Raw genomic sequence first — 243,793 nt, forward strand, 5'->3', positions numbered from 1 at the left:
GAGACGACTTTGTTTGCCTGAAATGTAAGTTTGTACATCTAATGGAGGAGATGACTTGTAATCCTGACATAGATGACTGTTTCCAAGCACCAGAGTCACTGAAGATTTCTTGGATCCACAGATGTCATCCATATAAAAGCTGATCCTATAGAAGTGGGGTGAGGAATGAAATTAAGAAGAAAAATAAATTAGGAAGCGAGAAAAGGAAATGTGATGACTAAAAATGTTTCAGAAGCAGAAGAATCTGAAGGCTGCCTTCATAGCTGAAAATAGCAAATTGCACTAGGGTTTAGAAAAGGGGATGTGTTCTGCAGGCTGCAGAAAGTAGCACAGAAAGTATATGCAAGGAACAAGGTGGAGAACAAACAAACAAACAAATGAACAGGACTATAAGGCAGCAGAAAACACTTTCAGTAGGGGTTAGGCCTGTTGAGAACTGCAGTTCACCAAACACGTTTACAGGGATTTGGGAAGGGAACAAAAGGAAATACCTATCCTGACAATTTTCTCAAAAACCCTCTCTGTCTTCACTCTTGGAAGAACTCTGAGAATTGCAGCCCTCCTATTGTTTCTCTTGATCATCAACAGCAAGAATGTAGGGCTTAGGAGAGTATTCACAATCTCCGAATTTTAAAAAGGTGAATGAAGGCTGTACCTCTTGCAAACAGAGAGGAAGAAGATTTATAAATTGGCAAAACCCCACAGGGGTCTGTACTGCAGATCAATTGACCATGCAGAGGATGCTCCTTTTTTAGCCCTCACCCTGTCCTCTGGCTGAGGTGATACTTAAGAAACTGAATCTCAGAGCACAAAACAAATGAGATTGCTTTCATTAGCCTAGGAAGACCTCAGCAGTGAGGCTTATTTATATCAGATATGAACTGAGAACAAAGTCCTTAGGTGTAGTAAACCAAAATGCTGCTCTGAATGTAGAACCGTAGAATCAACTAAGTTGGAAAAAACCTCTAAGATAATCAAGTCCAAACTTTACTGGAAGGGAGATGAACTGATTCACTGCACCAGCAGATGTGGACTGCTATGGTCTATGTTCAGTTTTGGCTGGTACCTTTCCAGGTACCTGCCAATGCCAATGTTGTATTACTTAAAGAGAGAACACTAGGAAAGAATATAAATAAACCCGTACCACCATACTGAAAATTAAATGTATAAAGCCACTATAAGAAAAATGAGTAGCAGAGCAAAAGTGCTGCAAAACCATTGCCAATGATATACGAGTAAAAAGAGGGACTGAGTCACTAAAAGAACATCTGTACCCCAAACAGTAATTGTAGAAGCCTTTTTGATCCCCACATCAGTTACAGTAAATTGCTACATTCCTGTAGCACATGTAAAAGACAAAAATAATTTTATTTCTGTTCTTTTTTGGTTTGGGTAGAAATGTAAACTGTACTTTCTTTAGAGACTGAACTTGGTGCCTTCTGCTATCAGGAACCGTCCAATTCTGTCCACGTGGAGGAAACAAAATAACTTTTAATTCATGTGCAATATTCTTAGCTGAATTCTTTGGATTTTTTTCCCATGTGGAACTGTAATATTTGTTCTGCTACTGCTATTTGCAAAGTATTTCTTTACGAGGAAAATGCGATGAAGCACTTTGTTAGGTTGTCTTTGTAGATTAACCATCCGCAGGTAGGATTCTGGATTGTGATGGCTGCATCTCACATTTTTTCTTTTTATTAATTCAAATAACATGAAATCCTTAATAATTAGAAGCCCAAGGAAGAAAACACCAGTTTTGAACTGGTTTTTGGGGTGAGTCAGTATGGGTGCTGGCAAGGGAGCAACAGGCACCATTTGCATGTGTGTATTTTTGTATGCTGGTGTATCCCAGTGGAGAAGCTGGAGAGGGTAGCACAGACTATGAGTCTTCAGCCCCCAGGGTTGCCATTTACTTATTCTAGGACACTGTTGTGATCAAATCAGTTCAAAGCATTGTCAGAAATCCAGGGTTCATGTATGGTTTTGAATTTTCTCAAGTAAAGGAACTTGTGCCCCAGATATCTGGGGCAATTCTAAAAACATCTTCTTTGAATAAATGCTCTGAGGACACAGGCCATTGCCAGTATGGTAGCTGACAATATGTACTTTCTTGCCTTTTACAATAATGATAACTGAAAATGTCACTGGTATTACATAGTACATTTTCTGCCATTTGTATAATGCCCTTAAACATCCTGTCCTGCTAAACAAAACTGCAAATTACTGGACCTAGGTAATCTCCCCTCAGTGGCTTGATATTTGTGATTTTAATTGTCAAACCAATTACTGGGCTTTCTGGTAGAGATGCTAATATTTTTTGTGCTTAGCCAGAGGAAAAATACTGACTATCTTCTAGGAAATCATATTTTGAAATATAGAAGTCTAAAAATACATATTTAAAACTGGGGGCAAAATGTAAAAAATATAGCTTTTATTTGGGAACTCTTGAGTACTTTAATCATAACAGAATTAATACTGTTGATTTCTGCAAATCTCAGCTCAAGCAGGAAATTCAAATTGGTAATGGAATGTTGTGAAGGAACTTGTAAAAGCTTTGATAAATGTAACAGCCTGTGTTGAAAATGATTCTTGAGTTTCTATAAATGGGGTCAATGTAGGTTTACACAGTGTCAATGTGATGTCTTTTGTGCTGGGCTATGAAGTCGTTCCCTCAAACTTAAACTGATTCTCAAGGCTATGTGCTGTTTTAAAGAGTCACTGTAAATGTGAGCGTTTATGCTGATTACAAAGACATGCCTCTGATGACAAATCTAACCTCTTCAAATGAGTGATGAGACAGGGGTGTGGAAAGGCAGCAGCTGGGGAATGTGAGACAATTCTTTAAATCAGAACTACATGGTGGTTCCCCTACCACCACCTCCATGAAGTTTAAATGACTTCATAGGCCAGAAACCTTCTCTGGAAAACGTTACTGCATTGTCTTGTATCTGAAAAGGAAAGCTGCATTCTTCCTTCCTTAATGTGCTATTTTTCTGTTAAAGTGTACAGAAACATTCTCTTTATCAATCGGTGTTTTCAATTGGTATAATACAAAGGGGAAGTAATGGGCTGGACTCTCCTGGCATAACTGTTTAGTGTGAATTAATTGTCTCTGTCTAATCATGTGCATTCTGACCAGAGAATGAAAAATGGTGATCATAGTGAGAAGCAAATTACAATGGAGCCTAGCCATGATTTGAACAGTTAGGATTTTTTTCAGGTGAGCCATAATACTCCCTGGTACAGGGAGCAGTCTGCTACTACGACTCTGTGAGTACCCATCTCAGATGTAATAGGCTTCTTAACTCAGAAATGGAGCATATATATACACATATATATTCACTGGGAAATATATTCACCTGTACAAAACTGTTTTGCAAAACTAGATTTTATCTACTTCCTCAGCACACACATCTTTTTGTTTGAGTGAGTGCTTTTACAGATACACAAGAAGTTCTGTGTAGCTTTAACAGAGAGTCTGTTATGTGTGTACTTGCACGTATATATGCACAGGAGTGTATATTTGTACATATGTGTGTATAGCTATGTGTATATATATAGATATGTATGCATGTGTATTTTTGAACTCAAACAGTATTGTTTATAAATAATAGATTCTATCTAGATAATTCACTCAGTATTTTAAATTGACAATGTGAGTGTACATTTCTTGATAAATCACTATGTTTTCCTGCTGATAGCTCTGTCCTGAGCCTCTTTGTTTGTGGTGTCCTTTATCAGCTCTTTGCCAGCCAAAGTCTTTGCAGAAATACTGAATGAATGTGTATGGGTGACCCCTGGACTGCACTTCCCTTAGAGCCACTTAGGTGTGTAGCTGTTGTGGGCATCCAGCATTCACCCTGCAGACAGACTGTTGCCACCACAACTGGGCAGAAGCCTGTTTCTCCAGGTGGCTTCTCAAGCCCAGGGAGCTGTGACATGCCTACAGGCAAGCTGGTTCTGAAGGCACTGGAGTAGTTTGATTAAAATGATGGGTTATGGGATGTCTCCGCTTTTCCCATGTCACTGAAGAAACTCAGGTCCCTTTGCTTGGAATGGACAGAGAGTTTGAATGAGATCAACCTCATGATCCTATTGCTCGAACTGTGACTTTTGTTCCGGGTGAGTGGTACTGGCCAGGAGAAGATGGCACACTGATTTACATCCTGGATCCACTTCTGGTTCTGTACAAACTCAGCAAACTGGGGGCACAAGGCCAAAGCAAGCAGTGCAAACAGTTAAAGCAATGGCCATTTGTTTTCATTCTTGCTGTTTGTGCCCCAGCTTTCCTGAGAAAGGGGAAGAATGACTGTCTCCTAATAGGAGATTGATTGTTCTTGATTTGATTTTGTAGTTTTTCTCCTTTACAAGAGAAAAATGTAAATTTTAATTTTTCTTATTCTTATATCCCTTCCACAAAAGCTGGATTTTTCTCAAGCCACAGCTATAATAGTTGCAATTAGGTGAAAATTATCATCTCTCTCTCTCTTTTTTTTTTTTTAGTAAATATTTTTTTTTTTCCCATAGGGCTTTTTTGTGGGGTTTTGTGTGTGGTGGGTTTTTTTTTTTTTTAATTGGAAAACTCCAAATCCAGGGGTCTGATTCAGTTTTATTTGAATCAGTTTCATATTAACTCGCCACCTGGACAAGGGAGAAGATCAAGTAATTGGTAGATAGGTTCTGGGATGAAGCATGGAGGGCACATGCTGGTGTGGAGGCCCATGCAAGTAAAAATAAATGTCAGAACAGAAGAAAATTTAACACTAAGTGATCCTGAATACTGAAATGAGAGAATTTTGCCCACCTTTGTAGTATTAAAGGTGGGATGTCATGCTTTTTTATGCCCTTGTGGTGAAATGTGATTAGAGGATGATACAATGTAGATAGAGAATGTATGGTTGAACATTGTTTTTAGTCTTATAGGAGGGTAGATGTTTAAGAACAGCTTGCAAACTGATTAGTTTGAAATCCCTTAGTATGAATAGTTTCTATATTAAAAAACCAAACCTGCTGGAGAAATCCACCAGGAACAGAGTGCTGCTTCTTCACAGGAGTACTTTTGTGGTGAGACCCATTTTGAATATTGTCCTGCAAAAGTGTTTCGTACCTTTGGAATATTTTTATATTTTTTTAATTGAAAGTTTTAGTGTATGTTTTTTAAAAGCATATCCTACTAAATGAACCTTCTGAAGTTCAGTGCACATGTTAACTGAACTGAGCAACAAACTTCAGCATGCCTGTGGCAAAAAGAAGGTTGCTTCCTTCCCCCCCAGCATTCCAGCTGTACTGTATTTCTGGAAGGACAGTGCTCCAATTCATCTGTGATGTAAGTAAGTCTGCTGTCATTGATGAAGCTGCGTTAGGAACAAGTTTGGCTCAGTGTGTCAGAAACCATCACACCCTGAATCCTATGTGCCTTTGGCATAAGAAACAGCATGATGTTCTCAGCCTGCAGGACCCCAGCCCCCTTGTGTTGCAGTTATTCATCAGTTCCTTGCTCCGTCACTGGCAAGTTTTTGGCAAAAGCAGTTTACTGCCCAGCCCTGCACTGTTCACTCTGCTTTTGAGCACCAGGAGTCCAGTACTAAGCTTCTGTGAGCAACCCTCTTGGGGCTTTGCCTCCAGTGAGTGTTTTTTGTTCAGCATGTGCATGACTGAAATAAATGTCACTGTGGCTCTTTCTGTGCTTGCCACATTCTCTCCTGCTGCGCAGGAGATACTACTTTGCATACACTGGTGGTATGGGTAATATAGTTTCTCTCACCTTATCCCCACCTACATATTTCGACCTTTTCTTATTTTCAAAACCTTAAGCAAATACTTAGATAAAAGCCTTTCTTCATCATTCTGGATATAAAAGTATTCATTCAACTGTGGTCCCTAAAACTGGTCCTGTGGAATCTGAGAGGACCTGCAATCAAGAATCTTAATCTTTTTCTTCCTGCTCCTCCCTCTCTCTTTCCCTTCTCCCATTTCCCCCTTTTTTAAAAAAAAAAAGCAAAATTTTTCCTTTTCTGTTCTCTCTGAACTCAAATAACATATTTTTTTCCAGCTAGTACTTTGTTTCTGGTAGTGGTACACAATGTTCCGGTCATCCTAGTCCATCAAAGAATAATAATTTATGTAACTATAGATTACTAGGGAAAGCTCTTTTCCTAGAACCTTTCCTGTGGAGATAACTACCTGAGTGAAGATTATTTTAAGTGCCAAGCTCTGTTCTCGTATCTGCTTTTGCAGATACCCTAGAATTTATGCATCATTTTTTAAGAACTGGATTCTGGTAAAATGGCAGACATCTCAGAGACCCAAATACTTCTTCAAACTATGTATTTTTTCTCAATTTATATGCTTGAGATCCTCTTTGTCAGTCATCTTCCTCAAGACTCCTTACCATTCCCATGTGACGGCACCTTTTAACAAACTGTATCCCTCTTAATGTTTATTGGCTGGTGGCAATATCTGCCTGCTAGTTCTTGCTCTCCAGTTTTCAGTTGCATAGATCAGCAGGGCAGATAACAACTCCTTGCTCCTCAGTTCAAAGCTCTTTTTCACGTATCAGAAACAGTTTAAAACCTGTCCAGTATTTTTCTATCATTTATGAAAAATCCTCTCAAACTGTCAAGAAGTGCGAATGTACAACTGTACCTGTAAGCTCCAGTGAGGACTCAGGTGTGATTCTGTGAGGTGGCATGTACTTGCACTATATATAATCTATCCCTCCAGGAATTACTACACTTCCTGCTTTTTGATGTACTACCACTCATCTTAATCGTAATGGTGCATGTGATAATAATACCATGATCTTTATGACTTTTCTCCATTTTCATTGCTATCAGGTGTCATGAACTTGAAATTTATTCAACTACTGATACCACAGTAGCAAAAAAGAATCTTAACTACTTTTTATTCCGTGTTCCTTGTTCCTCAGCTGGAGAAAAGTCAGCTCATGTTACTGTGGACTCTCAGCTTCATGTATATCAAAGGATATACATATAAAATCTCATTACACATTTTCTTACTCAATCCTAAAATGCCAAAAAAACCCTCTGCAAAAATGTGTGATTTTTAATCAGTGTATGACTGGAAATGTTGTATAGGAGTCAGCACAGACACCTGACCTGCAGCTGTCGTCATACACCATATTGAGATTAAAGAAGCTCTTGTCTTAATATACTTACATAAAATATAAGCTTGCTTAAAGGCCACCATAAAAAACAAGTATGTGTTCACTCTCACCTCCATGAGAAATGTTTTAATGATGAACTTGCATGTAATTTATGCATAGCCACTCAAAAATACAGCAGAAATGCCTTGGTTTGGCTGCTTAGGGAGTCTGGGGCTTACAGCACAGAGCCACTGGTCTCACAATGGCAGAGCTGGACTCTGCAGAACCCAGGCTCTAGTCTAAACCCCAATGGATGGAATTATAAATCAGACTGGGGAGGTGTCCAGCCCGTGTTGATTAGACAAAAAGCTGGTTGATTGATGCAGTGAACTTTATCTTGACTGGGTAAATTGCCTGTAGATAATCCTCTCTGATGGACAGTCATCTCCAGAGTAATTTAGCCACAGCCCTGTTCCCATTACTCATTGTCTTGAGGATCTTGGTGCATGGAGAGGGAAAGGACAATTTGAATGTGTTGCTGCCTCATGTCCTCCAGTCATGCCAAAGACAATAAACGTGGAGCATGCTTGTTCAAAGGTTGCAGAAATAAAGTAAGAACAAAGAGAAAAAATTCATTTCTACTGTCTGCGAGTCAATGTGAATTATGCAAAATGTTCTTAATTAATCAAATTGCACCTGCATTCAATTCAATTTTATCACAGACATAAGGTAAATATATCCACCGGCATAATAATCTCAAAAACTAGCTTTTCTCCCATGTAATGTACTTCCAATTACATTTTTGACAAAATGCTAGAAGACAATAATTCATATTGAGAAGAATAATTCATATAAGAGAAGGCTGAGTGGAGACCTCATAGCTGCCTACCAGTATCTGAAGGGGGCCTACAAGGATGCTGGGGATGGACTATTCATCAGGGACTGTAGTGACAGGACAAGGGGTAATGGGTTCAAACTTAAAGAGGGGAAGTTTAGATTAGATATAAGGAAGAAATTCTTTACTGAGAGGGTGGTGAGGCACTGGAATGGGTTGCCCAGGGAGGTTGTGAATGCTCCATCCTTGGCGCTGTTCAAGGCCAGGTTGGATGAGGCCTTGGGTGACATGGTTTAGTGTGAGGTGTCCCTGCCCATGGCAGTGGGGTTGGAACTAGATGATCTCAAGGTCCTTTCCTAACTAACTATTCTATGATTCTATGATATACAATGTCCTGCTGTATTTCACCATCAGATATGTCTTCCAAATTAGGAATTTAGAAGGCATTAAAAATCACTAGAGAAATAGCTGGATTTTTTTTTTTTTTTTTTTTTGCCACGAATGTCATCTGGAATTTGCAAGTGGATTCACTTTGACAGTGCTTCCCCTTTTTAGAGTTTTATGTCCTGCCACCATCTGAGCAACTGATTTTTCATATCATGATCAGCAACAGAAAATAAGTCTGAGCATTTAAATCAGGATGGATACATTGTATATAAGATATGACAGCTTGCATGCAGACAGGGTTTAAAAACCCCATTGACAGCACTCTACAAGAGACATTAAAATGGGCAAGGATCTTGTCACATACCTTGCAACTTGTGCTTAAAAGCAAATTATTATTGAAAAATAAATTCAAACTTGTGGCTAGTGGAGGTCCTTCAAGATCTGAGCTTTGCAGGACATCTTTGCATACCTGCAAGTGTAATTCTTGCAGCACATCCCAAATATACCTGATTCACTGCAATGGTATTGTAATGTATCAGAGTGGGGTTTGGGATGCTGCTTCTCAATAATGGGGAGCTTTAGTTAATAGGTGAAAAGCTCCTGAAACTGTGTCACAGCATGATGCAAGCTTGCAGGCACTTCTGCTGTTCTATTACTTGGCAACCAAACTCTTTGTCACTGCTCACAAACATCTGAATGGCTCCAGGTCTGGTTTGACTTATTCTTGCTGAGGAGCCTCACTTAATTCTCCAGTTACGGTTTGGATTAATTTACCAGCTGTCCTTGTGGTCTGAATTGCTGTTTCTGTTTGTAGAAGGAAATTTTCAGAATAAACAAGTAGTTTCCAGTTCCAATTTTATCTTAATGATATCCTGAGTTCAGGAGATAATTATTGCACTGCCTGCCATGTGCTAAAATACCATGAATTCCAATAAATTTATCTTATATTTTCATTGTCTGGAGTTCAGATACTATAAATTCCCTTACTTGAGCCAAAAGGAAGATGTGCAGCACATAGTGAAACCAGAAATAAAACCCTAAAATTCTGCTCAAGTGGGTGATGCAGTAAAAATACAGCACTGTTTGCTTCATCAAGATTTGAGTTGCCAGAACCTATGGTTTTGCTTTGTAATTTCACAAATCTCCTTTCCACAGCATCAGTGCTCCCAGGTATATGTGCTTCCATCTTCCAGTTAAAAGCTTAACCCTCTACATTTGCAGAGTATGAGATTTCTAAGGAAGGGAATATTGTCCCAGAAAGTTTGTATTAATATGTAGTTGTGGTAACAGATCTCTGAAAAAACAGCATGTGTTGCATCTTTTATGTTGCAGGATATTGCTATGTAGAAAGAGGATAATGTCGATAGGAAAGAGGATTTTATCTGAATTGAAAAAGGACATTTTGCTTGCAAGGTAATATTAGAAAGCTACATGCCTACAACTGTCAACACACTTGCTAGTATTCAATAGAATTGCAGAAATCAAAACAGAATTTAAAGATGGACTTTCAAAGGAAAATGGAAAATGCTGGGGAAAAAAACCTGACTGGAACTAGATAATCCCTTACAAAAACCTATACTGTAAATTTAGAACAATAAAAATTTGGATAAAAATAGATGGAAAATTAAACTAAGGTGAGATTTCTTAAAATTGTTTAGCTCAAAGTAAGAGTTAGTGGAAGAAATGATGCAAGATGTGACCCAATGCCAGCAGAGTTGTAATTTCTTCCCTGGTGAAGTGCAACATTTTGCTCCTGTCCTGGGTTCAGCAGCAGCAGTCAGTTTTTCTTCTTCTTAGTAGCTGGTGCAGCGCTGTGGTTTTGACTTTTGGCCTGGGAAAAATATTGATAAAGCCGATGTTTCCAGTTACTGGTCAGAATGTTTATCCTGACCAAGGACTTTGTGAGTCTCATGCTCTGCCAGGGAGGAGGAGAAGCCGGGAGGAAGCAGGGACAGGACACCTGACCCAAACTAGCCAAAGAGGTATTCCATACCACAGCACGTCATGCCCAGGATGTAGAACTGAGAGTTCCCGGAAGGGCTGGATCATGGCAGGGTGGGGGTGAGGTACCGGTTGGTGAGCGGTTGTATTCTCTTGCTTGTTATTTCCTTTATCATTATTACTATTGGTGGTAGCAGTAGTGATTTGTGTTATACCTTAGTTATTAAACTGTTCTTATCTCAACCCGTGGGAGCTGCATTCTTTTGATTCTCCTCTCCGTCCCTCCAGGAGTGGAGGGAAGAAAGGGGGGGGGGGGAGTGGACTTCGTGGTTCTGATTTACGGCCTGGGCTTAAACCACGACAGCTCCTAATATGGTCTACTCTGCCCAAATGAATCAGTGACTGTCCTGGGTGAATTATTCTTGATTTAGTGAGGAAGGATCTTCTGTCCGGGTATAACTGCTCCTGAGTCAGTAGGTTTTTGGTCTTCCTTGCAGAAGCTTAGAAGTTTGATCTTAGGTTAAGTATGGTTTGAATTTATTGCAATAGATGGATACACTACAAGTAGATATAATAGGTCAATACTTAACCTGAACTTAAGTACAGGCCAGTGACATCTCATGCTGATTTTAAGACAGAGAGTGATATATATTTCACAGGTTATGAAACCACTTTTTATCACCTGCTCTACAGCTCTTGTCTTAAGGGCCAGCAACTTGAAATGAGCATGTGATGAATTGCTAGTGAAAAGATAGGTAGAGGAAGGACTGAAATTCATCTTCCCTGCCATAACTCTGACAGGTGGCATCATACAGGGTCCATTTAATTGCCTGATCATAATGATTCCTTCTGGAGGGAGTCTACAATCTGTATTTGAAGTGTTCCTACAGCTCTGTTAAAGACATGCTTGTGCCTGCTGCTTTTGTGGCTCTGCAGCATTCAACCTTCAAGGTCTGTTTTCATAAGGCTTAATCAGATAGGCCTATGCAGCTGAGAACCTCAAATGGCAGCAACAAACTATAGGGGTGGGAGAAGGAGTATGAAGGTTTCAGTGATAATGCAGGAAATTGTTCAGGGTGATTTGTCACAGGTAGCTTGTTGGGTTACATGCACCACAGCCAGTAAGTCATATGAACATAACTAATTACATCCAACGTAATTCCAGGCCTGACAAAGAGCAGTGATTGTTCACATTCAGTGTAAAGTTTCTAATGAACACTATTCTTGGAAAGCACCCAAAACAGTCTCGTCAAAGTGAAAATGGTATTTTATCTTTTAAATTAGGGTTAGAGAATTTCATTGCCCTTAATACTCAGCACTTTTCACATCCCAGTTCTGCTTATTGATCATGCACGAATTAAATTCAGTCTTTGCCATTTGGAATTCTCTTCACTTTCGAGGTCAGTGAATGTGGCAAGGCTGCCTTTTAGTTTAAAAGCCGAGTAAACACCTCCCTAGCCTGCTGCTACCTATCAGCCCAGGGAGCAGCATTGTACATCTGCTAGGAACTAAGTGCAGCTCACAGCAAATTAGCTGGCTTTGAGAAAAAAAACCTCTCTGTGAATCCTTTGAACGTGATGTGCCGCGTGATTAGCATTAGGAGACTGCAATATAAACTCTTCACATGGCTGCCACAATGACCAAGGGAATAGGAATGTCAGGGCTTTCAGTGTCCTGACTGTTTACATTCTAATCTTTCTTGCTTCCAGATTTACTTCACCAGTGTTTTCCTTCCCTTTCCACCCCAGTTCTTCTTATCTTTATTGCAGTGAGATTAACCAGCACAAAAAGCATTTCCTGGCAATGATGATCTTTTGGACTTAGAACACTGTCCTAAACTCAATTACAATTGTTATAAATAGCAACTGTTATTAATGCATAGTTGCATACACACCTGAAGTGTTGGGTGACATATGGCGCTGCAAGATAATAAAAGACTTGACTGAAAGCTAAGGAATTGAAATATGTGAGGTTAAATATAAGGTACACATATCTTATGCTGCATATACCTTTGCCTAAAGACAAAGGCAACAGCCTTCCATGTTATTTTTGGTTATTTTTTTGCATCTTTATGGAAGACAGAGACAACCAAACCCTCACAATGTTTCTTAAAGACTCAGTAGATGTAATAAATAGCCCATACTTTCACATTTGTATGAAACTGTGCTTCCTCTGCACTGTCTCAATCTAATTCAGTGCCAACCACAAAAATCCTTTTTTTTTTTGATGAAACTGTTCAAAACCGTTCCATTGAAATGGAATAATATTCCATAAAATTAATTGGAGATCTGCTTGGGAAAAAAATCTATAGGCCCAGTGATGCGCGGGTAGACTCCACAACTCGTTAAAGTTGTAAAGTAAGTATGCTTTATTCAGCGCTGAGGCGCATGGGGGATCGCTCCTCCAAAGGCATGCGCACCTCCGCGTTGTTCTCCTTCATATTTATCCTCTAAACTATTACATATTCATGAGGTTACACAACACACTTATATGTATTCATGACCTATCCCCTCTCGTATTATGATGAGGTAAGAGGTCCTTGCTTGCGTAGTGTCTCCCAGTGGTCGTGGGCGAGGGTCTCAAGATGAAGTAAAGAGTCTTCCTTGAACTTTTCACCTCTGGTCGTCACGCATGTTCCCTGGTGATTTAGTCACTGTCCAAACTGCAATGCTGATTTCAGCTGGTTTAGGGGTCCGAAGAACAGGAACCGAGTTACTGTTCCTTCCTCTTATCAATAGCCTTGGTCCTCCCACCCTGTTCCAGCAAGCACAATGAGTGTTGAGGAGCGTTTGTTGAGTAAGCATGAGTAAGCAGTAACATATTAAGCAAGCAGCTTAACCCTAACTCCCCTGTACATCGGTTAACCCTTCACATCACCAGCATTCAAAAAATTATCTAGACAACTCAGCCATATAAGTACTGGAATTACAAATCATGTCCCTTTTTGTCCTGTTCACAAAAGGGTAAAACATAATTAGAGGTAAAAAGTCTGAAAAGCAGAAGTTCACAGGCATATGGCAATAGGCGTAGACTTTATGTATGCATTAAACGTACATTTAATTGACAGCACATGGTAATATATGCATAGAGTGACATGTTTCTTAGGGGGTTATAGAATATTTTTATTTTACTACCATTATATTTTACAGAAATACTATTTTCCTTCTTTGTAGACAGAATAAAAAATTAAACTCCTTGTTGCTCAAACCCCAAATCCCACAGCAGGTTAAAGATACACTTCATTTTAATCATGCTTAAGTCTTACTGAGGTCAAAGATGGATTCTCAAGTGCTTAAAACTAAGCACGAGTTAAGTGCTTTGCTGGAGTGAGTCAGAATGAACAGCTGGATCTTTGCTGGATCAAGGCCTTAGACAGACTCACGGTGGGATTAGTTGTGTGATTGCGAGTAGCTTTTCATGTTTTAAGTGTTTATTAAGTTAGAATGCAGGGAACATGTTGCAGAAGCTGTCTAAAAAGAGCTTTGGATAGTCTTCTGTAAAGATTATTTTTTTTTTTACTTACTTTGTTTTTTAAGGCATCCTGATGATTATGCAGTCTTTCCATGTATATTCTTATTGTTGCTCTTTGCCCTTTGTGTGTATTGTTGCTTTTCTCCCGTTGTGCATACTAGAAAGTTAAGTAGTAAAACAGAATAAACAAGCAGGTATTATGTGATAATTGAACTCTTAATGTCTGTGTTATGATGCAAGTAATGCAACTCAAGGTCTCTTATCCTTCAGTAGCTAGACAGTAATTGCCTGATGATCATCATGATAACTACACTCCCTGGAGTTACTTTACTGCTGTTGAGGAATATCTTCTGGATCTTTTACATGAGCATGATGAAACCCCCCACATTCAATTATTCTGCTGCAAGTTGAATGATTATGATGCATGTTCACTGATATGGTGATTTACACAAATAGAAAGTTTATTCTGCAAGGAGAGATAATATTTTAAAGTCAAAATGATTGAATCCAATGTGGAAACTTCATTCATTGCTGAATGCAAGGTCTTCTCATTTGCAGAGCAAGCATTTTATTACCTGTAAAATACCTACATTACATCTCCCAGCAAGCGGGGATGTAACAATAACTGATTATATTAAAGGCTGATTTGGAAAAATATGGTTGCAAGGAGTAATCAGTTCAGGTCTAGAACGAGGGGTAAATAGAGATTACATCCTGTTATTTGTTTTGTCAAGTTTGTCATTCTTGTGTGAATGATGTTACCTTGTTACCCAGTGCAGCTACAGCCAGTCTACAGCTCCCTTGTACAGACCTGGGTGGACTTCTTTTTGTCAGGACTGTTCTTCTAATAGCTTAGAACACCTAAACCAGGGACAGTTATTACTGGGTTTTGAATATTATTTTACCATGAAAAATAACCTTTTCACAATGTAATTACAGTGGATTGTGGATAATAGGATTTTGTTTCTTACACAAATTACCAGAAACATTTAAATCTTGGAAACGGGCAGAAATATGCTGAGGTGTTTTTCAGGTGCTTCCTTGTCAGGTGAAGAGTATTAGAATACAGATTGTGGAATGTCTAATGCTGTCTTTTGCAGGAGACTGAGGGTTTTTTTTTCTGTGGCTGTTGCATGACTTTATTGCACTGTGGTATATGGGGTAAACTTTTGGGATGATGTACTAGATGCAGTGATGGCAATGGCAGAATACCTGATGACTTTGGGGGGCAGGATTTCACTTGTCTTCCTTTGATAACAGCATAAAAATTGCTGGACTGAAGTGGACCTCTATCTTCAGCAATTTCCAGTAATAGATGCTTACTAAAAGAAACAGGAGGAGCATAAGGTAAACATGCGCTTGGCATATTTGCTCAGTTCAGACAAGAGGCAGTTTAGGGCCTTCCTGAGGAATGGTTACATTTACATTGTGCGTGCAAACCCTGATAAATTTGCCTAATACCTTTTAAAAACAATTTATTTTTTTTGGTTTCCACAAATTTCTTTGGTAATGAGCTCTGTGATGAAAATGTATTACCTAAAAAAGTACTCTATGTGTCACTGTAGTCCATAGGTGATCTCTGTTCTAAAGAAATTGTCTTATTTGCGTATAATCAAATGATGTGTGTGTATAAAGAAGATTGTCCAACAACCTCTTGTCACCTAATAGCCATTCTCCATGTTTCTGATCCTCATCATACTTCCACTGCTCTTTCCCAAGGTGCAGGTTAGACAAAGACATGTTTTCCAAACTGCAGATCTTTGGAAAAGGTGCGAATGTCTTAGATTATTATTACTACTATTTCCTCTTGCTTTAAAACTTGTTTCCTGCTTATGTGTTCCTCCTAGTGCTTCTGTTTTGAAAAATAATAAATAATTATGCTTCTCTGTGCTATTCATGTTTTTATAGTGGCTATGTTAACCAGTCTGATGAGTCCTTGTCTATTTAGTCCCTTCTCATATGGGAGCTGCTGCAAACCCCAGTCAATTCAGCCATGTGTAAAACATGGATAATAGATTATTTACCTTGTAGGTTGTTAGGAAGCTAAGTGACTTGATACTTTAAAAAACTCTTGGAAATCTTTGGATAGACCTATTTACTCTCTTAGATTAATGCAGAAAAACAAAGGTATACAAGCCAGTTTCTTGTTCAGGATGTCAGAATTGCCTGATTTGAATTTTTCATGGGTTTTGAGTCTTATTTTCATCTGAACAATCTCATCCAACAGTTAATGATAACCTTGGTTACAATTTATTGAGCCATTTAACTCTGCTTTTGTAAGACCCTTCCTGGAGTACTGTGTCCAGCTCTGGGTCCTCCAACATAAGAAGGATGTGGACCTCTTGGAGCAAGTCCAGAGGAGGACTATGAAGATGCTCAGAGGGCTGGAGCACCTCACTGACAAAGACAGACTGAGAGAGCTGGGCCTTGTTCAGCCTGGAGAAGACAAGGCTCAGAGGAGACCTTAGAGCAGCTTTCCACTGCCTGAAAGGGCCAACAAGAAAGCTGGAGAGGGAATTTTTTATAAGGGCATGTAGAGACAGGACAAGAGGGGATGGCTTTAAACTGTCAGAGAGTAGATTTAGATTATGTATTAGGAGGAAATTCTTCCCTGTGAGGGTGGTGAGGCACTAGTACAGGTTGCCCGAAGAAGCTGTGGATTCCTCATCCCTGGCAATGTTCAAGGCCAGCTTGGAAAGGGCTTTGAGCAATCTGGTCTAGTGGAAGGTGTCCCTGCTCATGGCAGGGGGATTGGAACTGGATGATCTTTAAGGTCCTTTCCAACCCAAACCATTCCATGATTCTATTAATCCATTAATCAATAATTCACAAATCCAGCTGAACCAGGGGAATTCTTTCACCAACTAGCAGCAGCTTTCTCCAGGAGTTGGAGCATGCATGAAGTGTTGTGCACTGCTACTCTGTGTTACTAACTGATTATGTCAGTTTCTGAGCAATTAAACAAGCTGAACTAAATTCTTCATGCACTGACAGTGATGATATACCGGTATATCTGGAAAAGTTTCACTGATTTCAGTGGAGTTTTCCAGGTTCCAGCAGGCTTTTTTGTATTGTGCTTTTCTTATGCGCAATGTAATCAGAAAGGTGTGTATTTGTATATATCAAGATTTCAAAAAAAAAAAAAAGTTTACATTCTAAAGTGTATTAAAACCACAGATAAAAAGTGCATGTTTTCCAATGAAAATGTTGTAAATCTGAAGGGTTCACTTCTTTTGAAGTCTAAGGCAGCCTAGAATATTTGAGACCACATCTTCACTGCAGATGGAAAATGCGTTTTTAAGGCATGTCAATGAAGATGTCCTACACCTGGATTTGAAAAATAACTCCTGCAAGTCGTCCCTGTTTTCTTCCTCCTTCAGTTTCTTTTTTAATGCCAGTCATATAGAACTATGCAAATTATTTTAAATAGACCTCAGGCTAATGCCACTGTTTTAAATGTGTGACAACACCGTGAAAGATTTGAGCACGCTGTTTAATCTATTTGCAAGAGAAGATCAGTTTTTCTCATATTTGCTTCGTTTTTTTAAAAGAAGAAAGATTTAATCCAAAAGAGAGCAGCAGACCTAGAATTCTGTTCAAGGATTCATGTCCCCCTCCTGCGTGGGGAGCACTGGGAGGATGAACAACACACTAATAATATTTTTCTACCGTAGCCATCTCCATTTTCTTCTTCAGATGCTTTGTTTCCTGCACTAATATTCTGGTTCTTTTGACATAATGAATGAGCTTGGGGACTTGCAGGAGTTTCAGTACCATTTGTTTTTTATCCTAGAGGAAAATACAAATCCCTCTGTCAGGTAGGACTCTGCATAAAAATAAGAGCTTTCTGTAATACAGAAGTTGAAGGTGACCTATGGTAATAACTGATACAAACATTTTTTAAGATGAAAGCATCCTTCCCTAGATTTTATTTATTCTAGCTAACATTTCCTCTCGTGATTTAGGTACTGCATGGTATTTAAAGCATGCGGTGTTTAAATGGAAATAGATAATTGAGTATCTTAATGGACTTTCTTTTATCTATCAAGTATTGTTTGCTGATTTACTTGGTGAGAAAATGAAATTGAGCTTGGATAAAAATGGATTTTCTCATTTGACTTTTAAAATTTGAGAATGAAAGCAAGTATTTTTTCCAGATGAAAAGGTGTTAAAATGTTTGTCTAGGTCAAAAAAGATGTTTATGTTTTTCATCCTAAAAAAAAAAAGTAAAGTGGAGGAACTACTAAAGAAATAATTTAAAATGAGAACAGAATCAAGAGATTATGTTTAAAAGGTAAGAAGCCTGCCTGTTTGTCCTGTTTCTTGCATTTTGTTTTCTATTTCTTAATTCCACATTAGCTATCACCAATTTTTTTCTTTTAAGTTTTGATATAAATTTCTTGCTTAGCTTTGTACCTCTCTATGTGAAAGAGCATTTATGTTAATATTACTCTGTGCTATTGATCAATATTTATGCTTATTAACCAAGCAGTTATAAACCAACCTATATGTTTCAACACCTAAGTAAAATATTTCTTCCTTTTTTTTATAAATTGCTGCTTTGCATCTCCACTTTATTGAGAGAATAAGTCACTTTATTTCTTCAGTAATAGAAGTCGGCCCCACAACTGAAAATCTTTGGGGAATCAATAGCAGTTGGGCTCAGAGAAGTGACAGAAATGCTCTGAGCAAAGACCAGAAAGGATGATTTTATTCTCCTTCCTATCCAGAGATGTCACAGTTGGACTAGGGACTGCCTGGTCCCTTGAATCGGAATTTTCCCTCAGTTTCCATAAAGGCAGGACTGAGGCCCATAGGCACACAAAGCTCTTAACAAGCTCATTAATATTCAGAAAAGTGAGCCAAGAATTGGAAAGATGAACTAATGAGAAATGATTAAGAGTTAAATATGCATGGCATGGCTTAACAACTGTTAAAGCAAAGGACAGAGTAGTTGACTACAAATACAGAATGAAAATAGAAGGGGCAGAGGAATTAGTGAGGATGGTTCTGAAACTAATGAAATAATATGCAGTAAAGTTGTTGTCTTTTTGGTTATTAAACTTTCCCTTAAGCCCTAGTACAATAGGCGTTACTGGAAAGAAAAATGAGAAGGAAATTTCGGAATAGCAGGATAAAACTGAAACACACACACTGTCCCCCCCCGCCCCCCAAGAAAAAAAAACAACAGCCAACCAAACATCCAGGCCCTGGCCAAAATACTAGAAATTAAAGACACTTTCTGCATATGAAATCGTTAAAAATGCAAGAAGAGGGACCTAGGAAGTTATAGGGCTGTCAGCCTCAGCCCAGTGCCTGAGTAAGTCATGGAGCAAGTCTCCGTTCATATGATGTGTATCCAGACACATCGAGGATAAGGAAATCACCGGAGTAGCCAGCACTGATTTGCAAGAAGTTGTGCTTGGCTAATGTGACTGCCATCCTGGTGGGAGGAATCCCTCTATGAACTGGGTGACAGCCACAGATGTTGTTCAGCTCAATATTAGCACAGCCATCAAGGCAAACCCCACCAAATCCCAGTAGCCAAACTGAGGCAGCTGGGGCTACGTAGGTGGCTTAGGATGAGGGAAGACCTCGGAGGGGTCTTAACAGACTGGAGAGACTGGCCATTGGGAACCTCACAGAACCCTGCAAAAGCCAGTCTGAAGTACAGCAGCTGGGATGGGGAGATCACATGCCACAGCTGGGGTTGGCGATTCCCTCCTGAAGTAACGGCTGAGAAGTACCTGAGGTGCTGGTGATCAACATGTTGACATGTGGCTTTATAGCAATGCAGGCTAACTATGGGCTGGCCTGCATTAGCAGGAGAAGGGATGAGGTTGCTCCTTCCAGGGGAGGCAGTATCCACAATACTGTGTCTAGGTTCAGGAGACATACGGACCTGTGAGAAGAGCCTGGAGTACTAACTTTGCCTAGCTTGGAGAAGAGAAGAGTGGGATGGGGTGGACTGAACCTAATAGCAGTCTTCCCCAGCTCTTTTCAGAGAGGCACAGAGAAAGGACAAGGGGCAACATCACCTATTGCAACAAGGGAGATAAAGTAAAAAATTGGCACAGTAGACATGGTTACAACAGGAGCCCAGAGAGGCTTTTTTTTCTGAGCTCAACCAGACACATCCCTGGGCACCCTGACCTCACTGGGACGTTGGCCTTGCTTCTAGCAGGAGGCTGGACTGGGTGACCTGCATCCTGCGTTTTTCTGTGGTTTTGTGCAATGGCCTGAGTATCTGATTCCAGCTGCCCCTCCACTTCCGGGAGGTGTTCTGATAGGCAGGGTGAGCTGGGAAGGAGTGAACAATCCTATGAATTAATCATATGTAAGGATTTCTAAGTGGAGTGAAGAGGCTCGTGGTCAAAGATTGCACATACTGCAGTCAAACTCCAGTGTAGAAGAGGTTTTAGGAACTCCATAGAAAGCTTGCCACAAACTAATTTGTCCTTATGAGGAGCCCAGTGCTTTGTCTGGGCATGGAGAGTTCTATGCTCTGCCCTGTGATCAGAAGCCAGTTATGGGAGATTTTGTGATGGTAATTGTTTTCTGTATTGTTTAAGCCAGATTTAAAATGTAGGTCTATTCCAAGAGTTTTTTGATATTTATTATTCTAATTTAGTTGACAAATTGTTGCTACTATAAAGCAGATGTTCTGTTAAATCTAGTTTGCTTGAAACAATACTTTACAGGTGAAACACTAGAATAATTGAAGTGTGCATGTTTATTATGCTGTTTAAAGTGATTCACCTGTCTTTGCATGCATTCAGCAAGATTTACTTTAATATCCAGTGTCATACAATAGAACATTTCATAACAATCTGCATATTTAAAATGCTGTAATTCAGTTGGCAAGTCAACTAAACAAAGTACTAGCTAACAGGATGACAGTGTGTGCTTTCAAAACCTGATGACTCTAAAACACAGTTCTGGAGCTCAGTTCATTGGTGGGGTGGGGGCCTGGCTGTGGCCTGGAGGTATTGGCAAGGTTCAGAGGTGCAAGGTAAGCCCTGAAATTTGATTCCTGAAAGCATTTATAAAATACACTTACTCAGAAGTATAATTAGAAATATACTTAAAATCCTGATTTGGATTTGCTGAGATAACAGATTTCTGTCATCTCAAGAGTATGTTTTATTTAAAAATTGCACTATACTCCCTGAGTAGCTTTACTTGTGAGGATGTGATGGAAACAGGATGAAAAACTGAAGATTTAAATCTAGCTATAGATTGGATATTGGTGATTTATCTTGGCAGTGGTGATTTCTGTGCTTAGAAATAGGGTTCTTTTAAGTCTGTATCCTACTGTAACAATATTGGGTCAGAAAGCATCAGCCTCATCGAGGATAAAAAAAAACAACCCTTTTGTGCCTTTCTTACAAGAAATAGTATTATTTCAAACTTGAAGTATGGAAAAACCCATTATTGCCTCCAAGGTGGTATGCCATCTTAATAAGACTTATCACCAAGACAACAAAAAAAGTACTTTTCAAATCCCACATGCATTATAAACCATCACTTACAAAACCTTTGTTCTGAAGTGCTGGCAATTTTACCGGGGCACATATTTCACTGCATTTAAAAATTCTCCACAGGATACTAGTAAGTCTAAGGTGAGCCGTGAAGACCTATTAATACAATGAAATTTAAAGTTTTTGTTTTTTCAAGTTTTTGTTGTTTTTATTCTTCTAATTTTTATTTTTTAAAACTCAGTTATTAAACTTAGCTGTTCTAGTTACTTCATTTCCTTCCTTATAGTATAATCTCAGTTTATACCTACTAACATATTTTAAGAGACAAACAGCTAGTAAAAAGAATAAATTCATGTTTTTTCAAGAAATATCATTAGAAAACATAGCACTGTGACAATTAAAGCAAATCGGCATTTGAAGTAAACTAATAGCATAACCAGCAATCTATCTGGGCTATGATCCAGAAAAAGCCATCTGGCATTCCCAGTGATACCATGACCAAGATCTGCCACCTTTTATTGTGTATTGATAAGGTCTGGTAACTACTGGATTGCTCCACCTGAATGCAAAATTGCAATGTAACTGATAACGCTGGATTACAAGCGATAGTTAATGCCATAGAAGAATAACAGTACTGGGCATGTGGCCTTTCCAGTTAGGATCGGTCTACTTTGCTCCAAAGACCTGGAAATTGAAATTCTGCAATGAAATTGTTTATTTGAGATAAAAAATAAAAGGACTGTTTATGCAAAACCAAATTCAGTTCCTGAGATGTATGACTGACTGGCAGGCCTGTCCCACAATCTATACCTCCACAGCAGCATGGCAATGGTATTTCATTATTAGCATTTTCATAGGTTTAATGCAAAGTTTAATGCTTACAAAAGGCAGGCATAAAATAGCACGCTAGGCATGAGTGTGTTTTTATTGCACCAGTAACAAATCCAGCCTGTGAGGAGTCTGCAAGCTATACCCTACACCTCCAGCAACCTGGATTTTAAATAGTGCAAAGCTTGAGTGAGAGGATTTTTTTGTGAGCATGTGAACAGTTGAAGAGAACACCTGGCAAATGAGGGTTTATGGCTGGGTTCTTCTTTAACTGAATTTACAAACTCATGTTAGGATAACACTAATTTTGCATTTACTGGAATTTTACATGTAGTTGTCGAATGCCAATCTTTTTCCTTGTGAAAACAAGACCTAACTTGGGAATTACAATCCGGTAACTGACATTGCACCATCACTCTTAACAACATTAGAAATATCCACAAAGCTTTGTTAGAGTTGAGCACTATAAGTGTAGTGAATGGAGGAGATAATTTTAATAACAGGTAAAAAAAAAAAGAAAAAAAGAAAAAAAGAAAAGATGGTGCCAGAGAGGTTTCCTCTTCTTCCTCACCAGTCATTTTCCTGGTGTGTGTTTGAATGCCTCTCAGCCTTTTATACCTAGGAGTAGAGGTTATAATAATGGCTTTAAATGTGTAATCTTGTGCAATAAAACCTCTGCCATTAATGCAAAGTTAAGTATCTAATATTTAAACCTATGAAGGTCAGGGAAGTAAGGAGATAAAATTACTAACGCAATTTAGCTTGGAAATTTAATGTATTAAACAAAGTTTACAACGGCACATTGTAGTGGAGGAGCATCTATCTCCAGTAGTATGAAGAACATGTTTATAATGACTTAACTGGTTCTCTGACTGATCAGTAAACAGAGAAATCAATACCGAGCTGAGGCAGAACCATACAGCGTGGAATCTGCAGTTCCTTGGGGCCAGGCAATTGTCAATCCTGTTCCCTCGCCACTCACCTTCCCAGAAGCGTGAGTTTATAAGACTCCACTGCAAAATGGAATATATATGGCTGGGCACTGGCTCCATTATCTAGACAGAGAAGAAAAAGTCCCCTTCGATCAATTAATTATTTTTTAGCATCAGGCTTTAGGCTGTTGCTTTCTGGTGGATTTCTTGTAGTACCATCCTAGGCAAAAGGCTGAAATAGCAACCAGAGAATGCTTTCACAACATGGACCAGTTATTTTTGGAAGGTGACAGCCTGTCTTGTCCAATGATTTTACAGAATCTATAATAAAAGCAGGAAAAAAAAAGTCTTTTCTCCCTTTCTTTGGACCTTTATAGAATCATAGACTCAAAAAAATAGTTAGAATTGGAAAGGACCTTAAGATCATCTAGTTCCAAGACCCTGCCATGGGCAGGGACACCTCACACTGAACCATGTCACCCAAGGCTCTGTCTAACCTGGCCTTGAGCACAGCCGGGGATGGAGCATTCACAACTTCCCTGGGCAACCCATTCCAGTGCCTCACCACCCTTACAGCAAAGAACTTCCTCCTTGTATCCAATCTAAACTTCCCCTGTTCAAGTTTTAACCCGTTACCCCTTGTCCTGTCACTACAGCCCCTGATGAATAGTCCATCCCCAGCATCTCTATAGGCCCTGGAAGGCTGCTATGAGGTCTCCACGCAGCCTTCTCTTCTCCAGGCTGAACAGCCCCAACTTTCTCAGCCTGTCTCCATACGGGAGGTGCTCCAGTCCCCTGATCATCCTCGTGGCCCTCCTCTGGACTTGTTCCAACAGCCCCATGTCCTTGTTATGTTGAGGACACCAGAACTGCACACAATACTCCAAGTGAGGTCTCACGAGAGCAGAGTAGAGGGGCAGGATCACCTCCTTCGACCTGCTGGTCACACTCCTTTTGATGCAGCCCAGGGTACAGTTGGCTTTCTGGGCTGCGAGCGCACACTGAAGCCGGCTCATGTTCATTTTCTCATCTGAGAAAGTTGGGGCTGTTCAGCCTGGAGAAGAGAAGGATGCGTGGAGACCTCATAGCAGCCTTCCAGTATCTGAAGGGGGCCTACAAGGGTGCTGGGGATGGACTATTCATCAGGGACTGTAGTGACAGGACAAGGGGTAACGGGTTAAAACTTGAACAGGGGAAGTTTAGATTGGATCTAAGGAAGAAATTCTTTACTGTGAGGGTGGTGAGGCACTGGGATGGGTTGCCCAGGGAGGTTGTGAATGCTCCATCCTTGGCGGTGTTCAAGGCCAGGTTGGATGAGGCCTTGGGTGACATGGTTTAGTGTGAGGTGTCCCTGCCCATGGCAGGGGGATTGGAACTAGATGATCTTAAGGTCCTTTCCAACCCTAAGTATTCTATGATTCTATGACCAACACCCCCAAGTCCTCCACAGGGCTGCTCTGAATCTCTTCTTTGCCCAACCTGTAGCTGTGCCTGGGACTGCTCCGACCCAGGTGTAGGACCTTGCACTTGGCATGGTTAAATGAAGTCCATGTTAAATTCTTATGAAGTCCAGTTAAATTCTTCAGTCTCAGAATCCTCCCTGAAGATTTGGCCATATTGAATTTATTGTTTTTGAACTTCGTCTTGGTAAGTGTCATGATTCCTGCCTGATACTCTCTTATGTGATAGATTTTGTCTGTTAAAGCTATGAAACATTCTGTCGTAATTCCATACAAAAGAAGTTTCAAAAAAGGTTTTACGGCTACTTTTCTTGCAGTGAGTCCTGCTACAGCAGTATTTAAAAACAGAGAACTAGATGAACATCTCTCAAAGGATTCAGTGCAATGATGTTAGCTTACTTTTAATTAAGCTTTCTTCTTTATCCCTTGAAGTCCCTTAGTATCCTCTGAGGCTTGCACATGCTGTGGAAATATTCACCAAAATTCACATCAGCTCAGTGAAAATTGCAGCAAGGCCCAAATCACAGCCAATCTTCCAGGAACTCATGGGTTATCTATTATGGGTGCCAGTTGTTTGAAATGGATCAAAATTCAGCATGAATTTGGTCTCAGTCACACTTGAATTTTAGTTCTATTGAGCTAATATCCCTGAAAAAAGCATGGATAATGATGTGCTAATTTGATATGTATTGACTGGATGTGAGCTTTTGAGGAAGCTCATCCAAGGACTCAGTTTATAAGAGAAGGGAAGCTGCAATTATATAGAAATAATTTCATGTCTCTTGGGGTGATCTTTGGAACTGCTGCTTTGCCTTGTTTTTCACTTCTTCCCTCCCTATCCTGACATCTCCAGAATCAACTTCCCCTTTCCTATCCCTTTTCCCCTCCCCTAACCACACCTCTGGTTTTATGTGTTCACTCCTTCATCCTTATCGCTGCAGGTGATAGGGAGATGGGTGAAGCCGTAAGGATTCTTCTTGCCCACATCATATTCATACCAGAGCTTTTGTTTGCTGGCTACCTCATGGTAGCTCACATATTGGTAAACAATAATTTGGATAATTTAAAAAAAATTATTCCAGGCTACAGATGTTAGTTGTTTTCCTGGAAGGCTCTCAAAAATAGCAGGGAATAGAACTGTTGCCAGACTGGTTTATTGTGTGCCAGAAATGAATTTTCATTCATAGCAAAACTTAAATTCAGATCAAAATCAAGATTCTGCCTAAAAGTAAAGGTGTTCACACGTATTTCATTCATGAGGCGTGATACATCACTTGAAACACGGATGATTCAAAAAAAACACTGTGATGGTGAAGAATGTGTAAGGAAATCAAGAAATACAGGAAGGCAGACTTGCTCATAACTTGCCTGGCTCCTTACGCATGTGTGGTACTTTTGGAGGTACTGTTGCAGTTGCCAGTGGTGAGATATGTCTAGAGGACTGGTGGACCATAAGGGATTTCTTCTCCATTAATCCTTTTTATAAGGTTATCCTTTTAAAGGAAAGATTTTCAAAACAAGGAAAGTTCTTTATATATTTTAATAATGGACGTTATTGAAGTATAGAACATTTTAATGCTTTGTTGAAGGTCTATGGTAAATCTGTGGCAGATTTAGGATTTAAATGGATGTTTTCTCCTCACTACTCCTAAACTCAGTCTTGCAGAGTCCTAACATAGTCTTTCTGGGTAAGTGCTGTAGAAACAGGATACTGGCATAGTCTTCCAAGGTGGTGAAAATGGGATACTGACAGGGTCTTTTAAGGTGGTATGTACTGATAACTCATTCCTACAATGTGTTCTGCTCCATCCTGTGGTAAACGAGACCTAGCCATGTATATTGGGAAATGGAAGAAATCAGAAACCTGGCATGAGAATAATTTGTATGTCAATAGATTGACCACTTTCTGTCCCTTGGTGCAAGCAAGATGTCAGAAGATTACTGCTGCATAAAAATATCTTCATAGAAGTCCAAGTTGAAGAATGCATCGCACTGAAAGAGTGTTTCCCAAGAGGTAGCTTCCTTCAGCTGAGCCTTGAGCCTGATCTCTCAAAAGTAAATTAATACTCAGCCACACAGAATATTACTTAGCTTGTTGCATAAGAAGACTGAAGTTACTAGTAAACCTAGTGGAGGCAGTAAGAAGGAAATTAATGTAATAGCTGGAAAGATATGATAGTTTATCGAAAACCCATTTATAACCTTAAGGGTCTTTTTTATAATTGTTATTGCTTTCTCCATAACAGTTGGAGAATGTGTCATAACCTACATTTTCTTAAAGTGCAGTAGCTACAGTGTATTTTCATAGCCTGTTTATCTTTAAAAAAGCCTTAGATTTCATACTAAAATAAGACAACCTTGGTAAAGCTTAGTTCCATTTGTTTATTTATTTATCTGAAGTTAGAACATTTACGTTAAAATCAGAGAGGCAGGGATAAATAGGCATGCATCTTATAGCTGCGGTGTATACTAAGAATGGAAATGCTAACAGATTCCATAATGCTTTTTAACACATTTTTGCCCGAATTGTTGGTCATATGCCCGTACCTGTGTTTAGTCTGTGTTGTTTCTGTTTGTTAAACACATAGTTTCAGAATTGAGTGATGTGTATTTAAGTCCTGTATGGTTACGGACGGAGTGTTTCAGAAAGGGCGAAATTGAACATTATGCATTTTATTGGAGCTTTGTGAAGTTGCAGACTTGAATTTGCTGCAAACCAGTGCAGCTAAACCAGTGTTCATAAAGATGGGAAATTTTAGAGAAATAAACCTAGCTTTTTTTTCTCCTGCCTCTTGCTCTCTTAGAGGTTAAAACTCTATAATACTTTGTGCTAACAGTATTACATGGACTTTGCAGTATTTCAGACTATTACTGCATTATACTGCTTCAGTGTTGATGCTAGATGCCAGCTTCCAGGTGAAGATGTCCTGAATTTTACACCTCAATGGTGTCTTGTTTTTCTGTTAATAGGTTGTATTAGACATAAACCCGCTAAGCTAAAATGAGCTCAAGGTTTATTGATAACTCTTTCCTTCAGCTTGGGTAGAAAGCAAGTGTGCTAACCACTTTAAAAAGTTAAAAGATCTATTATCTCATTATTTTTGCAAATGCCACCTAAAGTAGAATTAAAAATGGCATAATTCTCTTTCATTCATTTGAAACAAAATAAAATTATGAGGAAAAAAACACCAATAATGCTTTTTGGTAGGCCACCACCTGGAATATAGGGTATTTAAACCATTCTCCTTAACATTAAATTCTTATCATTAAATTCTTGCTTTTAAACTTGGAATCTTGGGGTAAACTTGGAATCAGTGGTTTGTTACAGGTCAACTTTGGATTTACTAATGATAAAAATTTAAAATACATTGTATAACTGAGCATGAATTATTTAGAAATAAGAGGAAGTATTTTAATGTGAATATAATCCATAAATTGAACAATTATTCCTTATTGTGAGATGCATGTCAAGCAAGATGGTAGAATGTTATTCTACCATGTTAACAGTGACAATAGAGTTTACTTTCCATATAATCTTTTAAAATAATGAAGTTGTCCAACTACTAGAAAGTAATTGGATTTTAAGTAGCATAGCTCTAGAAATTGAATCAAATATGTTTTCTCTCTGTCTACCTATGTTTAACTTTTTTTTCACGTAACATAGTAGATGTTCAGTTAATGAAAATTATGTACTAATCTGGTAAAATGTCACCTCACTTTTAAAACTTTTCTTGCTTTTCAAATTGACTTTTGAAGGGAAAAAACTTCTATTAGGTATCCCAACTAATTGGAAAACTGTACTTGTGATATAATGTGATAGAAAATAGTCAAGACAGAAGAAGGTCTCCAAGAAACATTGAAAAATAACAAGCCTTGCTTGTGTGGAGCCAACAGCTGCACTTAAAATTCAAAAGATTAGTAGATAATACTTTATTACTCTGTTCTGATTGTCAGAACTCTACATTTTATTTATATATTTTTAAGTGAAGCCTGCAAGCACTGAAATTTGTGATATTCCTCACTTCTTCCTCATTTACTTCTTTATCTGCATCTCACTCTCATCTCCAGCAGAGGTTATTTCCACAATCTTTTTTCATCTTGCAGGCAGAGTTAGTGCTATTTTTTTTTTAGCTATTAGAATTTAATCAGGGATGCTGCCTGAGTGAAGAAGAGGAAATCTGCTCTGTGCTCAGAGGTGAGAAATGCCAGATTAATGGCAGACTGTGTGCCTCTTCCTATGTCCATATCCCACCAGCTGAAGCAGGGATCCTATGAAAAACTGTGTTCTTGTAATTAAAGCCCATATCACTCCATTGATGAGGGTATTGTTTAAAGAAAAATGTCCTTTATAATGCCCAATCCAGGACAGATAAATATCAGTCTAGCACTATCTGACGCTGAGCCTGACATGGAAACTTTAAAAGATAAATGACCTGTTTTAGGAGAAAAACTATCTGTAAGCATCATCTCAGTAGATGTTGTCAAAAGCTATTGCGCTTATAATCTTGCTTCTCCTCTTGCCATTGCAGAAGCAATTATGTTATCTGGCAGCCCCATGATGTCAGTGCCCATGGTGGGGAGGAAAGGCTTGTGGGACCTGCTGCCCACGGGGCTTTTCCCTGGCATCCAGGGTGCCTTTGTGGACGTGGCTTTGACAAGTATGGAAGAGCCTAGGACAAAGTAACTCTCGTCAGGTTATTCCTGCTACGAAGAAGAGTCTGAGCGATCTCTTACACAACACTATGGTCCATTCTGCATCCCAACCCTTGGCAGGCAGGTTGCCCTTCCAGTTCCTGCAACTGTGTCCTGGGATCTTGAGGGGTTCCAGTGTTTTGGGAAGCTGGAGACAAACCCAAACGCATTTCTGCTCCCACGAGCCCTGATCTTATCAGCCAAGGGCCTGCGGAGCGCAGTGAAGTGCTCCTCCGTCTGCTCCCCCTAAGCGCATCAGACATTTCTGATTAGGCCTCTTGTAGAGTCGCATTAGCACAAACCAGGGTTTCCATGGAAAATAATGTCCTACAGCCAAATTAAGTTGTGCTGCAATGACTTAATGAACCTGCATAACTGAATGTTCCATGCCTGTTTCTGTTCCTTCGGTGTGCTTTCTACTGTATGGAAACACCAAGAAGACACGATACTTTGCTCAAAATAAGGATTGACAGTTTTAAAAATGTCAGTGTTGGGTAGGATAGCAAAAAATTCCCAATACAGTTTACCAACAGCTGGGTTTCGTGTGAATGTTTCTGTCCACAGCATTCACTACCCATAAAAATGAGACTACTCAGACTCTTCATTAATATCCAGTGAGCTATAATGTCATCAGTCTCCAGAAAAATAAAATATTAAACACTGTAAATGGTATTTGACCTCTATTACAATGTCTGGAGGATTAAAAATGCTCCAATTTCAAGCTGTGTGCTGTCCCACATGTCCCAAGCCTGTGATGTGTGTCTGTGGTTTGAGCCTGTGACATGGGAATGCCTGGATGGAGGGCAGCCCAAGTGAGCACTGCCTTTCGTCCAGCACCTGACATCAGTGTTGTGAGCACAGCACTGTTCTGTGCTTTCAGTTGTGTTTTAGAAATCACATTGGAAATACGGTAAATGTACTACTGTGACAGCTTCAGACATTTTCAGCAATAAGGTATCAAATGCATTCCAGCAGCTTTGCTTTCAGTTTTGCAGAGATAATGGTTTTGCAAGACTATTTTTAAAATCTATACTTACAGTTCCCTTCTGAGCACTGATAACATATCTTTCAAAACAAGGATGAATTTGACATGGAGAACTACCATATGTTTTCTTTAACAGCCAATGAATAATGTTTTATGTTGCTGAATGTCTGAAGCTGAACTGATGCCTTAAGTTATTTGAGAACACAGGATTATTATGGACTAATGTGTCTAGTCTCTTTTCTATCAGAATATCCATCATACTTCCATTTTGAAATCAAAAATAAGAAGCAAGGAATATAATCTGGCTTTAGGGCTTTGATTTGCATTGGGATCTGCTTAAAGAAAGGAAGGGAAAAAGGAGGAGCAAGTGGGTGAGAGAGAGTTTTGTCTCTATAGATATGTAGACCAGTTACTAACAAGGAAATGAGTAATAGCAAACATGAATTTATTAAGAAGAAAATCATGTCAAGCCAGATCTTTTCTATGGAAAGCTGTATGTGTCTCAACTTCATTGTCTTTTGCAGTCATGTCAGAACTATTCATAACTAAGCTGAGGAAGCATGGTCTGGGTGCATTTGCTGTGGGGAGAGGAGGGAGCAAATCTGAGGAGTTACTAATGGTTTACAGTATCTATGTGGACATATTTTGCTAGTGAGGCTCCATTGGGATTGTCCTTTGTTTGGTCACAGCCTGTTTTTGTAGTGACTGGCAAGGCAGAACAAAGATCCTGCCTACAAAATGTGCAGGTAATGCACAGGGGTAGTGAGCTGCAAGTAAACGGAAGGCAGAGTTAGGGTTCAAAAGGAGTTTAATGAATTGGAGCAGCTGTCTGAAAAAAACAGGGTGCTGTTCCACCATGGAAATACAACACACTGCACTCGGCAGGGATAATTAGCAGCCTGAGCACCACTTGGGTAGATGGCTTTTTTTTTTGTAAAAAAGCATATAGAGGATTATGGTGGATCAGACAAAATATGAGTAAATAGTGTCCTGCTACAGAGCAGAAATAAAAACTCGTTCAGGGATATATAAAGTACTGCATTAGTACGAACGTTGTCTAGCGTCAAAAGGCCTCAGCTTCTTCCCTGCACTCAGTCAGGGAAACTGGACCTCAGAAAAAGTCTTGACTGTCACAGAAATGCAAAAGGGAGCAGTGAGAATGATCAGCAATGTGGAAACAAAAGGGAGCGAGGAAACAGTGGGAGAAACAAAACCCGAAGAAGAAGAGAAGATCTGATACGTCTTAAATGGATGAAATGGATGAGAATGGCTGGTGCAAGTTGAAAGACTTTTCTGGTATAATGCCTCATGTGGTTATGAAGTGTTGGTAAACTCCAGTTTTAATTGTTAATTCCCTCTTTAGCTCAAATTCAGACTTTTACCTATTCTCTGCTGATATGAAGTGTCTCAAAAGGAGGAGATAGGAACTAAGGTGTATTTATTGAAAATAAATGCATTAACAAAACACGAAATGAGTCCTTTTACCCATATATCATGTAAGACTGCATTTGGAAGTATCATATTGACTAGAAAAATTGTCTATTTTGTCTCATTTTGAAGATGGATTATATACATAATTTTTTTTTCACCTTTTCCTTGTATATTTTGATCCAAATCCATTCAAGTTTTGGTTCTCTGAGGTGGTGTACTTTCTCCAGTAGAAATTATTTACATGATTAGAAAGAGAAAAATGTAAGTATTTCCATTGTCTTGGTGGTAATTTTTAAAAATAATGATAAACCATGCAACAACATTAAATTAATTTTTGGAAAATCTAAAGGCCAAAGTGGGTATCATTCTGTCTCTTTGAGTTATACATTATTTTACCTATAAAGTATTAATTAAACAGTAAGTGCATTGTGCCCAGTAAATGTCCAGTTGGATTTGTGTTCTCCAGGAGTTACTTCTATCAAAGAGAAGTGGACAATAATTTCATTATTTTTAATGGAATAATTTTCAATAATGTTTTAGCTTTTGTCTTTGATAATTCTTGCTGTAATTATGTTAGCATTATCTCTGCTTAGTTGTATGGCACATTCAATAATGACACTATGCTTTTCAGTAAAAATGCACCTGCTGCTGACTTCAGAACCCAGTGCTTGCTAAACATCTTTCTAATTTGCAAATAATTTCTGGGTTTTTTTGTTTTGCTATTACAGACTGATAAATCCACAGAACTCAGTTACAAGCTCTTCTTCAAACTTCAATTCTGTGGCTTTATAAAAAATCATAACCTTTTCATACCAAAGAAATTAACTTATTTGTTAATAAGTTAATAAAAACTAACTTATTTGTTAGTTCACTTAAAAATTCACTTAGTTAATAAAAAATAAGTTAATATGTGGAATATATAGGCAAGAGTGTCTGTAACTGAAACTCCATCATAAATAAGATAGTGTTGAAAAGCATGTGGAGGGGCTATAGGGTCCTTCAGGAAAGCAAGGAGCTGGATGTGCTTTTGGCCTGGCTTCAGTAGGGCAAGCAAAGCGTAAGCTTCTCCGTACAGCTGTGGAGTCAGAGGGAATTCTGCTTTCCTTAAGGCTTTGTGTGTATAAAGGCTGTGAGACTGATCCTGAGGAAGCTTGAGCTCAAAATTAGACAGAAAACTCTCTGAACTCCTGCTTAATTTGTTTTGCTGTTAAGTTTCACATACACACATTTCTGTTGGTAATTCTGTACAAGCTTGGCTCAGATAGGAGCTACTTCAGCAGCGTACTATGAATCTGTGAGCGGACCTAACTTGCATAAAATTGAGTGTATTGCAGGTGCCCTTTCTTAACTAGGAAAATTTAAAGCTACTGACTACAAATCCGAGCATGAAATGATCCAAAGTGGAACTCTGTATCTCATGTGGCCTTTTCTCCTTCATCTAAATTTAGCCCTTAAGTATACAGATGAATCTTGCTGTGCCCTTGCACCCAAGGACAGGACTTAGCCTACAGCATCTAACCAAAACACTCTCCAGCGCTTTCAGTCAGTAACAGATTGCAGTACTGTAGTTGTCAGTACAGTATTAAAATTGCAGATTAAGATTTCTTTTCATGGACACAAAACACCACACATACATTAGAAGCAGCGTTGTGATGCCAGGCTGCTGGCACAAAACTTTCCTCTTTAAGCACAGGGGCAATTTTTCACATGTCTGTGTAATATTTATTAGTTCTCAGATTCCTCAGTAACTGGAATGAGTGAACAAGTGCATTTAGGTTGATACTATAAGCAAGGTATTAAAATAGCTTTAAAATAGGTTGAACTTTGCTTTCTAGAATTTGTTTCAGTTGAACTGTGGACTAAACTGTGGCAGTGTGGCACTTGCCTTGATTTTGGTTTGTCTGAGTTTTAACTTGCCCTTGTGGTGCCACGTGACCTTGTGGAGTCATGTAGTCATTGAAAGAGTGAAGACTTTTGAGTAGTGTTCAATATTAATTGTTTTATATAATCGGCTTTTTTTTTTTTTTTAGTATAGCAAGACCAGTGACTTTAGAAAGGAAAAATGGCATTATTGTCAGACCATTGGTCTGGGATCTCAGGGGCTTGTATTCAGCTCTTGGTCCAAGGGTTGTGTTAGAATAGGATTTGTCTGGCTTGGTAGAACCAGCTGCTAAGAAAACCACAGCCTGCAGAAAGCTGTGTGAGCACAGCCACTGCTGCTTCTGCTGTTCTCCTGGCCTCACGGGAAATTGGTTCTCTTCCTCCTGCCCGTTCAGGCCATGGAGGCCTCCTGGTCTGCCCTCTCCTTGGTCTCTTGTTACGTCCATCTTGTCAGCCCACTGCCATTGGCGGTGTAGAGATGGCTGGATGTAACAGAAGCATTTTATCATACCTGTGGAAGGTCCTTTGCCTTGTTGCATCTTATTTCTTCACTTCACAGGTGTATTTCATTTGTCCAGTTCTTGTATATAGATTGTAAGAAACTGACTGTTCATATACACACAGCTCAGGACTTGGACTTAGAAAACTGGAGCTCAAGTTCTGTTTAAATCCCGTCACTTTCTGTTGTGGTGGCTGGCCTGTCAAAGCTCAGTAGAATATTTATTTTCCCTATTCTAGTACCTTCTTTTTTGTGAATAGTTTTGGGAATGTTTGAGGTAGAAAACAATTTAACATCTCTTTGGGGCCCTTTTCAGTATTAGTTTATTTTTGTGTTGAAATGGTGGTTTATCCAAGTGCTGTTCTCTTCTGCCTAACCTGAAGCATTTCCAGAAGTAAAGACATGAAAAAAAAATTTGATTAGAATCTAAAGATCAATGATATCAAGTTAACTTATAGGATTTGAGCCATATTCTCTAAATTATTTAAAAACACAATAGGTACCATGAATCAACAGATTTCATAAGCATTTCCACTGAGATTCCTTCAGTTTAAGATCAGCGTGTATGCAGCCCATTCATGATCAATGTTTTAACCTTTTAAAGAGATTGCATAGAACCACAGAATCATGGAATACCAGGTTGGAACGGACTTTAAGGATCATCAGGCATCTTCTTGGCCAAAGAATGGTCTAGAAAAGGCATCCCAGCACCCTGTTCAGCTGAATCTTAAAAGTGTCCAATGTTGGGAAATCCAGCACTTCCCTGGGGCGATTATTCCAATGGCTGATTGTTGTCATTACGAAAAAGGTTCCTTTTGTGTCCAGTTGGAATCCCCCCAGGAGTAACTTATGCCCATTGCCCCTTGTCTTTTGCATGTGACTCCTTGTAAAAAGGGTGTCTTCCATCTTACATCTTATTAGTTACGAAAATAGTTCTTGTATGAAGGAATATACAATAAAGGCAGATTTGAATTTCATTTTGTATGTGAATAGTGCTTTGGTCATTTTTATCTCCTGCAGGAAATCTCTGCTACTTGCCTTCATGAACCTTCAGTCTTCTTCAGTAATTTGGTCTTGTAAAGTGATGGCAGGTCATAGTTGTCGAGGGAAAAATGATTGCTTGGTTTACAAGGGCATAAGCTTTTAAAAGCATTTTAATAGCAGGAGAAAGATTTTGAAATGGTCTCTGTATTAAAGGGCAAATGAACGTATTAGGTGGATAGTGGCTTGTGGTATTAAACAGAAAGGCTGCTTCATTTCATGCTCATTGAAAATTTTTTTCTGTACCCCAGACTTTGTTAAAATGTGAAATAAACAGGCTTGATGATCACAATTGCTTGCCTATTCTTTCTGTCAGACATCCATATTAGTAACAAACTCTTTGTTAACTACCAGAAACTTGGCACAGAGTATAGGAAAGGCATGCAGCTATTGAATGGGGTAATCTAGGTTTGCTACACCTTTATGACAAATCTGTTTTATACCTGACATGGACTCTGACAGCACTAACAATCTAATAAATCAGTCATGGGTAATGCATGCTAAAAGCGGCTTCAGGGAAAAAAGGAAAGGGAAAATGGGGGACTTTAGAGCAGACCAGGAGTATGCTTCTTTCTTCCCATGCTACAAAGCAAACTGATCAAAGGCCTCTGTATTCTCTCAGTAGACTTACCACAAGTTATTTGCATCTTCCTGTTATAGCACAAATGCTGGCAAGTTACATGTCTAGATCAAAATTGCTTCTAAACCGGGAACAAAGTCTAAACCAGGTGTCAAAGAAATCAGCTGGGAAATTGGCTGATCCCATCAGGAGCACTGTCATGACAGAAGACTAAAATTTCAAGAGTAAAGATAGTACAAAATTTTTTCCAAAATTATGATTGTTAGAATAAAAGTTCTTTCTGGTTCAGACTGAGAATTAGTCTAGTTAGAGTATTTCCTCGGAAGCGCTTTCCATTTTTTGATCAGTTTTAATAGAAGGACTTCTCTAAAACCAGGTAAGCTGCAGAGTTTGGATTATTTATCAAATGGGAAGGTTATAACAGAACTGGCTGTAGCACAGAAGGGAGAGGGAAGGATGTTAAGTCGTGAATTCTGAAGAGGTCAACTACCATGTCTAATTTGGAACTGAGTTGCCTGTGACTTGGGCAAAGACAGAAGAGAAGGGTACCTGTGGAGGATTTGTGTCTTAGTTTAGGAGCACAGAGATAGAACACACATCCTCTTGGATAAGGTCTTGGCAGTTCACCAAAAGATGACAGGAGTGAGCTGTGCCACAGGAGCCTTACTTCACCTCTGCAGGAGGAGCTCCTTTGCAGCCACTTACCTGCCTCTGTTCACAGTGCAGGGCTTGGAGCTCACATAAATAAACTGCATAGTGCATCCATGTATTCCTCTTTCCAGGGGAGACTGGCTAATGTCAAATCTCCCAGTTCTCACCTTATACAAATAGGAAGCAATATAGAAGAGGGAGTCTGTCAGTGTCCTGTGAGGCAGAGACCACCTTTCTTTCCAAATGTGCCTTGCAAGTGCCTGGGGATTGATTCAGAACTACTGTTCTCAAGCACAATGAAAACTTGTTATGAATAATGCATGTTAATTTGGATGTGGCAGCAGCTACCCAGAGCTCCTAAGTGTGAATTAGTTTGCTGAAGTATAAATGGTAATCTTAGAGGTACATATTGTCATGCATACTGTGTATACTCTGGTATGTCCTGCTCCTTTTCCAACTGATACCAATGTTAAATTCAGTGAGCATAAAGATGTAGTATTAGGCTCACAGTGATACGCGGATTGACTCCACAACTCCTGTGGAGTCAACCCCTGTATCACAGAGCATGTCTTGCTCTACAGCTTTTGTAGAGAAATAATTTAAAGTGAAAATAATTTTATGCATAATTTTATGCATGTTTATTTATGTATACAGGGTATTGTAAAGTCTTGTTCATTTGGGACATGGTATACGAGTTGTTACCATGTGTTGTTACCTTGAAATGTGTTGTTACTAGAAACGAGTCCCAAAATATGCTCATTTCAGTCCATCATCCTCTGTTTTTTTTCAGTGGCCTCTGCAGAAGGCTTTTTTTGGCAGGAAGGCTGAGGGCTAAATACACATAGAGACCAGACCAGTACTGTCCCCTTTGGGTGGTGTCCCTAGGACAGAATTGTGGCTTCTGCTGTTGAGCTGCTGCTGTACTTATTTATGGAAAAACCAAGGAATGACATCTTCAGGCCACCAAAAGTGGTATATTTCTGGAGCAAAACTCTGCTCATTCTAAAAGGAGTTAAAACTTGTTCTGCAGGGAGTACATGCACTTCTTTCAACTTACATTATACTTCCTAACAGGAGAGAAAAAGCCCTTTTTAAATGAAAACAAAATGGCATATGTCCTTTTGGAATACCGAATAGTTGCCATTTTGCCATTAAAAAAATGTTCTTTACCTTATAACAATTTCTAGGAGGTTTTAAGCTAATGTACTATGGAGATACACATATGTATGCATACATATATATGTTCAATAAAGAATATAACATGCACCATCTTTTTGGCAAAAGTTAATATTGGTACAGAGTAGGCACAAGAATTAACTCATATTTATAGCAGTCTGCTGCTTTCTAGCTGGAAGTGTTAGTGTTACCTTTTCTCTTTAAAACAGCACGAACCTAGTCAAAAATAATAGAGCCAGGGACTTAATGTTTAAACATCCACATGAATGAATATTACAAGGCACAGATGAGTTAAATCTGCCAGTGACTGTGCTCTTAAAAAGTTTTGCGTTAAGCAAACCCCTCACTCTCCCTTCTGCCTAATGGTTCTGTTTGCTATTCCCATAACAAGACATCATGACTTACTGTACCCTATTTATTTTGGATTTTAATAGGATTTTGTGATAAGTCTGTAGCAAACAAAGAGTATTGGAAGTCATAATGAGAATTAGAAGTTAGAATTAAGTAACTTAGAACTTCAACTACACTGAACTGGTACAGTATTTTTTTGGTAGAGTGCAATTAGTAAGACTGACTCCTGCCTTAAGCTCCTTGCAGGTTTTTTTGGCACACAAGAAGTAGAAGTGACATAGAAGACAAGGTTTATAAAAATAAAAAAAAAAAAAATCCAAAAATATTTGGAAGAAAGTGTCCGATTTGGGTATTTTCCCAAAAGGTGTAAAAGACCTATGGAATTATTACATATGTTGTTTAATACACAAGCTGGGAATATAGTCATCACCATATCTAGTGACTTTTTAGCAAGGTATTTTGAACAGTCAAGGGAGGGAAATCAGTTAAGTGCTGAAGTGGCTCGGAGAAAAGGAGCAGTGTCAAACTTATCCTCCAGAAAAAAAGTGTTACACTGACGCAATCTGTGAACCTGCAGTAACTGTAGGTTACGTCTATTTTAATATCAGATACTAGAACCTGTGTGTTGCTGTTTATTAGAAATGTTTTCTGTTTTATAAGCACACATGAACTGTCCTCAGTGATGCAAAACAACTTCCTAATTGTCTAAAAATAGATGGGGATGTATATTGCCCCGAACAATCACTTCTAGAAACGTAATGAGAAGCTTCAAGGCGATGAAAACTGGTTTAGGTTTTCAAATCCAATCTTGGCAAGGGGTTTTGGTCATTAGCAGTGTCTCTTGTAGACATTATGGAAGCCAGGTAATAGAAATCTTTTTTATTGATTGGGGCCATACTTCAAGAAAGGTGTAATTGCCACCCTAAATTTAATCTTGTAGATATTCAGCTGGTGCCAATGTTCTGTTTTAGTATTAATGTCTTCCTGGAACAGTTAAAGTGAATACTAAAAGCTTAACTTCATCTTAACATTGTCACCTGTGATCTAGATCAGCGTGTATTAGTAAAATATAGCAAGTATTTTTGAAATGTGGTCCTTTATCTAAATATTTGTAGGAAACTTGCAAGGAGTGGCAAGTGTAATTTGCTTGTTTTAATCTTTTGCGTTTGGGATACTATTTACACTGGAGCAGCTCATAACATAAAATGAAAGGTGAAACTTCAGAAATGGAGAATAGAGAATAATTTATTGGAAAACATAATGGATACATTTAAAGGCATATTGCTATATTACTTAGACATGGGGAAAAATGCTACTGTTGGGAGGAGGAATATTTCTGTGAGTTATAATGCAAAGTCTATTTCTATATGCAAACTATTTTTCCAAGCTTTTCTAAACATTTAATTTGCAGTATTCAGAGGTCTCACAGTCACTATTTTTCATTCTCATAAATTGACAATAAGGGTCAGATAAAATCTTACATCCAGTTACTGTTGCAACCCTGAAGGTTCAATCAAAAAATCCATACTTGTTTTGTTGTTCCCCTAAGTTGCTTCTAGAAGAGTGAGAGGAATGTTAGAACGTCTCTATTCCTCCATGAAGACACCGAGATTTTGGTCTCTATAGTGCTCTGAATCTTCCAGTGAGACAAACGAAAGGAGAGTGTGGCTGCCCAGAGCGTGGTTTGGGGTTTACTTTACTGAACCTGAGTTGTTCAAGGTGACAGTTAAAACTCTTTTTTTCCAAGTGCATTTATAGTTCCTGTCCTTATTCCCTTTCTTGCACTCCTTCCTCCTCCCCTCAAGGTTTCCTGCTACCGCTCCTTCCCATCCCAAGTCAGTACCACTGCCTGTGATGAAACATGAGTCTCATCTTTTGGCCACTGGTAGGTGAGCCAGTGGTAGATTTCTGTAAATCTGAATTTTCAGATTAAGATGCAAATTTCTGAGACACCTAGATTTTCCAGTATTTCATCAAGCCCTTATTGTATGCTTAGAAAGCTGGTTTTCTAAAATGCACCCAAGGAGCTCCCAGGCTATATGGCTACATGGGGGTCCTGTGTGTCCTTGGCATGACAACCATTAACTAGCCCAGGAGCAACATATAGCCATTACAGAGAGCAAAGAAGAACTCAGGTGTAGAGGCAACTAAAAGACAATATTTCATCAGGTATCGCATTGATACTGCCACAAATACATGCTGACACATTAAGAGCTTAAAAAATTGAAGCATTTGCCTTTAGCACTTACTCAGTGGAAGGACACTACAGGCTGGTGCTAGTGTTAGTTAAACATTATTCAGTCTTTCCCTTAAGTAGTAACTGAAATTCCTCACTAGAAGCAGGATATTATTTATTCACTTTTCTCTAGAATGTGGCTAGACATGCCTGATTGAAAAAAACAAAGGAGAAAAATGAGGAAATTTATGTTTGCCTTTAAATTCTAATGAAAGCAGATTAATATTGTACTAGTAAAAATTTTTTCACAATAGTCTGTACCATTTTAAAATCTCGTTGTCAGGAGCAGTTGTTGTGATGGTGTCACTATAGCACGGATCACAAAGTTGAGTGTTGCCATAGACTCATTGAAAATAAATGTAGATTTATTAACATATGAGAAGTTTGGTTTTGGGGGGATTTTTATTATTCTATGTGATTATATAAGGGTAGATGGGAAATAATTTCACACTATATCTTCCCAAATGAAAAACATGCTCAGTGCCAGATTATCAATACCCAAATGATTATCTTCTTTGTCCTGCTGTTATCTTCATCCTATTGGGAGCTGCAAAAAAGAAATGAGGATTCAGCTGCTTGACTGACTGTAGAAGAAACAGCCCCATGCATGTGCTGTCATGTAAGAAATATTATGTGCAAGTGTTTGAATGACGCTTTGTAATTAGTTTATTTTCTTTGGCATTTTTTATGTAATTACAGCAAAATCACAATCCACATTTTTTCACAATTTTGACTTAGGTAACCAAAATTTTTAATAACCAGAGAATGAAGAACATGTTTTTGAAAGGGGTTAAGCAGTGAAATGATTGGAACTGTTTCCAAAGCATGCACATAAAGTGATATCATCTAGCTATGGCTGATTTTTGCTCCATCACTTCAACAGGAAAATAGCTATACTGCTGAAATGATTCGGCTTAGGCTCTATTATTTGTGGTGACACTTGACAGTTATGGAGTTGGAATTCAATTTATTTCATCTAAAGCAGGTGTGCCTTGCGAAAATCATTCTGCCACTTCTGTATAACGCATAGAGATTGTTGGCTTCTTGCCTGAAAGTGTTTCAGTGCACTTATCCCATTTTCATACAGCAGAAGTTGTCTGTGAATATCATCCTGATTTAAATACATGAGTGAATTTTCTTTATCCCAAAACAAGATAATTGATGATATGAAATGCTTTATTTTATGCTTACACATAGATTTAAGAACCCATTTTGAAGGGCAGTTTTATAAAAATCTATATTGCAAAGCACATAAGCATGTTGACATTAATTTATTATTCAGGGCTAGAAGAAAGGTGCTTCTTAATCTTGATGTATCTGTATTTGATATGACAGGTTAACCTTGATATTAGCATCATGTATCCAAATTTTACTTCCCTGTTTGACTCCAAAATACCTTACCTTAGTTTCTGATAGTGATGTATCCAGGTAGCAGTTGTTTATTTGTGAATAGCACATGGCACATTTATTTTATATGAAAAGAGAGGGTAATTCTAGAAATGCCTACTGAGATCTAGACAGATTAGCTTTAGTTAGAGTGAGGATTTGAATTTACATGGAAAAAATATGTGTAATATCTGGAAGAGTGATACATGTTTACTGAGGTCAAATAAAAATGTATGTGCATTTCTGTGTCATATTACATATTTCCATATATCTATATACACATGCTAAAATATACATCTGGATTTTAGATGTGTATATATACCTATATTTTAGGTGTAAATATATCTACATTCAAAGTCTAGAAAGAACCTTTAAGATCATAGAGTCCAACTGCTAACCTAGGACTGCCAAGTCCATCAACTAAACTATGTCCTTAAGTGCCACATCTACAAGTCTTTTAAATCCCTCTGGGGATGGTGATTCCATCACTTCCCTGGGCAGCTGTCCCAGTGTTTGACAACTTTTTCAGGGAAGAAATTTTTCCTAATATCCAATCTAAACTTCCCCTGGCACAACTTGAGGCCATTTCCTCTTGTCCTCTTGCTTGTTATTTGGGAGAGGAGACCAACCTCCCTTGTTACAACCACCTTTCAGGTAGTGGTAGAGAGTGATAACGTCTCCTTTCCTCAGCCTCTTTATCTCCAGGTTTAACAACCCCAGTTGCTGCAGTGTATCATGATGCTTCTGAATACAGCCTGAGTATATGATCAAATTCATGTGTTGAAGTTATTCAGTGATATGATTAGGAAGTCACAGTAATTTTTCTTGCTTTGCAAAGGCAAACTTTGGCCTTTTCAAGCCATTGCTAGGGGAAATCCCATGGGCATGGCTGCTTGAAGGTAAAGGGGCCCAAGATAGTTGGTTGACATTCAAGAATTGCTTATTCCGAGCTCAAGATCAGAGCATCCCGACACGTAGGAAGTCAAGGAAGAGGGCCAAGAGGCCTGTGTGGCTAAATAAGGAACTGCTGGGTATGCTCAAGTGGAAGAGGAGAGTTTACAGGTCATGGAAGGAGGGGCTGGCCACTTGGGAGGAATATAAGGCTGCTGCTAGAGGATGTAGGAAGGCAGCTAGGATTGCTAAGGCCTCCTTAGAATTAAATCTGGTGAGAGGGGTCAAGGACAACAGAAAGAGCTTTTTCAAATACATAGCTGATAAAACTAATGCCAGAGGCAATGTAGGCCCACTGATGAACGGGATGGGTGCCCTGGTGACAGAAGATACAGAGATGGCAGAGTTATTGAATGCCTTCTTTGTCTCTGTCTACTCTGCCGGAGGCAGTCCTGAAGAACCCTGTACTCCTGAGACCTCAGAAGAAGTCAGGTCAACGGAGCAGTTTGCCTTAGTCGATGAGGAATGGGTTAGAGACCAGTTGAGCAATCTGGACATCCATAAATCCATGGGTCCAGATGGGATGCACCCGCGGGTGCTGAGGGAACTGGCGGAAGTCATTGCTAGACCACTCTCCATCATCTTTACCAAGTCTTGGGAAACGGGAGAGGTGCCTGAGGACTGGAGGAAAGCAAATGTCACTCCAGTCTTCAAAAAGGGCAAGAAGGAGGACCCGGGTAACTATAGACGGGTCAGCCTCACCTCCATCCCTGGGAAAGTGATGGAACACCTTATCCTTGATGCCATCTTAAGGCATGTCAAGGATAAGAGGGTTATGAGGGGCAGTCAACATGGCTTTACCAAGGGGAAGTCATGCTTGACCAACCTCATAGCCTTTTATGAGGAAATAACATGGTGGATGGATGATGGCAGAGCAGTGGATGTGGTCTACCTTGACTTCAGCAAAGCATTTGACACAGTCTCCCACAGCATCCTCATAGCTAAATTGAGGAAGTGTGGTCTGGATGATCAGGTAGTGAGGTGGACTGCAAACTGGCTGAAGGAGAGAAGCCAGAGAGTTGTAGTCTATGGGGCGGAGTCTAGTTGGAGGCCAGTATCTAGTGGAGTGCCTCAAGGGTCAGTATTGGGACCAGTATTATTTAATATATTCATCAATGATTTAGATGAGGGAATTGAGTGTACTGTCAGCAAGTTTGCTGATGACACTAAGCTGGGAGGAGTGGCTGACACGCCAGAAGGCTGTGCTGCCATCCAGCGAGACCTGGACTGGCTGGAGAGTTGGGCAGGGAATAACTTGATGAAATATAACAAGGGAAAGTGTAGAGTCCTGCATCTGGGCAGGAACAACCCCAGGTTCCAATATAGGTTGGGGAACGACCTGTTAGAGAGTAGTGTAGGGGAGAGGGACCTGGGGGTCCTAGTGGATGGCAGGATGACCATGAGCCAACACTGTTCCCTTGTGGCCAGGAAGGCCAATGGCATCCTGGGGTGTATTAGAAGGGGGGTGGTCAGTAGGTCGAGAGAGGTCCTCCTCCCCCTCTACTCTGCCCTGGTGAGACCGCATCTGGAATATTGTGTCCAGTTCTGGGCCCCTCAGTTCAAGAAGGACAAGGACCTGCTGGAAAGAGTCCAACGCAGGGCAACTAAGATGATTAAGGGAGTGGAGCATCTCCCTTATGAGGAAAGGCTGAGGGAGCTGGGTCTCTATAGTTTGGAGAAGAGGAGACTGCGGGGTGACCTCATTAGTGTTTATAAATATATAAAGGGGGAGTGTCACGAGGATGGAGCCAGGCTCTTCTCAGTGGCAAACAATGATAGGACAAGGGGTAATGGGTACAAACTGGAACACAAGAGGTTCCACTTAAACTTGAGAAGAAACTTCTTCTCAGTGAGGGTGACGGAACACTGGAACAGGCTGCCCAGGGGGGTTGTGGAGTCTCCTTCTCTGGAGACATTCAAAACCCGCCTGGACACATTCCTGTGTAACCTTATCTAGGTGTTCCTGCTCCGGCGGGGGGATTGGACTAGATGATCTTTTGAGGTCCCTTCCAATCTTTAGCATACTGTGATACTGTGATACTGTAATAGCACTAACTACTCTTATATTCCTTTGCAATAAACAAATAAATAGTCTGACTGACATACATGTGTAGCTCAATACAGCTTATATTTTTAATTCCCTTTTTTATCTCATATTATTTCCATTTATTCATCAGATAATATATGGATAGGCATGCCATCTTTTCCTAACACTCCACAGATGATTAGTTTGTATATTCACAGTCACTGAATACAACTTGTGTAACTTGGGCACCATGATTTGTGGTTTAGTGTCTCTTACAGTATAAATGAACAAAGTAATAGTGATGTTAAAGTCACTAGCTGCAGCAAAGGGTTGCCTAATATGAGAAATTGTTTATTAAAAGCATTTTGTATTTTCAGACTGTACTGAAATCAATAGTATGTTTGATCTCTGGAGCGTAGTCAATGGGTTCATTCATAGGGAATGAATGACCTGTTGCTGTTTGATTTACTGGTAAATTCCAGTGTCAGTATCTGCTAAAAGGTTTGCCTTTTGTTAATTATTATTTTGTGTAACAGACTGGACTTCACAGTACCTTTATGCCTTAGAATAAATATTCAACAGACAGGCAAGTTTAGTGCATTAATATTTAAACTGTTGTTCGGAAAATACACCATCATGATAGCTTATAGTGTAATACTATGTACCATTTATATCTAAATAGATAACATTGTTTAGCTTAAATTAATTCTGTTGGCTTAATTAATGCTATTACTTTAATCCATTTAGAAACGAAAAAAACAAAAACCAAAAACCAAGGAAAGCATGATGGTGTCAGATAGGACAACAGATACAATACAAATTTCAGCTTTCTGAAAAACTTCCCACTGTACAAATGGTGTAGTGGTGGTTGTCTTAGTCCCTTTTGGGATTCGTGACGAAGTTTTAAACTGTGGTTCCACTGGAAAAGAGGTCTGTTTAGCGTGTTTTGTTTGGGTCACCCCTTCCAGCCCTGAACAAATGTGGTCTAATGGCTGTTTTGAGTGTAAAAGTCAGCAGGAGCATTTGTCTTCATGTCTGCCATGAAACTTGCTAATTATCTGGATCTCTCGGAGTCAATACAAATTAAAAATACAAAAAAGGTTTCTAAGAGAGTGATTGCTATTCTAGCAAGTTCATTAGCCTTCTGAGGAATGCTGTTGGCAGGCTGTGTTTAGCAAAAGTCCAAAACAAAGTAAACCAAAAATGTCAGAAAATGAATTGGAGATCACTTGGCAATATAAATGTGAGAACTAGGATGCAGATGATGAATAATTTGGGAAAATGTATATTGCTCCTCCAGGAATCTTAACAGCACAAAGGGGAACTATACTGAAGATAACAGCAGAGAAAGGGGAATAACTTGTTTAAGTGAATATGTGCCATCCAGCTTTTCCAAAGGCACTGGCACAACCAGACTCCAGACACTATTTAGTTCGTAAAAAAAAAAAAAGAGTTCTGCAGTGGCATCTTTTTTTTTTCCCAGCTCCCTGTATCCATCTCCTTAGCATTTTTGGTCTATAATCTATTTTCTCACTCTAATTTTGTAAGACTAAGTTGAAGACCAGAAATGAAGTTTAAAGGAGGAAATCAGTCTCCTGAACTCAAGAAGTGGCAATTACCTTGCATTTCCTTCTTTAGGAAGTGGAGATTGGCACGACTCAGTTAGCTGGGGGTGCAGTCACCTAGAGCATCCCTTGTCAGCTGCTACTGAGACGATGGAAGAGGCTGCTCATCTTCAAGTTAATTCAGGGTTTTTTGACAAATTTTACATGCCATTGCTACTGTATTGTTCCCATTATCTGAAGATTCATAACAGAAACAGAACGAAGCAGGAGTTTTAACTCCTGTAGGATAACATAGCAGTAAATCTAACAGGAAGGAGAGAGGATTGCAGATGACACAGGCAAGGCTAATGTGCTCAATGCCTTTTCTTCAGTCTTCATGGAAAGGTTAAATGTGACAAAAGGTTTAACATAATCAGAATTAACAAGGGAGAGTAGGGAAGGAACTGAGTATTTAGATTCAGAAAAGTCAGATTTAAGGCCTGTTTGCAAGGTCAAATGACTAGGCAATAAACTGGGATTTGCATTTATGGTGTGCTATCTACTGTGCATTAACTCCCCATATGGAAGGACTTAGTAAATAAAAGGGTCTTTACAGGAAGCAGCTTTTCTAGGTTGACAGGGCCTCTTAGAGTTTACCCCAGCATATTTAAAGATGCGGTTTCTAAACCAGCAGTGATGTGCTTTGAGTACTCCCGAAGGATATAAATAGTGCTAATAAACATATTACACACATTTAAGTGATAAAAAAAAAAAAAAAAAAAAGGAAAATCAAGGAAATGTCCGCCAACAATTCAAACTAAGTTGGTATCTGGAAAGGTACTAAACCAAATTATTAAATAATCAATTTACAAGCCCCTTAAACTTAATAAGGGAAGTAGCTGCTCTACCCACCAAGAGCAGACATGTTTTTCACATTAGAGAGACTTCTAATATGTCTCAGATAATCAGGCCAGTAAGAGTCTGATTCGGATAAAATAAGTAAGGAGCAAAGCTTGTTTGAGAAAGTATTAACAAGAATTAATTTTACCAATAGTCTGTAGGCCCTGATTTTTCTACTAATTGCTACTTTCATTAAAGTCTTAGACAATGAAATGTTACATTTTTGACCGATGTCACACTTGGAGGCCATGAAAGCAGGCTTAGAATTAAAAATCTTTTTGATAAATGAGTGAAATAGCTTGAAATCCATAAGACAAAATTAAGTAAAGACAATACAGATGGTGCTTACAGAGGAAAAGTCAACTACACAAATGCCAAATGGGAAATAAGTGATAAGGTATCAGCACTGTTGACAAGACTGAGGAGGTTGCAGTGCTGTCACAGAACAAATGGAAATCTCTTGCTGTAAATGTATTGGAGGCTGGGGAGCCACACAGGGAGGCAGTTTCTGGGCTCTAGCCTGTGCTGGAGCTCAGTTACATGTCAGGAAGGATTTAGTGAAACCAGAGGGAGTTTAGACAAGAGCAACAGGGAACAGGGTTTGAAACTTGGTTAGTTTTGGTTAAAAATTCAGGCAGCAGAGACTGTCTTCGAGCATGTAAATGTTGTTACTGTGATAACTTTTCTCTGTGCCCACTAAAGTTACCCCAAGAAGTATCAATTTTACTTGCAACAGATGGGGTTTATGTTCAGTGTTTGGAAAAACAAAACTGTGCTGTAATAATGTAGTTAAATACTTGAACAATTACATAGATAAACTGAGATTTCCACGACTGGCAGTTTGGAGAAGTTGATTAAATCCCATTCAGATTGTTCACTTATTCCTGATCCAGTCTAATTAACTCTTGGGGGGCCTGTCATATCAACTTCTACAGTAGTATGGGTATGAATTCCTATGTTTACAATTTACTATAATCCATGCTATTAAATGAGCTTTGTATTTTAATATCTCAACTAACTTTGATTTTTTCGATGGGTAGCTCATTTGCTTTCACATAGTATATGCCATGTAATTTAAACTATACACCATTAAATTCATAATTTTTATTACTAACTTTGATTCTAGCTTTCAGCAAGGCTCATGGATTGAAGGAAACCTGTTAATTCTCTTTTATTCAGAACATTTCCTTCTTCACATCAAAGCAATGCATGTTCGTATCAGTGCAGCCAATCAGTATTTCTGTGGAATGAGCCACGAAACTGAAGAGTGCTACAAACAGTCTCAAAAAATATGAAATAAATCATTGCTAGAGAGGCTTATGTGTTTACATGTATCATTGATGGCTTGGCACCTTGGACATACATAATACGCAAAGACTTTTTCTACTTTCCTTTTCTTTCAGGGCTGATTTACTGTGTAATATTTTATCCATGTGAAAAAGGAAGCCTGGTTTTTTGTTGGGTTTTTTTTTTTTTTTTTGATTTAATGTTTTCTGCAAGTGCAACAAAGATCCACTTCCTTTATGAAATGACAACTATCATAATTCACACTTTCACAACTAGAATAATGCTCTAAAGCATTCCTGGCAATCTTGGTCTGCTTTGTCAAAAAAGGCAACTCTTGACCCATCAAGGGAAAGTCTTCTGGATATAAATATTTTCAGACAATAGTTCCAGTTTATCTTGGCATATTCCTGCTTCCATTTGTACTTCTATTAATTATTTGAGAAAATGTGCACCATATTTTTGTAGGCTACAGCTGACCTGTATAATAGATTTATATATTTAGCAAACTACAGGACTTACTCATTTTATCTACATAAGCTGCATTTCAGTATTGATGTAGGAGCTGTACTTTAGTATGAGAATGTACTTGTTAAAAAAATCCATACAGAACTTTAATTGTGATAGTAAAATCTAATTATCATTAACAGAATGAAGTGACTATCTGAATAGATTTTCATGCTTTCTCTTAATGCATTATGTAATTGAAACAAAAATACATTGATTTTGCCCTTAGCCTTTCAAAACAGATAAATGATAGGTCAACCTGCCTTTACAAATGTTGCAGATTGGGTCAGTCAGGTCATCTGAGTGGAATAGTGTTTGAGTTTGAGTTTGGAAAATGTCTGTGGCTTAAAAATGTGGCCCTCAACAATAAAATAGAATAGAATCGTTTAGATTGGAAAAGACCTTTAAGATCGTAAAGTCCAGTCGTTAACACAGTCATGTGTCTTGGGTTCAGCAGTAGCAGTCATTTTTCTCCTTCTTAGTAGCTGGTGCTACTTTCGGCCTGGGAATGACACTGATAACACCAATGTTTTTAGTTACTGCTCGGTAATGTTTACCCTGACCAAGGACTTTGTGAGTCTCATGCTCTGCCAGGGAGGAGGAGAAGCCGGGAGGAAGCAGGGACAGGACACCTGACCCAAACTAGCCAAAGAGGTATTCCATACCACAGCATGTCATGCCCAGGATGTAACTGGGAGTTACCCGGAAGGGCTGGCTCACTGCTGGGTAGGGCTAGTTATTGGTTGGCGGGTGGTATTTTATTCTCTTCCCTTGTTATTTCCTTTATCATTATTATTACTGATGGTAGCAGTAGTGATTTGTGTTATACCTTAGTTACTGGACTGTTTTTATCTCAACCCGTGGGAGTTGCATTCTTTCGATTCTCCTCCCCATCCCTCTGGAGGGGGGTGGGAGAAGGAAAGAGGGGGGAGTGAGTGAATTAGCTGTGTGGCTGGGTTTAAACCACGACATCATGCCAAGTCCAGCACTAAACCATGTCTTTAATGCCACATCTAGAATTCTTTTAAATCCCTCTGGAGATGGTGACTCCACCACTTCCTTGGGCAGCTATTCCAGTGCTTGACAACTCTTTCAGGGAAGAAGTTTTCCTTAATATCCAATGTAAACCTGCCCTGGCACAACTTGAGGCCATTTCCTCTTGTTCTGTTGCTTCTTGCTTGGGAGAAGAGATCAACCCCCACCTCACTAGAACCTCCTTTCAGGTAGCTGCAGAGTGATAACATCCCTCCTGAGCTTTCTCCAGGCAAAACAACCCCAGTTCTCTCAGCCCTTCCTCATAAGGCTTGTGCTTTTTACGAGCTTCCACGCTGCAGCACCTCAGTGTCTTTCTTGTAGTGAGGGGCCCTGAACTGAACGCAGTATTTGAGGTGCAGCCTCACCAGTGCTGAGTACAGGGGAGTGATCACTGCCCTGCTCCTGCTGGCTGCGCTGTTGCTGATACCAGCCAGGACACCGTTGATCTTCTTGGCCACCTGGGCACAGTGCTGGTTCATATTCAGCTGTCGACCAACACTCCCAGGTCTTTTTCTGCAAGGCAGCCTTCCAAGCTTTCCATCCACTTTGAGGGTAAGGATAGTATTTGCCCAACTCAATGGTTCACAAATTCGTGGGGGGAAAAAAAACCAAACAACAAACAAAAAGGTTTGCATGAACTAGACTTCAGTTTGCTCAGGTCAATGCCAGGAAGAAATAAACCATTGTTTCTTATGAGGGAACAGCTATGACAGAAAGAAGATACAGAGCAGGAAAAGTGTCACCTCTTTTGGCTGTCATTCACCTAGGAAGGGCACAGAAAATTTAGTCCCATCAGCTCTGTCTGAGCACATGCAGAAGCACTTATTTGGTAATGGAGTAGGAAGCGCTAACAGGTGGTAGGAGAGATCATCTTGGAAAAGAGCATCTAACAGAGTTCCTTAGGCAAGTGAGGTGGATCCTTCTCTGACCATGAGAATTGGCAAATTGGCAAACACAAAAATGTTTTGCCACTTTTGGATAGGTCTGTAGTGGACAGTTAATGTAGAGTTTGAGGTCAAGCTCAGCAAGAAGTTGGTTGGTTTTGAAAACTGGTGTGGAAAAAGAATGAACAGGAGTAATTGCTGCTTGCAGACCTCCTGGGTGCAAGGCATGCGATTTCACATTGCAAACAAGAGGCAAAGTTAGGAAGGCAGGGATGTGAAAAGCAAGTGGAGTGGTGTTTGCTGAGGAGGAGGACGTTGCCCTTGCAATTCAGAATATCCTCCGGGCTTGGGCTGGACTGCAGCTAGCTGTTTTTCTCCCGGGTTTGCTGTGCAGATGACTAATGGGTTTGGACAGGAGCACTGTATCAAGGATGACCTTAACTACCAGAATAGACACAGCTTTTGTGGGCTTTATATTTGAAGCATTAAACTGTTCCTTAAGGGAAAAATTTGCATAGAACTTGGATACAGGGTTAATTTGGCAACTGAACAGTCACTGAATTTCCTTTAAGATATTATATAACCCTGTTTATATCTTTCATAAGGTTAATAGGACTTTAATCCATTTTCTTGTAAACTATTTCAGTTACATTTGGTTATTTTTGTTCTTACCATAAGAATCAGTGGTTTTGGACCTTAACTTCTTTTCACATGCTGAACCAATATAGCCACTTCTGCAATGCACAAGACAGTTGGTCTTATGCATCTGCTTCCAAATAGACATATTTGCTCACAAAGTACTACAACTGAAAGATAAAGTTGTTTAGAGATACACTTATTCTAAGTCTCATAATTAGAAAGGGAATATTTAGATGCTTTGAAAATATATTTACTTTTGAAAGCAGATATATTTGACAAAATACATTATGATTCTGTAGTTTCATATGATGGAGGAAAGGACAATATATTAAAAAAATAAATGGAAGCATTAAAGATGGTTTGCCATAGGCTTTTTCATGTCTGTGTGTCTGTTATGTTTACAATTGCCTTTATTTTTAACTTTTCTCCCCAGTGATGGGGAAAGAGAAGACTGTGCTAAAATAGTCACCTTAGCTCAGTTGGAAATGGATCAGTGCAAGGCCTAATTTTGAAAGCGAGGATACATTCTGGGCATTGAGGTTTTGGTCAGATTTATGCCAGATTTTATTTTTGTTTCAATTGAAATAAAATAACGGCTGTTAAAAGGTCTGTTCTTGACTTGATATGAAAAGATATGTTAAATACATGCTCCCAAATATTACAAATAAATAAAAGGGAGAATTTGGTGAACTGCACACTTTGCACCTCTGGAAACTAGGGCATTAGAATGTGTAATTTCATGGCCCCACAGAATCAGTAATGATTTCCTAAGGAAAAATAATTAGAAACCCTCTTCCATCCTGGGTACCAGTGTACTTATTGAGGCACATCCACTTGAAGATATTCTGTTATTAAAAGAATCAGTGGGGCTTTTTTAAGAGAAAAAAACTAGTCAAATTTCAGCCAGTTTTTCATCCTCATTAGCTATTTGTATTGTTATGACATTGTTTTGACATAGAGGAAAGAGAACAGCCAATTCATAGGGCACCGATTCAGGAAGAACACACATGTCAAAGTATTTTAATTAGATCTCATGAGTTAAACCTATAAATATTGCCAGACTACTGCATCCTAATTACAGGCAGTCAAAATAAATGCCTTCAAAACTGGTTAGATGTGAATCAACAAGTGGCTTTTATATTTTCTTGTGTGGCAGAGGCATATAGGAGGCTGCAAACCATGTCCCATTTAAGAGAGATCTGAAAACACAGATGCATATCTTATGACCAAATACCATCTCCTTTATCATGGAGCAAAGTGTTCCATCAAAAAATTCCACAGAGTTTAAACTCTGTGAGTTGTTTTGGGTTTTGGTTTGGTTTTGTTTTGTTTTGTTTTTCCAGAAAATCAGCTTCAACAAGTTCAGGGGCTGCGGTTCTGATTTTGACACAGATTTAAGCTTGTGCAAATTCTTTGTGTTATGATATAAAGTCTCAGGGATAGACCAGGCTAGTGAAATTTCTTTAGAAAACACATAGTGGGATCCTATGCCATCCAAATGTGATTCTCAGTTATAGCAATTGCTATAGTGACCTTAAAAGGCCAGGACAAGCTGTTTAACAATACCTGGAATATGTGTTGGTTTTGTTCTACCATGTGTTATCATGGCTAACACGCAGTGAGGGGGTTGAGATTTTGGCAGAGTAGGGAATATTAAAATCTAAATATGTATACTGAACTTCAGCCCTGACAGCTGCAGGACAGAGGAGTGAAGAACCAGACTTACTGCCACTCTACACATCTGAAAAAGAGAGCCTGTAAACAGCTTGGCAAACAGCTGCTCTTTTGCGTAAAGGCAGGTAGTGAGGGTTCATACTGTGTCAAAACTACTGACCTGTATCATGTCCAGAACAAGAACACGGATGGACCTGTACATGCACCTACAGGTGCTCCTTTTTAAAAAGCCAGCAGTGTCAGGTTGTTATGTGCTGTTGGACTCCAGTCACCTGGAGCCAGCAACTTGCCTCCTAGTAGGTGAGCTAGTTGATATGTTCCTGCTACTTTGAAAAGTTGAAAGTGCTGTTTTGTTTTCACAACATTTTAAGAGCAAATTTGTTCTTGTTAGGTGTCTGTTGCAAAGCACTCCTTAAGATCCAAAATGGGCAGCTGCAAACTTCTGAGTTTCTCCTCCTGCGACTGGGAGTCCCAGGTTTGAATCCTGGGTTTGGATGGGGCAGAGGATGATTGAAATTATGCTCAAGCTAGAACAGCATGCCCAGCATTTGTCAACTTGCTACTTCAGCTCCTCCATGAGCTTTGAAAGATATATAAACCTTTATAAAGGTCTATAACTGGAAAACTGTGAGAGTTTCATTCACTGGAACAGAAATTGTGTATTGTCAGTAAAAGGGGCTTCTTGTGCCCACATCAGTTTTGTTCCATTGTTTAGTGAGGTAGAAGAGAGAGAACTGTGCATGATACTGCTATTTCAGAGAACTGTGTATGACATTAATATTATTCATTTGATATGAACTTGGGCTGGGGAAAAATGGAAAGTAATTCTCCTTTCATCTTGGTAGCAGATAAAATAAGGACAGGAAAGGCAAAGAGAGATGGATTCTTCTGGAGACCCCTATAGCAGCTGGGGAAAATCAGGTATGCATGGGCAGAAGAACAGGCATTGGATATGGCTTTTTTCTGTCTGATTATCAGGTGATGCAAACTAAGGAAAAAAAGGGGAAATATTTCCTTCTTTTTTATCCTTTGCTACCTCCATCCACTGCTTCTTGCTTTGGAGCTCAGAAAAACAAGAGCTGAGTTAGGAGAAAAGTTTAAAACATTTGGAAGAAAATTGGAATTGAAATCACAGAGGATAATAACATAGCTGAAGTTCAAATGAATATTTCATAAATGTATTTACAAGGGATGCTAAGCCTCTAAACACTAAAAATGATAGAAGCTATGTATGCTTCATCCTGCACAGATTCAGCAAAGAAAGTAATTTAATAAGCTAAGCTTATGTTAAAATTATAATCAATAAATGCCCATTACGAAAAGAGATTTATCCCTGGGTATTAAAAGAACAGAGCTGTAATTTGCATGCAAACTACATTCTTTGTTAACATTTTTCTTTTTTTTAAGGTTTGAAAGGGTTACATAGGAAACTAGAAAAAAGTATGTCTGAGATGTTGTTCAAGGCAGAGAAAGAGAACGAGGAAGAATGTTGAGGAAATTATAAGGCTCTAAGCTTGACACTTATAACACACAAAGAGAAGATATTCTGAAGGGCAATGGGGAGCCAGTATGGGTTCAAAAATATTAGAACAGAAGATAGCAGCATGAATTTTAATGATGAAGATCCTTCACAACTATAACTTTTTTATACTTAATAATTAATTATTAGAATTATACCTTGATCCTGCTTTCAGGGCCTTAAACAATAGACTAATATACCTGGCTAGAAGCCTTCTGACTTTACTGGGTTATCTTTGGCTATATCCATCAGGATAATCAGACTGTACTGTCAGGTCTTCACTCCTTTGGTCTAATGTTTCTTTCCTAGCTCAAGAAAAAGAGCGATGTGAGTTAACACTGCAGGAGCCAAGGGGAAGCCACAGGCATGGAGCTTTAGACTGGATATCTAACATGGAATGATTGCATCTCCAAAACATAGCAGACCTCTTCCAAATTAGATATAAGCTCCTTAACATGTGGTGACTTCTTCTGACAGCACAGTCTGATCTTGCTCTCTGAGACACTGATGATTAATCAATCTGAGAGATTGATGCCCCTTTTTCCTGGGGCTGCAGCCGTGCTGTGCCCCAAGGCCCTGACGCAGGTGCTGAGCCAGGCCAGAGCTCGCTGTCAGGCGTTCAGAGCACGCTCCTCCTGAACAGCAAGGGGAACCTGCTTGCCTGCTCAGGCTATGGGGACACTGATGCCAAGATCACCGCAGCCATTGTCAGCAACATCTGGTTGGCCTGTGACAAGAATGGGCACCAGGCATTCAATGAGGACAACCTCAAGTTCATCCTCATGGACTGCATGGAGCGGCGAGTGGCCATCATGCGGGTGGCAATCCTGCTGCTCTGCATGTATACAAAGGAAACAGTTGGATTTGGGATGCTGAAGGCCAAGGCGCAGGCGATGGTCCAGTACCAGGAGGAGACACTCAGGCAAATGACCGCATCCTGCCTGCAGGAGCGGAGCTCGGAGGTGCCACCACGTGGAGACTGGTGCCTTCAACACCATCAGGGACCCCAGACCTTGGGGTACCTTTACAAATAAGGTGTGGGGAATAAAAGTGTCTTTGATGTTAATTTTTTTTTTTTTTTCCAATGGCTCAGTGTATGGCTGGAGACCGGTAACGAGTGGTGTCCCTCAGGGATCGGTGTTGGGACCAGTCTTGTTCAACATCTTTGTTGGTGACATGGACAGTGGGATTGAGCGCGCCCTCAGCAAGTTTGCCAATGACACCAAGCTGTGTGGTTCGGTTGATACGCCGGAGGGAAGGGATGCCATCCAGAGGGACCTCGACACGCTTGTGAGGTGGGCTGATGCCAACCTGATGAAGTTTAACCATGCCAAGTGCAAGGTCCTGCACCTGGGTTGGAGCAATCCGAGGCACGGCTACAGGTTGGGCAGAGAAGAGATTCGGAGCAGCCCTGCAGAGAAGGACTTCGGGGGTTGGTTGATGAGAAACTTAACATGAGGCGGCTTCAGTGTGCGCTTGCAGCCCAGAAAGCCAACTTTATCCTGGGCTGCATCAAGAGGAGTGTGACCAGCAGGTCAAAGGAGGTGATCCTGCCCCTCTACTCTGCTCTTGTGAGACCTCACTTGGAGTATTGTGTGCAGTTCTGGTGTCCTCAACATAACAAGGACATGGGGCTGTTGGAACAAGTCCAGAGGAGGGCCACGAGGATGATCAGGGGACTGGAGCACCTCCCGTATGGAGACAGGCTGAGAAAGTTGGGGCTGTTCAGCCTGGAGAAGAGAAGGCTGCGTGGAGACCTCATAGCAGCCTTCCAGTATCTGAAGGGGGCCAATAGAGATGCTGGGGAGGGACTCTCCATTAGGGACTGTAGTGACAGGGCAAGGGGTAGTGGGTTAAAACCTACACAGGGGAAGTTTAGATTGGATATAAGGAAGAAATTCTTTAGTGTGAGGGTGGTGAGGCACTGGAATGGGTTGCCCAAGGAGGTTTTGAGTGCTCCATCCCTGGCTGTGTTCAAGGCCAGGTTGGACAGAGCCTTGTGTGGCATGGTTTAGTGTGGGCTGTCCCTGCCCACGGCAGGGGGGTTGGAACTAGAGGATCTTAAGGTCCTTTCCAACCCTAACTATTCTATGATTGTATGGCATTTTCAAATTATTCAACCTTAGACATTGCCGATCTTCATTGAAGCAGAACTGAAAATCTGTTTAAAGTTACTGTCAGTGGTGGTATCTGCTGAAAGATTGAAGCATTTTGAACTATCACTTGTAATAGAGATTGATGGCCTATTTTCCTGGTGGAAGTTGGCAGAAAAATCTGAGGCATTGGTATTTTCACTTTTAAGTATTTAAATTAATTGTTAGGGACCTAAAAATAGAGAATGTCTTGCTCTGCTTTTTTCTGGTTTTATAGAAGACCAAAGAGAGAAGATCTAGAAAAGATTTTATTGTGGCAGCTGTATCTGCTGCTGCCTCCAAACATTTTGAACTGTCCGTGTAGGCTTAGGCCTTTGTGAGTTAGAAACTGCACTGATGAAGGTGATCTGTGGCTTCTTATTAAAGATAAATCAAAAGTAGATATCCAACATAAATTTTCAGTATTAGGCCATTTTCTCTTTTATTGGCTTAACTGACTACTCTGGCTAGCTGTCTCAGTACAGACGACTGAAACAAGTTTTTGCATCTGAGAAATATCCAGAAAATGGTAGTGGACATCTCTTAGATCCTTTGCTTTAGTCACCCGACTGGCCATGTGTTAGAAAGTTAATGAGTTAAAAATGAGGTTGAACAGGTAGATAAACCCGGTATCTACATTTCATTGCTGCCATACCAATAAGGGCAGCTGCATGAATTCACAGGCTGAAAACAAAGAATGAAACTGGGTTATCAAATCTCCTCCTACCATTGAAAAAGCCCTTGAGAAAAAATCCGGCCTTAATTGCTTCTGGACAGTGGAGAAGGTACAGTGATTGCTGAGAAAAGTTATCATCTGGATTGTTCATTGTGGAGTGAATTGGAATTTTTGCATTATGAAATAAAAAAGTTTAGATTAATATTGCAAAATATATAAAAATTAATAGATTATATAAATGAACACTGGAACAGGCTGCCCAGGGGGGTTGTGGAGTCTCCTTCTCTGGAGACATTCAAAACCCGCCTGGACACATTCCTGTGTGACCTCATCTAGGTGTTCCTGCTCCAGCAGGGGGATTGGACTAGATGATCTTTTGAGGTCCCTTCCAATCTCTAGCATACTGTGATACTGTGATATATAGTATATATGTAAAATTTTAATATATGTAACAGAGTAAATTAATATAGAGTATCAATATTTGTAGATAATGAATAGCATGTTTCTTACAATGTGATTGTTTCACCTTTGTTGAATTTAACAGCCAAAATCTATAGTTAAAGTGGTGCAAATCAAGGCCATATTCAGCCGGTTGATACAATAGTGATGCACAGAATTTGGGCATACACATCCAAGCAAGAAGGGGGTGCTGAGCACAGGAAAACCTCAGGAGCTTGAATTGGATAAAGCAATTTTGCACAGCGGAGTAGTGTCACGAAACAAATGTCTACTTGCCAGAAACATGCTTGTTCTGACAGAGTGTACGGATATGGCCCACTATCTGTGTGCTGCTGGGAGATGGAAAAGAGGACAAAGTAATATGAGAGCAACAAAAAGATGTAACCAGAGGTTCTTTATAGTCCTCTTTGTGCTGCTAGCAGCCTGCTCCTCAGGGCCAGAGCTGAGGCGAAGGTAGGCACTTTTTCAAGCAAGGGAGGCACTCAGAAGGCTCTTTGTGTTTAGACAGACAAACACTTTTTTTTTTTTCCCCACTAAGTTCTGTATCTGGGTGAATAACCTCCCATCAAAACACAAAACCAGGCTTGCTTTCAGGGATTACACTTCTATGCAAAACTTTATACCTAACATCTGTGAGGATGAAGATGTTTCTTGTTCCTCTGCTCCCTCCCTGCCTCACTGGAATACCCTGGAGCAGCACTGTAAGACCTTGCCATCTGCTCTGTGACAACAGTCCTCTCTCTATCTAAAAAAGTAGTAATCCCAACCAGTTGGTGATTATGTGGGTTTGCTGTGGGACTTAGGAATTTCACCCAGTCCTTTTTGTACAAAAAGCTGATTTAACTTCCCGTTACAGTGAAAACATGGGAAGAAATAGCAAAAATAGAGTAAGTGAACAGATTTGAAGTGAAGTTTTAAATGTTAGACAGATATATAAAAAATTGCCTAGGCTTGTGTGCCTGCATAGGCTAGCAGAAATTGTTAATGATAGTAACCCTTGCCTTTTACAGGAACAGGCATGATTTGTTTGTTTATTTATTTAATAAACTGAGTCAGGAATATGTCATCAACTAATAAATAAGCATTGCCATGTTTGAACTAGAAGACAGCTGGCTCAAAGAAACAATTACACAGCCACTGGGATTTAACTGACAAAAGATCTCCGTAAGTAATTATGCTCTGCGAGTGTGAGAGGAAAGAAAGATTGCCCTTTAAAGGAGATAATGCCTTGATATTTTCCTCATGCCCTTTTACTGTAAAGCTAATAACATACACAAACTGAAGCGACCCTGTATGTAACAGGCAGCAATGGGTCTTCCATCCCCTCTGCATGCAAATACTTCCAGACATCTTGGTGGTCAGTCTAAGAAGGTAGTGATTACAGCATCAGGCTCCTAGGTTACAAGATACATAGAATTTCTTTCTATGTTTAATGTCACAGAAAGGCTACTCCATTGCCTTCTGTCCTCAACCCCTCTTTTTTACCTTATATTTAAAATTATTTTATTTAAAGACTACTAATTTTGTCTGACAGGTTGAGCTCAGCATCCACATAAGGAAAAGATGTCAGGTCTCTGTCTCATACTGATGTTGAATACAGAAATGTCTTTGAAAGTAATAGTTTTACTGGCAGCATAAGACAGTTTTGACAAATAGTAGGCAGCATTTGGGTGCTAATCATGTTATGGTGGACTTTCATGTAATAGAATCATAGAATCATTTAGGTTGGAAAAGACCTTGAAGATGTAACTTATTTTCATGCCTGTATAAGTGAAAACCAAAATTCACATAACCAAATTACTTCTTTGTAAGGATGTTGCCTAGAGAAGCTGTGGATGCTCCATCTCTGGCAGTGTTCAAGGCCAGGTTGGATGGGACTTTGAGCAACATGGTCTAGTGGAAGGTGTCCCTGCCTATGGCAGGGGTTTGGAACTGAATGAGCTTTAGGGTCCCTTCCAACCCAGACCATTCTATAATTATATGACCGTTGAGTCCAACCACAAACCTAACACAATATACACATAGTAGAAAATTTACTGCATAAAGATCTCTAGTGCAACATGGGTGGTTACAAAACTGTAGTAATTGAAACAGCACTTACAGGTTTGGCACAGCATTCCTACCCATCCTCCAGAGCACTCACAGATGTTTGGACCTATACATTCTCCACCATTCAGACACTTCTGGAGGCAAACAGCTAAACAGATTGACATGAAACAAGAGAGGAGATGTACATGAGATATCTGGATGTTCAAGATTCTGTCTGAAAGGTGACCTGCTAGGTTTTATTCCATATGGCTGACTTCTTTAGAAGTGTATGCTTTCTCTCCATCAGATAATCACTGTTCAGGATTCTTTGATATTTGAAATTTATCTTTGATGACTGCCTACTGGGAGTTTTGCTATTTCTAATGCTCAGCTCACCATCAACTAAGAATAATTCCCATATAATATATTCATATGTGTTATATGCAAACTGTGTGTTCCGTGTTATAAATAAATAGATTCTCACTGTAAAGTTTGATATGTTTAATGCATTTATTGTTTCTTCAGCTATGCTGAAGGAGCGAATGCATGTTTTGATGTGTATGTGTGAGAGACACCTCTTTCCTTCAGCATTTTTGAAGAAATTATTAATATTTAAATTTCAAAACATTGGTTCTGAAATAATATTTATGATCAAGACCCAAAGGGTAAAAAGCCAATATTTTAATCTGGTTTACGTACAGTATGTCATCTTGATTGTAAATTTATTCAGTTTATCTGTCAACATCACGATAATAAATAGCCATGTAAGGAAAAATATTCCTTGGAAATATTTTAGGGCAAGAGAGTTTTTTTAATTACATTTTTATGTAACTGTAGTCAGATCTGGTAGAGTTACAGAGCAAGAACACATAATTCTCCAAATTATGCACCAAAATGTATCTGGTGACCTTGAGAGTTTATCAGTTTGGAAAGCTTTATAGCAGGCTTTAAATAGTTCTGTATTTTGAAATACATGGCAGTTCTCAGTAAAATATAACAAAATATGTGAAGCAAACATAAAATCAATGCTTCAAGTTTAATACTGTAAAAATGAATTTCTGTAGCAAGATGTATAACAGACCGTTGCATGAAGCAGAACCAGGCTTCCCCTACACAGCTTTTTTTTGGCTTGGCAAACATCAAATGTTTATAGCATTTTATATTACCTGTACTTAAAACTGTTTTTTCTTCAAACTGCTGAAGCAGCAAAACAGATTCTATTTACTACATTGTTTTTTAATATTAAAAGAAGATTACAATTTATGTTGACTGGCCTAAGTAATAATAATCTGTTTCATAGGCAGTAGAGGTGCTTACGTTTATTACAGTGCTTTCTCCTCCAACCAGATGGGCAGTCGCAGACATTTGGGCGTACACATTTCCCCCCGTTCATGCACATGGGATCACAGACACCTGCAGATACATACCAAAGGGAGAACATGGTAGCTGGGAAATGAGGGAAGACTTTACTAGAAACTTACTAGCTTCCCTTCAGAAGGTTGAATTGCTTGCAATTAAAACATGGAAACGTAATTTGGATTTAAGAATCTGAGGCAGAGAGGCTTGATAGCTCCCATAAATCCTTCTGGAAAATGCTGCGCCTTGTGTGGAAGCTCCAGTAAGAGGTGCCTCACCAGAAAAAACAGATTATCGTTAATTACAATGATTCTAAGAAAAACAAGTAAAAAATTTTCCTTGGTAGCTGTGGACAGATCAAATACTTGTTAGAGTATTTGCTTCCTGATTGGAAATGTGTTCTCAGATGTTCATTTGGATAAGAAAAGACTTGAAGAGGATAGATTGGTTTCACACAAGTTTGGGAATGTTTTTGTATTCAACCAAACATTAAGACTGAATAATCTATTCCTCCATCAACTTTTTTCACCATTATTTGTTAAAGTACTTACCTCTTTATTTATTCCTACAAATAAGATATGAAAGCCACGTTGTTCTTTTGACCACAGGAAACTAAATTTTTTTTTGTTTGGTTATTTTTTTTTTTTTTTTTTTTTGTTAGATAGGAGGACCTATCAGAAACAGTGTCATTTAGAAACATGGCAGTGCTGGTATGATGGGAATGGAAATTATTCACCTTTTACATGGAAAGAAGCATTTGATAACAAAGAAAGCATTTGATAACGTGGGTGGAAGACAATAAAGCCACATTACATAGCAAGTGGTTGGACTGGTGTACAAGAGCCATGTCAGCAGGCATCTGACAGTGCAAGTTTGAGAACAGATTTGTGTTGAATGGCTTCTTCCATGTTTAAAGCTTTATAGGCACAATGGGATTTTCTAGTGACTCATTACCAATAGTGGTAATTGGCATGAGTCCTACTTGCTTGCGGAGCTGGGTGGCTGCATAACGCACAGCTCTTCCTCAGCAGGGAGCAGGCTACTTGCTTCTGCAGGCATCAAGGGGGCTGACAACTAAAATGTAGCATTACAGTGCATTCATGAGCCTGAAGGTTGTGATGTCATTTAGCAGTTAACATCAGCAGTTAAGAGCAGAACTAATGCTACAGTAACTCTGGTTTTCAAGTCATCACTACATACAAGACTGAAACTACCACAGCCCGCCCCCCCTTTACTGTAGAAGGTGGAATCATGCAGAGTCTCAAAACAGGAATGATTAAAAAATAGCATGCAAAAATACAGCAGTTGTGTTTGATGTATGATCAGGCATTGTATGAGTATGATCAGTATGATCTTGAGTATGATCAGGCATTTTTACATAGGTTGATATAGATTCCCTAATTATTCCTCTGGTGTACTGAAATACTGCTTTTGTGGAGCTTTGTGTCTTGGGTTACTCCTTCAATGTAGATGCTGCACAGGCAGCTTTTAGCATTGTTGCTGCCCTTGGCTGCTACATTTGCATTTTGTTCTGTGCCAAGCCTCCTGGATCCCTCAGCGTAGTGACCTGCCCTCAGGCAGGTCAGACTTATCCCCGCTTATAAAGGCTGCTTGGATTCAAGCCCTGAAACTGTCATCCTCTTTTTCCTTCATTCTCCACCTCTCCTGATCCATGCTGTGATCTTGGCCTCTGCTTACTAAGGCTAAAAGGGATCTACAGTTCTTGCTGAATTATCAAAAAGTGCTGCAACCACTAGTTAAAACCTAGATGAGTTCATAGTATCACAGTATAACTGAAATAATTTAATCTTTTATTTTCCTTCTCTGTTTTTCTCTCCCTTTTGATCTCATGTCTCCAATAATGGACTTCTGACCTACAGTCTTGTGTTGTATTTGATTCCCTGTTTTAATCTCAGATATTCAGAATTTAGAAAAGATGACCCCAAAACATAGAATTTGTTTATAGATTTCAAATGACCCGAGTGTTAACCTTCTGTCCCCAAATCAGTTGAAAATCTAGAGAGTTGATTTTGAGATCATATGAAACTTGGACAATGCCTTCCCTCTGCTCCTTAAAACATAAAGCCAAGAAAAAGTAACTAGAAGCACAGTAGCAGTTGTTCAAATGGGGGTTTCTCCTTTTTTTATTATTATTTTTTTAACAATTACATTTTCTGTGAATTTTAAACCTTGTACAAACAATTACATTTTAATTAATTAATACATTGTTTTTTACTGGTAGATATTTTAAACTGTAGAGCAACCTACTCTTCCTTCAATTACAGGGAGTCAAACTAGTCTGCTTTTTCATTAACTTTTCATTTTCAGTTTGTGTATAACTGAACTTGTACCAGCTCAATTTGTATTGTAGTTCAGCAAAACTTTAAGCAGTAGGTGAAGTCCAGTCTTGGTTTGAGTAAAACATATCAGTTCAAACTGACTTTCAATTTGGGATCTATTTCTCTCTTTGTTCAGCTGCCTACAAAAAAGTAACTGAAAATATAGCATGAACTTCCTTTACATTGTTTATTGGTCATGGCATTTCTCACTTCAGTGATAAACCCGAAGGAGCTCAATTCAGAATGAACAAAGGGAAGTATCAAACCTGTTCTGAACTGGAGGGGGCACTTCTGCCTGCCTGCCCTCCAGGGCAGATACCTTCTCTTCCTGTTAGGGAATTCAAGAGCACCTTTATGTAACCAAATGCAGTGTTATCTCTCCCCTTTTTCTCTCTGACATCTCCATCTTCTCCCTTTCTTTAACTTTCTTGAATACAATTCCATCTCAATACCCATCAGACACACTTCAACGTTTGTTAATGATAACTAGTTCGGATCCTTTCTAGTCCCACTCCTTGGCCTCTGTGGAGGAACTCCAATTTCAAAATAGCAAACAAAAATGTTACTGCCTCTCACAGGAAAACTAAATAAATTATTCGACACTAGGAGAGCAAATCGAATTACTGTAATCCTCCCAGGCACTGGCATGACTTTGAAAAGACTCACATTTCTTTTTCCCCCCTTCTCTTAAAATAATCCTGGCATTTTGACCCAAAGACAGCAGTGGTCTGATGGGTTTTCCACCTGTCTTGGGAACTAGACCTAATGACAGGGATATAAACACATTTGTGTCACCTCTTTGTTGTGATTTGGTAGGGTGTATCACTGGGCATGGAGAGAGTCCTGTACTATCAACACATCTTGGACGCGAGCTTTCCAGCAGTCAGTATCACTAATGCCTTAATCCCATTCCCTTTGCTGTCAGTGGTGACATTTCTATGCTTGTCAGTAAGAACGGAAGAAGAGAATTTCATATGCAATAGAGTTACTATGTTCTGTAATGTGCCACAATTCTATAACGCCACCACTTAAAACTAGAAAGGACTTCCATGATCTTACACATTCCAAAATTGGTAAGTTAGATAAGGTGAGCCTATGTTGAAGGTGATAATGCAGGTTAAAGAAAAAGCATGATTATGTGTTGTATTTCAGGTGAGGAGTGATTTTGATAAGGTAGCAAGTAGCTGCAGGTGTTAAGATAAAATACACATGTTGCATGAAACATCATACAAAATGTACACAATTCTTCTGTGCAGTGAAAGGCATTCACAAGTTGCTAAGCTTTCTATGTTATGTAGCAGCTATTTCTCTTTGATGACATTAATGCATTTTGACCTTACAGTCACTTAGAATTTCCTGTGACCCTTTTCGTAGCTTGTCTTCTCTAGGCTGACTTCACCCAGTGAAGTGCTTCTTGCAACTCTTTTTGTCAACCTCCATGGAGCTCTATAGTTCAGCTGTTCAGCCTTAACATCTTTAAGGTAGTCAGAATTCTTGCTTTGTCAGACAAAAGGAAGACTTTTCCTGCAAAATAAATATTTCCAGAGATTACCAAAATTCTAAGAAAAAAACCCCAACAAAACCAAACCAACAATCAATCAACACCTTAAATGTGGTATGTAAAGCCAAGTAGGCCCTCCCGGTGTAGGAGGACCATGTCCAGAGATGGGAAGCTACAGTTCTATTGTCTTCCTTTGCCTGACTTTACCATCGATTTACAGTAACAGTTCCCCACAGTTCCCCTAAAAAACACACAGTATTAGGCAAAATGTCCCTGCTATGCAAAGCTAAAAGGGAGCAAAGTTAGGCACTGGGCATGCTTTGCTGGACTGCACAAACTGAGGAACTGAGAGTAATCTCTTGTTCTAATGAACAGTGACAGTATTAGCCAGCAGTATCTGTTGATCAGTTTACAGTGATTAAAAGAAGCCAGACAGTTCTTTCAGACTCCCACTGCTTCTGTGAATTAGCAAACAAAAACTTTTCAAGTTGAACCTAAGTCACTTTTTGATGCAATTACCCCATTACACCTTTTCTCACTTGAAGTAGATAATAATAAGTAGTGAAAAACTTCCAGTTTTCTTGAAATGAGGCAGTCTACATCACCACCCTCATAAATTCAAAACAGAGAGAATATTAAATCTGAGTCCTAAAATCCTGGCAGAAAGGGATCCTTTGCAGTGTTTCAGGAATATGCCTTGCTGCCACTGAACATCCATGTCCTTTTCTCACCAGACTACACAGACCTACCTCTTTCTGAATCAAAAATTACCTGTCATCACGTACCCTGAGCCGTGCTGCTGCTGAGGAGATAGAGCATCGCGCTGTACTGCTGATTAGAAGATGTAGTTTTCAAGGCTTTTTTTTTTATTATCTGTTCTGTAGAAGCTTGAGAAAATTGACTTGCTTCTGGATGCCTTCTGCCTTTGGATGGAGGAGAGAAAATAGCCTCAAGCAGTAACATCTGTGTGGGCCAGCTAAGGTAGTGCAAAAGGCAATAGCTTACTGACAAAGAACACAGAAATGTGGCCAGAAGAACACCTACTGTCGATATATGCTTCAATGCATCTTTTAAGTCAACATCCCTGTGCTATCAGTTATATGTGATTCACAGGCACTGCTTTTATTTTTGGCTGCTGTTGGTTTTGGACTGACTTCTTTGTGGGTCTAGTGCATATTTCAACTTGCTCTCGCTATTGGTCTTAAGAGGAGCCGGAACTTGGTCAGTTGCAGTTTGGGTTTTTTTATGTGTTCATGTTGTTTTAGTGTTCATTTTCTCCTTTCTGCTTAGTGGTTATCTTGATTTGCTATGACATTCTCAAAAACAAAAAGCTGCAGCTGGGGAGATATGACACCGTAAGGACACAGAGCATGGGACAGATTTAAAAATAACACTGACTGGTCTTGTCAGGAAAATACAGATGACAGAACTCAAGCTGAGAAGAAAAATGAAACCAATAGATGTGAAAGCAGTGAGTTTTATGTTAAAACTGGCTCTTCTAGTTGTTTTCAAATGTTTATAGGTCATATATATCACCTATTGATAAAACACAAAAACTGGGTAGCTCTGTGCCAAGAATGACACAGTCATGAGACCATAGTCTTAAAATGTAGGGATGTTGCTAATCTTTTTCATAGGACAAGAACTGGAAGGTCAGATCAGCAGTTTCACAAAATAGCACGGTTCAATTGATTGACTGGGAAGAAGGTTCCCCATCTCTCTGGATGCATTATGCATCCCAGCGGCACTGCTCGAATGAAACATTATCCTGACTGCAGTAAAGAAACAATTGGTTGGATGCTTCTAGGCTCCAAATAAAGATTTCATCTTGCTGAATGATCTTTAATTCTTAGAAAAAATTAATCACAAAATGGGTGTGTTCTGGACAAAAGGGGTGTTTCTAACAAAGGTCGCCATTGTTTGGATTCTACTGCCCTGACATTAGAAGAAACTAGTCGACATAAAAAATGTCATTCTCCCCTTTAGAGTGTATAACTGATGCTCAACAGATCATTAGCGAGATGGATGTACCAATATATCTGCTGCTGTGAAGGTCCCAAACGCACACAGCTCTGAAAAACATGTTATGGATTCAGGACACCAGCAATTTCTAGTCCCCTTTTTTCTGCTTCCAAGGGCAGGAAGGAAATAGTTCTACCTGTGTTGCATTTTATGCATGTATATTTTTCCAGAGCTTGATTTTCTCTATGATTCCTCATCTATGTTGATTTGGATTTGTAAATAAAGAAACAACTTGCTTGCCAAGCTCTGTAAGAGTAACGTCGAATGTGTGATCCACTGAATGTCAGTAATTATAGCCACAGATTAAATTTTGAGAAGGAATACTTGTAATACATGTAATAAAAGTGTTTGCAATTTTTTGCAAGGTTCTTATAAAATTTGGATCCTTATCCATAATAAGCTACCAATCATTTTGGAGGTTTTCTCATCCCTATTTCTCACTTCACATGTCTCTGTCAGAGATGCAAAGCACTTCTTTAATAAATTACCTTTCTGAATAGTAAAAATAATCTGGTAGAAACCTCTGAGGGGTGCATTGCAGGAGAACCAATTACTACAAGACACAGAGGGAGCTGTAAATGTAATTGTGATGGGCGTGGTGATAGTTTGCATTTATAACATATTCCCTTTACCACATGGCTCTAGCAATATGGGTTAGTTTGCATGACCTAGCACACTTTTCAGAAGAAAAAATGGTCTGAAAAATTGTACACCATATAGACAGCAGTGCAATGTCAGTACTTTGTCTAATTCTGTCTGGTCTTCATTCTGATGTGTACTGTCATATACCTATGGGGCCTTTTAGAGATATTAAAGCAGGAAATAAATCTAATTCAGGTATTAGTTCAAGAAAATGGAAAAACTAATACTGTATGGCAAAAATACTGAGATGCTAGACTAAACTCTTGAGTGTCAGTGTGTAATGTACTGCATTCCTGTTTGCTGTCCTGTCACTATCATCAGATTATAACATTTTCTACCAGTTAAAGAGGACCTTGATCTCTCCAACTGTACCTCAAAAAGATTGCCTGGTAGTGTGTGGTACACAAGACTCTTAAGCCTCAGAAAGCTGTGGAAGCCAGTGAGGGATTGTCACTCCAGTGCAGGCAGGGGACTCTCCACTCTTCTTGGGCTGAAATGTTTCTCCCTATAGGTTTCCTGATGTTCATTTTGCCTATTATGTCTTGTCAGGTAAAACACTTTTTAAGAGACACAATAGTATGAAGTTCAGGTAGCTGCAGAATATTTCATAATCTTTCAGAATGAAAGCCACTATAAACAAAATAAGCATGTGTGTGTGTATATATATGCACACACATATATATATATATTCCTCCAGGAATTGTCAGATTTTATCTGACAATAATATCAAGATATCATTAGCAAAACCTTTTTCTTCTTTACTGATTGGTTTTGCTCTGATTGCAACTGTTAATTTGAAAGGGACTATAGCTGTACTTTATTCTCATCTTTGCAACTGCTAGCATATAATTAATGTGGGGAATTGCAAAGTATACTCCCAGCACAGCTTATATTCCTGTCTTGTTAGGGTCCTGGGTTTGGTAACATTTTCTCTTCATTGAAGAATGCTTTGTATTTTATTAGGTCAGTGAACCATTGCAGCATGTGTATAAATTGTTCTGTTGAGCTGTTTTTTTGTCATGCCTGAATAAGAAGTGAAAGAGCATTCTCATGTTTTTCTCTGTTGATTGGTTTTGCAGTTTCTGTGCTTCTAGTGCTACCTGCCATTTAGGCACATTTTCATTGCGCTGTGTAGGCTATGACGTTGCCTATGCTTGATGCAATTTGGTTTATTTTCATCTATACAAAAGAAAAAGGAGATTCAGGAAGAGTAACCAAAGAGAACTGCAGTGGTATGAGAGGCATACGTAGTCTCAAACCAAGCAGACCAGCCACAGGCCACTGTGGTCTGGGTGATAACCCAGCCAGAGTGGGAGCCCAGTCAGGGTGTTCAGAAGAGGACTCTTGTCTGCACTGGCACTGCACTAATCGGTTAGTGATCCTGTTATTATCTGTGTTAGAAGGTAAGCTAAGGCTTACTTGGGAATCATGCTGGAGAGAGTTGTCTTTCCAATATTTTTTGTGGATAAGCAGACAATGTTAATCACAAGAATAGTCCATCCTCTGGGCTTTTGAGTAGTAGGTGCTATGCCCCTTTTAAGAGGTGCACCCTTTAGGAGGTGGTTTAAACATTTTAATTAAAAATAGACACCCCCCAAAATATTGTTTCTTAAATCAATTAGTTGAAAAAAACACGCACCTTCACACGGAAGACCACCGCAAAGAGAAATATATTAATTCAGGACTCCCTGCTCTTTGACTTTGCCGGCATTTACATATAGCATCAGATCTTACAGATTTCTCTAGTGACTTTAAGATACATGTAAAGAAAAACTGGTTCAAAACCTAGATTTTCAACTACAGTAAAATTCATGCTGTAGTCTGTGAATGTTTTGCTTAGGGAATGAATAAAAATTTAGTAAGGCTTTTGGGCTTATTTAGGATATATATTCAGTTCTTGCCCAGATGTATTCTTGTTCTCTTCTTGCAAAATAAATTTAGACAACTGCATGTGCTCAAAACTTGTATCAAAATAAATGCATGAGCTACATATATATGAAGAAAACGTAGCTTTTAAGAAAGGCCAACTAATAGTTTAGCAGACCACAAACCAGGTTGTAACTTGGGTCACTGTTTTAATGTTTGTCTCTCTCCCTTTCTCTGGGATGTCAGCTCTCTCAGTTGCCCCCAGGCAAAATGCATAGATCACGTGTTCAGCTGAATGGGAAAGACAGTAGTAGCCCTGATTTTTTTCCGCTTCATCTTCTATTGTATTTCCTGCCCAAGGAAGGAAGAGGACATCTAATATGAACCTGTTGTGTTACATGGGATGGACCATTGTTTCCTTTTCCTGTGTCTCCAGACTGTGCACCAGCTACTCAGCCTGACAATCTTTCTACTTCTGTTGCAAAACTAATGCTTTTTACAGTAAGTTACAGGTCTCTCTGAAATGAGCAGCTGTTTATTTTGCTGAACATTCACTGAGGATCTCTGCCATCCAGAATTCTTGGACAAATAGTAGTTGCCTTTAAACACATCCTTGACATATGAAAAGCAGGTCTACCACAAATGATTTCTCTATCCATTTAGATGGATTGTTCCCTGCTCAGTTATGTGTGGGGGTATGCTGGACCTCTGACTTGCAATCTGGCTTATTTTAGATAGCCTAAGTGAATCCGTCTACCCAGTAAAGATATTCCAGAGAATATATCAATCACCTGTTGTCAAGATGACAACTTGGTAGAAGTGTGATTTGTTGAGTAGTAAAACTTCCTGCTTATGCAGCTGGCGAGGCAGTGATCTACAGAAACATTACATAGGAAGTCTGAAATATGGAAAATCAGTGACTTTCACAATATGACATTGCTTAGCAAAAAGATGCCTTTGAAACCCAGTGTTCACATTTCGAATTACTTTGCTCCTAGCTCTCATGCAAGTAAAGTCCTCATGGTACTGTGAAGGAAAAAGAAAGGGGGAGGGAAGAGCAAGTGGAGCTGGAAGAATGAGCCTGAGTTATATTGTGCAGTGTGTGTTGGCTGTAAATCCTGCCTGCAGGAATTACTGAAATGGAGAAATAGTTATCTACTAACTTTGAGATCCAGTCTGCAAAGTCCCAATGTCAGCACGATGATTTATGTGACACAAAGTCGGCAGGATTCAGCCTGATGCAATAAAATAGGTGCATGCAGAAAGATGGTCTCTGTTTTAAAGCATAAGTAAACTCTTGCTAGCTGGCTACGAAATGAGTGACAAGAAGGTATGCTGCCGGAAGAGGCGCTGAGGTCAGGCTGGAAGTGTGCCTTGGTATTCTGGAGAAGGGAAGAGGAGGATGTTCAGCCTGTTCTCCTGTGACCTCTGCTTGCTGATGAGCTCCAGAGGGATCTGCGGCTTGCCTTTTTGCTCAGAGATAAACTCACTAGAAGCAGATAGCCACAGAGAGGGGATAAACATGTTTCAAAGTGGACCCATGAATCGCTTCTTTTCTCAGCTTCTCTTTGCTCTAATGCTTCATAAGAAAGGCCAGCTTTTATTAGCTTTCCATTTGTAAGAGATATTTGTAAAGCAGTGTAAATACGTGTAATATATAAATGAAACCTAATCTATTTTATCTGTTTATAATTTTTGTAGGACAATAATAGAAATCAGTATGAACACTGCTTTAAAGCCTTATGAACAAGAGTGATATCCCAGGATTGTTACAGCTGTGCATTATTTTCAAAAGGGAATTTAAAACCACATGCAAATAGCTTTTCTTTAGTATTAAGTCCAAGTACGTTTGTTTGATGCAAAGTTGATCCAGAAATAGATTTTATTTTGAGGTACTACTAGCACTTGCCTCTTTCTGCTCAACAAGACTGATTATACTGAAAACAATGCATAGCAAGTGAGGATACAAGGTTGTACAGTTGCTGAGGTGTAACCATACATTTCACTTTCAGCTCTGACACCCGCTCATCCTGGGTGTGGATGTGTGGTTTGCATAATCACCAGTCAGTTATTTATCAGTAAATATACCAGGCAAAGTCTTACATTTCTTCTGGCAGCCAATCAGACCTTGTTGATTTGCACATGTTTTTGAGATGATGTTTACTTATATACAAAACAAACACAAACTTTCAGGCTGAATGCCTTTCTCTGTACTCTAAGGAAGCAAAGAAGAGTAAGCCTCAGCGGCAAAGATGTGGTGCTGCCACTCTGTCCTGCATTGTTTGGGCTCTACAGTATTAAAAATGCCAAACTGTACAGGGATGGAAATGAATGTCCTGAGGCATGTTGCTATATATTTAATATAAATCAGTAGTGTATTTGGATTCAGTTTAGAAATAACTTGTCTTGACTGGCTGCCATGGCTTTTAGTTTCAGTTATCTCCTTCAATTGGGAATCTGAAGCTGACAAAAAGAAACAGATGCTTTTGCTTCTCTGTCCATGCAGGAAACAATGACAAAATATCCAAGGGATAAGTGACCGAAAACCTCATTTGACTTACCTTTATCTTGCCTCTAAACACTGTTCCTACCTAAAAAAACTTAATAAAGTTGATATCGTGACAAATATGCAGATTGTTTAGTGTCCGTTACTAATTACATAAGAATTCCTTATTCTGATGTAGGTTATGAACATTAATTACTGGAGAAACAGATGCCCACAACTATTACTATTGTTTCTTTATTGACTCATCACAAGGACAAATGTCTGTCCCACCTATGGGGGGATCTGAGTTCATCTGAGTTGCAAGACACTTGGGTTCATGCGTTAGGAACAACTCTAACGTGCAAATTATCTCCAGCATGGGCATCCAAGTGCTTGTGGCTTCCCTGACTTCATGTAGGTCCATCAAAGGGGTCATCCAGAAATGTGTGATGTTATCATGAGCCTGAAAACTCTCACCCCTGTGGTAATCAGGGCTGTGCATGGCAGAGAATTTCCCCCTTGCTCTAACTCCGTGTTAGAGCATGTTAAAGCTGAAATCCCTTCATTATGAGTAGGTATCAGAGATGTGTGAAAAAACTGTCCTGCTGTGTATAAACAAAGAGAAAATAGAAGATTGTCAATCCCAAGCATTCATTGCACCTTAAGAAAGGTAATATTTTTGTTCAGATCACTGTTTCTGAAAGGACTACTTCTCAGTTTTTATGGTTTATGGGAAATTTCCCAGACCCACAAATGTTTTCCTAAGCTAAGGATGAAGAATGTGAGTGCTCTGCATGTAATACATGGCTGGGAACCTTCCTCAGACTTGTCTTTCTTAATCTTAAGTTTACTCACTTTATCTAGATAGGTTTTATTAGGCAGGTAATAAATCCACCTGAAATTTCTAAGGTTAGAGACTCAGAATAAGTACATAGTAAAGCTGATTTGCTGTCAAGAGGTTTTAGAAACTGTACTAGAAGTGTTAAAGGACTTAAGGACACTGCAAATTCATATTCAGAGAGCAAAGAATAATTAAAATAATTATAAAACCCCTCACAAGGAATTGTTTTTCTAGAATTGTCGCATTCTGAGTAATGGCCAGGAATTTTGGCTAAGCTAGCTGTACATTTCACAGTGTGGGGTAACCTGGCAGCAACAGGTTAGACACCACCAAGCTATGATTTGGGCCACAGGTTTACCTCTGGCATTTCCTCTGAAAATGTGGCACATTGTCCTGGTGATTTACAAATGGGAGCTGTTACAATATTAAACTTACAGTAAATTTTGTATCTATTAACAGTTCTGCTGTTGTCATGAATTTCTTTTCCTTACTTTTCAGGGCACAGCTTGATTTCATGGGGTCTTCAAAGGGAAATGGAAAAGATGCTCAAATCCAGAGAAAACCCGCTGTAAAGTAGAAATGTACTGGTTATTTTTCTGATTCTTTCTTACCATACCCCTTGCAGGAAGGTTAGCAGAAGCACTACACAGATCATCTCCCAGCTGGGTTTCTGACCACTCAGGCACACAGTTCATGGGGCTAGTCTCACCTCAAGCAGCCGCAAGATTATCAAAATTAATGTGATAAATGTATAAGGACATATATATATACTGCTGTTGACATTGCAAATGAGAAAGAATGAGCTACATGATATATTAGCTCTTTCTGGAATGTCAAATGGTACTGTGGTACTTTTATACCTTTAATTTAAGAAAAAGGGGTTGGGTAGTGGAACTTCATGCTAGGAATTTATTTTCCACTTTTTCATTTGTCTGTGTGTAAATGAGTTAGGAGCGTGTGTCTGTGTACATACTTCTAGCCTTTAAGTGCTTGCCACGTACATCAGCTGATACACCAATTAGGTCAATGCCTGATCAAAAATGATGTAAAATCATGCCTTAAAAAAAGTTATGAAATGCCTTTGGCATTTTAACTCTGGCAGGTACTGGACTGGGAGCAGCCTCCAGCTGATGACAGAAATAGTTTTCTCCATTTTGTTCGTGGGGGAAAGTTTGTGAAGGTCAGCCGAGACTTACATCTGCCATCTGCCCTACAGTCTTTTGCTCCACAGAAGTGGAGACTTCCGCATCCACTGGCAGGGGAGAGAGCAGGTATTTCATATAGCTACAATGCTAAGACATACAGCTCTAATAGCAACTGCTTGTTATTAAAAGCTTGTGAATAATGTACTTCTTTCTACGGATCATAAAATACTTCCTATGTGCTGATGATTTTAAGCAAGAAAACAGAAACTTTATGCAACATTTTTTACCTAGTAACAGTCAGTGACCAGTAAGAGTAGGCAAATAGTAGTAGTTGCTTTTACTTTCTCATGTTTCTCTTCATTCATCACAAACACAGGTCCTTTAAGTTTTTATAATGCTAGGCTAAATAAAACAGACTGTATAGTGGTTATTGAAGTAGAATGTAGGCTGAGACTATACAGAACAAAAATATTTTCATCATATCAGAAAGCTTTTTTGCAAAGATTATACCAAGATGGGCCACAAAATCTCATAAATATTTTGAAAATGGAAAGAAAGATGCTGTGTATTGGGAGCAGTTAAAGAATTTAGCTGAGTACTTTGCTAGGCTGCAATCATGATCACCTCTTCTTCCTTTGATCTGTCTGGAGATGTGATAGTATGTTTAAAGCTGGAAACAGCACTTTTCTAATGTTCTCTAACCTCAAAAACAAGATGCCAAACATAAGGTTTTTTTTCTTCTTTCTTCTCTCCAGCTTGTTCCTGCCAGAACAGACTATTCAATTGTGTACTTTGCAGGCAGGCAGAGCTGTGCGTCGTGATTCTCCCTGTTGAAGGCGGGGAGAGCTGTAGTATAGGGATTGAGAGGGCTTTTGTTGCTGGAAGGGATTTTTTACTAGCTTTTTTTTCTCTGTGTGAGAGACATAAAGTGTCCTGGAAACATACAGATTCTTTCTGCCAAGGATAGTTGTTTTCACAGCTTCCCTTTTGCCAATTTCAGACTGGTTAAGAAATAATAATAAAAAAAAGAAGTTTTCACATACATATCCTAAACTCCCTGGGTAACAGATACTGTTGAGCAATAGAGTCTGTAAAAGTGCCAAAATAACCTATTTCCCCATAAGGATAGAAGAATTGAATATGAATACTGATCCTAAGGTGAAGAAGGAGTTTTCAGTGACAAGAACAAAGGCAAGGCTGAAGCATTACTAACTAACTGTCTTAATTAATCTAGAAGTATGATGTTCTAATATTTTTAAGGATTTCAGTTAGCGGCTCTGCCTTTGGCTTTATTTTTTCCTCAAGAAAATCTTTAATGCTGTTGTGGTTTAAGCCCAGCCGGTAGCTCAGAACCACGCAGCGGCTCACTCACTCCCCCCTTCTTCCTCCCCTGGCTCCCGGAGGGATGGGGAGGAGAATTGAAAGAATGTAACTCCCACGGGCTGAGACAAGAACAGTCCAGTAACTAAGGTATAACACAAATCACTGCTGCTACCACCAATAATAATAATGATAAAGGAAATAACAAGGGAAGAGAATACAACCGCTCACCACCCGCCAACTGATACCCAGCCTGACCTGAGCAGTGATCTGACCCTTCCAGGTAACTGCCCCCAGTTTATATAGTGGGCATGACGTGCTGTGGTATGGAATACCTCTTTGGCTATTTTGGGTCAGGTGTCCTGCCTCTGCTTCCTCCCAGCTTCCCCTCCTCCCTGGCAGAGCTGGCGACTCAGAAAGTCCTTGGTCGGAGTAATCATTACTTAACAACAGCTAAAACCATCAGTGTTATCAGCGCTGTTCCCAGGCTGAAAGTCAAAAACACAGCACTGCACCAGCTACTAAGAAAGAGAAAAATGACTGCTACTGCTGAACCCAGGACAAATGCAAATAATTAATTCATCTCCAAACACAAGTGTTACCCATTCTGAATGCATGAGATTAGTGAGGGTTCTAGCAAAATGTTCTGCTCCCAACATTGACTTGACTTAATGCTATTCTGGATGCCTGGAAAAAGGGAAATATAACTCCCATTTTCAAGAAGGGGAAAATGGATGGCCCAGGGAATTACAGACCAGTCAGTCTCACCTCTGTGCCTGGCAAACTCTTGAAGCAGATTCTCCTGGAAGGCATGCTAAGGCACATGAAAAACAAGGAGATGGTTGGTGACAGCCAGCATGGCTTCACTAAGGGGAAATCCTGCCTGACCAATTTGGTGGCCTTCTGTGATGGGGCTACGGAACTGATGGACAGGGGCAGAGCAGTTGACGTCATCTACCTGGACTTGAGCAAAGCGTTCAACACTGTCCCGCATGACATCCTTGTCTCTAAATTGGAGAGACATCAATTTGATGGGTGGACCACTCGGTGGATAAAGAACTGGCTGGCTGGCCGCATGCAAAGAGTTGTGGTCAATGGCTCAATGTGCAGCTGGAGACCAGTAACGAATGGTGTCCGTCAGGGATCAGTGTTGGGACCGGTCTTGTTCAACATCTTTATCAGTGACATGGACAGTGGGATTGAGTGCACCCGCAGCAAGTTTGCCGATGACACCAAGTTGTGTGGTTCGGTTGAACCGTATCCTGGGCTGCATCAAGAGGAGTGTGACCAGCAGGTCGAAGGAGGTGATCCTGCTCCTCTACTCTGCTCTCGTGAGACCTCACTTGGAGTTTTGTGTGCAGTTCTGGTGTCCTCAACATAACAAGGACATGGAACTGTTGGAACAAGTCCATAGGAGGGCCACGAGGATGATCAGGGGACTGGAGCACCTCCCATATGGAGACAGGCTGAGAAAGTTGGGGCTGTTCAGCCTGGAGAAGAGAAGGCTGCGTGGAGACCTCCTAGCAGCCTTCCAGTATCTGAAGGGGGCCTACAAGGATGCTGGGGGTGGACTATTCATCAGGGGCTGTAGGGACAGGACAAGGGGTAATGGGTTCAAACTTAAAGAGGGGAAGTTTAGATTGGATACAAGTAAGAAATTCTTTGCTGAGAGGGTGGTGAGGCACTGGAATGGGTTGCCCAGGGAGGTTGTGAATGCTCCATCCTTGGCGCTGTTCAAGGCCAGGTTGGATGAGGCCTTGGGTGACATGGTTTAGTGTGGGGTGTCCCTGCCCATGGCAGGGGGGTTGGAACTAGATGATCTCAAGGTCCTTTCCAACCCTAACGATTCTATGATTCTATTCTAATTAACGAGTTGGTTTTAGACATAGTGTAGTGCTCTTTGTGCTCTAATAGAACTATAGGAGGTCATGACATAAATGCAGACTAAATATTCTGTTGAACATGTATGAAAAGGAGAAAAACTGTTTATGAGTCAGAGAACATTGGAAAGCAAAGGGAAGTTTGCAACTTACTTTTCTGACATCTTCTTCCAGTGTAGCCCTGGGTACAGGAGCATACATTGGTTAGTACACAGTGACCACCATTCTTACAAGAAGGAATGCAAACAGCTAGGGAAAGGAAAGCAAAAGTTTTGTGCACCAAAATCACACAGGGGATCAACATTGCCTACATACAGGCTCCCTATATAGGTGTCTGTGTTGGGAGACCAGTCTGCAGAGGCTTTTTCCTTCTGTTGGGTAGAGAAGGTGTCTCTCCAAAGGGTGATTCAGGCAGATGCCTAGCTGTAGATCATGATTCTCTCTTTTTTGTGGAAAGAATGTGGGACATGACTGCTAGCAGCCAAGGAAGGATCTCTTGGATGCCTGCAGTTAAGTGGTCATAATATTCTGAGAATCTCTTAGGTTTTTACTCTTTAGTTAATGGCCTTCATCAAGGGCTTCTGCCCTTGAAATATGGGTTGGTGTTTGATACGTGCTAGCTTGGCTTTGGTGTTATTTCTTTCCCCTTTCTAATGAAGCAAAAGGAAGGATGCTTTTTAATTCAGCATCCAGCTATCTCCCTGTATCACTTCCATATCCTACAGATGTGAATTTTTATTTTCAAGTTTAAGTTCTATCTAAATCATGACACTTAATGATAAAAATTCCAAATCACCTAGATGTTGAAAATCACCTTCCATGTTAAACCTCAAGAGAAAGATCATCAAATTACAGAGTCTGTATCATTTTCACTCTCCTTCACCTCCCACATCACAAAAACAAAGAGCTTCCAGCAGGCTCCATTTGCAATTAGATTTCTGTGTGTGAGTCATTCACTTGCAAAAATATGCATTGGGATTGCATTCATCTAGGAACTCCAGGGAAACAAAAGAGCGAGAGAAAGGGAAAAGAACTTTTAATATTGAAATAGTTCAGGTTTTGTAATAACAGTGTATTTATACTTCCAGATTCAGGAGGGGCTATTAGAGCTATGCTCAAAAAAATTGAAAACCAGTGGTATAATCACAGGGATCTTCCAGCTATTTGAGCCCTAAACATAAATTTGCCTCTCTTGTCTATTCTGCCTGAGCAAATGGGTAGTTAAAGTATTCATTATTTTGACTTCTGCAGCACAAAGTGAGCAAGAAGCCCAAGATTTTGCTAGCTTCAGCTTAAAGCTCTCCCCTTTAGAAGAGAGATTCAAAATCAGGTCCTTGCTCTATGTCAGGCAGAGCAATATTTGATCAAATCATTGAGCAGGGATCTGAAGTTCTACACAAGTCTCTCATCCAGTACAGTCGAGGGGGGTCATGAAGATGATACATTTGAAGATAAATTATCATCTGACTCTGAACACAGTATAGTACACACTATAGAGTATGCAAAATGAATAAAGTAGAGCCATGCTTTAACATTTAATTGAACAGTTGTTAATTAGTGATATCACTGACTTCAGACAGTTATAGAATAATTATTTAGTTATCATTAATGACACCATAAATAAGTGCTTACTCCTTCAAAATACCATTAAGAACAACAATGTGGATTTGTGACAGACTATAACATCAAAGGAACACAAAGGGAGTTACGACAAGAAAAGTCTCTGGATATACTTCATGTGGGGGCAGGTAATGATATAGGCTGCTGTTTACATTTTAAGTCTGGATCCTTTATCAAGATGATAAATAGAACTTTCTTACTTCTCTGGCACTGTGGCCCATAGAAACTGTAAGGACACGTACACATATTTGGCCGTGCACAGATTCCTTCATTCAAGCATACAGGACTGCACACAGCTGTATGTGAATACAAGATAATTTTGTGAATCTCTTAGAATTTTGAATTTTTAAAGTAGGCACACTTTTGCTTCTGCACATGACATTAGAATAAACGTTTGTAATAATATTGTGATAAATTTCACACAACCTTGCTGGTCAGTTGTGCTGCGGCATTTATTCATTGTCAGCACAGTGGGAGCATTTCAATGGTGTTTTGGCATAGCTTTGGGGATGAAAAAATAACATAACTTAATAGTTTATTTCTGATGTCTTACTTTGATTTGCACACTTCATTTGCTTCCACTCTAGTATCCTCACCAAACCATTTTGCAAGGTAGTAAAATGTAGTCAAATTGCATAAAGCCTGGATAAGGTGAAGATGAGCTATTAACCATTTGGTGCTTTGTCTGAATTCAGCAGAGCATTGTGGCATTCTGTGAAGCTGAATAGGTATGCCCTGCAAAGACTCTGTTTGTTCTGCCTCATTGAAATGCCAGTTCCCCAGCATATTGGCTCATGCATCACCAACAAAGCCACTGGCTCAGCTTTCTTTGACTCTTTATTTATCTGTTATCGCTGGAGAAGATATAACAGGCATTAGGAATTAAAAGCTGTCTTGAATATTTCTATGCAGCAAGTACCTGCCTGTTGAAATGAAGAAGTATTAGAATTGCAAATTAGTTTAGTTGGGAAGTCAATGTGTGAAGAATAAAGAATCTGATAAAGTTTTCGTTTTAAAGCAGAGTGACACTTTAAAAGTCTTTTCCCCTCTATTTCCTTTGTCTTTCAGTATCTGACAGAATAGCCCATTAAATAAATTAAATATGTTTAAGATTGAATAAATTAAGGGTCACTAAAATGTTTCATATGAACTAAAGCAGAAACAAAATGTCAGTTCTGAAAGAAAAAAGTGAAGTTGTAGTCTAGATGAGAGGCTTTTCTGACTAAGCAGCAATCACGTGCGAAGTCAAAATGGACTTCATGTGTTGCTAATGGTGAATTTGGATTAGTTGCCTCATTGTCCTAGCTAGTTCACAGATATCCATACACTGCCACTGTTCATATTTCCATTGGTAAGGTCCCCTAAGTTCCTTTTTTTGTTATTTTTTTTGTTACTATATATGTTCATCCAGAGACTCCTATCTTAACATTGAGGCAGAAAACCTCAACAATATCCACAAAATATTCTGTGTTGTGCACACAAAACAGTGTCGGAGAGGTCAGCCTGATAGTCTTTCACCTAAGGTACTGGCAGGCAAACAAATACTGCTGCTATTATTCTGGGTTGGAAATTACTGCTTTACTGCTTCTGCTGCTGTTGCTTGTCCTGTTCTTGGAATAATCCTGTTTACAACCACCCCAAAGTAAATTTGTGAAACTCAAGAAAAGTAATGTAATCTCCATCAGGAAAAAGAGAAGATGGTGGGAACCAGAATAGCTAGTGACAATCCCAATCATTTATCATGGATCTTAGGTTAATTTATGTGTCTTCAATAGGTCTGTCATTTCAACACTTACAGGAAGAGAAATCTCTGGGAGATGAAGGTTAAAATGACATCTTTTACCTTCCAGGAAAGGTAATGTAGGCTGAAGATGTCTTAGTCATTTAATATTCACTATGGCAGAGGCAGAGTGCCTCTGTAGCCTTGAGGTTTGGCACTGATTAAGGTATTCCTCATTCTTGCTCCTTTTAGTATTTCACTATTTTGCTTGCCTTGTCCCAGGTGAGTGCTGTAGTTACTGTGTCTTTGGAAGAAAAATATGTACTCCAATGTTTAGCACTTAGACCTTGTGAGGAAGGTTTGAGCAGTATCTATTCAAAATAGGGTTCAAAACTTTGAGTCTTGACTAGAAATAGGTGCCTAGATCCAACCCTTATCTTGACATTTTGTACTGACGCGTAAAGGTGGCTTTTCTCTGAGCGCACACACTTCTGTGGATGCCTTTTATAGGCACTGTACAAGTATGAGACACAGGCAGGAGGAGCAGTGTGAATTTTTGTGGCAGCAGAATGTTTGAGATTGGGGGTGGATGGTTACTTGTCTTTTCAAACTGGCTTTTGTTCTGCCTTGTACAGTCACAAGCCATCTTCTAGAATGGCAAAAATAAATCCAAGAATTGGAACACAACAATCACTGTAGTCAGTCTCAGTTTCCAACAGTACATTTCTAGGTTCACTTTTCTTCCTTCGATTATGCAGTTAGAACTGCATATGTAGTTGCTAACTTAGCAGCAAAAGTCATGTTTGCTTGCTTATATTCTTGTCCTATTTTAAACTGGTCTCCGGTTCTTATGTCTTAATTCTTTAAACAATTCCCAATCTGACCACTGAATTGTGGGATTCATGTGGATTTCAGGGGACAAAGTACATGAGAGACCAGTCATTTCTAATGACTTGCCTGTTTCACAAGAAGGGCTGCTCCATCCATTTCTGCATTTGCAGTCATCTGGTGACACACAGATCCCACCGTTGTGACAGTGTCTGTTACACACCACTGGAAAATACACAAAGGATGAAAATCTGTTATCAGTCACACCAATGCAGATCCTGAAGTTGTTCTACTACAGCAAATACCCAATAGTATTTGTCCAAACTGAGGGGTGAATCTGTCGTTTTCCTTGGTTTTCTTTCTTTAATAGAAATCTTGCATCTAAAATTCTTTATTTTTTAAGTATTCCAGCTTCTCTGATTCAGAGATAAAATTATATTCCTGTCAAGGGCAACCCGATATTTAAATAAGCAGCAAGGATTGCAATAATGAAACTGTATATGTTTCAATATTCAGATACTATAGAAGGATCTGAAGGCTGTTTTTTTTCCCCAGATCTTCTATATATTGAGCCTCTCTTGTAACTTGTATTGCACAATAATGTGACTCCCAATAGGTATGGTTGTTTTTTTGTGTTCTCAAAATTAGTATTACTGCATTCACTCACACAACCTTGAATTTCATAAATGTCACTTTAAATAACATAGACATTTTTGCTTGTTTGTTTGTTTTTCCAGGAGCATTTTTCCTGTAGGAAATGTTGATATAGATGTGCATATTTTTACATAATCCAACTATGCTGCTGGTAAATATATGCTCTGAAATAGTTTAGGTAGTGTATTACTTCAATATATATTGTACTTTTCTTGCTGTATGCAATCATCATTTTAAGGGAAATATAGAAAAACAAAAAGGCTTTCTTTGTCTTCTAATTTTCTGCCAATTCAAACACGTAATGAGGAGAAAAGCCTGAATGAGTTTATACATACTTGTTTCACATCGAGGACCAACAAATCCATAAGCGCAAGAACAAGTATTTTGGGATACACAAGTTCCTTGATTCTCACACGGTGGATCACACTGCACTACAAGAATAAAACAAGAGAAAGAAGATACAGTTCAAAAATTCCATTCTGTGTGGTTATGAGCACAGCACTTGTTATTACTTTTCCCATCCCATTTTATTAATCCAACAAGTAATGTGGCTACTGAGGAAAACACTGCAGGATAAAAGTAAGCAATATATTAGTAATGCAGCACTAATGAGCAGCTATATAATGTCTGCAAGGGAATGACTTTAACATAATCATATTTCACTTCTGAGCATACACATTTTTAAGTATGTATTTTTGAAGGCTAATGGATCAAGTACAAACGTAGTCAATAGTAAAACCTTGATCAACTGTTTCTGCAAATTTGCCATGTGGATGCCCAGTAAAGCTTAACAGGTGTTAGAATTCACTAAAGCAGAGATGAAGTGTTTATTCTGTATAGAAAAGAATTGTATGGGAATTTGTCAGCAAAATGACAAACTTTTAAGTAATGATTTTAATGTTTTATAAGTAGTGTGAGGCCTGCAGACAAAGCAGCAAGTTAGATAATGGTTTCTTGACATACTGCAATGTGCAACATCATTCTGTAGAAGAAAGAGGATGAGTAGGTGTACTGCATAAAGTTGGAAAGTACTGCAAATGCTGAAACAGGCTATTTGCTGAAGACACTGGTTTGTTTTTTAAATGCCGATCATTATGAGCCTAATGGCTTTATTGTGCAGGGAGCCTGGAAGGTTTAGCCACTTAAACCTAACATCTAAGGTAGCTACTTGACATCTGATGCCATGAACGCTTCTTTTTGTAGCCCTTTAATAAGAAGTAGTTTTGTATGCCAAATGGAGGAGAAGAGAAGACGACTGGAGGTAGAATATGGCCACTGACACTTGAAGAAGTGCTGTGTGCAGAAGCAGAGTAGGGCTGGCTCTCATGCCTTTGTAAACAAAGCCACCTCACATAATAGAATGAAAAATGTCTTTCCTTGCTCTTGGGAAGTGAATACAGTGAAAAATCTTGTACTTTGGCACACTTCGCTGGCAGAGTTTTGTCTTCTATAATGGATATGAAGCTAAGCAAGGTTATTCCAAGGAAAATACAAATGAAGCTAAGGATGTCTGAAACAAAGCATCTTTCAAGTATTGTTACTGTGGAAAAAAACCCAAAAACTAGTGTACCACATTTTGTTCTTAAAACTAGAAAATGGACTGTGTAATTGGAAGGCTACATGAAGGACAAATACTTGTAGCATCACATAATTTAAATGAACCTTATGTGTTGAAGGCCTCCTTGTTATTATCACTAAGCCTTCAGATAAAGCCATTGAATATGAACTTTGCCATCCAAAAAAGTAATGTAAGTCACCACACATTATCCAATTGCAGTTAAAAAGACAAGCTCCAAGAAGGTAATTAAAAATAAATCATTTTGATGCAAATAACGTTAAAGAAAAATATTTAGTATTAGATCTGCTCTTCAGATACTTCAGTATTTACATTTCCTATTACCATACGGTTTTAGCTGTGGTATTTTCAATGTTGCATTAAAATACCTTTAGGATTTGTCATGCTTGAGAGCAGAAAACTCACTAGATATAGTTTAGATTCATAATATGCATGCTGAGAATGTCATTAAGCTAAATTTAGTTTTGATTTGATGGGCAAGGAGGTTTAGACATTTACAGCTCAGCACAGGTTTAGCTGAAATTTGAAGTGTACATCTGTGAGAAAAAAAGAATTAAAAAGAATGACATTGTCTGTACAACTAAGTAGGTTTGATTTAGATCCATTTAAGCAGTTAGGGTTAAACTTCCCTGAAGTTTTTCTAATTCAGCCACTGGTAGCAGCTGTTGGAGCAGGTCAGGGGCTTAGGTAGCTTGGGGTCTTGTGCTATTAGGGCAAAGAGTAAGTAGCAGTCTGTAATGAAATGGAAAGTGGAAGAAAGGGAAAGAAATTGATGCTGTTTTCAATACATTTGTTATTTCTTTAAAATTGCAGTACTACATTTATAAGCCATCAGTCACATTCAGCGGTTTGTCATAAATCTCACTGAAGTCAGTGACTGGTTGAGGGCTTTGAAAGGAGGATGACAACCTGTCTGCTCACATACGTCCATCTGAAACATCTCCATTCTGCTGGGCTTGCATAAGCCCAAGGCTTGTTTATAAAGAGATTTCTTTGCAATTAAAACTTAATGGTAGGTAGACTTGGTTAATATTCTCTGCATGGAGACAGGGAAACACAAAACTTGTGGAAAATGTAACGCTCTTTTTAAAGTATGTGAAATGTGATTGCCTTTCCTGTAGGATGATGGTTGCATAAAGCCTCCAGGTGCCTAAGTGCTATGACAAGCCCAGTGACATTCAAACATAGTATGCTTTATTTCAGCATGTTTTGCATGTAGCACTTAAAGCGAATATGTTCATTTGAATAGAATACTTTCCATCTGGCCTTTACACATTTTGAGATGCATCTGAACTGTCAGAAAAGAACATGGTATTTTGGATATTAAAACATTTAGCTCCTATGGTGACATTTAATAGTAAAGTGTTTAAAACTATTCTATTACTGGTGAATAGCAAAAGATGAAAACTGAACACTGGCTGCAATGTGAGAGCAAGAGCAGTGTTCACCTAAAATATATTTCCGTCCATGATAGAAATATACTGTTTGCATCAAATTCCTTTCCAAAACTTCTATCTTTCATCTTCTGGAATAAATTTTTTTTTTTCCATAAACATTTGCTAAATTGTACAAAGGTATTGCAGTGTTTTTATACTAAGCGGTTTTGGATGGTATAAAATAACAGTAAAGAGGAAAACATTGCTGCAAATGGTCAATCTTGCTGTCAAATATATGTATGTTTATGTTTATAATCTAAATCTGGAGGTGAAAATGGAGAAGTCCATTATTGTTTTCTTTGAAAGGGCTTTTTGGGAAATATCTCAAAATTTCTTTTTTCCATTAAAATGAGATCATGCACATTTTGTAAGTTTCTCTACAGTTTGTAAGTTTTTCTATGATAACTTTGGGAGTACTCAGCAATAGAAGACGCTATGTTATTTCTTCCATTTTTGATAGCCTAATCAGCAAATGTCTTCCACAACAGAGTTATTGCTTAGCATTTCCAACAGTTGAGTAAACTCCCTGTGCTGTCTGACACATGAGGTCCTGGGTGTACACTACTAAAGCAAGGCTAAGAGGCGTGACAGCATAACCTCTGAAAACCAGTCAGGTCAGGACAGACTTCACCGGAAGTAGCATAGCCTACCTTGTTTCATGCAATCATTGTACATTATTTGTTTTATTTCAAAGATGTATCAATCTAATTTCCTAAATGTATAGAAGTTTGAACATGTACAGTGTAAGGAAGGGGAAAAACGGAAAAGAAAGTTACCACATTATCGGTTTATGTAAGATACACAGACAAAGGGAATAAAGCATAGGGTTAAAGCATGTATTAGTGCAATCAAAGTAACTCATATGCATATTTAAATAGTCCATTAATTTGGAGCCCACTTATGAAATAAATATCCAAAGGCTCAGAGAATCACAGAACAGCTTGGGTTGGAAAGGACCTTAAAGATCATCCAGTTCCACCTGCCTGCCACAAGTAGGGACACCTTCCACTAGACCAGGTTGCTCAAAGCCCCGTCCAACCTGGCCTTGAACACTGCCAGGGATGCGGCACCCACAGTTTTTCTGGGCAGCCTGTGCCAGTGCCTTCACCACCCTCACAGTAAAGAACTTCTTCCTAATATCTAATCTAAATCTACTCTCTCTCAGCTTAAAGCCACTACCCCTTGTCCTGTCACTACATGTCCTTGTAAAAAGTCCTTCTTCAGCTTTCTTATCACTCCCTTTAGGTATTGGAAAGCTGCTTTAGGTCCTCCCCAGAGCCTTCTCTTATCCAGGATGAACAATCACAGCTCTCTCAGACTGTCTTCACAGGAGAGGTACTCCAGCCTTCTGACCATCTTTGTGGGCTTCTCTGGACTTGCTCCAACAGGTTCACATCCTTCTTATGTTGGGGGCCCTAGAACTGGACACAGTACTCCAAGTGGGGTCCGACGATAGCAGAGTAGAGGGGGAGAATCCCCTCTCTCAACCTGCTGGTCACGCTCCTTTTGATGCAGTCCAGGATACGGTTGGCTTCTGGGCTGCAAGTGCATGTTGCTGGCTCATATTGAGCTTCTTGTCAACCAGCACCCCCACACCATTCTCCTCAAGGCTGCTCTCAATCCGTTCTCTGACCAGCCTGTATCTGTGCTTGGGATTGCCTTGACCCACATGCAGCAACCTTGCACTTGGCCTTATTGAACTTCATGTGGTTCACACAGGCCCACCCACCCCTCCAGCCTGCCAAGGCCCCTTTGGATGGCATCTCTTCCCTACAGCAGGTCAACTGCCCCACATAGCTTGGTGTCATCAGCAGACTTGCTGAGGGTGCACTCAATCCCACTGTCCATGTTGCAGACAAAGGTGTTGAGCAGGATCAGTCCCAATACCCCCTGAGGACCACCACTTGTCACTAGTCTCTACTTGGACATCGAGCCATTGATTGCAACTCTTTGAGCATGACTGTCCAGGCAATTCCTTATCCACCAAGTTATCCATCCATGAAATCCATGCTTATCCAGTTTAGAGACAATGATGTCTTGCAGGACAATGTCGAATGCTTTGCCCATGTCCAGGTAGATGACATCAGTTATTCTCCCTTGTCTACCGATGCTGTAACCCCATTGTAGAAAGCCACCAGATTTGTCAGTAATGATTTTCCCTTAGTGAAGCCACACTGACTGTCACCAACCACCTCCTTATTTTCCAGGTACTTTAGCATAGTTTCTGGGAGGATCTGCTCCATGATCTTGCTGGGCACCAAGGTGAGATTGGCTGACCTGTGGTTAGTCTCTGGGGCCCCTCATAGCTAATAGGAAATTAACAAGATTAACTTCACTGAATGAATTTGGAATAGAAATGCAGACAACAGTTCTGATTAGGTTGTGCTAATGTTTTGTGAAATGTCACCTGAGTGCTCATTGCAGTCAAAAAGGCAAATAAAGTGTTAGGAATTGTTAAGAAATGAGCAGAGCACAAAATGCCAGACTTTATTATGGTCTGTATCCGCACTGAGCTGCATCTTAAATACCATATTCAGGTCTGATCCCCCAGCTCAGGAAAGATACAGTAAAAGTGGAGAAGGTGAAAAAGGTGACAGGGATAAACAAAGGTACAGTAGAGCTTTTGTGTGAAGAACAAGTAAATGTGTTAGGTCTTTGGGAAAGACATGACTTGGAGGGATAGAATAGAAAACTACAGAATCAGACATGGCCTGGAAAGGCTGAACAAGGTGCTTGATTTTTGAAGCACATGATCCTTGACTTGCTGAGGGACTGTTCTGAATAATATCCCTGTATCTTTCCCATATACTTACAGACATCTGCTGTTGATAGCTATTGGAGACAGGGGAAGGAATTTTGGTCTGACATAGTAGTGCTTTTGGGCAGTAAAATGTCAGAAAAAATGACTGTCATCTACCTGAATTTTTTTGCCTTGCTTCATCCAGGTGATAATCCTGAGGTCATAATACTTTCCCACCTGCTCCATCTTTCTTGTTATTTTGAAAATTATTAGGTTTGAACAGGGTTTTGTAATGTCAAGGCAATGTTGTGTTTTTAACTCGAGCAGAAAGCGTAACTACTACTGTTCTAGACGTCCTGTTTCCTTAGGAAATACTGTGCAAAGCCTATAAAATATCCCAGAGTTTTACTGACTTCACATTTTTAAGAAAATATTTCTAAAGTAGCATGACTTTATATTCCATAGGAATCCTGAGGAACTTTTATGACTACTAAAAATTAAAAAAATACTAGTCCTCAACTGTCACCTAATCCAAAATAATTTTAAATAATTGTCTTTATTCTACAGAACTTAGTCTTTAACTTTTTAATTGTACAGTTTGAGTAACCAGACACTCCCTATCAACGTGGGGATAGAGATAGGAACAATAATGACCAGATATTTGGCTTAAATTTTTATCTTTCTTTAGTCTTCAGGTCAAGGTCTTTTAGAAACAAGCACAACAATGATGTCCAGAGGAGATGTTTTTTTAAACTTCAACCCTGGTATCAAATGGAACGGATGTGTTCCACCTTAGGGCACTCCAAGGAGCTCAAGAAGTAGAACAGCTGCTCTCAGACAGGTACATATGCACAGACCCTGGTGAAAAACTGAGCCTAGGGAAAAGACAGCATTTGTTTCCTTGTCCAGTAGATACTGCATCTTGGAAAGTGAAGGCCTGTCTGTGTCCCTGTTGTAGAGTGTGTAACAGAGGCAGGACAATGAGTCCAAGGTGACTAACAGTGCTAACGAATATTTCAGAGCGTTAGCCTCAAATGTTAATAAGCACTTGTAGACAAAATAGCAGAAGCATTCTGAAAACAATCCTGTTTGAACTAGTTATGCGTTATTGAAGTAGTAGACTTTTATTTGCTTGGCATACTGAGTGGGAACATTTAAAGCTCTTTGAGTGTTCTGACACTTCTGCAGTGTGTTTTGACAGATGATTGGTAGGTGCTGTCCTGTAAAACTGCTAGAAGTGTACTATAGCAATGCATTGGCTATATATGGTATATATACTGAAAATTGCGCTCAGAGTGGAAATCAGGTATTTAGTAACTTCCCTCATTACTAGAGGAACTCTTGGTTAACTACTCTATAAATGCCAGCCAGCATCTTCTGCAAGAGAACATGCAAGAGAACCTAGTGGACTAAAGCAGGCCTTATCTCCCCTTCGTATTTTTTTATTGTTGTGTAGGTGATGCCAGATATCTCCAAAATGCTGCTCTGAAATTAAGTTTTTCAAGGCCTTGCCTGCTTAGCAGAGTAGTATTAACATTAGGCCACTAATAAATGGTGATACTGCCTTTGTGCATGAAGGTGAAAGGCCCCTACAAGCTGGGAATCTGGCCAGGTGCAGGAAAGGGCATGGGAGTGACCAGCAGAGCCTTGAGGAGCTAGTTCTTACCTCATCTGCACTAAATAATTAAGAATCTGTAATGTTTTTTACACCAAAGCAAGATGGGCAAAATCAAGGTCCTGCTTTTTACAGATGACAAAGTTGTCAGCAGTGAAGGGAGTGATCTAAATGAAAATTGCTAAGAGCATCTGAACATATCTCAATTTAGATGCCTGAATATAAGGCAAACACACTGACATCTAGCTATGCTCTTCCAAAAGAAGGTAGGAGGTTAGACCTGGTGGTCCCCAGCAGTCTCTTCCAGCCTGCACTCCTGTGAGTCTGATTCCCAAAGCAGGAAGACAGAGTAGAGGCAGAGGACTTCCAACTAAAACCTAACAGGGAGACTGAGGTGCTTGCCCAAAGGGGTGATAATATTACAGATATAAAATGTGGTAGGATTTACTTTCGAAGAGAAATTCATTTTCAAGATGTTGCTTATTTTTTCCCTACCAGTCCTCCAAGCCTGATTTTAAATCTGCACGTCTGGGGAAAAAAAAAGTTAGATTCTGTCACAACATAATATCACTTGGTAAAGTATTTATTATCTTAAGAGTATTTTCAGACACTCTTGTTAAACAAAAGTCACATCTCCTCAAGCTCCACAGGTATTAAAACTTACTACTTTTTAATCCTGGTGAATTCTGATATCAAATAGGATGGTGACAACTATCAATTGTGTCTGAGTCTGTCAAAACTTTTGCTCACTTGCCACGGGTATTGCATTGAAGCCTGAACGTTTTGCAGATGTTGGTCTCATCTGAGCTTTGATCACTTGTTCAGTTTTGCTGCTCCTGTTCTTAGAGGGTACTACCATTTTCAAGGAAGTTAGTACAGCCGTGGCAGCATTGTAAGGTGCTGATAGCTGAGGTTATGGCAGGCCTTAATCTAAGGAATTATCCTTATCTTTCAACTTTGGCTCTCATGATGGCTGAGCTACATCTGACATGGGAAGAGACATCAATGACTGGAGGTACAATGGGTGCTCTTCATACTGCTGGCCATGCTAGGGTACTGCTTGCAGGTGCACAGAAGGGCTTGGAATAAAGGAGCAGGAAGCAGACAGGTTTATTCCTGACTCAGGTGACACGGTCAGTGATGAGAGACAAATAAACGACGTTTTTGCATCATGTCATCAAGCCCCAAGAAAGAGAATGATGTTGGTAATGATGTATTTCATCCTAAGGACTCTCCAGGGAGATTTTCAGTAATACCAGTAAGTGAAGAAAATATCTCATCTTGTAAGACAGTAAAAGGCAGAGGTAGGTTTATGTTTTAAGGACTATACTGATAGTATATACTAAATATACACAAAGCAGCCGTATGCCCATATTTGTAAATATTTGTATGTCTGTGGGCCCGGTCTTTGAGGGTAGGCCATTCTGTGATCAGATTTGCTTTGGGCTTCCTAGTACTAGGAGCTACTTGGTACTCTTCCAGCCCTGGGTATAACACAGAGGTCAGAGACAGGGTCTTTTGGTGCCAAGTAACCTTCAGTCCTTTAGAAGGGGCATTTTAGAAATGTGGAAACAGGCAAAAAATTGTAGCATCCAAGATTAGTAACTTTTTCTTACGTATTTTCTGATATATCTCCAGCCTCAGAGGGCTGCAGTATTGCTGGGAGCTTTACACCCCCATGAAGCCTTGCTTACAGCAAGGAATCTCTGCAAGGTCCTCCACAGTGCATCACAGCTGAGATCCCCCTCTACACCTGCCTTCTCTGTACACAGAGCTCAAGGAACCATATGTGAAAGAGAATGAAATAGATTATAGAAATAATTTTGCTTTCTGTAGTGAAAGGCCAATTAAGAGATCAGTTTATCAGAGGGATTTCAACAAAAGGTGCAATTAATAATAGCTAAGTCAGGGAATTCATTGTTTCAACAATGTGCATAATGCTACTGTTTTACAGAGGTATTCTGAGCTGTCTAATAAATAACTCAATATATTGTGAAAACTCTTCTGGTGCTATACATTTCAGATGACAAGTTCAGTTTTGTATTAAAAATATTAGATATTTAAAAGTCATTTTTAAGGTAGTAGAACAATTAGTTTTTTTCTAGAATGTGTTGTATAGAGAAATTGAGTAAATTTTACTCTTTCCACAGCATTTTTTTATATTTTTAAATGTAATGACTTCAGTAGAATGAATGTGGCCTTAAGCAAGGGTAAGCAAGATCACAATCTGTCCCTGGTTTCAATAGATTAGATATTATCAAATAAATGTAATTTTTCTAAGCAGAAAGAGCTTTTTCAAAGTTATAGAATGTTTGTCTATCATTTTGAAATATGATTGGCTTTGAAAGCCAGAATGTTCCCAGCTAGAAAAATCTCCAAATTTATAATCAAAATACATTTTTACTTTGGAGACTTACTAGATTTGAAGTTATAAAAGAAAGAGGATTCTCCCCCTTACCTTCACATGTAATTCCATCACCGCTGTATCCAGTGGGACAAGGCCCGCATTTCAATACTCCATCTTCAGCTGGCTCGCACTGCACACCAGTGAAGCATAGTGTATTAGCACAAACAACTTTCTGATGCATCCCACCAGTGGGTTTTGGCAGTTTCACATGACCCATCGCTGTGTTGTACACCTTTCTGGCTACCGTGGTCTGTGTTGGAAGCCCTGCTTGGGGAGCAGACCCTGCTGGGATGCTAGCAGTCCAGGGAGCTGTATCAAGGGAAGAATCTATTTAAATGGAAAGGGAAGGTGAAGTGTGTTGCCAAAGGAGGTGCTCTCTGCTGCTGCATTGGTAAGTCTTGGGATGGTTTAGTCTTCAAGACTGTGACTCCATGAGGCCATTTCCTGGGAGAATACCTGTACATGGAACGAGGTTGCTGAACAGCATGTGGCCTTGCAAAGAATGAACTTGCATTTGTGTTGTGATGAGAAGGAACAGTCTGTGTTGTACCTGGTTTGTATTGTTTAAAATGAAGAGGCGTATGGGTTGTCACACTGACAGCTGTTTCACTGGGGTCTGCCCCCTCGTGTGGAAAGAAAGTGTGTGTATTATTTCTTTTTTTCAAGAAAAGATTGTTTCTCAGGTGCTTTGGACTCCATACCAGTTTTTTCTGCTAACAGTGTGTGAGCTTGGGAAGTCTTCCTTTTCACTGTAAGAGAGGGAATGTTAATGACTGTGGGCTTTCTTTGTAGAAAGTATGGGCTTTCTTGTCTTAGAATTTGGGTTTGAGAAAGAAGGGCATGTACGCATCTTGATGTCTTTAAAACGTCTTCCTGGTGAGAGCCTTTAGCATCTTCAATATTTCTTCCAGCAAAATCCACATGGCTTTGTGAAGATCTTGAAACCAAGGCAGAAGGAAGATAAATATTAGCTAAATGTGTTGGTCTAGAATTTAAAGGAACCATAGTGAACCTTTAGCTTATGAGCAAAAAACATCAATTCCAGAAGTAAAAGAGTTAATCTGTCATATATGCTAAGGGCACATTTATGCTGGCTGGCATAGGAATGACATGGTGTTATCTCCTAAAGGTAACACCAGCACTGGATTCACAGGGAACTGCAGTACTGAATTTACAAGGTGCCAGTTCATGAACTACATGAAATATGTTTATGCTGGCTTAACGTTGAGACTAAGGTAGTAAGTCTCAATGGAGGTTCTGCATGTTACTCTGAGGTGCAGCACTGGTCTTATATTGCAGGGGTTAAATTGCAGCCAGGCAAAAACACTTGCCGTCCTGGTTTACTAATTTTGGCTTACATTAGTGCATGAGATTTTGGCACTATGCACCCTGCAGTCTTGACTGCCTAAGCTAATATTTTTTTCTTATTAACTGTCTATATTGCAATAGCTTGCTGGGAAATGTTCAGCTGGACAGTACATCATGGAGAGACTTTGCATTCAAGCTTTGCAGTCTAGGAGTAAGATGAGACATTGCAGTTTGGGACAGATAGATACCAGAGCTTGAGACTTAAACAATGTTAAGGTGGTCCTTGGAAGGATTGTGTCCTAAAGAGGCTCTAATCCTATCACACCAGTGTATAACTGTGTAATGCTTTTGTAGCCCTTACGGCAAAGGAAAGTTTTAGGAAAGCATTTAAAAGAGACAAATGAAAAAACTTTGTTAATGCTGTGTACTGCTCCCTCTAGATGTGAGGGACAGCATGTAGGAGAGTGCTGGTTTGTACCTGTCACCCACTTGTTACAAAGCCAGTTGCCTTTTCAGTTGTGTAAAGAGGGGTGATAGATGGGGAGAGGGTAGTCTGTGAAGGGCCTTGAAAGTGGAGACGAGTAGTTTGAATCAATAGTTTCAGGAAGATTAATGGCCATCTGCTGACTCTAATGAATGGGAGAAGCTATTTTTAACCAGTTCTGGCACACTCACTCCATAGGAAATGGAATATATTGGATCCTGAACAAAAAACCTCACTTGGTTCTAGGGTTAACCCCATGTGTAATGTACCTTTTTTTAAAAAAAATATAAATATTAATCACTTTCTTAAAACTCTTACAGATGCAGAAATTATCCACAGTTAGCAAGGAAAGAGATGAAAATGCTTGGCGACGGTCAAAATGAAAGTTGACTAGATCAAAGCAAATCTTGGTATCCAAAGTTGTTTTTATTTGGCTGATAAACAGTGTCATTCTCGTGGTGGCTGGTGAGTGTTTTTTGCCCTGAAGCATTATGTTTTGGAGTTTTACAATGATACTTGATCAAGCAATGGACATCAGTAGGTAAATACATGGATTTTACTGTCCAAAGTAAGGCTGATGAATGATGGGATACACAGAATGAAAGAAAAGATGATGAAGCAGGGAGGACATAAGCAAAAAGAGCATGAGAGGATAACAGCAGTCAAATAATTTTTAAAAATTAATGAAAGATGAAAGAAATATCCCTGTAGAAAATTATCAGTAATAGATGATCCTTACTGCCTTTAGAAAATTTGATCCAGAGACCAGAAGTCAACAGGAATGATGGTGAAGGGCTGAATGACCTCTCTGACAAATTTCCAAAGTAAGATCTGGTTATAACTTTAAACTCCTTCCACTGTGTCCTAATTAAATGGGTTTTCCTCCTAACTAAATTTTACTAACTAGTTGGCGGATCAGACTGACTATTTGCAAAAGGGAAATATGATATTTCTTCATGAGATGATACAGGTGATATACCCATCTTGCAAATAAGTTTCAGCCTTCCCCATAAGGGGGAGCATAGTGTTGAGGTGTATATATGATAATGCAATTTTTACCATCTTAAATAATACAACCAATGAAGAGTAATGATACATTTTGGTTGCTCATTATGATATATATTGCTCAAGGTCCCTCATTCACTCTGCAGAAGCCACCAAACTTCATAAGATCTTAGCATCATTAAAATGTGGTAACTAGAATGTTCTCTCAGCTTTAATTATTTCAAGTTTTTACTTACAGTGATACTGTGCAATTCAGTTAGGATTAGAATAAGATAGATTTTTTCTGGAATACCTGAAAATTTCTGTCTGCAGTCTTCCAGATGTCTAAATAAGCTAAACCAAAGAATCATACCAAAAGACTGCAGACTCAGTTGTCTGTAGTCAGTAGCTTTCTTAAATCCTGTATTACTTCAATTTATTTTCCTTGCAGTCAATCGATATCTTCAAATGCATAACCTATTATCAGTGCAGAACTGTGATTGCATAAATCTGGCTTTCTCTGTGATGCCTCTATATGATTACATACTGGACTGGATGAAAATAACAAATAAATGACAAGGCAAAATGCTCAAGGTTATATGACAGTACAAGAATACATTTTCACTACCTGTCAGTATTTCTGCCTATACTAATGGGGAAATGTGCAGCACTGGAACAATTTGGTTTATTTTTCCAAGAGGTAGATAAGAGATTGAGAACCTGCTGCTTTACTCCAGCTGTGTAGGGCAGTAGCTCTGTTTGTATTGATGGAGTTACACCACTGTAAGAACAGAATAATGCGGGGATGGATTAGGCCTCAAGAAGATAGATTTCTCTGTTGTCCTCTGTCTGGGAAAGATTAGAACAAGGGTGACAGAGGGCAAATTTCCATTACAAATGTTTAACATCCCTCATCCAGCTCAACACCAGGACACTTTCCATCTGTGTGTTGCAGGAGTTCCCCCCATGAGAACACCACAGCCTTCGCTTTGCCTGATGTTTCAAGTGTTTTGTGACTCTTGCACTAAGCCCATAAATAAGAATCATGATCCAGAGACTGGTTATGATGCTTGCTAATGCCACCATGGTATTCTTAAGGCACAGCAAGTTCTGATTTCTTCTCTCACTTGAATTGCATTTTATAGTGAGCTTGTAGATGTCTGTAGTTGAAGAGGATCATGTTCATTCTGGAGATAATAAAATGACTGTATAAGCTAGTGAAAACAGCAGTTCACAAACAGAGAAGGCACTCAACAGTCTCTTAAACCCAGGGTGAGATATCAGCACTCTGAAACACAGAAAAGGAATCTGGTATATTTTCTGTTTTCTGAGTTTCTGGTTTGTTTGCTTGTTAGTTTGGTTTTTGTTTTTGCTTGTGTGTGTGTTTTGTGTTTGTGGTTTGGGTGTGTGTGTGTGTTTTTTTGGCATTTGCAAACCTTCAGAAAAAGGACACATCCAGGCTTGAATTAAGAGAAGTCACATCCCCTTCTGAGCCCAACCATTTCTGTTCCCAGAGAAGCAGCACACATTTCATACTCTGCCTGGGACAAGGTGGATCAGTTTGGTTACCATATTCGTTCACCCAAGTCTTTGCTGGTCTTAGACTTAGTGCATCTCCACACTTTCCTTCCCAAGCCTTGGAGGCAGCCCCATCCTGACCTACAACTAGCAGCTGATATCTCAAACGCTTGCTTAAGATTCTTGTGTACGTAAGCATTTATTACCTTTTCATCGCCATGCTTCTCTTTGCAGCTATTAGAGTTATAAATTTATATTTTGTTTTTTAAATGCAAGTGTAACTTTTTTAGGTAATGACATGAGGGAGACACTATAAGCATCACCATGTACTCTCAAGTACTCTTCTTACCTTTAATCTAAGAAAATGCCCCAAACCAGTCTACTCTTCAGGTGGAGACTGGCTCTTTCTCCTTATCAAGGTCATCTGGCTGTGGCCTTTTCTGCCTGTCAGTTCATCTTTAATTCCTATCAGGTTACAACTATTTCAAAATTCTGTGAATAGTTTAAGAATTCATTATCAACACAATTCAATAAATTTACAATTTGTGTAGTTTTAGACCTATTAACATTTAGTGGTACATACTGTCTAGCACATTTCTCATTCAGAAGAATGCCAACAGAGAAATGTTCTTTTGACATACTACACAATGTGGGTCATCATTTCAAATTTGAACATCTACCAGCACATAAATCTTATTTAAAATGTCAAGAGAGAATAGAAAAATTACACTGGTCTAAGAAGTGTTGTTACCAGAGTATCAAGGTTCATCCCATTTCTCTCTACTTTTCCGCATTAATGCTTTTTTTTTCTGTATTTACTTGGTGAGAAAAGGGAGATGGAGCAGCTGTCAATAGGAAGCTCTAGGGAAATTCTCATTTTCTATCAATTCTTAATCTGCCATTTTATTTTATTAAGTTCTGACATAACTTTCTTCTCTAGTCTGAGTATGGTTAATTCCTAAATTATCTGTTTAGCCATCCAGGCATACCCTAATGTCTTCCCTCTCCGAGATATTCAGAAATACAGCTTTGATTCAGAGCAGCCCTGCAGAGAAGGACTTGGGGGTGTTGGTCGATGAAAAAATGAACACGAGGTGGCTTCAATGTGTGCTCGCAGCCCAGAAAAACAACTGTATCCTGGGCTGCATCAAAAGGAGTGTGACCAGCAGGTCGAAGGAGGTGATCCTGCCCCTCTACTCTGTTCTTGTAAGACCTCACTTGGAGTATTGTGTGCAGTTCTGGTGTCCTCAACATAACAAGGACATGGGGCTGTTGGAACAAGTCCAGAGGAGGGCCATGAGGATGATCAGGGGACTGGAGCACCTCCCGCATGGAGACAGGCTGAGAAAGTCGGGGCTGTTCAGCCTGGAGAAGAGAAGGCTGCGTGGAGACCTCCTAGCAGCCTTCCAGTATCTGAAGGGGGCCTACAAGGATGCTGGGGATGGACTATTCATCAGGGACTGTAGTGACAGGACAAGGGGTAATGGGTTCAAACTTAAAGAGGGGAAGTTTAGATTGGATATAAGGAAGAAATTCTTTGCTGAGAGGATGGTGAGGCACTGGAATGGTGTCCTGGGTTCAGCAGCAGCAGTTAGTTTTTCTCCTTCTTAGTAGCTGGTGCAGTGCTGTGGTTTTGACTTTCAGCCTGGGAATAATACTGATAAAGCCGATGTTTTCAGTTACTGGTCAGAATGTTTACCCTGACCAAGGACTTTGTGAGTCTCATGCTCTGCCAGGGAGGAGGAGAAGCCGGGAGGAAGCAGGGACAGGACACCTGACCCAAACTAGCCAAAGAAGTATTCCATACCACAGCATGTCATGCCGGGGGATGTAACTGGGAGCTACCCAGAAGGGCACATACTCTTTTCTGTCGGGCTCTTTTCTGGCGGGCAGTATCATATTCTCTTCCCTTGTTATTTCCTTTATCATTATTATTATTGGTGGTAGCAGCAGTGATTTGTGTTATACCTGAGTTACTAAACTGTTCTTATCTCAACCCGTGGGAGTTACATTCTTTCGATTCTCCTCCCCATCCCTCTGGGGGGGGTTTGGGGGGGGAAGTAGACTGTGTGGTTCTAATTTACGGCCTGGGCTTAAACCACAACAAATGGGTTGCCCAGGGAGGTTGTGAATGCTCCATCCTTGGCGCTGTTCAAGGCCAGGTTGGATGAGGCCTTGGGTGGCATGGTTTGGTGTGAGGTGTCCCTGCCCATGGGAGGGGGGTTAGAACTAGATGATCTCAAGGTCCTTTCCAACCCTAACTATTCTATGGTTCTATGATTCTCCCTTCCTCCAGCATCCAGAAATTCCCCACATTCAGGTGCCGGTTAGACTTCCTAGTCGCTGCTGTCTCTCTTACAATCACAAGCAGTAATGCCAAGAATGAAGTCCTCAGCTCCTTTAAGTGAGGTACTTTTATTTCCCAAATTTTACAAAGGGTGTAGACCCAGGATTATTTTTGTAGAAACAAAAACATTTTAAAGACTCACTGAAATTTAGATGTTACCATAAATTTAGATGAGAGCATGAGTTCAGAGCTCATGATCCTTTACTAATTTCTTTATGTTGAAAATTGAAAAGTCAAAGGTATTGTAAAAGACTTTAGTGTGAGGTGTCCCTGCCCATGGCAGGGGGGTTGGAACTTGATGATCTTAAGGTCCTTTCCAACCCTAACTATTCTATGATTCTGTGATTCTATGATTCAGGAACATACAACACAGTGGAAGTAGGCACAGGCAAAAGATAATTCCCACTTTGAAAAATGTGGAAAGAGAAGATAGGAGTAATAACTTTTACATGGGAGGTGCCCAGATCTGGAATTCACAAATCTGAGAAGGATGTAGAGCTGTGTGAGAGGCATTAACTATGCACAGGTAGACAGAAAGAGCCAGACAGGCTGTTTAGCTTGAGCTGGGCTAACAGAGAGAGACAGCTTGTGGACCTAGTGTGCCTTACTTCCAAACAGGTCAGCACATGAGAGAAGCAGTCACACCACATTGTATCCATCTGTACAGGCATGTTCAGTCTTAGTAAAATCTGTGCTCTCAAACCACAGCTTCTGTGATGAGTAAATTTACTCTTTGCTTTAACAGCGAAATTAAAAAGTGAACATCTAGTTTGGCGTCCCCGAACTCTGTTTCAGCCTGATACAAAATGAGATTGTGTTGCTGATGTTGTTAGTTGGTGAGCAGTTTTCTTCCCCTTCACCTACTGAAATCATGAGCAATAGAGAATATTATATGGAGTCTGAATCACACATCCACTTCTGATTATAACCATTCCTTTGCTGCAGACTCTTTTATTTGCCAAATGTGGCTGCAGCTGCACATAGACAATTCTGTAACACCATTCATAATTTTCAACTCAAATTTGTTTGTGTGTATGAAATTCAAAATCATTCTGCTCTAGCACAATGCTTTTAGTGGAGGAGGAAACCTGGGATCTTCAGCCAGCTCACCCACTAAACTTTGTTTACAAATTTCCCTGTATTCAGAGTAAATGACTCCCACAAATGGAATAGGGCCTAGACTCTGCCATAAAGGAGGACCTTTTCCAGTTCTGGGATGTTGAAATACTATATGAATATACAATAAAATATTACCTCAAAAAGAGACTGTGTTTGCTTATGTTGCATTAGTCTTTCGTATTTGTTTCTGTCACTGTTCCTTTGCCTCTAGGTTTTCAGAACAGTATAATTGACATCTCAATTCATTAACTGATGCATTTAAAGAAAAAGTGGGTTCTGAGATGCTCAGTCGGGAAGCAAAGAGTTCATGAACATAGAAATTATATTACCAACTACGTGTCAGAGACCATTTTCAGTCTTATCTAAGGTATGTCAAGGAATACATAAAGATAATCTCTTCCATACTCAACAAATACCAAAACAATAACTTAGAAAGATTTTGGTTAGGTTTTGGTTAGGTGTAGCCTTTTCCTCATACAAAGTATAATAGTTTTTCAATAGAAAGCTTTATAACGCAGAATTTAAGAGAAAAAAACCCCAAAGTGTTAGGGCATTAATACTGCCTTAGTTTATATTCATTTAAGTCAGATTTCTCCATAAACTTTACATGATCGGCTCCTTTCTATGTGTCCTGAGTAAATAATTGTAGTACTGGGATATAAACTGGGTTTCTAAAATGACACTCAAGTTTGAAAGTAATGAAACAGTTTTTAATATGAAACTTCTCCTAATACATGATGTTTCACGTAATATATGTGTATCTGCATTCCAAGGAGGTACACATCAGCTTTTGATTAGTAAGATTCTTGGGACAAGACATCATACACACGCAAAGTGCAAGAACAGGGCAAGAAGAGAATGAACACAGTGATAGCTGTACAGAAGAATAGGCCTTTGAGGAAAAGAATGTATTTTGTGCTCTTTTTTTGCAGACTCTGTTTGTTGGTAGTTTTTTGCTTGTTTGAGTTTTTTTTACTTTTATGATGTTTTCTGTAAGTGTTCAATAGAAATTTTAATGTCAGACTCACCAGAGACAGTGGTTTTGAAAATGGTGTAAGAATTACTGATTGCAGAGATAAAAGCATGCTCCCCAAACACATATTTTTTCCCTCCATGAATATTTTCTTTATCAGTATCTTTTTTTTGATTGTATATGGAGATTTGTAAGCCAGCTATGTTTTTTACAAACAAACAGTGTTTTCTAAAACACCTCTCCTGCCTTCCAGTTTATTTCAAGATTTAATTGAAAAGTTCTCTCCTAGGGGTTGGAAAAAATCTACGTGTTTGATGTGCTTTCACCCCTTGCACAGGAGCCTTGCTCCTCTTGCTCCTTTGTTAGTAGATGTCTTTCCATACTCTTTATGTTCCTTAGGCCTAACTCATTCTCTGCTGCAGTTTTTAAAAGTGCTGTTCTTGTCCTTTTCTGTAATTATCCAGCTAACAAAACAGGAAGCGACGGAGAAGTATGGTTACCATGGATCACCCATTTAGTCCCTTTGTAACTTTAATTTTCCTGTCTTTCATTATCCTTTGTCCATCTTTCAGGTCTGAACTTTTACCTCTTCTCTTTGTGTTCTACCTTCTCCAATTATTTGAGTCTTCAACTCTAATTATTTCTACAAAGGCAGTATTAAGATAGAGTTCATAAAACTAAATTATATTTTCTATTCAGGAATTGGCAGTATATTTTATTTCTCAGCACTGCGAGAGATGGAAAAATTAACAGAAACTGTGTTCTTATCTGATGATGTCTTCATGGGTCTTCAGACTCTGTCATGGCTTGAACAGGTTGACAGATATATACAAAATAAGCTAAATCGAGATGGATCATCTCTGAAACATCTGTGTAGAATTCTTTAGAACTGTAATAATAGATTATAAAGAAAGTCCATAACATTTCTTCAAAAGAAAATCCATAATATCGCTTCAAAGAAAAAGTAGTCTAAATTTGAATATTTTACTGAAATTGTCCTTTATTCGATTCAAGAAGTAAATGGTCTAAAACTATAATTATGTTGTTTTGAGCTGTAAACACATTAAAATGAGTTACTTTACATATGAAAGCCAAGACGCAATCTGAACTATGCCTTGCTGAAGACCAGTAATGAATCTATTTTAATACCATATAAGCACACATAAATACCCTCAGTGAAATCATATTTTTATGGAATTCTCTGCAATTTTAACTGACTAGGTTGAAAACTATCTATAGCTTCTTTCTAATATAGGGAAAAAAAAAAACGACGTGGAATTTCAGTGAGTTTTCAGATGTCATGTTACAAATTTTTTACTCAGTTATGTTGATTTGTATCTATTTTAAACAGTGGGTTTTTCACTATTGCTAGCAGGTTAGCAATAATAACTGGTGTGTCCATTTAGCTGTGTATAAAGGCTATGAACAATGTGCATTGACTTCTGGCTGTGGCTTAGAAGGGAGCTCGGCATCCCTATATCCAAGCTAAGCAGCATTAGTGCAGAATTCAGTGCTTATATTCCATCTGAACAGCATATGCTTTTAATGCAACGTTGCAACAGTTCCTGAAGTATGGTTATTGAGCTATAGCTCACTATTAACTTAGGTGTCAGCTCTTGACAAATCTTACTTCTGCCCTTTGAATACTATAGTAGTATGTTCTCTATATAAGAACATGGTGGCATGACTCTATAGACAGATAGGAACAGCCTCACGATCGCAGGTTGTTGTTCTCCTGGGCGACTTCAACCACCCTGATATCTGTTGGAGGGACAGTACGGCCCGGCACAAGCAATCCAGGAGGTTCCTTGATTGTGTGGAAGACAACTTCCTTCTGCAAGTAATAGAGGGGCCGACAAGGAGAGGTGCCATGCTTGACCTCGTGCTCACCAACAGGGAAGGGCTGGTTGGAAATGTGACGCTCCAGGGCAGTCTTGGATGCAGCGATCATGAGATGGTCGAATTTGAGATCCTCAGGACAGTGAGAAGAGCGTGCAGGAAGCTCACTGCCCTGGACTTCAAGAGAGCAGACTTTGGCCTCTTCAGGAACCTGCTTAGTAAGGTTCCATGGGATATAGACCTAGAGAGCAAGGGGGCCCAAGACTGTTGGTTGATATTCAGGGATCACCTACTGCATGCTCAGAAGTGTTGCATCCCAGTTAGAAGAAAGTGCAGCAGGAGGGCCAGGAGCTGCTCAGGAAAATCCGAAGGGAAAAGAGAGGCTTATAAAAGGTGGAAGCAGGGACAGGCGGCCTGGGAAGAATACAAGGATGTTGTCTGGGAAGCTAGGGACCAGGTTAGGAAAGCTAAGGCCCAGTTAGAATTAAACTTGGCTAGGGTTGTTAAGGATAACAGGGATTCTATAGGTACACTGCAAATAAAAGACAGACTAGGGACAACGTGGGCCCTCTCCGGAACCTATCGGGAGAACTGGCTACCTTGGATTTGGAGAAGGCTGAGGTTCTTAATGACTTCTTTGCCTCGGTCTTCACTGGCAAATGCTCTGACCACACCACCCAAGTCTTGGAAGGCAGACACAGGGACTGTGAGAATGAAGACCTTGGGCGCACTGTAGGAGAGGATCTGGTTTGAGACCATCTGAAGAACCCGAATGTGCACAAGTCCGTGGGACCTGATAGAATCCATCCGTGGGTCCTGAAGGAACTGGCAAATGAAGTTGCTAAGCCACTGGCCATCATATTTGAAAAATCATGGCAGCCAGGTGAAGTTCCCGATGACTGGAAAAAGGGAAATATAACTCCCATTTTCAAGAAGGGGAAAATGGATGGCCCAGGGAATTACAGACCAGTCTCACCTCTGTGCCTGGCAAACTCTTGAAGCAGATTCTCCTGGAAGGCATGCTAAGGCACATGAAAAACAAGGAGGTGCTTGGTGACAGCCAGCATGGCTTCACTAAGGGGAAATCCTGCCTGACCAATTTGGTAGCCTTCTGTGATGGAGCTACGGAACTGATGGAGAGGGGCAAAGCAGTTGACGTCATCTACCTGGACTTGTGCAAAGTGTTCAACACTGTCCCGCATGACATCCTTGTCTCTAAATTGGAGAGACATCAATTTGATGGGTGGACCACTCGGTGGACAAAGAACTGGCTGGATGGCCGCACGCAAAGGGTTGTGGTCAATGGCTCAATGTCTGGCTGGAGACCAGTAACGAGTGGTGTCCCTCAGGGATCAGTGTTGGGACCAGTCTTGTTCAACATCTTTGTCGGTGACATGGACAGTGGGATTGAGTGTGCCCTCAGCAAGTTTGCCGATGACACCAAGCTGTGTGGTTCGGTTGATACGCTGGAGGGAAGGGATGCCATCCAGAGGGACCTTGACATGCTTGTGAGGTGGGCTGATGCCAACCTTATGAAGTTTAACCATGCCAAGTGCAAGGTTCTGCACCTGGGTCGGAGCAATCCCAGGCACGGCTACAGGTTGGGCAGAGAAGAGATTCGGAGCAGCCCTGCAGAGAAGGACTTGGGGGTGTTGGTCGATGAGAAAATGAACACGAGGTGGCTTCAGTGTGCGCTCGCAGCCCAGAAAACCAACTGTATCTTGGGCTGCATCAAGAGGAGCGTGACCAGCAGGTCAAAGGAGGTGATCCTGCCCCTCTACTCTGTTCTTGTAAGACCTCACTTGGAGTATTGTGTGCAGTTCTGGTGTCCTCAACATAACAAGGACATGGGGCTGTTGGAACAAGTCCAGAGGAGGGCCACGAGGATGATCAGGGGACTGGAGCACCTCCCGTATGGAGACAGGCTGAGAAAGTCGGGGCTGTTCAGCCTGGAGAAGAGAAGGCTGCGTGGAGACCTCCTAGCAGCCTTCCAGTATCTGAAGGGGGCCTACAAGGATGCTGGGGATGGACTATTCATTAGGGACTGTAGTGACAGGACAAGGGGTAACGGGTTCAAACTTAAAGAGGGGAAGTTTAGATTGGATACAAGGAAGAAGTTCTTTACTGTAAGGGCAGTGAGGCACTGGAATGGGTTGCCCAGGGAAGTTGTGAATGCTACATCCCTGGTGGTGTTCAAGGCCAGGTTGGAGGGTGCCTTGGGTGACATGGTTTAGTGTAGGATGTCCCTGCCCATGGCAGGGGGGTTGGAACTAGAGGATCTTAAGGTCCTTTCCAACCCTAACTGTTCTATGATTCTATGATTCTATCATGAGACTTGCCTTCATAATGTTTGTGTTTTTCTCTTTGCAGGAGTATTAGGATGAGCAAATAGAGACATTTGGTAGTGGCACTTCAGCTAGCAATGGTATTGGGTTTGACCTTCTCCCTTAGTCTCTGAGGCTGTCTTATGGAAATTATTGGGTTTTATGGAGGAAGAATTTTGAAGCAAGCCAAAGTCTCTCACGGATTCAACATTGTGACATAATAATTATGAAGAAAGTAACAGGTCCTCTCTTTTTTTTTTCATTCAAAAAAATATAAAGGGGAAGTTATGAACTCACCAGAGGCATTTGGGGGATAAGGAAGGATGAAGGTTTAAGGATTACCTATCCAGTATTACATTAGCCTAAGACAAATTTAAAATTTCCTAAATCAGTAGCTTGATTCAAATCTGGGATTTGAAAGACAATATCCTGTAAGTACTGTAAACAATGGGCATTAGTATGGAGAAACTTTTACAGAACTGTTACTTTTTAGTAATATAGAAGATTTATCAGCTCTTCCACCACTTACAGATCAGAGAGCTCTGGTGGCACTCTTCAGTATATGGTTCTAGCCCTTTATCCTATAGAAATTATAACAAGTCTTTTGTATTTTTATCATAATATATGAGATAAATTATCTTTAAGAAATCAAAGATTGGACCAGAGGATCTTTCGAGGTCCCATCCAACCTGGGCTATTCTATGATTTTGTAAAATTCTTAATCTAATAAATCAGCAGCATGAGAGAATTTCCTCTTGCATCCCAGAGGATCAGTTGTCTTGTGTTAGCTACAGCTTGTTGCTGTGCCCCTTCAGATATGAACTAGCTCTTTCATGTGTACTTTGGGGGGCAAGATTCACATGGTTTGGCAGTGAACATCACCTGATTCTGCAAACAAACCCATTGAAGTGGGTGCCACTACATCTATAGGTAGCTGGTCATCAATAACAGCAAGAAGTTAAGGAGCTACTTCAAAATCTGTCCTCAACAATGATGAGTCTGCGTATTTCTTACCTATTTTTACTCCTCTCTACTGTACTCTGCTTTGCATTGCTTATGAATCCTTTTTCTTCAATTAATGCTTTACTTTTGCAGTTAGTGGCAAAACTCTGGTGTTGCTTTAATGATGTCAGGATATTGGTCCAGCCTGACTTACTTACAGTCTTAAAGGGCTTCGAAGTGCCTTTAACAAAACAGCAATCTACCAAATTTGTGAAAATAGGGTTGGCTATCTTTAAAAGCTATGTGCTATTATAGCTACATGATTAAATGATGTGGAAAATTTTAAGAGGAGATAATCTTGCTCTCTATTCTGTCAGTGTAAAAAACTACAGGGCCTGTATCCTCCATAGATTATTTGTTGGAGATAAAGTTGTTATTATCACTTAAAAGTCATGATGGCACAGTGATTGCTTAAGCAAAAGGTGGCACATTCTTGGTAGGAGAGAAATGTAATCTGTTCTTGGTGTTCTGATTGAGTGTAAATATTATTCATGGCATATAGCTGAGTCCTCTTCCCTAGTGGTTTTATGGCTTGGGCTTCATTGGTCTTCTATTGCTGAGCTACGTAATTTCCTAAATATATCATCTGTATTGGAAGCACTTAAGAAATTCTGGGTTGACAGAGTATATGGATCAGTGAAGCTGGAAACCATTTATCTTTAAAATTATGTAAACATATTCTCCCCACCGTGCCTACTTTAGTTGTTATGTTTGGGTCACAGCATATACACTACAGGCTTCTGTTGATATTTTTCTGAAAATACTTAATATTTTATTAGGTATCCCTAAGGAGGAGAAGCCATTGGAAGGACTTCCAGATTCCCTTTCTATCTTGACAAGTACATGAGTGGATATTCAGTGGCAATTACAAACTCAGAGGGCAGGAAAGGGTCACAGCTTGTGTTCAAAATGCCAGGCTGATCCCAGCCTCATGCAAAGATTACTGGTGTACCATTTGCAAAACTGTCTTTCATGAGACCTAATTTATATGGGATGTCTTTGTGTGGCATTTCTAACCCCACTTCAGATGCCATTTCATCACATACCCCTTGAAGGAGACGTCCTTACATCATAACTGGTCAGTCTGGAAAAAATGCACTTTTTGTCCTGAAATGCACAACCTAGAAACACTAAAACAGTTTATGAAAGGGATTGCATAAATTCCAAAAATGAATTGTGGACAGAGTTTTGATGGCTTGAGTCAGGGTTAGGAGCTGAAAGGCACAGCATTGGGATGCAATGCTTCCCTGTTTTGGAGCCCACAAGAATAGCTGGGAGGTATTACAACACAGAGGCAAATCAGAGTATTATTTACTATTTATTTGGCATTTCTGTTATGCCTTCTTTGCAAGGATCTCAGACAACTTCATAGCTAATGATTGCATATCAAAATATTCCTGCCTTCAAGTAGGCCTTGAAACTCACTACATAAACGATGTCAAGGCTGGTTAGTTACTCATTGCAAAACACCCTCTGAATGCTGGAAAGTATATGCATTTTATCTACACCTATTAGTATATACAGATTTTGTATTTGAAAGTTCTGTGTGTAATGTGCCTACTTTAACAGATTTTAAGATGTGTCTTCCAGGAACAGTGCTTGACTTGCTCTATTAGGGTAATGCTATTTATTTAATGGAATTGCTTACGATTTGCATTGGTATGAGAATGGAATCTGGGCCTTGATCTTTTTAATGCAAATTCACCCATTCTGTTAGATAAGAGATGAAAGGAGACCATTATGTTCTTCAGTCATTTCCTGAAGCAAAATAATTTTATTGGTTCTAGCAGTAAGAGGTCCCTACTGCTGCAGTTAGCCCCAGAGATGAAACCTTGGGTTGATGAACAAAGCTCTTACTGGATTTATTTCTTGGTCATGGACAGTGATAAATGATGAGTGCCAATAATGACAGCAGTGATTTCAAAGTTAAAACTTAAGAATGTAAAACTTAAGACTATTACGTTTCTCTGATGTTAGACTGAGCACTATGTGTTTAAATACACACATTCTTTTAATTCTAATCTTTTAATTTTATTCTCCTTTTAAATCCACACCTTGTTGTTGATCTGACAGTGGTGCAAATGAAAAGGTCACAGAGATCTCTCTGATGTAAAATCAAAGCGAATTCAAAAGCACGATGCAGATACTGGAGTAGTGTAAAACATAAAGTACATAAACATAACAAATAGCTGGCATATACAAAAATATATCAAGTGCCAGATGTCTACAACACTGCAAATTAACCGCTATGGCAGGAGAGCTAGTGGTGGTTTTCAGAACAGAAAAGCAGAACTCTATTACAGAGATCATAAAATAATCTCTCCCTTGATCTTTGACTCCCTAAACCAAGAAAGGCAGAAAGAGCTGGCTCTGAACAAACAATCATTTATTGGTGATGGATGTGGCACTGCTTTGTCCAGTAAAATTGCTGATTTACTAATAGGAAAAAAAGAAATCTTTTGTGATGACACCAACCTTTCTAATCTGCTAAAGGAAGTGCAAACAGATGGGTATCTCTGTGACTGTGAGTGATGAAACCAGTCTAGAGAAATACCAGTAGTGTCTGACGAGAGCTAATATTACAACATGCAGTAACATCACCAGCATCTCCCATTAGGATATATTCATTTTCTTTGTGCCAGGAATATGACCAATGATACTGTATGGTTTGATTTAATAGATCTGCCTCTTCTAACAAAAAGGTAACAGATATTTTATACAAAAGTGAAATGCTTGGACATATTTAAAGTCCTTAGACTTTCCTCTTTGTTGGAATTCCAGCAAAATTAAGGGACTTCATGGATTTTGAAGAGAGAGAAATAGTTTTTTTGTTTCTGATACAAGAATGTGTTTTAAAAAATAATAATTTCCATTTATATATCAAACTCCATACCAGCTTTGATACTGATAATATTTTTCCTTAAGACTAATCTGATGTACATCAAGAACAATTGCAACTAAGTCTAGTTAATTTAAACAGTACAGACTACTGATATAAACGAGGTAAGGCACATAAGTGAGAATAGAATGAGGGCCTGATTTCTTGGCAGAGCAGGTAAATACAGCTCCGAAACTTATTTGTGGAGTTACATAGTTTGCAGTAAGTCAAATACATCAAAAAATTAATACCTGTCACATATCAGTGCTGAGGAAATGGTACTTTGCTGATTGTAAACCAAAATTGAAGGACTTCTGTGTGCAGCTCATCAAACATATAGTAAACAGTTGTTTTCTGACATATGTTTTCTGCTCAGTATTTTGTTGTTTCTGTACGAAAAAATACTTATCCTTTAATCCTTAAATCACAACAATTGAGTATAACTTCATGACAAAAGTAGCCAATAAAAGTACAAAATAGGGATTATCAAGAGTATTTTCAGATTAAAATTACTGGAGTTAGAAAGAAGTGGCACATAATCTCAGTATTTTCACAAGCATCATAGTAAGCTGAAAGAGATTTGTTCTGTTTTGTTTGAAGACTGATAGCATAAGTTACAAGGGAGAGAAGCTATTATTGTAACAGGGAGGATTTAACAATAATCATAATCCATAACTGTACATAAATTTAATTGAAAATCCACTCTTTTTTGGTCTGAAATCTTTTAATCATTGATGCTACACAATACTTCAACTAGCAAAGCACATGAGTAAAAGCTAAACTGATCATTTTGGTCATAAATTAGGACACTCATACAGCTGCAACAATTGCTCTAATTTCTAAATATTAAATTACTATTCTCGTTTCACCTTGAGGCACAAGATTCTCATAATTTATATTGTGATATAATTCACATGAGTGAATATAAGGTTCTGATGGAACAACAACAAAAAATCCTCTTCATTCCCTCCCCAAAATGCTCAAACTGGTTGCGTGGCTATATTTGCAGCATGAAGTCCCGGACTCAGTTTGCATATTTGAGAGAAAAACAAACCCCCAGCCTCTGATACACTGCTCGCTTTTGAAAGAAGCATGTATTATTTTTGGATCCTGATACTTGGGATATTTCTTAAAACTTGCCCGGAGCTGTGTATGACACTGTGAATCACAATAAATGGCAACTACTGTCTACGCTTCCCTTTTTTAGAACATAAGCAAATTTATTGGTTAATGTTTATATAAGCATGATGGAAGTTTGTCTGATTTACTGTACCAATACCTACAGCTGTAGACTATCTGTTCTACTCAACAGCATTTAAATGGCCTTTAGGGTGTTCAACGCATATTTCATTATCCCATTAATGACAAGGTGTAGCTTTGAGCGAGAATAGAAATATTAGTTAATTTATATGAATAATGATTTTTTTTTTTTCCTTCTCACCTGCTTTTACAGCTCCACCAAGTTACAGAAGAGTTGATAGCTGACTTAGTGACTCTGACAGACTTTGCTATACTTTGTCCTCATTGCTAGAGAAAGAAAAATATTGGGTTTATTTTTGTGACGTTTAGATTCAGAGAACTGGCTAAAATCAATTTATAGTTCAAAAAGATTGGATGTTACCTATACTAAGCAGTAAAATTACTTCTGCTTTGATAGCATGCATTAAAATAAAACACCAAGGGAGCAGTCATTGATTTGGACACAGAATGGAAAGTAAAGGTGGGTTTGTCAAGTGTAGCAAGTGGGAGAACAATTTGAGATGTTCCAAGCCAGTCTGTCTTAAATATTTAAGAAAAAGATTTAGATGAAAACCAAGGAATCTGATCTAGTAGCTTCTGTTATTAAGGAATAAACATAGTTCTGTATGCAAATAACTCTATGCAGTAAAAAGGGGACAACCATCCAGACTGTCTCTAGGGAACCATACATTGAATTATGAGAATTTCATTGTGAGAGACCAGGATCAGGTGACTGATAGGTGGTTGCTATGACATTGCCACTTTCTGCCTGAGATCAGCACCCGGCTTTTCTTTGTCACAGCAGAAGACCTCTTCTAATGACTAGTCCTCAGCGATTAGTGGGATTAGCTGAATTTCAGAGTTCCCTAAGGAAGATTATTGCCCAGGCTATGAACAATACTGTTGAAATGCTTTAATTATCTGTTGCCTTTAGTTGTTGGTATAGTTGTTCTTGCATGACACTTTATTATCATCTTCACAGGTCACTTTGGGGAAAAAATGCCTTGCAGCAAAAGAATTAGGAAAGAAGGAAAGCAGAGTAACACTCATGTTTTGAAATCCTGTGCCGATGCTGTGGCAAAGGTATGGACATGGTGATTCATACCATCTACTCCTGAGTGGCAAATGATATGGCTAATCTATTGAATTTCGACTCTCAGAGCCAGGTATTACTGAAATAAGACCTGCCAACTGCTTGTCAGGTAACAGTGAAAGAAGAAAACCTTCAGTGTTTGATTATAAAATATACTATGTTGTAATGCCATGTTAGTTCGTGTTTTCTTACAGCCTTCATATGCAAAACCTCTTTAGCGTTCTAAAAATGTGAAAGTACCTGGTCTGGGGACTTTGGTACAGGTTCAACCATTTCCAAAAACCCCAGCTGGACATCGTCTGCAGACATAGCCAATGTAAGGGTGTTTCCGATCAAAGCATAATGCTCCAGGAAAACATGGCCTGTTGGCACAGGTAGTAATATGTGATAGTTGTGCTGCATGGCCTAAAAGAGAAGGAAGTTCAAGCATGTTTATTTTTAATTTCTTATTTTATGTAAAGTTAAACAGTGACTGCCTGAGTCCACCTAAAGCTTTATAACTGCTTTTATTATGTGAAAGTCTAATTAATGCAAAATGTTCCCAAACCTTGAGCCAAACATGAGAATGTCCTGTAGGCACAGTGTAACAGAACAGCTGTTTCTCATTAAAACAAGATTTATTAGTTCCCTAATTACATGTTTTCAAGTTAATTACTCAAAGTTGTTTGGCATTTATCATGGATAATATAGAAACTGTAATTTTCAGCGTAAGTGAAAGATAACTGAGTGAGAAATTGTATTATTCAACAATCTTTTGGTCTTTTAAAATTGGAAGGTAAACATCAAAACTTACAGCATGTAAAAACACACTGTCAAATACATGTTTCTAATCTAAAAATCGTCCTTAATGTGTCAAACCTTGTATGACAGAAGACTGTGTTAATTATCTTAGCACTACGTGCAGAAGTTAACACTGATAGTATATTTTATCACTTATGATGTCACTGAATAGCAAGTGTGTATGAACTGCCTGTGAAGCATTTAATAGTGTTAAGGCAGAGATCAGATGATGAATAAATTAATGATGGTTATAGATCTTTTTTATTTGCCTCCAGTGAGGTCTCCATTATGATTCTGAAGAATTTTCATCTTGCACCTTATCTACAACATTATGATGGATACCTGCAAGAGGCAAGTTCTGGCTAGCTGTTGGCTGGCCTGGTACAGATAGGAAAAAAGGAGTGAGAGAAATATAATCTTTGCTTTTACATATGCCCCTACTCAATAGATATGTGCAGTCTCAATTTTTCTGCTCCCTACTTTCACTAGAAAATCAACTAAACATACAACACTCACAAGAACAGGGCCAATGTAAGTATCATGCGGGTGCACATCCATGCTAGAGAGTGTTGTAGTGCTCCACCTCTGGGAAACTGCCACAGTCAAGTTTGTACTTCAAGAATCCATCCTCACTTACACGCCAAACTCAGTCTCAATCCAGTGGACTGGATCCATCAAATACAGAAATAAAATGTCAGCATCACTTGGTTATGGCAAACAGGCATATGCTGTCATTCTTCTCATCTTGTTTTCCATTGATCACTCAGATTTAGAGTGATTTTGTTCTACTTCAGAAGCAATGCAATTTCTAATAAGCTTGACCACTCTACTATTGCTGTAATGTCTCCCTTCCACATAAAATTGTTTAGCAGCATTCCATGATCTGATGTAATTAAGGGGGTTTTTAATTTTAACTCTGTATTTCTATGATACACTATAAACAGCTAGTGTAGATTTACTTTTAAGATGTTAAAATGTATGATTTCTGAATATGTAAACTGCAGCAAATTAAAAAAAATAGTTCATATCTTTGTGTACATACCAGATCTATCACTTATGTTAAAAGTCTTAATTACAGGAGAATCCTTTGCTTCTAAGAGTTGCAGTAGCTGCTTAACCTCAGTCTTGTTCAAATCACCTTTGCCATTGCCGTTTTCAGTGCTTAAAGCTTTTGTAATGTCAGCAGCAAGCACAGCTGTGAAAAGAAAGCATGCAGACAAGGAAACAAGATGTTAGAGCTTAGCTGTGATTGATGATAAAAAGCAACGGTAACAGCAAACCAGATAACCTGACATAAGTTTGTTCTGGAAGCCAACCATCAGGCAAATAAAGGCAAATCAGGTGAGTCAGCTGCTGACGTACAGCAAAGCTTCACCACAAATATAGAAAAAATTACTATGCCCAAAGTCACTGAACTTTATTTTTCTGGAAGACAAGCTTAATATGCAGGATGATCTTTTACTGAGCTAAGGGCACTAAGGAAGCATCAGGTTCCCATGTATTAAAGAGTATCATTACTTGGATGAAGACTGCATACTACACACTGGGACCTGTGCTCTGATTCCTGCCTCTCCTAGAAAGCTTCTGTCTGAAAAAATGTTGTGCATGTTTGTTGTCTTCAGGTAGTTCAGCTGCAAACTTTGTACGTATCAAAATACCTGTACAAAGTATACATGGATGTGAAAAGGAAAACTGATTGGTGGAGACTCTAAAAAATACTAGTTTCTGAATAATTTCAAGATAATTTCTTGAATGAATTAGGGATTGTAAAGTCTACATGGATAATGCTGCAAGTTAAACAACTATTGGGTCTCTTGGATATTCTGTACTCTTAATAAAGCCTGAGACTCCTTACATATATTAAACAACGTAATGAGATATGGCCCACTTTAAGAGCTATGAAGTTACTTCAGTTTTCTCCTCCTTCCTCCTAGAAGCCTTTGTATTTGCATAAGCAACAGAAGTATGAGTAGTTATTTTAATTCTGTGTATCAAAACCACAAAGAATGACTTCTGTCCTCTTTGGGTGGACAAGGAAGCCCTCAGCTTTATTCCTTCTAATGTGTATTTTGGAAATAGAGAAAACTTTCTGTAATTAAAAAAAAAAAATGCAAAGGAAGAAATGACTTTTCTGATATATTTTAAAAAAAGGCATTATTTTGTACATCCTTCCTTCACTAGTCAGATTAGCTACAAAAACAGGCGTTAGTGAAAAGGATACAAAATCACTTTGAAATAACTAATGTGGTCAAATAATACAGCAAAGAAAACATTCTGTACAGACATTTGGCAATATGATTAAGGGAAAATTTGGTCAATCTGGCAGAAGCAGTCCTGCTGGTGCCAGAATCCTGCAGGTTCAACTGAGTCTTCTTACATCTGTTTTTTCGGTTTGCCTTTTTTTTTCCTTTCGGTAGTCAATATGAGAAAAAGTTAATATCTGCACAGTTAATGTCCGTATCTTTTACTTATCAGATTTCTTTGGAAACACCAACAAAATAATGCTAAACACTGCAAGTGTTGATTTCTCTCCTGTCCAACAAAATGTTATTCTTGGACAAGGCTTATTTGTATATGGCTGAAAGAGGCAGAGTGTGAGTAGGTCACATCCTGTGCACTAGGAAAGTCTTAGCAGAGTACAGAGTCACTGTAGTCTCCAGAGTCTGTTGGCCCCAAATACTGAACAAGTGTAAAAGTGTTCCTGACCATTTCCTTCACTGGTTGGGGCCTGTGTCATGATTTTATGCGAAGCATGAGATCAGCAGCTGTGTACTGTGTCCTCTAACGAAAGCACACCTTGGAAATAGGCAAAAGGTTGTGAAGGATTCGCACATGGACCTTCTTACCCTACATGCTGCTTACATGGCATTCACCCAAAACAAAAATAGTTCTGGGGGTATTTCCCGAGTACTTGTTAGTGAATGGAGTGAAACAATGGAAAACATGGGAAATGTCCTTGGCAAATTGTCTAGCTGGCATCTGGAACATCTACGATATTCATTCTAACCAAAATGAAACTAAACTGTAGTGAAAAGTAGCAGAGACCAGTTAGCAATTGCCCATATTAATATAGCATTACAATAGTCTGCTTTGTATATTTAAAGATCTGTGTTTGAAGGAAGTGGCACAGTACTCAATTAAAGATAATAGGAGTAGAATTGAATCCATTTTTTTTCCCTCATCTATTAAAACAAATCATGCAAAACACATTTGCAAGTTTTGCCATTTCCCTCCATCCCACTGGGGCAAATTCCACATGCATATGATCCAAAGGTATTCATACAAGACATTCCAGGAAAACAAAGACTCTCTTCACATTCATTCCTGTCTTCCTGACAAGTAACCCCTGTAGTAAAACAAAGGGGAGGTTAATAATCAGGAAAGATTCCCTGTTTATTCCTCAGCTCAAATGTTGAAACACACTAAGGCTTACTTCTCAGCTGTGAACTCATTACAGGGTATGTCAGTCATGTTAGAGCCAAATTCCCCACTGTCTCACTTAAACCTGCCTTTATCACACTGTTTATTACTGTTATTATTGGCACCAGAAGTGCTGAATTGGAGATGATTGCTTGTAGAAAACTACGCATGTTACATAAATTATTTCCCCTGCATTTGCCATCTTTGCTGCTGCTTTTGGTGTCTTGTTTATGTGAGATCTTTGTCATATACTAAAGAAGCCAGTGAATGGCACCATTTTGGCTTTAGGGTTGGAAGAACCCTGTACTGACCTATTGTACTTTCCATTTCTATGACAAGCCAGTAGCTTATTGTGAAACAGCCTGATAGAGTCTGACTGAAGTTAAACTTTGCAAAATGATCAGATCTTTTATAAAACAATTTTTTTTCTATTTAAAATTAAAATTTGAAGAAACATTCTCAGAGTGTCTCTGAGCCACACTGCTGGTGTATATAAGATAAGCTGCTATAGGATCTGAACCCAAAATGATATGTCTAGAGTATTGCTGATTTGGGAAATAGGGTTTTAAAAATCCCTTGAAGCAATTGATATTCACATTCACATCTCTGGATGATTTAATGGATACCTATAGGGGAAGGTGACCCAAAAGTTAAAATTAATATCTGAACAGCAAATGATGCAGAGTAATAATGTATGAAGTTGTTAAAAACTCCTTCAGGCTTCTGTATGCATGCTGCTGTCTCTGTGCACTTGAGAAAACTTGTTTGGCTATATCTGGTTACCAGAATATGCAGCCCTGATAGCAAGACGCAAACCAGTCCATATCACTTCTGTTAAGGCCTGCCCTTTGTCCCTGTAGGAATACCCAAGGAGATTGGGACACCTTCTGGAGAGTCTAGGTATCTGCTTCAGGACATACACAAGGTACAGAAAGGCTTGTTTCAAATCAGATATCCAGCTTTATCATGAAAGAAGATCTAAGGATAAAAGAATACGGGTTTTTTTTTCCTTCAAAAAAGAAATTTGTCACAGTGAAATGAATTACAGGATGATAATAACAGAGCATTATTATTCATATCCTACAACATAATCTCTCATTGCTTCAGCATTTCAGATAGCTTCCACTGCTCCTTTCAAGTTAAAATAGCATCTCCATTTAAAAAAATAAAACTGAATTCTCTATTGATTGAGCTGCCTAAAAAAGCAAGTGACATCACCCTCTCATGCCTATTTTTTCTTGTGGACAAAAAAGGAACAGCAGTGCAAAACCTGCATCCTTTTATTGGTGCCATCTCAAGCTAAGTTGTTCTGGTTTTGCATGCTTCTTGCTTCTTTAATTTAAGCTGGACATCACATAGTATTTCAGGGATTAACTTACTTTTTTTGCTCTCTTTTTACATTTTGGATTACTAGTTCTAATCTGTAATTTAATTAGCACTGTCGTAGCATCAGACTGCTTTTCTCTGACAGCTTTCTGATGCACATCGGGAAATGATTAGACATCACGTTATGGAAAATATTGTATGAGTTATCCTCTGATTAGATTAGTAATAATTTTCTTTCTCTGAGTATCATATAAAGACTAAACACAATACCATAGACAATGAAAGTAAGAATGAAGTTCTCAGTTTCAGTAACAACAGCCACTTCTCCCTCAGTTCCCTCTCCTCCCTCCTACGTACTCTATTTTTGCTGCAAAGAGCTGGCTTTAAAATCTCAAAGATGAGAGAATTACAAAAAGCAAAGCAACACCATAAGTAACAAGCTAAATTTTAAAATTCAGTCACTTGACTGATTTTTGTAACATAAAGGTGGAACTATAAAAGTGCTTCTTTTCACTCAGAGAGGTTGGAGTTTAAACAGTATCTGATAAATTTGGGCATAATTATACCCCAGATGAGTCCAAGAACAAATGTTTGCAAAGTCTGAAACTTGGCTGAAGGTTGCTGAAAAACAGCAGAAATGGACAAAAACTTCCCGCACTGAGAAGTGTCAGTTATTCTGTTTGCATGACCTCCAGTGCACTGCAACACAAGGGAGCCTCAATTCTCTCAGCACTGCTACAGTACGAATGAAAATAATAGGAATAAAAGATCTTCAGGTTGCAAGTTTGGAACATCTGTTTCGCATTAAGTTGACTCTAAAGGAACAGGCAATTTCATTTAGGGACCCTGTGTTTGTTACAAGCCATGAACAACCCCCAAACCTTGGGGTTTTCTTCAGTTTTCTGAAAAGTAAAATGAAATTATAGTTCCATCTTCTTCCCTCCTCCCCTAGTTTTATATTAATCACTGGTATTGGGGAAACAAATAATGTTTTTTTGATTGAGATACAGTTTTTGAGGATGAGTTTTGTTCTCATGTGGGTAATGTTCTGGCTTTCAGTGGCCAAAAGAAGAAGCAGCAGGATTTCTTGTTTTCTTAACAGTGTCGAAGAAAAATGAGTTTTGAACACTTGATGAGATAAATGCATATAAGTCTCTGCAGAAATTTAAAGTAGCTATAATTCTGGAGTCATCCTTCTCAGATTTTCCAATGGCTTCTCTCCCTGCTGTGTTCCCATTTCTACATTATACCCTTACGTTGCCTGAGATACACTGATGCACCTGAATTGCCACCACTGAGCAACACATTATGTTTCCTGTGCTGCCACTTCTTCTGCAGCAGTACTTGGGAAGCTCTCAAAAGAGTTAACGTCTTGTTTCTCCTACCTGTTTGCTATCATTTGTAAAGATTTGATGGTGAAGTGGTGCTGTCACTTGAGTAGTATAGCATTGCCTTCTCATTAGATTATTGATGGTTTTCTGAGGAATTGATGCATAAACACAGCATCAAGGATGAGCTTTTATTGTTGTCACAGAAGCTGCCCTGAAGTAAAATCATTTACTTCCCAGCTGGCTTTCAGCTTCATTTGCTTATAATTTTTCAACTGCTATTAAAACTTTCAGATGTATTCTTGTTTCACTCAATCATATCTTTTTTTTTTTTTTTTCTGTTGTTGCTTGTGTTTTCGCATTTTAGGCCAGGGAAGAACAAAAAAAAAAAAAGTGCACTTTTATTTAACGTGGCAAAAATTAAGGGTTCAGGAACACCAAGTTATTCTCTGGCCATCAAGGTGTCCTGTTCCCTTGTCTGTAGAGTCAGCTGTATGTTGCTTTCAAGCATGTTATTGTAAATGTAACAACACTTTGCATAACAATGAGAACCGGATCTCAGAATACGTTCTGTGTGAATTGATAAACAATACACTGTAATTATGGCAGAATATTTTATATGGAATAATAGAGTTTGATTTCACTCCATCAATGTGCAGTGAGAAGGACAACAGTGTGAAACTGGTATCAAAGAACAGGAGCAGATACCCTTATTAACTCATGAAATTGTATTTCTTTTTGTTCTTTTAATCCATCTCCTTACAAGCTGTGAATAATTGTTCTCATTGTAGATCTCCAGTGTTTAACCCAATACAGCCTAAAATGTTCCCAAATTTCCCAGTGCTCATAGGAACGTTATTTCCAGGGGGATTCAAGACATCGTGCATATGTTTGTTTGGGTTTGGGATTTTTATATTTTGATCAAACTTTCATTTTCTAAATTTATTCTCCATGCTTAGGCTTGTGTGTTCTTGCATCAGTAAAGTCTCTGGTGGCATAAAGATAGCACTGGATAGCAGGAGGCTTTGGCTATTTGGTAGCATTACCTGGAGTTAACACCGCTTAGGAGTCACAGATCTTTTAGGACATTTTACTGAGCTTCCACTTCTGAATGATTTTTACTTTTAATTTCTGCTGGAATTTTATAGTTAATGAAATCTGGACTTGCCATCCCACATGACCAAAACAAAGAAGGTTTAATAAACTGCTGAAAGGTAGGGTACCTTGCTTCCTGCCTGCATGAGCCCACTGGGTAAAATCTGTTCATTGCTTTTCTTTAAAATTGAGTTTCTTCTATATAAACACACTGCAAGCAGTAATAATTATGTGCATTTAATGTTACTTCTACTTGGTTTTTCAAACCTATAGCACAGCCGTCAACATTATTGGTCTCATTAATTCATTCATACTTCTGTTTGTGAACAGAGTGGGGGTTTTGACAGATTCAAGGACTGAAATCTGAGCTCAGCTTAAGGTGTTTTTTTCTTACACTGCTTCTGAAAGGGTTCTGATCCCATGATCAGATGTCCCAACACAGTTTCAGTTAGCACTTTTCACTTGCAAAAGACTAATTTGACTCTGACAAGAATGGGCAATAACACAATGTCTTTACTTTCTAATGGCTGCACAGTGACTTGGGAGAGTGGGTATTATTTTAACTGTCCCTTTGCAAAGATAAGCAAGAGCCAGGTTTAGAAATCCGTTTCAAGTCCTGTATGTTCAGATTTGCCTTGTACCTTCTGAAGAACTAAACTGGAAATGAAAATACAACTTCCGTGAAAGTCCAGGTGAAAGCATGTTTAGGGCAATGTGAAAACCTGTTATGTTGGAAGTGAGTGGTGTTTTGAGCAGCAGGAACTTAGGTGCCTGCCTGAAGGAAGTGATGGGCAAGACCCAACAGTGACTCAGCTCAGCCAAACTCTAGAAGCTTAATGCAGCAGAGGGTCTAATGGCTGGCTTTGCTGGTTACAGCATGCAGAGCTCGGGGAAGTCATTGTCCGCATGCTGTCACAAGTGCTTTTTCACGTGTGAATCATTCACAGATGTATTGAGTGTGGTGAAGTTGCCTGTAAATTGCATGATAGCTATGTGTTGATGATACATAGATGATACGCATGTTCTCATTTATGTTATTTACTAGATGCTTCTCTTTCTCCTCACACTTCACGTCTTCACTCCATTCCTGTTTGCACTATATGTCTTTCATCCACCTCTTTGGCCTCATTGAATTTCATTCTCTAACTCCTCCTCTTTGTGCTTCTCATTCTGCTCTTCTAAAAGAGTCTTTTTATTGGTGCAGTGATCATCTCTCTTCCCTTACTCTCTTAAAATCATATTGTGGACAGCCCTGAATCTAAAAGGTTAGATTTTGTTCCATCAGCATGCCTGACAACCAAATAGGTTTGTGGTTTTATGATGCTTAAATTTAATGAAGCTTCAAGAGACATTAAAGGACAATTTATTTTTTCATGTTTTCCATATCTACTTTTCCTGCCTAGACCTAGAAAAATCATTCGTTCCCAGTTCTTTTGTTGGCTTAATTTAGTCAAATCCTGTGGACTGCGAAAGGGTCCTGTATCTTTGCCCTTTTTGTCTTCCACTCAGCCTTTTCTTAGCTCATCTCATGGATACACAAATACACGGGAAATAAGCACATGGAACTGAGACTGGTGAGGTTCACAGCCTCCTTGAGTGGTCATTTCAGTACTACAGAGCTTTAGGTACTTTCCCCTTCCTTGAGCATGGATAATTAGACAGCTGCACATTTTCTATTTGTCTAAAGTTAAGTCATGGGAGCAGCAGAGGAAGCTTATGTAGTCCATTTGAAAGCTTGTGGTCATGCTGCACTCAAAAAATCCTGTAGCACAATATATCTCTAGTTAAACTGGAGATGGAAACAGTGAACTGTTACATCCCAAACCAGGGGTACATTTACAAAAGTAGCTATCCACACTGTCCACGCATGTTCTGCTGCCGCAGGGGTTTGATTTGCAGTCATTGATGTCTTCCTGGCAAAATTCTCCATCAAATCCATTTGGACATAAGCACAGGTATTCACCAAGGCCTGGCGGGAATTTGATATTGGTAACACATGTTCCACCGTTGAGGCAGCTGCAGGGCTTCACTCCAACCTGAGGAAGGGAAGAGGGAGTTGTGGTAAGATTCCTTCAGATAATCACAGCTGAGAAGTACACTGTTACCCTTTATGAAGGGACAGATTTGTAATGCAGACATGTTATCTAGTGCTGTGAAAACTTATTTCTAGCCTATTTCCTTTGTCTAGATAGATGGTCTCATACTCAGGATAATTATTTACTGAACTGAAAGCTTGACTTCAAAAGGATTTTTTTTCCCCCCACCATTTAGGTTGCACATCCTAACTCTTATAAGAAAAAAAAAAAATCCTATTTACCATAACAGCGTTTTTTACGTAGTATCTGAGTGCAGCTCCTTATTCTTCAAAGAAGAAATGAAAAATTTGCCTGCCTGCCCTCCTTACCGTTTCACATTACAAATGGTTCCCAGGCAGGAACATGATTTCAGCATTCCTTAGCTGCTCTTTCTCTTCAGGGAAGAAAGGTCCATAGTTGTATTTTATGTATGTACAAGAATGACATCTCAACATATTCAAACCTCTCTATTATCTCGCCTAGTTGAACATAGCTCTAGTTTGAAATGTTTCCATTAAAACCATATCTAGACTTCAGTTTCCACTTTGCTGTGTGGGTTCAGCAGATTGGTATTTTTGATGATAGTGGTTTGAATGAGTAAAAGTAGGAATTTGTATGAATAAAAATCTTCTCTTCACAAAACTGTTCTTATGTTAAGAGTCTGCATCCCACTTTATTAGCTCATCCTATCATGGGATTAATGTTAGGCTATACAATAAAGACAAAGTAATGCACAAGCTCAGCCAAGAAACTTTAAGTGTGGAGTACTGACATAAAAGCAAGAAATCCTCTAAAAATATTGTTGAGGATGAGTTATAATCTCCCTTTTATAGCTACAGCTTGGTCTTTTTTGTTATAAGCTTTTTTTTCAGCAAACCAAATGCAGAATGTGAATTTTAAAGCAGATTAATGAACCATTAAAAGGCTCTGCAAAAGCATTCTTTCAAACAGCAATCAATAGCACTCTCTCTTGTTCCTTGTACATAGTTCCTATGTTCTCAGAGATACTTATTCCATTAACTGATCCTTATTGCTGTGCTGGATAATATACTTTTATGAGGAAAAAGCTGAAGTCCTAGTTTTCAAGACAGGAACAAATTATTAGTTCTAATGACAATTGCACTGAGGCAGTGACATGATGGGCTTGTTTTGTTTTTCCTTTAAAGTGTTCCTTTTCTTACCTTAATAGAGTATCTTCTCTGTGCATTGCATTCATCCAACACAGCAAATTCAAAGGTCTGCATTTCTTCTGAATCAACTTTCCAGATAAGGCGGCCAGCAGGAGAGAGCCTGGTGTCCTGTGGCCCAGCCTCTAAGACTGATAGCACAGCTGACCCTTCTGGATCCACTGCTAAGAACTAGTAAACAAAATTCTCACCAATTCCACCAGCAGTTGGCTGGAGGGGGCCTGTAACACAGGGGGCAGGTTGTCTAAACAGCAAAAATTAAACCATGATTACATAAATTCCAGTTTCTTCCATGTAAAGGTTCACAGCATGGGTCTTTGTAGGGATGATCTCGAAAAAAAAAAGAGGTACAGAATGTACCCTGAGACTAACAGAGGAAGTAATTTAGATGTTAGAGGCAGCAACTGATTTTATCAAGAAGTATTCATGCCCATACTGAACTTTTCTCCCATGCTGAATTTTGATTACTTTCATGTGTTATCTGATATGTGCGAGGTGACCAGACATGACTTCTGTAACCTCTCTTTAGTCCCCGAGTTCTTACTAAAACTTTAATTAATTATATTTCTAATAAATATATATTTCTTCTACCACTCTATCTATCTATCTAAATATAAGTAAACTAAATCTCAAAATGATGAATGACAAATTAATTGGATGGGCAACTCAAGGAGAAGGGGGGATTGTGTAACTTCTCCATTGAGTAGACTCTACTGCCTTTACATGAGTAGTAATTGAGCCAGAGCGGTCTGACTGAATTCTGTTGGACATTTCATCAGGATTTAAGGTCTCTCCATTACCAGCAGAGGTCCATCAGTGATGATGAGATTCTTTATCCCTAGTGACAGTAGTGTATATTGTCACTATTGGCATTGTTATTTCTAGTGGTGGTGTTTATATCCAGTATTTCCATAGTGAAAATAAAAACCTAATGGTACAAGGCTCTTTTATAGTAGAAGACAAATGCTACCTGAAGATACTTATAATATGAATAGGTATATGAGGGCAAGGTAGAGAGAAGTATTGCATTTTGTAATTGGAAACCAGGGAAAAGTAAAATTGGATGAGTACCCTGAGGTGACAGCAGCTCTGTACAGGGCTGGGAATTTCATCTCCATGTCTTAAGCTTCCTTTGTCTCAAGCCATCTTTCCTCAATACAAATTGATATTTAAACAAATCTTCTCACAATGTAATTTGACCGTATTTATGTTTAACTGAAAGTACATCTCTAATACTGAGGATTAGTTTCAAGTCACACTCTAAAACTATGAACTATATATGTGATTTCATGAGGACTGTGTCTCTCCTTGTGTTATGCTTGTGGGAAGTCATCATTAGGGCTTTTTTTTTTTTTTTTTTTTCTGTGGTGCATATCCTTTTATCAAGCTTTGCTTTCCATAACATGTCTCATATTATGCAATTATTTAAATGTGTCTCTCCACTCCTTGCTGCTGTGCTATCAGAGCTTTCTAAAATGCTTGTCCAGCAGATTGTCCTGGCATAACTGTTGAAAGCTTCCATCTATTAATTTACCTTTTATTTCCCAAGCACTTAAACCATGGAGCCCATAAAAGTTGTACACAAAGTAATCAGTGAAATATTGATGCTGGGCATGCATTTACACATAAACACAAAGGTATTAACTGGATGAAGGGTAACGAGAAGTTGTAGACACAAAACGTAAAATCAGATGTTCTGAAAGTAGTCTGTGAGTAAGAGTGTTTCTGATTCAACAGAGATCTCCTTGCCATCCAGCGAATATATATATATACCCTACCAATTATTGCAGAACTTTCAAAAGGTTTTTCACAATTTTGAAAACAAGTCTGACAAATCCTTTAAGTATTTTTAAATTTAGAAATTATTGTAAAGTGAGCCATGATCTGTTTCAGATTTCCCAATCACTTATAGATTTATACATTCCAAAACAAATGCAGTTATTCCCTTTTAAGCCATTTTCTGAATTTTAAGATCAAACTATCTCAATATTAGCAATGAGTCTGGCAATATAATCATCTGGATCAGCTCATCTCTAGAGGTGCTACAGCTGTGGCCAACATGATAGAAGGACAGAAAGGAGGCAAAGTTTGTGAGTGACAGGTAATATCTCTCATTAGACTAAACTATATGCTGGGGGAAAAAACCACAGCTTTCAGGTGTACAAACTCTTCTTAATGTCTGGCTTACCATAGGCATTTTAACTACTCATCCAAGTAACATCCAATGGTATTTTTAATAGCCAATACTTGGGATGGATCTGCCTACACCTTCTTGTGACAGGGAGTTTTAAATTCCAAAAGTAGGATTTTTTAGGATATAAAAACTAGAGGCATATATTTTTAAGTAGCGAAAATTCAAAGTGGCTACCCTGGAACAGGAATTAATAGGAGTCATGAACAACCCTCTCTCCCTTCCTACTGTGTTCCTACTTCCAATATTGATTTCAGACAACTTATGGCTTCTTGTGTTGCTGGAAACTGTTGCTGGAAACTGTTGGATCCTTTCTGATCCTTCTCAAGGACCTTTCTGTCACCTCTGAGAAAAGTGTGTCTGCTCACTGGTCTCCTCAGCAGGGTTGCCCCTCCATAGCTGGAGCTATGGACTCCAGCCACTATCACACAGCTGTTGCTGTTTCTGCTGCCGTACCTAGCGCTCTCTAGGAGCTTCTGTCCCTGAGCATCCCCAGCTGTTCCCCAAGGACAAGAGCAATCTTCCTCTCCTTCCAGAAGGGTCCTGCTGACCTAGTCACCCTAAAGGAATAAAAAACTGCAAACAAACAAAGCAAACTGATCCTGTCACTCGCATACCTTGCTTGTGTTTACAGAACCTAAAAGTGCAAAGAAACTCTTTCTAGAACCAACACAGGAATCTACAGAGCAGCAGTAATGTAATCTTTATATTGACGAGATGCAATTGTGCTTATGTAAGTGGGGAGGTGCACTTTGAGGGTAATGCTGCTAGAAACATGGATTACCTCTAAAGCATGCAGTAAGTAATGGTTGTTATTTACACTGGGGATATAGCCATGAAAAAGCTATGATTAAGTCCTCAGCATTCAGGAGGTGCTTTAAAAGGCAGCCTTCTCAGTGACCCCTGCCACTGGCTGCAGAATGAGCCTTTAGGTTCCGTGGCAGTGACGATAACAAGGGGCTGATCCCTATAATTTAGACTCCCTGCCAAGCCAAGGTCTTTTGTGGCGCATTTCACAGGATTTGGCTCAGGGAAAGCAAACAATACTTCCAGACACCAAAAATACACACTGGTGTTTTAAAAACAGTATTTACCCCAAATTGTTCCCTTAAAGATTTGTACCTGCGGGATGATGACAGAGGTATTTAGGATCCATCACCTCTAGCTGACAGACTTAAGCACTGGTGTATCAAAATTTCATTTTCAGGCATTATGTTGGTTTTATTAATTTGAGATTTGTCAGGTTTCTGCCAGAACAAGATACATACACAGATACATAGTGTATGCAGTGGAGTACTGTCTGCTTCTGGTCAGTCTGCATTTCTGGTGCACCCAATTATTCCCATTGCAATGTGTCCGTGCACACTATGCTAGATAGATTCACGTTACCCAAATGAAGGAACCATGTATTTCATAGACCAAGTCATAAATTCCCAGGTAAGTGCTTCTAAATCTTAGAGAAGAGCTGTCTTACTGTCATTAATAGACCAGGTGAACTTCGAAATGTCAGATTCACAGAGAAGACAAGGACTGGTAGGGTTTGACTCTCCTTCACCATAGCAAAGTCCATCTATATTACAAGTATTTTCCTGACGAAAAAGGAAATAAAAATGGATGAGAGGTGGAGGCAACAAAAAAAAGAAATAAGTAAGATAAGAAATTAGCTGTTCATCATTTCTGGAGACGAGCAGAAACTCACCTGACTCTTGAAACAATAAAATAGTAGCAATTTAAATGCTGGTACTTTCTCCTGACAGGGAGAAAACATGACGTAAATTTTCCCATTTCAGTTTGAATGTGTGGCTTGTGGCTTTGAATGTTTTAGCTTAGGCATCATGTGATGTTTCTTGTTGTGGAGGACTGCAGCAGAATGTGATTCTTTTTTATTTCCATTTCCACATTTAAGTAGTGTATGTGATCATTATTCCCAGCTGTGACTAATAATATGTTGGTTATTAAGTAGCCCTCAAAAGTGAGCTACATGAGACTAAAAGATACTGGGATTGGAAAAGCTCTGTTTGAAATTCTGGAATCCTGTTCTGGTAACTTAATTAAGTGCTTTGTAAAAATACGAAAAAGCAATGATATAAGATCAGAATAAAGAAGTGCATTAGAGCTTAGGCTTCCATAAGATGGTTGTAAACAACAGCTAAACACATCGATAGTGCCTATGTTGAGCAAGAACACCCCAGCGAAGGTTCATGCAGTACACTGTGTGCACAGCAGCCTTTGGAGCCGACCTGATCTTCTCCTACTTCGGGTGGCCACTGGTGTCAGAGAGGCCCTGTGGCTTCCACACGGGCTGAAGACACTTGTCTGAGAAGCAAACACAGGAACATAATTAACAGATGTAATTAAACATCTACACCATGACAAGGTCCTATGCCTTTTGCTTGCAGCCTGTGTTGGGGCACACCTGCAGATGGGACTTTATCCAACTGTGCAGCTGATCGGAGCTAGCACAGCTAGAGCCGGAGCCGGCACGCTGCAGAGACCACGAGGTTCAGCAGAGATTAGGAAAATCAGAGGAGACAGCGCAGAGACATCGCGATTCCCGACATCTCCCGATCCCCGAAGCCCCAGCAGCCCTTGTGAGAGAGCGGCTGACGTGGCAGGGGGCGTTCCCGCGGTAACGGCGACCGCACCCCTGCCCCTTGCCTTGAAAGAGCCTTTGGGAGGGCCCGGTCGCTGCCCACCGGGCGCAGGGAGGAACAAGCAGGTCGTGTTGCAGACTCTGTTGCTGGTGTCCCAGACTGCTGACCAATATGGTCGCCTCCAGAAGGAGAGCTTGCAGTAAGGAGACTGTAGCAACTCAGACAGAGACCCTGCCCCAAACCGTGGCTGTTCAGGTCTCTGGCTGCAGGGAGTGCCAGAGCCTGCTGCTGCTGAGGGAGGGAGGCCAGCACTCCACCTGCGTGAGGTGTGAGCAGGTAGAAGATCTGCTTAGATTGGTGGCAGAACTTAAAGAGGAGGTCGAGACGCTGAGGACCATCAGGGAGTGTGAAAGGGAGATCGACTGGTGGAGTAACTCCCTGGCATGTCAGCAGGAACGGTTCCAGGGAGATACCTCCCAAAAGGGGATGGACCCCCTGTCCTCTCAGACAGAGGGGGATGGCCTGAGACTGCCCCTGCCCTGTAGCTGTCACGCAGAGGTAAGGGACCAAAAAGACGATGAGGGCTGGAAGCGAGTTCCAGTTCGGAACCGTGGGCAACCCTCCTCCCTTCCTGCCCTGCTTCCCCAGGTGCCCCTCCGTAATAGGTTTGAGGCCCTGGATCTTGATGGAGAGGTAGGTGAGGATGTGATGCAAGGCCGACCTACAAGGTCACATAGGAAAAGGCAGTCGACTTCACGCCTCAAGACTGCCTCTGACAAGAAAGAAAGAAAGGTCATTGTTGTAGGCGATTCCCTTCTGAGAGGAACAGAGGGCCCGATATGCAGAGTTGACCCTCATCATAGGGAAGTGTGTAGTCTGCCTGGAGCCCGGATCAGGGATATCACCAAGGCGCTCCCCAACCTGGTGCACCCGACAGACTACTACCCGCTGCTGGTCTTCCAGACAGGTGGGGGGGAAGCTGCTTCCCGCAGTCTGAGGGGGATGAAGAAAGACTACAGGGCCTTGGGGCGGATGGTGAAAGAGTCTGGGGCTCAAGTGATCTTCTCCTCACTTCTTCCATCTTCTGGTGATGATGTGGGACTGAATGGGAAAATTCAGTCCATAAACAATTGGCTACAAGACTGGTGCTTTAGGCAGGGCTTTGGGTTCTTTGATAACAGCTGGTTTAATAAGGCTCCAGTCCGGATGATGGCACGTGGGAAAGGTTTAACTCACAGAGGCAAAAGGATGCTGGGGCATGAATTAACAGGGCTCATTTGGAGAGCTTTAAACTAGATTCGAAGGGGGATGGGGTTGTAACTGGGCTTGCCCCAGTGGGGCAGCACTCTAGAATTGATGAAGACTGGGAGGCCTCCTATAATCCTAGGGTGAAATTGGTGAGCTCAGCTCCCTCCTTGAAATGCCTGTACACCAATGCGTGCAGCATGGGAAATAAGGAGGAGGAGTTGGAGACCTGTGTTAAGTCAGGAGATTATGATCTGGTGGCAATTACAGAGACGTGGTGGGACAGCTCACATGACTGGAATATAGTCATGGTGGGCTATGTCCTTTTCAGGAAAGACAGGCCAGCCAGGCGGGGTGGTGGGGTTGCTCTTTATGTGTGAGAGCAGCTGCAATGTACTGAGTTCTGTCCAGGGACAGGGGATGAGCGAGTTGAGAGTCTGTGGGTGAGAATTAAGGGGCAGGCTGGCAGGGGTGATACTGTTGTGGGTGTCTGTTACAGGCCACCAGATCAGGGTGAGGAAGTTGACGAGGCCTTCTACAAGCAGCTGAGAGTGGCCTCACAGTCACAGGCTGTGGTTGTCGTGGGGGATTTTAACTTCCCTGATGTTTGCTGGAAGGACTACTCAGCAACCCAGCCACAGTCCAGGAGGTTCCTCCAGTGTATGGATGATAACTTCCTCATGCAAATGGTGGATGAGCCAACCAGAAGAGGAGCGCTGCTGGATCTCATCCTCACTAACAAGGAGGGTCTGGTTGAAGCAGTAAAGGTTGAGGGCTGCCTTGGTTGCAGCGACCACGAGATGGTGGAATTCAGGATCTTGTGTGGTAGGACCAGTACAATAGCAAGTAGAATTGCAACCCTGGACTTTAGCAGGGCAAACTTTGGCCTTTTCAAGCAATTGCTAGGGGAAATCCCATGGGCAAGGCTGCTTGAAGGTAAAGGGGCCCAAGATAGTTGGTTGACATTCAAGAATTGCTTATTCCAAGCTCAAGAGCAGAGCATCCCGACACATAGGAAGTCAAGGAAGAGGGCCAAGAGACCTGCGTGGCTAAATAAGGAACTGCTGGGTATGCTCAAGTGGAAGAGGAGAGTTTATAGGTCATGGAAGGAGGGGCTGGCCACTCGGGAGGAATATAAGGCTGCTGCTAGAGGATGTAGGAAGGCAGCTAGGATTGCTAAGGCCTCCTTAGAATTAAATCTGGTGACAGGGGTCAAGGACAACAGAAAGAGCTTTTTCAAATACATAGCTGATAAAACTAACACCAGAGGCAAGGTTGGCCCACTGGTGAATGGGATGGGTGCCCTGGTGACAGAAGATACAGAGATGGCAGAGTTATTGAATGCCTTCTTTGTCTCTGTCTACTCTGCCGGAGGCAGTCCTGAAGAGCCCTGTACTCCTGAGACCTCAGATGAAGTCAGGTCACTGGAGCAGTTTGCCTTAGTCGATGAGGAATGGATTAGAGAACAGTTGAGCAATTTGGACATCCATAAATCCATGGGTCCAGATGGGATGCACCCGCGGGTGCTGAGGGAAGTGGCGGAAGTCATTGCTAGACCACTCTCCATCATCTTCACCAAGTCTTGGGAAACGGGAGAGGTGCCTGAGGACTAGAGGAAAGCAAATGTCACTCCAGTCTTCAAAAAGGGCAAGAAGGAGGACCCGGGTAACTATAGACGGGTCAGCCTCACCTCCATCCCTGGGAAAGTGATGGAACACCTTATCCTTGATGCCATCTTAAGGCATGTCAAGGATAAGAGGGTTATGAGGGGCAGTCAACATGGCTTTACCAAGGGGAAGTCATGCTTGACCAACCTCATAGCCTTTTACGAGGAAATAACATTGTGGATGGATGATGGCAGAGCGGTGGATGTGGTCTACCTTGACTTCAGCAAAGCATTTGACACAGTCTCCCACAGCATCCTCATAGCTAAATTGAGGAAGTGTGGCCTGGATGATCAGGTAGTGAGGTGGACTGCAAACTGGCTGAAGGAGAGAAGCCAGAGAGTTGTAGTCTATGGGGCGGAGTCTAGTTGGAGGCCTGTATCTAGTGGAGTGCCTCAAGGGTCAGTACTGGGACCAGTATTATTTAATATATTCATCAATGATTTAGATGAGGGAATTGAGTGTACTGTCAGCAAGTTTGCTGATGACACTAAGCTGGGAGGAGTGGCTGACACGCCAGAAGGCTGTGCTGCCATCCAGCGGGACCTGGACAGGCTGGAGAGTTGGGCAGGGAGAAACTTGATGAAATATAACAAGGGAAAGTGTAGAGTCCTGCATCTGGGCAGGAACAACCCCAGGTTCCAATATAGGTTGGGGAACGACCTGTTAGAGAGTAGTGTAGGGGAGAGGGACCTGGGGGTCCTAGTGGATGGCAGGATGACCATGAGCCAACACTGTGCCCTTGTGGCCAGGAAGGCCAATGGCATCCTGGGGTGTATTAGAAGGGGGGTGGTCAGTAGGTCGAGAGAGGTCCTCCTTCCCCTCTACTCTGCCCTGGTGAGACCGCATCTGAAATATTGTGTCCAGTTCTGGGCCCCTCAGTTCAAGAAGGACAGGGACCTGCTGGAGAGAGTCCAGCGCAGGGCAACTAAGATGATTAAGGGAGTGGAGCATCTCCCTTATGAGGAAAGGCTGAGGGAGCTGGGTCTCTATAGTTTGGAGAAGAGGAGACTGCGGGGGGACCTTATTAGTGTATATAAATATATAAAGGGGGAGTGTCATGAGGATGGAGCCAGGCTCTTCTCAGTGGCAAACAATGATAGGACAAGGGGTAATGGGTACAAACTGGAACACAAGAGGTTCCACTTAAACTTGAGAAGAAACTTCTTCTCAGTGAGGGTGACGGAACACTGGAACAGGCTGCCCAGGGGGGTTGTGGAGTCTCCTTCTCTGGAGACATTCAAAACCCGCCTGGACACATTCCTATGTAACCTTATTTAGGTGTTCCTGCTCTGGCAGGGGGATTGGACTAGATGACCTTTTGAGGTCCCTTCCAATCTCTAACATACTGTGATACTGTGATACTGTGATACTGTGAAATTCCCAGCAAAACATGGAGTGCTGTTGGTAACATGGGGGATGGCACTGTTACAGTGGGGCAGCAAGGGGAAGCCTTTGAATATTCCTTTGCATACACATTGCTTTTCTGAGACTAATGTGTGTCCTGTTACAGGCCGTGTGGTTTCTATCTACTGCTTTATTAGTTTCTCAAACTTCTATTGCAAAGTATATTAGTCTGTATTTTAAATGATGCCACTTTAATAGTAATGGGTAAGGTAGAGAAAAAAAGTACTCTCATAATTCTCCCAACATGACAGAACATGACAGATCTTCAACATTAAAATCTGGATGTTAATTAGATTTTATTATGTTGTTGTTTTCAAAGGCTTGATGTTCTGATGAAAAAGATTATTTTCTTTTCTGATGCAAGCGTGGTACACAATGGGGTCCATAAAAAAACACAGAATGTGAAATGGCTAGATATAAAATGTCACCTAATTGAAACACCTTTTCTGAAAGCAATTTAGGTATTACAAAGTAATAGTATAAGAGGAGTAATTAGAATGTGGTCTTATGCAATTGGAAACCTAGTTCAAATAGTCCCTTCAAGCATCTTGGAATAGAAATTATTATCCCTAGAGAACACCAGCATATTGAGAAAAAATATATATATTTCTGAGTTTCAAAAATGTAAGAATAAGGAAAGCCTTTAACAAAAACACCTACCCTAGCATTAATTGAAATGATTCTGACACAATTATTTTAATATGAAATTTAAATGGTTTTGCCCTCATTTGGGCTGTATTGGGTTTGTATAACAAGGTTTTGGTAGCAGGAGGCTGCAGGGGTGGCTTCTGTGAGAAGCTTCTTGAAGCTTCTCCCATGTCCAACAAAGCCAATGCCAGCTGGTTCCAAGACAGACCCACTGCTGGCCAAGGCTGAGCCCACCAGTGACAGTGGTAGTGCCTCTGGGATAACATCATTAAGAAGGAATAAAAACTGCACAACAGCAGTTGCAGTGGGAGAGAGTGGGAACCTGTGAGAGCAGCAGCTCTGCAGACACCAAGGTCAGTGCAGAAGCAGAGGAGGAGGTGCTCCGGTCACCAGAGCAGAGATTCCCCTGCAGCCCTGGAGGCCCATGGTGCAGCCCATGGTGAGGCAGGTTGCCCCCCTGCAGCCCGTGGAGGTCCATGGTGGAGCAGATCTCCACCTGCAGCCCATGGAGGGCCCGGTTCTGGAGCAGGGAATGCCCAAAGGAGGCTGTGACCCTGCGGGCAGCCCACGCTGGAGCAGGCTCCTGGCAGCACCTGTGGCCCCATGGAAAGAGGAGCCTGCCCTGAAGCAGGTTTGCTGCAGGACTTGTGACCTCGTAGGGGACCCACACTGGAGCAGTCTGTTCCTGAAGGACTGCACCCATGGAAGGGACCCACACTGGAGCAGTCTGTTCCTGAAGGGCTGTACCCATGGAAGGAACCCACACTGGAGCAGTCTGTTCCTAAAGGGCTGCACCCGTGGAAGGAACCCACACTGGAGCAGTTCATGAAGAACTGCAGCCTGTGGGAAGGACTTATGTTGGAGAAGTCCATGAGGGACTATCTCTTGTGGCAGAAACCCCACGCTGGAGCAGGGGAAGAGTGTGAGGAGTCCTCCCCTGAGGAGGAGGGAGCAGCAGAGATAATGTGTGATGAACTGACCACAACACCCGTTCCCCATCCACCTATGCCAGTGTGGGGGAAGAAGGTAGAAGTCAGGAGTAAAGTCCAGGAAGAAGGGGTGGAGGGAAAGTGTTCTTAAGATGTAGTCTATTTCTTATTATTCTGCTCTGATTTAATTGGTAATAAATTAAATAATTTCCCCAAGTTGAGTCTATTTTGCTGATGTCAGTAACTGGTGAGTGATCTCTCCTTGCCCTTACTTTAACCCACAGCCTTTTGTCATATTTTCTCTCCCCTGTCCAGCTGAGGAGGGCAGTGAAAGAGCAGCTTTGGTGGGCACTAGGTGTCAAGTCAGGGTCAACTCACAACATGGGTCTATAAAGTAATTTCTATTCACTGATATATTTGAAAAAATATGAACTTTCATTTTATCTTGGTAACTGATATGTTCTTGCAATCAATGCAAGTCTGAAAATGTATTTTCCCATTAGTGTTAGTGAGAATAGTGAGCAAATGAGTTAAGATGTACCTGATTAATCTTCATTTTATGAAAACGCAGACCTGTGGCCTCCTGTTACTTGCCTTGATAGGAAAGGTAGGGTGTTTTCACATGACAAAAACTGTATAACATACGTCTTAGTATACCTCTTGCTAAGACAGGAGATAGGTATAGAAATTATATACCTTACAGTTATGGTGCCCTCACCAAACAGGCTGGAATAGGTAAAATAGCAGAGACACTTCAAAAGTAAGGTTAAGCTGCCTTTCAGGAGAGACTCCTCAGTCTTATTTACTTCCATTAAAAACTGCAAAGTATAAATAGTCAACCAAGGTCTTTCTGGAAGTGTCTGTTTGAGAAAGGTCCTTCATAAAGTGTGATGTATCAGGTATTCATACCCCACGTAAATATGAAGAAAAGAAAAATCACAGACAGGAGAATGTGAAGGAGAGAAGAGGAAAGAGTTAGGGTGACCTATGAAATAGATTTTCCTCTTCTAAAGCAGTTATTACACACAGTACATCAAAGGGAGGGAGAGGGCTAAGGAAGAGATGAACAATCCATATTAAACCTTTATGATCTTTAAATTACCTTTAATTTACAAAGTCTGATTGGTTGGTGTTGGCAGGCCTGGCAGACCGCATCGTACAGGGTCAGCACTCTGGAATTACTGTACTGGAAGCCATCGTTAAAAGATCTAAATGATACAAAATAAGTAATAATGTTCCATATGGAGACTGTCTGCTCATTTTGGAGCATATACTGTTGCCCCCTTGAACTGGATGCTTGCCAGCAAGATAAATTAAACCACTTGTGAGTGGCTCTACTGCAAGCTAACAAATTGTTTAGTGCTCCAAACTGGAAACTGTTCATTAATAACCAAAAGATCTTTTGGCTCAGTTGGCATTTAACTTTTCTCATTGCTGTTAGGTTTTTTCTGAGTTGTCAGGTTTTTTTCTCTTTCAACACCCAGTGGAAAATGTACTCAAGTGCTGCAATCTTTCAAGGAGTTGTGAAATGAAATTAAGATTTTAGGCTGAAATTCAAGACCATTTTGTACTAATGGCAAACGAGTAAATAAACACCTTGGGGTAAAAAAAAAAAAAAAAAAAAAAAAAAAAAGAAGAGGATTTTTGTTCTATATGTGATTTTAAATTAACCTTAAAGAAGTGCTAGGGTGGATAATACCAGAGAGCAACAGTCCCGTTTCCATAGGAAGGTACATTATAGCAGTCACCTCTTGTCCCAGCTCACAGTCACAGGTTCTTGGACATGTAGGTGATTTAGAAAGCCTCAATATAGCATGGTGGTTTTCATATATGAATGCTTACACAAGGAGAAAGGGTTAACTGAGTTTATATTTTAATTTTTCTACAATACAAATGAGAAGATTTGAGACCAGTGTGGAAAGGGTAAAGCCTTGTGACACCTTTTTAGAGGTGTGAATGTTAAACAGCACCCCAAAACACTGCTAAGAGCCATGCTATAAACACTGATGACCTCCATCAAGAAAGCAAAAGCCCTTTCTTTCCAGTATTTTTTGGGTGTTTGGTTTCTCATAGTCAGCCTAAAGCCACTGTTTAGCAGATTGAACAAGGCGTTTGTTTTGTATCAGTCAGGTACTCCCCTGTCTTTTTGCTATAAAAGCAACCCCCAAGCCCTCTTCCATCTCTGTTGCTAACCCAAAGCTGAGAAATCCTCATCCCTTTTCAAGGGACTTCTACATGGTCTAGAATATGAAGTTTTCTTATCAATTAATAAACTCAGTTCACAGAAAGAATGTGTATTAAATTGAACAGAAATAACTGAAAGTGCAGAGAGTAAAAATTTAAATTGGTCTAAAAATTCAGTAAAATTCATTGGTATAGCTTTAAGAAAAATAATAGGGTTTTTTTCTTAGGCATTATATTCAGTTGCAATATTAGATCTTTGTATGTTATACTAAAGGTAAAAACTCTTTAAAAGAAGTAAATAACTTACCCTGCAGTTTGAGAAGAGAAAAAATAAGCAATAGGCAACCCCTCTCAAGACCTGTTCTTCAGAAAGACTGCTTATTGGCAGCAAGATCTCCATTGAGAATATGGTATTCCTAATGCAATTTACATTTCTTTTCATTTCAGTCTTTTACCAAAGCATCCAATGTTGTCTCAATACTGGTGCACTAATAATGGATGAAGGAATGGGTAGATAGGGAAAAATACAAAAAGCTAGAAAATTGCACTAATTGTTCTGTCTGAAGTGAGCATTGTGAGTCAAATGTAACTCTGGCAAACTGGATTTATTTTTTTTTAATCTGTATTTTTTTCTACATTCCATTATAAACACACCCATTTTGTGTCTTTTCAGAATTGGGTTGGTTTATAGCTATTTTAATTGCTTTTCCATTAGTCACCTTAGTGATGTGGAACAAATACTTCAATGAGATCCAAGCTGAGCAAACCTCTCTTCAAATTCAGTTGGTCCTTAAAAGCCAAAGACATGCTTAGAGTTGTAGCTTGATTTTTGAACATACGTATCATCTGGAGAGAAAGAGACGCCTCTTCTTGATAAGCAATCAGGACAATCAGGAAGTCTGACACTTCTGCCTGAAGAATTTCATTCATCACGAAACAGTCTTGGCTATTTGTATCACTCATAATCTACATACAGTTTGACTTGTAAGAATGTTTGTAACTGAAAAAAGAAAGATGTAAAAAGTTGCTGAATTCAAATTCAGTTTCTGCCTCACTGGCTTTTTAACAAGTATTTTTTCTTCTCTTGACAAATACAAGAAATTATAAAGACTTAGGGATAAGCCAGAGACCTACTTCCCAAATTAGATCAGCGCCTGCCAAGCTCTTTCACCTCTTTGCCCAGGCAACTCTGCAGACAGCCCATCTCATTTGCTGTCCACATAGGAGTTTGTATTTTGATATCTAAACTAATTATACCAAACACTCTGGTGCAGCCTCATGTATTTTCTTATCTAGGTTTGGCAGCATGTCATGGAAGGAATGAGCAAAATCTGAAACATGAATACAGGTGCAGATAAAATGAAAGAGCACTGAGAAAAGCTTGTCAAGTCCTTACTCCCCCAGTGTTGGTTGTGAAAAAGGCTTATGAGAAATTTATGTGCTGATTCCTCTGGAATTTGATTTAGGAGTGGGGAGAGATTCTCAAAATATCTAGAAGTGATATTTCCAGAAAGAACTGTTTCGATTTTTTGTCTGCAAACTATTTAACCTACAGTTTTTAAAGTATCTATTAACACCATCTAGAATATCAACGTTGCAGGAAATCTCAACAGAATTTTTCCAGAACATGAATTTTTGAACATCTGTGGAATTAGTTTCAAATAATTTTTTATCTTGAAAAGCTCTGTCATTTTGTTCTCTCTTCTGCCTCTGACATTGAGGACTGAGCTCTGCCTTCCCAATTCAATCAGCAAAAAGATCCACAGGAGAATTACAATTCGCATGTGGGCAGAGATGATTTAATGGTGCATTTGCTTCATAGCCATCAACCTATTTTTTCTGCAGGGTTTGAAGGAGAGGGAAGGGGAAGAAGGCTTACAGGTGCAGAGGTTTTCCTGAACTTCAGTACAAGGAATTAGACATTATATAGCTGTTTTGAGGGGGAAATAGAAAAAATATTTTCAGACCTCCTCAAGGTTGAAAGGCAGTAACTTGAGAGAAAACTGCATTGCAATACACTTGAGTTTTAAGGAAGCTATGCTGGTTACACTGGAGAAACAACCTCGTGCACATGCAAAAAAAAATGTTAGCTGTCCTCTTGGGCCAGGAAACTCAAGGCTGCCCTCTCAGATCCTTCCTTCAGTATTTCATCTCACAGTTGGCAGAGTTCAGTATCTCTTTTGAAAAATGGAGCATGAAGCAGAGGGACTGCCCTCTCTGAACAGCACCTTCTCCACAAGGAAGGTCCAAGGTCCATCCCAGCAGCTGATGGTCAGGCTCTGCTCCCACAGACATCTCACACTAATCTCTTAAAAGACAAATCCCTACATATTTAAAATAAATGACTGAAAACGAGCACCACCAAGCTTCTTCCTGTTTCCCAGGCCACATGGCAAAACATGTCCCAGTCTAGTGTACAAACAGCTGTGGAGTGCAGGACAGGCAGTAGCACCCCAGCAAGTGAGTGTTTTATGTGTTTCATTTAACATGCTGCAATTTTCAAAGCACATCTGCAGTTTCCTACAATGACAATATAGTTTTCTCAGCTGTAGAGCCTTTAAATGACCTGTTTTATAAAAAACAGCCAAGCTGCAGAAAATAACCATCCAGGCTCAAAGTGATACCAAGGGTAGCAGGCACAGGCTCAGTAAGGCACTGAAATATTTAGAAAGTAGGTATCATTTTATCAACAAAAGGGACTAAAACTGCAACAGATTACCTGGCAGGAGTAGGTACTGCACACACCTCTTCCTGCAGTCATTCAAGACCAAAACCAAGACATCCCTGCTCATGCTGTGCCATCCATCGCTTGCTGTCCAGGAGCCGAACAGTGCTCTGCTCCTGCACTGAGTACACATCAGTCTTGCTACCAGGGTGTCACATCTGTCTTATACCTGCTGCCTAATCAGGAGTTTCAGCTGGGGTTTCCAGAAATGAAATACTAATGATTAACAATTGATCAGTATGACTGCATCAATCTCAGGTGATCACCTGGAGAAATTATTTTAATTTGCACTTCGGTATTGCCTACGAAGACACCTGTGTTTAACTCCTATTGTTTTAGTTGTTTGTGCATTGTTTTGTTTTTTTTTTTTATTTCCTACATGACATTAACATTAGTATTTTTACAGGCATTTTCATTTCTGAAGGGAAGCAAATTGTTCTTTGCATTTTAATTCACTGTGACAACTGATTTTCTCCTTCTAAATAATTTCTTAGAAACATAAGAAATTCCTACTTTCATTTGCCATCTTGCGAACGGTTCATCACCAGTCACAAAGTGCACAGCCTCTGTCTCTCTAATGTTCAGGAGAGGAATTTCACAGTCAACAGCCTTGGAGCTGAGAAAATCTGCTTTTGTGGTTTCTTGTTCTCTTGATATCCACTCGCCATTGAGATGATGTAGTAAAACAGAAGGAAGGTGCAGAAAATGAAGGCTCATATAGAGAAATTCAAATTGTCAACATATGTTTTATTTCTAATTAATAATATAAGGCATTTCCAGATGGTGTATTTAAAAGAGATGATGCTGTTACTCTAGCCACAGTAAAGAGCAAGCCATGCTCCTCTATGCATGCAGGCAGTCTAATGATTTAGGAAGTTCTGTGGTCTGTGCTTGGAATGAATAGCTGGGATGAGACAGAGTAACATCATGGAGCAACTTTGTGTTTGCTCCTGGAGCTCAGCATCCCTCTTGCTGCTCCTTGAACGCGATGTCAGCTACTTACCTAGACCAGCTGCAGAGGACATCACTGCTTGTTAAGCAGGCATAGCAGGCAAATCTCAGCTGTGCCTCATTAGCATGTTAGCACTGAATGGGAACCAGGCTGTCTTTTATGGGTTGGATTTATGAGATGAATCAAACATGAGTATGCTGAAACACCAAATAATTCAGTCCTAGCATTGCCTGTGTATAGTTGTTTATAATAAAATTATAATGTTAGCAAAAGAGGTGGGCTTAATACTCATTAAAACTTTGATTTGATATTGAACTGTGAGTAAGAAATGCAAATAAGAGCCTCTGTAACTATGTTGTGGAAACCTTATATTTAACCACAAAACTTAGCATTCAAATGTGTTTAGGAAAACAAGGAAGCATACTGATTCCAGATGCACACAATGAGAAATAATATTGTGATTTCAGGCTTCACTGGACTACAGTGCAGCTGAACCAAACAAGAGTTAAACAAAACCCCACAGAGAAAATTGGCAAGAACACACAGCTGTGCATTTCCAAGGAACCAGTCCTGGAAAGGGCTGAGGCTCTTTACCTCCCCTCGCTTGGAGCAAACGTATTTGCAGTGGGTTTTGGAGGTATTTGCACCCTGTTGTGGCAATGAGAGATGATGGCACTTGGCACAGTTCATGGTAAAAGATTTTAATATAAACATGTAAAAATTTGACTGTATCATCAGTACTTTCAAACCCTTGGAAGCTGCTTACAATTAATCTGGTGACCTCACAGTGCAGGTTGGGTGACTCTTTGAAGCCAAGGCCAAACATCTGAATCCTGGTGCAGTCAGAGGCACTGATGTTGCAGAGGCCCCCATTCTTTAAGCTTGTGATTGCCAAAGCTTCCTCTGAAAGTTTGAAATAAAGCTTTAGAGAGTAACACTTACATGCTGTACTGTTCCAGTTCATCAGTTGTTGTTGTACCTAGTTATTTTGGTTTAATTCTTTTTCTCGGGGTCTTCCTTGCCTCCCTGTGAATTTCTCCTGAAAAGAGCAGCAGTGGTTGTCAAAATGAGAAGCAGCAAACTTCCACTGAATAATTGCCCTGTGCACCAAGCACTGCAAGATGTATCAGTGAGCATTATATGGCTCATGGAATCAATTAGCTGAAGCTGCAGCTTTGTGTTAAAAGGTCTTCAATGGTAACACTTCTGCTGACCCAGGTAACTGGATGGGAGCACAGCTTAGAGGATGGAGTGTCATGCCATAGCATAGAGAAGCATGACAATGAGAGGTGGAAATATCTAACATGGCCATGCCACCAGGCTCATCATAATGTCAAACAGCAGTGCAAAAGACAGTCCTTTTTTTTTTCTAAAGCTATGGATGCAGTAAAAATAATGATCCTCAAAGGGATGCTTGCTTGTGAAGGTTAAGTCATTAATGAGTTGCACTCAGCTCTGCACAGTGTCAGCACAAATGTCATGCACCAGCGAAGTTTCACTTAAATCCTATTTTGAAGTCTTAAATAGGGCTTCAGTGATGTACAGCCAGTGCTGCCCCCTGTACAAGGTTGAATTTCAACTGTTACTGTTTTTAAAATGTTTTATGATTCTCAGGTAAAGTTTCATTTGTGTTCTTTTGCACTTCAGGTTTTCAACATCTAAAATGGCTCATTGTTTTAATGTTGAGGTTATTTTTACAGAGTAAAAGTGCAAGTCTATTGCACCACAGAATTCACATCTTTAGAAAAAATATAATTGGGCAGGTATTTGTGTCAGCACATGGATAACACAACAATCAGATCTTTAACATCCTGCCTCAATAGCAGCAGTCAGTCAGGATCATGGTTTTATCTTTTTACTGATAATATTTGTAGTTCCAATGAGAAGCCACTATGATGACAAGTAACACAAAGCAGAAAATTTGCTGTTTGTTTCCTGAATAACACAATAGCAGGGGCATTAGCAGGAGCCCTCGAAGGCACATCATTCACCAGCACAGTGTAGTGCAAGCTGTTTTCCCTGTTACATGATGGGGAGAGGCTGCTTAGCTTTTCCTCCTCAGTGCCACTTCACCAGTGCTCTGGCGAAGCAACACTGCTCATCAGTTTTCTCTGAGTTGTAGCTTATCTAAAACAGAAGCTCTGTGTTGCCTAATGTTTTAATGGTACATTGGTTCAGCTCTGATTCAAGGGGCAAAATGCTCTGAGCAGAGTAGATAACTTTCACAGTACTTTGCTGTTCCTTTAGGGCTCTGCCATTTGAGCTGTAACTAGAATGAATGCAGTTTAAACACTGTGATCCCACCAGATTGCAACCCATAACCACACAGCTGCATGACTCACAGTTTTCCAGAGAGAGGAAGGAAAGCAACACAAATGTGAAAAATAGTGAAAAGGCTTTTTTTATACTTCTGAAATGCTTTAAGCTTTTATTTCTTAAATTTTTTTCATTGATTTTCTTGCAGCAGTATTCAGAGCACTGTTGGATGGTTTGCAGTATTTACAGGAAGAGAAATGGTTTACAGCTTATCAGCATTCATCAGTTATTTGTGGATTCCTGTAATGTACAAAACTATTAGTCAGATGTAGTGAATGGTTTTGATAAATTACCTTCTTCTGTGGTTAGTGCATACAAATAATAAAAAAAATTGCTTCATTGTGTTTTTCATGAGGTTTTAATAGTTAGCCCCACTAGTCCTGAGGTAGCTCAGATTGCATTAACATTTTCATTATCATTGCAGATTTTCAGGCTTCTGTGGATGAAATAAAATCTCATAGCCTGGGAAGGAGTGAGGCACAGAAGAATGCTCCTGCAGCCATTCTTCTTCCAGGAAGGCACTCTCAGCTTGGTTGCTTGCTGATGAGCCCTGCATGCTTCCCTGAGGGTTTCCTTACATCTTTATAAGCATCCTGACAGTACCATAGCACCACTGTGTCAGGGCCAGGGCAAAATTACCCAGCCTCAATGATTTTTGAAATGACTTACAGTATCAGCACAGAGTTTTGTATTTATTTCTCAAACCATTCTGTACACAGTTGTCATGGTTTAACCGCAGCTGGCAAATAAGCATCATGCAGCTGCTTGCTCACTCCCCCCAGCGGGATGGGGTAGAGAATCACAGAATCATAGAATGGTTTGGGTATAAAGGGACCTTAAAGATCATCTAGTTCCAACCCGTCTGCCACAGGCAGGAACACCAGTCAGAAGAGTAAAACTGGGGAAAATTGTGGGTTGAGATACAGACAGTTTAATGGGATAGAAAAGGGAGAAAAAAAAAATAATGGTAATAATAACGATTAAAAAAAAAGAGTATATGAAACAAGGGATCACAATGCAATTGCTCCCCAGCTGCTGACCAATGCCCAACCAGTTCCCAAGCAGTGGCCCCAGCCAGCTTTGCTCCTGGTTTCTATACTGAGCATGACACTATGGTCTGGAATATCCCTTTGGTCAGTTGGGGTCAGTTGTCCCAGCTGTGCCTCCTCCCAACTTCTTGTGCATCCCCCGCCTACTCACTGGCAGGACATTACAAGCTGAAAAATCCTTGTCTTAGTAGAAACACCATTTAACAATAGCTAAAAACACGAGTGTATTATCAACATTATTCTCATACTAAATCCAAAACACAGCACTGTACATGCTAGTAGGAAGAAAATTAACTCTATCCCAGCTGAAACCAGGACAATACTTTGTACAATATGTTTAAATTGATGTAAATATGGAAGAAATATGTCACCATATATGCTTTGGATCTCTTCTCTCAAGATTTGCCATGTTGTGTGTTAATCAGGGTGAAAATGAGATTTATTCTTCTGGTTAAGAGAGGTGTAAGGTTCATGGAAAAAAAGTGCACCTTGTGTTTTCTGTAGTTTGATGAAGGTGGGGAAGAACAAAGGGATTGAGCTGTTGTTCAAGTGGGCTTTCTTCTGTTACCTCAGCTGGACTTGTCAAGCCATCTTCAGTTGGGAGCACTCTAAAGGGAGGAATGCACAGCACAGCTATGAGGAAGACCATATTTAGTTTGATGCTCTATTCCTTTATTTCTGGCCAGCTGCAACGTGGCACAGAGGAGGTGCTGGAGTCCCCATGCAGATTTTTGCTTTCCACGAGGGGTGTTTCAAGAAGAAGGAGAAGAAGGAAGTCTGATGAAAAATGAAAGTAATTATAATGACTCCTTTTTAAATAAATGAATTCTGGAGTTCAGATCTTAGACCTCAGTATAGGTAGTACAACACTTTTGAAAACTGTCATTCTTTTTGCTAACTATTTTAAAATGAGGTATCACATATAATGAGCGTAGAAGTTTTAGGCATTTGTTTTTAATGTGGTTTTCTGTTTGTCTTTCCCTCTGCTTTCTAGTTTTGTTGTATATTAGGCAGTTTCAAGCAAACATGAAAGGTGAAATATCAATTACGTTAGCTTCAGAAAAGTCTCATGACTGTTAGTATCTGGTATTCACCCATACAGATCCTGCTCTTGTTGAGGAAAACACAAGGTTCGGCTATTGTTAATCTCTCCCCTTGTTAGTGGATGGGTAGTTAACAGGCCTGTACAAGGCATATGCTCGTGGGCCAGACAGGTGGAGACATGAGAAGGAAATATTGGACAGCCTGAAAAACCTTAGCAAAAGAGCTGCAAGTAGTTCAGTAGAAGGCTAGAGGAGAGAAAGACAGGAGCAAAGGAAAGAGCTAGGAAATATCACAAAGGTGAGAGTAAGGGCAAAAGTACAGATATCCAGAGAAAGCAGAGGCTGAGGAGACCTGGGATGGATGTCTGATGTCTGTGGAGGGGCAAGTTAGAGGCAGGAGAGAAATCTGTGGGAAATCAGGCAGTGCATAGAACAAGCTTGTGAAATGTATGATCTGTTTGAACATTAATAATTTATGTTTATATATAACAAAATCTGGGACAGAACATCCTCTTTCTTTTCTCTTTGTGACCTATAGGCCAAAAATGTACTTTGTCTTTTACTGGTAGATTAAAAACTGAACCTCAGGGTAGCACCTGGGCAGGGTGCAGTAATGTTATAGAGGAAGATGTAAGGAGCTGTATGTTCACATCTGCTGGCCCAGAACCAGAACAGCTGACAAAACTGTTTTTTTATTTTAGCCTGGAGTAAAGGAGGCTCAGGGGAGACCTTATTGCTCTCTGCAACTACCTGAGAGGAGGTTGTAGAGAGGTGGGGATCAGTCTCTTCTCCCAAGTAACAAGTAGTAGGAACAAACAGTCAAGAGGAAAGGGCTTCAAATTGTGCCAGGGGAGGTTTAGTTTGGATATTAGGAAAAATTTCATCACCAGAAGGATTGTCAAGCATTGGAACTGCTTCCCTGGGAGGTGGTGGAGTTATCATCCCTGGAGGTGCTTTGAAGACTTGTAGATGTGGTGCTTAAAGACATGGTTTAGCGATGGATTTGGCAGTGCTAGGTTAGCAGTTAGACTCAATGATCTTAAATGTCTTTTCCAACCTAAATGATTCTGTGATTCTATAGTACCAAACTATAGACCTGATTCTTAGCTGACATGGGGTGAATCTAGATTTCTACTTTGAGGATCTCTAATACCCAATACAGATTGCAGAAGTGAGGCCTAGGAGAGTATGGGAGGTGTATTTTTCAAGTACTCATGGCATGCAAGAAAGGGACTGGCTCAATTTCATACTGAAATCATCCATGTGTTGCAACAGTATGGTAGATTATTTTTTACTTTAGAAATCTCAATATGACATTTTATGTTTATTTGATCCTTCTATTTTTAAAAGGCTTGCTAGTAATTTATTTTAGCAATAGAAAGAAAGACTGCGCTGTTAACTATGGCATATCACCTCTTTTCTAGAGGGCCTTGAAAGGTGGTGAAATGTAAGATCTGGTTGTGCATTTGTGGAGTTTACTAGCTTACCGAAGGAGGTCTTAGTTTCAGTCTCTCGAAGGCACTTGAGGGCAGAACCCCTGGCAGCATCTTGTGGCTTTCCATGCATGATTGCTTTGCTGCCACTTGAAGGGATATGGGTACCAGGGCGCTCATGGATGTCATCATGGGTCTTAGTCCATGCTAGTATCCAACTGGTTGTTTTTAGTAATTTACCCATCTTTACAGTTACTGAGTTAGCATACAATCTTGTTATTACATTTGGGTTTTCATTCACAATTGATTAAACATTCTGCAGTGGGAGATCATGGTTTCATTACACAACATAAAGCATGATATAAAGGCATCATAGGTTTGCCCTGAATTTGGTCAGTTTAAATCAGACCTTTTAACATTTCACAGGTTTTGATTCTGTCATTAATTTGTTATTTATCATGTGTGTGTGAGTATTTGGGAATGGGGGTTTTTTGTTCAGGGCTTTTGTTTTTGTTTCAGATTTAACAAGATTTAAGGATAAAATTTCCTTCAGTGCCTATAAGTAGTGTGATGTAAAGAAGATATAGGCATGCATCTGGTGTGTCTGGCTTTGGTCAGTTTAAAACAGCTGTATAGTTTTGTAAACTTGCCTAGCATTTAATTCTATATACTTCAGAAAATAGTTTTGTGTAGATACATGTTTCACTAAACTGCTTTCACTGCTTTGCATTAAAGCAAATAAACTAATCACCAGAAAAGACTCATCTCCTTGATCTGATTTTTAGAGAATAGTATGGGTCACTGAGCATGCAACCTTCTATCATGAGGATTTGATATCCTTTTAAAATTTGGTTTCTGTTGACTTTGTAACCATGAGGCTAATAACCCTCTTCCCACTCAGCCAGGTCTGTGTTTTGGATGGAAAGAACTGCAAGTTAAAACAGTAGATGAAGGCTGGTATTGATGTTTGCCTTTTCCGATGCATGTCTATTGCATCTGCACCATCAAAAATTAACCTAAAATTGCTATGAAAGGAAGAAAAACTTCAAAACTAGCAGAAAGCTTCTCAGTCCCTGAGAATTACCCACCAATATGTTTTATGTGACTAGGAAAAATCTGTCTCCATCAGTATAAAACAAAGTGCTTACATGTCAGTCAGGATGCATTAATGGTAGGTTAGGTTCATTTTTTTTTTCCTTGTGATTCTTAACGATGTTTCTTCTGTAAATTTTGTATTTCTTAACTTTTTTTCTATTTTTTTTCTTTTGTGGCTGGAGGTGCTCATTCATTCTAAAAGCCTGGGAGTGATGTTCCAAAAGCAGGTAAGTGCTATGTTAAAAAATTTATGTTTTAACGAGTAATCTCAAAGTCTTGATAGTTACTCGTTATGCCTACTCATTATGTCTTTTGTAATTGTGATTCTTAATGCCACCTTTGTTTGTTGAAAAGAATATATTGGTGTGAATGTTTATGGCCCAGATCTGTAGATACTATAGAATAAATTCATTCATATACCGTTATTATTAGGGTTCATAGCTAACTCAGATGAAGTCCACTCTGTAGATGTCTGGGAGAAAGAAACTGTGTGTTTTCTAAATAAACATTTTAAAGAATGTTTTTTTTCAGTTGACGTTAGTATTAAATCATAAATTGTTTTTTCTAGGAAAAAGCTGAATAACTGAAATCAATAATATCTCAAATTGCATAATATTTATTTTCATATTTATTCTTTACCTTTTTTTCAGTGTTGTCCAGTCAGCTAAGGAAAAATTTGATGTTAAGTGGAGATAACAGGTCTCAAAAGAAAAGTTTTCATTTTCTAGTTATATAGAACCTCTTTTACAAAGCATTGTTATCTTAGTGATATTTCTTTAATGTCAGCTTGAAGGAAATAAGAATATATTGTTAATACCTTTAACTCTGTGTAAAGAATGCAATTCCATTAGAATGGAAGCAGTACATTAAAGTGTGTTCTATGTCACAACAGTATATAAAGATATGCTTCAAGTATTCATGCTTTACAGGAATTATTACTGAAGAAAAATGTATATGATAGCAGTTGAGTGAGCTTCTAAACTTCAATACGGTAACACTGCCTCACTTAGAGTCCATCAGTTGTCAAGTGAACAAGTACATATTCAAGCGAACGTGGTGGGCACAGGCATAGGAAATTTTCAAACCTTCCTTGGTTTGCTAGATAGAAAACCCCAACATTGTGAAATGGAAAAGGCAATAATTAATATGAAAAAAGGAAAATGAAAAGAGCATTTGTGAAAAGACACCTATTTTTTTCTTGATAATGTAAGCTTCATCACCATAATGGTAACTCTGAGTTTGTTAATACTACATCCACCAAAATCAGTGGAATTATTATAATAAAGAGGAAAATTAAGCCCAATGACTTACAATTTGAAAAGATAAAAAGCTTTTTAAAGAATAATGCCAGTAGTAGGTATGGTGTTTGCTGTTCTCACAAGCATGTTTGTCTCTTCTTTTGGAATCCAATTTTGAAAAATTGCTACAATTAACTGTTAGAGTGTATTGCATCCTCACTACCATGTCAGGTGTTTCCCCATGTTAGTGAAAAGCTTGGTTGTGTTTTCTCTTTGTTTACTAATCTAAAATTTGAAAACCTGATCAGAGAGAGAGGATCAGACAGAAATTCCACATTTTCAGGTAACTATTTCTGGGGCCTTTATGGTGATATAAAGTGTAATTGAAGGTCTGGTCACACGAGCACCACAGGCTGGACACAGAGACAGAGGCTATACCCTTTACACGCAGTGAGTAGTATGTTTCTTTCCTGGTGATTTAAGAAATTAACTGTTTTATCTTTGAAAAGTCTAGTATGCATTTATTACTTTGTATAGTCTAATTTATGCATGGAGAGCTTCTGTTGACGTAGTATGCCCTGATGGCTCTGCCTGTGTTGTTGTGATGTATCATATCCACAAAATATATACTGCATGTGCAAAAGGTATCCACTTACTTGACAGACTAACAGTCCTTAAATAATCATTATGGCACCACTATCTGGAATTTAAAGACCTCTGTATTGATGAAAGTGGGAGAAACATTTATTTCAGAGAATATGTTGCCGTACAAAATCTGATGTAGAGAATGGAAATACTCTGTTCCTTTTCACCTGAGAATCTCAGACCAATTCAAATATTTTCTTTAATGTCTTTTGTCTTTGGAAACAGGAATTAAGATTAAAAATAAATTATATAAATGGTGAGATTTCTAGAATACATATTTCATCCTCAACTTCCATGACTGGTCAGGTTACAGCTCTGAGCTTATTCTTCCATAGCTGAGAGACATATTTGTTTCAAAGACCCCACCTGAGGACCTGTAATAGTTGGTGCTTTAATTAATATTATTTAATTAGAGCACATGAACGAGATTCAGCCCAAAGCAGTATGATAAATTCAAAAAGGTCTATATAATCATTCTAAAAATAACAGGGTGTAATTCATGTAACTGCTGTTACAAATGGGTCTGAGGGACCTGTGTGGTTGTGGTTTAGCCTCTGAAAATGCAGCTGGATTCACAGAACTTCTTAATAATGCTATTGAAATTTATTGACATGAAAATGGAATGTCTATAAGTGTGTTAGGTAAGCATTAACTTCTCACCTTCTCACTATCATTTTTCCTCACTTTGATTTCTTTGCTGACTACTTTTTTCCCAGAACTTCCCACAGAGAAATTTAAACTTCAAGTGTCATTACTTCACTGAAACTAATTTGACCTTATTATTCCTCATTACTTTTTATCTTGTAATTGCTCTTTAGAGTTTCATCCAATTTGCATATTACATCCCTCTATGTGTGCTTTAGTAGTCAGGATATTTTTTTTTTATAAGCAGCATGGTCAATATATACAAACAGTAAGCACCAACCTTATTTGCTATCTGCGGTAATTGGATTCTACATTTAATTACAGATGGTAATGACATTTTAAGCACCTTATGCATGTGTTGGGGGGAGGGTTTATGAAATGTTTAGCAACATTAAGAAAGTTTAAGCTTCTGGAGCATTGCCAAATTTCAGAGGTGCCTTTCAACTCCAAATTGCAGTTTTCATGTGAGGATAATTATAGCTATGACCACCTGGACTGCTCCCATTGAAGTCAGGCAGAGCAGAGGAGTAAGCCTGTCTGCAAGCCACACTTCCCATCTTTTTTCTTTCTACATGTTTTGATTTAAAATTATTCCAAACATGTTTTGGGTTTTATTCTGATCCCTAAACGTACTGCATGGCCATGTTTGTGTGTGTGTGTGTGTGTATGTTGGTCAAAATTATTATTATGTACTGGCAAGTGTAGCTGAGATTGGGTGACCTTGGAAAAGATACTTGAATTATGTTGATGGCCTTTTTGATCTTGGGGAAGTTTTAATTTGTATCTATAATTCCAGCCTGAAAAAATTAGATGGAGATTTGGTTTAGAGTTAATGGGAAAATATATAGCCAGTCAAAGAAGTTGCCTTCTCCTTCATTCATTACTCATGTAACTTCTGGAAAAAACTTTTTCCTAACATTTTAGAGTTAGCATTTCCAGTATCAAGATACATTCTTCTATTTCTTCTGTCCTTTTTAAAAGAAAGTGAAAGAGGCAGCAGTTTCATATGTCCTGCAGAAACCTAATTCAGTTCTTAATTTCTCTTCCTTTTCTTCCCTTTCTACAGAACCTCTACTTATTAGTACAAAAGACCAAAGGCTTATCCCACCTGTGCTTGCGCAGTGCTGATTGCCTACATGCTGCCAGCTAGGTCAGGGTGCCTGAGCTGCTGTTAGAGGGCTTAGGGTGTTCTGATTGGAACATAGCTTTATTTCTGAGATTGATCTTGATTCTTCATCTGTAATGGCCTTTCTGGTGTGAAATCCTGGCTTTAATGATGTCAACAGGACTTCAGTTCTGACAACTTCCAGGCTTTTGAACTGCCATTTAAGAAGCATATATTTTTTGCAATATACTGTAGCACTTTGCCCTGCAAATAGCTGTGAGATGGCATGCATACCTTGGGGGTTCAACTTAAATGACTCTATGATTGTATGGTATGTAGAACATTCTGCCTATGAAATGTAAAAACAAGCAAATATCTTTAAAAATGTTGTGGATGAAAGTAAAAAAATGAAGAAAAGCTAAAAGTGAAGCTCACACTAATACTTTTCTTGCTTGTCTGTACCAAATTAACTAGCTGACCTTTTCCAAGTATTATAATGTCAGAGTGATTGGCATGCCACAGCTAAGATTTAATTCTCCTCATAGGGAATCTGACCTCTGGCTGGACATATAGGTCTGCTTTACATTGCAATTACAAGATTGGGTACTTTTATAGAGACACAGTTTCTGTATTTTTGCATATATAGAAAGAATATTCTAGATCACTCATAAATGAATTCATAAATAGTCTGTAATACATGGAGGTCATTGCAGTTCATCACATTGATTCTGTCTAGACTGTGGCAGTACTTTTCACTCTTCATACTTAATGTGGAAATCAACTTCTTGTGTGAAGTCGTCTCTTAGCTTCTTTACAGTTATACAGAAGACACAGGAAAAGGTTCTGCAAATTAATCATGACAGTTATTACCTTGATTTTAATTTTTCAGGAATATTTTTTTTTTCCTCAATTTTGCTCATAGTCAGCTTGTTTTCAAATGCTTCATCATCTCCTTATTTCTGTGTGAGAGCCTGGACATTCAGCTTGTCTCAAACGCATTCCATACATTACATTACATTCCATACATTCCATACATACACATTCCATTCCATACCTACACATTACATTCCATAGTGTGAGTCAGAGACAGAAAACTGAGCTTGTCGCAAGCAAATCCCATGTGCATTTGACCATGGGAGGTCTTGATAGGATTGTTCTGACCCCTTTGAAGCTGATTAAGCCTCCACAAGGATGTGAAAGGATGACTCAAGGATGAGCTGACTAGAGCATGGACACAATGATATGAGGGACGATAACCCTCAGGGAATCCCATTTTTAGAACTGAAATTAGTATAATTAACTAATTAATCACTGGTCTTCAGTAAATTGGCAAGTATCCAGTGAACATGCTGAGAAGTTAATTTTCAATTTGTTCCCATTCTCTATAAAGGGGCTGACGCTGGGGGAAATTCATACTGCCTCCCACTCACCCACCACATGGAAAAGCCAAGGACTGTTCTGGCACTGTGCTTTGGGAAGAGTTAAGCGGTAGCAATCTATGGATTCAAAGGTATATTTTCTGAAATGTTTTGCATTAGTAGAACCTATGTTACAGAAAGTGTTTACAACTCTTCTGATTCCCATTGCCCCCATTTGTAAATACCATGATACCTTAGATAACTTTGGTCAGGACATGGATCCTTTTTATTTTTAGTTTCCTCATTTTGGGGGAGAAAAAGCAACAATCCAAACAATGCAAACCAAACCCATCCAAGCAAACCCTGGGTTTTTATATGAAGGATGATCCCTTCTTTAACAAAGAGCCTCTCAAAAATGTTGATAGATTATTTTTTTTTGTTAGTCTGTGGGCAGAATTTTTGAGTAATTTTACTTGCTAATGAGGTGCTTTCTCCCCTAACTCCCCATTGTAATGAAAAACAGGTTGTAAAATATTTTGAATAAATATTTTCTTTAGGATGTGCGATACACAGTAAATGCATAAGTAGTTTTACTGTCTACTAGGATATTTAGGAAATGGCAAATCCTCCTTAAGATCCTCATTTCCATGCATAAAACAGCACAGAGGTTTCTGTGGACTGAGGGGTCTGTACCTCTGAACTGCGCTCCATGTTCAGAGTTTTACCCTTGTACAAGCTGGTAGATAGATTTTACAGTTAGAAAAAAAATTAATCAATATTTCACAAAAAGGATTTTAGTGATTAAAGTTAACTCCCTCTCATCTCCCTAGTATGGTGGAAAAAATTAAAATTAATAGTAAATGTTCCCTGGGTCAGGTGCACCCCTTGGAAGACGTACCCTGTACATGCAGAGAGTTATGCCGTACAGAGAGTTATGTACCATGCAGAGAGTTATGCCACTACCTTTTCCTCAAGAAAAATAATAAGTACTGGTGGCTCAAAATGGCAATTTCTACTAAAATTGTATTTAATGCTTTCTTTCCTGAGCTCAATTTACTTAGCCAGAAAGCATTCTTCTCAAGAAGTTATTCTTAATGTGTTCTGTAGGTTTTCTTAAATAAAAAATAATATTTTTACTTAAAGTTTACACCCACAGAAAATATTCTACAGATGTGAGTTAAAAAAAAAAAAAGCAAGTCCTTAGCTGAAGCTAAGATAATGTGGGTTGTATACAGTATGATAGAGAGAAGAAGGGCCATTTTCTTTTTAAATCAAACATTGCCCTTGAAATGTTGGGAAAACTGCATGGGAATTTTGGAAAAGGGCCTTCTGCCTTGTGTTAGGAAAACTGCTGAAGCTGTCAATGTTAATTTTGTCACAATACTAACAGACTCACTCCCAGCAAATGGAGCAGTATAAACATTAAGAGAAATTTATACTTTCCTAATTGCAACTGTGCTGCTCTTTTGCGGGTCCAGCACCAGGCTGCTTTCCCCAGGTACCAGGCTAAGATGTTTATGCTAAAAACTCAGCCTCCATGGACCAGCTCTCAGTGGAGACACCATGGGAGCCCTGGAGTAGCAGGCTGGTTTTCCAGGTGAGTGGCACTGGAGGGAACAGGAGTCTGCTGGGGGAAGTTGAAATAACAGTGATTCTTTGGAAAACTAGAGGGAATCATTTGATGTACTGTGAACTCTAATAAACCAGCCTCCCAGAAGAAAAGTGATTTCAAGGAAAGAGCAACTATCACATTTGTCTCAGCTGTAGAAAAATGAGAGACGAGCAAAGAAGGGGGATCAGGGAGTAGTAATGGCTTATGGTGTCTTTGCCACAGCTGATACATGTTTGTTTTCACTTCTCACCTCCCTGTGCAATCTCAGCTGTGCTCTTTATTCTGTCCTTGTTTATATTTGATATCGCAGCAAGAAGAAAAGGTGCCATTAGCTTTTACTTGAAAGGTCATAATGAAGTTATTTTCCTTTAATCTGAGTGATTTCAACCATACCAAAATAAAATAAAATTTAAAAATTTGTCCTAAGTAACCCCACTAACCTGAGCATTTCACAGAGAAATGAAGTTAAGACATTGAATTGTATGTTGGACTATTAACTGCAAAATTGCTCAACTCGCTTTGCAGTCACTAGTGTCAGTTGTTCTCTCCATGAAAGAGAATTAATTTCTCCACACCTAAGAAATGATCCTGCAAGTTTTAGCCTGCCATTAAAAAAAAAATGCAACCCACCCACACCCCCCTGAAAAACAAACCCAAACAAAAAACAAATGTTGGGGTATATTTAAACCATTTTAAATCAACACACTGAAGATATTGCGAAGTATGTGGGTAATCCCATCCCAGCTGGTAAATGCATTGGGGTGTCAGATGTGTCACTGAGCTACTGGGGCTGAATGAAGATTTTAATGTCTCAGCTAAGCTATGGCAACTGACCGTAGATATGTTTACCTGTCCTAAATACAGAATAATGCTCTAAGCATCATAGAAAAAGGCTTTCCCCCACATTTGGTTTGGGTTAAGAGAGCATACCTTGTCATTTCAGTTTAGCTGTATTACTTCTTAAGCTGCAGGACCTCAACTGTACGGCTGAGCCTTAAGTACCTTTTTGTAACTTCAAGCATAAGCTTATGTGGTTTGCTGAGGCAGGGCTTATGTTTTGAAATTAATGCTAACATTTATGCATGTGCTTAGTTTCAAGCACTGTCAGTATTCACACCGGACTTGGGTTTATCCGTTGAGAGGCTGAACTGTAAAAAAGAAACAAACCTAGTGGGATAGTCTTCCCTGTAACTGTAATACATAAAAATCAGCAGAATCAGGTCTGCAGGTTCAAATACGTCCTATTTTATGTAGCTATTTTATGCCTTCGACAATGTTACCTGTTAATTTTGTCACTTTCAATTATATATATATATTTTTTTTTTTTTTTTGTTACTAGTAAGGTGTTTCAGATTAATTTTCAAATTTTATTCTCTGTTGATCAGGAGGAAAAAAAGAAGTATCTATACAGTGTTAACATGAATATTGACCACAAGGTGAGCAGGATCCTCTTTTCTGTCAGAAGCTTGCTTGTCAGCATGCTGGTGATATATCAGATGTAAAGAAAATCACTTCTGCAAAACCAATTTGCTAAGGGGCTTGTAAAATCCATTTTTAAAAAGTTACTCAGGCAAAAAAGTGAAGGACCAGCCAACCAGATATTTTGATCTTCTCTTCAAGGTCAAAACCTCATTACTATTTCATCAAATACCTTACTGGTAGCACTGTTTGAAGAGCAAACAACTCTGTGCAGATGTTCTACGTAATAATTCTAATGCCATGTAAAGATGGGTAGGGTAGGAACAAACAGAATTTTTTACTTACTTTTGGCAATGCTACAATCATAGTAGCTGTGGTCTTCAAAGCACTGGCAGCCCAGTTCAGTACATTGTCCGTTGCCATTACAAAAAGCAGGACACCAGAGGACAGTTAGGATTTCTTGCTGGTTTTCTACATGAAACATACTGTTTCTGTTTCCTAGTACTTTTCTTTCACATTCATTTTCCAAAAGGGCTATCAGTGCCTTCACTGAAGCCACATCATCTTTGAGCTGCAGACCTAAAAGCATATATCAATTGCCTCGTCCATCTGTTTTCCAAGGAGAGCTTCACACACTAAGCCAATGGTGGAATTTGCAAGAATTTGGTGGCAAATCTCCAGAGCTTTGGCAGCTGTTAGGCCATTCGGCGTGGGTCATGACAGTGGAAGCTTCATCTGATCCCCTTCAAAGTAATCCTCTGGGAAAAAATACGCAAAGCTCTCTGAGTCTCTCTGGCTTGGGCCATGCAATGGATGAAAGGTTGAGTATTCATAACAGTCATCTTGCCTTTTTGCTCACCTCGGGGCTTTTGTTGGTTTGGTAGAGTTAATGGAACTGTTTCTTTTCATGGAAACATTGTGTGCAAGAGGTTTTAATTGGTCCTTGGGCCTACCTCGCTTTTGGACTGATTTAGGCAGATGTTGATCAAAAGACTTGGTCGACAGCTTCTCATCTTGTTTTAAAGCAGACTCTGCTTTTAAGTGAGTGACAAACTCTGACGTAACATCTAGATATGGGATTGCAGAGCTATAATCCACATGGCCATAATGGCAACCAAAGGATTGTGAGAAGGGTTTCTGAAAGGCATTCAGGATTTTTCTGGACTTAGTGCTCTCATTCTGACGTCTGCGGTAATTTTTTCTTTCCTTCGCCTCAGAAGGTGCTGGAGTCTTTATCAAATAAACTCTTTCCTGGAGGTATTCTGATTTAAAAATAGAAAGAGATTAGAGGAAGGAAATTTTCAGCAAATTAGTTTACAATAGCAAGTAAACTTTCTTTCCCCGAGGCTGGGGAATGTATAAATTCCCAATCTACCAAAGTACTTAAGAAAATGCTTAAGTTCAGTCTCTGTTTTCTTTGGTTGTTTTTGCACTGCCCTTCTTGAGTTGTCCTGTACATTTTTAAGCACTATATGCGGACATTTTAGTAACAGATGCTTAAGTGCGTTGCTGGAGCATTGCCTAGCTATTTGACTTCTCTTTGCAAAACCTCCTTTAAGGTACAGGTTATGCTTTTCATATTATACATGAAATAAGGCCTTAGATTTGTCCCCAGTATGACTTTGGTACTGCTTGGAGAATAATTAAAAAAAAAAAAAAATTTTCTTGTTTCAAGTGCTTTCTTATGAAAATCAAATGGGTTTTTTCCTCTAAAAATATTTTTATGCATATTTCATTTCATTCTTGCCTTCTAATGGAGCTTTCTTTGCGTTTTTCTTTTGGCAAAACAGTTTTCTATTGATCATAAGTCTAGACTATCAAATAAGGTGAAGTGATTGCTTTTTTTTCCCCTTTTTAATTTAGTCCAGCTTTAATGATGAATGAACTTTATAAAGAGTTCAGTTTGAATAACCAGCCATGATTAAAGTTTCTTCAGAATTTTCATGAGTGTAAAATTATTGATCTTATTTGTCCAGCACAAGAGGAATCCTAGAGCTTCATAGCAAAGGATATGCTTCTTGTCTCAATAGTTTGCATCAGTTTACTTCCAGCCAAATTTGAAATAACATCAAAATTTTAAATTATCTTGGCATTAATTTTGTCTTGCAGCCAGAAGATAGATGATACTTCAGGAAAGTGAAAGTATTTGGCAACATTTTGGAGCCACTAGATACTTTTATACAAAATGCAATTGCCTTTATCAGATTTTTCCAAAATACATTGAAAATGGCATATATGAGTTTGACCATTGATACATACTAACTTTTAAATAAAACATCACAGTGACACAAGAAAAATTAACCAATTTCTCCTTCTGAAACATGAGCCTAGACATTTATGAAACCATTTTTCCTAGTGAGAGCACAGCAGAACAAAATGTGATACAACAAGACGGTGTTCATGCTCACAGAAATGCACAAGCTGTTCTGCACTTCCCTACAGTCTAGGATGATAAAACACATTTGGTGACTGAGGGAGTGCTGGTCCTTTGGAGAATGCAGTTTAGTGTCTGAGTCAGCGCCCCTGCGTGCCCTGTTCCCCTGGCTCTGCAAGGTGGTGTTACCTGCAGCTGAAGCTGCCCAGACTTGCATCATGAGCTAACTGCAAACCAAAACTAAGGCAGAAGTAACTCTTACTTTGAGGGAATACTAAATAAACTAGAGTCCAGGGTAATTATCACATAATAGATAGATAGATAGATAGATAGATAGATATCACATAAGCTGCTCCAGAATAGGACAGAAACTGAAAACAGAAATGAAAATTTCAGTAAACTGAAGCTCTTTTGTCTTGATACTTTATTGAAACAAATTCTTTTGTTATTCCCACGTGAAACCAAATACCTCCCATCCATCCCATCCTGGTCGATAGGATGGGGATGTATGGTGTGGAAATGATGGACCCACTGGAAACCACATACTTCCTCACAGGCATGCACATATAGACAGCACCTCAGAGAGCTAGGGTGTGCCTTCTGTCACCTACATAAGACGGCTAGACTATCATTCCTCTTAGCTGCCCATTATAATCAAGGAAGAACTAAAGACAAGTTTTTCAAACTGAGTTGGATATTATCATACAGAGAGACTCCAAAATCAATAGCATTCCTGCTGGTTTCTTGAAAGATTTAAAAAAGTAATTTGCAGAATTTATTTTACCTACTTAAAATAATGTTTTAAAATTCAGCTCTTCTTTATCTGAATGTTATTTAAGGGCTGGGAGGCGGTGATGTTGTTTTATTGTTTAAAAGTTGCATTAGAAAGCTGGTCTTTAAAAGAGATCTGTGTCATTCAGAGCCCTGCAGATGCTTGAGAGAGGTGGAAGCCAGGAAGAGTGGACCTGCCAGATGGTGGGCACTCAGACTAGCTTCATGTGCTGAAGAAAACCTGACATGATTTCAGTGTTACTTAAAATGAAATTAAAAAGAGCAGCAGAAAAATCCCCCTCTCAGTTTTGTTTATTACTGTGTCATTTCTCCATGGGTGGATCAGGGATCGGTCCAATCTCCTCTGGTGATGGCTTTAGCCTTTTCATTGGCTTGTTTTTTTAACCAGGGTCTGGAGGGTTCTTGAGAATCCACCCTTGAGAGTACTGCAAGGTGAAACTCATCACCTCTCTTGCCATTCTCAGTTAGTAGGAGCTTCTCCTGCCTTCCCTGAAGTATCTTGATTTTATGTGCCAAGCACTAGAAAACTTCCCAATGTTTTACAAGTAAAATCCTATGTAGTGTGCTTTGGCTTCTGATCTTTCAACAAACTTGCCTTGAGCTGGTCATTCTAAGGATCTTGTTAGCCTCTTTTTGTATAGCCAGCAGTTGGTTGATTGGTTCCTGCAGCAAACTAGTTCTCCATTGCCTTTCCAGAAGTAAACTCTCACTGATAATCACATCATTAAGATGTTACAGATGGCTACTGTACAGTTTGTAAATACAGGTCAAAATTGCCATTAAATTGCCATTACTTAGGCCCATTTAATATAAACAGGATATGGTAGAGATGTTTGTTTATTTTCTGAAATGCAGTAGGTCTAAATATTTATACATATGCATTTATAAGTATTTGTGAATTTTTATAAATAAATCTATAAAAAATCTATCAAAAAAATAAATTGAAATTTGTGCTAAATTCCCATGTAGAGATTAAAAGGTATGTTAAGGTGGTACGCCTTATTTTTCCTTATTTGCAAAACATACTTCACAAACAAACCTACACAGTCAACCTATTAGGAACACTTCCTGTTCAGCAACAGGATAGAAAATGTTCAGCTATAGGAACTAATAAGGACAGGGATAGGGTTAGAGATAATGATAGGGATTGGGATCGGGATCAGGGTAGGGTTAGAAACAGGGATAGAGACAGGGATAGGAGCAAGGACAATGATACGTTAGAGCACCAAACTCCTGGCTTTGGTTCCAGATCATCTGCCTCAGAAAGTGCAAGTTTTCAAACCTCACTGTCATCATTAGTAGAGTAGATAGTAAGTTTTAGCATGGTACATATATTACCACACTTTGTCAAAATGTAATATTTAATCTCTACTCACATACTGTAATTAGTGTTCAGGAATAAAAGAAAAAGGGAAATACTCTTAATTAATCACTATTGTCAGTTATCTATGTTTTCTAATATGGATGAGAACTGCATTTTTTTTTAACAGCTGAGTGAGATCTTAACTCAGGTGTTTGCATGACATCATTTGCAAATATAAACCTTCTCTTACTAGCTGCTTATGTGTATTGTGCTGACTGAAAAATTACGCCTCTGTGCTGTTAGGGTGGTAAAGGGTCTCCAGGCTTCCCTCCTTAGATTAAGCAAATCTCTCTGTCAGGTCATTAGGGAAGTATGTAATGAAATAAACCTATCAACACCCCTTGAAACAGTGCTACAAAGCATCTCCATGGGGGATCCTCTCTGACTTTGTACTTCCACTCCTCTATGAAGTCTTCCTCGGGCACATTGCTCAGGTCCTTGTGACTGATCCCATCAAAGAGACCACACAAACCTCTGGTGCTGTTGAAGTCACTGCCCAGCATTCTCACCATCAGACCCATTCCCCACTCACTCACATCAGCTCAAACAAACACTCCTGAAGGGAACAGGATCTGAAAAGGCAGAAAAAAACCCCTACTGAATTAAAGCTGTTACCAAGCTTTTTATGCAATAAAAACTGTCCCATTCTATAAACAAAAATATCAAAGTAGGACATTGGCAATGGCAGAGGTAATTTAAGATCACTTAGATACACTATAAATATCTATTTGTGCTATTATTTAGCTTGCTTTCAGTTTCTGTGGTACGAGTAGCTGATAGCATTACATAAATATGAAACTGCATGAGTACTTTCTTTTTAAATTAATAATTACATCCATTAAAGTTTCCCTACTGGTAAGTTACCAGCGAATTTTTGAAGTGATTTCCATGACAATAAGACCACCTTGTGTCTTTGCCTGGGAAATAATTTCTTTCAGATAAACTGCCAAGTGTGAAAAACAGCTTTCTTCCCACTGAAAAATCGTTTCATTTTCCAAGGCCGGATTACCCAGAAAATGGTTGTGTTTTAAAGTGGATAAAGCAATTTTCTCATTAAAGAACTTGTGGTAGATTTACACTGACCTTTAAAAGAAAAAAAGATCTTGAGGTTAAGACAAAGAAGTAACTGTGTGGATAATGGATTTTTCAGATTGGTGTCCCAACCAAATAATAAGAAAAAAAAAAAAAAAGAAAAAATCTGTTCAACTGAAATGTGGTTTTGTTTGCTTGCTTTATTTTCACAGGTAAAAATTAAAGTTTTTTGAAACTGATCTGGGCCAGGAGCAGGAACACTCTATCCTGATAAGTAACCTTATTTGGTTTTTTATCCAAAATTAAATGTTTTCAGTTAATCTTAAAAAGTACATTAAATAGTTGGAAACATCTCATTACAATAATACCAAAATAATTATTTTCCTTTTTCTAAGTGACCCCTGCCTAAGTATAATTTATGCAGCCAAATAATGGCAGTTGATTTTTTTTCTTCCAGTGGGGATTTTTTGGTCCTTTATATGTTCCTCCTCAGCAAATCCATTCACTTTTGTGAAGAAGCAACTAGCTTATATTTGTATTTTTGTGCTGGACTCCAAAGTTTGCATTTTGGCTGAACTAAACAATAACCTTCCCCATTTTAGCTTCCCAGTCATCTTTTGAGGAGTGAGAGTACTTTCTGAAGAGCTTTCTTTCCGTGAGTGATTTCCTTGTTCAGCTGCAGAGTGCCACTGATTGCAACAGCTGGGGACATTATGTTTTGAACTCGGGTTCTCTGTGTTTTGACCAGGGCATTTAAAGCATCCTTTAGAAAAAGATATTTGATATGGTGAATAATGGAAGTTATCATGTAAATAAATAAAGTTCTTTGAATACAACAGAAGGTGGTGGCTGCATCTCCACCTTGGCTGTACCTTCATCTTGGCTGTATGTTTTGCTTCCCAAAGTAACCTTAAAAATTTAATACGTAGAGCAGGAGAACTGCAGTTGACACAGTGCTGGGTAGGATCGGATTTCCTTCTTCAGATAAATATGTGCCTTCTAATTACATGCTTTACTACAGGGAGGAGCATTTTCTACAAGGCTGCATATAAAACTCTTGCACTCATGACTGTATTAGCTGCTTCAGTCTTGCATGCTGTCTGGATTAATATATCTAGATGTGGATTTGTTTCAGTTGTTCGGAGAGCTGTAACTTTCTCCTCCTCAGCCTGCCTCAGGCAAGGCATCCCACCTGCTACTAAGGAGCTAAAAACTGCCCAGGTTTTCTGTAACCCACCTGGATTTAAGACTGCCAATTGGTTGAGGCTTCAAAGAAGCTTTTGTGAGACATCAGTTTGCAGAGACATACAGTGACTGACTGCTGGAAGCTGTTACCTTGCACAGAAAAGAGAGTGACTTAACCCATTCAAAGCATCAGCCTGAAAAAGCGTAGGAGTCACAGGGGAACCAGCTCCTGCACTTTGCAAAACTGGCTGTTGAGTAAATTGGGATACAGCATGCACTGTGGCCTGATCAGGGATCATGTTTGTTGCTGCACATTCCCATTCAGATCAGGGAAGGATTCAGATTCATGTCCTGGGTATGTCACGATTTGTTGTGCTGAGACTTACATGAGGTGTAAATGAGAATAGGGATTCCTTGCTAAGATTATTCTAGTAATAAAAGAATAATTATATAGCATTCAGTTGCAGAATGAAATGACAGCTTGCTTCCTGCCTTTTCTTTATTCTATAATTAACAGATATTCAATTACTGCCTTACTAAGATCTGTTCCAAGCGAGATCACAAGAACAGCCAAGCACAGGCACTCCCTGCATCGTTCTGGCTCTACTGTGGACCTGTCTTCACTCAGAACATTTCCTGGCAACAAATCTTGATAATAACAACTGTAAGATAAAATTATCTTCTTGGTCATAATTTATGGCTCTTCTCCTCACCAAACCCCTTGGTGCAGTCTGCTTTTATTCTTCCAGTGACTTCACTGGATTAGTGTGGGTAAGTGATACTCATGCAAAGCATCTTGTGGCCATACATTTTTTAGGCAAATACTTGAAATTGTATCAAATGTGCATTTGCAGCCCGTTTTCATGGCTTTTAGGGGCTATCTGGATCTGATTAACGTTGCCTTACTGTTCCTCTCTAAAACTACATTATTCTGCTACCTCTGATCTTTCCTTGAATATTTATGTCATAAGCTCTGCAAAGTAATTTGCTTTATGCAATACAGTTGAGTAGTGCCTAGCATAAACAAACTGAGAGTGGATTGCCATACTGCAGAGAGTAACAATAGTAGCACTCTGCTGTGACTCAGTAATTTCCAGAGCTATTTGTTTTGCTTTACAGTTTGTTAAACTAACACTTCAACCAGCTTCTTTCCTGCATCTTGTTTTTTGGTACATTTCCCTGCAGGCACTCTTGTGGCTTCAGATAGATATTTTTGTAGTGACTTCATTAGTAATTCAGAAATACTAACCTCACATTTTTAAAGGACAACAACAAAAGTACTCAAATATCCACATACTGTTATTTTTCTCCCTTTGTAGGACTTTAGGATTTTGACATGTGGTGATGCTTCGGTGCTTCTGATGGCTAACTGGGATCTGCTTTCCCGGAAATGGCCATTGCAGGTGTCCAGCACCACGGGGTCACCCCCTTCTCGTGCAGTCACACCACAACTGCAGGCAGTGGCAGAGCGGTGGCCTCCACAATGCCACTGCCGAACGTGCACTTCACGTTTGACACACTCTGGCACAAAAGGAAGGTGCCAATTTTATAGTTATCATAGTGCCTAAACAGCAAAGAACAAAAAAGAAGACTTAGAGACCTAGAACATCCACCTGTGATGGGTGTTTGTTGGTACTGTACAACAGCACTCCTTAATCAGACCAGTGTAGTGGCTGGCCTTGAAGGAGGGAAAATCAACTCAAGGGGAAGCATTTCTCCAGCAATGTAACCGAGGGAACACTGTTGCAGTTATTAGCTGGAAGTACATAAGAATTCATGTGACAAGTGGGTAGCTGTTTCCCAGCTGCTGCTATGGCAATGGGAACGGATAAAAAGGATATTCATTTGATAAAAAGCAAATGGGAAAAAGTCCCTGCCTCCAGGCCTTAATAAATGTGTTTTGGTGCTAACCAAATGGTTTACAGCATGATATTCTTCAAAGCAAAATCAGTGCTCAAATAGCCTCTTCTGTGACTAATCACTAACTTTTACAAGACTGACTGTGGCTAGGTAAATACTTCATATGAAAAACTGGGATTCTACTGAAAACCTGTTAAAATGAAGTTGGTCCCTCCCCTCAACAACTTCCCTGTAAGCACGACTTTTACTCTAAATGGATTGGCAATCAGCACAGTGCAGTGTGTTGAAAAATTTGAGACTTATCTCTCTTTACAGAAAGTCCTTTCTCCATCTGAGTAAGCAGAATAACTTTAACTTTGGAAGTGCTTGCCCTCTGCACGAAACAGGTAAAACTCATCCCACCTGCAGCCCTTTGGCTTTTCTCCACAGGGACCTGTGAGAGGATCCTCTGCTTGTTCTTTGCTTTCTTATTCCAAAAGCTTGCCTTATTCTTACTCTATTTTATTCTAATGTGATAGTGAAGAAAACAATAACTTTATACTTTGTATATGTTTGGAGTTTTCTTCTCACAAGCCAACAGCTGCCATCTTTAAAAACAATGGATGCTTCTACTTCCTTTTAAGGCGCTGTATTTATGTTTAAACATAATTTCTCTGAAATTAAGTAATATGGAAGCTAAGCTATAAGCTTATAATCATAAGCATTATTATTTTCTTCAATAAAAAGATAAAATGTAAAAAGGAATGTATAAAATACCACAACTAAACAACAGGTTTATTTTTAAGCATGGCCATACAAGCATCAATATTTTTTCAGTCTATTAGTGTTTCCTATACAGAGGAACAAATGGCTCAAGAACCACATTTTTGTTAGCATGTATATATCTGCATTTTCTTTCTCTTCAGATTAAAAGCCATAGAAAGCCATGTAGCTTAAGACACAGTAAGAGTTTAAACTCCAGCTGATTTTCTATGCTAGAAAATACATCTGACTTTATCTTTCATCTTAGAAAACTTAGTGAAGTTGACCATAAACCGATAAGATTTTGAATGATTCTGTTTCATCTTATTTTCTAATCAGGTACATAAATTCTAAGTACACTGAGCAGATGCTATTGCTAAGAGTGATTAGAACTAAGGACAACATAAAAAAAAAGATAATCTCTTTTTACATCACATACTAGCTCCATTTAGACATCTTCACAAGAGAGACAGAGGAGACAGGATATTTTATGAGAATCACCTTCCATGGTTTCCTTCAACAGGGGAAGCTTAGAAGGAGAGGGGTTTAGAGAGGTTGATGGAAAATAACGCATCAAAATGGCTGTAGACAGACTAATCAGCTGCATGTGGTAAATAAAACTGTATTAGCGTATGTATATAAATATCATTGCTATTATGGGAGTTATTTACTGCTTATTAAGCATTGATGCCCCATCCAACTTTCCTGTAAGTCACTTATTGTCCTTCAATTAAGTCATCGCATAGATTGCATAGTGGTTAACAAATCAGCAATGTGTCTAAATTGAAGTTTTCAGTTCACTTGAATGGATAATTACAGTCAGGTAAAATTTTGTGATGTTTAAACATCTGTAATTCTCAATGATTCTTTGGACAACATTTGAGACTTATGGGACTAAAAGCATGAAGTAGAGTTACTGGAGTTTTTGCACAAGGGAGCTCTGTGTATTCTTTGTGAGCCAGGTGCCACTACTTGTATCTGAATTGGCCTCCACAGTTCAATTCCTCATCCTGCTTCACTAATAGTCTGCAGCAATGGATCTACAGGGTAGAAAGGGATCGCTTCCCCATCTATGTGTTTGGGTTGTTTTTCAAAGGATGCAGGAAGTTCTTGTCCTAGCGTGAAGTCATGGCTCAAATTGTGCTCTTAATCCAATAATTATAAAATACTCTTTAAGTTTTTGGTTTTGACAGCGAGATGTTATAGGAATTAATTCAGTTGTTAATTAATTTAATTAATGTTAATTAATTGTAAGAGAGTGACAGAAAGGGATTTAAATATATATAAATAATTGCTACTAGTAGTGTTAGATTAACTAACAAAATGGGCTTAGTGTTTACAGAATCACAGAATCATCAGGTTTGAAAGGATCCTCCAGAGATCATCTAGTCCAAACCCCAGCCAAGGCAGGACCTAGAGCAGGTTGCACAGGAACATGTCCAGGTGGGTTTTGAATGCGTCCAGAGAGGGAGACTCCACAACCTCCCTGGGCAGTCTGTTCCAGTGCTCTGCCACCCTCAATGTAAAGAACTTCTTCATGTTGAGGAAGCTCAGCTTTATCTTTTTATTAATTCAGTTATTAATGTTGCTGCTCCTAAAGATTTTCCACCACAGTTTTGGCACCAAAAAAATTGATTTGTTGACATGTCCCTCTAGGCTCCCTCTTTCCTTGCTTGTAAGATCTATTTTATGCTAGTTGTGACCCTAGGAAGTGCTGGGCGATGCTGGAGGATGTTCTCTGGTTTCAGAGTGCTCACCACTAAAGAACCAATGGTGTTGTTCTTGGGGACCAAAGCTGCTGGTTTGCATTCACAGTCACTGGATGCTTGGGAATATAAAAACTTCTACAGACTATCAAAAAAGAACAGCACCACTGTCAGGGATGCTTATGCCCAGAACTTAGTTGCAGGTTACTACAATAAATGCCATTAAAGCCAACCAGAAGTGTGAAGCTGTGCAAGCTGAGGGATTTTGTGATTGAACAGGAAATGGTGCTATTGCCCCTGTGATAATATTGATGGATAGATAAGCATCATTGTTTGAGAAATCTGCAAACTCTTTTTCTGTTGTAAGGTAAGATGCAAAATAACATGAATGATACATGTAGTTCACCAATGAAGAAATATTTCCCTTTTTATATTTTGCCTTAAAAGGATTTTCTGCATATTGAGTTTTAAGCTAATACTTCATATTTAAGAATCTACGATTTATGGCATGAAAAGCTTTTCTATTTATAATGTGCCATAACTTGTAATGAGGGCTATACTTCTGCTTTACCAGGCTTTCACATTTGTTTAATTTAGAAGGTACTTCGCTATAAAAGGAAGTGCTCTCTCTGGACTTTAGCTGGTATAATTAACACTATTTCACATCTATGCTCCAATATGCACAAATTGATTGTGCTTACGCTCTAAAATATGACGCAATCTTCTTTGATTTTCAGTCACTTCCTTTGGTCAAAAGGAAGATTACATGATAAATATTTGTACAGAAATATATTAGCAGGAGGCATACCAAAGAGGAGTGTTATCATTAGAAGTGGGAGTTAGGTATTTAAGTTATGTAGTGAATAGTTAACTATGTCAGGTGTAATGTGAGCTCAGTATGTCCAACTACAAACTGTTGAAAACATCACTATAGAAGTTACAAAATGAAGTATTGCAAAATCTCACAAACAACCTATATACTAGAAGTGACCATTTCAGTAGGAAAATTTCACTACAAAAAAAAAAAAAGGTCTCAGTATTTCGATTTTCATGACATTTAAAATTTTTCTAACCAATTTGCTAAAGAAATTATTCTAATAAATCTTTTTAAACCAAGTTAAATTTTAAATTTTAAATGCTTTTCATTTAAATTTTGGAAAACAATAAGGGTTGCAGTTTTCTGTTTTCATGTTTGATTTTATCTTGGCTTTTCCCTGTTATGTATTTTTCCTTCTCTTCGCAAGCAGGAGTTCACAGTATCACAGTATGTTAGAGATTGGAAGGGACCTCAAAAGATCATCTAGTCCAATCCCCCTGCCAGAGCAGGAACACCTAGATAAGGTTACATAGGAATGTGTCCAGGCGGGTTTTGAATGTCTCCAGAGAAGGAGACTCCACAACCTCCCTGGGCAGCCTGTTCCAGTGTTCCGTCACCCTCACTGAGAAGAAGTTTCTTCTCAAGTTTAAGTGGAACCTCTTGTGTTCCAGTTTGTACCCATTACCCCTTGTCCTATCATTGTTTGCCACTGAGAAGAGCCTGGCTCCATCCTCGTGACACTCCCCCTTTATATATTTATATACACTAATAAGGTCACCCCTCAGTCTCCTCTTCTCCAAACTATAGAGACCCAGCTCCCTCAGTCTTTCCTCATAAGGGAGATGCTCCACTCCCTTAATCATCTTAATTCGTTTATGTGCATTCCTGTTTGCATAGAAAACTCCTACTGTTTTACTGTTGGCAATGTATTCCCATCATTTGACCTTCTCTTGCTTTTCATGTGACTGTCCTTCAGCGGACCATCCCCAGGACTCGGGTGGAAAGGGTGCCGAAGAGACAAGTGGTCGCCACCTACCCACAGCAGCTCTGCCTACATTTTGATCTCAGAATCTGATGGCTCCTTGTGAGCTGACCTACAGGATTTGTAGTGGAATAAATGGATTTCCTTAGGTTGTATTGTTTGATGGATGCTCTGCTGTTAATTCAGAAGCAATTTTGATAGTTTATTAAGCTTTCTTTGCTGCCTTCCTTGTAGCCATATAGAGGTGGGTAGTCTGCTGTTCCCTTCAGTACTCTTTGACTAATTGTGGATCTTTCTTTTCTTTCCTGCGTAATGTTCTCATCTGAGCCTGTGTCTACATTTCACTTACAGTTGATATAGTGCCAGATGACCAAGAGCTGATGCTATAATCATCCTCTCAGCCTAATGCTTCATAGTCCTTAGGAGAAGTTTCTCTTAGCTTTTTCTCTTCTCTTGCTTCACTTTGCATTCTGCAGATCAGTCTCTCTGATACTTATTACTGAGGGACACTCATATGATTTCTTACTTAAGTCCACAAGATTTTTGTACGGTTCTTCACATCACCTAATGCACATGTCATTTCAAACATGATATCCCACCATGTACCCTCTTATGACCAAAAGGGAATGCTTCAGTTCCTTACCTCTGTGTTAGCCTTTATCTTTAGGATACAGGTTTTGTATCAGGGCAGAAGCAAGACTTGCATTCCCCATTCCTTAAGTACAGAGCTTTAAAGTAATTTGCTAATGTGTTAACAGTATTTTGGATAGGCAGACAGAGAAGTAACTTAACTGATGTATAATAGGGTGGCATAATCATTACAGTAATTGAAAGAGAAATTATTTACAATAATAAATGGGAATATAAGTAGGAGTAATGGAACTGTGAAATTATGGGTAAGAAACTTGGCTGAATATCAAGAAGTGATATATCTTATTGAAATAACCTAGTTACTGGGATGGCTGGAGCTCCATCAGGTTGGCTTATTTAAAGCTACACTGGACAAAACAGTAATGAACGTCTGTCCTCAAGGAAGACGTTATCGAGGGGGCAAGCTATCCTGTTTTTTTTTTTTCTGTTTCAAGGCTGTGTAACTCTGAGGCAGGATGCCAAAGAAGGATGGGCTTTTCGAAACTCCCTGTGCTCAAACAGAATTGTAAATTGCTTAGAACCATAGAACCATAGAATCATAGAATGGTTAGGGTTGGAAAGGACCTTAAGATCATCCAGTTCCAACCCCCCTGCCATGGGCAGGGACACCTCACACTAGAAAGCATTTCATGAGTTATCAATAACGGTGTCAAAATGAGTTATTCAAATAAAATGGCTTTATTTTACTTTAGACCTTTTTTCCCATAGAAAAACAATGTATAAGTATGCTACATGGCTGAGAGCACTTCCCCACTCCAAGAGGCACTTCGCAATAATTTATGACTTCCTAAACACAACAACCTGGCAGATTACTCTCCATTCCTAGCCCTAAATCAGAAGGGAATAGTTTAGAGACATGTAGAGAGTTTTGAAAGAATATTCTAATCTCGTTTAATATCCCAGAGTTGAAATAATTGTAGATACATGAGGCATGGGAATGACTTTGCACCTCTTGTAGCTCTTCTGCCTCTTCTATATATTGAGCAGCCAAACTTGCAGGAAACAAGTGCCTGGCCACATTATAAATGATCTTCAGCAAAGCAGAAGGGAAACTGGAAAGTCCTAGATGTGCAGAGCTAATAGTCTAGCTGAGACTACCCAGTTTAGGTGAAATCTTTATTTGAGGCAGATGTACAACCTTTAATGGAGGCACTGCCTTTCTTACTTAACATTTCATAGACCCACTTCTCCAGATTTGATGTCATTTCAGATGCTACCTCCAGAGCATGCTGGACTGAAATTGGGATGTTAGTATATCGAAATTCAAACATCACACCTGCCAAGCACATGTGGATGCTGTGTGCCTAAAGTCATCTGTGCCATTAAGAGGTTAATGGCGGAATGACAAACCTGGAATGTGATCTGAAATGCTAGCAACTTTGATTCAAACATGCTAGATGCAAACTTTAAAAACTTTCTGTTATGTTAAATAGCTGGGGTAAATAGATTCATAAATGATTAGGGAAGTTAACTGAAGAAAAGCTCTCTACAGTACAGGCTGTCAAATACAAAGATACTATCTTTGGCTCATTAAGTCTTCATGAAGCTTATTGGTCGATAATAATTATACTGCTGGCCAGTACAGGAGGGCATACAACTTTATTTCTGCTCTGATATTTGCCACTTATCATCTCTGGACTTCTATCTGAGGCAGTACAGCCATCTTTATGGGTTTTTTTGGTTGTGATTATGACCGTCAACTCCGTGCAGAGATGCAGCTGTGTATAAACCAGCTCTGGAAATCGAAGAACGCAACAGTATCTTTGGGCTGAACGACTTTGTATCAGGGGTTACTAAACTGCTGAGAAGGACCAGGCTGTCCCTGGGTGCTGTGCTGCTACCGGGAGGTAATGACTCACTGGTGTGGAACTGGGGTGTCGCTGTCATGATGTCACATGGTGTAGACACCCTCCTGAAGTCATTAATGATGGTCCTGTTTGAAGAACATTTTTGAATCTGACCTTTGTCTTGTAAAAATTATTCAGACTCAAAACCATTGCCATTTCAAGATTAATCCATTTCTAGTCCTTTTGTTAAAAGGAGTATAAACAGCTTGTGGGAAACCATGTAAGTTATTGAAGCACTACACTACTCACTATAAGCAAACTAGTACAACACTCTTTTGCTATTCTAATGTAAACCCAAATGCATGCTACATCCAGAAACTGAAAACTCAGTAACTGAGCCAGATTATTTTGAAAAGGAACACTCACCATCCATCAAATGTGATAGTGTGTGGATCAGTGAAAGAGTAGCAGTTCCCTGTTGGGAGGTCTTGAACTGTGACCTAGTTAAAATGAAATGTGTAATGAATACAGTCTACACAGCGGTTTTTCTTCATTGTTGTTCCTCACAAAACATTAGGGGCAGGATTCATGTGTCAAGTACAAAACGAAGTCTGACTTCTAAAACATGATTGTGAATGGGTACAAGATAGGCTTTGCTTCCGAACAACAGAATTTAATCACATGCAGTAAGGAAGTACAAAGTGCTCCTATTCCATATGATGTAATGCTCTATCTTTCTTTATCTAGTAAAAAGTGAAGCTTTTTTATTAAAACTTTTTGCTAAGTAGATTATTCATGGAAATTATCAAGAGAACGCTCATTAAATTGGACTAATTTTAATGCTTGAAGTATGGTTTAAGATAGGCTGTAATTAAGTAGCATTAGCATATTTTAGTAGGAGTCATGGCCTGTTCTCTAATTTGACCTTAGATTTCCTGATACAGCATCTGAATGGTTGATTCATATGTTTGATATGCAGGTTATTGGTGGGGTACTGGTGATGAGGCCCCTAATCCATACACTGGAGCTGTATGCTTTTGGCACATGAATAAAAGAGGAAAGGATCTGCTACAGCAAGACAAAGGGTTCAACTACAGCAACAGAGACCTTCAGCTGCATCAGCTCTTGGTTACTTGGGCACAAGCTGATCCCACACAAGGTCTTAAGTCCTGGCACCCTTCAAGAAGATACACCTGTGAAAGCCAGAGGTAAGGCAACTCCTTTTGAAGCTGCAATACCTGAATCTTAGGCAGTGCTGGGCATTGCAACATCTGCTCAAGATGGTGGGGTTTTTTTCATGGCTGAGTATTCTGCTATCCAGTTCTCAGAAATGGAAGACTGGGTTGTGTAGTGGTTTGTGATATGAAGAGCTCCCAGTCATACTGGTGGGAGTGATGAAGTGTTATGGTTTTCCCATATCTCGCCTGCCAGGGCTGTTAATTCTTTGTTCACTCTTTGCCCATGAGAAGTCCAGAGGTGCAATTCAGTTAGTTCTACTACGATCCACAGAGCAGGGAAGAAGAATGGCTGCTATATCCTTGTGCAGTCTTTCAGTGACAAAGCAGACCTCAGCTTTTAGGAACAGTGGTGAAATCAAATAAATAACTAAGAGGGTGAAGATAGAACCACATTTCCTGACAAAATTCTTCACCTGTGGCAATACATTATCTTGTTTTTCAAAATGCCGCTTAACAACTCACAGAGACACTGCTTAAACACCCACCAGTGTCTGGCACACCTAACGATTAGAATCTTGAGGACTAAAAACCTCTTTGAACAGCATTTTGATCTGAGGTCAACTGTATAATTTGTATCTACAGTGTGATATAACGGAGTATCTCAGAATTTTCCCATTCTCTCCATGGCCACAGACTTCCTAAGTGAAACCTTTGTATAAGCAAAGCCATGTGGCATTTTCTGTTCTGCTCTTTTCTTTCATGATTCCTGGAGTGTATGCAAGTCTTAAGTATAGGCATTGTTACTTTGCTGAAGAAATCTGCTTTATCAGGTGTCTGAACTTCTCAGGATGTTTTGCTCACGATTTCTGTTCAATTTGCAGATAAATCAAAAGTATTTGAACAAGTCTGAAGGACTAAAGATTATGTGGGGTTTTCCTTGATATGTTGCAGGAACTGTGTTACATTAAGGCATCTAATTAACGACAAAACAGCAACAGGGAAATGGGGAGGAGGAAAGGTAGTGTCTATTAAGTTTCCATAGATCAAGTTTTAACTGAGATAGATGGAATTTATTATTAAAATTGATTAATCCAATTTCACACTTTCTACATTTTCATATTTTAATGAAAGCATTTGTAACAGCAAGAAAAAAATGTGGGTGCACTACACTGAATTAGCTGCAATTTCTGATTTAAGAATCCTAAAATGTTTAAAAGAAGCCTGTGCTGGAGAGGAAAGGATATAGTCCCATGCTAGACATTTTACCTTTGAAGAAAAAAATTCTTTTTGGTCCTGTTTAATCTCATTTTCTCATGAGTAAATCCATAAAAATTAGGGCAATGAAATTATAGATTTCACTGGTGGTTTGCTTTGGTTACTTAATATATACCAGCTTGGATGTGCCATTGCTCTGAGAAATTTAGTTGAGTCATATCTGTGCTCTGGTTTATTCTTTCAGGCGGTGGGATTATGGCTCTCAAACCTCCCAGCCAAGGCCTTAAAACAACTTCACAGACATTAGGCTGGTCACTCCTCACCAGACTACTTTGGCCAGGCTTTCTGCAGGGAAAGCATGGTGTTTCTCCCTGATTGCTTCTTCTTATTTTTATTTTAGACATGTGCAGGAATGAATGAAGAAATGGAGCAGCCGCATGTGTTGCTGGGGTGTCAAGGTGAATCCTGGCAGTCACAAATTGAACACAGCTCTGTTGAATTCCGTTCTCCTTTCTCATTACCAGTGATACTGCCTTTCCTCTGCTTTTTCATAAACCATTCTCTAAACCCTTGGTTTTCTCTCTCTTTCTTTCTTGAAAAGGTATTAATTCCCTAACTTAGGTTCTCCCTCTCTCCTCTTTCAGCATACACAAGTATGCCTGGTTACATCTATAATCCACCTGATGGTTTAACTGATGTGCTAACTAATAATCCAACCTAAATCTGTTAAAGCACAAGTCTATATAATATTTTCATTTTCTTGGTTTATAAAGAGGCTGTTTTGGTTTACTCTCCTGACAGCTGCCCCCAAGTATTTATATGCTTCAGGTTTATCAGCATCTTATTTTCTTTGATACTGATCCTCCCACTTAAATTCAACACGTTTTCCAAATTATTTTAGGACCTGACCTTCACATCATTGGGTGTGTAAGCCCTCCAAAGCAAATCCCTCCATCTGATTGGCTCAGCTCTGATGTGGCTCATGCGGTTTCCATCCTGAGCAAAGTCTGTCACTGCTGTCACTGTCAGCATGGCAGCTGCACAGCTGCTTTCCGAGCAGGGCACCCGCAGCAGATCCACCTGGCATGATGAAAGGGCGATGTTTGGAGAGGCCAGTAGCTGGCTATCTAAAAGGAACACACTGAGTCTGACAAGAGCTATTCAAATAGTTGCCCATTCCCTCTTTACCATCCAACACAAATGTTTCCTATTCCAGGACACGCATGCCTTGAAACCAGATGGGGTTTGCATGAAGACAGTTGTGACTGACTGAATCTGGCATCCCTCTGCACATTTTTCTGTGCTTTTTTTTATTTTCTTTTCCCATGCAGTAGACAGTTTACTAAAACTCAGTGGTGCTTTTCTTTCCACAGGTGCTCATATTTCTGGAATGACAGTCTTATCTTTATGGGTCCATGAACAGGGAATGAAGATGAGTAGTTCTCATGACAAAGAAAGAGATGAACCTGTGTTTCTATGAAACATTAATCTTTCACTAGCTTTATTATAAGCAGTAATTTAATTTAAAATAAACAGAATTTTGATCTGGAAAGGTAGTGGTTCTCGAATCAGATTTTAGTAAACTTTGGATCCATGACAGGAAGGCAAGTGCAGCAGATTTGTATTTATGGTTTTGGCATAGTTAGCTATGGTGCTTTGCTTTCCAATCTGTAAAATGATGGTCATTTTATTTCTATCTTTTGCAGAGGCATTGTGAGGATAAATTCACTACAAGAATGTGGAAAAGTAATAGGCTATGATGGTATTGGCTATGTAAATATCTCTGAAGGATAGGGATGTGATGGGTTGTGACAAAATTAATATGGAAATGGAAATGGCATCCCAAGTCAATTATGCAGATCTGCTTCTACGTGTCTTATCCTTCCTAAAGGGACCTCTTCTAGCAGCAAGACCGGTAATGTCCACTTCTTTTGGGTCTTGATCCTTCATCCTGAGGTCTCATGTAAAGGACAAGCCAGGATTTTTATTTCCATAGATGTGTTTTTAAATTACAAACACTGAATTATGCTAGCATTGGGTTCTGAGCCATCTGCATTTTACAGTGTGTATGTGCTGCTCAAGAAGCCACCCAGCCTTTCATGAATCCTGTGTTGGGTAAAAAATTAAATTGTGACCCTACTGAAGATAGTCAGATTCTTGCTGCTGATTTCAGGACTGCCAGCATTTTTGCTGAGTATTTAGTTTTCTGTCCCAGACCATTAATTATCAGCTGATAAGAATAAAGTTCTAGAAATGGTGGCAATGTAATTAATCTCATATGAAAATAAGTGATTTTCATAACATTTTCCCCATTTGTAGTATTACTTAATAATTTATAGGAGGTGGCATTCATGTATTTTTGCTATTTCTAACATAAAATCATAAAATAGTTAGGGTTGGAAAGGACCTTAAGATCATCTAGTTCCAACCCCCTTGCCATGGGCAGGGACACTTCACACTAAACCATGTCACCCAAGGCTCTGCCCAACCTGGCCTTGAACACTGCCAGGGATGAAGCATTCACAACCTCCCTGGGCAACCCATTCCAGTGCCTCACCACTCTCACAGTAAAGAATTTCTTCCTTATATCCAATCTAAGCTTTCCCTGTTTAAGTTTTAACCCATTACGGTTTATTCCTTATGGAAAATAATAATAAAATAAATTTAAGTTAACCCTGTAGAGTTCTATAGGAACTGAACAAAAATCCTACAAATGTTAATCATATATTATCTCTCATATCAAGTCCTTAAAAGGCTGCCTCACATTTTATAGAAAAGTCCTGGCTCATTTTCAAGGTTCTTGATTCGTTTAAATTGGAGGTTTCCATAAGGAATAGTTATTGCCAATACAGCCCTGTGAGTTGTGCTCACAACCCAGAACAAAAGTTTAAAATCAGAGAAAATCATCTTGTCAAAATAGTAATGATAAACTTAACAGCTGAACTCCAGTGGCTCTACTGTGCCTTGACATTCATTATGATATTGTCTGAACTTGGGGAGATATTTCTGTGCTTGTAATTAGCCTTCTTATCACTTATTCCCTACATAATTAGCACAATAATGTGGATTCAGTCAGACGAGGAGCTTGTCAGTTAATTTATCTGGTATAAACAAATCTCAGCTAAAACAGATTTTATTTTCAGTTTCTAGCACTGTGGCCAAACTTGCTTTTTTCAGAAGCCCACAGTATGCCTTCAGATATACTAACAGACCCTAAAGACAATAAGGGCACAAAACAAACACGCAGTTATGCAAACACTAGCAGCAGATACTCAACCTTAAGTATATATAGGTATCTCAGTTAATCATAAACGACCCAAGTGTCACCCAGGGAGACAGGCTCAGGATGGAGCAATCAAAGGCTAGACCCAGTTACCAGTTTCAGCTGCAGAAACAAGTTGATTTCCACTTCAGTAACAACTTCCTTCAAAGATTAGTTAACTGGCTGATTTGTGCCTCCATTCTGGCACCTCTGGGCACCAACACATCAAGCCCATTGACAGCTTGAAAACAAAGCTGCTTCCGTAGGTCTTGCCTCCCCTCTTTCTTCCAGTCAAATGCACAATGTGGGACTGGAGAAGACCCTGGCAAGGGGTCAGCCTTAGTTTCAGTGTGATCAATTGAATTTAGTCTTCCCCACTTGAGAACTCCTGGACTATGCATTCATTGCCAGAGAAAATATGAGTTAAAAAAATTATTTTGACAGTTTATGTAACTAATTCTTACTTGATCCTCATAAATGGTAGGTGTCTTAAGTTGCTTGGAGTGTATGGGGACTGGAGATGTGTTCCCCCCCCCCCACCTCCGAACTAGCCTGTGCTTTCAGCTACTCAATATCTAAGAAAATCTGTCCACATGAGCTCAGCGGATGTTTGCCTGATGGACCAGCAAAGACCCCAAGCCAAAAGCAGTATGTAGAACAGAGCAGCACTGAGCCATGGATAAATGAAAAGTACTTCACGTACGAGAGCCAACACAGCTGCTGGAACCATAAGGTGCTGTTCAGTTTAAGATCATTGTGTTATGATACCATTTGAATGATTTTTTTCTTCTGTCTAAGGGCTTGGCTGACGGTGAGGTGAGAAAGGGATTTAGAAAAGGAAAAATATCAAGAACTATCTAGGTTTTGCCAAACATTTTTTTGAGCTGGCTTTTTGTGGGTAGAGAAACTGTGGCTGTAATCCTATCTCAAAATGTTTTTCTCATTGAGTCAGCTATGAAAAAGAAATAAATATCTTTTTAGAGGAACGGTTTGGTGGTTTATTTACTGCAAATGGAAAGTAAATATTTATATGTCCACCTTGGTTAGGCATGATATTCCAGCAGATTAACCTGAGGAAATCATTTACTGATTAAAAGGGCAAGAATTTTCTAAGTGGCATTGTCAATGTTTTCAAGTAAAAAAAAAAAAAACCTTTAGAAAGAGGATAATGTATAAGCATAAGAATGATGTTTTTTTTCTGTATTAAGTTAGACAAAAACTGTAAGCTGGCAAAAGAAAGGAAAAAGGCTTCAGTTCACATTTACTGAATAATAAATCTGCAAGTGAGCTTCTTATTGATAATTAATGAAATTATTCTACCTAAGATCACTGCTGCTACAAAAACATAAAATGGAATTTTATACTCCTGGAATTTAAAATAAGTTCTCCCACTCACAGTTATTTCATCCATAAATCTCAATGGACTTAGGTTCAGGTTTCTGCTAGTCAGACTTTCTTTTTTTTCCCCTAGGAAACCTGCATGATATTATCATCTATTTTATTTTGCAATCAAATGTATGACCTAGCTTGTTGATTTTATGGCCCTTTGTTGTTATTTACATCTTATAATTTCTATTAGAATTCATTGTAACATAAATGCAGGAAAAAGTAAGCACATTGATTCAATGCCGATATATAAAACTCTTACCCAAATCCTTAATACTTAGCTGCAGAGTAATTTTACAGGAGTTGCCATGCTGTGGACAGACAATGGGTACAGTACTCAGAATGGTCAAATCATGTTCTTTGCCATCCTCTGCAATTTGTAATGATTCTGGTAAAAACTGGAAATAAGAAAATAATTTTTACATCATTTTGAGAGATTAATTAGAAAATACTAATATTTATGAAATTGTGAGTGGGTTTAATCAATTATGAAAATATAGAATTGCTTGTAAAATAATAATCTTTGTAATAATCCTCATAATAATAACATTCACATAATTATATTTTACTTTATAAGGTGAAATTGTTAAAATACTTTGCAATTAAGAAAATATTTGCAGTTGTCATACATAGTGTCTAACTGCTTCTGTACTCTGCTCTAGGTGCAAAGTGAGTGCAATTTTTGCCCCTTTCCTCTTCTTTGCTATGGCAGGAAGATGGATTTCTCTGTACATAATACATTACAGCTTTGGTGTCTCATGTGCTGGGGAGAGAGCTCAGGTTGTGCCATTTTTGTCTGTCTGTTCTCCTGGGACAAGAGCAGAAACAGCACTTGGGGTTACTCAGAAATGGGAATTTCCATTCCCTGGGAAATCCTGACATTTCCAAGAAACTTGAAACTGTTCTTCAAACATTGGACAGAAAGGGCTGCCAGATTTTTCAAACACTATTCGTGGAGGCATAAATCTTAGATGCTCAGAAGATCCCAAAATCTCCCAGACTGCCAGAGTGACAGTGTAATCCTTGAGTGGGATTAGGCCTGGGTTTTGCACTCAGTGTGAATTTATCTTCAGCATTTTAAGTGCCTGCCCATAAAAATTCATTTTTATCTTCACTTTTGAACTACAACAAATCATCTGTGTAGATGTGCCTTCCCATAATACCATAGTATAAAATAAATATAACCACCAGAGTACTTTGGTGTATACTTACTAGAAGATACAGGTTTGCATATTCTTTATGGTACATTAGTGCTCACCTGCACATGGTGCTGATTGGTGGTTTAGGGTGTTTTACAAACAGACTGAAAGCCATTTTGTCTAAGTAAACGTGAAAGCAGCACTGGTTATAGAATCATAGAATAGTTAGGGTTGGAAAGGACCTTAAGATCATCTAGTTCCAACACCCCTGCCATGGGCAGGGACACCTCACACTAAACCATGTCACCCAAGGCCTCATCCAACCTGGCCTTGAACACCGCCAAGGATGGAGCATTCACAACCTCCCTGGGTAACCCATTCCAGTGCCTCACCACCCTCTCAGCAAAGAATTTCTTCCTTATATCCAATCTAAACTTCCCCTCTTTAAGTTTGAACCAGTTACCCCTTGTCCTGTCCCTACAGTCCCTGATGAAGAGTCCACCCCCAGCATCCTTGTAGGCCCCCTTCAGATACTGGAAGGCTGCTAGGAGGTCTCCAAGCAGCCTTCTCTTCTCCAGGCTGAACAGCCCCAACTTTCTCAGCCTGTCTCCATACATGATGATCAGGGCTTAAGTTTCTGTGTCTTGTTTTTCAAAGCATGTCTGATAATGTATAAATTCCCTAAGGATATGCCAAGTCAGTAAATCAAGGCTATTGGCGTTACCTTAATCCCAGCATAGAAACCTTTGCTCTCCTCAGGCAATGACAGCTGCTCAGCAGTATTCCTCATAAAAGTGGTGACAGTGCAAAAGACCTATGATAAATAAACAACGTATGCTATACCTTTCCTTGAAGAAAATTCATATAAGTACGCATCTTTCTGTTGATCAGAATTACGAAGCTTTTTTTCTTACTGTTGAAATATGTTTGAGAGGTTTAGGCTTTAACAATATTTTTACATAAATCTGGAGATTTGAAAGAATTTTTGATGCAAAGAAACATGGTTTCTGTCTTAACAGTTAATAACACTGAATGTTTACAATGTTTTTTTTTTTTGCAGTTTTTCAAGCATCTTGGTTAGTGATATTAACTCATTTTAATTAGGGAGAAATGTTCATGAACATTACTGTCAGGATAAGAACATTAGCCCTTGGGACTTCAGGCTGTCCAATGGATCAAATATCCTTTCTCTGTACTATATTTGTAAACAGGTTTTTTTTAATTTAAATTAGTTTGACAGTCATCCAGTCACAGAAACTGTGTCAGCAACAAAAGAAACTGCTTTTTTTTGTTTTTCTTACTGCATTATAAAAGATGATGCAGATGTGCCTACAGCATTTGTATTGTAAGAAAATAATATACTAAAAATTTCCCCTAACCAAAAACTCCACCAAACACAATGTACCAGACCATTTATGTTTTATTCCTAGCACAGTCACGCAACCTTTATCTCTGCTGAGCCTGCACACCATCTGCCATCTTAATGTTTCATTGGTTTCAGAAACCCCAAGCTGCTAACATCATTTCTAGGATCATAAGATTAAACTACAGAAATTTTCCTTAAAGCAAATGACAACAGGCTCTGAAACTGTAGTTCAGAATTTTTTTTGGGGGAGCTTGTCTTGGAAATGGAGTAACAGATTGTGATATACTAAATCAATTCCAAATAGTTAGATGACATATTTGTAACTACCGCATTTTTTAAGCCTTGAGTAACCCATGAGGAGGAACTGGACCAATCTAATTTATTTCCCATTGTGATAAACTCCTTTTGATGGATTTTCCAGCATCACTCACTGTCCATGCTGCTCTAAGCCTACTGGCTTAGGCATGACCCTCACGACCAGTAGCAGCAAAAGAGGCTCAAACCCCAGATATTACCAGATTCATAGGGTCACATGGGCATGAGTTGAATAGCACTCTGAAGTATTTCTTTTACCATCCTAAAAATCCTTCTTCATTACCATCAACTTGTGAGTTTCTTCCAAACTGAAGAATCATCTTTCCAAACTCATTCGTGCACAAGTGTGCCCCAGCAGCAACACAGCCTCATTTGTATGACTATGGGGAAGATTAGGTGTCTTCTGTGCTCTTAAGGTGGATTGTTTCCAGTCCAGCTCAGTCCCAGGTTTACATACCTTTTGGTACATTGGCCATTTTCACCTTCAGAAAGTTTCTCACTTTTTTTTGCTGACAGCTCCAGCTAGTTAAGCCATGTGAAAATGGTTTTATTTCTTACATTAACTAGATGAAAGCCTTGTGGTTGTATTGGGTATGCCTCACAGAGATAATTTACAGTTAGCCTCAGACACTTCATAGTTAGCCAGTTTGCCTCCAAAGGAGAACATGTCATTGTCCCCTCAAGGCAATAGTCCCCTGTTATCATTAGATATTTATTATCTTCAAGCATTCCCTAAAGGCTCCTGTTCAGCTTACAGAGTTTTCAAAACAGTTCTGCTGGAAAGGCAGGAGGCAAGCGTTGATCTTCCTCCTGCTGCTTCTGCTGCAGCTGCCACAGGGACAGTCTGCAAAATTGAGATCTGACAAGGCGGTGACAGCAGAGACAGAGTTTGGAAAACATATATTGTCCCTATTAAAAAAAAACACACACCAAGCCCTGATCCCTTTGGAGAGCTCATTGAGCATATGGAATGCACCTGCATTGCAGATGTTATATTTACACTTGCCAGACTGTTTGCACTTTTGGCTTTAATGCTTTTTGCCAAAAATGTTTACACGGAGACTTCTCTCTGAGCACACCACATGGAGTGTTCCTGCCAAGGAGGGAGCTGTCGTGTGAGGCAGCAGGGTCACATAAAAGGATGCCCAGCACCGATGGAGGCATATCCCAGTGATCTTCACCAAAGCGACATCCTGGGAAATGTCATGACCTAGCCTCATTCCCTGCAAGCATTGTATGTTCTCATACATATTTTAGAGGTATATTTTATTGATAAAGCACGGAACACTAAAATACAAAATTATTCTGTGATGACACACTGAGACATTCTTAGGCTATTGATCAGTCCACTCCAGTTCTATCTTCAGTGCTTTTGGAGATGAGCACAAACTTTGCAAATTCTAAATGTACAGACAGCCATCATGAGTTAAATTTTATTTCTGTCTTTTATACTATTCCTCCTCTTTAGTACCTTTACGTTGTTAGGTGCACACTTCACAAGCAGCAGATACATTCAATGGCTACTGAGCTACATGTTGATAGTTTGTCACATAGTTATTATGATAGTCACTCTGAGGAGGTGTGTTTTTTGCCTTCAGCTAAATACTAGCTCTTTTCTCCAGTTCAGTAATCGACTTCTTCTTTCTCTTCTGCCCCCACCCCCATCTCAGGATGCATCGTTTTTAAAGCAAAGAGATGAAAGCATCCCTGACAGCAGTGTGCTGATGGCCGTGACAGGTTAGGCGATATTTTTCCACAAACTCATCATATCTGTTAAAAAAATCAAATTATATTTTTTCATCATCCCTTTTAAAGGGACAGAAATGTAAGGATGCCCTCAGACAGGATGACCAGACTGCTTCCAGGCACAAGCTGCTCCCTTTCCCCTGTGTGCTGGCAGATCTTTGTATAGGGCAGAACACTACTCCTAAGCACAAAATTCTGATCAGAAAAGGCCCTGGAAGCTAAGAAGTTTCTCCTTCCCTGTGTGTTGGAGCAGATTTCTATTCTTACACAGACTCAGTCAGATTCTCTCCTATTTTGCGATGAACCCTGTGAGCAGTGTATTTAGCCGAAAACAGAATTCAGTTATTAATTTTGGGAAGGTCAAGTAGCTCTGGGAAACAGATTGGGAAAGTATTATAATCCTAGGACCTTTCACCATCTTTGGCAAATTCCCCCCTAACAATTTGCATATCAAAATGTTTTGTTTCTTCCCCCCCCCCCCCAGTTCTTTGAATCCAAAGCTCTCGCAGGTCAGTTGTTTGTGCTCATTTTGAGCATAAACCCACCTCCAGTTTCACCCTTTTCCGTGTCCCTAATTATTTCTGAACATACTGTGGGTAACATAGGCTGGGATGTGGTAGGGGACACTTGCCAGTGCATCCAGCATGGCCATGCCTCCAGTTTTACCAGCTTCTCCCAGCTGTGCTCAGATAATGGGTTGTGTTCTCAAAGGCAAAAGAGGAGATGCTTGTTTGGTGCTTAAAACCCATCCCTGCTCATCAGGTACCTGAAGACTCCTGGGTTTGCAGGTAATTCTGAGAGCTTTCAGAAACGCCAACTTCAGCCACATGCTTCTCAAAGCACTGGCAGAAATGGTGCCACCACCCTTCTCAACACTGTCCCAGGAGCAAAAGCACTTCCCCCCAAAACAGAGTGAGCTGGCAGATGGGAATACTGGGTTTGGGTCTGCCACCAGGGCTGCTTGTATGTTTTACCTAGACAGTCCCCAGAGAAAACAAACAAACGCATGTGCAGGTCCCCACCTGCAGTCACTGATCCCTCTCCTAGTGTAGCCTATGCCCTGCAGGTGGGATGCTCCCTTGGGAAGGGCAGGACATGCCTGCAGCTCACAGCTGGGAGGACCAGCTACCCATTTCCCATCTGTCCAGAAAGCAGCTGAGGTGTATTGCAAAGGTCTCACAGTGACAACAGCAGCGGTTTAAAGTTGGAATATATACTTCTACTGTTACTGATCTTTCAGAAACTGTGTATAGCCAGGTACATCTCAGTAGGAGTTGAAGGTCTGGATTAAAAAGTAGATGGAAGCACTTTCCTGACCTGAACATCCAATCTCCTGAGAGGTGTGGGAATTCAGGGATGCTGGAGTCAGTCAGTAACTTATGTTGTCCACCTCTGGGAAGCTCCTTTCTCAATGTAAGGTAACATGCAGGGAGGCCCACTTCTTCCTTTCACTAGGTAGGGAAGTCTGCATGCTGCTCGTAAGGTGCAGATGCCTAAGCTGTGGGTGATTAACTCTTGTAACTCCAAGATTGGATCTACCCTCCTGGCTACATTACCTGTGTCAAAAGGCAGATAGGGGCTGCAAGGGCAAGAGTCACTCAGCCACACTCATGGCTTGCAGGTGAAGGGTTGGTTAGGGAATCAATCACACCAGGTGAAAGTGTGGCTGTCAGGGCTTCCAGGCTGCCCTTGTCAACTCTATTAAACACTAATGGGCTGAGGTTAGAAAAGCCTTGAAGAATTGCATTTCTGGGAGCTGGGGAGTGTGTGCAGGAGGGAACTGTGGGTTACAGCCTTGATAAAAAGAGAAAAGGATGAGCAGAGCTGAAGGACAGCATTTCTAGAGAATCTGGGGCAGGGGGGAAATCTCATTAGCTTGAAGAAATGATCTGATTGTAGGTATTTGCAGGAAGGAGTAGGAACAAAGTCTGTGGAAAGGCTTTCCATAAGGGTTAGCAGAAAGGGGGGAAAGTAGAGAGAATCTGAGTTAATTAATCAACTAGACCTTAAATCTTTTGAACAGAGATCATACCCTGTGATGGGCTGTTGGCTGAAGAAGGCAGGGAGCTGGTGCAGCAGTGTGGCCTGTCTCTGAGGGAAGTCCAGCTCTAGTCACTTTGCTGCTCAGTATATTTAAAGAAGGCAGCTCTTTCCAGTTACCAAATGGCCAAACAGTATGTGGAGGCTGACTGCAGGTCACTCATCTACTAAGGAAAAAGTATATCCTAGGGTGGTAGTAAGGTGTCTTATCAGCTGCAGAGTTTTGCTCATCATCTCTGATCCTTTCTGCTTTAAAAGATCTCTGAGTTCACCTAGAGCTCTGTTTCTGTGGGGATGCTCCTCTGTTTCTATCTGAAGGTTGAGAAAAAAATTGCAAACTGAAGTGTGAGCTACAAATAGGCAGATCTTCCTGTTTCTGTTTGATTTTGTCAAGTCTGGTGAAAAATTTTACTCCTCATCCCTTGTGAGTGAAAATTAGTTATTTTTTTATATTGAGGTACTAATTTACAGTCTTCTTGGCTACGGCATGTTCTTCTGATGTTGCAGAGTGCTTGGCAAAGAAGCCACTTCCAGCACTCAGCTCAGAAAGGCCAGTTTTGCTTAAACATTTCTATTTTACAATGCTCATCATAGTTTATGTACAGTGACAATTGCTCCTCGCTGTATGAACTTCTGGATTGCTGTGCTGAGCAAAATCTGCACAGTTTTATTCTAAACACCTTTCTTTCTTAGCATAACTCATTACTCACAGTGTGCCACTATAATTTATAGATGGCTGTGCCTCGAGGAATAAAATGACCTCTGTCACTGTCACATAAATAAGGCTTAGGAATGCCAGGATTTTCATATCAGATGGAGTAGGCTTCTTTCAGTGTTTATATAGAAATAGTGGCATGTTATAGATTTATTTAAGGCTGCAATAGTTTTGTGAACATTATGCTGCCAACATTACTGTCTGAAATAATGAAATTGGAGCCCAAAGATGGGGAAGAAAAGCACACATGATGGCTATTAAAAAATAACTGGCTGTTTCGTCAATACAAGTTCAGAAATGTTGGCTGGTAAATCTCAACTCTAAGGTTTGACTGTGTATTAAAATACATCAATAGATATTCTATTATGTGACTAACCTATTATCTGGAGACTTTCTGACAGATAAAAAAGAGTGTAGATATCATTCACCTAAAAGGTGATTAAAAAAAAATTCTTGCTTGGCTCTAAGAGTTTTATTATCAATAAATGGACAGAGAAGATGCTGATTTCAGGGTATGAAAGCATTGAGACCAAATTCAGGCTACATGCAGGTTCATGAAGAGTAAGTTAAAAAAAGTAAGCAGTCTTCAGCATGCTGCAGATTCTGCATCCTGGGGGACAAATTCAGCTCTGAATGCTACCCATGCACCCTGGCAGTGTGCAGCCATGATGACATTGCCATTGGGCTGTGTATGGGGAAGTGGAAAGAGGACTGGAAAGTTCCCCCAGCTCATTCTCTCCTCTCTCATAATGGCTTTTATCAGTGGCCTCCCTTTCCCTGCCTGAGGAAAAAATCCTTCCATCTTTAATGGGCAGGTGGAAGTTACAAACTGCCTCTGTGCAGTGGAGTTTAGTCCCTGCGGTTTGACTCCCTTTAGTGGCATCACCTTTACTTGGCTGTAGACAAGCCAATGCTTACAAAGTCGCTTCAGATTTACACCACTGGAGGTGAAAGGAGAATCTACCTCTCTGACTCTTATTAGCACCCGGAGTGGGATGGCAAACATGGTGAAATGCTTTTTTAAATCTTTATTATGTAAAACTGAATTCTCAGTTACAGCTGAGGCTTCATTGCTTGGTTTTCACCAGTGATGATTTATGGATAATTATAATTAATCAAATAGGCCATGAAGACCTTCAAAAAAAAAAAACCTAGGAAGGAGAAGAACATTTTAGTCTCGCTAAACCCACTAAATTAAACATGTAGTTTCAGCAGAGGACAAAGAAGGGCTTACTGAAAACTTAATATAATAAAAATGGTTTTATAAAGATTTGGTGTTGCTACTAGTTAACAGAAATGTATTTTCTCTGAATCCCTCAGGACTGTTAAAACTTGAAATAATTGCAAGTGAAATTATTTTGATGAAAATACCTCTTACAAACTTGTCTTAAGCTGACAGAATTGTCTGCTTCATGTTATAGTATGTGAGGGAAGCATCAGTCAGATTTTGAATTCAGGAAGCATAATTATGGGGAGAAGTGAGAAAAAAACACCAAACAATCTAGATTGTGCTACTATTATGAATGACTTATCCTTTCAAGGACTGGAAAAAGCTTATTCACATTTCTTAAATATCTCAAAGAAGAGTTGCAAAATGCCAAGACTACTTCCAACCTACTTTTACACAAGGCCGTTTTCCCTTTATTTCCGTTATTTATTTCCGTTTATTCTTTCAGTTTGTTGTAGCATCACTAATGGCTCTCTGCCTATAAAAGTTATGAACCTAATTTAATTTTAAGAGTCTTGTTTCTGTACCTTGAAAAACCATGACTTCATACAGAAGTCATTTTTTTTCAAATCTTGTATTGGCTTCTGTTTTGTTGTTGTTGTTGAAACTAGATCTCTATTGCTATGTAAGCCATCAAATATACTTCTTAGAGATTGTTTTGTAATGAACTCTATCTTTCAGTATGCTATTGAACCAAGAATTTGGAATCAGAGAGGCAGAACACCATGAAAGAGACCATAAAATAAACCTCCCTCTATTTTAAAATGTACCGTCCTTCTTTTCCATGAAAAGATGTTATTGTGTCTCTGATCCATGAGTATAAAAATTACAGAGTGTATATAGCTGAGCCTGACTATACTGCAAATTTTCACTGCTGCAAGATACAAAAAGTACTAAGGAAAAACTGTCTCAGGCACATGTATCTACTACTTACACCAACTTCATGGCATTCAGGCTGTAATATAAGTGCAAGTATTCAAATTGCCTTTAGAAAATAGTAAAATGAATGGCTTCAGTGAACTCACTGCAGTTCAAAGAAATGTTACAGATCCTGAATCTGGCAAAAACTGTTTAACAGTCTTGTTGCAGAATGGTTTCAGTATTTTTTTCCACAGGAGTTGTAATATAATTAGCGAAGAGCAGCACTAATAAAAAGAAAACAAAGATTTAAGAAAAGGATTTAATCCCCTTGAGTGTTCAACCTTTTTTGCTGGAGGCGGGGTTGCATTACCATGTCTCCCAGTCTGAGGTTTATGCTGTTCATCTCTATGTAGGAAAATGACTGCAGGGTGGTGTCATGCTGAATTTGCTCTTTTTTGCCAGAGGTGGACAGGCGTGACCAGACCACCATATACTGCAGCGGCGGCTTTGAGGAGGGGTGGCTGAAAGTGCACTTCAGGTAGACACGACCTTGCGCAAGCTCAGGAATTATCATGGGCGGCATGAGTTTGACTGGAAGAAGGAAACAAAGGATGAATGCAGCACAAAATGTTATTTTAATATTACAATCATTCACTCAGCAAGAAGATTTCTATATAACTAAACATGGCAGAGATGCCACATATTATATTCTTGTGATTTGATTATTAACCATGTAAGAAGCAAATGTATTTCATAAAAATGCAAAAATTGCTAATTGTGTGCTGATTTCCTATTGTTATAATATTGTGTCCTTGGTTTTGTTTTTATTTTGAAGTAAGATAAATGTTATTGAAATGAAGCACTCGGATTAATACAGATTAATTACTCCGACAAAGTCTGTCAGCTTTGCATTCCCCTGAAGCACAGCCCTTTCATCCGAGTTTTGCAATAATTATAGAAGAGATATGAGAAATCATTATGTTGCAGAGGTAAATCGACTTGCAGAGAGCACACAGCCCGTATTGCCACACTGTGAAGATCCTTTCCAGGCTGTTCTCAGTCTGCTCAATATAGTCTCCCTCTGCCCAGAATAATGCCATTGCTCTAAAAATACAGCCTGCTTTCTATACTCTTCAACAAGTTATGAAGTCTGAAACTTTTCTTCCTGTTAAACTCACCTAGAAAGTAGAAAAAAAAGGTGTGTAATACTTTAGGGTGATGTTCTTTCATCTCTAGAGACCTGGACTCAAATGGAACATGAAGCTGGTTCAGATGCTTTGAAAGGATAAATTAAGTAACTTTTTGGAGAAGTGTAGGTGATATTATTGTAGCCCAAGAGAATAGGGTATGAGGCTGTTCTAGCAGAATGAAGAACCAACATATTAACATCTGTCTAGGGCAAATAACAAGAGGAAAGAGAAAGAAACAAGTTACTTAAAATATGAATAAGGGTCAGTTGTTTATACCCTTTTCTCTTTTGTTTCTAAGGGAAGCTGCCTCAAATTGTGGCTGACATCATGACTTTCTGCAGGAAATTATTCCAGAAGGACAAAGTTGATCAGCTTATGGGAGGATGTGAGCAGAATTGCAAGCATGTATGCTCCTTTCCCCAGGTGTCTACTTTCTGCCAAGCTACAAAGCTTTAAATTCAGGAGTGCTGACCAGTGTCCTGCTCTCAAGCTTCCAGTGGTGAAGCTGGGGGATTGACACTGGCAAGAAGCTGTGACAATGACAGCTGCACCCAGCTCTAGGGCCATGTAGAGGCTCCTGTGGTGCAATGTTAACAGCTGAATTTAAGACAGTGACTTAACAACCCTCACAGAGTCACAGAATCACAGAACATTAGGAATTGGAAGGGACCTCAAAAGATCATCTAGTCCAATCCCCCCGCCGGAGCAGGAACACCTAGATGAGGTTACACAGGAAGGTGTCCAGGCGGGTTTTGAATGTCTCCAGAGAAGGAGACTCCACAACCTCCCTGGGCAGCCTGTTCCAGTGTTCTGTCACCCTCACTGAGAAGAAGTTTCTTCTCAAATTTAAGTGGAACCTCTTGTGTTCCAGTTTATACCCATTACCCCTTGTCTTATCATTGTTTGCCACTGAGAAGAGCCTGGCTCCATCCTCATGACACTCCCCCTTTATATATTTATATACACTAATAAGGTCCCCCCGCAGTCTCCTCTTCTCCAAACTATAGAGACCCAGCTCCCTCAGCCTTTCCTCATAAGGGAGATGCTCCACTCCCTTAATCATCTTTGTCACCCTGCGCTGGACTCTCTCCAGCAGGTCCCTGTCCTTCTTGAACTGAGGGGCCCAGAACTGGACACAATATTCCAGATGCGGTCTCACCAGGGCAGAGTAGAGAGGAAGGAGAACCTCTCATGACCTACTGATCACCCCCCTTCTAATACACCCTAGGATGCCATTGGCCTTCCTGGCCACAAGGGCACAGTGTTGGCTCATGGTCATCCTCCTATCCACCAGGACCCCCAGGTCCCTTTCCCCTTAACTGCTCTCTAGAAGGTTATTCCCGAACCTGTACTGGAACCTGGGGTTGTTCCTACCCAGATGTAACACTCTACACTTTCCCTTGTTATATTTCATCACATTTTTCACAGCCCAACTCTCCAGCCTGTCCAGGTCCCGCTGGATGGCAGCACAGCCTTCTGGCGTGTCAGCCACTCCTCCCAGCTTAGTGTCATCAGCAAACTTGCTGACAGTACACTCAATTCCCTCATCTAAATCATTGATGAATATATTAAATAATACTGGTCCCAGTACTGACCCTTGAGGCACTCTACTAGATACCGGCCTCCAACTAGACTCCGCCTCATTGACCACAACTCTCTGGCTTCTCTCCTTCAGCCAGTTCGCAGTCCACCTCACCACCCGACCGTCCAGTCCACACTTCCTCAGTTTAGCTATGAGGATGCTGTGGGAGACTGTGTCAAATGCTTTACTGAAGTCAAGGTAGACCACATCCACTGCTCTGCCATAATCCAACCACCTTGTTATGTCTTCATAAAAGGCTATGAGGTTGGTCAAGCATGACTTCCCCTTGGTAAAGCCATGTTGACTGCCCCTAATGACCCTCTTATCCTTGATATGCCTTGAGATGGCACCAAGGATAAGGTGTTCCATCACTTTCCCAGGGATGGAGGTGAGGCTGACCCGTCTATAGTTACCCGGGTCCTCAGTTTACCCTCAGTAAAAAACGTCAGCGTTGGGTGTTTTCCATCCAATACTTGATACTGAAGAAACATCCTAAAGACAGGAAGTTAAAGGCTCAGGAGAGCTGGACCTCACTGAAATGACTAGGAAAAAGGTGAAAGCTTCAACAGGAGTAGTAAGAAAAGGACTGAAAGTCACTGTTTTGTGATAGATAGGAAGTGATACACTTTCTGTTATGAAAAAGGCAAGCAAATTTACATTACTAAACAAGCATGGATCAACAGAAAGGACAAAACTAGCCACCCAGGTGTTGGTAAAAAATTCTTCAAACAAGAGTAGTGGAAATCTTATAGTTAAAAAAAAAAAAGCCAAGCTTAGACTAGAATATGACTGTGTTCAGTTAGAAAGTAATTTCTGAGCATCGTGGAAATTAAAGAGCAGTTCCATTTATTATAATGGACTATTTTTTTTCAAATAGTGAATTAATCTCACTTACTTTGAGCCTTTTTTCTCCCTCTTCTTCATGTGAGAATGTTAAAATATTGATAAAGATAAGAAAATTAATATATCTCTGTTTAAAATTTATTTAAGCTCAAATTTTTTCCTGATTGAAAGGTGATAACCCTGGTTTCTCAGTGAGTCATATCTGTCCAAAAATGCTGAAAGGAAAATATAAAGCTAATTTTTACCTTTTCAGAAAGAGCTGTCATTTCTTACTTAATCTATATGCACCTGAACATGCTCTGAAGTTCAGAAGGTTTAACTGAGTGAGCAAGTGCTTTCTGCTATTCCTTTGTTTCCTAGCTACCAAATAGAGGTTAGATCTCTTGTAGCAGGCTGAAAATTATTTCTGATGAGAGCAATTACATAAATGTCATGAAAAAGATGTTATCAGTTGGTTGTTGTTTTCTTTTTTTTTAACTTCCAGAGTTTCAGAATTATCTTTTTTGGGGGGATACTGGATTATTGAAGATAAGAACAGACCTTTGATACAGTATCCTGGATACAGTGCTTCAATAAAAACAAGATGCTTCTGCTCACTAGCTACACAACTTCAAGCCAAAGTGGAGCCAAAGACAGTAGGAAGGGTTACATGTGAACTGTAACCAAGCAAAGAACACTACAGTAATACATACCAGGTTCCATTTTGCACTTGCAATAATAGCTATTCTTCAGGAACACCTTGGGCTGCCGCTGATTTATTTTCTACACGGTCTGTGTCTTACCAGGAGTGATGCTTGACTTGCAAGGTCACTGAGATGTACAATGCATTACAGGACCTTTGAACACACAGTCAGAGAGGCATATGCAATCTACTGATCCTCACCTGAGGAGTAGCCCATGCATCCTTGAGTAGGCTGCAGGAAATACAAAAGAATTCACCACAGTTCCTGATGGCAATGGGTATCTGAAACAAACAGCAATTTTTGGTGCCTCCAAAGAAGGCCTACCAGCTAACACAGGCCGTCAGCCTCTTGCCTTCCCCAGGAACTGGTAGGGATTCAGACTTCATTGGCAGCCACACAGGAGCTTGTGTCCCACATTTATTCATCTAAGGATGCACACAAAAGAAAACGTTTACAGCAAATGAGGTAAGACTCCGTGGAGAATCACTAAAACCCAAGAATTTGAGTGTGGTGGACTTGGAGAGTCAGCGAAAAAGCTGCGTAAGTGGGGATGAAAATGTCTTATTCATTTTAGAGAGGTGACTTTACACAGATAAAATTCTCTAAGAACACAATAACTGGATTCCAAAGTATTTTCCTCTATTTTTGGTTGGTTTGTATGAAAAAGATGAAAGCGTATGCACAGGCTACATCCCTTCTCTGAGAATTACACTTCAGCAGGCTATGTCTCATCTGTGACAGAAGAAAGCAAGGGCTGATAGAGCACGAGGGGTAAGAAGTTGTTAAGACTATCCCAAAGCAGGACACTGCGATATTCAGAGCATCACACACCAGCACCTTCCTCCAGAACAGTTAGAGCTTAGCCTGTCATTGTCCTGACAGTTTCTGCCCTACCCTTCCAGCACGTACTGCATACGTCTTTGGGGCTTGAGCCTCTGCCTCATTCTGAAGGGAAATGCATATGAAAGATATATGAAACACATGTGCGGAATATATGTCATCTGATCAAATTTTTGGGGGGTTTTGACCTTCAGGCTTCTAACTGTTAACAGATTTCCTGAATACCCTGAACATAAAAAAAACCTCAAAGCAGAGGCAGTTGGTACTAAATAGCACTATAGCATTCTGAGTCACAGCTGAGAGAGGCTGCAAGATTTACCTTTTCCAACTTGGAGAGGGATGTTCAGGCATCTCAGATCTGAATTGCATTCTCTATCTGTCAGGCTCTTTCTACTGCCTAAAGGGACATGATTATCCAAAGCTGTCTTTAATTTAAGTACCTCAGTGAGAAGATTAGGTATAATCAGAGCCTAATAAAATGTACACAGCCACTTACAATGGTAGCTCATTATTCTGCACTGTTACCTATCATTTGCCAATATGCAAAGCATACAGATATTTGAGCTAAAGTTTGAAAATTATTACCAAATACTGGCAATAATTTACTCCTAGGTATCTGTCATGTTCCACAGAGCGTGACTGCTGCCGTTGCTTTGCATTTCTTTAGCCAGCGCTAGTGAACTGTCTCTAATAGTCTGACGTGGGGAACACGCTTCCTCCTAATGTGGACATTTGGCTGTATAACACATTGAAAAAAACCAAACAACCCACCATTTTTTCTCATTGGCTTGGGTTTGCTGCTTCACTTTTAAGATCAAAGTTGTTTGTGACAGCAGGGGAAGTGGTAAATGTCAAAGGATCAATTTATTAAGTCATGTGCCAGTGCCCTCCTGTAGTTTGAATTTTACCTGGGAGCTAATGCAAGCCAAAAAGCAGGGACAGGGGAGTGAGGGCTTCACTCACAGGTAAAAAAAAAGATATTTGAAGAAAATATAGCATATGGTATGGCATAGTTTGATTTCCATTTGAAGCTAGCTATTTTCAGGCTTCTGAAAACAAGGATTCCAGAGAGACACCATTAAAATTGTCCAGTCTTTTGTTTCCCCAGAGATGTGGCAGTGGCCAGTGTCCAGAAGAACATGTCCCCAGTGTCCCTGCAGAAGGCACTGGAACTTGTCCAGTGCAGCAAGTTCCCAGGGAGGAATAGTGTGCCAGCATTGCACTAGTGAAGGAGAGGAGCAGATCAGCGTGAAAATGCTTTTACGTGGAATTTTAGACAAATTCGTTCCTTTCCTCTATTTAAAAGCCATATTGTGTGCAACTTTGTAAGAGATTTGTTCTTTTTATTTATTTACAGCTTTTAAGGGACAGCAGTCCTTTCTGTGTTGGAAAAAATGCAGATGTCAGGAATTTGTTCTTTCGTGGTGAACTTCTGGTCTAGAGAGCAAGATCTGGTGCAAAGGGCTGGAACTAGATGAGCTTTAGGAGACTTCCCGTCCAAACCATTCTATGATGATTCTATGCATGTGTGAGTAAAGATTGCTGGACTGAATAATTATTGTTTCAAATTACATTAAAACAAAAAGGTATTTCTGAGTGTACCTTGCAAGTGTTGTGAATCCCACAAGCTGTGAAGAATCAGAATAGGGGAGTGCAGGGCAGAAGAGATAAAAGAGCACTGGAACTCAGTGGGTGTATGTAAAATCACAGAAAGCCTTGAAGGAGAATAGTGTGGTAAGGAGACACAGCACAGTCTATCCATCCCTCACGGGGTCTCCCCTACTCCCACTGACTCTGCGATTGGCATCGCAGCTTGCTGCCTGAGGAGAACGAAGAGGAGAGATGCCAGCACTGCTCATGGCAAGGAGAACATTCCTAGTGCTGTGAACAGCCACTGCAAATGTCTGTTGCCACCATTTACTGATATTCAGTTACTGAAAGGTGACATTTATTGCTTTATGGTGACTCAGTCTCCAGGAAATACCTGTTTCTCAAGGAACGTTTGCACCCGTGACTGAACAAACTAAAAAATAACAATTTTCTGTAGAAGATCTTTTGCTGTTCAAATTAAGCTTTTGCATCCATTTGCTTCTGCCTTTAATGGTGTAACTGGCCTCTACATGTCAGTGCTGCTCTATTGGGAGTGTGGCTGCTGGGCTGCCTCTGGTCAGGCACTTGTGGTGCCTCAGTTTCCCTGGCTGCTTCCTGACCTTGGGCAAATTACGTACTCTTTGTGTACCTCAGTTCCTTATCTCTAAACCAGAAGCAGAGGTGGCTGAGATAGCAATAGTACTTCATTGCCTTGTGGCAGTGCTGAAAAGATAAATTCATTTATGAGACACACATCTGTCTGCTGTGCTCTGGGCCATGTAGAAAAATAGACAGGTTCCAGTGCATTGTAGCTGTGAAAAAAGACAAAATGTGATCCATATATAAAAGTGAGTCTGTATTCCCTGTTAACACATAGAGGAAGAAAAATAAAATGCTGAAATAAGAGGATGGTGATCTTCTCCCTCTTTGTATTTATCCTCACCACAAGTATCTGAGCCAGTTCAGTTCCCGAGAAAGTATGGATTAGCATCACTGACGTCAGCCACCAGCATTGTGTGCAGGCTTTCTGATAAGCCCCACTGTGATCTGCAGCACCCTGGATTTGTTCTGGCAAATCTCGCATTGAAACTCTTTGAGTGAAATAGTTTGTTACATAATGTGCACAAATTGCAAGCAATAATGAACCCTTTTGACCGATTTTGCACTCAGGAAAAGTCAGACTGTGAGGAAGCAAGTTAAATATGTTATCATCAAAATATGTTGGAGTATTACTGGCTGGCCAAGGAAGAATTTTGGTATAAATCAAGTATTTCTGTTTTCCTGGCAGTTTTATGAATACATGCATTTATTTTCTGCTTTGAGCTATGTGCTGCCCATCTGAGTCAAGCAAATTGTCCCACGCTAGCTGAAAGGATTTGCTGCGTGAGGCCTCTGTGAATTAGGAAACAGACCTGAGAAGAGAAGGACAAATGTATATTCATGTAGTCAACCAGCAGTAGAGATAAGACCAGAGAAAAACAAAGAAAAAATATTTAGGGGGAAAAAAAAAAATGCTTAGGAGAATAGATTTCAAAGAGCCAAATTTTCATGTCTCAGCTGTGGTATAATTAGCATTAAATTTTGTAGCAGTCATTTGGAAGAGTAACCAGAAGATCGAATACAGCAGTACTAAATGATTGGCATTCAAGATATAGCATTTACCTGCAATAACTACAGTCAGTGCTGCTCTAAGAATAGCATAGAGCTGTGGGAATCTCACACTGTAATTCAGCAGCATTTCCAAAATTATGAAGAGAAATTATACATATGCCACCACAGAAGAGCAAACGCCACAAGCCTCTCGCATGCAGGAGCTCATCTAGTGGGAAGCCAGTGGTGAGAATCAGGCCATGGCTTTGCTGGGGTTCTCCAGGTGATCTACATAATGTAGACTGCATAGCAGCACTATCACTGTGATGTGCAAAATGTCCGTGTTTCTCACTCGAAATGAAAGCTAAACAGCAGGAAAAGAAATAAGCTACAATACCAGAGACACTGGAAAACACCTGTGTGCCCACAGTCTGCCCAATCATGTCTGAATATATTGGGAGATCCAATGGTAAATAGCATCTCTTCCTACAAATTCTGCCTCCAATGAATGTCTCTAAGCAGTGTCCTTGGTGGTGAGGGGCAGTGAATATCTGATTAACACTCTGTACAACAGATCACAAGCATTCAATTACTTTAGTTGACATGTTTACTTGGACTTGCAACTGATCAATGTAATGGAAAGTTAGTGAAGTAAACTAGGTTGTTTTAAACCCTAAATTTATGTAATTCAGTGCATCTGCAGCAGGTAACCAGTGACACAGCTTGCATGAAGGAGAACTTACCTAACACAAAAGGAAGTTTTTAGCCTGTTGCCAGGCTTCTATAGTGCTCAGTATCTTTTATACTTTATCCAACTATAATTAAGTGGTGCCTTTAATCTTTGAAGCATTTTATAAATCTTACCTAATTAGTCTTCTCAACACCTCTATGTGACAGGTAAGCATTCACAGTGTATTTTTGATTCATAATTAGGCACCAGCTTATCATTTAAATAATTCAGTTCAGAAAACCTAAATGAAAAAAATATTAAATTTGTTTCCCCTTTGCCAAAACAATGGGACAGCCCGTTATTGTTTAATCCAATGATATTTCCTTCCATTTATTTGGGGTTTGGAGAATCAACTAGTTTGATTGATTGAACACTCTAAGTCTCTTTATAATTGCACAAAGAAATCAAGCTTGATTGTTCTTGTCAATTGAGTACTGCACTGAAATTATGCTGTTAAAAATAAATAGCACCATATGTGAGAAATGCATTGTTTTAGTTAGATGGAGATGGAAGGCTTTTTGGGATACTGGTGGTTGGCAGTTAAAGCACTGCGATTTTGCATCTGTTATCCACTCAAAATTTAACTTTGTGATTTGTTTTTTTTTTTTTTCTTTTTAATGTCTTTGTAGCAAGTTAAAGTAAATAACATTTTTTTATTTCAATCTGGGGCCAAACTCCACAGAAATCAGTTTACATCAGGAATATCTGTAGTAGCAATTAAACCAGTGCCTGTATTGTGTTTCCTTTAAGTACATGCTTCTGAACAATAGAAGCTGTAATTGTAATTTCTGCAGAAGGCTTTTTGTATGTCTGAAAAACAAACAAGAAAAACAAAACCTCTTCATGCCTACCATTGTGATTTGGAGTATTCACGTATGTTTGCGAGAAAGAGAATTGCAGATTAAATAACGTCTTGAAATTGTCACTTGCTCTAAAGTTCATGAAACAATTGCAAATCAAAGTAGGTTTGGATTCAGAGCAAAATAAAAATTGAAACAAAATAAAAAATTAATAGTAAGCAGTTGAGCTATTGTATTTTGATTACGGGTATAAAATGTTCTGCAACAGGTTACGTAGAGGAAGAAATTAAACTGAAAAATGGGAAAATACACATTTTTGTACAGGAGAAAATGTAAATTTTCTTCATAAGGGCTACAATATTAAGCATCATAGGCAGGTTAGATTAAACATGCTTTAACATGACATTGTTTTATACACTGAAGATTAATATTTAAGCCTATGTTTGAGCCTAGTATATATATTAAAACCTAAATTTATAGTGTTAAAAATGTAACTGTTGAGAAACCATCAGCCCTGACTGCTTAACATGTCCTTCTTTCACCATATTTATAGTTGTACCTGAAAGTAGAGTATATACAAATTTGGAGTTGTTATTTCTCATTTAGAGAATGAAATTTCTGAAGAAGGATATTGGAAATAATCTTGATATACCATCAGAGGCAGGTGTTGCTGGGCATTTCCAAGAGTGTCATTCTGTAACTAACCTGTAGAAATCCTTGCTGTAGGATTGCTAAAATATTACAATGAATGGACTGGCTGATGAGTGAGAAATCACTTTAAAGTCTCATACAATCCATGTCTGAATCCAAAAGTCCCTGAACTAGGGGTTGCTGGAGATTGTTAACATGCAAAGCTGAAACTACTCCCCTAGTCCTGTCCTCCCCTCTGGACAAACACATTCAGCTGCTGGCAATGACAAGCACCTGGGGCCAGTGGAACTCTGCTGTGGTGTAAGAGGTCACTTTGAGGCTCCTGTTTTGCATGCCAACAGGAAAGCAGAAAATAAAATGAACTAAAGTGAGGTGCTGCCTTGAGACTGGGAGGAAACTAAGAGTGAGGCAGTGGCTGCTCTGAGAGGTTCAACTTTAGCTGATGGGATGTGGTGCTGTGTAGGTATATATCTGTGTGTGTGTCTGTGTGAATGTATTGCGTGTACACATGGGATGAGCCTATCATTCCAGGTAGTGTGCTTATTTTTGCATGCATACATATATAAATGCCGAACCATACATCTGGGCGATCTGTGTGGATGGGTGTCGTGGGAGGACTGCTGGTTAATGAGGTGCATTTCAGAAGATCTGGAGACCAGTGTCTTACTTCAGCAGTGGGAATGCAGTGACTTTTGTGGTCAGTGTGGTAACATCTGTATTACTCTCTTCACTGAAGGAATACAGTACCACAAACTCTCTGTTCCAGAGGACAAGTGTTTGCTAGTGACAGTTATGCTAGTAGTGATTCTGGTTTTAATCCCTTTCTTTTATCTTATCACCTGATGTTCACAATTGACTACTTAAAGCTGGAAATACTAGCATTGTTTTGAGAGTTAATGAAGCTTACTTGTGCATGTAATATCCACAATATTCTTGCTGGCTCCAGAACCAATTACTATTTGCATAATCAAGTTCTTAATTGACATTTTTGCTTAAGGTGGAGTATAATCTATGCATTTTTACCCTCCTGTAAATGAGGGGAAGAAGTGCATTTCCAGCCATATTTCTGGCTTCACATTAGGCATACGCAGGCATTGCAAGGCCTACCTGTCATTAGCATGGTGTGGCATTTGGATTTGCATTACAGTTAGCAGCAAGGACTGTGCTTCTGTAAATCTATAGATTGATCTCTAATCTGACTGTAGAGCAGATCTGCAATAATATTAGCGGGTTGTGTTCCCTCACATTTCTTTGCAGTATTTATTCCTTTCACGTGGATTGCCCATTTGTGCATGTATACATATGTATGCGTATACTTTATATTCTTATTATTCAGTAGCCTGAATTTCTGTAACTGAAGTATGTTTTTCCTCTATTGACTGTTAAATACTTCTCTGTATCTTTAACACATTTTCTGTTGAGCTTTAATTTGTATGTCAGTTTTGTTCCTCTGAAGGTCATTTTATTACGAGGTCTGGCCATGTTTGTGCATTGTTTCTTGCTTCTCAGTACAGTGCCTTAATCTTAGTAAAAGCTTCCCTATGTTTTCTTCCTTTAGTGTTTCTGCCTTTCACAGTGAATTTGGCAGTTCTTGAAGAATAAACTCATGTTTGTGATGTGGAGGCAGCAGTCTCAATATCTGGAGATATAAAGTTTGAAAGTTTGTGTTGCTTTTCTACTAGGATGTGGTTTTGCATGGGGAAGTCGCTGTGGCCCAGAGTCCATGCCCATGACACAGTAATTGCTGTGCCTCCTTCAGGAGCACAGGGGGAGATGTGAGGAAAAAATAGAGGAAGGAAGGTCAGGATCACTCGTTACCCCCCAGGGAAATTCAGCAGGCAAAGCCTAAATTGGAAAGCTGTTTCAATCAGAAGTATTTTGCCACTGGAGTAATAAGTTTATGGACAGCAGTTGAATCCAAGGGATGGAGAATTCAGGAATACAATTCATATTTTCACTCTCTTTGACATAAAAGCTTTTGGGGTTTTCTTCTGTCTTCACCCACCCACCCCCCACTTTGTTTTCCACTAGGTTTTTGTTTGGTTGGTTATTTGTTTTTTTTTTTTTTTTTTTTTTTTTTTGTTGGTGGTGTTTTGGTTTGGTTTGGTTTGGTTTTGGGTGTGGGTGTTTGTTTGGTTTGGTTTTTTTTTTTTTTAATTAGTGGATAAGCAGCTTCTTAAGAGCTGTTACTTGTCTTCCATTAAAATGGTTGCTGTGACACAGTTGTAAACTGAAATTCCCATGATGTTTGTGACTTGGTTCTGCTCTCTGTTGAATAGAACACTTTCTGTGGTTATGGAGCTGTATGCAGGTCGGGCCACATATTTTTTGGTTTTGTTGGTTGTGGGTTTTTTTTTGTGTGGGTTTTTTTTTTGGTTTTTTTTTTTTTTTTTTTTTTTTTTTTGGTGGCAATGTTATAAATACAGGCTTTGAGAATGTGTCTGGGAGTCAGCTACCCTCGCCCAGGCACTACAGCCAGTTCTGGGAGGTCACCACCCTCATGCCCACCTAGCACATGCAGTTTCTCCTGCTGCAATCCTCTTCTAATCTGGGCAGGATCTCTAAATCTCCATTATAGTTTAAATCCCTTGTGAGCTCAATTGGGTGACAAGAATCCCTACCTACTATTACTTTGAATTAAGAAGTTAATCTTATCTATTGATAAGCAGCTAATTGTATCTGATCAGTATCAACAGGATATTACTAAGAATATATTTTGCAAGATGTTGGAGTGATGTACTTTTTAACTCTCCAGCTGTATTGTTGGGTTTTATTTGGTCTCTCTTCTACCTGTTCAGGATTTTCTTAGACTTGTTTAATTAAAATCAGCTCACTCCAGCCAGGCTGGAATGTTCAATAATAACTGCTTATTAAGGAGTGAGAGCTTTGAAGTTATTATTTTAAATTATTTTATTCCACAGGTTTTCTCAAATTAAATGGAAAGCCAAATTAAACAATGATTTAATTAAGTGGAAGAGATAGAATGTAGAGGCAGATTTAGAAGGTGAAGGTCTAAAAGAAGCATATTCTTCCAGTTGTGACATCTAACAGATGTAATCCTTCATCAGCGTGGTGAAGCAGGGATTTACTGTCATTCAGAGGATAATGAAGAAACCAACGGCAAGAATTATGTTACAAGATAAGAAACTAAACTAATGAGTATAGCTCTATAAACCTGAATAAAAAACTCCAGAGAGGAAATTAAAAGAAACAAAGCATGTATTGTTGGAAAGAAATCTCATACAGTCAAGCCTTGCTACATACACAAAACTGCTGAAATATGATGACAAATTAAATAACTTCATAGAATAGATATACACTTACAGAGCAACTTGTAAAAATAAGCTTCACAATGCATTGGTGTGGTCAAGGATGACCTGCCATGAAATTAATATTTCAATAATAATCATGCCAATTTTTTCATGTTAATTAGATTTATGGTTTGTGCATGCAGAGAGTTAGAAATCCCACAGAAGTAACAATTATCTCTTAACTTTTCATTTAACATTAGATTATTAAGATATATTTCTATTGTGACAAGTTCAGAGGTCCATTTTAAATGGATATGGAACACTGATAATTTCAAAAAGGTTCTCCAGCTAGGGTAGCATCACCTAATATTAAACTTCCTGGCAATCTAGGTTGAATATTTAATATTTCAAGTAATTTATGGTAATAAGTTTATTATTTTCTGAATAAATTTGTTCAACAGTGTGTTTTAAGTATTCTAAACTGCAGCTGGGCTATTTGAGATGGCAATGACTTTAGTTGGTCTCAAGTTGCTCTGACAGCAATAACTGCAAGTTAAATGTTATTGTCATACCCATAAAAAAAGATAATGATAGTTTTGTCTTTTTTAGAGAGTAGACTTATGTGATGGAGGGTTTTTTGCTCTAGAAAGCCATTTGTGTACTTATGAAGCTAAATAACACTAAGTAATAGTGCAAAAAGCCTCAAATTTAACTTTTCCTTCTGTATCACTAAAGAATATCCTCTAATATTAATTTTTCTGGTTTTTCATTTCTGATTTCATAATAAGGACATATTCCTAATTCACACTAAATTATATGGGGAAAGAGTCAGGTGCCAGAATCCATTCTTAAAGGAGTTACTTGGACAAAAAGTATAACTTATGGTGACATATATGGATTACTAAGTATCTCTCTTTACAGTTGCAAACCCACTTTGGTTTATGTTTGAATAATGCCCAGTCCATAGAGGTCCTGGTTTCTGACTGCTGCCTTTGGATATGACATTATTCTTATTTTTGTTGTTGTTATTATTATTATTATATTACTACTACTATTATCATTGGAAAAGTGGTTTTCCCACCTATCACCATTGTAGTCTACTGGCTATGAGAATACAGAGGTAGCTGGAAAGGAAAACTACATCACAGGATATATTCAAGTTCATCAGGGTTTTACTGACTTCAACACATCTTGTTGGCATTTCTGCAGGCTTGTTGTTAGTCATGAAATGGTACTGTGCTGGTGCCAAGGAGTGGTCACAAACCAGGTCCTGAATTGCTGTTCGCTGCAGTTCCAGTGAGTCAAACTTCGTGCTGCGGTAGGGACTGTGGAGGATGTGGTGTCCCTCCTGTGAGCACTCAGGAACTGGAAAGGGTGGAAAAGGACAATGATTAAATAGTTAATTCAAGTTAATTGGATACTGTTAATCACCTTTTAAAGGGGTACATACCCTTATGTTCAGATTCAGCTCAAGGCAAACACTAGGAAAAGATAGAATTTGGAATTAAACATGTAAACTTGGAAGCTTGGTAACATAAAAATTTTAGTTATCTAGATTTTCATCGTATCTGAATCAGAACCAGAAGCTTAAACCTTTAATGTGACCTCATTCTATCTTTAGGGATTAACATCTGAATTGCTCCTCCTCAGAAATCAAATGATGTTCTGAGATTTCAAAGCCTTGTGATCTTTGAAAATAGTTTTGGGGATTTTTTCATATATTACATGCATGAGCATTTTAATCATGGCATAAATTGATGCTCAAATGAATTTCATATACTTTGAAATACATTTTTAGAATAACAAAACTAAGAAATGCTAGGAGAAAAAGAAATGGTAAAAAACCAACCGTACAAGGTTTTTAGAAATAAATTCAGGTTAGGCTTGTAGATTGTCATGGTTTAAGCTCAGCCGGTAATTCAGAACCATGCAGCTGCTCACTCACTCTCCCCGTTCTTCCTCCCCCAGCTCCCAGAGGGATGGGGAGGAGAATCGAAAGAGTGTAAGTCCCATGGGTTGAGATAAGAATAGTCCAGTAACTAAGGTATAAAACAAAACCACTGCTGCTATCACCAATGATAATAATGATAAGTGAAATAACAAGAGAAGAGAATACAACCTCTCACCACCCGCCAACCAATACCCAGCCCAACCTGAGCAGCGATCTAGCCCTTCCAGGTAACTGCCCCTAATTTATGTACTGGGCATGATGTGCTGTGGTATGGAATACCCCTGTGGCTAGTTTGGGTCAGGTGTCCTGTCTCTGCTTCCTTCCGGCTTCCCATCCTCCCCGACAAAGCATGAGACTGAAAAAGTCCTTGGTCAGAGTAAACATTACTTAGCAACAACTAAAAGCATAGGTGATATCAGCACTGTTCCCAGGCTGAAAGTCAAAAACACAGCACTGCACCAGCTACTAAGAAGGAGAAAAATGACTGCTACTGCTGAACCCAGGACACAGACATTCACAGGTCAGACTCGCCTGAGGCATGTACTTATAAAGCCAAATACATGAGAACTTCTGTGCATGCATCACAAAATTTAAATCAAAACTGTTACCCCTTAATGTGTGTTTATTTACACACCTGCCCCATTTATTTTTATATATCTTTTGATTTTTTTAACAGAATATTCTGTAGTTTCTCATCAGCTAATGTGCTGGGTTTGTCTGGGATAGATTAATTTTTTTTCACAGTAGCTACTAGTATGGGGTGATGTTTTGAATTTGTGCTGCAAACAGCACTGATGACAGGGATGCTTTAGTTAGTGCTGAGCTTTATTGACATGAGGTCAAGGCCTTTTCTGCTCCTCACCAATATGTCTTGGGACAGCTGACCCCAAATGACCCAAGCGATATTCCATACCATATGGTGTTATGAACAAGTCCAGAGGAGGGCCACGAGGATGATCAGGGGAGTGGAGCATCTCCTGTATGAAGACAGGCTGAGAAAGTTGGGGCTGTTCAGCCTGGAGAAGAGAAGGCTGCGTGGAGACCTCATAGCAGCCTTCCAGTATCTGAAGGGGGCCTACAAGGATGCCAGGAATGGACTCTTCATTAGGGACTGTAGTGACAGGACAAGGGGTAATGGGTTAAACAGGGGAAGTTTAGATTGGATCTAAGGAAGAAATTCTTTACTGTGAGGGTGATAAGGCACTGGAATGGGTTGCTCAGGGACGTTGTGAATGCTCCATCCTTGGTGGTGTTTAAGGCCAGGTTGGATGAGGCCTTGGGTGACATGGTTTAGTGTGGGGTGTCCCTGCCCATGGCAGGGGGTTTGGAACTAGATGATCTTAAGGTCCTTTCCAACCCTAACTATTCTATGATTCTATGCTCAGCATGATAAACTGGTGGGAAGAAAGGGCGGACATTTGGAGTAATGGCATTTGTCTTCCTAAGTAACTATTGCACATGATGGAGCCCTGGTTTCCTGGAGATGGCTGAACATCTGCCTGCCCATGGGAAGTGGTGGATGAATTCCTTGGTTTGCTTTGCTTGTACATCCATATCTTTTACTTTACCTATTAAACTGTCGTTATCTCGACCCATGAGTTTTTAATCTTTACTCTTCTGTTTCTCTCCCTCATTCAGTTAGGGGGAATGAGTGAGTGGCTGCGTGGGGCTTAGTTGCCAGCTGGGCTAAACCACGACACCTAATAAAAATAAGCCTTGTAGTGATTTTTTGAAAGGTTGTTTATTTTAAAAAAAGCTGATCATGTAGAAAAAAGAGCCTATTCTTGGTTATCTTATCCATTTCTATATGGGGCAAAGTCAATTTTTGCTGTACTGGCATTGTAGAGCAGGCCAAAGGAGGAGACAGAGGTGGAGTTGCTCCCTGTTATGCATTGGCAAAGAATGGCTCAGCTAATTTCTTGCTACAGTAATCTTTAATTGCTAATGGTGATGTAAGTGGCAGAGAACACATCAGAGGAATTGCTCAAACTGGTTTCAGGAGTGAGCCTGGCAGTTAGCAAAATCACCTCTTTGCACTGTAAATAGAGCTTATTTATGTGATACTGTTGACAGAGAATAAGACCACTCCCCATAATAGCATTTTTAAAATGTCATTTTCGGATGGTAACTCTGCTTTAATATTATGCCAGTGGCACTCTGAAACAGATTTATCATTTTTATTTTATTGACAAGATGCTCAGAAGGTCAAAGTAAATCCATTTATGGTACTATTTTTAAAGATTATTTTTATTGTGCCAAAGGCAAAGCAGTGGTATACAAGACAAATGAGGACAAAATGTAGTGTAACAGAGCCTTTATTGCAGTTTTTACGGAACTAAACTCTCAAAGCGATGGTGCAATTCCAGTGCAAAATTCAGCTGAATTAACGAAATTGCTTTTTTAAGTAAAGACAGAGTGCCCTAAGCTTTTCTTTTCTACAGGTAAGAGCCATTTTAGAGAGGGAACACTTGGAAATACTGCACCTCTAATTAAATCTGGTATCCAATTCCCTCCCTCAGATGTCCTTTCTGAAGATTTGGGCCCAGTGGATGGGACCATATGGAGGCTGTCCTTTGCCACTTCCCAACCCAAGGGAATAAGTGACATTTCATCAAACCAACTATGGTCTGACAGAAATGAAAAATTGACCCTATATTTAAAAACTTTTAAAGAATGCAGACCCTTGCCAATTGCTTCAATATCACTCAGTACTTTAGAAGCATTAACAGGAACAGGACTTTGGCTCAAGGCTCTTTTTGCTTGCCCTAAGTACCTGCTTTCTGAAGATAAAAAAGTCTAGAAGTAAACATCTCTTTGTACAGTATTTCAACAGAAGTCCTGCAAGAGCACTGTCATATCATTAACTGCATTCACTTTCTCAATAATATGAAATACTCCTTTAAATGTAATTAATAACCTTCTGCTCAATATGTATTAGTTATAATCCAAATTCACAAAACATGTCATGGTCTTACCAGTGATTAACTACTCTGTCTAAACAGTGCACATATTTTAAACACTGAGATGTGGCTAATTATTTTTCATCCTTCACATAGTTTTGTTTGCAGTAGTTTAGAAAATGCTGTTTTGCATATTAACATTAGACGAGTTGAATGCTGCAGATGGGACTTGCAAAGGGCAGGGAGGGACTTGGAGGAGCACAATAGCAAGAGGCGTGCAAGGTCAGTAAAGAGTGGGGTATTCACCCATTAAATTTAACAGTAGTTGGGACAAAAGCCATGAGTTCACTCCCTAAAGAACATATATGTGAGACTCTGGCCCAAGCAGCCACCACCTCTAAAGGTGTATTTTATTCTCTATTAAATGTCAGAGTATGTTTATATACCTGTGACTGGGTTTAGTCATGCTTGCAGGCTGTTATTGAGGAGGCAGCAGTGCAAATTGATCCACTGTCAGTGCCCCTGGAGCCAGCCTGACGGATTTTGCTCTCACCCTGATGCAGATCAGACCGAATCACACTGTAGTCGATGGTGGTGTGCTGACACAGAGCAGGAGGGAGCTCAAGCAGAAGCTCACACAGGTTTTGCAGCAAGCCATAATCAAAACAATCCCTCACTTATCAAGTTTCCCTTGTAAAATGGTGCTTATTACAGCCTTATGACACAATCATTGTAAAATTTAACATGTAAATTGCAGGCCATAGTATAAGTTAATTATTATGCCTTTCCTGCAGAAATAAAGGCATTGCTGTTATCATCTGTATTATGAAAATGTTATTTAAAAAAACCCCAAGAATACACAGCTGAGCCCTGTTGGTTGTACATCTCAGGGATGTCCATTTATACCTTATGGTGACTGCATCTACACTCTAATCACATGAAGCCTTCCTCTTCATTTTTAATTCGTGACAAAGTCAGATGCAGATGCCAAGCTTGTGTACAGTGATGAAGTGCTCAATATCGCAATTCTCCCCCCTGTTGTGTGGAACAATAAAAGTCCACATACATGTCTTCTGTGGAGTCGCTGTTACTCTGTGGCATGAAGGCTAGATTGCCTTTAAAAAGGAAGTATTTTATTTAATCACCCAGCTCTATTCCAACTGATTGCATTAAAAGGGCTTATGAAAAAAATGCTGGCTTTTCAGGGAGCTGTGTGCTCATGATTGTTATGACCATTCAAATTTCCTTCAGGAAGGAATTAAACTGTGTAGTGAGAATTTGTTGCTCTCAGTCCAGAATATTCTTGGTATCTGGTGATTTAGTCTCCTGCAAAAACCTTCTTCCTAAACCACCTCCACACTCCATATAGGCAAGGAGCTGTTGCTAAAACATAAGAATTTGTTCACTTTACTAGACTTAAAGGGCTTTTTAAAGCCAACAATTTTGTGGCAGCAGCTTGCTGCAAAGAGACACTGAGTAGCTCCTTTTTGACACAAAAAGCAAACAGGTAACAACTGTTGCAGCTGCTAAGTACCATGGCATTAGAGTAACTCTTGACAAAGCAAGTCCTGTGGGGAAAAATCTCTCTCTGTTGAAGTCATGAGGGACGTTGCTGCTAATGCCTGGAGGTTGAGATTCACCTGACGTTAATGTGCAGGAAGTTGTTATGTGCACATGAAATGAGGAGTAGCCAGTGGGCTTGCTGCGAAGAAGAGAGCCTCCTGCAGAAGGCAGAATTATCCAGAAATATCTTATGGAAAATGCTAAGAAAGTGTATATCTGAACTCGTGTTTCATGCTGAAATACTGTTGTGGACCTGGGGTATGGCTCTCAGCTAAAGGAAACATTGGTGTGACCATGGCTGGAGAAGACTTGCATGTCAGTAGATCCTGGGGGCAGCAGCCTAGAAGTCCATTCTTGGTGGGTTGCTCGGTATTGTACCAGAGGACTGAGGCTCCACAATTATACCAGGAACCAGCCAAACAAGTTTGGAAAGGTGCTTTTAGGGCATTACTTTGGGATACCCCCAGCACAGATCTATGCATTTAACACCTTAAACATCTGCTGGCTGGAGCTTATTTTAAGCAGGTTGGTGGCTCTATGGCTTGCAAGAGGCTGAGCCAGCTGTGCATTTCTTTGGCAGAGGCACTGGTGGAAAAGAGGTTGCTGTAGGGACCACCAGGCATGTGCTATGGGTCCATCTATCCTGGCTAATGCTCATGGCCATAGGAGGAAGCACCAGACATGTCAGTGAGGGATGCCAGGAAAACTGGAGCAGCAGGCTGAAAAAGGAAAAAATTCACTAAACCTTTTGCTTTTACTTCTAAAGACAGGTGAATGCAGGTGTGACAGAACTTTGCCTGTCACTCTTGCTCCCAGTAGATATCAGTGGCTTATATGGAGGAAGGTTTAAGGAGCTGTGAGATTTTGTTTTTTCGCTTTGAATAGTGGCTGCAAATCAAACAATATCAATAGGTGATGGCAGCTAGAAAGCCCTTAAAAAATAGAGTCCACAAGCCTGAGGTACATGTTTGTTTTGGGCTAAGTGGTGCCAGCCATGCAATATATTTAAAGGGCATTCTAAAGCTCTGGGAAATAGCAGATGGGTTGCAAAATAATTTTTGTGTGGAGAACAAATGAAAACCCAGTGGCTGATCAAGGATATACTAACCAACAGCACCATTTCGCAATGTGCTGTAATTGTTCTGTGATGAGGAAAGATATATTCCCAGATTCAGCTTTCTTTCTTGCAGTCATCCCCCACATTGTGGGAGCCCAGCTGGAGCTTTCCCCCAAAGCAGCAGTGAGCCCCAGAGCTGGGAAGCAGGGTTGTCCACTGGCTTTCGTATGGCTTTGCTCAAAGGCAGAAAGAGGAGGTGCTGGGGAGCTTTTGAAGTACAACATTTGAAAATATGCACATGTACGTATATCTAAGTATGTGCATGTGCATATAAATCATAAAATCACAGAATGGTTTAGTTGGAAGGGATCTTAAAGATCATCTAGTTTCACCCTCACACCATGAATTTTTATTTTCATATATATATATATATATCAACTTATGCATGAGAATACTCATATTTTTGACATTTGTATGGCATACAGTAAATTTCTGAAGTTCCTCCCTGGCAGATTTTCAGATTTCTACTTTTTGCTTCTTACCATCTATATTGGAACAAAACATCTTCCAGAGTGTTTGAATTTCACTTCACAGGAAAATTATGAAAGATTTTCATTTGCAAAAATCAGTCCAAAATACCTAGGCTATTAAGCCATAACTCTAAACTAGTTGCAGACAAGGGATGTGTTCGCTTTCTTCTCTTTCTGTTTTAGGGACAGTAGGAAACCTTTTAATCACCAGCCACTTCCATGCCCAGTGGCTGCATTTCACTGATGTATCAAAGCTCAACTGAAAACTTCTGAAGCTTTCAACCTGTCAGTGTCACCCACTTCCCCACATTATGATCTATCATACACTGACAGTTTGAGCTGAAAGAGAAGGTATATGTTGGGAAACGGAAATTCTTTCCAAGCTCTTAATAGATGTGTTCAAAATAACAGAAGAATGCTCTTATCTGACAAGATTTACAAATTTCTTTTGATGGATTCAAGTTCCATGTAAAATATAACCTATTAATAGATAAGGCATTTGTAGCTAAGAAACATCCAACAGTTTATGACAGGTGAAAGCTGCTGGTTTATTTCATCAGTACTTGCTAAGATTTTAATGCAATTATTCTCCATGCTGATGACAAAAAATTTAATCCTAAAAGTATTCAGAGACTGAAATTTGTTGTGCATGGGAAAGTGATCACTCCATAAAAATGCTTGAACCATGTGTGCTCTTTTGGTATAAAACATAATAATTTCATACAAAACTTTGATAGCTAATAAAGAAAGCTATTTTCAGGTAATTCAGAAGCAGAAGAACCTCCTACTTAACTAAAATGATAAGAAACTACATTGTATAAACACTGCATACTCATAATGGCTGGGTCTTGAACAAGTCATAATGAGATCATAAGACAAAACTGATAGAGGTAAATGAACCATTGCGTAAAATGAATGTAATTATAGAAAATTTGACCCAGGAAGAGGCTGAGCACCCGCTGAAAAGAATAAGCCATTTTTCATACATATTATTTGTACTAATAACAGACAGAATTAAGAAGGAAAATCCAGCCAAGCAGGAACATGGTTTTCTAGGAATCTGCTGATTAATGCTTACCCTTAGATATAACACTGTTTTGAAAATAAGACATATTCTTGTAACCCAGGGAACTCAGCAGACAATTAAAGACTCTTTCACATGTATGTCTTACAAAGTAAGCACTCTTCTTTCTTCTTTAGACTGTTCAACTCTAGGGATCTGCTATGTTTGGAAGTGAAAGGTAGCCTGCAATTCATCCTCTTGCAGTGCCTAAGTGTGGTCCAAGCACCAAGGATAGAGGCAGCTACGTGGGGAAAGATCCATTTCCTCCTTCCCTCAGTTGCATGAATGCTTTATGCAACGCCCTTGATATTTTGTACTTAAGGTATATGTAACTGAATCTTACTAGAGATTGCTTAAATCAGGCAGGATTGGGAAGCTTATTGCTAAATTCTTAGGGAATTTGGGGGTTTGGGGGATTTTTGTGGGGTGTTTTTTTTTCTTTTTTTTTTTTTTTTTTTTTTTTTCATGCGCAAAGGTGATAGCATGAGACCCTGAGAGAAAATGTAGTTAAAAAAAATCCTCCTACAATCTCAAGATGTTGCCTATATGATACATCCCAGTTTCATTTGCTCGGGAAAAAGGTCACTCACCATCCTGGTCTTCTGTGGAGCAATATATTATTGACAAACCAAGGGCCAATGTTCAGTTCCAGAGAAAAAAATTATTTATTTATGCTAATATTTCTTACCTTGAGTTGCATTTCTATTTTTAACTTGTGGTTTTTAAAGGAGAAATTTATTATATGAAACCTTTCTTCTAGCCTGTGTTTCCCCTGAATGGTTTGCAGAACAATGCAATACATACAGCTCACACAGGAGCATGCAGAGAAAGGCAGACATGCATTTTGCACATGGCCAGAAGAGGTATCAAGAGGGGCCGACAAAGTAGGTGACAAGAGGTCCCTGCAAGAATCATGAACAAAATCTGAGGAACTTCTGGGCAGTTTAATGTGGAGTTTGGAGCACTGTCACAAGTGTGCTGAAAAGTGCATTCTTCAGTGCTCCGTAAGTAGAGAGTATGAAGGAACTGAGTGTTTATTCTCACGGACAACACCACATGCATGGTCAACTGACCTGGAGGAGCCAGGAAGTTACCAGCCGAAGTGTCCTTTAAAATGTTTTGGTCTGATGCGCAGATAGACTCCACAACTCATTAAAGTTGTAAAGTAGGTATGCCTTTATTCAGCTGAGGCGCATGGGGGATTGCTCCTCCAAAAGCATGCACACCTCAGTGTCGTTTTCCCTCTATATTTATACACGTTCATAAGGTTACACAACACGCCTATACATGTTAATGATCTATCCCCGCTTCGTATTATGAGGTAAAAAAGTTCTTTGCGCCTGCACAGTGCCTCCTGGTGGTCGTGGGCGAGGGTCTCAGGATGAAGTAAGTGAGTCTTCCTCGAGGCTGAACTTTTCACCCTTGGTCCTCACGCATGCTCCTTAGGAGCCTGGATGAGTCTGGTCTATGTCCAAATGATCTTTACTGGAACTAAGTAACTGTTTTTCCTTATCAGAAGGTTATGTTCTGGTACTGCATGGTAAGGCACAATAGGTATTTGCTGAGAGATATATCTGTTGAGCAAGCCATGTAACTTAAGCAATACTCCCTTGTACAACCCCTCTGTACAATTTACCTAACTCCCTTGTACAACCCCCTTGTACAATAGTCCACATCAGGTCTCCAGGACTCTCACTATCTGTTATCTCTCATTAGCAAGAAATTTGCTCACAAATAATATGGTAGGCACAAGAGGGACAAAGCTTGATCACATGGATAAAAATCAATGGGCAGCTGGACAGGACAGGTGAAGCCTGTAGTTCCCCTGCTTTGCAAAATACAGCTTAATCTATTGAATGTGCCAGTTAGAAAAAACAACAAAGCCAAATCGTGTCAGTTACTTTATTAAATTTCACCAGGTCTTGTCCTCACTAATTCTGGCTCAGCTTCAGAACCAGGCAGGCTGAAACTCGGAACATAGAAAACACCTACCATTGCTGTGTCAGAAGAGAATTAAAAACCTCATAAATTCCCTCAAGTTATCTCTAAGTTAATGATGATGCCTTTAAGGACTTCTGAGCAATCATTAAAAGAAAATTATAATTTTTGTTGTTGATTGGTCTATTTTGCTCTCATTCCTCAGAACAAAAAAGTGACAAATGAAAAGGTTCTTTCTTACCTCCTAATCTCACTTGAACATACACTTGCAAATATAGCTTTCCTAAATAGCAGTACCAAAAGCAAACTTACATGTTTTGATTTTAGAACCCACTGGGCTCTATTCAGATGGAAATTTGATTTCCATGGTTTACCCCTTTGAGAGCTGGAGCGATTTCCAAGCCTCGACAGCGATGCGGGCTAATTACAGTTTGTGAGCCACACATTTTTCCAGAGTGCTCCCATGGCAAATGCTGAATTTTGGCCACATTTCCCAGCAACTACTTCAATTTAATTCTGTATATGGGTGATAGAGCACTGGGGAAAGTGTTGCCACTAACTTATTGTCAGTGCATCCAGAATGCAGCAGAGACTGGTGGAAAGATAAGGGGAATCTGACTGAAGGCAGCTTAGTCCTGCCAAATGCCAGATTCATGTGTGTGTCCTGGGTGTGATTTAGTTCCTAATTTATGCAGGGTGACGAGGCAATTTTTCCTGCTGTTGTTTTGCTATTATTCATCACTATTATTCATTTCATTCACTGCCACAATAGTGGTTTCGGCAGTCACACACTCGTCACATGTTTATAATGGGCTTTTCTGTCAGGGTTTTGACATTTAGAAAGAATGGTTTGGTTTGTTCTTGCCTTTAGAGTAAGGTTTTATTCATTTCTGTTCTGCAGCAGTGTACGTGGACACGCTCCACTTTCCAACTAATGCACAAACCTGGAAGGATCTTACCACCTTCCTACCCAAATTCAAGTCATCTTTGACCTTGTCCATCCTGTCATAGGCTGCCCACTCTTTGAAACCTGGAGAGAGTTGATGGAGAACTGAACACATAGCAGCTCCTGCTACGGATGCAAAAAATCCTTCTCATACATTATAGCACTTTGGATGGATTAAAAAATATTAAAATAAAAGGTCATGAGCTAGAAATAGTCATCAGCCTGCCTGGCCAACTTGGTAAGAGAAAGCTGTGCACTCCCAACTGTGGAAAGGCAACATTAATAGATTTCTAGAAACCGAGCTTATCAGCAATCCTCACTGTTTGTTTTTTTGACTCTTGAAAGATATGGTTTCGGTACATATAGTCATAATTATCTTCAAAATTAATATGCATCAGTGCTTTTCTCCTATAGAAACAGGATGGTCACAGTTTCAATCAGCAGGTTCCCTCAGTCATGGTGGTATTTCAGGGGAATCTTGTATGTCTAGTTGTAAAAACATCAGCTCCTGTGTGTCTAGCACATGAATGAGGTCTGTTGATGCCTATTCATGCCATGAAAGAGTAAGGCTTTTATTTCCTATACATTAAACCCTCCAGATAATTGCATTTACTATTTTTATTCAGACAAATTTAGTACCCATTCATGGTTCTAACATGTACCAATTTTTCTGTTTGTTTAGGGTCATCTCTGCTTTGGTTGCTTCACAGATCTCTGCTTGTTTACGAGTAGTAGAAGCTTTCATGAAAATAGCAAGGTTTCAGGAATCAATAAGGACTTCAGCTATAAGCTGCCTTTTGATATAAAAGAAAATCCAGGTCAGCTGGTATTAGATGAGTGTTCATTACCTTTACAGCTGCTACCTGTGCAATCTTTTGGCATGTAATTATGATAATAAGAAAAAACATCTCCATAATTATGTGTGTGAAGCAAAATGCCTTTCTCTGGCCATCCAGCTAGAGCTGCAGATATAGATATGCATGCTTACAGAGGACACAGGGGATTAAGGAGGCATAGAAATAAACATGAGACAATTGTTGCCGCATATGGTGCGTATTATAGGCAGATGTGTTTTGATCAGGATCAGCTATGCAGAAGATAAACCAACTGATTTTTTCTCATTTACACTGAACTAACTTTGGTCATAGTGTAGTATCATGTGTTTTAAAATTTATGCTCATTTAGAAACGATTCCAAATGTGCTGGATTTGTGTCCTTATAAAGTCTTCTGAGCCAGGAAATGAGCTCCACCCCTCAATAGCTGGGCAGGCTATGTGGAGAGTTTCTCATGCAGGGATGGGTTAGGATGGGATGGGGTTTTCCTCTGCCAAAGTCAGTGTGCTGCTGGTAGTTTTTACAGGGAGTGCAGCAGTGGCACTTTCTAATTCTTTAGGAAATAAATAAAAGAAAACAAGATTACCAGGCAGATTATTCTCGATGGGAGCTATTCTCTTTCCTTCTTAGACACTGATGACGCATTATAGGTAATTCTCACCAGACAAGATGAATCCTAGTAACTTTTTATTTCCATAGAGCCGTTTTCATGCTGAGCTTTCAATTCTACTCCTCTACCTCCTTCTTGCCTGATAACAGTGAGAGTAGACTTTTAGCTTATAAAATAGTTATACCTTTTATTGAAAAAGATGGTTTAAAACCAGCATTACTGAAGGAGGAAGTAACAAGAACTTGATTCTTTTGCTGGGGAATAATCCAACATAAAATTTTATCCATAAATAAAACAAGGAGAGTATAGGAAAGCATGCACTGTTTCAGGTTTTCTTCCATCTTTCTATTATCAAAATCAGACTCAGTTTTGCATTCTTACTTGGTAATTGGCTAATAACTGTAATTTTTATCTTAAGAAGATAGGCTAGAAACCACTGTTCACAAAAGCCCTGCAACATAGCAGTCGATCAATTCTTATTACACTTGATGTATTCAGCTTACCACAGTAATTTCGTTTGCAATTTGAGCTAAAAAACAAAACCCAAAACAACAAAAAACAAACAGCAAAAATCTACCCAAACAATTTCAGATTGGAAAGCCATAACACAAATTAGTACACAAAGAAACAGCAGGCAATCAATTTATCATTTGCTACTTTATTCTTTAGCAATTTGCAGTCATTGCCGAATTGCCTTTGAAACTTGAAAAATTTGATTATGTGAAACCTGGTGAATGACAGGCTTTGGTCAGTTCTGTGTTGTGTTTTATGAGTAGTTTAGAGAACAGAAAGTTTGTACAGGTAGATCTGTCTGGCATCTGCTAATATCCTGCACAAGCACGTATAGATAAACCTTAGAATGGAACCCTGGCAGCTCTACTTCTTTTGTTTTCCAACCCAGTTCAGTGAAGGGTTAGTTCTTACTAAAGCAGGTATATACCATTTCAAAAGACACGCTGAGGACCTACATTTCCAAACCAGGGCGTGAGTCAGCTGTGGTCCCATGTGCAAGACTGGCTATTGCATCTCCCACAGTATCTACTACATGGGTGAATATTACAGAAACCTAAAGATGTTTTTAACCACATGGTTTGAACACACCTGTCAGCCCGCTAATGAAAACAGGTTTGCTTGTGATAGACTGAGAAGTGGTAGTGCCACATGCTGCTGTGCAGACCTTACACCTGTTCACATTTATTCACAGGTGACCTCAAGAAGGCTTTCTATTTTTTATCCTCTACCATGTTCATCTTTCTTCATTTGGAAATGAGGATCCCATTAACGTTTTTTAGCCTTTATGTTGGATTGAGTTGCATAAATATCGTTTGCAAGCCGTGGGTAGGCTCAGAGAGACACTAGATGTGTTTAGAGCACCGTCTGCAGTATAGACCAGGCAGAACAGCAATGAAAGGCAAACAAATGTGAGAGGGCAAGTGACCTGGGGACATCTTCTGCTGGGCTTGGACTGCACTGGCAGATTTGGAGCTGGCTGGTTTTCCCTGACTTGAAACAAGGTCTGGCATGTGCTGGGGCAATGGCCTGCGCACTTGGATATTCTGTGGCAGATTCCTCTCCCACTGAAACTGCTCCCTTTGTTACAATTTTGTTAACTATACATTGTTAACTATAAATAAGGATATGCCAACTTTTCCATCTTCTAAAGCTGTTTGCTTCCCTTTTAATTTTCTTTGCACTGATGCATATTCAATTATGTTTACGAAATACATAATTTCATCAAGAAAACCTACAGGTCTGATACCAAAATATTCTGCTGCCTCATGATATCCCTGCAGAGCAGAAACCAGGAGCAGGATATTAAAACCAGTTCTTTGCCACAACTTCTTCTTATTGATTGTAATGAGATGGAAAACGTCTCCTTTTTTTTTTTTCTGGCAAGAGGTTCTGACAGAAACACTTAGCTGTGGGAGAGTGTTTCACAGATGAGACTTCTGAAGTGGATAAGATAGGTGCAGAGTCCCTAAAAGGCAAGGTTTACCTGCTGTCACTTGCTCCCATCAGTGGGAATCTAGACATATCACTGCCCAGCCTTTCAGGTGTGGTGGCCTGTGCCCTCCTTCCTTTCTGATCCATACGCTGTGCAGCAAAGAAAATTGCTCCTCATGGACTATCAAACTGAATTGCTTTGCATAAGTGCATTCGCTTGTTTTAGAGGTGGACCAGGTATGAGTAAATGTCCTTACTGGACTCTCATCCCTTGTTATGTAAGCAACCTTTACACTTAAAATCTCATTTGTGAATAGAGTTCAGAGATAAAGAGTAGTCAAAAATGGTATCATATTTTTGTGTGTGTAGTAGTATCAAAGTATCACAATCTCAAAGAACTTTCCTACCCACGTGATTCTTAAGTAATTCTGTTTCTTTTGAAAAAGCTTCACTGAATTGCTTTTTTGGGTTTTAGGTCAGTGTTTGTGTTGGTTTTTGGAGTCTTTTTCACTGGCTAGACTAATTCTGCAGTTGATTGTGTTTGGCATATTTCGTTCTCAGTGGTCCAAAAAGCAGCTTTTCATCACAGCAGTATGCAGCATAAGGCTTATTGTCTCTCATTCAAAGCACACTGTGGATATGTCTGTGTTTCTGTTTGCGAGCACCAGAAGACCCAATGCTCAAGCCTGCAAAGGTGAATCATACTGGGATCGCAAGTCTGAGATGAACTATTTTGCTTTTTCACTTCAGCCCCCACCCTTACCCTGCCTCCAACTCACCCTCTGGGCAGGAACTGCAACTCTTTATTTTACCCCACATATTACTTTCAAACATGGTGTGAAAGAAAAGTCAGGGTCCAGATTTACTGTGAAGGTCTTTGCTAGCTATATTTTAGCCTTTCATTCTTTTTCTGTTATGCCACTGCAAAACTGTAGGCCTTGCCCTTAGACAAGTTTCTTTCATCTGTTCTATTATTTGCTGAAATAAGTGTCTAGTGTAAAGGAAAGCACTAACATCTAGGTTATTTTCTTACAGAACATGTAGATACATCAGCATGGCTCAATATTAATAACAATTGAATGGCTAAATCCCTGCAAACTGGGATAAAAGCTTGCTCCTAGGGATCCAGCAAACACACTTAAACCACTGAATTATCTTAATTCTAAAATAGCCTTCCAGCAGTACCATGGGGGCAGGCTACACTTTGCATTATTTTGCTGTATCTGGAATTTTGAGGCTATTCCAGAGGCAAACAGGCACAATGAAAAGCAGAGTTGGCCAAACATGTGAAGACTTGAGGTATAAAAGGATTAACAGATGCTAATGTTCTACATTTTTCTGCTGCAATAAGTACAGACGGCACCCAGAGCTAACCAGAAAGGGAAAGACTGCATGTAGGAGGAACAGAAAGACACAGCTATAATACTGTGCTGTAGTAAATTTTAAAAAGGCAACTGTTGAACAGATATTACTGGCACATGGAAAATTTAGTGAGTAAATGATTTGCAATTCGCCAGTCCAGTGAGGAAAAGCAACTTATTTGAATGTGACAAATTTGAATGGGTGACAGAACACTGGAACAGGCTGCCCAGGGAGGTTGTGGAGTCTCCTTCTCTGGAGACATTCAAAACCTGCCTGGACACATTCCTGTGTAACCTCATCTAGGTGTTCCTGCTCTGGCAGGGGGATTGGACTAGATGATCTTTTGAGGTCCCTTCCAATCTCTAACATACTGTGATACTGTGAATCTAAAATCAAACCTTTCAGTTTATCCAGAGAAACAGAATCTCTAAAATCACAAAGAAAGACTGATAGTAATCAAAAGTCAGTCTAAATTTCTCTTCAACCTGAAATTAAATATCTTAGAAGCAGGAGGCATTGAGCCAGTTCATTTGCAAATGCACTGAAAGAAAATATTTCACTTTTAGAAAAATAGGCTTCTTTTTCTTTAGACCAAGTTTGTCATGTTCAAAATGAAACTATGGTAGATCTTGCTGAGTAGAGAAAAATGTTGCCAATGCCATTTTAATCCAAGCTCTGCTCACTTGAAATGTGCTCCTGAGGGTGGAAGAAATGTGTTCCTGAGGTTCATGACGTTTGCTCCAAGGAGTACAGTCTCTGTGCTTTTGTTTTCCCTGTCTCAACTGCCTTCATTCACATGAACTGCCCTGTATGATGAGCCCGTATCTTTTATTTTTTTTTATTCTGACTGTGGGACAGCCAGACCCAAAACACAGGTCGCCTGCGAAAAATATATCCCCATCACATTACAAGTTGGAAGTTACACAGCTGCTATTGCTCTGGTGTCAGGAAAACAATATACGCACACAGCATAAATATATGGAAGAATGAAATATGTCTTGGCATGGCACTTGTCCCAACCCTGATTACCCAGCATAGAGCACAGAGGCATTTTGGCATTACAATGCTAAAAACAGGGTCAGCCTACTGCTTTTCATGATAATCCTTCTTATCTCTAAACTATTGCTATAGCATCTGCATGGGAACATGAGGCGGGGAGACTGCTTCAGTCTCCTGTTGGTTCTTCTATAATACAGTTATTTTCCTGCCCTTTACCTCAAGCAAGGATGTCTAATTCTGATTTATCTCCCATATTCCACATGATCAGCCACATAAATAAATGACTCTCCTAACTGTGCATCCAAAACACTCTGGATCCATGTCTCTATGTCATGAAATATGTCTATCTCAATGTCTCTATTCCATGAAATATTTCTATGCATTTCTTCAACAAGAAGACACAGTCTTCATCTGCCATTAGAGACAACTGCCTTTCCTACATTTTTACACCTTTTTAGTTTGCAATTCTTCTTATTTACCATGCAAATATATTCACGTTGCCAGCAAGTCTGATCTGCCATTAGGGCCTCAATCACTGACATGGATAACACAACATAGGTCTGACTTGAAGTGGCCATCTGAACCAGTTAATTTCTGTACTTCTCTTGAACTCATTTCTTGATATTTGTTACTTATTCATTATGACTCCTTGACTACAAAGAGCTACATCAAAGCTGAATATTTCTCTTTAATCAGGGACCAAAAACATTATCACTCTGATCACAGAATTACAGCTTTCATATTTTCTTCTCAGACCTATTCTTGGAATGTGTCCAATCATTTAAAATCCTCTTCTAAGGAAGGAAAAATGACCTTTGTCTTTCAAGGCAAACCTTTTCTTAGGAGAGTCCATGGAGTGCATGAGTATATGCCAAGAATAACATAGATTTTTATACAGATTGAATCTTACTTGCAATAATAATTTCCAGTATTTTTGCATTGCCAAAATCCTTTCACAGATTTCTTACAGCAGCAGGTTATTTTGGCTGTGATTTCATGAGAAATGGTGTTCTAGCCCTTTGGAAAAGGCTCTGCAAATAGTCATTAGGCTAAGTCTCCTCTTCAAGGACATCAGGATGTGAAGAACTGAGATGTCACCATACATGTGTGTGCATATACGTTGAAGCTCTGCTTTTCAGTCTTTTTATAAGAGAGGTGTATATATATTTATAATAGCTAAAATAAGAGTTTATTTTTTTCTGCCAAATCAAGTAGGAGGTGGAGGTGTTAACAAACAAGATTCAGATTAAAGAGGATAAACAAACCAATTAATCATTTCTTCTGGCCCAAATAAACTTAACACTACAGCTGAGTTAGCCCCTCTTACACTGACAGGGGGAAAAAATTCTGTCTATGAGAAAAAACCTTGCTAGAAGGAGAAAGGAAGACATACAGTTGTGAAAACAGACTGCGTGTCCTTGTTGCTGTGAGGTCTAGCCTGAGCTGGGGGCAGAGAACTACATGAGAATTGGGCAATGCAATCAAAGGTCAAAGCAAATAGGACAGGAAAGGACTGGGAGGGTCATGTAATCCACATGTATTCAACAACACAGACCACAGATTATACACAATCCTATTTTACACATACAGGATAACATTTGTGAACTTTAGAGACGTTACCATTGCTTGATCTGTGTGCTTAGCAGCGTGATGATTTGATGCAGAACTTATCTTTCTGAACAGCTTCTAGAAATTCCCTAAAACCTTTGCAAACTCTTTTGCATGGAGCCTCAGGTGCTGCCTCAGGGGAATATCTTCGGGGTCCTTCTGAGGAGAGGCCTCTAAGCAGTCCCCTGTTCTCAACAACAAGGGGGAGCTTGGCGCCTTTGTCTATTTAAGGCTTGGCATGGATTTTAGATGTTTGTTTTACTCTCTGTCTACTAACAACTTGCCCCTGAGTATTTGGAATCAGTATAAAGTGAATAGAGTGAGATACCATATGTTAATTCTGGTATGCTTTTTGGATGATGAAAGTGAGAAGTATAAGCTTTTTGTGAGATTATTCCATATAAATGAGTTAAAGCAATTGTATGGATAAGCTAAAAAAGCAGTAGCTTTACCCATTAAGATTTTATCTAAATGATCCGAATGTTACGAAGGAAGACAAAAATAATTAGAATGTTGGGTAGCAAAATCAAACTACCTAAAAATCTTATCTTTGGTCATGCAGAGGTTTTGAATATTATATTTTTTAGTAAGTCTAAGAGATGCTTAGTATGTGGTGGTGCATCAGAACTGTTACTTATTCGCTTGCTTGGGTGGATGTGTATATTTTGCTACTGCACGTATATCTCAGGCAAACAAATAGAAGTGGCAAAGGGAAGGATGTTGTTCCTTGATGCAGTTCTCTTGACACTTCATACTATGAAATACGCTCCAAATTTCCCAATAGAAAGACTAAAATTATGAAGAATAAAATTGACTGAAATGGATGGCAGGGTTTAAAAAACGTTAGCTAGTATTGATGTTTTGGAGAAAAAAAATACTCTGAGAATGCTGCCCCGAGGAGGTGATTGATACAGCTGCCACGAGGGCCTGTGTCACGCTGGATAAGTCACTCCAGCCATGTCAGAGGTGATCATTACTTTTATGCTCCTCATTTTCTGGGTGCCTGACTGATGACCCTGATATGCAGAAATATGAGGCACTTAAAGCTTAGCTGCTCCTGAAATCTCAATGTTGGAGCTGGCTGCAAGCTTTCTGATGAAAAATATTTCTGTTAGAAAATGTTGACTTGCCACAGCTGAGATTTTCACAGAAGTGTGTTTCCATTGAAGTTATCGTTGTGTGATTTTAAGTATGGAATTATTGGAGGGAAAAAAGGGAGAAAAGGTAAGAAGCTCTGTGCTTTGGAATAATCAAAGCACACAAAAAGCCACAAAATGAGAGACTTGGGCTCTGCTCTGGGTCTGCCCAAGCAAGACTTCCCAAATTAATGCTGTTATCTCTTGGGCTGACTACTCTTAGGAAATAGAGGAGATGAGAAAAGGATTTTTCTCCCTTTCCCTCTCTTACTAAGTGCTTTTACTAAACATTTTAAAGGGGTCTCGTTTCAGCATGAAAAAAAAAAAGTTTCTGAAGGGGAGAGCAGTTCCATGCCTGTCTCCCCTTTAGGCAGCTCTGAATTCACAAATCAGACACCTCAGTGGATAAGACACTTTTAGCCTCATTTTCCTGCCTCTGAAACCAGTAACTTGTTGGCCTTGAGATGCTGGTGAAGTCAGGATATATCACACCTCATAATCACCTTTTATTTACTAGACCAGTAACTGTCAGAGAAGAAAATCGGTTCATACAGTGAAATTTGTTCTTAATAATCTGCGTCAGCTTTTCCCCATCACTTTATTTTGCCCTTTTAAGGCAGGATTTAATGATGCTAAGCCACCAACCTGTAGAGTTTGGCTATCCCCTTTTCAGCTCCAGGTGAATGGAGTTTTGTGGACACTGATCTCTCCAGGCAAGGTGTCCCACCACTTGTCTCTCATGAAAGTGCCCAGCCTTCACCTCTGCTGAGGTCTGGCTGGTCTCCCTCTCCCACTCCGTCTGCCTTACATGGATATGGTGAATGACCAACTGCTGCCTTCTCTGCTGCCCATGTTAGAAGATTAAATGCAACCCCTTTCAGTTCTCTTTTCTCTACGATAAACCTATTTCTTTCAACTTTCCTTACAGGTCACATTTCAAGGCCCCTTGTTAGTTCCCTTTTTGAACTGCTTCTAATTTGTCCAGCTTTATTTAAGTATGATGATCAAAATTAGACATAGTACTCCAGCTGTGGCCTCTCAAGTCCAAGTGCACAGGTTTAATGAGTTGCTGTGCTTTATGTGCACTACCCTCAGTAATAAATTTTATTCTTGTTAATTTTTCCTAATAACTCTGCCAGTTGTGATTCATTAGGAACCTGCACTGAAGGTAGTCTGTATGTAGGTTCTTAAATAGTCCTTTCTTCACTTTTTGATGTTAAGTACTGAATTTGTACTTCTGTCTTTGTCCTTTGGATCTCAGAGGTTCTCCATAAGTTTTTGAAGATAATTTTTAATGATTCAAGTAATGATTTGGCTAATCTTCAAGGTGGATTGGCAGCTACTGACAAACTGGATATACCCATGTTTAGCTGTCTCACTTCTTTTTGTGCCTTGTGTTCCTATTACAGTCTTGAAACTAACTGTGCTAAATAACTGATTGCAATTAGAATTCTCAAAGAGGTAAGCAACAAAGACTTCAAATGCATCTATATTCCCTGCCATTTTACCTGCTTTTCTCCCCTGTTAGACCTTTACTACTTTTCTTTATCTGGATAACATAAATAATATCTGCCCTTCACCCCACAAGGGCTGTGAAAGTAAATGAATAATTGCGCATTAAGTACCCAGTTGCTATAATAAAGAAGGAAGACAAGGTCCTTTGTGACCTGGTTTAGTGGTGGACTTTGCAGTGCTTGGACTTGATGATCTTAGAGGTATTTTCCAACCTAGATGATTCTACTATTCTTTCAGGAAATGAATGGCACTTCCAGGATAGTTTTTGCTACTTTGTGTCGTACATACATTAAAGCCATGTACTCACAAATAAGAATAACAAGAAATACTGGTTCACTGCTTCATAATGCAGTGCCATTTATCCTGGGCATCAAAGGAAGAGCCAGTCCTCAAGTAAATCAGTGTGTGATCTTGTCACAGAGACTGGACTAGAGTTTTCAAGCACAAAGAGCAAAAAAGGCATTGTAAACAACCCTAGCTCTGGGGTTTCCTGGCTTGTGAGGGCTTCCAATCACAACTTTGTGTGTTTATAGATGGAAGGTGAGATATTTGCTCTGCCGCAAGAGCTGGGTAGTGTCCTGACGGCTTTTTCAAGGTACTAACTGCTTCCTCACCTCAGACGAAATGAAATCTTTCATTCCTGCTGGGATTGTAACTAGCACCCTGTTACTGTTCTCTGCTTTTGAAGTTCCTTTTCCAGAGAAGGAGAGAATAATATCCTCTTAGTGATTACATAAATCTGTGGGAATTTCTAACACCCACTTCTATAGTGTCTGATGACTTCATGATTTTACCAGACAGTCTTGCTGTCTTCTGGAAACATTTGGAGATGGTAATTGTGACTTACACAACTGTGAATGTATGCAATGATCTAACTTGTCAATGGAAATTGTTCTGAAGTGAACTCAGGCCTCAAGCCAAAACAGTCCCTGAAAATGAAAAACTGAAATAGCACCACGAAGATGACTAGCAAAAGTGATTTTGCAAGCTGTTCCCCCAATATATTTGCTTGATATTATTGGGGACCAAATGGCACTCTGATACTGTTGTGACCCACAGCAGCCTCTGCACCAAACTGCAGCAGTTTCTAATGATTTTTTATGGATCATTTATTGTTTGGAGAGCACTACAGTGCTGATACTCTGGTTGCCCTATGACCCATTTGACCAGCTGTTTTGTGACGTGCATATAGCATCATTCTACCAGGAAGCAACAATTTAAAGTAGACTATGTTTTATTTGTACCAACCAAGATTTCCTACAAAAATGACATTCTTACCTCCTGGCTTGTAGCAAAATTAAGACCTTATTTTCTGCTGAAGAGATGTGAACAATCACCAGAGTGGGTCCAGAGCTAACTCCAGTTTTGTCTCAAATACTCTTTTCTTTCTTCAGTTCTCCAGTCTGGCTGCTGAGGATTTTACTCACAGGCTGTCATCTGACCTCTCTGCCCAGGACTGTAAAATTAATTAAACATGCCTCTCTCCATGCATGCTTTCTAAACATTCCAGCACTAGTTAGTACAGCATTTGCATCAGTATTAACAGGGAATACCTAAATATGGAACATGAAAATTCTGCACTCTGCCTGCTGTACAAAGCAGCTCATTGTACAACTCCTTTATGTGTAGCCTTTTGTCTCGTGTGTCCTTTCAACTTAATTTTAGATTACCCTCTACTTTCACCTCCATTACTGTGTTATACATGGGCAGTTGGCTATGTGACCTGATCATATCAGCCTCCTCCTGCTGTTCTATTTCAATCATCTCCAACCTTTCCCCACTGAGCTGACAAAGATATTTTCTCCTGCACCATGGAAAAAATGATCTAAAACAATATGGTAGCGTTAGAGTTCTGCATGCATAGTTTCAATAATGTAACTGATCACCTGGCTGGGTTTTTTAAATGAAATTGCTCGTTATCAGCCTGTTTTCATTCAGTTCTCACAAAAGGACTGCTCACAGTGTGAATCATGCCAGACATTTCAGTATCACCATCAGGAAGTATTAAAGATAATAAAAAGGGGTACATGCAGACAAACCTTTGGAAATGCAACATTTAAGAGCAGTGGTGCTGCTGATAGCTTTCAGTCATTTTGCAGAACATTAAGAAAAAAAGAAAACAACCGCCCAAAGTAACATTTTGTTCATTAATACTTTTGTATTGCTCCCCACCCTGTTTACCTGCATTTATGTAACTCTAAGATCTCCAACTTTATTTTTCATTTTAAGGTCTTCTGCTCTCAGAACTTTTTCTTGGTAAGAATAACAGAACGCTCAGCAAAGTGAGCAAAGTCACTCATCTAACCATGTAACACTGTGGGTGAGCCTGCTGATGGCTCCAGGGAGGCGGTGTAGAAGGGTTCATAGAAATGTGCTGTCCTGTGCCCACTGCTGCTCTTAGGTATGAGGGTGAGCACTGATACCTCTGGCAAGGGGGCTGCTTTCTGGTCTCAGTCCCCTCCTGTCCAAATAAGAAAGGGATCAATACCATCTGCACATAAGTGTACACTGAGATCATCTGTTGTTTTTTGCCTACATATTTCTCTTCTGAAAAGATCATTTTTTTGCAAAGTCAGTTGGCAATATCTACATCATTATGAAGCTTTCCTGGCACTGCATCTGCTGATTGATTGCTGTGAAAATGCAACATATATCTTTTTTTTTTTTTTTTAAACATGAAGCCAGCTGCTAATGGTTTTCATAGGGTGAAGCTGGCAGCTGCAGGATCAAGTCTCAAGGCTTTAAAATGTACATTTGTAGAAGAGCCACCAGGGCTTTTGGCTGCTTCATTACTGGTCATTATTGCTCATAAGAAGTGATCTAAGCAAAATGGGTGCTGAGCCTGGCTGTAAATTCTGGGTTTTCGTTTGGGAAACCACAGTAATTAGCATTCAGATGGAAGTGATCTCAATGATCTTGAAATCTTTCTGTATGCAATTAAAACTTCCATTGCCTCTTTCCAGAACCATGTTAAGTCTCATGGTCTAACAGTTGACATTTATTTAGTTTTATTCATTTGCCTCTTCAAGTCAAATACAGAAACTAATACATAAGTAATACTCTCCTTATGTTAATCGTGAATGCTTGCTGAAGACTGAAATAACATTTGAATACCAGTGCATCATTAGGCTGAGAGTAAGACAGAGGCTCTCTGCAGACACCAGACAGCAATCCAGATCCTACAGATCTTGGATAACATTGGTATCTAAGTACACATACCTTTCACTCTAGAAGAAGGCTATTTTATTCCAATATGTCTGTATTTTGCCTGGTTTTCCTGTATTTCATGCACAAAGGGCAGGGGACCGCAATGGCTGATGAGGCCATGCAGGCTATGGGATGGTTGTCCTGCTTCTTCAAGCCCCAGGCAGTGCCTTCTGTTTTTATCAAAACCCTCCATGACTATGAAGAAGACAAGATTGGTCCCTTCTAGATGTGTAGATGGCATGTTCTTCTGGGAGGTGGAGGCATGAAAAACACATGGGCTTTGGCCGTCCTGCGTGTTACTCACTAGGCTGACTTCTAACAACCAGGCTACATGCCTTGTCTTTCCCAGAGAAAGACAGCCTCACCAGGATGCCCAGAAAAATTAAAAAACAAAACCAGGAGAGCTGTGAAGAGATTCACCATCAGTTCCGTAAGCTGCTGTCAGGCAGGAAACAGGCTGATCTGCATTTGTGTTCACATTTTTTTGAGTATTTCACAATGATTTAAATAGGAAAGACCAAAGAAGAAATCGTTGGTTGTGTGGGAATTCCTGAGAGAAGTAAGAGAATTTCTTAATCACACAAAATCATGCAGGCACAACATTTCCATTGTTGGCCACTCTATCCTCACAGAAAATTGACCTTGATATGCACTTGAACAATTTTAAATGGAAGAAATAGTTTCCAAAAGCAGAAATACTATCAATCACAGCCTTTCTTCCAGGTAGGAACGTCCTGTTTGCTTGATTTCTAATCTAGATGATAAAAACAAACAAACAGACAAACAAACAGAAAAAAGAAAAGCATTCATAACTGTTAAGCAGCTGAAAAGCGGGCCTAGAGTGTACATCGCTTTCTCCTATGAGTCTATCTGGGTCGAACTCTCTCATCAGCATGTGCCACAGAGGCTTTAGATAAGGAACTGGTGAAGAATAGCTGAATAGTGAAAGCTATTATATGAAAAGACTGATATTTACTGGATTCTTGCTTTTTACCTTTCTAGCTGATTCACAGAATTTCCTTTGTTGCTGCACATTCTTTTTCCTACTTTCTCTAAAAAGTACTATTGAATTGAGTATGCACAAGTCTTGCATACTGTTATCTAGAATTATCTCCAAAAGCCCTTTTAAGTCCTGTTCGCATACAAATGAGACTTGAATACTTCCAGGGCAAAGCAGTACATTTGCAAGCGTAAAAATTAGCAACAGAATTGTCTTAATAAAGGAAGGATATACTATCTGATCACAAGGTAATGATTCCACAGTAATGTGAAAAGCTACTTTCAGTGCTGACACTACAGGAGAGCAACAGTTAAATTAACACTACTGTATAGAACTCATTTGGATCACTGTGTACATGTTCAGTTTCGTGCAAGCAGAGGGAATGGCTGTTAGGATAATCAGCAGAATGAAGAGCTTGCTGTTTAAGTAGAGATTAAAATTAATTTGCTTAGCCTAGCAAAAGGGAGACTGAGAATGCTTTTCATGTTGCTGATACGTACATAGTGGGGAAGGGAACTCTGCAGCCTAAGGGAGAATGCTGCTGTTAGAACATCCTCTTTAGGAGCAACGTCTATACACATATTTGGAGTTGAAAACAGGGAATTTCTACCTACTGAAAGATCTAGGTGACTTGACCTATTTCTAAGATGGATGTGAATGCTGCCTCTATAGCAAGGGACTTGGACTAAGCAAAAGCAATGACATAGGTCAACTGGAGGGGCTTTTATAATGTAACTGAAGGAGCTCTGCACAGTGATGTTTGCCAAATCCTCTTTCCAGTGTATCTTCCCAGAACCTGGGTATGGGCTGCAAAAAGCCAAAGATGCCTCCAACTGCACTGGGTGGACTGACAGCTCTAGCAGACACCTTCCTTTCTCTTGTGGATGTAACCCCTCAAAAACCTTCTGGAGGCTGAAAATGTGTATGATGCATAGAATCTTCCCTACAGGTTACTTGGGTATATTTGATGAAGGGAAAATATCTGCATATTACTGCAGCTACTGAAGCAGTGAAGCTGGAAGGTTCTGGTTCAGGGGATCACAAAGCTATTAAAGTTCTGAAATGTTATTCTTGCTGTTCCCACTGCATATAGGATTTAATGCCTACAAGCCATGTTATAGTTTATAATATTTCACTTTTTTGATAAGTTTTTTTTCAAAACTATTATCTATTTTCTTACTTGATCAGCAATTATTGTTGGGGGGGTTACATTCACCATCTTATCATAAACATCCTGGAATATAAAAAGGTCTGATTTGTAGACTCTTACTACGAATAAATCAAGTTGGATTTATGAGACTTATGGTCTGTTCTTTGTTCTTTGGAGGGTTTTATGAATCTGCTATGAGAGTTCTTATTTCTTATTATGGAATTTTATTGCCACCATGTAACTGGGTTAATATAAGAAGTATAAATAAGGATGTGCGTTTGCCTGTGAGATGTTTTAATATGGAAAAAAGTATCTGAAGTTCAAAAAATATGAACCAAAGAACAGACTGTATATGTTACTCCATAAATAGGAAGAGAAACCATTTCAAGTGCTGAAGAAAGAATGTTGTATGAGCAAATTTTCTCCTAGGAAAGGCAAAAAAGTAATCTCACTTTTTTAAGCTGTCTTGCTGTACTCTGCAACTACGTTTTAGCAAACATCCTAAAATGCTGCAGTTGTTTCCTATGACCTGCTGGTCTCCTGAACAAACTTTCATAGAGTGAAAGAAAAGGCATAGAAAGCAAGAGGAGCTGTGAAAGTCTAACAGCCAGGGTATTTTGCCTTACAATAGTTCTCTTCTTTTTGGCCTGCACGAACTTGGCTGATGTTAGTTCACATAGAATGAGACCCAGGCAATAACCACATCCTACTTGTAAAAAAATAACATGAAGTACTCTTTTTTAAGTGAAGAATACAAGCTAAATCCTATGACTGTCTCTCCTGTGCATGAGCAAAAAACATCCTCATTTGTTCCTGTGCCAGCTTCTCAGATTTACATACTTCGATGCTATTTTAATAGTATTAAGTCCACAAGGATACAGGTGATGCCCACACACAGAAATGCAGTGAAGGCAGAAGGCTGCTGTCAGCAGATTAGGATGGAGCCAGCACAGCTCTGCCTAAGGAGGTTGCAAGCTGGAAAGGACTGAGGTGGCCACCAAAATAGAGAACAGCTCGAAAATAAAAAAAGTGGTTTTAAAGAAGGTGCAAACAAACTGGCTCAACTGAGAGAAACAGGTTGGTTCTGGAGAGGCAAGATTGTCTGGGGAAGGAACAGTAACAGGAGATGGAAAGAAGGGTGAGTTTATGCTTCATATGGGTTGGGTGAAATACCTTTCTGGCAGTTGTGCAGCCTTTGGGCTGTAGCAGTAAAAAGTCACAGGGAAGTAGTCTGGCATAAAAGACCTTTCTGGTTTTCTGGGGGCCCACAACACAAGAAGGATATAGACCAGCTAAAGGAATCCAGAGGAGAGCCACAAAGATGCTCAGAGGGCTGAAGCACATCTTCGATGAAGACAGGCTGAGAGACTTGGGCTTGTTCAGCCTGAAGAAAACAAGGCTCTGGGAACAACCTAGAGCAGCCTTCCAGTGCCTAAAGGAGGCCTACAAGAAATTTGGAGACGGACTTTTTACAAGGGCATATAGCAACAGGACCAGGTGGAATGGTTTTAAACTGGGTGAAGGCAGATTTAGATTAGATATAAAACAGAAGCTCTTCACTGTGAGGGTGGTGAGGCACTGGCACAGGTTGCCCAGAAGTTGGGGCTGCCCCATACCTGGCAGTATTCAAGGCCAACTTGGATGGGGCTTTGAGCAACCTGATCTAGTGGAAGATGTTGCTGCTTCTGGCAGGGGGGTTGCAACTAGATGATCTTCAAGATCCCTTCCAACGCAACCTATCCTGTGGTTCCAGAAGAAACGACTGCTGGAAACCAGCATGAGGCTGCTGCTGCTACCAAAGGGCAACTATTGCACTCAGTCCTCCCAGGCAGATTTCTTTCTGCTGCTGGCAACAGGATTTGAAGTGGCTTTCTGTAGTAACAGGATGAAGAAAAGTTCACAGGTCATGTGACTGTAAAGCTCAGTAGTTCAGAGTAGCAGTTCGTTGCTTTTTGCACAGTGCTATAGATGATAACCTTTTATTCTCTTTTTCAGGGTTAACAGACCATCTTCCTTTGGCTTTAAAGTGAGAGGGCAACAGGCATTCAAAACACAACAGCTATTTAATTTAAAAGGTTAAAAATCACACTAATCTAGAGCAAAACTGTGATTTCCCATTGTTCATCACTGCTGTAGCCACCTCTGCTGCTCTGTGTTGTTAAACAGAGAGCTAGTGGGTTATTACTATATTATGTTTCACTGTGAAATTCAGTCAGATTAATGAGTTTAGGATCACTTGAGATTTATATAATTTATATTGATGACTTGCTGTTTAAAATGTGTTACAAAATCAGGAAATAAATTGTAGATTTTATAAAAATATAGTTAAAAATTGACTTGTACTAACTGTTGGCTTCAGGGACATGCATGAAGTTCAAATATGATGGATTGTTTTGCTCAATGAAAACTATAAAAACCCAGGAGAGACTTATGATGATAAAAAGCATTTTTTTTTTAGGTGGTTACATTATCAATATTTATATTGAGCCAAATGCTGCTTGCATTTCTTCTATGCATATTTTATTGACTTCATTGTGACCAATTGTGGAAGGAAAGCAATATTTGCATTATAGTGAAGAAAAATGATGTTCAAAATCAAGATGTGTTTTTGAACCAAGTATAAAACTTCAGAAGCCAGAAATCAAACATTTGTATTAGTTACGTCTTTAATATGACTTAATCATTTCAGAATTTAGCAAGCTGTGATAAATCTTTATGCTATAAAAACAGAAAGGAAATTTTCTTGCCTTTTCTCTGTAATGGATGAGAATCTAGCTGAGAGTTGATTCCCACTCATGACTAAGAGACATAACAAAGTATGTTTTTTGTCAAAGTGTATTCGGTAGAGTATATATATGTTCATTGTGACTGTGTCAGAAAGAGGCAGGAAAATGTAGGTGTGCTACTGTTCTATGACCTTCATACTTAGCCTCAGCAGGGTGCCTTGCCAATGCTCTCGGCATGAACAGTGAGATTATAAGAAACTGCACAGGCTCACAAGTAGACAATTACAGAGCTAGCATAAAGCCGGTTGTTTCTCTATGGGTATAAAACTAGGACCTTCTAGTAGCCAAATCTGAAAGCCTTACCTGTGGGTGGTGAACATTCCCAATTGCCTGAGACTTCTGGCATGGCTGCAGTGGGGCTTCCCAGCTTGAGGTGTGGGCCTGGATGATGATTCGTTGGTGACTGGTGATATATTTCTTCTTAATCTCTGCATTAACTCTCTTTGCATTAATGATTTGGTGCATTCCTAATTTTCTTCTGTACTTTACTTACATATATTTATATATATCTCTGATTTGCTTTATTGTACTTTTTCACTATATACAGAGACATATATACCTGATTCGTGTTAGTGTGTATGTTTGCTTTAGTGTGCTTGTTTAATAAACTGTGCTTGTTATACAGCTAGTGTGTGGTCATTTTGTTGAGTACCCTGCCTGTTAGCAGAATATCCTCACATTAGCAATCAAAATATTCAGATAGCAAGTACTATCTTTTAAATAGTTTGTTCTGGAAAAAGCAGTGCAAAAATTATGTAACAAGAATCTGTGACATGTAAGGCTGGTCTCAATGTTTTGGGGTTTTTTTTTTTTTTTTTTTTTTTAATTAAAATGGCTTTGAAGGCAGCTGTTACAATGCAAAAATGAGCCAAACTCTGCCCACAATATGACTGGTCTACTCCCAGTGAAAATCAATGGAGTTGGACAGGACCAACAGCTTTGAATTTAATGCTTTATAACAGGGTTCATAAAATGAGATCCCTGTGTAAGAAATTAGATGCACTCTTCCATTTTATTTGCTGTCAACCCAAAACTCAGTAGTTTGAGCAGGACACTGAGATGTGTAAAAGGACTGCTAAAAATGTAAAGTCCTACCTTGTTGCTACAATTAGAGATGAAGCAAGGAATGCTTTCCTACCACTCCCCTTTGGAAGAAGAGTGCTTGGGGAAAAAGAATGCCCAAGCTCCAACCACTGCCCAGGAAAAGACCAACAGGGTTGGGGGAAGCAGAGTCCTGAGACAGCAATAGATGGCACAACAGCATCAAAACATCTTGCTATAGCTCATCTTACAATTATTAACTCAAGAGGAATGTATTGGGTGGACAAATGTCTCTTATTTGTGTGACATACCATACAATTGCAGAACCAGGGTAGAGCCAGCTGTAGGTTTGTTCTTTTTAATCCAAGCCTTTCCTGTAGTGCAGCAGTGTATGCACAGCAAGGAGCACTCTCTCATGAAATTACATGTTCAACAAGCTATGCCTTGCAGTCATATTATATAATGGTTGCGCAGGCAGGGAAAGTGACATCTTTCTGATGCACACTTATGAAACGGGTCTGAAATAAGTTTTGATCTGTATGTCAGGTATCTATGAGAATAAAAATGAAATTCCACTTAATGGCTACTTTTTCCCTAGTTTTGTAACCTAGTTCTGATTTGCTTCGCTATCTTACCTCACTGAGAACCCTAAGAGAAGCCGCAACAGGATGGGGGTTTCTGTAAATATAAAACTCGAGTGTAAGGCAAACAGGAAAATATGGGAAGATATATGTAAAGCTTCTTGATGGTAATCACATAGTGTAAGTGGTATGTTAATTCCAAGAGACTAATTTTACACAGTGGCTGTCCTACAAATCCTCTTCTGCTGTTTGGTGCTGACTGTTACTGCCAGATGACATGTTCCTTCACAGCTTCACTTGGGTTTCAAATGGACAATCACATGCTGACAAGTTTTCTGGGCCTTTATTTCCCAGTTTGCTGAGTTAGGGGCTAGTGGCAAAATCACTCTGATAAAATCTTCCAGATGCCTTATCTGTGTTTCAGAAATAAACAACTTGTTGGGTTCACTCTTGAACTTTCTTACAAAATACATCACCAGGGGCCATGAGAAATAAGCAGAACTTTGTATTTAATCTGGAATGCTTATAAAATTATACAGTGTTTTTCACCTAATCTTTTAGAGGGAATAATTTAGTTTTCAAAAAACAAGACAAATTATTTTTCTACAGACAACAGGTATTTCCTACTAATGAAAATGCCATTATAGAAGGCCCATTTAGAAAGAAAAAAAGGCTTGTGTGCAATTTCTTGCTCACATAATTGCATGCTGATACTGAAAAGACACTGTGATGTGAAATTTTACTCCAAGCTAAAATAAGATGCTTTCCCTAATGGTTTAGTAACCTGTGTTAGAATACTAGCTAATACAGCAGTATGAATTTTAACTTTTCAGCTGGGCTTAAACAAAGCAGCAGTGATTTGGTTTTGGTAAAAATTCACTGCAATATCTTCAAGTTTTTAATTGTAGAAATATAGGTTACATTTTTTTCTGAATTTGCTCCAGCTCTATTTGCAAATCTTAGAAAAAATATTGCATGTGGTGATGAGAAGTTTATCCAGGGATCACTGAAAGGACAGCCTGCTCAGATAGAAAGAATATATTCATATGTTCTGGGAGAAAAGAACAAAGCATGGGTGGAGTTCAGTGGGGATTCAGGAAGAATTATTTTTCATTGCTCTTCTGTTCATTCTTGATGCTGATCAAATGCAAAGTTTCCCTGTGAATATATAACCAATGGTCAGTTTGACTTTTACAAAAACTGAGAACAAGTCGAGGAACCTCATTCACCAAAATACACACATTTCTGTATTTTTCCAGTGGCTTGTTGCCTGCCACAGGAGAGGCCAGTGTCTTCCAGGAGTGTCTGGATATAGTGAGAGCAGAAATCTGCCTGCACCGAGAAAAGCTGCATGGTTAAAACTTCTGTCAGTGCACATTCATGCATATTCTTCCATGCACTGTCTTAGAATCATAGAATCATAGAATAGTTAGGGTTGGAAAAGGACCTTAAGATCATCTAGTTTCAACCCCCCTGCCATGGGCAGGGACACCTCACACTAAACTATGTCACCCAAGGCCTCATCCAACCTGGCCTTGAACACTGCCAGGGATGAAGCATTCACAACCTCCCTGGGCAACCCATTCCAGTGCCTCACCACCCTCACACTAAAGAATTTCTTCCTTATATCCAATCTAAACTTCCCCTCTTTAAGTTTGAACCCGTTACCCCTTGCCCTGTCACTACAGTCCCTGATGAAGAGTTCCTCCCCAGCATCACTATAGTCCCCCTTCAGATACTGGAAGGCTGCTAGGAGGTCTCCACGCAGCCTTCTCTTCTCCAGGCTGAACAGCCCCAACTTTCTCAGCCTATCTTCATATGGGAGGTGCTCCAGTCCCCTGATCATCCTCGTGGCCCTCCTCTGGACTTGTTCCAACAGTTCCATGTCCTTGTTATGTTGAGGACACCAGAACTGCACACAATACTCCAAGTGAGGTGTCACGAGAGCAGAGTAGAGGGGCAGGATCACCTCCTTCGACCTGCTGGTCATGCTCCTTTTGATGCAGCCCAGGATATGGTTGTCTTGTCCTACTTCAGTCTAGGAAAAACTGACATTGTTTTCCCCTCCCGTCTTGATTGTGTATATTTTCTAGCTAACGAAAAAGCTTAGGAAATACAACTGTTCTTTGTATTGATTTTGCTTTTATATAGTGCCTTTTCCCCAGATGGATGCCAGAGTGCACTCTTAAAATCAAACTATATAGAACAATAATTTCTATCACAATGGAAAAACATGGCAGCAGCTTAATAGTGCATTTCAGTGCTAGACAATATTTTAGGAAATGAAGGTGGCTTTAAATAACAGGAATAAGCTAATGGTTGTGAAGAAGTTATTAGATATTCTTATGGAGCAGGACCCAGAGCAGCTTTTCTCACTCCCAGCTACCTGCACTGGAATGTGTGTGTGTGTGAGAAATGTCTCACTAGCCCCTTGTTTGGAACCTCTGATATTAGAGAATGGGTGTTCCCAGGCATATCTTGTAGGCTGAAATACTATTTAAGCCATGAGGGCTCTTACCATGCCAAATTCAGTTCATGTAACAAATAGTGCAACTGCCCCCAGGGCTTCATGCAGAATTCATGCAAATATATCCCTGTTTAGATTTCTGCTCTGTGCCAGTGGGTACCTGCTGTCCCAGGCTCCAAGGCCCTCATCAGAGCCTCTCAAATTAAGGACTTCTTTCTCTTCAGTAAAATTATTATTTTTGTAAAGTTCACTTCATCTTGTTTTCTTTATGCAAAATATGCCCTCTCCTAAGCATAAAACAGCAGGTTACTCCGTGGCTTTATTTTTACCGAAAAGGACCTTTGATTAAAAATAAGGTTGAAAATCAGTGTGTTAGAACATTGCTTCCTAAGCACAAATGAACATAAATCACTCCTTTCTGCACTGTTGGGGACTCCAAACAAGTGTAATTACTAATATCAAAATTTACTGCCCCTTTTATTTAGCCTGTTCATTCTTCTAAAAAATATATGCTTGGGTTAGAACTGTTCAAGAATTTAAAGTGTTTATTATTTTAAATGCTGTTAATGATTTTTTTATGGAAATGTACAAGTTTGGAGAAGACCTGTACTTTTTTTGGTGCAGGTTTCACCTTAAGAAGGGAGGCATCTGAAGGCTCATGCACTTGGGCATATGGTTTTGAACAAAAAAGCCCCCATGTATTGATCAACTGAACGATCCATCTATCTACCTGTCTAACTCTATACTGGAATTGCTTTGTTTTTATTTTTTTATAAATAGTGAATATACATTATGCCATAGAATGAATGAACCTGCTGTCCATCACTGCTATTTACATCTGTACAGTAGATGAACACATGGGAGACTGACACTGAGACACTTATTCCAAGATGTATTTAATTACTAATAGAAAGTGAAGCAGTTCAAAGAAGAGATCTAAAGATATTCTCTCCAGCATAATCAATAGACTAGCTCTGAGGGCGTTTGTGACAGGAGATTGATCAAGCTCCTCTATCCTAAAATACATCTTTCCTGTCAGAAGTGATTAACAAAGTATCAGGCTATCATTTAGCACTTTGGGGTTTTCCTGGTTCTGCCTCAGTGGGAAAGTAAATCTTTAATTGTTTTCAATTGTTAAAGCAATCAGACAGGAAAAAACTTCCTGTGTGGATCAACAGCAGTTACTCAACCCGAAGTAAGTTATCTTTGGGAAGTCGTATAGTCTATAAACTGTTATGCAGATAATCACAGTACAGAGTTGGGCTATAACAGCAGTGAGCCCCTGATGGATTTCAAAGGCAAAAATTCCACCTAATGAATGGATTTGTGTGGTGTATTTTTTGTAACAATCATATTTTTTCTTGCAGCATTTCTGCAGCACTAATTTTGGTGATGATTACATGAACCAGTGATAGCAGTAGAGGCCAAAATGATGTTTCCTATGCTTATGTACACATATGGCCATCTGTGCTACCTTTTACAGGATTGTAATGCTTTAGTGTTATAATCAATTTAGCTCCATTGAAAGCAACATCAGTATTAATGTATGTTAAGGCTGCCAAAGGCATACCTTGTCCCCGCGTGCTGACCAGCTGCAAGGTTTTAAATGTGAGAACCTCACAAAAGGGTCTTTCAGAAAGCCTGTGCTTTGTTACCAAGGAAGGATTTCTCAGCAAACTTGATTTAAAGAAGCCAGAATAAAGTCTGCATTAGAGGTCTTAAAAAAACAAAATCCAACACCACTGCAGAAAACAGTCTTTCAGAGACAGCTTGTTTTCCAGCTAATCATTGTACATACAACTACTGTTTAGTGTCTCTGCCACCAGCCTTTCTGAGTGGTAAAGAAGCTCCTTCCAGCACAGCTTTTTGGCCATGCGAATACTTCTGTGCCAGGGTTCACTGGTTGCTGTGCAAGGCTGACCAGGCACAGCTCACCATGTCCTCTCACATCCTGCTGGCACTTAAGGAGGGTGCTTGGTATTCTCAGGAGGAAATCTGCAAGCTCAGACCTAAGAGAGAAGATGAAATTGCTTTGAAAGAGCAGATGGATAGCATTATCAAGGAGTGTATTAATGAAAGAAAGTGTCTACACACATGCAGACTATAGGTAATAGCAAACAGAACAAGAAATGTTAGTGGATAACAGACATTATGAAGCAGCAGGAAAAACTGTGGATGATTTTCATGACTAAGATATCAGTTGAGAAAATATGAAAAAGAATAAGCAAAGCAAAGGGGGTTGGTAGTAGATTTATGTTTTATGTCAGAGTTATTTGTATTGCAAGGCAGCAATCATGTCAAGAGGAGAAAATAGTTATAAAATTCCTCTGGGAGATGTGTAGCTTGTGCTGGGATCATAGTCTACAACTCAAATTCAGCTATGCTGAAGTACATTACTATCTTTAAGACTAATGCCCTTACAAAAGTATACTCTAGGGACAGGGATTAAGTCAAACTTCAGCACTCCACATCTGAGCACGAGTGCTCCCATGTGGCACTTGTCTTTGACTGTGATAACTTAAGGATATACCAAATGTTCACTCCTATGAGGTGTGTTGCAGTGAGCGGGATCACACGGGCGCTGTGCTAGGAGGTAAGCACTGGGCAGTCTCAAGTGAGTCCTGCCTCTCACTGTTTCAGCAGGTGCTGACACACCAGGTAGGACAGGTCATGCTCCTGCACAGGTATCCTCATTCAGGGAGTGGAGGATGAACAAAATGCATCTTTGCTCCAGACTGGGAATGCTATGAGCTACTCCAGCATTCCCAGTATAACTGTTCACAGTGGTTTACTAAGGATTTCTTTTACAGGATCTAATGGTATAACTAGTCCAGGCAAAGGACTGAAAATTGCTTGAAACTGGATGATTTCTATATTCAACAATTATGAGTGAGACTTTTAAAGGACATTACAGGAGACAAGAAGCCCAAATACTTCAGGAATGTTATGGGGTGTGGGTGGCTGAGTCCCAGCGGCACATACAAGACTTTGTTGGAGAAAAAAACAACTTCTGGGGTGATAATGGGCTAGCTCAGGGAGTAGGATAGGTTTCTTTTATCTTTAATGTTATTCTGATTTATACATAGTCAGAAAATTAAATGTCCACATATTTTAGCACTTAAAGAATGAGTTGCAAGTACACTAGGGTAGGAAATAGCCTTCTCTTCATTTACCTTGTATTTCTTGCAAAAGAGAAACAAGGAACTAATTAGATTTCACCCTGTTTATGTCTTTGTTGCTAGCTCTAATCTTAACATCTAATAAAAGAACAGAACAACTGGCTCTGTGAATTTTTATACTTTTTTTTCTCCAACCCATTAAGAAACGATCAGAGCTGATGATAAGGTAGCCTGAGTGAATCAAAGTATCTGTGCTGTTTTATTGAGGGAGGCTGAGTCACAGTCAACTAATTTTATAGCATACCCATAGTTGATTATAAAGGAAATAATTGGAGAAAAGGGAAAAAGAAAAGTTTTAAAAATAATCTCTGAAAGGTGTTTGTGAATCTGCATGTTCTGGCAGCTGTATCAGTCAACAGATAACATATGACTAATGCAATGAGGTTTAATAATGCTAATTCTAAAGAATTTATTAAGTTATTAATAACAAAACACTAACATAGCTATTAAATAAACTAGCGACTGAGTTTTACTTCCCTTTGTGTTTCATATAGGTCTGGAGAAAATCAATGAGATGAAAAATTTGAATGATAGTCAAACATCAGCAAAAGACATCTTTAAACAGAGATGAGAAGCAAGCAGGAGATGATATAAGATAGGCTCCTTCCTGTGAAGGAATTGTCTAGATGAGATCCCAAGTCATTCTCCATATTTACCATTAAATTAATTGTAGAGCTATTAATTCAGGAAATTCTGAGAATCCTTTTGTCTCTGTATCATCTAGATTTTTTTTCATAAACTTTTTCTTTCTGAGACAAAAATAATCAGCCGTTTAAAAAATTAAGAGCAAGTAAGCCTTTGAGTCTGAGATGGGGAACACCTTTCATTAGCATAAGGAGGAGGAAAAGTTGGGGTATCCACCAGTTTATGGAAAGTGCAAGAACTACTGAACTGATGAGGCATCATCAAGATACTTCATGAGGGACCATTTACTGAAATTGTCAACACACAAAGCTGTCAAGGGACAGTTGGGTTGCAAAATGCTCCAGCTACCACAGGAGAGGCAGTACATTATTGCGGTATGCAGATAAATTGCTATCCAGCTCATGGAAGCTGCTTTGTGAACAAAACATGGGAATAAGATAAACTCGCTCTCAATCGATGAATTAATATAAAACCAACAAAATGAGCAGAGCATACTACTACAATCCTTCAACTATATTAGGCAATCAATTTTTTTCTTTCAATATGTAGACTATTCCCTTGCAGCTCCCTGTGGATGCCATGCAGCGTGAACACAGCAATCAAAGTAATAGATGTCAGAATAATCAAAATAATATGTGTCAGAAAGAAGCAAATGAGTACATATATTCATTAAGTAAATCTCCTAAGAGCTTAACACACCAATCTCTTTCCAGAAAAGCTACAAACAACTGCATGCGCTAACACATGGGTTTACTGGTGTTTCAAATTCAGATGAAAAAATATTCTTCAAACTAATCCACTTTTTTTCAGATTTGTAGAACCATAGAATCATAGAATGGTTTGGGCTGGAAAGGACCTTAAGATCATCAAGTTCCAACCCCCCTGCCATGGGCAAGGATGCCTCATCCTAGACCAAGCCCAAGGCTCTGTCCAACCTGGCCATGAACACTGCCAGGGGTGGAGCATTCACCACTGCTTTGGGCAGCCTGTTCCAGTGCCTCACCACCCTTACAGTAAAGAACTTCCTCCTTATAACCAATCTAAACTTCCCCTGTTTAAGTTTAAACCCATTACTCCTTGTCCTATCACTAATGAGCGATTAGTCCCTAATGAAGAGTCTCTCTCTGGCATCCTTGCAGGCCCCCTTCAGATACTGGAAGGCTGCTATGAGGTCTCCACGCAGCCTTCTCTTCTCCAGGCTGAACAGCCCCAACTTTCTCAGCCTGTCTTCATATGGGAGCTGCTCCAGCCCCTTGATCACCCTCGTGTCCCTCCTCTGGTCTTGCCCCAACAGCTCTTCTACTGAGGGCAAAACACATAGTATAGCTGCCACAATGAAATTAATAAACATCATAACTGAAGGTAAAATACATTACTTTGAAGAAAGCTTAAAAATCAGGAAATGAGCTGTATATCCTGCCAACCAAGCATTACAGACAATATCCATTCTTGTAGTGGATTGAGCATCAGCAATGTACAACACTAAACCTCCATCTGTGAGGTGACAAGAAAATTGCCTCATCCAGGAAGAAAGTAGCCAAAAAGTCAGAACAAACCTGCAACTGTCCAAGGAAATGGATTTGTAGATAAAATCAGACAAACCAATGATCTGTCTGCCTTGAGAAATTTTCCCAACTTTTCAAAGAGGTACACTGTAAATCAGTGAAAACTTAACAAAATGTCACTTCTCACAATATTCTCAGCCTTTTGAAGCAGCAAGTCTATGTCACAAAAAAAAAAAAAAAAAAAAAAAAGAAGGGGGGGAATATATTGTAATGAAAGAGCCATTTCCAAAGCCAGAAATATTTTATTAGGCTACAGAAGTGGTCTAGAAAGAAGGAGCAAACAGAAACGAAATTCTCTCCCTAATGAAGTTAGTGCTGGATAGACTTTTCCTTCTTCTCTTCACCTATATTTTTATGATAAAGAAGGTATAACATTTTGGAAGTGAATGGATCCTTTCTTGATTGAAACCAAAGTGTGAGATTTCAAGTATTGCTCATCTAAAATACAAGTAGTCTAAATCCCACCAGCAATACCTTGTGTCCACTTGAGTCTGAGTGTGTAGTTGTTTGACTTCAGAGTTTACAGGGAAGATGGAGAAAGATTCAGCATTTTTATTACACTCCTATTTACTATATTGGCTTTAGTTCCAGTTATGAGTTGTACTGCAGTTACTGGGTCTGGATTGTGAACCATGAGGTCTCGGTACAGATCTCAGCTCCATCAAAACGTTTTCTGCATGACCTTGAGCCACTTCACGTCTCCATCCCATCAGTAAAACAGAATGATGATGCTTCCTCTCTGCAGCAATTTGTCTTGTCAATTTAGGAGCAAACACTGATTTGTGTTGACTACTTGCAGCTCCTATCGATTGCAAAGGAGGTTAGATGTATACAATACTTCTTTGGATGTGGCATTTGGAGACAAAATAACTTTGAAGAACTGGCCTTTTAAAGCAAATATTCTGGCCATGAATATCCTTTATATACTGTTATGAACAGTGTCTAAGAAAAGGATCCTCAATTTTAGCACAGCACAGAGTAATAAATAGCTGTTAAGGAGTTTAAAAAGGACAACAGTGTACACAATGGGCAGGTCAATTGGAAATAGGCAGGTCCTTGAGAGATGCAGTAGAAAGGCAGCACTCTCACACAAAATGTATTTTGTAAGCTGTATAACTTTGAAAACAATAATTAATTTTCATCAGAAGATTTAAAGGCAAATGCCAAAAATTATTTCCCTGCCAAATTTCAAAGTCCAAAAATCCAGTACTGACAAACTGATACTGCTCAGGAAAGTCACAAACATACCCAGTTCTCTCACCCGCAGGCTGCAACAGCCGCCCAACTCTGCCTTCCTTATGAAAGAACTAACCCTGCAGTTCATAACCCTGTTGTCTTTAAGATAAAAAGGAGTGGAACAAAAAAGTAATCAGAAAACAGAAATAATTGTACAACCCTGCTATTAGCTTTGCTTTGACAGCACAAAATCAGATGAAATCAGACTTCATTTGTTGTTCAAACAATACAAACTGGTTTAATTCCAGACAATGAGGCCAATGGGGTTACTTGATTTTGACAAAAATGTAAATAAGTGGGAAATATAATATTAACCTGTAAACAGATTTTGATAATTAAAGCCAATATGAGGAGAGAAACATGTCGTAAAAGTTCTGCCTCTCCCTTTGGGAGCTGTTACTGCTTACTTGCCACAGCCAGGGAGTGTCGGTTTTACTTCTGTAGGAAAGCATTCAGCATGGTATTCTTTGTTTGCACAGTACTATAAACACCTGTTGTGCTTTCCACAGAACAAAGATGTGGAGCCAGCATAAACCCAGTGTGATTTCTAAAGACACAGGAATGTCTGTGACCCAACCCAAGCCCAAGAGCTTGATCCCTGCAAGCTATTTCCAGACCAGATGCCCTGGGGCTTCCCTGTGCAGGTGTTTGCACACCTCCTGTGCTTGGGGACCCAGAGCATGACAGGAGTCCTGGGGTGCCAGGGGGTTCCTGGGGACATGGGTGTCATGTTTGAGGTCTGACCAAGGAGGGCTTGTTGTCAGTTGTAGATACATGAAGCAGGGAAGTGGGAAAGGTCCTCAATTACTCTTTTTGAAATACTCATGGAGAAATTTTTTCTCAGTTCCAGTAGATTTTTGCTTAAAGCATGGACATTCCAAGGCATTCGGATTTTACATCAGAAGCTCTGACTGAGATCATGGGTTGCTTGTAGGTAGCACAAGCAGACAAAAGAGATTACATAGTGAAAGGAAGACCAGGATTTATAAAATTGCAAGATACATTGAATAATTTTTGCCATGCTAGACTATTCTCGTTTACTTTTTTTAATCAAAGTAGACCATTTGGATTGTTTGGAAATAAACTGTCTTTTCCTGCTGGCTGTAGGCACCTAGTCTTCCCCTCACACCACCTTCTCCACCTCAGGATATGCTCAAATTTTTTATTACGTGTTTCAGATTTGAGGAAAATCCAGTGGAGTGAATGTGCAAACAATTAATTATGTCTCATTTTACTAAATATGTAACACCTTGCAGTGAAGCTCCAGTGGATTTTATGATCTCCAAGGGAGGTTGGTGCCTTTGCAGGAAGCTCATATCCCAGTGAAAAGCTTTTTCAATTGTATGCAGTGAAAAGGCTCCAGAGGAGATGGGGAGCAATTCCATCTTGAAGGTGATGTTTCAAGCAACTCTTTTTTAAGATAAACACTTTTGTCTAAAATACTTCTGTAAAAAATCTATTGTCTTTTTCTTTTGATTGACTCGTTTACAGAAATTCATCTGAGAAAAGTCTGACAAGCTCTGTGTTGTTTCAGCCCTCCCACATCTATGATTCACTGAGTTGTTTTTGTCCCTGATGCTTTACTTTATCTTCTACAAGACAGCAGCTACAGACATTACTGGTAACACTTTCACGTTTCTCAGTCACAGGAAATAATGTAAAACCCCCAAATAATGAGAGGACCCTTTGTCATTGGGAACTTCATTCCCTAAAATGAGACTGCAGAAGATTATAAAGTTCTTCCTTCGATTTTCTCATCTTCTCCTTCTTAATAAGGCATCTGCAAAAAGCTGTTTGGTCAGACGTTCCTTACTCATGGTTAAATTCTCATGGGATTAGTAGGTTTGTTAAGAGTACAAAAGTAAACAGCATATGGCTCTGTTAATAACTTTATAATGTCACAACACAATCTGTCAGAATTTATACTTTGAGTGGTTTCATTTACTTCAAGTTCATATTATCAAAAAAACCCCAAACAAAACCCCAGCCTTATGAATCCTTTTGCATCACCCAAGAGACAGCAAGCTATTTCTTAATTCTTGTTTTGTGTTCCCATCTTAATAAGAATGTCTATACATAGTACCTTCAGGAACAAAAATACAGTGGAAAATACAGCTACTTAGTTACTAGGAGTTAAAAGGTCATTTCCCCTTGATGGAAAGCTTGTTCTATCAGATAAGTAGCTGCTACACCCCCTAAAACTGGCAACCCTTCAAAAGTTTTCGGAAATTAAAGGTATTGTTTGAGGATAAAGGCGACAGGTCATTTGCTTTGTGTTTAGTTCTGCAAAACTTCCTAGGTGACCCTTTGATATTGAAGAGTGCTTTAAATTGTTTTATCTTCATAGAGCTAACCAGTGCTGGCTGACAACCACTTTTAAGACTCTAAGAAACTTTACTGGAATTAAATTTTGTAAAATATTGCAATGTATTGCCTTTAAAGGGGGAGTGCCTCCACAGAGTTTGCCAGAGCTGTATCCGTAATCACTCACAGCACTATTCTCCGGTCCCACCGCTTTTCTCATGGTTTTTTTTTGTTTGTTTGTTTTTTATAAAGTCTGTTTTTACTAGTTGAATAATGTCTTATTATTTTACTAGTTTACTAATGTTTTTCAATGTATTCCTGCAGTAGATTAATAAAGCTGTATAAACAAGCTACATATGTAATATCTATGTCCTCTTCGAACTCTATGCTGGACTGAAATAAGCCGTACATTTAATGTATACAGTAGTAGAAAAATTATTCATGAACTTTTTATTGCCAGAGACTTTATAGCTGTGTATTATTATATGTGTAATTAACTAATCTATAATATTGCTGTGATATACCATGCATATACTTCTTTCCTCAAAGGAATAGATTCTTGAAGTTTTTTCTGCTTTTATGCTTCATTTTGTATATCCCATTTATGGCAAAATGTTATGAATAATTTATTAAAAAAAAAGGAAAAAATCCACTAATGGACAATAATCACTGTGTGCTGTAAGCATGCTTGGTTATCACTGTGATCTTCTTCATTACTTTAGCTGTTTATTTTAACATTACTTCCATTCTATATTGGAGACTCTTTCTAATAATAGCCCTCTATTCCTCTAACCCACATTCAAAAGTTAATGTAAACATGATCATCTCAGTTTAAAATAAACATGAACTCTATCCCCAAAATAACTATCAAATAATTAAAAAGTACAAAAACCTTACCTAATGGAGCTGACCCAGTGCTAATGGCCAACAATGAAATCCAACAGAGGTAAGCAACAAGTTGGAGATGCAGATGGGAAGGAAAGGGTTGCTGCATAGTGTTCAGGATAGGTTTTATCCATGCATCTGATGTTGCTTAGAAGTTAACTTTGGAAGTACTAAACTTTGCAGGAAAAGCCATCAGCCTGCCAGCCTCATTTTTTTTTTTTTTTCTTCCCCCTTTCTTTCTTTCTTTCATTCTTCTCAATCCACTTTCTTGGAGGGGGTTTAACGTGTCATTAATCCCACAATTCCAAGACGGAAGTCCTTCAGCTATACACAAACCACATTCGTCCGTGGTTTGTGTCCACCCCAAGTCCCCCATCCCCCAAGTAGATCAGCAGAGAGCATGTGTCTTTGCAGCTGCTCTGGCTGCAGCTGCTCTGATTTACACACCAGTAACACACCCGCGCACATGCAGAGGGTGAGTACATCATGTACCCTCAGTGTAGGTGGTCGGAAAAGGTCTGAGAGAAATTAGGCTAAACCAGGCGTGCCTGCTCATGGGGATTTTAAAGCAGTCAACACTAAGTTCGGCATATTGCAGTCATATCTGACATGTTTATATGAGAGAGGTTTAAAAAATGCTAAAATATAAGCTTGCAAATAGTTTTTTTGTGTCAGATTTCTGGAGGTTACATGCATGCAAAACTGATACAGAAGTGGTCTGTGCAGCACAAACAGCACCTGAAGGTTTGTATCTTAGGTCCCTGTCTGGTGTTTCAGAGAACAGTCCTTAGCTGCTGGAATAAAGTGCAGCAGCATTTGCTCTACCAACCCACCCTGAAAATGAGATGTATGTTTCAGAAGGTTGGCTCACCAGCAATAGTAAC

At 39.5% G+C, this 243,793-nt stretch overlaps 2 pseudogenes across 2 annotated transcripts; one reads left to right on the forward strand and one right to left on the reverse strand.

Moving 5' to 3' along the window:
* Positions 1-50,351: 50,351 nt before the first annotated feature.
* LOC308223238 (von Willebrand factor D and EGF domain-containing protein-like) lies at positions 50,352-243,503 on the reverse strand (annotated as a pseudogene). The gene is made up of 29 exons: positions 242,922-243,503; positions 200,088-200,272; positions 189,656-189,880; positions 185,528-185,748; positions 177,611-177,700; positions 176,010-176,145; positions 172,009-172,226; positions 169,133-169,206; positions 161,460-161,726; positions 158,339-158,517; positions 153,762-154,678; positions 139,225-139,361; positions 138,020-138,181; positions 133,700-133,805; positions 125,585-125,699; positions 121,914-122,163; positions 120,474-120,693; positions 114,697-114,834; positions 112,531-112,683; positions 110,949-111,113; positions 91,652-92,571; positions 82,162-82,257; positions 81,302-81,397; positions 78,825-78,920; positions 77,158-77,253; positions 60,925-61,020; positions 59,681-59,776; positions 51,153-51,280; positions 50,352-50,359 (listed from the first exon to the last, which is right to left on the reverse strand). The product of its transcript is annotated as a von Willebrand factor D and EGF domain-containing protein-like (transcript).
* On the forward strand, positions 54,844-55,851 carry LOC308222754 (ragulator complex protein LAMTOR2 pseudogene; annotated as a pseudogene). Its single transcript has one exon. The product of its transcript is annotated as a ragulator complex protein LAMTOR2 pseudogene (transcript).
* Positions 243,504-243,793: the final 290 nt, after the last annotated feature.

Source organism: Psittacula echo (genome assembly GCF_963264785.1).
Source record: "Psittacula echo genome assembly, chromosome: 6".
NCBI classification, from domain to species: domain Eukaryota; kingdom Metazoa; phylum Chordata; class Aves; order Psittaciformes; family Psittacidae; genus Psittacula; species Psittacula echo.